The following is a 243,174-nucleotide window of genomic DNA, read 5'->3' as shown; positions in this document are numbered from 1 at the left end:
GAGACCCATGCAATTTTATCAAAAAGTATCTGATTACTCAACCCATTGCAATACAACTAACACAAGATATGAAAAGGATATCACTGCTACACATTAAAAAATCTCAGAAACAAACAACAGACTATTACAACTACATCTCATCACCATGGCACACAAAGCTAATGCCCTTAAAAACCTTAAATCTTAAGTTTTAAATAAATCAAACACACAATAGTCCAAGAAGAAAAAATAGTCACCTGCAGAGTAAGAACAGTAACAGTTACTGTGTGGGAAAAATGGGCAGAAAACTAACTAGCACATCTATGAATATCAATTAGAAGTCAGAAGACAACATGAACATGCCCGAATCTCACAACACATGGACAGACTCAACCAGAGTTTCAACTGAGACATTGTGAGCATCGTAGACCAAACTAAATGCAAAAATGCTAAGGAATTTCAAGAAGCTTGGTATTCAGACAAATCGGCCAACAATATAAAGATAAATCACATTTATACCCTATTTAAAAGAGACAATAAAAAAAATTAAGGAAACAAAAGACTAGAATACACCCTTTCCAGCAACCAATACCCAGAGAAGCAAGGATTAACACCAGAGAAATAATTGGGAAGAAAAAATACCTTAAGATACTACCATGGAAAAAAAATCACATCACCACCAATACTGGCAGAACAAGCTACTGAATATAAACAGAGAGCAGCCCACACTCAATAGAATAGAATAGAATAGAATAGAATAGAATAGAATAGAATAGAATAGAATAGAATAGAATAGAATACTTTATAAATACTCTCAATATACATAAAAGAAAAGATAAAAGGAAACAGTCAATATAAATCGTAAGTATACAAGCGACAAAGCTATAGCACTGATTATATTACCTATTTGGGTAATAAAATGTCTGTAAGTAAACAATCAGGCTCAGAGAACACCAAGGGGTCCAAAGTTCAACCCTGAACTACATATGTTATCTTCTATTGAGTCTGCTTCCAAAACTGCCTTTTTTTCTTTCTGAAATACTAGATTCTACGGTATCTATCAAACTAGATTCTACCTGCAGATATAAAGTCCTGTTTGGACAGCTTTTCATATAGGTGTAGGTATGAAAAAACATATATATGCTTGGATGTGTGAACACAGCCATTGTATTTATGGCTTAGGCCAGGGTGTCAAATTGGAGGCTTGCACACGCGGGCCACACCCACCCCATCTCCTTGAAGGGAGGGAAACATTGCAAAATGTCACACAATGGCAATGTGATGCTGAGAGTTTGACACCCATGGCTTAGGCTTTAGCTTTCAAAAGCTGCTCTGAAGAAGATAATTGAAAGCAGACAAAGACCAGCAATTCTTTTAACTTTTCTTTTGTTCATTATTTCCCTCATCCAAAACAAGCTTCTGGGGCACAATGAAAAAAAAAACAAATGTAGATTTATGAGTTCAACATTTCAAACAATACAATTCCATTATGCTGTAGCTATAAATGCCAGCATGACAAATTCCACAGCCATTCATTGTTATGTCTTTGGAAAAATGTTGCAGGTACATATTTACTTTGATTCTCAAAATTATTCTGCTGGCTTAACTGGTTCTTCCAGGAATTGTACATTTCAAAAAAAAAGTACATCTAGAGGTAAATTCTTGACTTACAACCATTTGTTTAGTGACTGTTTAAAGTTACAATAAGGCTGAGAAATTGACTTATAACAGATCCTTGCACTTATGACTGTCACAGCATTCATTTAATTACATGGTCATGTGATTAAAATTCGGGAACTTGGCAACTGGCATTTATGTTGGTGGCAGCATAGTGGGGTGACATGATCATACATTTCAGGGCACTTCCAACATGCGAAGTCAATGGGGAAACTGGATTTACTTAACAACTGTGGTGATACACTTAATGAACATGACAAAATAAATTTGTATAATCAGGCATAATTGTTTAACAACTGCCTCAGTTAGCAACAGATGTTCCAGTGCCAATTATGGTTGTAAATTGAGGACTTCCTGCAAGGATCTATAGTAAAAATATGACTGCTAGCAAGGAAAAACAAAACTTCAGATTCCAAGAAACTACAGACAGACACAAAAACTGCAGGATTCATCATTTTTGTGGAAGATTGTTGCTCCTTTTTTGTCTTTCTTTTTGTCTTGAATACAAAATTCATGTGAAAACTCTGGGGTTATTATAGTTTAGTCTGCCGGCTTAGTCTGGAAAATATTCTTTGTTCAGTTCCTGGTATTCATTTCCAGACTGACATTGAAAAATCTCCAACTGAAATGTTCAATCAACTTCAACATTGACAATTCTGGTTCAGTGAACTAAAAGTTTGATTCAGATCGTGCTTTTGTTATTTCTTTCTCTTTAGTTGGACAGTACTTTTACCTAGTTGTACCTTGTGCTGCCTAAAAGATATTATATGCTACATAGTACTTTAAATAAAGCCCACTTAGAAAAAAAATTAGATTCCAATACAAACACCAAGTTTGCCACCATAGTGGTTGATTTTGGAAATAGAGGCACTGCAAGGAGGTTTTCTTCCCCCACGGAGCATGTATATAGCCATGAGAGAAAATCTGTGAACTCTTTAAATTCTCCACCATTTTATTAGACTCACTTTAGTATACTGTAGTAGTTAAGGCACCAGGCTAGAACACAGTCTTGGGCATGAAACCAGCTAAATGACCTTGGGCCAGTCATTCCCTCTAAGCCCTAAGAAAAAGGCAATAATAAACCACTTCTGAAATTTTGCCAAGAAAACTGTTAGGAATAATCCAGGCAACCAGTAGGAATGAACACTGGATCACATATAGACACCAATCTTTAATAATCAGAATTTTATCTAAGTGCTTTATTTAAGTTCTGTTAAAAAACGATTCTGGATAAACAGCAGCCAACAATATATTGTATCATTTTTATTGAACTTCCTTTTCACTGTTAACATTCATGTGTTGGAAGCTCCTAGGATAATTGTCTTTCTTAAGTTGAATCACAGGTATTTATAACCAATGGGGTGTTAATCACATGTAGATTTGAGGGACTCACCCCTATTTAAAAAATGTTAGTTGCCATCATTTGATTCTGCTCTTCCTAACAGTTCAGGACTCAGGAGAGAGCAAAGAAGCTCAGAAAAACATTAGGGGATCTGCATACCACTCTTGTATTGTTGATGTTGGTGTTTATTAATCCACTATAAGAAATATAACAAGAGTGGCATGCAAGGAAGACAAAAAGGAAGAAACCACAGCCTTTCACAAAACACATTGCTGTTTCTCTGGTTTGACAAAGACCACTTGATGATCCAGCAAAATGATGTTCTCTGGATTGATGAAACTAAAGTGAAAGTTTCTGGCTTTAATGAGGAATGTTCTGCTTGGAGAAAAACTATAATCCAGCAAAACAACCTTGTTCCAACTTTGTAACATGACAGTGGGAGCAGTGCAATCATTTAGGGAGTGTAAATTCTGCAATAATTTGGAAAAATGTCAGAGTTTGGTCAGTTACCTGAAACTTAAATGAGTGTGGGTAAGGCAGCATGATAAAGATTCTAGGCACACAAGTATATTTACAAGAAACTCATTGAAGCAGAAGAATCATTTATTTTGGAATAGCTGAATCAAAGCCCTCCTTTTAATTAAAACGAAATATTGTGGTAAGGTCTGAAGTTCATCCAAAAGTATCAATGCACTGAAGCAGTTCAGTAAAGATAATTGGGTCAAATACCTCCAAGCAAAGGTTCAGGGTTGATTAAAGGTACAGAAAACATTTGGTTGAAGTAGCTGTTGCTAAAAGATATGCCGCCTATTACAAATGTAAAGCTTCACGTAACCCTTTTTCAATAAAGACAGTGGGTGTTGGCCCAATAGACATAGCACAACACATGTTTTGTGTGTTATTTTGGTAGCATCTACTTATTACATGGATTTAGACAAAGTGCAGATCACATTGTAGCACTCTCTATACAAGAATTATAGTGGTGAGATAAAGTTCATGAACTTTTAAAGAGTGAGCAAACTTTATCTCAATATGTGCAGGAGAAGGCCTCCGATCCAATTCTTGGTATCTCCAGATTCAACAACCAAGGATACAGAAGATATATAGGACCACTTTTCCCCCAGAGAACCTGGAGAGCTGCTGCCAAATGGAGCAGTCAAACCCAAACTCCAAGCCTTTCAAGTTGTTTGATTAGGGATAGCTTATTATTATCCTAGGTAATCTGCCTGTGCCAAAGTGAGTTTGTGCTAGAATTCAGGCCTAGCATCTTTCAGTATCATCTGTGTGGACTGGAATATTTAATATAACCAAGAAATTATGCAAACTGCCTTTCCTTCCCCAGGACCTGTTTCCACACAGCAGGAATTAAGGAAAAAAGTCTTCCAAAACACAAAGTATCTGGCCAGACACTTTGTACATTCAATAATATCATTCAAAGCTCTTGGCTCAAGTTCCTTTTTTTGCCTGCCACTCATTGTCCAAAAAATGTTTGCTCACTACAGACACAAAGTATAGCCATTTAGCAGGAAAAGAGTGAGACAAACAAAATAAGTGGATGTAATCAACTATTGTGTGAAACTGATTGGTAGGCAGAAAACCTTTTGGTGGGCATAAAAGGGACAAGAACCAAGCTCTAACCTCCAGAATCAAGTCTCCTTTAATCAGGAAGCCTGTTATTTGCTGTTCCTAAAAACTGAGAGGGCAACAATCCTAAGCAAGCTATTTTTACCCAGACAGAAACTAAAAACCTACAATACAGCAAGAGGGGAAACTGGCTCTTTGATCAGAGTTTGCTGCTAGCTTTTCTCTAGTTTATCTTAGTCTGAGCCAGAAGCTGCCTCAGAACATAGTGTTGACAGATCTTCTCCAGAATGATCATTCCCTGACCTGGCCCCTTCAGGTTTTTCAATGGTGCACTTGCACCATCGTATTTGAGCAGATCTACTTTGCTGCTAACCATTCTTTTTTCTCTCTCTCTTTCCCAGCATTATAAACTTCTCAAGAGAACCAAGTCTTGGAATATGTCCAAAATATGTTAGGCTGGTCATTGTACATCACAAGAGAACTCTAGGTTGACTTGTCCAATGATCCATGTTTGTTTTCTTAGCTATCCATAGTATTCTCATGAGTCTTTTCCAACGTCAATGTTCAAAAAAACAACTTCTGTTTTAATAAAGTGGTGCAGGGAAAACCTGAGTTTTGTTTAGGGACAGCTTAGTGTTTTACCTACAGGTAGCATTTGGCATCAAGAATGGATCCAGCAACAGGTGCCCAACAGGGACCAATTTCCAAAATACTGATTGGATTCAAATATCTATACAGAACACAAGAAACTTGTAATGGGGGGAGAGAAAGTCCTTTAATTTATTGGCTAATTTATTAGAAAGCTCATGGCACCATGTTAATTTTTAATTTTTAAGCTGCTTGTTTCAGATGGTGTCAGCATATTCAATTCTGGTGCCCAAATGACAAACCTTAAAAACCACTAATCTAAGGATTAATATGCTATTTTATGCCAGACTAAATCCTTTTTTTTTTAAAGGCAGCTATAAGCAGAAACAAGCAATTGTGGGCGCTGTAGTCCAAAATGCGTGCAGGGTGTTAAGTTGCTCACTCCTGGTTTCAAATGCACAGGAAGCTAAGAAGAGGCTGGATGGAAAGGTAATCTGCACGTGCTCAGGAACAGTCCCGCCCTCAAGTCAGTGTCCTGGCGCCGATTCCTGCCTCTGAAGATGGTTCGGGGAGCGGTCTCCTGAGAGCACTAGGACCTGGTGATCGCCCTCAGCCGCTAAGAAATCCCAAGCGGGCAGCCGAGAGTCCTTTTAGGGACCTGGAAGAGAGCGATGAAGGGAAAGCGAGCAGCGAGGTTTTGAGCGGAGAGAAACACCGGGCCTCAGGTGTCGATATCGGAGAGAGGAAGACCTGCAGCCACATGTAAGGAAGTGGACAACCCCGCTTCCATGTTTCTTTCTTCGGGGGGCGGGAGGCGGGAAGCGGAGCGTTCCTGGATCCCTTTAAAAGCCTTAGATCCTTCCGCCTCCGCCCCAATGGGTTCAGTTCGGTTCTGCTTGCAAGGGCGGCCACGTTTTCGCTGGCCGGCCGCGCCTCCCATTTCCCTGTAATGAGGGTCAGTTTCAAGGTGGAGCTTAGTCTTGGGGCATTGCCTTCCTGCTAGCATTTGCACTTGGCGCACGCTGTGTTCCCTCAGGAAAGTCATCTGCCGCGAGAGCCGGGTCCAATTGGGCTGCACGTGCTTTGGCAGCACGTGAAGGAGGGTGCGGTTGGTGCCCTTCTCGCCGCGCTTGCACGGTTGGTTCGTCTGGGTTCCTTGTATTTGGGAAAATTTAGATAGGGTCTGTTCCTATATAGGTAGTCCTCAATTTGCAACGGTTCGTTTAGTGACCGAAGTTACAACTGTGGGGGGGGAGAAGTGAAGGTGACCGTTGTAACTTCGGTGACCGTTTTTCACACTAAGGACCTTTGAAGCATTCCCCATGGTGACCTTCTCAAAATGCAGGGTTCATATTTATGACCGCTGCAGTGCCCTGAGGCGATGTGATATTTTACAACCTTTTGACAAGCAGTCAATGAGGAAGCCAGATTCATTAAGGAGGTGAATCCTTACTTTTAACAACTGCGTTGAAATTGTGGCAAGAAAGGCAGTAAAATGGGGCAAAACTCACTGAACAAATGTCTCACTTAGCAACAGAAATATTGGGCTCAATTGAGGCCCTAAGTGGAGGACTACCTGTATTGATTGGAATTAGTCCAATGTAGTGTATCAGTCCTTAATGTAATGTATTTGTCAGATGTAATCTAGGTTTAGGGATTAGCAGATAATATGAAGGGAGCCTCGCAGTCCTTTTAGATTTTCTAGCCATTCCTGAGGGGAGAAAGGTTTTCCAGCCATTCCTGAGGGGAGAAGAGTGTGTCTGCATGTGTGCTTTGGGCCTTACTCCTTACTTATGGTCAAATCCTAGGTGTGATGTCTTATTGAGTCTTATAGTTAATGGTAATAATAATAATAATAATGGCCAGGCTGAGTGAGAGTGATAGACATTAAAATGCAATAGCTTGGGAAGAAACCAAGTTGGAAAAGCCAGGAGGAGCACTTTTGATTTGTTCTTGACCTTTAGCAAGAAAATATTGCAAAATCCCCACTCCCATGCGTGGCTTTAGAAGGTATTCTCTGCTGCCATACAAAAACTTGCACGCAGCACTCTGAATACCTGTTAATAGTGATGGTTTTTCCCCCCAACTTGTATGCTGTCCAGTTCTCTGAAAAAATGACATACTGTTCTGAACAATGGAAGATGCCAGCAAATGAGAGAATTACATTGCTAGGCGTAACATGTTTCTTATAGGGAGCCCATTACCATCTGTGGAGTAAGGTCCAAAGGAACTGTTGATAAGTTGGCCTGATCACACATTTTAATATTGATTAAAAAGTGGACCTTTGCATGTAAGTCTGGCTGTGTTTTTGTCCTATGTGTGTTTTGAATGAATCTTTTCGCTGAGTCAAAACAAGATTAGAATGTGTTTGAATATCAGGTCAAGCAGGGACGGGAACCCTGGTTTGAGTTGTCCTTGATGTTTACTACTCAGACCAGAATATCTGACTCCAGTTTCTCAAGATTACAGGTTTGTGAAGTATACAACAAAGGCTCATTTCCTTTCATTGCTTCCAGAGCCGCCCTCCTCCAAATTCAAAACGGTTTCCAGATGGGAAGGTCAGTGGTGGTAAATATCCATCTAGACATGAGAGCGTGCTGCATTTGTCTATTGGGACAGGAAACCAGAGATTGGGAGAAGCTGGAAGATTGCTTGTGATGCAAATAAGTATATATTTTGGAAAGTGTAAATGTGGCAGAATAGAATCTAGATGACCTTGGAACAGTCCTTGATCATTTTCTCAGCCTCATCTTGCACTTGCTGTCGCATACAAGTGGATTGGGAGGTACCAAAATGAAATATCTTTGTTCAGCTCTTTTTGGAAAAATGCAGGGAGTTGCTTTCTGCTGAAAAGTTATATGACTCCTTTGTTTCTGTTTTATTTGTTAGGAGACCTCCCTTAAAAAATTTGAAAACTGGGAGAGGGAGGGTGTGAAGGGGACAGTAATCATAACAATCTTTTGTGGAAGTGTGTCTGTTTTTACTTATGAAGTTTAAGTAGCCAGAATTCAAAATTACATAACAAATGCCTCTCTTTTATTGATGAGAACTATTCCTGATAACTTGAAAACTTTCTGATTTTTTTAATGCTAAGCATAATCAATAAAACACCATTTTGTTATCAGGCTAGATTAATGAATATACACACATATAATAATTTAAGCCAGATGGGACAAAATTCCAGATGGGAGAAAATAGAAACAGGAGTGTTAGCTTTTGTTGTGTTATTTGTTATTAATACTCAAATTTTATTTTATACTGTTTTTTTCTCCTGAAAGAGCCCAGAGTGATCTACAAAAAAAAATCTACTATAAAAATAATCAGCAACAAAACAGGTTTGCATAGAACAAAGGGCGAAAGCAGGATTACGATATTTTTAGAACAAAGTTGATTGTTCTTGCTGTTGGGCTTTTTTTCATACAGTGATGATGGATGTCCATGCTATTAATTTGATGATGCCATACAGGGTAGCAGACTCATTATATGATAAGTGTATGTGGGAGTTCTTCAGAAGAAATCAGAATTCAGTTGTACAGGATGAGGGAGATTTGCTTTGTTTAATACTGCTTGTGAAACATCTTGTAATAATAGCTGATTGCAAATTGAATATGTGTCAGCAGTATCAGCTGACAAAAAATACAAAAGATGTACAGCAATCTGTATTAACAAATTTGGTTTCCAAAACATAGGATATAATAATTCCACCTTGGGTATTGGGGTTCATAGGTGGGACTAGATTTTGAGAAGGATTCAGACCAAGCGTAACAGAGTCAAGGAAGTGTAATTCCTCTGAAAGAAGAGAAAGGGAATTGGGAATGGTCAGCCTTGAGAATATTAAAGAGATATGTGATAGCCTCCTTTAAATGAACAGGGAGTTAGACTAGAAGACCTCCAAGGTCCCTTCCAACTCTTTTCTTCTAGTCTATTCCCTTCCATTCCATTCTTTACCTGGAAGAATGTCACTCAGAAGATCAAGATTTACCAGTATTTTCCACTGTTCCAAAGTCAGGACACTAAATTATGGTTTCTCATTATAGAAAGACAATTGTTGATTTAATAAGCTAACATAGTCCTTACTTTTAGGTTACTTTCCCCTTTAACAGATACATTCCCGTGGACACCAGAAAACCATCTACTGGGCATGCTTTAATTGGATTTCTGTAGCAAGAAGTGGGGACTCCCTGGCTCAAATGGTCCCCATTCAACTCTGAGATTCTGCAAAGAAAAGGAAGTTACAGGGAGGAAAACTACTGGAACAAAGACTAGATGAGTGACAGGTGCATGCAAGAGTGTTATTCTTTACTTCCCAATATATCCTTACTATTAACTGCAGTTGAAGTGCTGATGTGATTGTTATAATAGAATACTGGTGTAAATTGCCCCCCTCTACATGCATTCCTAGGTAGCTCATTTCCAACCTGATTTCAACCTAATAAACTGTTCTCAGATTACTGCAGCAAGCCATTCATTTAGAAGTGCCATTTTTGTTTACAAGTAGTCCCTGTAAACAATCATTTGTACAACCATTTGTTTAGTAATCAGTTGAAATTACAACACACTGAGAAAAAGTGAATTATGACCATTGCAGCATTCCCATGGTCATGTGATCAAAATTAATTTTTGGCAACTGACTCATGATGGTTGTTGCAGTGTCCCAGGGTAATAGGTCATCTTTTGTGACCTTCTGACAAAGTCAATGGAGAAGCCAGATTCATTTAACAACCGTGTTAGTAACTTGACAAAGCAGTGACTCACTTAACGACTGGAGCAAGAAAGATAAAAAATGGGGCAAAACTCATTTAACAGCTGTCTCACTTAGCAATGGAATTTTTGAGCTAGATGTGGTTATAAATCAGGACTACCTGTATTATTGACACCTGCTTATTCATTCAAGGTTATTCATTTCTGAAGGTGTGATGCCACTTTGTGAGGATAAAGCATCCTAACATCACCTGTGGCTGCCGTACTCTATGAGATTGTAAACTTCTGACCATAATGGAGTGTATATTTTCTGCCTGTTGGCCAAAATTCCTAGCAATAAACTCTATGAGCTCTATCTACTAACAGAATAATTTGAGGACTCTAGGCTGACTTCCGGTTTGAAGGGCTTCGGCGACAGACAGAAATCTGCGATCGTGCGTGGTTTCTGTCTGGGCTCGCCGCTGGAGCATCCCGAGCCGGCTGGTTTCGGGGCTAAGCCATCCCATAGAGGTGGTGAAGAGGCGGGAGACCACTAGCAGGGTCGAGGAGAGCCGCATCTCTCCTCCTCAGCTGGCCATTACTCCCTTTCCCGAAGGCAGTTGCAGCGGTGGTCAGAAATGGCCACCGCAAAGAAGAACTCGACTGGAAAAGAATGTGTAGGAGGAAGATAAGAAGTGAAAGTTTTGGCTGACCGGGTTAAATTGTAAAAGCAACAACCAAGGTACCCTGGAATTTAAACTTACAAAAAATAACATTGCTCCCAAAGAAGAGTCGGAAGCAGCGAAGGAAAGTGAAAAGGGAAAGGTTTGGCTTTTTTTTTTCCTTCTCTTCTCTCCCCTTCCCTATACTGACAACTAAGAAACTTAAATAAGAAATCGGAAAAATCCACTTTGACATCAATAGGCAATTAAGCTGAAAATAAAATAAAATGCCAAAGGGATAATAAAGATTTCTGGACATTAAAAACTTTCTTTTTCATAAGCAGGAAAGGAGAGAAAAAGAATAAGGGCAGGATCTGGAAGAGGGAGGAGACTGCCTGGAATTAAAAATAATCTAAAGTAAAACTTCAACAAGACTTCTAAAAGATACATTTTAACTGAAACTTTGCAACTAAATAGTAACCCCAGGAAGAGAAAGTGAAAAAAAAGAGCAAAAAAGAAACAGGTTGCGTGTATTTGGATTATTTGGTGATCTTTGAATTTTTGGTTATTATATTTGAATGACTAAAATCAATCGGGTGGTTGTTTAAAAATTTATACAATGGCACCACTTCTGGATGAATTGAAAATGGAACTTAAAAAGTACAAAGAAGATGCACAAGAAGGGAAGGGTTCTTTTGGCTTCGTCTTTCAATTCTTAGAAATGGAGATTTGGAACTATGAGAAACAACAAGAAAAGACTGCAAAACAAGAAGACTGGGACAAAGAAGAAGCCATCTTTAATGAACAAGTAATTCTATGTGGGGAAGAAAAAGGAAAGGGGGGAAAGAGAATGGAGAATTTAAGACTTAAAAAAACAACCAAAGAAAAGAAAAATAATTCAAAAAATAAGTATAATACTGGAAAGCAACAGAAAAGAGGAATACAGAAGAGAGAAATTGAGGTAGAGAGACAAGGGGGTAAAAAGGGGAGAGAGAAGAAGAGAGGGAAGAAGGAAAGGAAAAGAAGTTACAAAGGACTGGAGCAAGATATAGAGAAACAGGACCTATTTAGAGATAATGGGTGAAAATCTAACTGAAAAAGGGATTCTGTAAAGGTACATAAGATTGTATTGTTATATTAGTAATAGAAATAACTTTAGAAAATTGGAAGCAACGTATGATTAAAATGAGGGATAAAATAGTTAGTGTAATTTAGTGAAATGTTTGTGAATAAAATAAGTGAAATAAAGTAAATGAGAAAATTGAATTAGGAAGGAACGGGAACATTTTAATTAGTGAATGTTTTATAAAATATAAGTGATGGGGGGGATTAACTATGGAAAGCTTATAATTTTTTCCATAGAAGTATGATATTTAATTGAAAAGTAATGTTAAAGATGTTAAGACTTTAATGAATATTAATATTAATGATAGAATTGAATTGGAATGGAATGTTTTAATTATATACACTTATTTAAAAAATTCTTTTTTTAAGAATACAGTGTGTATTTTAAGAATGTACGAAGCAGAATCCGAATTGAAGTTATGTATTATATTGAATGTTACAACTTTAGGGAAAAGATATAAAGGCGTCATACTCCAATCAGTAACTACAGGAGAAATTTTGTTTAATGAGAAAAGATAATAGATAATTGAAACAGGACAGACAAAAAATATAAATACAATGATTTGAATTGAGATGAGATAATTAAAATAAAATTGAGAAAATTAAAAGAGGGGAGAAGCTATGCAGAAAATGTAAAATAGTAATAAGATATGGAATAGAATATAAAAATGAACATGAACCTGAATTTGTGTCTGTACGAAGAAATGTAACCCAGGATTATGCTGCTATCAAAAAAGATGTTTTATTTGTATTTTTTTTCTCTTTGTGAAAACTCAAATAAAATTTACAAAAAAAAAAAAAGAATAATTTGAGGACTCTTAGTTGAACAAGAATATCCAGGGGGAACAATTGGGTTAATGGATGGAATTTATATTTTTATTCTTGTTCTCTTTCTTCTAACTCCTGTTGTTAGATTCTTCTGAGGTTTTTCCCCTCAATGTGAGGCTATAATGATAACATTTGACTTTTAGCAGCCCTATAACATAACCAATTGTATTTCTCCCTTGTCACTATAAGGGAGAGCAGTAGTTTCTCCTTGCAACAACAGGAGGATCTATCTCCAGAGGAAGCTTCAAAGTAGTTTTTGTATTGTTTCTTCTGAAGTTGTGGCTATTCATGCCACTGCAAGCATAATCATACCACACTAGGATTGGCCCTGCCCTCAAATCTCACTAGATGTTTGTTTTTATGAGAGAATAACTTTCTCACATTGTGCTAAAGGTGAATGCAATATTGTAATACTGTAATATGATTTCTGGCATATTATGGTGGGCTCTATCCATGCCACATTTAACTCTGAGTATAGTAGCAGATGTGCATGAATGGTGTGCTATAAGCAGAAGCCGTGAGAATGGATAGTGTGCTTAAATGTTCTATGTCAATTCCAGCAGATGTGTTAGAACCTCAGCTGCCAAAATCCCAACCCTGCTGAGCCATTGAGAATTATAATTCCAGACCTCTGGAAGGCAGTATACTAGAAAAGGGTAGCCAAGCTAAGGATTCCCCATTCTTGCTGGGTTCATCAAGTATTGGAAATGATTTAATTCTATAAACCACTATATCTAATTCTTCATGAGCCTCTTATGTGATTTCCTGATCTTCACTTGGTCAAAGCATAGTTCCTTTCTCTATCCTTATTTTGCCTATATGTTAATATGTTCTGTTTCCCATAGTTAGTGTCAGAGCTCTAGTGTTTGTTCCAACTGAAGAGTATCCTCTTTTATTTCCATGAATTAAAGCCAGAAAGTTCCTGGTTATAAATTATCTCTTTAGTCTCAGATGTCAGCATAACTTCCATTAACAGTCTAATATCTTTGGAAGACTTAACAGCTGTCGCTGCTGCCTGTAGAACCCAGTGAAACAAGGCATCATACTGCATACTGCAGGGCTGTCAAACTGCCAGCCTACGGGCCGTATGCATCACATGCTGGCCATGCCCAGTTTAGTGAAAAGGGGGGAAAAGTCCTGATACGTCATGTGACACCGCTGTGATGACCTGAGTTTGACACCCCTGTTTCAAAAGTTGAAACAATCTGTGATTTCTGTAAATACAGCAGCATAGCACATTTAGTAATTGAGCAACTATTGCATCCAAAGCAGGTAAGGTCATCCAGAGCAATGATGACATTCTTTTTAATGCATATTGAGTCTTGAGCCAGTTATATAGATTGCAAAGACCAATGGGAGATCAGGTGTGGTTAGGGCCAGGTGAGCAAATTTTGAAGGCTGATTAAGGTTTGTGCTGGGACTTTCAGTGACACTTTGAAAAATATACAGGTAGTCCTTGGCTTATAACACTTCATTTAGTGACTGTTCAAAGTTACAACAACACTGAAAAAAATGACTTATAACCATTTTTCACACTTAGGACTGTTGCAGCATCCCCATGGTTAGGTGATCAAATTTTAGATGCTTGGCAACTGGCTGATACGTATGACTGTTGTAGCGTCCTGAGGCCACGTGGTCACCTTTTGCGATCTTCTGACAAAATCAAGAGATATCAGATTCACTCAACAACCATGTTAGTAACTTAACAGCTGCAGTGTTTCACTTAACAACTGTGGCAAGGTTGTAAAATGGGACAAAGTTCACTTAACAGTTGTCTTATTTAGAAACAGAAATTTTGGGCTCCGTTGTAGTTGTAACATGAGGACTACCTGTACTCAAGAAATTGTGGGTGGAATCAAGGTAACAAACCAAAGTTTACCTCATGTAACTGATTTCTACATTTAATTAGTGTATTAAGTGTAGGTTATATGATTATTTTGGTCGTGAGTTTAATAATTACATCTGTCACGTTAAAAATGCAGTTCAGTCATAACTTTTGGAGGCTTCTAGGTCAAAAGGCAGAACTCTGATTTCATAGCATTGGCAAGAGGAAGAACCACATCACTACATCCACTCCCTCTGCTCCAACTGAGATAATCTCAAAACTTCTTGCTGGTCATTTCTGTCTAGGCTGGTTGTTTCATGGAATCTCTCACCTGATCTGGTTCCTTTCCTGCTTGTACAGTAACAGTCCTTATTCCATTGCCTCATTTCCAAAGGTCAATGAATTTAATGGCACTGTGCAAAACTGTAGTTACTTGTTGCAGGGTAAGAAAAGGGACAAGAATTTTCCAGAGGCACAGGGGCATTTCTTTACTATCTATGCTGATAATTTAATATACACAGTGGCTTTAGCTTAACAAACCACACATACATAGTTTTGAGCAGACAATTTCAAATAGAGGTTTTATTTCAGAGCTGGAGGGTTTTCTATCCTGATAGGATGGAAGAATAACTTCTTTTCTGGGCTTTTTGATTCCATTACCTTCATCAAGGTGTCTTCTTGCTGTCTTCTGGTCTTTTTCTCCAAAAAGTGGAGACCAAGCCAACTGGCTCAACAGATCAGCCAACTGGCTCAACAGATCTCTCTGGTTCTGCTTGTTGAATCTTCCCATGTCCATAGCACAACTTACACTGCCACATTACTAAATCTTTCTTCAGAGCTAAAATGAAATGTCATGACTCAAATCAAATATTGGAATAACTTAATGAAAATAAATATTTATGTGAATTTTTTTTGCAGATTTTATCTTCCCACTTTTTAAAGAAAGAAAATCCTTGAATATAAAACTCTTGCCATTGAATTTGACCCTTTGAGTAACCCAGCTTGATATGTTTCCAGCAGTAGTTCCAGGGCTCTTTTATTTATTTCTTTTTTAAATCTTTTCCTTTTTAAGAAGAGATTGGACAACCATTTGTCTGAAATGATACAGGGTTTCCTGCGTGAGCAGGGCATTGGACTAGAAGACCCTTCCAAATCTATTATTCTGTTGTGTTGTGGTATAATGCTAAAGAACTTTGGTGTTGTGGGGCTGTAGGTCCTGTAGAACAGGGGTCGCCAACCTTTTGGACCTCAGGGACCACCAAACTCATAATTTTAAATCCTAGGGACCAGTAAATGGTTCTGTGGGCGTGGCCTAATTTGTGGGTGTGGCTTGGTCATACACTGGCTGGGCATGGCTTGTATGTAAACATTATAAATATTTATATAAATATTGATTTTTTTATAAAAATAGAGCAACTTTTACCCAAAATCAGGCAAAGCAGGCAGGCAGATTGAGTTGCTCACAGAATCACAGATTCATTCAGAGATCTATCTATCTGCCATCGGCTAGCTCAGACTGTCACAAAAATTTTGCTTGCAAGCAAACTCATAAAATTAACTCACAACACACCATGTATGCAAATATTTATTTTTATTTTTTTAAAAAGAAACTTTTACCCAAAATCAGGCAAAGCAGGCAGGCAGATGGAGTTGCTCACAGAATCATTCAGTGATCTATCTATCTGCCATTGGCTAGCTTGGTCTGTCACATAAAATTTGTTTGCTGTGAGTCTGCACTGAATAATAGAACCTTCGATCCTAATGGAGGTTCGGCTATGCTTAAAAGCAGAGCCGAAGATCTAAAGACTAGCTAGAAAGCAAGAAATTTATTGTCTTCAAATATCAGCTAAAAAAAAGATAAGGCATGTTTCTACAACTTGTCTTCCAGCCCTCTGGCAAACACTGTACTAAGCATTTTTACAGGAGCCATTAGAACATAATTTTATTTGTTTACAAGTAGAGTATCATTGAGTTCAGAAGGATTTAATCTCAGGGAGGTGCAATTAAGATTACAGCTTTTGTATTGCAGCCTTTGTTTTATTGTAATTAACTCTTCTCCAAAGGTATTCATGTATACTGGCGATTAAATATTAAACAGCAGAATATGCCTGGGGTTGTACAATGTACATGATATATTCATGTGTAACAGACTTTATTCTAAAATGCATAGATTTGAGGACAAATAAAATATAAATGAAGTAAAGGAATTTCATGATATCTCTTCAATAACTATTTACAGATGTTGCATTTATTCTATTTTATTTTTAATTGGCAGCAAAGGTCCGCACAATTTTATCTCATGATTTAGCCAAAGGTCTTCTCTTCTTTTTAAATAATGGATTATTTAAACTATCCATTGTCACATTTTCTATGTAAATATGATTGTATTATAGGACTACATCTGAATTATTTTCCCCAATGCTCTTAGGATTTTGTTGCTGCTTTTATAAACCACACTACTAGCTTTGGTAGAAGATGATCAAATAAAAGCAAGGAAATTGTATCCAGGGGTTACCCAGCCAAATCCTGAAGAATCAACAGTATTCTTATTTTCTTTAGATGGTGTCCATGGTAAGGGTGAATGGGGCGGCCCCCAAACGATATAGAAGGTTGTGACCAATGGGCAGGATGATGTTCGTGATAAGATGTTACACTATTTGAAGAAGTCAGAAGTCATTTGGATGCCTGAGATATAACATCCAAAGAACACTCACAGTGACACTAAAACTATGCAACAGTAAATCTGAAGGATAAACCACCTGTTGCCCATAAATGTTCTCAAGGTCTGTCATGTAAGGCAAGCAAATTTAGTTTTCCGAAAAGAGTTTTCATCAAGAAATAGAGTGCTAAAGAGGATCTGAGCTGATAAGTGTCAGAATAGATGTGCATTATGCTGCTTCTTGATGTCATTATTGGCAAGTGATTTTGCATATGCATGTGATGCTCCAGTCTTGACTTGAGCTTAAGCAATGTAAGGGGGAAAGATCATTGATGTAACTGTCCAAACTGGGCTGTGGAACATGGTTTTTGAATATCATCTTTCTCCTACCATTCCTTGAATGCTATAGGTGACTTTTATCCAGATTCTAAGCCTGTATTCCCTATTACTAGAATTGTGAATAGTGAATATTTTGATAAGACGGTTATAAGGATTGCAACTTAACTGTGCATCTATAAAAGATCCTGAATGCTGAAAGTTCTTTCTTGATGATGAAGATGATGATGATCCAAGATGAAGATGGCAAACCGAGATGAAGAGACACACTTTCCTTCAACAACTTTTCCAAGATGTTCTGTGTACTGATTAAGCATCATTTCCCCCAATCATCAACATGCAGACGCCAGTTTTATCTGTGTATGTTTTCAGTCTTTCAGTAATGTAGTGATCACAGACTTTTATCTTTGGGGAAATGGGGGAAAAGATCTCCGGAGCGCAACTTTGGGCCAAGATTCAGATTGCAAAACCACTTGCTTAGAATGCGGAGTCTCCGAGGGACCATTTCAGGAAAGAGCTTGTTGGCTTTACTTTCCTACGCAAGATAGCACAATGTAGCCTGCTGCCAAGGGAAAATAGAAGAATGTGTCCTTTTCATTGTTGCAGTTAATTGGGCTGTAGATAGAGGAATTCTAGGATCTCTACCAGTCTGGCAAGCCAGTCAACAGAAAGGTGTCATGGCTGAGTTTTCAGATGACTTCTAATAATTAGATGGTCTTTCTTTCGTTAGGACTCTGGTCAACTCTGCTGGTCACGCCATCATCATCCCTTCCCTGTCAAACTCCTGCCCAGTTCATTCATCTGAACTTTGGCTGTTCCGAATTAGTTTCTAAGATCTAAGCAGTAAACACACCCTGAATGTTATAAGATTTTACTCTAGAGACATCAGCAGTACAAAAGATTTCTGCTCCCAGCTCCCCCAAATATTTTGAACTTCTGACTTGGCTATATGAGGTCAAGAAAAGTATTTCAATTCAGCATCACTGAACTGCCCTATCCTGAGTCCAGGGTTTTGTTTTTGTTTTGGGTAGCTTGAGCTGTGAAATTGAGTTACTCTTCAGAGCCATTTTTGGAAATATGGTGCATTGTGAAGGTATCTTTTTTATCAGAATGCCCTTTAGTAGACCATGGAGAAACCAAATGGAATTTCTGGGTGAGAAATATGTCCCTCCACCCCCACCATTGCTATGTTGGGCACTAGATTGCAACTAGTTCCTGAAAGAATTAATCAAGTCTAGACCACAGAATATGAGGATGTGATGAAAACGGCCCCAAGGCCAGTTGATTCCCAAATAAAGTCATACAGCAGACAAGGTACATTTCTGCCAAGTAGTCACTAGTCCAATCTGTTGCATTTCTACACTTATAGGAATTATATAAGCCAGGCAGGAAATCTGCATATTTCCTTATGCTAGGCTGTGGAGGCTTGCAGCACTAACATGGGAACTGGTCATGCCAGTATCCAAACCATGTACTTTGGGGTCATAGTTGCTTTCACTGGCAAAGAGGGCCTGGCAACAGAACAACATTTCAAACTCGCCCAGATCTTGCCAAGCCACAGGAAATAAGTCATTTATTTCATAAAGCAACACAGGCTAGAGAAGGTTGCCACTTTGTGTGACTTATCATAAATTATTACTAGCTTCCATTTATTTTGTTTTTGCATATTAAACCATAAATAAATGCTTTGGCTACAAGTGGGAGGTTTGCATTTCCATCTCTCTCAAATATTCTGATGGACTTTCTTCTTAGGAATACCAAAAAAAAAAAAAAAAATACATCAAATTCGAAGTTATGCCTTAAAGCAGTTTTCTCCCAATCTGGTCCCAAAATATGTTGCAGTTCCCAAATTATCTGAAAAGCATTAGACTGGAAATAACTGCTAAATATTGATCTGTTACACTGTAAATTATGATCATAGGAATTCTGTGAATATCCAATTAGCCTGTTTACTAGCATCTCATCATTTCCGAATAAAGGAGGGGCCTAGAGTATAGCTTGTGTAAATTGCTTCATAGTTGTTTTTTTTAATCTAGAGTGTAGATTGTAGACCAGGTTTATCAAACTTGTGGCCTATGGGCCAGATGAGTCACATGCTGGCCTTCCAACTCTGATTATCTGTTATCTGTTATGCCCCGCACCCAGTTTAGCGAAGGGGGAAAAAGTCCCAAAACATCACGTGATGATACGAGTTTGACACCCCTGCTCTAGACCAAAGATTACAATACAGAAATCCCTTTGAGAGACAGATAACAGAACTGGGAAAGTAGTAATGTCTTGTTTTACAACTTCTTATATACAACTTTTATCTTGTTTGCTTTTCTCTATGAACTTAATGCTTTGACATTGGTGGTTGTAATCTTGTTAGCTTTGGAATTTTTCAATTCCATCAGCACGATGATTGGGGAAAGACTGTTTTAAGGCATAACTGAATTTGATATGTTTTTTTCGGTCTTCCTAAGAGGAAAGTCCATTTTAAGACTCCCATTCTATTACTCAATTGAAAAATACAGTATATTTTCTGTCTTTGTTTCTCGCTTTTTCTTGGCTGCTTTTCTCTCCATAGGATGAACTGTCTTCTTGCATGGTATCAGTGAACTCAATAAGTTGATGGCAACAGCATAAAGGTCTTTCATTAGTCATGCAGTGTGTTTGCTTGACTATTACAAGTTGGGAAAACTACTGCTGACTCCATATTAGAAACCCATCCCCCTTTGGCAGGTGTTCATTTTTCTATAACATCGTGGGAAAGAGCCATGGATGGATATTGGAACAGCATATTTGATTACTAGTGTTATGCAATCTTGTTCTAATTTTATATGAATATCAATGCACGTGTGTCATGCATGGAAGCATTATAATATCAGATTGGCTTCTGGATTATTTTAATGACAACCAGTTGGAACACGATCTTGGTCAGCATAATAGTAATACCCAAACATTCTTTATAGTATGTGTCAAGACTGCTGATTTTTTGGCTCCCAGTGCTCTTATACAACTAGCTGTTTTGATGCAACAGGTGTTGAATACACTTGGATGTAATAATAATTTCAATGGCAAAGAGGCTGTTATTCAGTAACTATTTGCCAATAATGTGGGACAGTAAGAGTCATTAAGCAGAAGGAAAATACAGAGTATAGGTTAATGAGGAAATAAGGGAAAACAGCTGAGAAAGGAGAATGTGTGGGGAAAAAACACATTGGTTGTTGTTTTTTCTCAATGCTCAACAACATCAGTCAAACATTTTGCAGCTGCATTTGCACAGCATGGGAAGTTTGGTTAGTTTTTATCTGGGTTAGGTTCTTTTGTGTTGTATGTCAAACTCATATGTTTAGTTAGTAGGGCAACATCTTGCAAGCATTCTACACAACGGTGAATTGAGCTGAGTGTTTTGAGCAAACACAGCCATTGGGTTATAGTACAGGAAAAGGTCTGAATCAGGTGCTGAGAAGTTGGTTTTTTTATTATTAGTGTTTCAACCTAAAATTTTCTTATTTTCCTGCATTAATTTGGTACAAAATAAATTTAAAAATCAATGGAAGCCTATTTCCCTCCCCTTCCTGAGAGGAGATCACAGCTCAGAAAATCACTAATAAAGGGCCCTTGCAACTCTGTTTTTAACCCCGGCTGTCTTTTTCCAGCTTATGGCATTCCCTGCATTGGCAGCTGCCTTGTTCTGCCTAATGAGCCAACCTGGGTGGTTTTCCACGCTTAAAGCTCTTATTAAAAACTGTGGCTTAGAGTCAAGCAACTGTACACAATGAGTACAGATTTGGAAAAGGAAGCTGGTAGCTCAACCTGAGCACTCCTTTACCTTCCTAAGAAAATAGCAAAATAAGCCACTTCTTGGTGCTCAGGATGACTGTTTACTTGTCCTAAATTAAGAGATTAGGGGTACCAAAGCTGTTCAAGTCTTGGTGTTTAGAATTTTGAGTGCTTAAAGCTATTGGTTTCGTAATAATAATAGCACCCAGCAAGGAGCTGTTGTAAAATCCAGTCTGGGTTAGTTATTTATGTCTGTCCTCTACGCACACACAGCTCAGGTAGAGAATCATGCAATGCAATTGTGTGGAATGTGCACAGCTGAGAATCTTCCCCAAAGCTGGGTTGAAGCCAGAGCTACAGACAGTACAAGTTTGTTTCTGCTTATTGAGGCAGAAGGGTAATGCTATTAATTCCGGGACAATTAATAGTTCCCCCAGATAGCCACGTTGCTGGGTGGAAAATATCACCACCTCAGACTGGTGGCAGATGGCCAAATGGTAGGCATATATTTCCATGCCATCCTGAGTCATTGGGCATAATGACCTCTTTTGATGCTGGTATATTTGAAATCTTACGGGCTGCTGCAACTGCCTCAGTTCTGGCTTGGATGATTACATCTGGTCTACCATTTATCATCCAGGGGCCACACAAATTTCTCCAGCAGAGGGCAGTCATTCCATGTACTGTATTGCATTGATATCACACATCACCCAAAATTTAATCTGTAAGATCTTATTATCCCCAATTTTTATTTTATTTTCTTTTAAAGCATTCTTCATTATATACATGCATCTTCAAACTTTGCTTCTTCAATCTTGTGATTGGGTTGTGGATTGTCCATCTATTCATCTCACAGCAATACAAAACAAATAATTGGGAGCTTACAACCACTATAGTTACAACTACAACTCAAAATTTCTGTGCAGCAGGATTCATTTTTAATACAAACCTCTTGTGTTTTCAGTTAACCTATATTAATGCAGTACATTTTGATGACATCTTCACCAACGTGGAGGTATTGAACCGAATTCTAAAATATAAAACTAGGATTAAGTACAATTTAATTTGAAATTGATTTGGGGATAATGAGCTTATTAGGGCAATCAGGAAGAAAAAAAATATGTCTCTAATTTAGATCTCTCCCCCCCCCCCTTAATATGATTCTCATTGCGGGAAGCTTACTCAGCGAAGCAAAATGATTATTATCAAGTATTTATCTGTTGGTTTTAAGCAGATTCTAGATTGGATTGGATATGATGCATATATTGAACTGACCTACGCCTATCTTGACTGGAATCAAGTCTTAAGATTTTTAAATAATTACCACAAAGTAAATATATTTGGAATTGCTGTTTAATTGTTTCTTTATGCCTTGCTTTTTTGCAATGGTTGATTTCTCCAGGGGTTGAACATTAATTCTCCCAGACCTAATTAGCTGTAGTCCAGGAATGTAGTTTGATTATTTTTTTTAGAAGGGTGTGTTGCTTTGGTACTTATTTTAGTAACTTGCATAGTTTTATTAACTTTCTTACTAGCACCTTAGGGACTTGCATGTTTTTAAATTTAGCCCAAATATTATTTTCTACACAGAGACTACTCTTATCCGTATCTGGCCAGCCTTCTAACCCAATACTTCTTTGGTAGTTATCCGTTGAGTTTAAGAATATGGAACACTGGAAAGACTAACTCTGGAGGAGCAGGCAGTCACTGATTTTTAAACTATAGTAATCTTGTAACCATATATGTATGCTTCAGGCTCTTAACAGTTGCGGTCACTCAATCATACACAAACAAACCTCTGTGGATTGAACCAGGACTAAAACTACCTCTATTTCCTTCTAGAGCCCTAAAATGGATTAAAATGTAGGCATAGTTGTGTGATTTTTTTTTTTTTGCTTTTGTTTGGTCCCAAATCTCTTTGCTTAAGGCTAGAAAATACCTTTTCTCTGAAACTTCAAACAGCTATTGACAGTATCTATTGTGCCATTTTAGATTGTTCTAATAGCAGTAATGTTTAACTGAATTTATATGTTGCAATAGCTACAAATAAACACATTATGGTAATGCCATTATGTTAAAGCCAGTTGCTATTTGCCTCCTGTTTCTTCTGTCTTTGATGGAGAGATTCTGCTCTTAAGAGATTTGTGGATTCCTGTGAATCTGCAACTAAGTGGAGGTGTGTTTAAATATTTACCAAAGAACTGATCTTGTTGGTACTTTAAGGCAAGTATTTTACATGTATTTCTCTGATATATTTATTTTATTTGGGACAGTCAATTAAGCAAAGACCTACAAGGACAGACGAGACAAAAAATCTGTTTCAGCTCAGAAATGGTCTGTTTGTCCACAGTTGGTTTCACCACTGCAAAACAAATACATCCTACTTGCCTACTTCCTAATGTCATTAAGATGAACTCACTGGCTAAGGTCTCTGTGGAGTCTACGCCATCAACACATTAGCAAACATTAACATGACACAAACCATTAAATGGCCCCATTAAGGTTAGATGCTGCCCTGACACTTCATAGTGAAGCTTTTATCTTTTTTTTTTAACATATTGCACTCACCCCTGCACTAAAGAACATTGGGGAGGGGGGAATTTTTTAGAAAATGCACTTTGCTACATCCTCAGGACCCCAGTTTACATATGTTTTGGGGAGAAGAAAAGTCAAGACACCTCCTAAGATCAGGGACTTTGAAATTTGAGATAAATTTAACTTTCTGATCCTTCCCCTTTGTAATTTTCCTTCCCTGGATTGTTCCTTCCTGCTTTGTGCTGGCACTACTAAAAGATTCTTTAGATATAAAGTTGTAGGAAGAAATCAGAGTTCCTTGTTCTTATCACTGTGCCACCAAGCTTAACTCTTGAGGCCCACAAGCAGAAAAAACCTGCCATTCCACACCTGGTCTTTTCTTTCTTCCTCTGGAACAGGTTACGTTGGCATCACAAACCTCAGCCTTTGTTCTCCTATTTTCCTTCATTCTCTCAAGCAAGGATATCTTCTCATCTTTAGCTTCCTCTTTATTCCTGGCACATGGTTTGGGGCATCTGAAGAACTGCTTATTCCCACACAAAGCCACCTGCACACTTCATTTTCAGAGGCCCTTTTCTAGAAATTAATACTCTGTGACAGGAAGGTTGCAATCAGCAAGACAGCCTTCTTGACTTTAGGAGAAGAGACATAGTTAAGTGTTACCAGGAAGTCAGGTGGCACCTTTTCAGATTAACAAATTTTATTAAACATGACTTACAGCTGAAGAAAACTTGCCCCTTTGGGTAAAATGAATTATCCTGGTCCTCCAAGAAGTGTGGTTTGATCTTGGCTTAATCACTGTGGACTGTTTGCAAAACAGGCCCTACAAACAATTCCTACAGATGGCTCAATGAGGCAGTGCCAGGTGGTCACTTATATTTTTATATTGACACTGCTGGAGCTCTTTACAGAACAGCAAGTCATCCAGAGGATGTTGATGGAGTTGCTTATTTAGGCTTTTATTAATAGTCTTTTTCTTCTCGGAATGACTTGCCTCAGAAGAGACTTCTTAAAATACAAGTGCCAGAATTGCTTTATATATAGACTCAAGCTGCTTTTTCTGGCTTGATTTCACCAAAGCAGCAATAAGGCAATATATAGAAATTCTGTATGTTAATTGTACCTCCTGCCAAATCAAATGTTAAGTAGTGGTTTTATCATCATCTTACTAGGTAAGGTATGCAAAAGTAATCTAACAAGGCAAAATCAATGACATGAGGTATTTAGACAGGAGGCTAGTAGCAAAACAATAGCCCAGGGCTAGTCCAGGGTTTTAATGGATTAGTAGTGACTAGGCATGGAGCATAATCAAGGCACAAGTGAAGGATAACTAAGGCAGAGTTCTAGATAGCTACTTTTCATAAGTCATTTTTCCCAGTGTTCCCAAATAGTTAAGAAATAAACCTTCCATCTCACTCTATTCATTGGTCCTATGTCAAGGAGCAGCAATACTTTCATGAGTCAGATTTTGAGTTTCAAAACATGAGGAATTAGAGCCTCAGTCCGGATTCTATAATAAAAACTAACTTTTTTAGGAGCAGGGAGTCTCTGCAAAGGCTGTGCTACCATCATTTGATTCTCACACTCTCAGCCCTACAAGATAAATTAGAACAAAAAAACAACACCAGATAGCCTACAACTAATTAAAACAGAAGTAAGAAAATGTTGCTTCTCCTTCCTCTTATCTTCATGTGAATTAGGGAGGCACCTCTCTTAGGTGGTTTTCTTTCTTTTTCTTTGTATGGACCTAAACTACATTTATCTGTTCATTCATCTGCCTTGGTAGTGGATCTTCTGTCTTTCACACTGCCTGTACTCTCTCCAACTTCTTCCTTCCTTCATCAAGATATCTGGAGGAGTCATGAAATTGGTCATATTAAAAAATACAGTGATGGAGGACAGAATTAGCAGAAATACCTGTTCAATGATTGGCTTACGCTTTGGATTTTCTTTTTATTTCCAGGAAGACATTCACTGCTGGTTGTCTCAAGGAAGCTCTTTAAAGGTACTCTTCAATGTACAACCATAATTGAGCTTGGAATTACAGTCACAAGTCACTGCGGTTGTAAGTCGAGGCATCACATGACTGGACCTGGTTTTCCAAAATTTATGGGGGGGATATGGTAGTTGTTAAGCAAATGCCATGATCATTAAGTAAGTTAGTTTTCCCCAATGGATATTTTTTCCCTCCTGGAAACTAGAAATAAAAAAAAACTTGATGCAAAAACCATGCAAATCTTAGTTGTGACCTTGGGACGCTGCAAATGGCCATAAAGGTGAGCCAGTTGCCAAGAGCCCAAATTACTGTCATGTGACTGTAGAGGTGTAGGTCCATTGTAGCTTTGAACTGTCACTAAGTGACTGTCATAAATTGAGGACTACCCTTAATCCCAGATTATTGTATCAGGTTTTCCCAAAACACTGTTGAGTTGGTCAGATTATTCAAAGCTCTTTTTTTATTGGTATGAATTAAATATTTCAGGAGAGGGAGGGATCCATAGTACATATATCATTTTTTCTTAAGATATTTTTATTTTATTCAAAAAAAAGTTAAAATACAAAACTCCAAGAAAAAAACAGGAACAAATAGACAAAAAAAATATTTTAAAAGTGCATTTTAAAGAAAGATACACATATACATATATTACCCCCCTAGATGAATACCAATAAATATATTGCAACAATATTACTTTGCTACCCCTTGTGAAACAGCCCCCCCAAAATTGTTAATTACCATTTAAAATATGTTTAAATATCATTTTATAAGGTATGGAGACTACTATATCACTGATTAATTTGACAGTAATCAATGAATGTCAAGGATTTGACTTTTAATGGATTATCTCCTTTAATTGGAAGTCTTTGTGGATTTCGCAAATGAGATAATAACACTCTTCAAAATATTAACACTATATATGTATCAAACAACATGGCAAATGTAATCTTTTTTGGCAAATGCTTAGACAAATATGAGTATGCCCATGGCTGATTGATGTAACCTGAAATCTAAAAAGCCATTTCATAAGTAATAACAAAAGAGGACTTTGTAGTTCCTTAACATATTTTGTAGTATTAGTAACTACATTCATTGTGTTACATAATCCTTAACATTGGTGCTGTTCAGAAGCTATTTCTTCTGTGACTTAGAACAATTTGGTCTGACATTTCTTTGGTCCATAGCATAGTTTCTGCTTAAAAAATAACTCTTGTATGGATCATCTAGGAGATTCAGTATTAACACTGTCAGATGCCATTAGAATAAGATGTTGAAATATAAATCCATGGCCTCCAGGATAAAAAATATAAAATTAACTATACTCCTGGTTCTGTTTAGCTTTTTTCCCTGTATTCCTCTTCACATGGAACACTCATGAATGAAAGTATATTTTCATTTCTCTTGATATTTGGTCCAACTGTTGTGGATTTGTCAGATAATATTAGAATCAAAGAATAATAGAACAGTTGGAAGGGACCTTGGAGGTCTTCTAGTCCAACCCTCCACTTAGGCAGGAAACCCTATACCTTTTCAGACATGGTTATCCAATCTCTTAAAAACTTGCAGCATTTACAACTTCTGGAGGCAAATTGTTCTACTGATTAATTGTTCTATCTGTCAGGAAATTTCTCTTTAGTTCTAGGTTGCTTTTCTCCTTGATTAGCTTCCACCCATTTCTTGTTAGACTCTCACGTGCTTTGGATAATATTTTGACTCCCTCTTCTTTGTGGCAGCCCCTGAGATATTGGAACACTGCTATCAAGTCACCCCTAGTCCTTCTTTTCATTAAACTAAGTCTAGCAACCATTCTTTATATGTTTAGCCTCCAGTCCTCGAATCATCTTTGTTGCTCTTCTCTGCACTCTTTCTAGAGGCTCAACATCTTTTTTACAACGTGGCGACCAAAACTGGATGCAGCATTCCAAGTATGGCCTTACTAAGACACTATAAAGTGGTATTAACACTTCACTTGATCTTGATTCTACCCCTCTGTTTATGCAACCTAGAAATGTGTTGGCTTTTTTGGCAGCTGCAGCACACTGCTGGCTCATATTTAAATGATTATCCACTAGGACTCCAAGATCCCTCTCACAATAACTACTATTGAGCAAAGTATCACATATAGTGTACCAGTGCATTTGGTTTTTCTTGCCTAAGTGTAGAACCTTATTTTTTTCACCATTGAACTTCATTTTGTTAAATAGTGGCCAATGTTCAAGTCTGTCATGATCCTTCTGTATCTTAAAGTCTATCTTCTGGAGTGTTGGCTATTTCTGATAGCTTGGCGTCATCTGCAAATTTAATGAGTTCCCCATCTATCCCCTTGTCCAAATCATTGGTGAAGATGTTGAAGAGTATTGGGCCTAAAACAGAACTTTGAGGTACCCCACTGTATACTTCCCTCCATGTAGATACAGTTCCATTGAGGACTACACGTTGAATCACAAACCTGTAGTTGAGCCTGTGAGAAGTTAGGCATCCCATATTAATTACAGTAATCAGGCAAGAAATCACCATAGTGTGTATGTTAATTTAGCCCTTTCTGACTTGGCCTAACTTTTCAGAGAAGTGGTTAACTTTTGCACCCCACTTTTAAAGGTTTTCCTGAAAACGCATGCTATTTATGGTAGTGAAGATATAACATTTTGCACATATTCAGTGAAACTTTCATTAGTTGCCGGACTAAACCCTAAGAAATCTGGTTCTGAAGTTAGGGCTTGGTGGTGTCTCACACAGCTGTAGCTTGAAGCCAGAGATTCGGTGAGAAAAGAAAAACAGAAGGCAATTGGTTTTTCAGTGACTCTGTCAAGATACTGTTAATACTCTGCAAATCTCAAAAAGTAAATACATCCTGGCACTTCCCCTTGCTTGTTCAACAAGCACACTATGCAGAGTGTGTAGTTTACCAAGATAAAAACAAAGACAAGGCTTTTGTATATAGGAAAAGAGACTGTAGTCTGTTTAAGATTCAGATCCAGCCCTATGTTAAGTAGGAAATCATGGTGACCGATTTTGCTGTCTAGGCTGCTGAGAGAAAGGAAGCCATTTCTCAGTAGCCTGAAGGGTAGCCAAATGTGGAGAACTTTGAGGAGAAGGGAAAGCATTAGGGACCCAGGCATGGGGTGGACCTAGTTACCAGCATGAGTAAAATTCATGCCAGGAAGAAGAATGAGTAGTCAAAGTAAATTCAGTGTCTATCACAAGATAAAAAGAGTGGTGTATGGCGATGATGGAAAAGATAGTCTTCCTGTTCCAGATAATGTATGTCTATTAAGAAGACTTAACAATGCACCCAAATGAATAGGCTTAATTTCCAAGAAAACAAATGTAGGTCTTGAGAAAAAATTAAGTTGCAAGATTGGGTCTTCTTAGCTGCATGTTAGAGCAGTTTTAAGTTTCTCATTTTTATATGGCACACTCCTGCAGTAGGCTTTACAGTGGCTCATGGTCACCTAGACCAGTTTTCAAACTTATTCAGGCTTCAGATCTTGTTCTTAAAAAAAAAAAAACACCCTCCCAGAACTTCTGTCCAAGAATAAGAACTCTAGTGTTAAAAATTGACTGCATTTGTGTGAAGTTTTTATTGGCCATTAATCTTTCATGGAAACTCTTAAAATTCGCAGAATTCAGTTTGCAAAAAAGGAAAAGGAACAAAAAATCCTGATATAGACCATGGCTTTCGCAAGCCAGTTGTTCTTGATTTATAATCTACACTAAATCATAAACTAGTCATACTGGCCTGAGTTTACATAACACCAGCGAGAGGTTCTCAAACTCTGTATTGTGTTTTTCTGGGGATTTAGAGTGGGTTGCAAAACTTTTTTAATTTTGCCTTAAGCATGTTGGTTGAGCATGATGAAGACATCAACAATAGTCAAGCTTACAGATCAGGTTCTACCTGCTTCCATTTTTTTAATGAGCCACTAACAGTACTACACTTTTTAAGCGATCATGTTCTAGAATGTTAGTTTGAAATCAACTTTTATACTCACTTACCTATACCAGCAACTGTATGAAGGTATCTACTAAAATCTGTCATTATGTTGAGTCATGCGTTGTGGTGTTCCAATAGAAACCCCATGACTTACCTTATATCAACAGTGGAGTGTAAATACAAAAGACTGAATTTTGATTTGAGGAATTACATGGCATATCTATGCATATTAGCAACATATTAGCATGTTGTATTTGTTTTATAATGCAGGTGAGTTATTATTTGATAGTGTGTGGTATGCCAGATAGCCCTCGACTTATAAGCATTCATTTAGTGACTGTTTAAAGTTACAACACTGAAAAAAGTGGCTTATGACTAGTTTTCACAACACCATTGCAGCATCCCCATGGTCATCTGATCAAAATTAGGGTGCTTGGCAACTGGCATGTATTTATGACAGTTGCACTGTCCCAGAGTCATGCGATCAGCATTTGTAACCTTCCCAGCCAGCTTTTGACAAGGAAAACCAAGGAGGGAAGCCAGATTCACTTAACTGTGGCAAAGTTGAAGACTACCTGTATTGAATTATGGGAAAGCAGTGACATAACAGTATTTCACGTTTTGACCAACCCTAACCACAATCATGGGAGGTTTGCAACAAATCGATCAGTTGCGATGACAAAGTTTGAGAATTCCTCCGCCAGGCTGAACTACTTGCTCATTTGTAGTTCAGCCTGTGAGCTAAGCAAGATCAAGGGAGGTACTAATATCACTCTATAAAGCCTTAGTAAGACCACACCTAGAGTACTGCATCCAGTTTTGTTCACCACATTATAAAAAAGATGTTGAGACTAGAAAAAGTGCAGAAAAGAGCAACCAGGATGATTAGGGGACTGGAGATTAAAACATATGAAGAATGGTTACAGGAACTGGGCATGGCTAGTCTAGTAAAGAGAAGGACCCGGGGAGACATGATAGCGGTCTTCCAATATTTGAGGGGCTGCCACAAAGAGGAAGGGGTCAAGCTATTTTCTAAAGTGCCTATAGGCCAAACAAGAAATAATGGATGGAAACTGAACAAGGAGAGATTTAACCTGGAAATAAGGAAAAACCTTCTGACAGTGAGAACAATCAACCAATGGAACACCCTGCGCTCAGAAGTTGTGGGAGCGCCATCACTTGAGACCTTCAAGAAGAGATTGGACTCCCATCTGTCAGAAATGATGTAGGGTCTCCAGCTTGGGCGGGGGGTTGGACTAGAAGACCCACAGGGTCCCTTCCAACTCTGATTATCTGTTATCTGCTAGGGGAAAGGCACCCAGAGCACATTGTTTGATCCACAATAACAGTCTGGGCAACTGCTTTTGGCTCATGGCCTGATGCGCTCATAACCACAGTGTGAGATGATGTAGAACAAAGCCCCCCCCCCAAAAGGCTCATACAAGTAGTCTTCGACTTACAAGTTCCTTTAGTAACCGTTCAAAGTTATAACGGCCCTGGAAGAAGTGACTTATGACCGTTTGACCTTTGAAGCATCCCCATGATGACGTGACCAAAATTCAGAGGCTGGGCAACTGATTCATATTTATGACCGTTGCGGTGTCCCAGGGTCACGTGATCCCATTTTGCAACCTGTTGACAAGTAAAGTCAAAGTGGAAGCCAGGTTCACTTCACCGGGTTACCAACTGCAAGTGATTCACTTAACAACTGTGGCAAGAAAGGTCGCAAAATGGGGCAAGACTCACGGAACAAACATCTCACTTAACCACAGAAATGTTGGGCTCGATTGTGGCCGTGAGTCGAGGATTACCTGTACAAAACACACCGGCTTTCCGCGGTAGAGAGACCTCCTTTCGTTTGGGTCCGTCCGAGCCCCTTAAAAAAGTGGCTTAACCTCGGAGCAGCTGAGCCTTGAACGGAGGCAGAAGAACCTCCTCCTGCAAATAGTCGCCTCCGTTCCTCTCTGGGCTTGATTGCGGGGCTCTCGGATCCTTCTCTACCCCCGCCACACGAGCGCCCAGCCGCCCCAGGCATGAAGCCTCCGGCGGGAAAGAAGGAGGAGAGGGCGGGCAATGGGAGGGTCTCTGGGGGCGGGGCCTCCTGGAGCGACCCCGCCCTTTGCAATATCAAAGACACGAGGGGGCCGCTGGCTAAAAAAGCAACGCGGCGGGATCGGAGCGGCCGGGTAGGTAGAGATCAGCGCTGTTGGACCCGCTCTTTGTCTCTTTCCATTGAAGGTGCTTTTGGGGGTGGGGGAGGAAAGACCGCCAGCGCAGAGCGGCGGGGCCGCGGTAAAATCGTTCCCTCGGCGTCCACAAATGCTTTCCTTCCATGGCAAAAGAGCGGCGCTTTCGGGCTCGGTGGATGGGCGCCAGAACGGGCACCTGTCGCTTTTTGGGCTTCTCGCCCGGGAGTGGGCGGCGATGGGCTTTCCGGGCGGGTTCCCAAGCACCACTTCAAGAGGCGTAATTCTCCGCGTCGGCGGCTGAATGATTTAGCGGCTACTAATGCCGAGGATTTGCCCCGAGAATGGGCAAGGGGTGGGGGTGGGGGGATAGTCGTGGCCGCCTTTGGTCGAGATTGATAGAGTTGGAAGAGACCTTGTAGGTCATCTAGTCGAACCCCCACCCCCAAGCAGGAGACCCTACAACAGGGTCTCCAACCTTGGCAACTTTAAGCCTGGCGGACTTCAACTCCCAGAATTCCCCAGCCAGCAAAGCTGGCTGGGGAATTCTGGGAGTTGAAGTCCGCCAGGCTTAAAGTTGCCAAGGTTGGAGACCCCTGCCCCACACCATTTCTGACAGGTGGCAGTCCAGTCTCTTCTTGAAAGCTTCCAGTGATGAAGCTCCCACAACTTCCGAAGGCAAAGCTGTTCCATTGATTGATAGGTTCTCACTGTCAGAAAATTCCTCCTTGTTTCCAGGGTGAATCTCTCTCCTTGTTCAGTTTCCATCCATTATTCCTTGTCTGGCCTTCAGGCATTTTGGAGAATAGCTTGAACCACCCCCCACCACCCCGCGTGGCAGCCCCTCAAATATTGGAATACTTTCCGCTTCTTTTCCACACTCGGCTTTTTTCTTTCTTTTTTCTTCTTTTTTTCTTTTTCTTTTTTTTTTGGGGGGGGGGTGCGGGGCTTTCAGCAGCGACATTGAAATTGGCGGGAAGGAAAGAGGCGCTTCGTATGTCTTGCCGGAATGATTCAGATGTGTGGAAGGGGATGATTCAGATGTGTGGAAGGGCAACTAATTCTTCACTCATGTTCTCTTTAGCTGCCTTTGAACAATGTATCTTAATGAATCAGGCGCAGGAAGCGTAATTAATACATTGAATGGCGGTTTGGGGTGGGAAAGCACCGGGTAATAGTGTGTGTGTGTGTGTGTGTGATTCAAGTCACCCATGACACATATTGATATCTCTGCTTTGGGTGTCAATAGCAGAACGTATGAATGAGCTCCAGGGAAAAGCATGGGGGTGGGGGAACGAAGGGAAAGAGCTCAGTGCTGTTTCTGCGTGTGAGAAGTGTCACGTTCAGCCCTTGGCATCTGCAGGTAGTGCTAGGGAAAGGGGAATCGGGTGAGCTCCTACTAGTTGTAATACAATTTGGTTTGGATCCAGAGCATCTTGTAATGTAAGCTAAGGCTGGGACAGTAGCATTAATTTAAAATTAATTAACGCTGTGGCGCAGTGGTTAGAGTGCAGTGTTGCAAACTATTTCTGCAGCCAGCTGCCTACAGTTTGGCAGTTCAAATCCCACCAGCCTCAAGGTTGACTCAGCCTCCCATCCTTCCGAGGTGGGTAAAATGAGGACCCAGATTGTTGGGGGCAATATGCTGACTCTGTAAACCGCTTAGAGAGGGCTGTAAAGCACTATAAAGCAGTCTTAAATGCTATTGCTATTAATATCCTAATAATAAATTTAATCACTATGGAACAGTGCAAAATCACGTGATTCAAGCAGACTTGAAAGACTGCGGACTTCATACAAGTACAAAGTAATATGGGGCGGGGGATCCAATACTATAAAGACAGTATACTTTGTTACTTGGTTGCAGTGAGTTTGCAGTGGATGGGAAATTGAGAAGAAAGAATGGAAAAGGACTTTGCTAAATGCCTGAAATTCAAGCAGGAATGTTTTTTATGGCTTTGAAAAATCTTTAATTTTTTTTTCTATTTAATTGCCAATTTAGAAGATTACAGGTAGTCCTCGAATTACAGCAGTTCATTTAGTGACCGCTCAAAGTTACAATGGCACTGAAAAAAGGGGCTTATGACTGTTTCTCACACTTACGACTCTTCTAGCATCCCTGTGGTCACAGAATCAAAATTCAGAAGCTTTGCAACTGACTCATATTTATGATGGTCGCAGTGTCCCAAGGTCATGTGATCCCCTTTTTTGCAACCTTCTGACCAGCAAAATCAGTGGGGAAGCCAGCTCCACTTAACAACTGTGTCACTAACTGAACAACTGCGGTGATTCACTTAACAACTGTGGGAAGAAAGATTGTAAAATGGGACAAAGTTCACTTAGCAAATGTTTCACTTAGCAACATAAATTTTGGGCTCAGTTGTGGTCCTAAGTTGAGGATTACATGTGTTGATTTAGAACTCACAGAGAACTGTGCAAAAATAGATTTAATGGTTTTGCATACTTAGTGGGAATTGATATGTGTATAGGGGTACATGGATTAAAATTATGAATAAAAAGTCTCCAATCCAGGGGTTTTTCTAACTAATCTTTTAATCCAGGGGTCCCCAAACTTGGCAACTTTAAGACTTGTGGACTTCAACTCCCAGAATTCTCCAGCCAGCTGGAGAATTCCAGGAGTTGAAGTCCACAAGTCTTAAAGTTGCCAAGTTTGGAGACCTGCTTTAATCCTAGGGTTCTGCAAGAATTTGGGATTCTATGGGAGGCTAATGGCAGGAAAAAATTGTTACTTGAATGCAGTCAACTTTCTATCTCTATAGCATGGCCTCTTGATCAGAAATTCTGGGAAATCATTTTTTAAAACAAATGAGTTCTGTGACATGAAAATGTTTGAAAATCTCTACTTTGTTCAACTGGACATCTTCAAAATATGTTGAAGCTACAATTCCCAGAATTCCGACCTAGAAGTCTTGGCAGTAAATAAAAGTTAAATAATAGATGAAAATTAGAAACAATGTAAATTATATCTTTAGGGGAAACAGGGTAATGTTTAGTTATTGAATATATGTGGAAATATTGACAGAACTTGCATTGTTAACAGAAATTGATTCCATCTTACTGTCAGTAATAATTCTTTATCCTTTGAAATACAACTTACTCCCATGCACATACAATCCTGTCAGTCTGCTTCTTTGAGGACTATGGGGTGTATTTTGATAGGCAGTATAAAAAAAATTATATAAACTCTAAATCCTTCCCAACTCTGCAAGAAATCAAACGATGGGTATTGAATTCTGAGCCTTCTCCAAATATAATAAAGCTGCACCCCAGTGTAAAGAATGTTATATTTAACTCAGCAGCAGGGTCCCTTTTCCTTGGAAACAATCTTCAGAGAATTCTTAACTTTAATGATGTGCTATTAAAAATTGGAGTTTTTAAGGTATTTCTTTTCTATCATTGAGGAAAGGGGGGTACAAATGGAGAAATAAGTCAGTACTGCTTTCCCCAGTTACTACCAGAACATCTGAAGGCACAAAAGAGACAATGTTTTATCTTATAATCTTGAGTTATTTAAGTGTCTCTTTTCTTGTAAAAAGCTTGCACATGAGAGAATGAATAACAGTACATGGAAAACTACATTTATTTACTGTCTTTACAGAGCACCCTGGACAGTGTAATACACTGTGGCTTTTTTTTTTTAAGATCGTTTTTTGTCAGTTTTACGGCCGAGTGGAGGTCTTTTCCAGATTTTCCCCGGGGGTAATGTTTTCTGTTTCCCACTCTAGCTGCCCAGTGTATAAGGAATCCAGCTGGGAGAAAATGTAATTATTTTAAATGTTGTTATATAAAATTGCAATGGGACCATGTAGATTTTTTTCCTGTTTTATTTTTCATTTTTTTTAAAAAAAAAATCTGCCTGTTTTTATAGTCCTTAATGGACGATCCCCCCCCCTTTTTTAAATTGAGCTTCTTTTATATTTTTACTTTTTTATGCCACTAATGAACCAGTGTCTCCTTCTACTTTCCCTGTAGGAATTCTGCTACCAGTGCACCAAACAGACATCAGCCAGTCTTGGGAACAACAAGTACAGAAGGTTGGTGGGTAGATAAAAAAACAAAATGATGACTGAAACAGTGAGTTTCATCCACACAACTGGAACACTTCCTTCCATGTAATTACAGGAAGTCCTTAATTTATAACCACAGTTTACATTGCTAAACAAGATAAGGGTTAAGTGAGTTTTGCCTCATTTTATCCTTTTTTTGGCCACAGTTGTTAAATGGATCACCGCAGTTGTCAAGCTAATCTGGCTTTCTCTATTGATTTAGTTTTTCAGAAGCCTCCTGGGAAGGTTGACAAAGGATGATTGTATGGCCCCAGGATGGTACAACTGTCATAAATACATGCCAGTTTCCAAGTGCTCAAAGTTTGATCAAGTAGCCATGGAGATTCTGCAACGGTCATAAATGCGAAGAATGATCATAAGTCAAAATCTTTGAGCACTGTTGTAACTTTGAACAGTCATTAAATGAATGGTTATAAGTCGAGGACTACCTGTACTGATGAGCTTCCTCCTAAATTTATCACATGGCAGTTGATTAACCATCTTAAAACATTCAATAAGATCCTTCTAAGTTCATTATAACCCAAGGAGCAGGAGGCCTGGATAGCCTTGTAATTTCCTTCTCTGTGGTGGTTATAAATCCCTAAGATTGTGGGAAAGTGACAGAAACCAGGTAATCCCAGGAAAATTGTATTGCTGTTACTTTCAATTTAATATATAGAAAATAGCATTGGCTTGTGTCTGGGGCTTCATTTGACTCTGCAAATAAATTTGTTGGGATTTTTCTTAAAGGCAATCTTCCCTGTCCCCAGCAAGGTTGCATGAAAAAGATGCCAGAGAATTGTGGTGATACAGCTGTATTGATTCTGTCCTTGTACGCTGTTGATATTTGCTGTCTTCCCCCAACATACTTTTAGCAAGTTAATATGACTCTCAACAAAGAAGAGGTACATTGGCGTATTATGCTGTGCTTTACTAATACTTTTGAAAGGTTGGACAAATATTTGTTTTACACGGTTCTAATATTGTACATAAACCTTTTTGATCCAGTCAAAAAGGAAAAGTTGGTTTCATCCCTTGCTATAATATTTGTAAAATTATTCACACATAATATCATAGATATCAATCATAGAGATACTTTTATGGTCTCGATAGTTGTAGATATAATTTCATGAAGAAGCTATCTTGACCTCTTTCAAACCATGCTTATTTGAGTGGCTTCTTGTTGTATCCATATAGTTAATATAACATGTGAAGGTAACTTGTACTGATTAACCATACCCCTTCACTCAAGCATGAGCATAGCTAAATTTATAGCTTATTAATATGGACAAGCTCTGTGCATGGACAAGCTCTGTCATAAAATAAACAGGGAGCTAAGTTAACTTGCACAGTCCCAAGGTCTTCATCTGCTTACTTAAAATTAATAGGTGTGGTGGAACAACCTTCTGCAGAGAGACTCATCTGATTTATGGAAGAACAGAAGTAGGAAAATGTTTTGTATTAACTGAAAAGTGGAGTCTATAATATAAGTATTACATTATTATATAAGTTCATGTATTACATAATGGGAATGGGAAAAAAACTTAGCTGCCAAAAAACTGAATAGAATGCCAACATTTATTCTTTTTTAGTATTATCTAAGTCTGGTGTTCTTAAAATGCAAGCTCTGCGATGGATAGAATTTATCACTTGGACTACATCTGGGATGGTCCTTCAACAATGGGACCTGTGTTCTCAGCAGGTCTCAGGACATTTGGAAAGAGGGAAGGCTTTTCTCCACCAATATGAATGTGGTGTTCCATCCTGCAGTGTCCTATAAAAGTTATTTTGTATTGCAAAAGTTTTGTTAATTATTCCTTTAAGATTATAGGTAGTATCTCTACTACAATGAAGTTTCAGGGAGGAGCTACCTTCAAAAAATATATGTAGCAATATATTCTTGTTTCAGCAAGCTTCGCCTTTCATATTTATGGAGTTGGCTTGTATTCCTGGACTTCACAAATAGGAAAGCCATCAAATCTGAAGCTGTCTGTAATCAACCCTTGAGGCCCTTCTTGTTCGTTACTATTTATTACACTGTAGCAACTTTCATGCCATTTCAATCTGGTTGTCTCTTAACAAAAGTCATGGCGCAGTCAGCATTAGCCAAAATAACATAATGACAACTAATTTAATACATTGAATCAGTACTCTTGGCAACACATCTCAACCAAGGAAATAACTTCATCTTCAATCATTCCCAAAAGGCTCTAAAAACATAAATCTTCACAAACCTCACGACAGAAGAGGTTCCTCCTAACTCCAAGACAAGCTATTTCCCAGAAAATGAGTCCCTACAGAAAATAGTCCACTTCCTTCCCTAAGATTCCCTAAGGACCCCTGTAGGCACTTTTTATTTGCTCATTTGAAAAGGCAGATTCTGTTTGGATTAGACCAGGGGTCTCCAACCTTGGTAACTTTAAGCCTGGAGGACTTCAATTCTGGCTGGGGAATTCTGGGAGTTGAAGTCCTCCATGCTCAAAGTTGCCAAGGTTGGAGACCCCTGGATTAGGCAGTTTTGAAGATTCTGTGATGCTTGCTTAGGCAACGGGCCAAGAGATCCTTGTCCTAACTTTATGTCATGTTAGCATTAAAAAGGTATTTTAGCAGTTGTGTAGCTTAACTATCTTTAAACAATGTTATGCTGTATTTTTATTGTCCTAAGAAGGCTTGCATGAAATAAAATATTTCTTTTGAAAAAAACTGGAAAATGCCTTGCAAGGGTATGAATATTTTAAATAAATACACATGCTTCTATTTAAAACATGCTTGCAATTATTTTGGGAGGTGACAGTTGATTCACTTCCAGCAATGATTCTAAAAGCAGATGGTATCCATGTCAGAAATTCATTTGTATTTGCTTAGAATTATTAGAAACCACAATAGTTATTAGAATCTTCTTGTTTCCTAGTTAGTTACGTGACATGGAAACTTACTCCCACTTTATTTCATTTCCTGAGAATTTTTTATGATTATTTTGATACTGACTCACCTTTAATCTAACACAGAGACAAAAGACAATACAAATATAGAGCAGACTTTCCAAACAAGAGGCCATCCAGGTTTGTTGGAACTGCAGTTCAGAATTCTCAGCCAGTACTGCTGTGCACTAATTGGGAATTCTAGAATTCTCAGCACCAAGACATTATTAGTCCAATGAAGAGACAGACTAGGAGTGACAAGATGGAAGTTTTCCAATATTTGAGGTGCTGTCATAGAGAAGAGGAGGTCAACAACGAAGCACCTGAGGGCCGGACAAGAAGTAAAAGGTAGACACTTATCAAAAAGAGATCCAATCTAGAACTAAAAAGAATTTTCCTGACAGTTAGAACAATTAATTATGGAATGACTTGCCTTCAGAAGTCGTGGGTCCTCCATCACTGGTGGATTTTAAGAAGAGTTTGGACAGCTATTTGTTTGAAAGGGTCTCCTACCTGAGGTCCCTTCCAACTCTGTTATTCTGTATTTAAGTACTGTCAAGTTGGCATAGGCTGAAAGTCAGGACATTGTTTTAGGAGTTTACTATAGAAGCTGGTTGAGCTGGATTTGGCAAGTTCGTATTAGGACAGGGGCCTACAAAGTTGGCAATTTTAAGACTTGAGGACTTCAACTCCACCGATTTCTCAGACAGCCATGCTGGCTGGGGAATTCTAGGATTTGAAGTCCACAATATGACATTGCCAAGTTTGAAGACCCCTGCAAGACTTCCACCCTAATGGTGGAAATATTTTTAAATACAGCTTGTTGGGGCAAAGAGCCAGGATCATGCTGAAGATGCCAGGACACTATGGATGTGGCTAGCCTGCAATTGCAAGCATGCTTATTCAGGGAGAGCAAGGGCTCTTTCAATTGACAGTGGAAACAAAATTAAACTTTGAGGTCTTCTGTTTGATCACCACCTATGTACTGCACATAGTGCAACCAGAGATAATGGCAAATGCATGAGTGACCACCGCCTTTTCTAAGAATTCAGGTATCATGTATATATTTCTGGAAGAGAGATTAGCCAGGGCTGGCTTTCTCCCATTTTGATACTTACTTGAACACATCTTACTTACATAGAAACTATTTGAACTAAAGCCCTATTACTTCAAGTGGGATGGGAACGATTCAGTTGTTACAGTGGTTCCCAAACTGTACAGGATGCCAGAGAACTCCTAGGGAGTTATTTTCAAGAAGAGAACTGTGGTGGTTAAATAATCTGTGCTGTAGCTGAGCTTTAGTTATGCTTTTCCTAAAAGTGGTAAGGAATGGCTATTGTTAGGAATATAAGTCACCTAACAGGTATTTGGGTTAGAAATATATAAACCAGGATAAACATTTTTAGTACTATGTCTTTAAGAGATTGCAAAAACTGCAATTGGGTGTGGTTTTTGAAACGGCCATAAGATGGGGCCAGAAACCTGGATTGTTTTAGTCTTAGTCTCAGAAGAGAGTGTGTCTGAGTGAGTATCTCTGTTTCCTTCTGTTGGAAAGTATTGCCGTTCCTCCATTTTTCCTAATTGACTGATATTTCTGGATTTGATGTAAGTCTGATACTGAACTGTTTTTTGACACTGGAGTTTGATATTTGGATTATCCCTGGATTGAAAACTGACTGATTTACCTATGAATGACTTTGGACTGCTTATCTTGAACTTTGCTTAAACTTTCTGGAAGTAAAAACCTACATTTACTGTACAGTGTATCTGTGTACTGTGTGTGTGTTATTCAAACACTACTCTCTATACGTCTCCCTGTATGCGCTCATTCTCCTAAAGGGGAATTACCTCAACAGCTACATTGAATTTACATTTACTAAGGCCATAAATATAAAAAAGAGCCTTAAGAATTTCAGTCTGCCATTCGCTGGAGTACAGATAGTCTAGGATCATTTCTGCAGCATGGTAGTAATTCTGAACCTTCAACTTGATCTCTGACATTTCCTAGCTTCTAAATCGTTTGTTGATCACATGAGATACACCTGATTCAATAATTACGTTTCCCTGCTTCTTGTCACCTTCATACTAACCACACCTTAGTTACTTGGCACAGAATTTGGTAAGAGTGGTATTTTTCAGCTGTGTGACATGTAGCTAAATACTGCCACCTTCTTCTTACTCTCTTCTTCTGAGCCATGTTACAGAGATCCCACATAAAAGAAGCACAATGTGGAAATATAATTGTTTTTGGTTGCACTGAGACATTCTGTAAAAAACAAATGTTAGATTAGTGAACAGAGTACAATGCTATTGTTTCTAGGTATGATAGCTGTATATAATCTCCAGCGTCCGAGGCAATATGTTTGTCCTCCTACTAGCTGCTGAGAGTACTATTGTGTCCATGTATATCTTGAAGTGCATTGTGGTTATTTTCTTCTGTAATAAATCTATTACTAATTCATGTATTCTGATTCAAAAGTCCAAATATTTACTCTTCCTGAGAATACTTTCAGCCTGTCCAGATCTGGAAACTGGAATCCCCTGTTCCCAATCATGCTTTCAAATCGAGAATAAAATCCCTTTTAGAGTCCCAAATGTTGTCGCTAAGCCTTACTGACTCATCCGGTGTGGGTAATGAATGTGGTGTGTTAAACAGTCTCAGATTTATAGCTGTATATGTAAATATTGCACTCAAAATAAACAGTGAAAAGTATACAAATAATGATAAAGTTTGTTTAATTATTCCAAAATGTATATAAACTTACTTGGGTAGAAATGCCTATGCTGGTTTCTTTAGTAAAGCAACTGTTGGTACATTTTATGGGTAATGCCACGTTAGAACCATTTGTTTAAAAAATGATTTTTTTTAAGGAAACAAATATTGTAGTTAGGCAGAAGTATTGCTATCTGTACTATTGCACCACCTAAGTTTTATAGACAAAATATTTATGGAATATTGAGAGTAATTCCACCATGAGAGCCTTTTTATAACAATGTTACTAAGAACTTCATTATAAAACTAAAACTAATACAAACTACAAAAGATAAAAAAATACAAAAAGTTAAAAAGTCAGGAAAAAAAGAAACTATCTTCCATCCAAAGTATAGTTAATATCAATAGCATATACAGTGAACCATCTCTATTTTCATAAAATTGTCAATGATTTTGGGGAGAAGAGACATTAGGAATAAAAAGAATGATATGGATCACCTCTTCATACTGTATCTACAAAAGGAGATTACTGAAGTTCCCAACAGATTTGTGAGGGGAAACCAAGAGAACATAAAAAGAAAATGGGTGTCTAGGTCTTATCTGAGGGGATGAAAGATGGTTTTGAGAAAAGGAAAAGAATGCAGTTTATTTAATCACGGTTAAAATACATGAATAGAGGACTGCTAGAATTATTTATAGCTCAGGCATAACTGTAGGGTGTTTCATGCTCTCTGAACTTGGTTGTTTTGTTGCAGACATTTAATTACCAAACAAGGTAACATCATCAGTGCTAATAGAGAGTGGGGTTTGCTATCATTTTATATACTAGTGGCTTGCCCTGTCAGGCTTGGTGGAAGTGGTCTTGGTGATTCTTTGCTTACTGCAGCTTGTTTGTCTGAGTTGGTAGTTCCTTGATTGCGATATTGTTATTCAAAATGTATCCATCCTGTGCCTATAAACAGCTGCTGAAGTTGTGGGTGTCACGGATACACAGTGTTCAATGATGAATTCTAACTCTAGGGAGAATTTTAGGGCTGCAAGCCTTTAATGAAGCTCTTCAAAGAATCTGAAGGAATATATAAACCTTTCTATCTGCAGGAGGATAGCATGCAGAGGTGTTAAAACGAGCATTTAAGCCAGATACATGAAACATTTGCAGTTATCCCAAAAGTGCTTTTTCCAAAAAGTAACTGGACTTTTGTGTGTGTGTGTGGGGGGTTCCTTTGAAAACATTTTGCTTCTCATCCAAAAAGGTGCTTCAGTTCTCTTCTTCAGAAGCACCTTGGGGACAATCCCGACCTAGATCAGAGTTTCCCAATCTTTTCGGCTTTGCGGACTGGTGGTGGTGGGGGAGTGGTGATGGTCCAGCATGTGTGATGGGCAAGCACGTATATGCGCAGCTCCATTTGCGCGAGTGCTGGGCATGCACACCTGCTGCTTGCACAAGTGGAGTGTGCACACGCGCTTGCCTGCTACTCGCATGAATGGGGATATGTGTGCATGCGCACTCGCTTGCTACTTCTGCAGCCCTGTTCCAAAAGCCTGGTAGTGGGCTGCGGTCTGGGTGTTGGGGACCCCTGACCTAGTTGATTGAGAATCTCCATAGACACTTGTGGTTATCTAATAGATTCCATTTATCTAGTTAGAAGTAGTTTTTTTTTTTAATCTAGCAAGTTTTTTCCCTAGTCCTGCTACATAAAACACCTTAGAGACACCATGAGTTGTCTATTAAACCTTATTTTTCAATGCATTGATACCACATATCTTGATCAGATAATCTTCAAAGTAGCTTACACACAATTTCAGAAAAAACATGTTTAGAAAGGCCCTAAAAAGGGACAAAGAAAGAAAAGATGTTACAATAAAGTAGAAAAGTGTAGGAAAGTAAAGTAAAATAATAACATAAATTTTAAAGCCTCTTAAGTTCACATCCTAGTAGCACTGAGTGGATGTCTCTCTCATGAGTTCGCATTTCACAAAAGGTCACTACTTATATCTGTAATAGAATTTCCAATTTGAATTTCAACTTATATAGGTCATTCAGAAGAGGTTTCCATTAGTAAAACTAAAAAGAGCACTAATTATTGACATTGTAGGAGGAGAGCCATGTTCGTCTTACGGTAGCTAAATATTAGGAGGAGTTTAGTTTTGTACCACCGAATGAGCCCTGCTCCATTCAATATATCTTCCATCCCAGGTGCTCCCTCTATCTTTGACTGGGGTTATTCTAGATGATGTGAAATCAGGGCAAGAGCTGTTCAACTTCCATAACAGGGCAGTAGTTCACAGTCTTTTTCTTGGAAAATCTTTGTATCAGTTGTTCTGAGATTTTGCAATTCTACTGGTGGAGAAAAACACAAGACACAGTACACTTAGCCAATACTTGTTATAGTTGCCCAGTTTTTATTGGTTGTATGCAGATTGTTGCTATTGCATGAAGGTGAGTGTCAGAACCCACCAGGGGCCAGGCTGCAAGCAATCAGTTTAGGTGTCCAGGTCAAAGTGCTTTTCAGTTCAGTGATAATCAGGGCTGAATAAACATATTTCAGGGCAGGCACAAGTCTAATTCCAAAAGCAACAACTAAAAGGGAAGATTGCTTCATCCAAGGTAAGTGACCTAGCCCCCAAAGAACTAAACTTGTAATTTGGCAAAATCTCCTTGCAACAAAATGAGGTCAAGCTAACATCTTACCATAAGATTCTGCCTTTTATCAACAGAGAGAATTGGATTGATTCTTGGGATTTCATTTGCAGCCAAGTTGGCACCCATCAAGGTTTGCAGATTGAATAACTGCCAATGTGGGTCTAGTGATAGAGAAGAGAATGTATTAGTGTCTGGCTATGGTGGGCTCTCCTTCAACACGCACCCTATAAACTACATGTTACTTCATTTGTGAAAGAGAATGGCAGATTTGATCAGCTTTTAATACTCTTTTTTTACGAATGCACGCAGTTTAAATTGACATAAAGCAGGCATTGCTAGAAAGCAGCTCTTTCAATACTTTCTGTTTTGTCCATGCCTAGATGCATTGCTGCTACACCCCTAAAGGGCCTTCAACTAGTCCACTGTTCTTCAAGCATTCTCTCATTACTTCTGTCTGTGCTAAACTGCTGTGTGTCCATATATGCCTTGTGTTGATAGTAATGAGCATGTATCTCTGTCAGGTTGTCTCACCTCTTCTTAACCATCTTTCCTCCCTTTTTTATCAGGTAATTTGCTTTAATATTGCCCAATTAGTAAAAAAAAATTAAAGCTGTGTTAGAGCTACTACAGTGGTGATATTCTACCGGTTCGGCCCAGTTCGGCCAAACCAGTAGTTAAAAAAGCCTCCAAGGATCAGCTGAGAGGCGGGAAAAAAGCCTCCAATCAGCTGAGAGGAGACAGAAGAGAAAAGCAACCCTGCAATTTTCTCTTCTTTATCCTCTCAGCTGATTGGCCCTGCATGCCTCAGCTGATGTGTGGAAAGCTGCGCATGCATTGGGTGCACGCGTGATCACAGAATTGGTAGTGGAACAGGTAGGATCCCACTGCTGAGCCACTATATATATGAGCTGCTTAAAACGAGAGTATCATGGCAGCCAAAGTATATAAAAGATTGCATTTCCTACTCTTTAGTGGTGATTTCTTGCCATTTAATAGAATTTTGCAACTCATAGGTGATAGTTCTGAGAGTAGTTGGTTAAGTACCGAATTAGAAGTAGGATGATCCAGATTGAAGTCATCCCTTAGGGGCAAAAACCAACTTGACCTTCAACCAGTCAGTTTCTCTCAGCCTCAAATTGGTATCAGGTTGAGGAACCAACTCTTTATCACATCTTTCATTGATGATATTGCTGTGTGAACTAGTCAAGCACAGTGCAACCAAGTGGGATAAAATACTAAGAAAGTCTAAATTCTGCTTGGTCTACTATTGTTGTCATGATTCCAGTCAGCCATCACTATTCTTGACCTTTCTGAGAAAAGTATGTATGTCAGCAAACACATCAACTTAGTTTAGAGAAATAAATGTGATGATACAAAAAGGTGAGGCTTGAAAAGAGGTGTTTCTGCTTTAAAGTTGTAGACAGGGCTGTGCAACCAGACATGGCTTTTGTATAATTAATCTTCCATGGAGGTCTCATTTTTCTTCTGCTGTTGAATACTGATGATCAGGTAGCCCTGTCATTTAAGATTTAGCCATTGTGATCAAGTCATGACTTAGTGCCATGTGTAAACACAGCAATGTCTTTTGAACGAGTAAACTGAATTATAGTTAGAAGGTAGATTAGAAGACCTGAGATTCTACAACTCAGAGCAGAGTAAGAAAATATTTCTTAAATAATTGTTTTCAATTTCCAGTGATAGTTGAGTTTTCTACTATCTTTTTCCTCTCTGTTTTTACTGTTTAGTGATATTGGCAGTCAGTAGGGGTATTTGTTGGAAGTTTGGCAGCTCTTTTGCATCCATTTGCACGCTTGTTCTGTTTTTGTCCTTTCCTTCCCCTTGATAAATTCCATTCCTGTCCATGGATTTCATATTAGAATTCATAATGCTATGCAATATTTGCTTTTGCATTAATTCTATCTCTTTTTTACGTTTCAATATTGGTTTAATGTGATGTGAATGGATGCTTAGAAGCTTGGCTTGAAATGGACCCTCTTCCTATCTCATGAAGTAAACAAACAAAACCATAAACATGAAGCTCTTCCAGTAATGATTGCCGTCCAAACAGTCGATCATGACCACAAGGGCTAAGTCTCCCACTCTCGGCTTGAATTTCTTTTCTGAAGAAATTATTTTTAGCACATGGAACATGTTGTTCTGAATTTTGGTTTCAGCTACATTGCCTCTGAATTAGAACCAGCTGCATGGTTTTGAATTGGCCACAATGCTGATTTGGAGAAGAGCAAAAGCCCCATAAATCTGGAAGGGAGCAGCTAGGCATAAATAATGACCGAGTGAAAACCCGGGCCTTTATGAAGATGGAGGAGGGTGCCTCTTTTGCCATACCACAGCAGACCTTTATGTTATCCAGTGGTGGGATTTAGCCAGTTCGCACCAGTTCAGGAGAACTGGTTGTTAACTTTCTGAGCAGTTTGGTGAATTGGCTGTTGGAAGAAATCATTAGGGCAGAGAACCGGTTGTTCAATTTTTTTGAATCCCACCACTGATGTTATCTCATAACTTTGCCAATGTGAGACGTTCAGAATTATTTTTGTTCTCTAGTACATTCCAAATTGTGTTATTAATCAGCTGTTCGGTTGTCTCAAAGGTGCTTTTTCAGGAGGCAACTGGACTTTCTTGTTTTTTCTTTTGAAGACGTTTCGCTTCTCAACCAAGAAGATTCTTCAGCTTTAACAGGATAGTGGGGAATGGAAGGATTTATATTCCTTGCAGACAGCTGATCATTTGCATCCTTTTCAGAAAGTCATTGAAGCACTTGGAGGTTTATCTTTGTCTTCAGGGTCATTTGAGTAGTGCTCCTGGTTCCTGTAGTCTGCAATTTTTCCTCTGGAACTCCATTCCTACTCCCACACTATTCAAAGGGTGTTCATCCCAAATTGTCTGTAGAGATTCTCAGTCGTCCAGGTTGTGGTTGTCCCAAAGGTGCTTTGAACACCCTTGAATGGTGTGAGAGTAGGAATGGCTTTCCAGAGGGAAAATTGCAGACTACCAGGAACCATCTGTGACCCTGAGGACACAGATACATCTCCAATGACCCTCTTTAATGACCCTCTAAAACAGGGCTGTCAAATCAAACAGATGCGTCATGTACTGGCCACACCCACGCCCAATTTAGCGAAGGGGAGAAATGTCACGATATATCATGTGACGATGCCATGACGACGCGAGTTTGACACTCCTGCTCTAAAAGGATGCAGATTACCAGCTGTCTGCAAGGAATATAAATCCTTCCATTCCCCACTATTCTGTCAGCTGAAGAAGCTTCTTGGATGAGAAAATGTCTTCAAAAGGGGAAAAAAAAAACAAGAAAGTCCAGTTGCCTCCTGAAAAAGGACATCTGGGACAACCATGACCTGGATGACTGAGAATCTCTACAGACTTTCAGAAGTATGGTTGCATTGTACAATATAAATTTCAGTTTCAGGATGAAGGAATAGTGATTATCCATATGCCATAGAACTGGTTTGAATGTAATCTACTGAAGTGTTAGTGCAAATTTGTATGGTTCTGGAGTATGCATGTGTGATTTTTGCCTAACTATCCTTGCACCATTCTGCTTTCTATGTGGGATTTTTGCAAGGATTAAGATGCATGGCACTTGGGCACCCTGGCCTTGCCCATTAATACAAATTTTCTGAATGCAGCGTTCAGGGTCAGATTAATGTTATCCCAGGCTACTAAAGTAATTGGCAGAGGTGATTGTGGAGCCGCTAGTTGTACAGTTTGAGAACTGGAAAAATGTCACAATTCTAGAAGAATGGAGGAGAAAATATTGTCCTTGCTTTCAACGGGGAAGGAGGAGGACCAGGATAATTTTAATATCCACTGGATAAGGTCCTTGAGCAGATTATTAAACTGTGTTTATGAGCATATGGATAGCAATGTAACAATTAACAAGAATCAATATGGGCTTGTTGTCACAAGTCATGTCAAACTAACCTCCCACCCCTCTTTTTTTTCCCCTCCCCAAAGTTATTAGATTAATAGATGGGGAAAGTCATGACTTTGACCTAACAAAAATCTCATAGCTTTTCATTAATAAAATAAAATGGTAAACTATAGGCTTGATAATACAATCGTTAGATATCATCATAACAGGCTGAATGATCACATCCCCAAAGCATGCCTTAATAATTCCATATCAGCTTTAAAAATATTATTGAATAAATATATTTAGCATGTAGAAGAAAAGAATTAGGGGAAATAATAGTAGCGGTCTTTATATTTCTAAAGTTCTCATAGAAAGGAGGGCATAGATTTGTTCTGTTTTGCTCAGATGGCAGGACCAGAAACTACATGGAATTAGAGTTAGGTTAAATATTCAAAAAGATTTATTGAGAGAGTAGTTCAACTAGTGTGATAGATAAGTTGCACGATGAAACGCTATATTCTACTTCATTTGAGGTCATCAAATAGAGGCTAGACAGGCTTCTGTCTGAAATGGTTTATTTAGCAGGTCCCACATTGAGCAGAGTGGTGGACAGACAATTTCTGAAGTCCTTTTAATGCTACTGTAGTGGTATTATTATGTAGGACTAAATTAAAAAAGAATTTCATCTCATTGTACTTTTTCTCTAATTTCATCCAGGACAAGCGGTTGTCTTGCTGTATACGAGGCATTCCCCACTTTATCATTTCCAAACTGAAATACATTAAGACATGACTCACTTTAGTAATGTAGGCTGCAGTCCTAAACAGCACCCTGCCCCAGCTAAGACCTTACAGAGCTAAGACCTTGAGGAAAGCTCTTAAATGACCTCAGAGTTCTTCACTTTAATATAAGAAAAAAATTCAGAAATAGAGTACATTTAGAAAGGTGCTGGAGTATTTTGAATCCTTCATATAAGCAGCTTTTTCTTTTGATTAAACGATAACCTAAAGTACACACTGCAATACTAAAGGCAGTATCTTGTAAGCCACCCAGACTTGCTTAAGATGGGCGGCCATTTTACAAAAATAAAACAAACATTTACATTGGAGGCCACAATTGTGGCCATTTGGTACAAAATGTATAGGTAGCTTAGTGGACACCATTTCATTTCTTATTTGTAATTTCTGTATTTGTCACAATTCCAAGGGACTCTTGGTAGTTTACAAAGATAAAGTACACAATTGAAACATCCACAAGCTAATTGAATTACATCTGGATACAAATTATATCATCAAAACCAATCTACAAACCCAACCAAATATCTGGAAGAGCTGTTTTCAGAAGGGAGACAAACTGGGAACTAATAATGAATGTTGTACCGTACAACATATTGATGAGATAATCTGGTGTCACAAAAGACTGCTTACTGTTCTAATGGTTAGAGAAGTACATGGAATTGGGGGAAAAATCATAGGTGCTTAATTGTACGTGTTTAGCATGAGCACTTGTCATGAGCTATTACAGTTGCATTCCAACTGTGTTTCTAAAAATTATTTCCACAGATAAGAATTATAATGGCGCTATATCACTATTGTAGAGCAGTTAAAACTTATTAGGAAATTTTAATCACTGCAAAAAGTTATCTTAAAAATCCTGGAGTGGGGGAATCAAATATACAGATAGCAACAGTTTGAAGAATGAATTGGGAACAGTTAGAAATGGGAACAAGTAATTGAGACAGTATTGTGGGAAGAAAGCACTTAAGAGTAAGCACTAGCTGAAGATGCCTTTGACAAAACGGTACTTTGACAATTACCCTAACTACATTCGACGGTTGTGTAATGTTGTTCTATTGTGCTGTTTTTGTTTTTGACTTTATTTGTTTCTTTGTTTTTTTGTTTTGTTTTTTTGTTTACTTTCGAGTTGAGTCTTCACACGAGGCGACTGGAATCTGGACAAGTCCCTGCAATTTTCTTAATAAGATTTCAGGACAAGTTTGCCATTGCCTTCTTCCCAGTGCTGAGAGAGAGTGACTGGCCCAAGGTTATCCTCTTGGCTACAATCTTCTGGTTTTTAACCTGATGCTTTAACCACTACCCCAAACTGGCGCTCTGCTGTGCTATTTGCTTGTCAAATAAAGTTGATCTTCCACTAAAAACAGCATGACCTCTCTGTGTTTGGATCATGCAAAGTATTCAGTAATCCAATGTGAAGTAATAGTTGTTTTCTGGGCAATTCTGTTTCCAATCAGAATAAACAGCTGTATTAAGAACACAAATTGGAACCTCCTTTGGATAACACAACTGAACATCAGCTTTTCCACATTGACGAAGCCCATGCCTGGCGCAATGAGGATTGGGCAAAAGCATATTGCAAAGAAGAAGCCCTGTGAACTAGGAATAAATTGGCCATGTATGCTTCCCAAATATAACTTTTTGTTCAATCCAGGGAACAAAACAAAAAAACAATTAAAAACATTAAATCCTTTAATTTGTTTATTTCCATTTCTTTAATAAATCCAGCCATCTGACTCAAGCCTTCCTTGACTCATTTTTATAATTAATATGCTAGTGATCAACTTTGGGAATATGGAAATGCTGCTGTCACACCAGGTTTTGTAACACAAGTCCAAAGAGTGTGGCCATGCTTAACACGAAATGAAAGATTTGTTCATCGTTTACAGAATTCTGATCACTCCCAGTGAAGCCCGCCCATAGTAATCAAAAACAACTATCCAAACAAAAATAACCAATATAATAGAACACGTAAAAATGTCAGATGAAACTTAACATTCTAAAATTAATATGGGAAAACAGCTAAGATAATTTTTTAAAGCTACCCAGAGAAGAAATAGATATCACCAAAAAGGCATTATATTGAAACCAAAATAAATGGTAGCTTTAAACTGTCAAAAAATGTTCAGTGGGAATATGGAGCTTTTTCACTACATTTCATATACTACACCAGCAGCTTACTGTTTAACAGCTTTTAAATCATTTTTCTGCTTTCTTGTACTTTTTCTCCTACAGAAAAAATCAGGGGCGCACAGAGGATGTGCTTTCTTTCCACTGAGAGTGACCCTGTCTTATTCCTCAGTGTTTAAAGAAGAAGAAAATGTTTGACAGGACAAGAAAAGTTAATACTTACAACATCTCCTTTCATTCCTTTATATCTAAAGAAGGGTTCCTTTCACATACTTGGAGATGGCTGCAATTTATCTTGGCAGTATTGTTCTGATGGTAACCTTGCAGCCAAAAATTGTTAAATCTTATCATGATGTGCTGGAATGGAAACAGTACAAAATAAGGAGCTCAAATGATCATTTGTCCTTAGTTGTAGCCTTGCTGGCTGCTGCCTCTTGGCTCCAGCCTGTTGAAATGAGTCCCGGTGAACCTTGTGGGGAAAATACAATGAAACCACCTTCTCTGCAGTTCAGAGGCTGGCCTGCTTTCCATGTTTATCTCTGCTGCAGCGTGATGGCAGATGACAGCTGGATAAGTGTTTCTCAACCTTGGTGACTTTAAGATGTGTGGACTTCATCTCCCAGAATTACCCAACCAGCATACTCTGTATAAATAAAATAGTATGATTTACTGTTACATTTTCCTAGGAAGTTCGCTGCTCCATAATCTCAAGAATAATATGAGTAATTACTTTTAAAAAGTAGGTTGAAAAAGAAATGGAAATATATATATATATTTTTTTCAAAATATGACAGCAAGGCTTTTCCCCAGAAATTTGTAGAATGACACAATCAGTTAAAATTAGATCTGTTGGGGTCCTCTTCCTAGCTTGAGGATACTGGTTATAACATACTGTGTTATCTTTTATACGTGTCCACAGAATACTGTAGACATTTGCCTTTAAACAAAACGATGGTCTGGCATAAAACACCAAATCTCTATGAATTTATACCTCAGGAAGAAATGAAAGGGCCGTCAGTCTCTCTGCAGCCAGAAAAAGGATACCCTGTAGGCTAGAACTTAAGGAATTATGTTGAATTATATCCATCTACAAAAGTGATTAAAATGTTCAGAATGAACTTTGCACTGTTTTATGAGTACAATATATTTTGCAATATAATGAATATTTTGGCAAGAATTGGGGTAACACAGGCCAAGGGGAAAGGCAGTTTAGCCCAATGGAATTAGGTGGAGCCATGGCTATTTTTGCTCATCATTAATCTTGATCGTTGAGTGGAATTTAGTTCTAGGTTCAGGACTACAATTATAATTGGTAAATTCTTTTCGAAACTTTATGCACATTGAGAAAAAAAGGACAGGGATCGATCAATCTTTGTGCCCAGAAGGACTGCCTTCCACTGAGAAATCCTGGGCTGCACAGTAAAAAAAATTATCAGGCTGGGATGGTGGAGAGTTTGCCTCTCTGAGCACTGGGAAGGAATGCTGGAGATATAAGATATGATTGCTGTAACTTATACAGGTAGTTCTCTATTTGCAACTATTCATTTAATGACCATTACAACAGCACTAAAAAGTGTCTTATGACTGTTTTACACACTTAATGACTGTTGCAGCATCCCCATGGTCACGTGATGAAAATTTGGGCATTTGGCAATTGGTGTATATTTATAACAATCTCACTGTCTCAGAGTTATGTGATCACCATTTGCAACCTTCCCAGCTGACCTCCCACAAGCAAAGTCAATGGGGGAAAGCCAGATTAGCTTAACAACATATTCAGTTAACAATTGCAATCATTTGCTTAGCAAAAAAAGGTCATAAAATGAAGCACAACTCCTTTAAAACCTGCTTTGCTTAACAACAGAAATTTTGGGCTCAATTGTGGTAGGTTGAGAACTTTTTGTTTAGATCAGGGGTGTCAAACTCAAGGCCGATGGGCTGGATCTGGCCCATGGGGTGCTTAGATCTGGCCCGTGAGGCTACCCTGGAAACAGGGAAGGACTGGCCCACTGTGTCTCTGCCAGCGAAAATGGAGCTCAGGAGGCCATCACAGCCGAAAAGAGAAGCTGGGAGGGGTGCCCTCGACACGAGTGATGTTGAGCTGGCCACACCCACCCAGCCCCCATGGTCAAACACAACCCTGATGTGTCCCTCAAAGAAATCGATTTTGACACCCCTGGTCTAGATGAAACTTATTCTAATGATAGGATAACTTGTGAGGCCTGGGAAGAAAGGCAGAGTCCGGAGAAGAAGCTTGGTGAACTAAGAAGTACTGTACAGTATGTACTCAGATTTCATTAAGCCATCACCTAACAGATTGCCCTCATGAATGAGCAACCAGTGAGTTATGTGGAAACCATCCTATACCCTTTATACTTCTCAGAGCAGTGTAATAGGTTTCAGTAGGTGGAACCACGGTGAAGGGAGAATTAATTTACTTTGATAGGTTTAGAAGAACAATGTGATCTGAAGTCCAGTTCCGCTTCTAGTTCCTGTTAAGATTTGATTGTCCATCATAAAATAACTCTCTATAACGTTGTCTTAACAGTGAATCTCTTCTACACAATCATTGCCAACCAGTGCAGCTGCAGATCAGATATCAAAAAGGGTGAACACTAGGAGAGACAGCAGGAGTAATATTTATTACAATAGTCTTTATGCTTCTAGCACTAGTGATTGATGCTCTCTGTACACCTCGGTGAGTTGGATTGCAGTGAGGCATGACTCATAAAAGGGTTGGTTTTATTGGGCAAGTTTCATAGCTCTTCATTCCCCCACCCAAAAAATTTGCTTAGTTTAGGTGTCTGCAAAAGAAGCTTATATGTTAGAGAGGATTTGAGAGCCAAAATCAGAGCAGACGTGAATTCTAATCTTGCCTTAGGCACAAAACCAGCTGGGTAACCTTGGGCTAGTGACTTTTTCTTAGCCCTTGGAAGGAGAAAGTGGCAAACTACTTCTGAAAAACCTTGCCAAGGAAACTGCAAGGACAAGAAATCTCTAGGTATCAGATATGATTGAACGGAAGGGGGAAAAAAGTGTCTAAATACAGTGCTTCTCTACCACAGCAACTTTGAGATGTGTGGACTTCAACATCCAGAAAATCCCAGTCCACACAACTTAAAATTGCTGATGAGAAACACTGGTTTAGCAAGAATCGGGTGCCTGCTAAGACAGAGGAGGAAAATAATTATTTAATTCGGGTCAGAATGGGAAGTTTGTTATCTCACAATAAGTGAGAGTAAATTGGAAGAGCTAACTTGATTAAGCAGCCTCTCTTCCATGTGTTAATTAAAAAATGAGGATCAAACAACTTAAAATAACAGTGTCCTGTTTTTTTAAAAATGTAGTCATTAAACATGACTCTTATTTCGCTAAAAGTTAATCATAATATCAACAATACGATAACAATATGCTTAAAATAGTTACTTTAAGAAAAATAACCAATAAATCCAGCATTCCCAACCACTTTTTCCTTTCTAGCCACCAAATGCCAGTAAGAAAATGTTATTTGAATTGTTTGATTTTGCAGAAAACTAATTGAGCCAGGACATCATTGAAATCACTGGAGAGACTTATTTCCTAACCACAAGGCTATCATATGACAATGCTGCTCCTTGTTCTTACTGTTTACAGTATATACATTGTCTCTAATTTAAGTGAAAGCCAGAAGATGACAGGAAAAGAAGCTGTAACGTTTGGCAAGCAACACATATGCCTAGATGTGTGTGCGAGAGAGAAAAGATTAATTAGCCTATTCAGGGGTTTCACTTTTCACACATCAACACATGATGGGTGAGAATAGGGATGAGTATATTAGTTTTACTAGTTTTATGAGTATATTAGTTTTCCATTGTTCTGGAAAATAAGGATTTCTTCAAAAAGAGAAAATGCATAGGTAAAAACGAAGTCTTGATAAATTAATTTTTTAAGATCATGGAAAGTGATAATGCAGGGGTCCCCAACCACCGGTCTGCGGACTGGTCCCGGTCCGCGGAACAAGTCCTACCGGGCCGCTGGCTTGCTGGGCGCTGCCATCTTTTTGATGAAAAAGTGCTTCCGGTGAGCTTTTCCGGGTAGAAAGCTCACCGGAAGCACGTTTTCATCAAAAAAGATGGCGCAGCGCTCGGTGAGCTTTTCCAGGTAGAAAGCTCACCGGAAGCACGTTTTCATAAAAAAGATGGCACCAGTGCTTCGGTGAGCTTTTCCGGGTAGAAAGCCATTTCTACCCGAAAAGCTCACCGAGCTGCGCCGCCATCATTTTGATGAAAAAGTGCTTCCGGTGAGGTCACCGGAAGCACTTTTTCATCGAAAAAGATGGCGGCGCCCAGCTGATGCCGGTGCGACGGGCGCCAGCTGATGCACCCAGCTGATGCCAGTACCGGGCCGCGGCGTAAAAAAGGTTGGGGATCACTGTGATAATGTAAAGGTAAATCTACCATACTCATTTTTCCCTTTCAAGCCCTCATATCTCTGCATAAAAAAACTGAATCCCCAATTAGAGCGAATGATTTCAGGAAAATGCTCTTAGCTTATTTCAACCTCCAAAATGGTTGGACCTTTTTTTTTTATAACAACTTCTCTCTTACATGACCCCACCACTACAAAAAAAAAGCTGACTAGGGAAGAATATATAACAATCTTCAGATCTCTGAAGGGTGGTCACATAGGCGAAAGAACAGGCTTAGTTTCTATTGTGCCATAGGAAGACCCGAATCAGTGCCTTAAAATTGCAAGAAGGAGAGGCAGGAGGAATGTCCTGTCAATATGAGCTGTGAACCAGTGGAACAGGCTGCCACATGATGTGGTGCATTCGCCTTTGATAGAGTTCTTCAGAACTCTTAAGTCATCCTCTGTGAGACACGTTTTAGTGGACCCTGCCCCGATCAGGGAGTTGGACTAGATAACCTTCAAGACCCTTTTCAAATATATTGTTCTTTGTCTTTATCAAGTGTATTTTATAGCCCCAATGACCGGTGTGTACCACTTGGGGGAGAGGACTGTATATTCAAGTGTACCAGCATGGTGTAGAATTGCCACCGGTAGGAATATACATCCTTCTATTTGAAATCTTAATTAAGACTGATTTTACAGGGGGGATTAATGGGATTTCACTAGGTAATTTTTTGAGCAAGTTTTGGTTCTTTCTGGCAATATAGCAGAGAAGGTATTACGTGATGCCTAGAATGATTAGTGTCTGCTTTTCTGGGTTGCACCTTCTTCTCAAAGGGGCACTTGTTAGTGATCTATCTCAGGGGTCTCCAACCTTGGCCACTTGAAGACTTGTGGACTTCAACTCCCAGAGTTCCTCAGCCAGCAAAGCTGGCTGAGGAACTCTGAGAGTTGAAGTCCACAAGTCTTCAAGTGGTCAAGGTTGGAGACCCCTGAGATTCTATCCCGTGGACACTGTTAAGAGCAGGTGGTTCAGCTTAGATACCAAACCTGCTGATTCCTCAAAGGCATTCTGCAGGAGTGCTTAGCAAATGTAGCCCGTGCAGAGGTGACAAACTTCCCTGAAGTCTGCGTAGGTTTTATTTCAATGTTATTTTAAGATTAGAGGTGCTAAGGTCAGAGGGGTGGAGTTGTACCTACCGATATTTAGGCCTAATCCTGTCCACCCTCTCTGAGATTTGAAGGTATCATTTGACTCATTTGTGTAGTGTCCGAAAGAAGCAGAATTAGAAATGGGATTAGATGATAAAAAAGTTAGGCAACATGAAAAAAGACCCTTACCGTTTGCTTGGCTAGTAAGGTCTGATTACAGATGTTATTAATTCCAGACACTGAATTATCTTGTGTAGAACTGTCCTGGGTAGAATTACCTCTCTGGTGGATGACTGTATGGAGAACTAGAAGTCGGGGAGAAGGGTACAAACAACCAATTACTCTTTTGGATATTGGCTGTTGTTTCTAAGGGAAATCTGGCTCCAGTTGATATTTGCTGTGGCAGAGACCTTTTGAAGATTGAGGAATAGCTGCTTCCTGAAAAATTGGGTGTTGACTTGATTATGTTTATAATGTGATTATAATGTCAACACGATTATAATGTCCAGGGGCTCTTAAGTTTATACCGTTCTAAGGGAAAGAATGTAAATACTTGAAGGCCTATTCTGAATGTTTACATGTTGTAGGTAGAGGTTATGAGCCCATGCAAACTGGCCCAGCTTTGCCCTCCAAACATATAATGATAAATGAGCCAGCCTGGCAGTTAGTGTAACAACTTTGATATTTTCAGTGTGGCACCCACAGTTTATATATAAACAGAAAGGATAAATCTCTTTCCCTCTGAGCATTATTTCATTAATTTAAATTTTATGTTGTTGTAATTTTTCTTTTCTTTTAGATATACTTAAATCTAAACAGTTTAGTACAAATTGCTCTGAGTTTAATCAATTCCTTTTACCAGTATCTAATCCTTGCTGGCTATAAATGAAGTTTTAGTGGATGTTCATGGTTGCATTAGCTCAGTGAATTCAAATCATTGTAAGTAAGAAAATTATCACAACAATGTTTTTATTCAATATATTGCTGTCATTTACAATGCTGGGCCTTATAAGATTGCAGTGAAAACTTCAGTAATGGAGCCAATTTCCATGGCTAATGAAAATAACTTCTTCTGCACCAGTAAAGGGATGATAATTCAACCCATTTTTCCGTATGTGGGGACAAGATTTATCTATATTTGCAGTTATTAGGTGCTAAACAAATTTATCTACATCCAAGCTTCATTTGAATCATGCTTTAGAGCAGAGTCCCTCAACCTTTCCAGCTTTATGGACTGGCAGGAGAGAAGGGATGATTCCAGGTGAGCAGTGGGCAAGCACGCATGCACATAGCTCTATTTGCACAAGTAGCAAGCACACGCGCCCCCTACATACACAAATAGAACTGTGCTTGCCCTCCGCTTGTACACATGGAACTGCATGTGCGGTCGGTCACCCTTGCATAAGTAGAGCTGTGCGTGCGTGCCATTTCTGTGGCCTGGTTCCAAATGGGCTGCGGCCCGGTACTGGGTCACGGCCCAGGTGTTGGGGATCCCTGCTTTAGACAACTTCCCCCAATTCCATGTATCAGTTATAATGCAGAATAGAAATGTAACAAAACAGTTACCCTCCTTTTACACCCATTTCATTCAGAAGCTGTTCTCACTGGCTGCTCTCACTGTTCACACTTCAGAAGGTAACAGCTGCATATGGAGTCTATCAAGAAAAAATACATGAACAGTTAAAGCTTTAGCCAAATAGTTCCCCCTCATTTGTTGGACTACAAAGCAATTACCGTATTTGCCGGCGTATAAGACGACTTTTTGCCCCGAAAAACATGCCTCAAGTGGGGGTGGTCTTATACGCCGGTATATCCACTGCCGGCTTTCGGAGGCTTGTTGGACGCAGCGAAGGCGCCTCTGGCTTCCTGGATCCCTGCGTCGCTTCCGCTTCATCCCGCTCGCCTCGCTCCGCCCGAGGCTGCAGCCTTACTGCTCTTCCCACGGCCCCTGGCACTCTGCCCTGCCGCTGCAGCCCCGGGATTTCTGGAGGGCGTTTCCGGTGGTGGTGGGGGTCGTCTTATACGCCGGGTCGCCTTATACGCCGGCAAATACGGTACCTATATGCGAGCTGGAAACTTACAGAAGTTAAAGGCCGACATAGGGCATTCCAAAGATAGACCGTGTTATGATGGTGACACTACAGGTGGTTAGTTTGAGATTCAGTCATCTCTGACAATAGATTTGAAAGGCTAATTTTGAGCTTAGATAGGTACAGGGTTAAGCTCTTCGTGAAGTAACTTTTTTTGATAAAGCAGTGTATGTGTGTGTGTGTGTCTTTGAATATCAGCAAACCACAAAGGAGTGTCTTGACACAATGTATGCTATACATTAATTTACCTAAAATGAGGAAGAGTCCTGATTGTCAAACAAAGCAATTTTTATAAAATTCTTCCTGTAGTGCTTTTCTTTACTTTTATTGTGTATTTTCCCCCAACAAACTTTACAATGATGTCAATGAAGGCAACTATGATAGCTCTAGAGCAGAGAATACCAGCTTAAAGAATAACAGGAAGGCAGAAAGGGAGAAAGAGACAGGAAAGGCCAATATCTCCAAGATCTTTGGAGATTCTTTGAGAATCCTTTCAGACAAAATGATATTTCAGGACCAGGGTTAAAACAAGTGAAACGGGAGCATAAATGTAAAAGGGAAAAGTAAAAAAAGGCCCCTTAGCGTGTAGCTGCTGATTGCTACATTCTTGTCTAATGTTGTTGATTGGGTTTTGCAATGTGTTATGGTAGATAAATGCTTATCAAAGGTTGAACTGTTTTAAAATGGTACAAAAGTTTTCCACAACATAATCTCACCCACGTCTGCTAAAAAGTAAGTCCTAGTTGTTTTCAGTGGAACTTGATCCTAAATAAATGATATGTAAGACTTTACAATTATACTTGGATAATATGGCTCTATTGATAAGTAATGACCAGTAATGAGTAGTTATACGAAGTAGCTTGCATCTCATGTATTCAAACTGCTCTGTAGATGTTTCAGACTAAGACAAACGATGGAATTGTACAGTACTGAATTTTAAAATTTATACATTTGGAGTCAGCCCATATCCAACTTGTTTTATTTGAGTTATTGTAGTTTATCTATCAGTTTAGGACTTTTAATCCAAACAACTAATTGGATTCCCATTATTGATAATTTTGATATTTATATGCTTCATAAGAGTGAGAAATTTTAAAGAAGTTTAAGAAGTGACATGGCAGATAGCTTTATCACTCTCAATTCAAATATGGTATATGTTTATGGCTTTGTGCGCTATCATTTTAAATTATGATTGTAACTTATTTTGAACCAATCTTTTTCATAAATATCTTCAGAATACAAAACTCCTCCCTCCTATACATTTTATGGACATTTTATAAATATTTTTAATAAATTTTACTCCGCTAAATTATGTCTAATTGATATCTGGAATAGTAGCACCTGAAATAAACTATGCTATTTCAGTGATCATCTGTGAATATCATGGCTGGTATTGTGATCTGCAGTTCCATTTCTGATTAAGAATATTCTTAGAATTTAAGATGATTTATTATTATGGTTGGTTGCACAGTTGGCAAGATGCTTTAGACTGGATTTGGCATTTTATCCACCTTTCAAGTCCTTCCCAAAGACCTGGGTTGGCAAATATTGCTGTTAGATAATGCCAAAAATATTGCAGGATGTAAGTTGTTCCAGGTAAAACTGTCTTTTGCAATTGACCAATGGTAATTTTGTAAACTATGATGAAGTTCAAAGAGTGCTCTTGATATTTTGGGATTGCATCCAAGGTGTCTAATAACTATGCCTTTCTTTTGCAATAGTCATTCTATTTGCTAGAGGTCCTTGTATTTTGTAATCTTCATCAGTTCTTTCTGTTGTATTCTATTGTCTCCAGGTTCTGCCACTATATTAACTTTTTTTGTCTTTCTTGTTGACAATGGTTAAACCTGAGGTGGTATGTGACAGACAGCTTGTCTGTTTGGATTCTAAAGTCCGAGAGTGCGTTATCTTCTTCATTTTTGATTACTTCATCTATTTTGCGGTTCCACTAAATCTTGCTTGCTGGTAAATGGTGCATTTTGCAAATATTCCAACACACCTTTGATACTACTTTGTCATGCCCTTGTTTGCAATCAGTTTGAGCAAATCTTCGTGTAGCCGCTGTTTCTTCAGCTTCTTTGCAAAGATTGTAATTGCTGCCTGTTGGTTTCTTCCCAATTCTATCTTTGTATGCATTTGTTCCTAAAGGTTGGTCTTGTGCGCTCAGAATTATTTCCTTTGACTCTTTCTTCAATGTTCCTGTTCCTGCTCTTAGCCATTGCCAAGTCTTGTTGTTATCCATTTTACCTGCTATTTTTTAAAATGTACTGGCCATGCCACATCTCTTTTCTATTTTTCATTTGTCTTTCTTGTAGGCCAGTTTAGTTATCCTATAACTTACTAAATGCTGGAGAGTACTGCACTAGCTTCTGTGCATGTTCTTCACTAACCTTCAGATATTCTTCCAATGTTTTTTTTTCCTTTTTCAACTGCCTGGGGTACTTGCAACATTCCATGCCCACCTGTTTTCTTGGCAAGTAGAATCTGTCAACATTGCTGCATTGATGAAGTGCATCATTCATTGTCATTACTTTTCTGGTATTCTTATCCAGGGTTTTTAATTCTGCTTGAGTTCAGTCCACTATTCCAGCCATTTATCTAATGACTGGAATTCCCTCATGCTTCGTTGTGCAAGACCTCTGTTTGCTTTGGGTCTCTTGTTTGCTTTTGAGGTCTACTTCTCTGATAGATTATAATCTTCTTCCACCTTCCACCTCCTCAATTCTACAGGTAATTCTTGATTTATAACCATAGTTGGGATCAGATTTCTGCTATTAAGTAGTTATATTAAGTTGAAGTACTGGACCCAATTTTATGACATTTTTGTGGTGGTCATTAAGGTAACATAACTCATTGTTATACAATGCGTGAAGAATGTTTCACATCTATAGTGATGTTACATTCACAATTGGATAATTTATGCTCTGGGTTAATTTTTTCTTCTTTGAAATGACCCATGGGGGTAGAATAAATATTTGAGAAAAGGATATGGATGAGATATGTAAAAGACTTGATTCACATGGAACACATTGCAATGTATGAGTAAGGTCACTAGCTCACATTTACCAAGGGATTTCATATGATGCTTCTCAGCTATTTTTGAGGTTTTGCATAACAACTACTTTCCAGTTCAGAGAAAATAGTTGGCAGTAACTCTTGGAAGCAGTTTTTGCAGGAACTGCCATAGTTCTGCTGGCTTCTCAAAAATAAATGAGATAATGATTTGATAAAGGAATATGCTAGTGACAGGTTGTTATGGGCATAAATCCAAAACCCTGCACAGTAAGGGAAGGATGCTTGTGGAAACTGTTGACAATGGATTTCCTGGTTGTTTTTGGCACTTTTAAAAATTAATTCCAAAGAAAGTTGTGTAAAGTTGAGTCATTGTCAGAATAGAGAAAAACCAGATTTGGGTAATATTTATCGGAAAGATATTCTTTTTTTTAAAAAATTTTTTTTATTAAATTTACAATTAAAAACACATTACATACACAAAAAAAGGGGAAAAAAACACTCGGCCTTACGAACCGGAAAAAGAAAAGAAGGAGAGATATAAAAGAAAGGAAGAAACAAAGAAAGAGAAAAAGAAATGAAAAGAATACATTTAAAAACAGACAATATCCTTTTTGACAGTCTGCAAGATCCAATTCTCCTAACCTAATTTGAATACGCACATCTTATCGATATCTATGCTTAAATTACCCATTGTCTTTTAAGCAGTTTATCTCTGGATTAACCAATTATACCAAGAGTTCCAATTATCGTAAAATGTTGAAGGCTCTTTATTTTTAAGTGCTATAGTTAATTTGTCCATTTCTGCACAATCACATATTTTCTGGATAACCATTTGTTCTGTAGGTGTATAAGGTGATTTCCAACACTGAGCGAACGCTAATCTGGCCGCAGTTAAAATATGAATTGTTACATATTTCATTTTTTTGGATAAATGTTTGTCAGAGATCCCTAGTAGGAAGAACTCTGGTTTGTATTCAATTTGTTCTTTGGTTATCTCCTCCAACCATTTTCTGATTTTTTGCCAATATTTCTGGGTTTCCTTGCAAGACCACCACATGTGAAAAAGGTTCCTTCTATGCTTTTACATTTCCAGCATTTTGGACTCGTGTTAGGGTTCATTTTCGCCAACCTCGAAGGGGGCAAGTGCCATCTATAAAACATTTTGTATGTATTTTCTTTATATGCTGCCGATTTTGTAATCTTGATATTTCTGTTCCAAATCTTTTCCCATTCTGATAATGTAATACTTCTTCCGACATTCCTGCTCCAGGCTATCATGTTCCCTTTAACTATCTCTTGTTCTAATTCTACTTCCAGTAAATATTTATAGAATTTAGATATGTTCTTTTTGTTTGATCCTAATAAAATTTTATCTAAATACTGCAGTTTGTTATAAATTCCGAAGTCTTTGATATCTTGTTTGTATCTGCTATGAATTTGAATATATAACCACTGATCAATTTTAAATCCCTGTTCCTGTAATTCTTGTCGAGTTTTTAATTTTCCTTGCGGATCTAATAAATCTTTGTATTTAATCATTTTTGTTATGTCCAAATTATTGGGATGTACCATTGCCTCCATTGTTGATAGCCAGATCGGAATTTTTAGATAGTGTTTTTTACATATTTTTTTCCAATTAATTAATAATGAGTCCCTAATAAGGTGTCTGTGAAAATAAGACTGCTTGGGTTTCCCCACTTCCCATAAGAAGGCATGCCACCCTCTCTGGAGGTCATGCCCTTCTAATGCTAAAATTCTTTTATTAAGTAAGTTCACCCAGTCTTTTAACCATAATAAAATAGCTGCCGAATAATATAATTCCCAATTTGGAAGAGCTAGACCTCCTCTACTTTTCGCATCTTGTAAGGCCTTTACATTGATCCTGGCTTTTTTCCCCTGCCAAATAAATTTAAGTGTAATCTTATTTAATTCTTCGGGGAAAAAATTTGGCAACTTAATTGGAATTGTCTGGAATAAATAAAGAAATTTTGGTAATATGTTCATTTTAATCGAGGCAATCCTGCCCAATAGGGAAAGCTGCAGTTTATTCCAGGATTCTAAATCTTTCTTTGTTTGTTGAAGTAATTTATCATAATTGTTCTCTTTGAGTGATTTACCTTGTGGTGTTAACCATATTCCTAAATATTTGACCCTTTTTGTTACCTGTATCCCCATCATTGCTTCTAATTCTTCCTTCTGGTTTTCTGTTAAGTTTTTGGTCATTAATTTCGTCTTTTTTCTATTAATTTTTAATCCTGCCACTGCGCCAAATCGTTCTAATTCTTTTATTAGGTTATATCCTTTTTCCATAGGTTCCTCCAAAAAGAAAACCATATCGTCAGCAAACGCTTGTAGTATATATTCTTCTGATTTGACCCTCACTCCTTTAATTTCAGAATTTTGTCTAATCCGTGTTAAAAGTGATTCTAGGGCAAATATGAAAAGAAGAGGTGAGAGAGGGCAGCCCTGTCTAACACCTTTTTCTATATTTATTGGACCTGTTTGTTCGCCATTAATTAGTATATTAGCCTGTTGTGTATTGTAAATTGTTGTTATAATGTTTTCGAATTTGGTGCCAAGACTCATATTGTAAATTTTTTGAATTAAAAAGTGCCAATTTAAGTTGTCAAATGCTTTCTCAGCATCTAAAAACATGAGTGCGGATTGTTTCTCCGGATGGGCTTCATAGTATTCTAGGACAGTGGTCCCCAACCTTTTTTGTACCAGGGACCGGTTTCAAGCAGAAAATTTTTGCAAGGACCGGGGAGGGGGAGAAGAGAAGGAGGCTTCGCTCTCTCGCTGCTCCACCATCCAAGGAAGAAACTGCTTCAAAGAAGCGGGGGCTTTTCCTGTCGCCGCAGCTATTCCGAAGCGCCCGTTTCACCCCCACCCCGCCAGCGGCGCCTCAATCCACAGTGTCCCGTTCTGCCTGCCTGCCTGCCTTAGTTTCTGGTTGTTTGGGAGCAGCTTCGGCTCTTCTCTTCTATTCTATTCGCCTCTTTTACTCAGCCAAGCTGTTCCGATTCAACCATTAACGAAGGCAGGCAGGCAGGCAGAACGGAGCGCGGGCGGGTGGGCGGGCGGACGGGGTGGGGTGGGGAGAAACGGGCGCTTCGGGAAGCTGCGGCGACAGGAAAAGCCACCCCCCCGCTTCTTTGAAGCAGTTTCTTCCTAGGCTGGTGGAGGAGCGAGCGACTGAGAGAGCTGAGCCAGAGAGCAGGACAGGCTTCGGTTGCTTCCTCCTCCCTTCTTTCATTTGTGTCCTTGATCCCGATCCCAGCAGCATTCACCGAAGGTGAAGAAAGCCGCCATTTTTTTTAAAAAAAATTCTTTGCGGCCCGGTAGAGAGTGCTCCACGGCCCGGTACCGGTCCGCGGCCCGGTGGTTGAGGACCCCTGTTCTAGGACATCGATAACGGTTCTTAAATTGTTCTTTATTTGTCGGGACGGAAGAAATCCATTTTGATCTTCGTGGATATGTGTATTTAAAGCTTGTTTTACTCTATTAGCTATGATAGAAGTAAATAATTTATAGTCGGCATTTAAAAGTGAAATCGGTCTATAGTTGTTAATATATCTATGATCTGCATCCTCCTTCAGGATTAGCGAAATCAGCGCCCCCCTCCACGAGTCCGGCATCTTGGCTGCCAGAAGTACCTCGTTGAACACTTCCAGTATCAGTGGTCCTACTAGTTCCATTATTGCTTTGTATAGTTCTGCCAGAATCCCATCTGGTCCTGGAGATTTGTTATTACTTTGATTCTCCATTGCTGATTTCAATTCAGACCATGTAATATCTTTATTCAATAATTCTATCCATTCCTCTCCAATTACCTTGTCATTCGTCTCCTCTAAATAAGTTCTTATTTTATCTTCATTAACTTCCTCCTCTTTATATAATCTTTGAAAATAGTTGTAAATAATATCTTTTTTCTTCTCTATCTCATGTTGTAAGATGCCTTTCTCATCCATTAGTTGATGTATCAATCTCTTTTCTTTCACTTTTTTAAGTTTATGGGATAACCATCTTCCTGGTTTATTTGCATACTCAAAATAAGTTTGTTTGGACCTTTTCAAATTAACTTCTATTTTATCTTGTTCAAGTAAGTTCAATTTATGTTTAATTGTTATTAACTGATTTTGTATTCTCTTGTTTTTAGGGGTTTTTTGTAGTTGTATTTCTAATTCTTTAATTTGTTGTTGGAATTTATTTTGTTGGGCATATTCTTAACTGTTAAATATTTCTTATTTATCTGTTCTTGATTAGCTTCCCTTTCCTCTTCCTTTATTCTCACTCCCTTAGAATTAAATAACTTTCCCCCTTTTTTGCTTGCTTACATTCTAGCACTAGAAAAGATTGTCAAGCAATGTGTCTCCCAATTATTAGAAAAGAATGTCTCTGTGTTATTCTAACTAATCTCAACTACAGGATGGAATGAAGGAATTTTTTAAAAAATTTTTAGATACGCCACATTTGAGAGGATTGACTAACATTTTAAATGACTTCAATACACCTGAGTAATAGGCCAGATTCAGCAAGATGATGTTAAGTAGGGATGAGTATAAGATATAGTGCATTTGAATAAGGACAGTGAAATTTATAGGCACAGGATTGTAAAATTGGCTTGACTGCTTATTAAAAATGTACTTTTTTTTGCATTTTTGTTTTTTTCTGCATTTTTAGGCCCTCTTGTTTGGTTTATTCTGGAAAGCTTTGGTGGAAAGGAATTCTTAATTCCCCAAGTTGAAATAATAGAGGGGACTTGGTAATTGTAGATTCTGTCCTCTCTAACAGGAAGAAAGAGACTGAAGTAATGGTTTTAAATCTCAGAACAGATGATGATATAGCCTTGCTAATCCTTCCTATGCTTCTGACATTGATGAGCTTTCTCTATCCCATCTAATGCTAGACTCAGCATCTTTTATAGTGCTGAACTTTCAGTCCTAAGTGGGAGATGGGAAATCCGTATTTACTTACTGAACGTCACTGGCCAGATATGATATTTCAGACCCTGCTCTGGTGGGAGCTGCTAGATCAGTGCTCCAGTGCCTAAGCCTTATTCTGAAACATAGAAAGTACTATTGGTTCTGTTTCCTTCCCATGGGTAATTCTCTGTCTAAAATAAAGTCAACAACCCGAAACATAGTGTACTGCAAGAACATTTAGCATTTGCTTCCTTCAGTATACAACCAGGGTATAAACAGGATCATGTGCATTGGTGTTAATTCTTAGTAACCACATAGATAAATAATCTCCAGGATGACGCGGCCCCAACCTGGTTACACAAGCAGTATAGAATTGATATTTTTCTCTGTGTTAAGTTGTATTGTATTTTTAACAATATTAGCTGTTGTTCCAGGTTACTAGGTATACAAGGTCCCAGAGCCTAGGTTTGACGTCATGTTTTCCATGTGAATAGCCTAGAACCATTTGTTATCCCAATAGTGAGGCCTTTTCAACTAGTTAATAAAACCGACAAATCCTCCTCAATGCCAAATCAGACAGTTCCAGAACATTAAAATCAGGTATTGAAACAGAGCAATTAAACTAATTTAGGAGAACCTTAGATGAATTAAATTAGTTTCATTTTCTTTAAATGGAAAGTTTTTTTCTCCTCATGGTATAAATGATAATATATTGTAAGCAATTTACCGTATTAACCAGTGAAGGTTTAAGCAAAAATTAGGTTCATAGTAAATTTTTCTGAAAGTGTTGTCCGTATACGCACCATGAAGTATATATTTTCTAAAATTACAGTGTTTAAATTATGTTATCTTTATTATTGTGGGTAATTCCAAAGAATTCCTCAGCACATAAACAGTCAGTACATTAAAGCCTTTGTTTGTGATCATAAATACCTCATCTCTTTTGGAACTTGTCTTGAGCCACCTGATTCATTTTATGTTTTATTACTTTTTGAAACTTTGTTCCTCTAATGCAGGGGTGTCAAACTTGATTTAATTGCATCAAGGTTGTGTTTGACCTTGGGGGGCCCGGGTGGGCATGGCCTGCCATGACAGTATCCTGTACACAGCCCCCCAGGCCCCATTTTCACTGGCAGAGGCTGCACAAAGCCATTGTGGCTGAAAACGGAGCCCAGGAGGGGCGCAAGCATGTGTCCAAGCTCCGTTTTCTCTGGCAGAGGCACTACGGGCCGGTCCTTCACTGTTTCCAGGGTGGCCCCGCAGGCCAGATTTAAGCACACTGCGGGCCAGATCTGGCCTGCGGGTCTTGAGTTTGATACCCTTGCTCTGTGCAAAGCATCACTCCTAAGCATAACCTCTCTTTTTCTTACACAGTCTGACTTATATCTCAGAAACTTTCTTAGAAATAAAATGGTAAATATTTACAGTTTGTTTGTTTGTAAGTGTGCCAAACTACTTAAAGGGAGGAAAGTTAGCAGAGAATATCTAGGAGTATTACTAGCCCAACTAGGCTGAGAAATCCTGTCCCCCCTCCCTTAAACCAACATATATTGTATATATTGTACTTCTGTAGATAATTTCCATTCTGATTATTTCTTTATCTTGTTTCTTGACACCAATAATTATCCTATTTCTTCTTCTTCAATTAATTATTTTTCTCTGCCCCTTTGTTTCCTTTTTAGGTGACCAACGGTGACTTAAAACAATTCTAAAGTGCCATTATGACAAGCAGTATTCCCCAAGACAGGTACAGTAATTCTATGATGAGATGAAAAGTTGTTGTTTCATTCATGAACAAGTATACCCGTGTCATGTGAATGCAGAACATACTGTTTGCTAAACACTAAGTCAGGTGTCACTAAATTACATTTGTTGGTGCCCTACTGTCCTGACAAGGATCATATTTGGTATTTGCTATGGGTCACCCATTATAATTTTTTTTCCTAGCATTGGATAGAACCAGACATCTAAACCTTGGAGTTGCTGCAAATTTAGCAAATATTTGACAATCAAGGAAAAGGTGTTTTTTTTACCTTTTCAGTCTGATACTAGAACTTTTTTCAAGAATAACATATGAGTTCTCCTTTCTCTGAAGCTTTTATGAACTTGAATAACCCTTCTAAGAATTGGTAGTTTCCTTACGTGGTTTAGTCTGTTATTGTGAAATATTTTTTAGTTGGGGCCATTTATTTCATAGCTTAAACAATATTTTAAGAACTGCTTTTGTCTTTACTGTGTCTTTATTTTTAATTTCTATTTCACACTGCTCAGGGATATGTATGATGTAAGGATGATGTGACACATAGGCATTGTAAAGTTCTTGCTGCTCTCTGACCTTGGTGGTTTGTTTGCAGGTGTTTCATTACCCAGTTAGATAGAATCATCAGTATGGGTGAGGATGATGTGAGTAATGAAACGTCTGTGAGCAAACAGCTAAGCTCAGAGAGCAGCAAGAACTCCACAGTTCAACCCTGAGGTATATGCATTCTCTTCTTTTGTAGACAAGTATGAATCACCTCCCTCTGTCATGCTTAGTGTTCATTCATCAACCTTGTTTCTTCTAGATATAAGGCTGTTTGGCTCATCTTTTTTATACTTGGTCTTGGGACGCTCTTGCCATGGAATTTTTTCATGACAGCTTCAGAGGTAAGTTAAGAGTGTATGTGCATAATTCCAGACCAAGGAATTGCCCATACCACTGATTGGTTTCACTAAGATTATATTACAAGATGGAAAACCTTACATGGACCTTTGTTGAAAACACAGTACAGGTAGTTCTTGACTTTTACCACCATTCGTTTAACGATCATTTGAAGTTAAGATGGCATTGGAAAAAGTTTCTTATGACCGTTTTTCACACTTATGACTGTTGCAGCATCTCCATGGTCATTTGATCAAAATTCAGGTGCTTGGCAACTGATTCGTATTTGTGAAGATTGCAGTGTCCTGGGATCATGTGATCACCTTTTGCAAACTTCTGACAAGCAAAGTCAATCGGGAAGCCAAATTCACTTAACCACTGTGGCAAGAAAGGACATAAAATGGGGCGAAACTCAGTTAACAGCTATCTTAGCAACAGAAACGTTGGGCTAAATTGTGATTGTAAGTCAAGGACTACCTGTAATGTTTTTTATTTTATTTTAATGGGAGTTCAGTGCAGCTATCCCACTCTCTGTTACTCTATGCAATTTATGTAACTGATCATTTTTAGCCCATTTTCTATTTTCATAAAGATTAAAAGTCCTGGAGAAATGTGACTCCTTTATATTTGCACATGAAAGGCAGAATTTTTCTGCGTGGATTACTTGGGAAATAAAAGAAAAAGTGCTAGATGTTGGAACTGGTTTCCTTCATTGCTTCGTCTGACCAATTCTTTGTTTCCTGTTAGTACTTTATCGACCGCCTGAAGGACTCTCCCAGCAACATATCATCGTTGGATTCCTACGCCAATGTGAATGACACAGGAAAAGAGGTAGTTTCTCTCAAATGTTCGCAGTCACTTGATCAACCAAGTGAATTCAAGGGGGATGTTTGTGAATTGTGTGAAGCAGCTCTGCTTGATCTTGAACCCTTCCATTAGGGCAGGTAATTGGAATGGGTCAGTGGTTCCAAGCTGGACACTTTGGTAACTGCAAGGGGGACTAGGGTTTCAAAAATTATATGCACCTAGCATTGTCCAATTATTAAGTGTGGGAGCTTTGGTTTCTTAATTTTTTTGCCTATGTATGCTTAGTTTCCTCCTCCTGAGGCCGAGAGTAAAATTGTTCTTGAAGTTTCTGCTGCTACTCTACCACATTGCATTTTGGGAAATGGAAGAATTCCAGATGTTCTACCCCTCTCCAGCTACACTTTTGCCAAAGTGCAGGGCTACCGTGTCAAAAAAGAGTTGCCTGCTTCTATTTATGAGGCTGAGGAAAAGGAGAGTCAATAAATACACATGAAACTTTTTTGAACATAACGGAAAAAGATTCCTTTAACTTTTAACTAGGAAAAAATGTGTGATGAAAGATTCTTGGAAAACATTCTAAAATACTTGGGAAAGATTCCATTAAAATGTAGAGTAAAAGCAAGGATCTACATTGATGTTTTCCCCCTAAATGTTGTAGTTCCTTTTTTTTCATGAGATAGCTATAAGCATCTTTCTTTAGTTTGTACACGTTTGCCAAAGTGCTCATGCCGCAGGTTGAGAAATCTCTGCAGGAGATGGATTATCTGGCACACTTTCAGTTGGATTTCAGGTACAGGTTTGGAACCAAATCAACATTGATCGTGCTTGTGATAGTCTGGACAGGTGCAGATAATATATTTATTGATCTTCTTGCTCTTTTTGATTAATGGTATCCTTCTGGATTAGTTCTGGGGTTGGGAGTTGGGGGCACAGTCTTGGGATGGTCTCCCTCCTTCCTCTGGGTTCATATTCAGTTGGTGTCGATGGGGGTTGGGGAGGTTGAACCTATTCCTCCTCCTTTGTGCATTTCCTTAAGGCTCAGTGCACTCACTCCTCACTCATTTAACATCTACGTGAAACTACTGGATGAGATAATTCAATGGTACAGGGTGAAATGTCATCCCTATGCTAATGATACTTACTGTAGTTGTACATCTCTGCCCTGGACAACCAAATGATGCTGTGGAGATTCTGTCTCATGTCTGGAAATTGGGGAGCGGGGGGTGTCTGAATGGGAGAACAGGAAGCTTCATCTAAACCCTTGAAAGATTGAATGACTTTGGGTTTTAGGGCACCTTGGATCTGCTGATTTTCCATCTTTAGTTCTAGATGGGATTGCATTACCCCAAACAGGACTGGTGTGCAATCTGGGAGTCCTCCTGGATTCATGGCAGGTGCTGCTGGCAGACATGGCCTGGAGGGCTTTTGGCAGAACTTCATGTGGTTACCAATTGTGCTCCTTCCTAGATACAATGACACCATACATGGTCACTCATGCTCTGCCCCCTAGCCACCCCCATTGGATACTGCATTGTGCTTTATGTGGAGTTAACCTTGAAGAACATCCAGAAGCTCCAATTGGTCCAGAATGCAGCAGTGCAAATTGTTAGGGCATATCGGTATACCCACATTACACCTTTGCTGCTCCAGCTGCACTATATTTGAGGAACTACCTTTCATCGGTTGTTTTTACCCACTCCATCAAATCTGGCAGAAGGGTATATTCTGTACCCTGCCCATTCAAGAGCATTACCTGGCAGGATCCTATGTCATCTTAGTTGCAATGCCTCCTCTTTAGAACACCATGTCACCTGAAATTAGATCGGCCTTGGTCCTGCTGGCCTTCTGTAAAACTCTTAAGACCTTGGTGTTTTCCCAGTCAGAAGGTAATAGAACTCATGAAATGCATAAATGTATTGTTCATGGATTTACCTTTGGTTTGGTGTTTTTATTGTTTTAATTATTCCCACTGTTTTGATACTCATATTGTGTTAGGCTCTTAGAATCACTTTCTGAGATGGGTGGTCATATAAATTTAAAAATAACAATAGTTAAATTGTCAATAAAAAAAGCAAGACAGTCTGGAAAGGAGACATTGTAGTACCTGGATACAGCAGAATACAAGAGAAATAACTGGCAGAAATCACAGAAGAAAAAGACCTGCAAATAGATGTAGAATGACTGTGGCAAAAGAAGGCAAATATAATACCAATAGGTGCCTTGGGTGCAATCTCTACACATCTGGAGCACTACTTGAACACCATCAGCATTGACAAAATCGCCAAAAGTCAATTGCAAAAAGCAGCTTTACTTGCAACAGCTTACATCTTGCAATGATACTGCCTACAACATCTCCCTAATCTTAGGTCCTTGGGAACAATTCAGATAGAAATACCAAATCTAATCTAATTGGCTAACTATGTGACTAATAATAATAATGATAATAACGCCTTTCTATTCACTTGCAGGACTCTTATAATCTTGGTAATGTGAATGTCACAGGGAAAAAGGATGTTCCTCTCTCATACCTACAGTCCATATTTACTAATGTGATGACATTGTGTGCCATGCTACCTCTACTTATCTTCACCTGCCTTAACTCTTTCATCCACCAAAGGTATAATCTTTATAGATTTTCTAAAATGAAAATTCCAGACATCAATTGCTCTGAGTCCTCTTGATTCACAGCATAATGGCAGCATTCAGACTAGGTCATTTTGAGCTTCTCAGTGGGAAAAGAACTTTATTTGGATCAGTTTTAGATATTTATGATGCTACTCCAATAATTTGAATTATTTCCATATAGTGATCCAGAACAGTATTAGGAGCACAGTACTTAAAAGCAAAAATAAATTGTTTCATTTTGCTGTATTGTCATTAGGGTTTTGAAGTATATAATTATTTCAGTTTTACAATGTCTTATTTTTGTTTTATGTAGATGGAACAACTGCTTATATCATAACTGAACCATAATGCAACAGATAATTTATAGATATATAAAATCTCTTCATTTATATTCACAAATTCAACATAGTCTGTCTAGATAGCTCCCCAACCTGACTGTTTCTAGATGTGTGAACTTGAACTCCTTGAAGCATAATCCTTGTTGAGCACTCTGAAGAGCACACATTTGAAGGATGCACATGTTGGGAAAAGCTATTTCAGATTGTGATTACACATCTGAAAACAGGTTATCCGTTGCTTGAAGTTGTATCTCAATAGAAATAATTGGATTTTATTATGATTTTAGAAAGTCAAGGCGTTTTTATCCTTATCTTTTTCCATTTTTTAGGATCCCTCAGCAAATACGAATCATATCTAGTTTGGCTGCCATCTTCTTGGTCTTCATGGTAACAGCGATCCTGGTCAAGGTCCCAATGGAGCCTTTGACTTTTTTCATCATTACTATGATCAAGATAGTCCTCATCAATTGTAAGTGAAGGGTTTTTTTGGGGGGAGGGGTTATCTGTGCACATGCACACATTTATGAATTATATACATACATACACATATAGATAAACATATTATGTCTCTGATGTACAATATTTCACCCTTACCAGTGTTTGAGAATCTAAACATTTTTTCAGTATTGAGAATTTTGAAGTGGGTAGAATGTAATGCTTGCAGATCCAATTTTTGGCAGTGGGAGAATGGGCAAGAGCAGATAGAAACATTTCCTGTCAGTGATCAACATAGCGTGCAGGCTATGGTGATGTAAGTTACATCCTGCCCTTCAGCCTTGGGTTCATTTTATAGTGCTTACTTTCTATGGATAAGATCTATTTGTGATTCCCTTTTAAATGGTTTGTCTTCTTCTTTTTTTTTTGACAGCCTTTGGGGCCATTCTCCAAGGCAGCCTTTTTGGATTGGCAGGGCTTCTTCCCACCAGTTACACGGCACCTATTATGAGTGGGCAGGGCCTTGCAGGGACATTCGCAGCAGTAGCTCTGATCTGTGCTATTGCCAGTGAGTATTACATATTGCATTATTGTTCTAGCTTATGCTGCTCCTTTCAACCATCTCTCTGTGTAATATTGATGTACATCACTTACAGGCACCCTCTGGTATTTCAGAGAGCAAGAGGTTTCCTCAGAAGCCACCCATCACTAAGGACATAATCGCTTCTTTTCTCTAAATCTTTTTCAGCTGGTTCTGAACTAAAAGAAAGTGCCTTTGGTTACTTCATCACTGCCTGTGTTGTGATCATGATAGCTATTGGCTCCTATATCATGTTGCCTCATCTGGTAAGGTTATTTTTTTCTGAAAACAGCCCTGAGTATGCTGAGGTAGTGGGCTAGGGAGGGAGTGTCCTGAAATGCAAACACCTTTGTGCAAAAGATTGCTGGGCTTTTCATTCAGTCCATGAATAAGTAAGAAGGTACCCAGCTTGTTTCAGAAGAGTTCCCATTGTCCAGCCACAACCTGTTGTTTTTTTTACCCCTGTTCCATTTTCCTTCTACACCACCTGCATAGTATCTTAATATTTCCCTAGGATTTTTTCTGCTTTTATTCGATGAAGAATAAGAGAGAAAATGCAACTTCTGTAACTCAGGCTGAGATGGAAACAAAAGTGGATCTCATCAAGAAAGGTAAAAACTAGAAAGACAGAGGGAATTGTGTTCATGTCCATAAACGCAGGGTGGAAAATAAGTGGCATATCAGACATTCCCAGGTTACAAATAATATTGCAACCAATGTTAAGGGATGCTGGAAAATGTAAATCGGCATCTATTGAGGCTTAAAGGTAACAAATCTCTAATTTAATACATGTGGGGACCTCAGAACCTCAAGGCAATTTAAAAAACATAGCCTATTTTTATTCTCTTTATTCAATTGTTGTCCTCTAATTTCTTCCCGAGTTAGCAAGTTAAAATAAAACCCATGGTTGTCATCACATCAGCACATATGACCTAGCATGAGATTTCTTATACATTTTCTACCAGTAATAGTTTCATGTAAGGCTCTCCAGAATAACCAGCTGCCAGCAGCCACTGAGCAATTTTTTATTTTCTAGCCTTTGCTATTGTCTTTCAAAGATTGTACGTGAGAAGAGATGTACCGACCTTTGAATACCTATCGGTCTAGAAGGCCAGGGATTTAAAAAACGAACTCTTGTTTATTTAGGTAATCTCTCAAAAAACACATTCTGAGGAAAAAAAATATTGAAATGCCTTAATGGGTTTTACAACCTGTCTGTTCTCATTAAATTTCCCTCATATTCTCCACTGAACCAAATGTTTCATTCTGATTTCTACTGTCAACAATTCAAAATATTTTTTTTCATAAGCATCCATAGACGAAACAGCAAGGACTAAAATGTCACAGGCAGCAGTGACTAAAACAGTTCCATGCTGATAAAACCACTTTAAAATAGCAATTACTGTGGAAGCATTTAAGAAACCTCTGGGCAGAAAACATCTTGTCCTTTCACCAAATTGATTCCTGGCCAGTGTCTCTGGAAAGAACATTTCTTGACTGAGGGCTATTCAGACAAGGTCACTTGCAGTTCAGAATGTAAAGGCACTTGCACCACAGACCTCATTGACACCTAAGACATGGTCAGGAATAAAGGATAAGAGGCTCTTTTTCAGATGCTGTGGCCCTGAATTATGAAGCGTTATAGCATAAAATTGGCCTTTTAACTTGGGTACAGGACTGGAATGGGGCCAGGGAAAAAGATATAGTACTGGTTCAATATTAATGTGCAGTCCTAGTTTCTACAAAAAATATGTATTAAAAGTTTTGTCCAACTTATCTTTGTCATCTGTTCACAGATGGGGTTAACGGTGTTGAACGAAACCACTGTAGGAATGGAGATTCCCTTGCCTCCAGCCACAGATCTTCAGTCCTTGGCATCTTCAAGAAGGTACTTGACCTATGGATTGGGCCTAGATATGGGTTTTCTTTTCACACCCTAATATTCTGCTTCTGTGTTTGTTTGTTTAAAACTGTTATCTGGAATTCTATGATTGTATTTGCCTCTGCAAATACAATCCTAGGGAGCATGACAGCTCCGCAGTTAAAGATGCTGGGCTTGTCAGCTGGGCTGGAAAAAAAAGACTGCCCAGTTTCGAGATCCGAGCACCACACCACAGCTCTCGTTCCTGTCCCAGTTTCTGCCCACCTAGCAGTTTGAACACATGTAAACGCAGGTAGATTAATAGGTATCGTTCTGGTGGGAAGATAAAAGCATTCCCTGCACCCTGCCACATTACCACAGAAGACAATGTTGGCTCTCTTGGCCAAGAGACAGAGATGAGCACCATGCCCCAGAGTCAGGCACAACTGGCAGGGAAACCTTTGCCTTTACCAATTTGCCTTTGCGTATATGTTCTCTTTCCTAGATATGGGTTATGGCTGTTTCTGTCTGCTTAGTTTTTACTGTTACAATTGGAGTCTTCCCAGCTGTCACTGCTGCAGTAAAGCCAACTATTGGAAAAAATACACCTTGGGGTAAGTTAAACTTGGTTCTTAGAAGTGATTAAGGTGCATAATGATGAGACAGTTTGTGGATCTTTTAGAACTACCTGCAATCCTGCACTCCTATGACAGTGTAATCTGAACTCTATCTAAATCCCACAAAACAAAGAACAAACAAAGCAAGACATTTATGGACCCGCTTCAGTTCATTGACTTTTGGGGGCTGAATTCTCACAACATTTCATTTCACGCCATTTCAGTTGGGTCATGTCAGGGGTTGACTCATCCATTCCAAAACATGAAATGTCTTCTGCTTCGACTGGCCATTCTTCTCTAGATGCACTTGTGCATTGCTTAAGATTAATGTTGTGATGCAAGGCCCACATTTATTTAAGCTTCAGATTGTTCTGATATTTCCTGGGCATTTTGTTAATACAATCCAAAATCCATTGTTGGCATCTCTCATTGTGATCCATCTAGATCCTCAGGCTGCAAACTTGGCCCTAACCATGATACTCTCATGGCTTCCTTCTCAGTTGAGAAGAAGTACTTTTATTTTTGTTTTCTCTAACTCATCATGTTTCTAAATAATGAAAATTCTACTTTCCAACTCATGTGCCCCAGCATATCATTCCAATAGCCAGCTGACTTATCCAGGTAGTCTTGGTATGCATACTGCTTTTTCTTAATTTAACTAGAACCTTAGAATCTGTTAATAGAAGCTATATGAAGTTCAGATCACATTGTAAGTCAAGGTATGGCATGATTACAGAGATGTGCAAAGAATTCACAAACAGTTTCTCTTGTAACCGAGGCTTCCTCTGGAAAGCCTAGATCAGTTTACAGAATGTCTCCTGGCAGTCTGCTTCACCTTAACTTTATTTGTCATCTGCTTTTGGAGCCTCACTGTGAGTAAAGATGATGAAGTGTGGGCGAATTTAGTCTGGGGAGTGGGAAGACCTGAAAGAGAAGGATAGGGTGTGGGACAAAGTAGTTATGAAAATACCGAAAACTAAATAGACTCTATTTAATTTTCCATATCCAATTAAGACACAATTTGTTTGTTTTCCTGTTTTGGGGGTGTTGGTCTTCCCACATCCATGTACATTTATGTCATTTATTATCCTACAGACTATATAGATGCTTTATTTTTTATTTTATTTTATTTTGCACATATTTTAGTATTCTAATCCTTAATAGTAAGGAAGGATTTAAAAAAGAATTAAACATCATGATCCCTGTATTCCATTAATTGAGCATTGTGATGATGGACTCAAACAGACTAGAGAAGTAATGATAATCCAGACTAGAATTGAAGAAGAATTAAGATTGGTATAAACCTAATATGGGGGGAAATCCATATTGAGAAACTATGGGGTCATACTTCTTTTTGAAGACAGAGCAGGCTTTGAAGATAGACTTTCTAGAAGAGATCAAACCAAAAGAAAAGTTTAAAAGGAATTGTTAGACGACCCAGATCTGTATGTAAGATGCTGTTTTAGTCTCATGTCTGTCCTCAGAGTCTTCTCCTTCATCAGACCTAAACTGCAAACTCAGATTTCAGGATTCTGCTATGTTTACTTAGAGAAATAGATTCACAAGTGCTTCAATAATGACTTGGTAAAAATCTCTCACAGCTTCCTGTGTTGTTATTTTTATTTGTTTGAGGAAGATGGAAAAGAGGACTATGTACTATTTGCCTGAGCCTAGCTAACTTAGGCTCAATATTGAGATGACTTATCTCAATATTGCCCCATTGGACACCGCAGCAGACAGAGTTTTTGTCCTGAGACTGACCACACTTCTCTATTACTCCCTCTCTCTCTCTCTCTTCAGTTTCCTATTTCAATCCAGTTGCTTGTTTCCTGATGTTTAACATCTTTGACTGGGCAGGAAGGAGCCTTACAACTGTCTTTGTTTGGGTGAGTATAGATAACCAGGCACTTATGGTACTCAACTAATCCACCTTTCTTAAAGTTCAGATGTGTCTTCTGAGCTAGGATCAAGAAAAAAAGGTACTTTTGTGAAACAGTTCTGAGGAAAAAATACAGAAGGATCTGAGGAAGAATGGTATTTTTTGTTCAGTTTTTCCACAATTGGGGCAATTGATGTCACAACTATATACATTGTAGAAGGAAAAATACTAAAGACCCTGATCCTGCTGAAGCCATTTCAGAAAAGCTTGGCTAAGTTGCTTAATGCTCCTTATTGCTTATATATGTGATATAAAGAAAAGAAGACTGATCTGGCAATGGCATAGAAGCTCTATAAATAAAGATGGTAGAATATTCTGAGCTTACCTTTGAATGACAGGTGCTAATTGCCATTATATACTAATACAGCAATACAGCAGCAAAGAAGTAAGAAGAGACAGAAGACAGATTTTCAAGTTGCTTGCTAGTAAATTAAAAAAAATCTGAATAATGAATGAATATCACGGGTAATTTTTCTACAGTAAAGATGCCACAAAAAGACACCTTAACTGTGGAGAGAAGTTTTAAGCTGACAAATCACTGGGAATTATACAAAAGGAGCCTAAGAAGGGATGAGGGAGAAGGAAATACTTCAAGCAGTAAGTGAAGAAAAATGATTAATGGAAAAAATTACATGAGTAACAATGACATGAGTAACAATGACACATGAGTAACAATGGAAGAAAGAAAAATTGCAGGGATGACACACTACTTTGCTTTGTCCAAATAATATGGCTTGTTTTTTCCTGTCATCTATTACCTTCCTATTCGGTGAGGGCACTTTAAGTTGTCTAGTCAGTAATCCCGTATTCACTATATACAATTTGCAGTCCATCTGGCACAGCATAGGGGTAGTATATGGTTGAAAGGCTGAAAAAGAAATATTACAGAACCACTCAAGATCTTGAAGGAGTATAAAGAAGCCAAAAACCTTTCTCGTTTCCCCACTGTCACTTCACCTCAGCATTTGAAACATTATTCCAGCCCTTACCTTTCAGGCCAATAACTTCAGCATAATATTTATAAAATTGCTTGATTAAAGTCGATTAAGGTTGCAGGGTACAGCAATTGGGCAGCTCATTTAAGTCAGAAAACCTCAGCAGGAAACCCATCCCAGTTCCAGTTTCACCTTTTGTATTGGGATAGGTTATGATGGCTGCTTTCCCTCCTGCCCAGCATCTCAGGCTTATCCCAATGAGAAAGATAGGTGGGTGTGCAGAAAATATGTTTACCAAAATTTCTATGTGGAAAGTTTGACTCAACAGAGATGATGGGTGGGTGGTTTGAGGCTGATGACCCACACAGATCCTTCCTTTCTTTGGTCTGGCACTTGTTCCTGTTGCTTTCTCCCTGGCAAAAAGCCTTATTTTGTATGTCTGCCACAACACACATAGGAAAGGAAAGGGAGAGAAGGATTTTCATCCACTTTAACATCTAAAGTGAGTCCCTGATTATCCAGCTCCAAGGGGAATAGGGCTATTTTTGCAACCAAGCAAAACCTCAGAAAGTCTCATTCTGTTCTCAGAAGTCTCATTGCCCTGTCAGTGAACATTTCTGAGTTAAATTGGAACTAACAATCTGGGATATGTTTGGCTATGTCACTCTGTTTTTGGAGAACCTTCTTTTTCCTTCTTTTTTTTTTTTTTTTTTTTTTTTTTGAGGTTGGGACGTTTCAGTGGGATGATAAGAATCATTTTATTTCTACTCCATTTAAGCGATTAGCCTTCATATAAACATTTATAAGGCAGTGTGACATAATTCGGTTTGCATCCACATAAAGATGCCATTAGACTTGATAGATGACCCTAGTAAGAAAGCCAAATGGTATGTTACAAAAGACAGCAAAACATTTCCTGTTTAGAGAGCAAATGTGTATGGTTGAGGTAGCTGATTTAAAATAAAACATATAGCCTTTATTTACAACCTTGCATCAAATGATGAAATTGACATAAATTATCTGTTGATAAAAAGCTACCTTTAGCCTGAATCAGACCATCTAGCCCCATGAGGTCAATTCCTAGAGATTCATAGCAGTTGTTAGCAGATCCACTTTGACTGGCTATAACTTTCCAAGGCTTCAGGTAAAACAGCAACTTTCAAAATTTAAATCCCGTGTTTTATCAGTAAGCTGTGGCCTTTTCCAACAGTTTACTGATGAAGCAGTGGGGTCTGAATTCAGAAAGGGCTCCAATTCTGACATATCCTGAAGAGGATTCTCTGAACTCAGATTTAATGTTCAGATTTAAACTGCAGATTAAATTGATGCTAACCATGCCAGAAATACTTTCTTTGGTAGAATGAGCTGAAATTTGATCTAGATAGGGACAAGGAGACGGGTTAACAAGTCCTCTGAAGTTATGAGTGAGAAATGATCTAATGGTTGCACTGTCCCTTTGCCAAAGTTGAGGAAAGGACATGTTTTTTAGAGTATCCTGTTTGTTTGGTTGAGTTTTACAGCTGTTTGCTTTATTCAGATTATTTTTCCTCTTCCAATTGGTTTATTACTGGTTTTTTGAAATGATTGCTCAATGTTTTCTCTCTGACAGTGACCCAGAACCAAGGAACAGCTGTCCTTTCAATCAGTAATTTTTGTTCAAATGTAGAGGGGAGTGGCTGTGGAGGAAGTAGGTCTGAATAAAGCATATAATGAATGAAGAAGACAAGAAAGCCATAAACTCCCTGGTCTAAGCTCTACCCAGCAGCCAGCAAGCTCCTCCTATAAGGCCTCTATGATTATAGGATGTGGCCAATGGTATTTTGGCTGGCAGACCCTGCTCTGGAGCCCTCTAAAGCCCAAGAATGTATGAGGAACAGTGTTCTGGTGTATAATTTGAGTTATATACTGTACTAAAAGTACTTCATGAAACATAACACCGTAAATCAGTAAAAGCAGATGAATAAACTAAATACAATAAATATATTTACAAAAACTGTTCAAACTTTTCCCTTCACACACAAACACAGTTGAGAAAGACAGTGAAACCTTGTGCAAAGTGAACTATTAACAGGTATTAACAGATTAACAGAGTTGGAAGGGATCTTGTAGGCCTTTTAGATTATTTCTCACAAAGAGTAATAAAATATTGCAATTTAAGAGAATAATTTTTAAAGATATACTTCCCCAACTATAATATCATGTTGGTTGGGCAGGCTTCTAAATCTAGTTAATACAATAATAATAAAATTTAACATGATATCATACAAATAGAACAAATATGTTCTTTCATGTCTCTAGTCAGAGAAAAATCCCTCATCATATCTTTACTCTGAATATTTTTTTTTCTTATTGTTAGTTCCTGATACTTAGAGAAACAAGCAAAACTACATGGGCCATATATCTTGTTTTCCTTTCTGATCAAAGACAGAAACTCTCACCACTTTCAAGTAATTTCTAATGTGGTTTTTTAAATCAGAAAACCTCCATGTAATAAAGTTGAATTCTGGTTGAGGTCTGCAGCGCAGTGAGTTGGCAAGGGAAAGAGATGAAAGAATGATTGCAGTATTTTGATCTCAAATTACCTCATTTGAATGCCCACCTTGGAAAAACTCCATATAAAAAGAAGCCAGAAAAATAGGGAATATATTAAGCTCTCTCCTTAATGCACATGTAATTGCAGAATAAAATCTGGAGATGCAGTCAAAATAATAGTCTCCATCCACAGGATGCTTCCTTTCCAATTCTGTTGTTGCTCCTGCATAAGAAAACTCCACTTGCACTTACCTTTCTACACACAGGCAAACAAAGACCCAATTCACTGCAGACAGAAAAAATATTCCCAAGCCAGAAATATGAAAGGATTGACATCAAAGTAAATAAATATTGATTGCATGGAGATCAGTGAAAACATTTCCCCTAATTTTAAAATATTTAGTTTAGTTTAGTTTATTGTCATTGCACCTTTTACAACAAAATTAAATACCATCTTCAGTGTACATTATACATACCTTCTGCTCTCCTAGATATTTCCTGGTTTAGATCACTGTGATAAAAAGTATATAGCATGTGAAGTCCTTGCCAACAATTCCACACAATCTCCAGTTGGTGTAAAAACCAGATAAATGCATTACAGGTAGTCCTTAAGTACAACCGAAATGGGGCCTGCCCATTATGGTCGTAAATCATAATGGTGGTTTCATCTTGTGACTGGACCTAATTTTACAACCTTTGTTGTGGGCTGTTATTAAGCAAATATAGCTATCATAAACCAAGCACGGTGGTCATTAAGTGAACCCACTGTTCGCTATGGAGCGTTTTTGCTGAAAACTCAAAGTAAACATCAGTTTTTGGCAAAAACATAACAAACCATGTTCATGTTACTGTGTGACACTTAGAAACAGCTCTAAATGCTGTTTCTAAGTATCTTTAATATAATCATATGACGATGGGTGGAGAGGCAGACATCGTAAGTACACTTGATGGGATCTATCATAATTTCAAAAAGTTGCTGAACAACCAATCTTAAGTGATGGGCTATTACCTGCATACACCAACTCAAGGCGTTTTATGGCCTAAGAGCTTTAATTTATTCTTTCAATGACTGAATCTGTTATATATTTGCATACTCATCCTGGATAGGTCGGTCCGGACGGTGGGAAATTTAAAGAGCCATCATTGGCCACGAGCCGCGAGCAGCCCGCTATAAAAAAGGCTGCCGCAGTTTCGCCGGAATCAGATTCTAGAGAGAATAAAGAGAATAACAGATCAATTGGGTCTCGAGTCTTTGTTCCCACAACGCAACACTGGTGACGAAGGTGGGATACTGAGACAAAGGAGACCAGTTGTGCACGTGGCAACGAGGACCAAGCGAGACGAAATGGCTGGGAACAACTCGCCACCCGCACCGTTCAACCCTGCAACTGAAGACTGGGAATCCTACATCGACCGATTCCTCATGTTTCTAGAAGGGAGCGATCTCCAAGGAATATCCGAACATAGGAAGAGAGCTGTCTTCCTCACCCACTGCGGGCCCGCAGTATTCAAAATGGCAAAGGCATTGGCAGCACCCCACGATGTGAAGAAAATGGCGTGGACAGACTTAGACAAATTACTGCAAGCCCATTATGCGCCAACCATTTCATGCCTCATCAAAAGACACAAATTTTATCGGCGCGACCAAAAGGAAGATGAGAGCATCGGAGATTTTGTTGCAGCACTAAGAGACATTGGCGGAGCATGTGAATTCCTAAACATGGATAAGGCCATGAGGGACTGCGTGGTCCTCGGATTAAAAGACCTTACACTACAGGGTCGACTACTAACAAGACCTAAAATAACATTAATGGAGACCATAGAAGAAGCCACCGCAGCAGAAGCAACACAAAAATCAGCAGCCACCATGCGACAAATGAATAAATTAATAAAGGAAACCCCAAAAGACACTAGCCAAACACGCAATAAGAAACCAGAGGGAACTCAAAAACTCACCACCACGACACACCACAAGGACATCGAATCCCAATCAGAAGACGACGAGGAAGAAGAAGAGGTAAATCAACTCCAGTCGGAAATAGGTAGATGGGAGTGAAAGGAAAGGAAGTCAGAATTCCGTTGTGCCGGGTGCGGAGGAGACCATCCACATTCCAAATGCCGTTTTTTCTATGCTATTTGCAGGTATTGTGAACGGCGGGGACACATAGCTAGGGCATGCCGAAACAAAAATAATTATAGCCCTAGACAAAGATGGAATACCCCTCCCAGGGAGAGGGAAAGGCAAATAGGGAGCCGTTGGAGTCAAGAAAGCAGAAACAAGCGGTGGAAAGAAGCCAATAGAAAAGAGGAAACACATCCAACAATAACTATCAGACACTCAAGCTCAATCAATGCGAAAAAGGTACATGTGCAAGTCACCATAGAAGATCAGCCATGTGAGATGGAGGTGGATTCCGGCTCGTATTTATCAATGGTATCGTGGAACACCCTCAAAAGTCTAATATCTGATATAAAAAAGAGAGAGCTAGAAATACAAAAACTCACACTAAAAGACTACCAGGGAAACAGAATTCCTGTAGTAGGAACCGGACATTTCAAAGTTAAATTCAAAAAACACACTAAAGACCTTCCACTAACCATAGTTGACCAGGATCGCCCCAGTCTACTGGGACTCGAATGGTTTGCACCATTAGGAATCGGAGTAACCGGAATAAACAACATCACTGAGACAGACTGGGAAGAGAACCTGATGAAAGAATTCCAGGACATCTTCAACGGAGAACTGGGCAAGTACCAAGGGTCCCCTATCTCATTTAATTTGAATCCAAATATAGCTCCAATAAGGTTAAAGGCGAGGCGAGTTCCTTTCGCGTTAAAACCAAAAATTGATGAACAATTAGATAAACTTATCGCACAGGGGGTATTAGAACCAATAGACCACACAAGGTGGGAAACCCCAATTGTTACTCCTATTAAACCAGATGGGTCTGTACGTATCTGCGGAGACTACAAGGCAACCCTCAACCATGCGCTACAACAAAGCGCATACCCAGTTCCGGTGGTACAGCACCTCTTACATTCTTTGGGGGGAGGTAGAATCTTCACGAAATTGGACCTTGCGCAAGCCTACCAACAATTGCCGGTTGACCCAGAAACAGCGGAAGCACAAACAATTGTGACTCACAGGGGGGCATTCAAATGCAACAGACTGCAATTTGGAGTTAGCGTGGCCCCAGGGGTATTCCAGAGCTTAATGGAACACCTCTTGCAAGGAATAAAGGGGGTGGTACCATATTTTGACGACGTATTAGTATCAGCCAGGGACAAAGAACAATTGAAAGACCGCCTGAGGGAGGTCTTACAAAAATTTAAAGAGGCGGGACTTAAAGTTAAAAAAGAGAGGTGCCAATTAGCCACCGATAAGGTTGAATTCCTGGGATACCTCATAGACAAAGAAGGGATCCACCCCACTGAAAACAAAATCAGAGCAATAAAGGAAGCTCCCAGACCCGAAAATAAAACAGATTTACAAGCCTTTTTGGGTCTTATTAATTTTTACAATGTATTTTTGCCACAGAAAGCAACGATAGCGGAACCACTACACAGGTTGCTTGATAAGAAAGCTACCTGGACCTGGGGGCAATGAGAAGAAACAGCATTCCAGGGAATAAAAGACTTACTTACATCAGACTGTGTGCTAATACAATACAGCGAAACCCTGCCACTAACATTAACGTGTGATGTGTCACCATTCGGCATCAGTGCCATACTCAGCCACATATTACCCGATGGAAAAGAAGCACCTATCACATTCTATTCAAAAACTCTATCAAAAACAGAGCAGAATTACAGCCAATTAGATAGAGTGGCATTGGCCGCAATAACAGGAGTAGAACGGTTCCATGAGTACATCTATGGCAGAAATTTTTCACTTGTCACAGATCATAAACCTTTTAGGAATCCTTGCAGGAAACAAAGCTACACCTAACATACTGTCACCGCGGATGACGAGGTGATCCGAATTCCTCGCTGCATATAACTACAACTTGATCTACCGACCAGGAAAGAACATAACACATGCTGACGCCCTGAGCCGTTCCCCCCTACCTGAGTTAGAAGATGATCCTGCACCAACCACATCAACCCTGCAAATCGAGACGTTGGCAAACCTACCCATAACAGCAACAGACATTGCTAGGAAAACCGCGAGAGACAGAAACCTGGCGCGGATTTTAAATTGGGTAGGTAAAGGGTGGCCAGAGACCGCAAGTGACGAGACTGTTAAACCGTTTCGGAATAGACAAACGGAACTATCTATCTTAAAAGGATGTGTACTATGGGGGGATAGGGTGATCATACCGGACATATTGAAGGAACGAATACTTGAATTATTGCATGAGGGTCACCCGGGTATTGTCAGAATGAAGTCCCTGGCTAGGAGTTATGTATGGTGGCCAGGGATGGATAAGGATATTGGGAAATGGGTAGCAACGTGCAAACGATGCCAAGAATCTAGACCTGCACCCCCTTCTGCACCTGCACTCGACTGGGAAACACCTAGGGGCCCATGGTCTAGAATACACATTGATTTTGCAGGACCAACTAAAGGACACACGTTCTTAATAGTGGTAGACGCTTACTCAAATTGGCTAGAGGTAAGCATTATGCACTCAACCACAACAGAAGCTGTTATTAGACAACTAAGGAAGCTTTTTACGACACATGGATTGCCGGATTTAGTTGTATCTGACAACGGACCACAATTCACGGCACTAACATTTGAGAGGTTCCTAGCCGAACAAGGGATAAGGCACGCACTAACAGCGCCAAGTCGGCTGGCTATGAACGGACGGGCGGAACACATGGTCCGTTATACTAAGGAAACACTACACAAATTGGGAACTGGAGATATACAGGAAAAGATATATAAGCTACTAAGTATACAACACATTACACCAAACACCACAACAAATAAAAGCCCAGCAGAACTATTAATGGGAAGGAAACTAAGATCTAACCTAGACAGACTACATCCCACATATAGCCCTGAAAAGCCAACAGACTCCTCCAGTAAGTGCCGCACATTCAAAACAGGGGACCTAGTCTATGCAAAAAACCTCACGGGGGAACAATTGTGGATACCAGCAACAATAACCCAAATAACAGGACCCGGTCATACAGGGTAGAGACAGAGGACAGAAAGAGCTGGAGGAGACACATAGACTAAATCAGATCGCGGGCCACACTGAGAAACACTAACAAGCAGGGGGAAGAATGGGAAGAACTTACACAAACACAGGAATCGCCTCAAATATTAAACAAAAATAGCCAAACCAGAGAGGGGGGAGACCCCTCAAACACAAACGAGAGGGGAGGGGGAGACCCTCCACAAGTATGAGAAGTAACAAAACAAACCCTAACAACGATACAACAACCAATACTAACATTAGCCCCGATCGGAAATCGCAAACACGTACCTGAAACCATAGAAGAAGAAGACTGCTTTGAAAGACTGGAGCAGGCTTCGGAGAACCATCAAGAAGCCACTCCTGGCGGGAGTGGCCGAGCTGACTCAACCAGCCCGGAAAGGCCAGGCGGGAGCGGCATGGCTGACTCTACCTTCCAGGAGGCTCCACGGAAGAGAACGGGAGAAACAGCGAACCCGTCTGAACAGTCTGGAGACAAAACCATGACTGAATTGCGCAGGTCCAGTCGAACCCATAAGAGCCCCACCTATTTACGTGACTACGTAACATAGGGGAAGCCTGATTGGTTAGACTGGACCACATGGGGAGGGGTGTTATATATTTGCATACTCACCTTGGATAGGTCGGTCCAGGCGGCGGGAAATTTGAAGAGCCGTCATTGGCCACGAACTGCGAGCAGCCCGCTATAAAAAAGGCTGCCGCGGTATCGCCGGAATCAGGTTCTAGAGAGAATAAAGAGAATAACAGATCAATTGGGTCTCGAGTCTTTTTTCCCACAACGCAACAGAATCTTCATTGGGATGTTACTTAATCTTTTTTATTAAGTAAAAAATGCATGACTTGAGTAAACCGCTAACCAGAAGTCTGAAGTAAACCAAGTCAGTTATGAAAAATATGTAGAAATGGCTTCCTCAGAATTGCTTTGCTCAAATGTAGTAATTTACAGGAAGCCCAGTTTACACATAAAGCATTTACCTCCGATAATGCAAGCTTTTCCTGGATAAAGCAACTCAATGTTTTCCATCTACAGCTTGTGGCATTACATGCAGGGTTCCAAGTGATTCCAATACTTGCAGGGATTTGGATCAAGTAGTAATGGATCAAGTTATAATGCTCAAGTATATAGAGAAAGTAAATTCTGAAAGTCTCTTAGTGCCATTCCTAACAGTAGCTTAACGGCAGCTAAAATAACTGCCAAGTGATAAATCTTTCCCAATAGATAATTGTAATTTGTATAGTGAAAATTCCCTGCAAAGGGAATCTTTTTATAGGAAGATAAAAGGAAGTAGTTACTTCTGCATCCTCTAAATAAGAAGTTCGAATGGTCTATCCTGATTAGCTATTGGAGAGCTGCTCTAAATCTTCTGAAAATAATCAGCTGTGATTTTTAAAGGAGGCTAAGAGGGGGGAAAAGTATTTTATGTTTACTGGATATCTCACATGAAAATGGTTAAGAGTTACTTATAGTTGCTTTCTTCTTGACAATGCAGTTTAGTGTTAGAACATGAATATGTCCTATTATTGCCACATTCTTGGTAAGCGTTAATATGACTCTGGTTTTATCATTATCTATTAAAGATAAAATCTTAGCTGCACCCCTTATCATCAAGGCAATAAGAATTATGGATCTTTTGAACATAACAAAATTATTAATACAGAAAATAACACCGAGAGGGGAAATCTACATTTGATCTACAGCAATGAATTGTCAATATATATCTTGATAGCATTTATTTATTTGTTACACCAGGGCAGAGAAGGCTTTTAGGGATAAATTTTTGTGGAGTTGTGTTTATGATACAATTTTCCAGTCTTCTTTTTATCACAGTTGATATCATAATATATTATTCTTGTTCTTCCCACAGCCTGGAAAAGAGAGCCGCCTGCTACCCTTCCTGGTGGTTATCCGTCTGATTTTCATTCCCCTCTTCATGCTGTGTAACGTGCAGCCTCGCAATTACCTGCCTGTCATCTTTGCTCACGATGCCTGGTACCTCACTTTCATGCCGTTATTCTCCATCTCCAATGGTTACTTGGCCAGCCTCTGCATGTGCTTTGGACCCAAGTAAGTGCGGCTTGAGGTGAACAAATTGTAAAGAAGGGAAATGTGCTGTCCAGCCAGTGTATGGGAAGCAACTGGTATTTGGATGGCCGGATGTTGTGCTGACTAGTTTTTGTTTTTCCTTCTAGGAAGGTGCTGTCTCATGAAGCGGAAACTGCTGGAGCCATCATGGCCTTCTTTCTCTCCTTGGGCCTGGCTTTAGGAGCCATCTTATCCTTTCCGCTCAGATATGGTATCTAATGAAGATTCCATGGGGCATCTCTGGGCAGAGGAGCAGTAGAGTTATAATACCAAGGAGCATTTCTCGCCTGGTTCCTGGGAACTTAATATCTCTTGGCTTAGAGGAGGACTTCTCTCTTACTGACCAGGTGGCCTGGCTTCTCCTTGGGTATAAGCCTTTCCCCTTCACACACATACACACACACGCATACACACCAGTGCCAGTTATGGATGATTTGCATTGTCTCAATGTGTTCTGCTTCACTATCTGTGGCAAAAGAGAATTGTTCCCAATCTACCTTCCGGCTTTTCAGCTGCTCCTGTGAATTTGTTGAATGTGCTCACACTTCATTTTAGTGTCTGCTCTACCCTCAAAAGACAAGACATTGAAACAGTTGCTGCACCCCCCCAAAATGTTCTTCATTAAATGACTCCATGGAAAAGGAGTCCTCTTCTTCAGCTGCATGTTCAAGCTTCTAAAATCCGTGGCTTGTGGACATTCAGAATTAGGCAAGAACCTCAACAGCTGTGACTTGTAGACGGGTGATGGAAAGTGGACTTTGGCTATTTCCACACTTTTAAATAATTTGGACAACAACTTCAGGGTGTTGGTTACTTTGAGAATTGAAGTATTTTGTATACAAACTGAATATGCCTTTTCTTCTGAAGGCTCAGCCTTGTCTCTTTTCCAAGATTTTGCATGATCTGGCTCTAGGGAGAAGTGGTAGATGAGCTCATGAACTCTTCAGCATAGTACAAATGATAAAAGGGATTATTCCCAAACCCGGCTGTTCAGAGCCCCTGCAGTTTTCTGTGCTTCTTCATGAATTTATGAAACTCAGGATTTGCGTATTTGAACTCTGTTTAAAAATGGCAGAAAATTTTAAGAGAAAGGTTGTAAATAAATAAAAAACAAGGGTGGGCTTTTTTGCAAAGTTTGATGCTATAATGTTACCTTGTATTTAAATTATTTAGTATTGTTAATTATAAAAGTCCATTTCATATGGGAACACAACAAAGACCAATCATAGTAGAAAGTAGTGATTGTAAAGGTCCTAAAATCAGTTGCTAGGCCTTAGTATGGTACAGTACTATGACTGGTCTTTTGTGTTTGTGTGTGTGTGTGTGTGTGTGTATGTGAAGGAAAAAAATGGAACTAGAGCGCCATCTATTGTCAACCTTTATATATTACCATCTGTGGGTCATAATGATACAGATAGTCTCAATCTAGGAATGTTAGTTTGACAATTTGAAGTTATGGTGGCCTTGGGAAAAGTGACTGATGACTGGTCCCCAAAATTAGTACTATTGCATATGGAGGCACACCTCCCTGCAGTCACAATTCAAGTTACAGTGTCTTGCAAGTATGTGGCCTTCCTAGCTAGCTTCCAACAAGCAAAATCAATTGGGAAATCCAAATTTGTTTAAAGACCTTGTGATTCACTTAATAACTACATAAAAAGAGTCATAAAATTAGGTCTGGTCACATGATTCACTTAAGGACTACATTGCTTAGCGACCAAAATTCAGGTCCTAATTGTGCTTTGTAAGTCAAGGGCTACCTGCATATTTATAAATGTAAAAAGCCAAAATACATCAGGCCTTCTGTCAAGTGGTTAAATTGTGTGACATCCCCAAATAGAAAGGAGTATAATGCTCCTTTATTTCTTGCTCAGTGGTTCGAATTAAGGCAGCAGTTTTATTATTGGGTTCTGAAGTATTTACAGCAAAGCAGAAAGTGGGAAATTTCAAATACAGTTCAGAATATTTCTGATAGGCTCACAGTCACCTTTTCTAAACATGACACTCAATTGTTCGAATCATGTATCTTCGATGCTGGAACATAATCTTGCATCTTTTTTAAAGCATTTACAGGTAATCCCCAGGTTATGAGTATTCCCTCAGCAAAAGTTCAAACTTATGTGATAAGCGCCCCCTAGTGTTTACAAACAAGGCCTGAAACTACGAATCTTACAGCACCATGGCAGTTGAACAGCCACAGAGGTTCTGCAACATTCATCCTGAGCGTTGGTGGCCACAATGGTGCTTCTGAGGGGCATATCCACCCTTCAGAAGCCCTGTTCAGGCATCCAGGGGCCTCACCCAGCACATTGCCAGCCAAAATGGAGGTTCCTGAGGGGCAAACCCAGCCCTCTGATGCTCCATTTCGACTTGCAATTTGTCGTGGAGGCCTGCGGAGGGCCAGATTCACCCCTCAGAAGCTTCATTTCGGCCAGCAACCTACGAGAAGACTGCCTACTAGATTTTCACAAGGTAAGTGACCCAACACGACAGGTTGGAGGGGGGAAGCAATTGTGTGGAGCATGAGATATTTCAGGGGGTCGGGGAGGCCTTGGGTGTCTTAGGCAGGTGGCCTATTCTATCACTAGGCCCACTAAGGCCTTCCCCACCCTGAAATACCTCATGTGCACTTAATGAGCCTCTCATTCAATTAGTGAACACACGGGTGAAAGGAGGGAGTGATCCCGTTGAAGGTACGAGATTCACTCCCACTAATCCTCGGGTTACAAATGGAATGGGCAGGCTCCATTACATTCATAACTCAAGGACTACCTCTTAATGAGGTATTTAGGAAGCAATTACATCTTACAACCTTATTTGCCTTACAGAGGATAAGTTATAAAAGGTCGGATGACTGATCCTTTGGTTATTTTATTGGCCACAAGCATTATTTTTCCTGCATGGCATATAAGGGGCATTGTCTCTGCAATAACACAGTGATACCCTTGAAAGTAAGCTAGCTAGTTGGAGCCCTGTGAAGTTCTTTAATGCAAGTTTTTTGGCTTAATTTGGGGGGGGGGGGGCTATTGATATAAACAATATAATAAATTGAAGGATGAAAACAGTTAACTGAAAACAGTTAACCTCATGAATTCCCCCATCCTCTGGTGTCCCCACATGCGTTGCCATAGCCGGATCTTGAGGGAAATCTTTGAAAGCTCAGGAGATACGAAGCCAAACTAATCTCTGGGGAGAGAACATTCCACAGTGTGGGCACCACAGCAGGAGAGCCTTGTTTCACAGGGCCTGCCAAAGGCAGCTCCTTAGGAACTATGGAAGCTGTAACATGCCTATTGTGTTGGATCTGGTGGGATGGGCAGATAAAATCAGGCGGAGGGAGTCCCTCAAATAAGCATGATATATAAAGAAAAACTGACTGTAAATACGTTGGTCTTTTTTATCATAAAGTTCCACTGATAATGTAATAGTGAACTTAAATGTGACTTTGGTTTTCACCATTTCCTCTCAGTTTATCCAACAAATATTTGGAATTTAGAGTACTGATCCTGATACTACTGCTATTTCACAAGTTGCATGTCTGTGACTGCTGAAATCAGAAAACTGGCACAAAGTTCCTTTCACCAGCTCTTTTTCCTGTCATCTTGGCAAGAGAGAAAGGGGGAGAAAAGCTGTTCCCTCCCTCTTTTCATGCTCATCATTGCAACCTTCCTTAGTTCTTCCACTAGGTGTCAGCAGTGAAAAATGCAACAACCCTCTCCTTAAAAGTGTAGCATGGCAGATTCTGACAGTCTTTTAGTACAGTGGCCCCCAACCTTTTTTGTACCACGGCCCGGTACCGGCATCACAAAATGATCCGCGGCCCGGTACTGTCATCAGCACGCATGGCAAGGCGAGCCGAGCGACCGGCCAGCCATCCCCCGCTTCTCCCCGCCACCTTCAACTCCTCCTTTGTACCTTTGTCGATCAGCTTCGGGACGGTCGCTCGGCTCGCCTTGCCTTGGGTGCTGAAAGAATCCTCGCGCCTTAGTTTTGTTCGAAGCCGCCCTCCCCTTCGATGAAACTAAGGCGCGAGGATTCCTTCAGGACCCAAACGCCACTTTCCAACCGGAAAAGCTCACCGGAAGCACTTTCTCATCAAAACAAGATGGCGGCGCCCAGCAAACTGGTGGCCCGGTAGAAAATGTTCCACAGACCGGTACCGCTCCGGGGCCCAGTGGTTGGGGACCCCTGTTTTAATACATTCAAGTTGCCCAAATGAGAGGCTGCTACTGCAGAAATACTCCACGGGGGGTAACTTGTTGTTTGAGCTATTTCTGAACCTGGGTCTCCTAGTCTTCTGAAAGCCCAAATGACCAGAAGACCAGTACACCTCGGTCCAGAAGCTGCCTAGCTGGTGGAGTAGAGGCAGGGTATGGAATGAAGCTCCTAGCAGTCTATCCACCAAGCAACCTACTGAGCACTTTTGCCTAGCATATTACTGGGCTTAAAAAGGTTTTATTTTACCATGACCGTAACCTAAGGGGGTAATCAACCATATGTGGCTGCAGCATATAGTAGTGTCTCATGGAGTAAGCAAAATAGCATCAGGTAGGCAAAATGCCTTTACATGACAAGCATATCAAAGCTGCCATCAAGTTATCTGCTATGGTAGATGAATTTTTTGGACTATTCGGTGTCATGGTGATATCGTGCCCATATAGCGGGGGAGGGGTGTCAAACTCAATTTCATTGAGGGCCACATCAGGGTTGTGTTTGACCTTGGGGGGCTGTGGCTGGGGTGGGCATGGCCAGCTTGATGTCCCTCATGTTGGAGGCACCTGTGGCAGCCCGAGTGCTCTGCCAGCAAAAACGGGTTCCAGGGCTCAATTTTTGGTTGCAATGGCCTCCTTCTGCCAGCGAAAACAGCTCGGGAGGCCATCATAGCCAAAAACAGAGTTCAGGAGCCTGTTTTTGCTGGCAGAGGCACCATGGGCCGGTCCTTCACTGTTTCTAGGATGGCTCCGTGGGCCAGGTGTTAAGCACCCTGAGGGCCAGATCCAGCCCACAAGCCTTGAATGACACTCCTGCCATATAGGAACCGGTTTCCAAAATACCCATTTTAGAAGCTCTGTGAGGCCCAAGGCATATTTTGCAAAGCATGAGAGAGTGTTATCTGAAGGGGCCTAGCACCAATGCAAAATAGCCATGGAAGGCAGTTAGCAAAGGAGAACGAGGCATGGCCACAAAAGTATACACTATCTGTTGTCTTTTAGTCCCGAGTATCTTTCCCCCTCATAATAGTGTATTTCCTCTGCTTCAGCACTGGAATATCAGCAGTGAGATGTCTCCCAGGAGAGTGGATTTCACCCAGCTTAACCCAGCAGCTCGGCCAGACTAGCTTGTTTTACCTACTGAAATTGTTTTTCCTGCTATGGTTAAACTGCCACAAAGAGCCCTATTCCTGTGGGCCACAGTAATGAGGCATGCAATGAAGATAATCCAGGATACTTAACAAATAGGCATACAACCGTTGCCAACCACCATGTCACAAGCAGAATTTAATAGCCATATTTTCACTTACAGGACATGTGGCATCTCAGGGTAGGCAGAGCATCCTTTGGAGGTTTAGAGCAGTGGCCCCCAACCTTTTTTGTGCCGCGGCCTGGTACCGGCATCACAAAATCATCCGCGGCCCGGTACCAGCATCAGCACGCATGGCAGGGCGAGCCGAGCGACCGGCCAGCCAGCCGTCCCCCGCTTGTCCCCGCCACCTTCAACTCCTCCTTTGTACCTGTGTCGATGGGCTTCAGGACGGCTTCGGGATGGTCGCTCGGCTCGCCTTGCCATGCGTGCTGAAAGAATCCTCACGCCTTAGTTTTGTTTGAAGCCGCCCCCTCCCTCAATGAAACTAAGGCGCGAGGATTCTTTCAGCACCCAAACACCGCTTTCTACCCGGAAAAGCTCACCAGAAGCACTTTTTCATCAAAACAAGATGGCGGCGCCCAGCAAACCGGTGGCCTGGTAGAAATTGTTCCACGGACCGGTACCGGTCCAGGGACCGGTGGTTGGGGACCCCTGGTTTAGAGGAAAGGGCCAGAGTGCTGTGATTTCCCTACCTAGTTTTTCCAAGCTTCAGACGCTTCTGAGCTACCCTGATATTAGGGCCTGCCTAGTAAGCTGCTCTTAGGACAGGGGTCTTCAAACTGGACAGCTTTAAGACTTGTGGACTTCAACTCCCAGAATTCCTCCTCCTGTCATGTTAGCTCAAGAATTCTGGGAGTTGAAGTCCACAAGTCTTAAACTTGCCAAGTTTGAAGACCCTTGACTTAGGAGTTGCAATGCAATTCCCTGTTTAAGAGACAGTAACAAGAAGTTGGGTTATTGTTCCTCACTTTTGCCCCTTTATCTTTTTATGGCTCAGGTTGACATCCAGCTGAACTGCGGGTGGATAAAGAGGATACAAGGATAAAGAGAGGGCAGACCGGCAGCATCCCATTGAACCTCAAGACAGGCGAGGTTGTGTAAAGAAGCCCTGGGATGTAGAGGGAATCTTATCCTACCGACCCGTTGACGCCCTTCTGGCTTTTGCAACATCAGCTGGACAGGCGGTGCAAAGGGAAAGTTCCCTAGTGTGTGCATCCACACACAGGCATCAAAAGTGGAAGACAAATGAAGTTAAAGCTCCCTCTGGTGGCAGTAACTAGACTTTCAGATTCGCGGGAAAAAGGGCGGGAGGAGAAAAGAAGCCGACTGTCGAAACCCAGCAAGGCGGGAGGCTTCGCGCAGAAACTACGGTTTCATCACCAACCGCTGTCTCCTTGCGCTACCGTGGGAAGGCTTTCCGAAAATAGTCCTTGGCGGCCTCCCTGGCCTGGAACACGTCAATCAAAGCCGTTTGAGCGACCCCCACCCCCGGAGAGAACCGCGCCATGGGAAGAGACGAACGCTTTGCAGAGAAAGTTTGCGCGGAATCCAAAGGCAAGAACGAGCGAACGTCTCTGAACGCGCACAAGTGATCTCTGGCATCTCTGGAGGTGCTCGGGGCCAGGTTTATCAAGTCAAAAGAGGTTGTGATTGAAGAGCGAAAGAAAGTCTCTCTTCCATCGCCTCTTGCGCGATGCAAGCCCCATTTTAGATCACGCAAGCCCCATTTTAGATCCCATTTCAACCCCCGCCATCACTGCAGAACATCACGAAGAGGAGAGGGAGAAAGCGCTGAACCCGAACGTCTCCGCCCACTCCCTTTCACTTAAGAGAGAAAGATCGGTGGGTCCCACAATACACGCCACGAGATTTAAAGAAAAACCTTTAGATTACAACAATGACGAGCATTAAAAAGGGACTCAGAGCCATTCCATGGACCTCGTTAGAAACATTTTCAAGCTGATTTATGTTTTTAAACCAATTTCTCTATGGCACGAGCTGTACAACTACTAATTAAGAACAGAAATTCTGTAAACGTTTCAGTCTGAGCCTTTCAGATCTTCAAGTTCTGGACTTTCAAAGAGATAGAAATTTCATATTTTAATATTCTTCCCCAACCATTTCTTTTAGGTTTGTTTTAAATATCTAAGTAGCTGGTAGGCACATAGAAGAGGATCTAATAGGTATAAAAGCTCTATTTGATTACTCGTTTTAGAGACTTGAAGTATATCCATGCATTTCTGTTATTGTGGGATCCTTGGTGCTGGGTTTGGTTATTTTCTTGCAGATGTTTCATTAATAACTGCATAACATCATTGAAGACTCATATTACCTAGAGTCCTAGATCAATAATGAAATATCGGCAAGCAAAAGCGCTAAAAACTTCACAGTGCATCCCTGAGCTATATATATTTTCTTTTATTGGAAATTTAAGTTATTGCTGAGCAGATCTCCATCATCATCTGCTAACCAGGAATGGATTACTGATTTCCTGCTGCTATTCTGCTGGTAGACAGGAAACTGATCTGTAAGGTAACATTGTTAGGAAAGGCAATTATATTTGCAGTTGAATTCTTACAAGCTGGAAACACTGGAGAAAAGTTGGGGTTGAAAGTTACTAATCATAAAATTAGCTGAGGAGGGGCTGATCTTCAAGTGCTGCACATTTAATCTTTCTGGCCTGACTGCAGAAAGTCTGAAGGCTGCTGGAAACTTGGAGTGAAGGTGGCTGAGATTTTCTGGTCTCTTTTTGTTTCTGGGAAGAGATTTAAGGAGGTTGGGTTGAAACAATGTAACTGGGTCCCTTTGTGGCACATAACTCCAGCTCTGAAATCAAAAATCAACCCAAAGAAGATGGGTTTAGATGTTTAAGGGTAAGCTTTGCTCTTAACATTTCTAAAATAAAAAAAATAGGTTGGTTCTGGAAGTTTCAAACTGTATCACAAAATGCTCAATTCTGACATCCAGGTTTCTAAGCCTTGAAGTTGCCAACGAAGTCTACTTATGACAAATAAACCCACAGATGTTCCTTCAGTGTTGGCTTCATAAAATATATTTTTTGCCTTAAATTAGAACAAAGCTTCCGTTTATACTCCCCTTTAATTCAAATGTTAAAATCCAGGTGGATTTTATATATTATAGATCATGGAAATCATACTCTAGAGACATTCTGTGGTATGTAAGGCATTTAAGGGGAAAAAGGAATAAAGGAAGAGTACACTATAATTTCATTTTGGGGGTGATTTTAAAACTTATTGCAATACTTAGGGTTTGCATAAGATATTGTAACTAGTCACTTACAGTTCAGTTTAGTATTTCAGGTAAATCCAATCCACTAAATCAGTTTATAGTTGTGTATTTATGCAAACTGAAACATTTGGGTTAAACACCAGTAAGCATGCATGTTGTATAACCTAGCTTTAAGTGCCTAGTTTTCTGGGGAAACATCCCCATCAATTAAATATTATTCTCAAATAAAAACATGTGTTGTTAATATTAATCCATCAAAGCAACTTGAAGGAGAATGAAAATTAGACTTTAAAAAGCTATCAACACGAGCTCTTATAAAAAAGAGGAGATAGTGTGTGCCTTTAGAAAAACAGCATTTGCACCACAGGATTACCTTTTCTGAGGCGACAAATATACCCATCACTCATCCAAACAGGAAAAAAATAGAAATTTCATACTCCGATGCAAATGGATGTATGCTTTGTGGGCTTTGGAAACATTGCTTTTCAGCGTATAAAACAAATAGTTGGATGTTAAAAGAGATTAGAACCCTTAACAATCAAATGAAATGATTTCTTCCCTTATTAGATAAGAGATGGCATCAATTCAAAGCAGAGAAGAACAAAGACAGCCCACAGCAACAAGCGCCATCAGAGGGTGCTGTCGATCTCGGAAGAGGCCCTTTTAAGGCGGACGTAGCAAAGGCCCGAAGGATTTCGAGATCAGCCTCTATAAAGGGCCGAGGGAAGCGACGACAGTTCCTCTCCGGGCTGCGCAGCTCTCCCTGTCGGAAGGTCACGCCGTGCTCCAGGCTCGTCTCTCCCGCCGTCGATCAAAGTAAGCGGCCTTCTCCACCCAGAAATGGAAAGTCGAATGTTCTCTTCCAATTTCTACGTAGAAACGGGCCAGAAAATCTCGCCTATCTCCCTTCATTCGCCGCCGCCTCTGGCGCGGGGAAAACCGACGAGGAGGCCAGTCCCCGGGGCCACGTGCTTCCCGGGCGGCAGGATTGGCGAGGCAAGCGCCTCGACCTCCGGGTCTCTTATCTCCGCCCGGGTCTCAGTTCGCGGAGCTCGCCGGTGCTTAGGCCTCCTGGGTGCCCGATTCGGGTTAATCCACGGCGTGGCCACGGTGGGGGTGGGAAGCGGGAGAAGGTTAGGCCTAGCCAGGCGGGTAAAGCGCTCTGGCAGTGCGTGCCCTGCGTCAGGCCTGCCTGCTCGCCCGCCGCCCCCCCCCTCTCCCCGCCTGCCAGTCTGCCATGCTTGAGTGTCGAGCCTCGGATTAGCGGCCTTCACCGGCTTGGTTTACGATTATCCGCCTTCTGGCGAGCAGGGCGAAACCCGTGTCCGCCGCTGCGCCTTCCTCGACTACCTCGCGTTGCTAAAGGGCTGCTTTCATTTTTGTCCCACAAATAGATTGGCATCCAGCCTTAACTGAGAGATGCCGCTTTAATGCCCGAAACATACATACATACATACATACATACATACATGCATAGGTATACATATGTGTATGTATGTTTTGAGCATTAGAGCGGCATTTCTGAGTTAAGGCTGGATGCCAACCTATTTTTATTTATAAATACACACGCACTCATACATACACACACACAAATTATTTCTTTTTTGGTCTGCGGTCTAATGGCGGGTATTGCTGTTTTCGCTCATATCCGTGGAAATTTCAGCGGGATTAGAATAGGCGTCAAAAGAACAAAGGGGGGGAAAGCGGAGGTGGAAACGTGTTTCCTTTCGGAGCCTTGATTTTTTTTAAAACCACGAAATAATCCTGGCTATAAATTCTTGGGTTTTTTTGGGAGGGGTTGGAGGGGAATTTAGGATGGAATCACAATGTGTTTGGAAGTCAGTCAAGTTAAATCTAGATTTAAGCTGGGCTTATGTAATGGAATGTGTGAATGACCTTCCTTGGGCAAAGAGGGGAAGAGATGCTGCTTATTAGGAAACGGATCAGGCAAGAGAGGCAGGAACTCCTAGTAGTTTAATGGTCAGAGAAGGAAATGTGGGAAGGATTGTCCTAGGTTCAAGCAGTTAAAAGCCGGCTGTGGGAAGTTTGTACTTTCAGACATGGAGATTATGTTCATATGGCCCTACAAGAAAGTAGAATTAGTTTATCTAATCCTGTTACTTGTCTGGTTTACCTGGGAGGGCTGACATCTTGTCTGGAACAGCAGAACTTCAGATTTCTGATGTTCTGATTTAGTAAAGATGTTGTAACAGAGCTAAAAATGCCATGTTCTAGCCCTATGCTCAATACTAGAAGTAATATTCTAGGGACCTGGAAGAAATGGGAGAATTACAAGGGTTAGGTTTTGTGCTGGAGAGCACTGCTGCCATCTAGATCCATTTTTTTTGTAGGTATAGAGGAGGAGGAAGGCCTCCTGCCGAGCCGTTTCACTTTCTTATTTTCAGCAACCTGTGACTATTAAGCTGGGGCTGAAATACAAGCCTATCATAGTCTCAGCCCCCCATATTTAAAGGCAGACAATGCTAGAGTTTTCTTTTGCAAGGTAGTTGGCTGTTGCAATCCACAATATAACATGCAACTTTGAGCATTCTGTAAAAAGATATATGCCTATTACAAAGGATGCGAACTCTTGAGTTGTTTTCCAGATGCCTGAAGAAATCCATCATGGTGAAGAGGAGGTGGAAACATTTGCCTTCCAGGCAGAGATCGCCCAGCTTATGTCCCTGATCATCAATACCTTCTATTCCAACAAGGAAATCTTTATGCGGGAGATAATTTCCAATGCCTCTGATGTGAGTATAGAGACTTGGAGCTAGGGCAGAGGAAAAGTAGAAGGCAAGACTGCAGGGAATTTGGTAATACTTGGAGTGGGTTGAGTAAAACTAACATTTAAATCACATTTCCTTCTAGTCCTTTGCCCTGAAGTCTCAAAGGGATAGTTAAATCCAACCCATGTACAAGATACCAGGTTGCAAAAAAAATATGACGATCTGGACAAAATCCTAGTATGAAACCCAACTATAATAACATGTTTTAATTATTGGACTTCAAAACAGCTTTTTTAAATATGATCAATGAACCCCTTCAGATTTAAGAAGTTTAATCTAGTTCTTTAAGGCATGCTTTATTTCAATACTAGTCTTATAGGCATTGCTAAAAAAATTACATGTAAACAACTGATGGATTTGGTAAGAAAGGGTGCAGAGTTCTAGTCTTCAATTGGGCTTAGCTTAATGACCAAACGAGTGTCAGAGGGAAAGTACAATTCCCTGTTGCTCCTCTGCCAGTAGGTTATAATTCTTGTGAGTTCTTTTGCATAGCTATTTCATATTGTATATTTTTGCTAAAACATAAACACACTAATGTTTCTTTTTGCTTTGATAATACTAGAAAAGCAAATACTAGTTAATAGTAGGTACAATAATTGCAAAAATGATTCAATGTGTTACTTTTAATATGAAGGCATAAGGAAATATGGTGGCTTTAGTGTAATGGAAGAGAGACCAATTGTGTTGCTGAATGTCTGCCATTGGGCATAAATTCCTAGCTATGATCACACAAATGGTCCATCTGTCTCTGTGTTCTGTTCCTATTAATAGCTAGCCACGTGATTGAGAATCCCACAAGGCTTCTCAATTTTAGGCCTGCCTGGTTTATCTCAGGTTGTTATAACTTCAGGATCAATGCCCCAGTGCCCTCTGAAAGTCTTGAATGTCGTTCCTGGAATGCTTCAAAAGCTTCCTATTGAATTTAATGTTGACTGTATTAAATGCAGGAAGAGTAATCTTAATAATCCTATTTTAATTAAAATATATATTTCATTAAATCCGCATACTTTTACCTTTAGCCCTCCCTATTGTTTGAAATATGATTTCCATCTTTCAATGTTAAGTCAAGCCTGTTAGGGACATATTACCTAAGACTCGCCTCTCTTTCTCGTTTTTGGTTTGTAAGTAGCTGTAGATCATCTGCCCTCTCTGCCATGCTTCTGTAAATGTGAACATGGTGTTATTGAGTGATAATTACCCATGAACCCTGGTGAATTCCTTTAAGTCAAGATCATTGCTTCATGTTATGGTTGCAGATTTCACAATTTCAAGTCCATGCATGTTTTTTTGTTTGACACTTACTGAGATCATCTAGTTCATTGTACTCTATGAAAGGAGGTGAGGCATTTGCCATGACTGATCGTTTTTTATTCCAAAGCAAAATATATCTTTAAATCCTTTGGTTAAATTATGAAGTCCAGGAGAATATCAGACTTACTTTGGAAAAAGCAATAATATGGTGTCCCCCTTTGTTTCTAGGGCCTAATAAAGCAGAGCTAGATTATGATCATACGTTCAGTGATTAAGAATGAGGACCATTGAATTCAAAGGAATGCCCTTCTGAATGAGAACTAAAATTGTACTAATTGTCTTTTTCTCACAGGAAAATTTCTCTAGAGTAAGTACATGAGTACTTGTGCTGTTCACAACTGGTGTGTGCTTTAGAGTAGGTTTGTGATTTTTTTTTCCTTTTAAGGTTTAAAACTAACATCTTTTGTTTCCTGGACTTCCTTTTTTTTTAAACTAGAGGTAATATAAATCTTTGAATGATGGTTGAAGCTTGACAGAATCCACAAAACATACCATTTTTAATCTTCTAGGCTTTGGACAAGATCCGCTATGAGAGTCTAACAGATCCCTCAAAGCTGGAAAGTGGAAAGGAGTTGAAAATAGATATCATCCCCAATCCTCTTGACCGTACCCTTACATTGGTGGACACTGGCATTGGAATGACAAAGGCAGATCTTGTCAACAATCTGGGCACTATTGCCAAATCTGGCACAAAAGCCTTTATGGAAGCATTGCAGGTGAGTGGTTTCAATCTAGACTTTTGGTAATACTTAGGTTCCCTCATAGTGTGGTCAATTTGTCATAAATACATATATCCTCAAAACTGAGTGTCACATTGTCTAGAGGTGAAGATGTTTGCCACCTGCTTGGAAGGTTGAGAATTCAATCCTAGGCAGCAACAGATGTTTCTCTTATCAAGTACCAAGAGAAATATCTGCTGTGAACTCCACATAAGGTGTGAGGAAGGGCATCCGGCCAGTAAACGCTCAGCTTCATTCAGTTGCCCCGATTCCACTGCGATAAAAGGGATTAAAGAGTTGTAAAAAGAAAAAAAAATCCTCAAAATTGGTAATCCCCTAAATTCCTTCAGTGATGGATGTGTCTACACTGACTATGTGTAGAAGGGCATTTGCTAAAGAGACAAAATTGTCTGACAAGGATTGTCAGAGCTTCATGTCTAAAGAATAGAGGCCAAACTAGCAGGAGCTTTAAAATAGGAGTCTGAATAACTAACAAAAAAACTTGAATACGCTAATTCACCTTAAGCAAAATAACATTTATTCTACTGGAAAGAAATTCTTGGATCCTTTTGACTGTCTTGTCTTTGCACTTTAAAACCTCACCAGGACATTTCCAGGAGACTTGCTTTAAAAATAAATAAGCCATGGTCTAAGGATCAAGTGGTGGCATGGAGTCTGTGAAATAGTTATAGGGGTGTCAGTTGCCTAGACATGCAAATTGAATGAATAAAATCAAAACCAAACATTACAGGATATGGAATCCTATGTCCAAGATGTGCTTTCTATTTGCATAAGATATAGTCAAAAGAATTGTATCCCATTCTTATTTGAAGATGCTAAATTTAGCATAAGGTGTAGCTGAGCTGAATTCCCTATGGATAAAACATGCTTTTGTGGCTATGTCAAAATCCGTGTTGTTTGTAATCCGGTATGGTGGATACTGTCAGTTACTGTTGCCTGTTACACATGTTGCATCCCTTGCTTTTTAGGCTGGCGCAGATATCTCCATGATTGGGCAGTTTGGTGTGGGGTTTTACTCTGCTTACCTTGTGGCCGAGAAGGTTGTGGTCATCAGCAAGCACAATGATGATGAGCAATATGCGTGGGAGTCATCTGCAGGAGGCTCCTTCACTGTTCGGATTGATCATGGTACATAGCGATTTGTGCTTTCGGAAAACATTTGCCACCTAAAGAGTGATGGGAGAGGAGGGAGGAGGTGATTGAACCAGGGTTTTTAGTTGCTTTGAAGTAGCAGGCAGATTACAGGAGCCCTGCTCATTACTAAATGGGCATTGCTGCAGCATTCATTCTGGTTCCAGGACCCCTAAGGAACAGTGATGGAGCGGTCAACATTAAACAGTGGTATATTTTTAAAAATGGGTTGGTCTACGTTTTTATTGTCCTTAAGACAAACTTAATGCATCAAGTGATATTTATGATTCCACATCATTACTAGATTAAAATAGGTATACCTGAACAGAAACCACAGCTTTTTCCTGTATCTTATTATAATGCAGTTACACAGTGACTTGCTATTAGAATTGTGGGGCTAACTGAAATCTTCATATGCCTCCAGAAATTACATTTCATTGGGTACCTTTACTCCTCTTTTTTCTTTCTTTTTATTTCCATTGTTAATTACATTTTGCAGCAGCATTTTTCCCCCTTAGGCTATATTGTGCTTTTCAGCAGGATTTATTTTAAAATGCAGACTATATTTCTAGAATATTATACTTTGCAGTGTGTGCATTTGACAGGAGGGGAACCTTTGTAATGTTGGCTTTTGCTAGAAATGCTCCCATTTTTAAGTTCTGTCTTGGATTGCTCAGTTTGGATTCAGAGTAAATAGCACAGGTCTCAAACCTCAATGCAGTATCTGACCCTAATATAATCGCTCTCTTTGCCTGTTCTAGGTGAACCCATTGGCCGAGGCACCAAAGTGATCTTGTACCTAAAGGAGGATCAGACAGAGTATCTGGAGGAACGCCGTATCAAGGAAGTGGTGAAGAAGCACTCGCAGTTCATTGGATACCCCATCACCCTCTATGTATGTATTGTGGAGCAACAGGTCTGATAATAAATATCCTTGCTACTTCTAGCTCTTTGCTACAGCAAGTTTCACATTCCTGCTTCTGGGCAAGCACTTTCTGAACACTCTGAAGGTTGAGAATCTCTTTTTTCCCCCTGGTAGCATTTGGGTTTCAGCACATTCCCAAATTATGTTTTGAAAGTAAGTCAGGGTAAGGAGAACATTGACTAATCTTGGGGAGGGTGATCAGAAAGGTGAAAAGTCTTTCAGTGAAGTTTTTTTTCAAAACGGTTAAAGAGTTTTGCCTGGAGAAAAAGAGGAAAGAGGTAATGGTCTTCAGATATCCGAAGGGCTATCCTGCACACACAGTAAGCAGATTTATTTACTCATTCTCTAAAAAGCAAAAGTGTAAACAATGGGTGAGAATTGTAGAGAAGCAGGTTTGGCTAAAATTTGAAGAGGCGTCCTAATGCTAATGCAGAGACTTACAGGTAGTCCTTGACTTAACAATCAGCCCTTGGCTTGCCTTCTTCCAACAAGCAAATGCATTTAGACAAGCACAAGGTATGTTTTCTGAGCTTGGACAGGTTTGAGTTGATAAGTGAGTTTGCTCCATTTTATGACTTTTCTCGCCAGATTTGTTAAGTGAATTACTGCAGTTCTTAAATTAGTAACACAGTTAAGTAAATCTGGTTTCCGCATTGACTTTGCTTGTCAGAAGGGTGCAAAAGGGGATCACGTGACCTTGGGATACAGCAACTGTTGTAAATATGAGTCAGTTGTCAACCACATAAATCACGTGACCACAGGGATGCTGCCACAGTCATAAGTGTGAACAAAAGGGTCATAGGGCACTTTTTTCCAATGCATTGTAACTTTGAACCGTCACTAAATGAACTGTTGTAATTCGAGGACTACCTGTACATTATCCATTCTCAATTGTTCTGAAAGGCTACAGTAGAAATGTATTAAAAACTGCTTGGGTTTAATGCCAAATAAAAGGAAAAGCTATGTTACTCCATGAAATTACAGACAGATGTTAACCCTCAGGTGCTCAAAAGCATTCTTTTGTTTTGAATCCGAAGTTGCACTCTTACCCACACAGGCACTTTAAAGCAGGCAGCATAAATCCTCACACAGCTCTTAGAAAACAAGCTTGAAGCTCCTGAACTGTCCTCAGGAAAGGACGTGTCTTATTTTCTGGGTGCTTGCAGGAGACTTGATGCGAAGGAGGTTGTCTGTCTCCACTTAATATGCCCCCTTATTTTATCCGGCAAAGCTTAGTAACACCTTTCTTTGCCTTTGTAGTTGGAAAAGGAACGGGACAAGGAGATCAGCGACGATGAGGCGGAGGAGGAAGAGAAGAAAGCTGAAAAGGAGGAGGAAGAGGAAGCCCCCAAAGATGAAGAGAAGCCCAAGATTGAGGATGTGGGTTCGGATGAGGAGGAGGAGGAAAGCAGCAAGAGCAAAAAGAAGACCAAGAAGATCAAAGAGAAGTATATTGACCACGAGGAGCTGAACAAGACCAAGCCCATCTGGACCCGCAACCCTGATGATATCACCCAGGAGGAATACGGCGAATTCTACAAGAGCCTCACCAATGACTGGGAAGACCATTTGGCGGTCAAGGTGAGCAACTCGGGCGATGAGAAGGGGAACTGGTCTGGATGTCCGTCTTAACCAAAGGTCTTTCGCAGTCAAGCAGAGAGAGGCAGCTGATGGGCTTCTTTAGAACTGACCATGCTTAATGTTACTGTTTACATTATTGTTTAGATCTCTGAATTTTGACACATTGTTTTGCTTGTTACAGAATATCTTTCACATTTTTCCCACATTAACAAAGCTCTCACCAATACACAACTTTCAGCTTCTCTTTCTGACTGTTGCAGCAGAAAATATTTCAAGGTGTTTCTTACTTGTTGATTTGGTATTCCGTAATGAGTGTTAAAGGCAGCTCATCCTGTGAAGGAAAAACTTTGGGGGTTTCCCCCCCCCCCCCTCAGTGCTTCTGTTCATGCTTGGCATGAAAAATAAGCAGTAAATATAAGACCCTGCCTCAAGATTAGGTGAAAGGAAATAATGGAACTGCAGCACCGGTACATTATTGTCCCTCATGTCAGTTTTTTTCCATAATATGATATTTAGTATAGTGCTTCAAGTTGGGAGGTGTGGGTGGAGGAGAGAATGAAACTTCTCTCTTTTACTTGCTTTGCCCTGTTAAAGTCATATTGAGAAGATAATATTGAAAATGAGGTTTGTCTCTGGTGGTTGGTTTCCATATTTGAACAAGATTCTGTCCTTTTCTGCCCTTCAGGAAGAGTTCAGAGTTTGTGGCTAGGGCACAAGGAATTTTTTCTGACACTAGTTTGTGTCAAAACTCTTTTTTTTCTTATCTCAGGAGATTATGCCACACATATCTTTCCAATTTAGGGCAAAGGCCAGAATGCAGCAGCCATCGTAATTTCTCAGTTTGCCCAATTAATGGCAGGACTGAGAGAACTACACTGGTTTCCATTTAACTTTAGGTAATTCAAAGTTCAGGTTCTTTAAAACCTTACATGGCTCAGGACCTGCATATCTGTGGAATCATTTCCTCCCACAGTTTCTGCCATCTGCAAGATCTGGGGAGAGCACCCTTCAAGTCTCTTCATATTGCCATAATTGGGGGGACATGCTGTTTCTAGTGGTGCCTCTCTCTTTTGGAGGAGTGCACAGCCCAAGATTAAGTCAGTAGCAACCCTGCTGGGATCCAGGAAAAAGCTGCCAAGAGCTGGCTGTTCTAGAAAGCCTTTGGGAAGCGGTGGTGGTAATTGTCATAATTGCATTGCCTCTGGTGTGTTAATGGATAGGACAGTTTTTCTGATGTTAGTGGTAATGAGTTTTGCTGCGTTTCCTTTGTTCTCTGTGTTTTATTTCTGTGTTATTACTAAGACGCTTAAAACCATTTTTGGAACAGAGCAGCAAATACATTGCTGAAAGGGAAGAACAATTTTTTTTTTTTAATGGTCAAGGATGGCTCACTTCTAAGCAGATGTTAGTCATTTGGAAATTTGTCAGGTGCTCATAGGGCATGCTTGTTCTTCCCAATCTTCCCAGCATTTCTCTGTGGAGGGGCAGCTGGAGTTCCGGGCGCTCCTCTTCATCCCCCGTCGGGCTCCATTTGACCTTTTTGAGAACAAGAAGAAAAAGAACAACATCAAACTCTACGTCAGGAGGGTCTTTATCATGGACAGCTGTGATGAACTCATCCCAGAATATTTGAGTAAGTCCTGCAGCCTTCCTGCATTTTTTTTCCAGCTAGAATGAAAAGTTGTTTAATTAGCCTTTGGCTGACTAATCTGCATTTGTAATCATCCTATTCCCACATGTTTAATTCAGTCACCCACTAATCCAGTCAGGACTGGTTTTGGCAACAGACAATGACAGTAATCAGGGTCAAAGTCACCATCTTTGGAAATGCAGATAGTCCTCGATTTCAATGGAGCTTGAAATTTCTGTTGCTAAGTGAGACAGCGGTTAAGTGACTTTTGCCACATTTTATGTCCTTTCTTGCCACCATTGTGAAGTGGACCACTGCAGTTGTTAGGTTAGTAAAATGATTATTCAGTGAATCTGGCTTCTCCATTGACTTTGCTTGTCAGAAAGTCGTAAAAGGAGATCACATGACTCCCGAGACTGTAACTCATAAATATGAAGTCAATTGCCAAGTGTCTAAATTTTGATTGGTGACCATGGGGATGCTACAATAGTCGTTAAGTATGAAAAATGGTCATCAGTTGCTTTTTTCACTGCTGTTTGTAACTTTGAATGTTCGCTAAATGAACTGTTGTAAGGCGAGGACTACCAGTACTGCAGTTGTTTGACAGTTGCAGTGTCTAATTCTAAACTAATGGGGGGATTACCCAGGCAATAAACCTTATTACCACAACATGATTTGAGTTGGGGAGGAGGATTAGTGTGTCATGGGAATTGCAGAAAAGGGATTAACTGACCCTGGTAATCAACGCTTGAGGAAGCTAAACACAGCCCCAAATAGCCTCTGTAAGGCAAATATTTGAACCCAGCCCAATAGTCATACCTAGTTCTCCAAGCAAATGAAGAACTGGAGAAAGAATGGCTGAAAAAGCAAGACCTTCCTATTACACAGTTCATTGCTGGGGCACCATTCCCCAACACGCTTTCTGGTGCTTCTGTGGCTGATGAGGAAGGGGGCAGCGATGCCATTAAGTCTCACCAGTGCTTTCTTGGTGCAAAGCCTCGCGGTACACTAGGCCTGGAAAAAGTAGGCAAGAGCTGTGTACAGCTGTGATCAAAATTCAGACACTTGGCCACTGACTAACATTTGTAACAGTTGCAGTGGGACATGGGATCACCTTTTCCCACCTTCCAGCAAGCAAAGTCAATGGTGAAACCAGATTCACTTAACAACCCTATTACTAACTTAACAACTGCAGTGATTCACTTAATAAATGTGGCAAGAAAGGTTGTAAAATGGGGCAAAACTCAACAGAAATTTTGGGCTCAGTTATGGTTATAAGTCGAGGACTGCCTGTACTATACAAGTTTGATGGAGTTACAGTAGGCCGTGTTTCACCTGTGGGGTCATCTTTGCTCTGAAACAGAAGCCATCTTAGTAACAGTGATAGTTAATCCAAAAACTGGGTTTAGCAGTGCCAGTGTCCTACTATTGAACTGTAGTCCCTTCTTCTGCCAGCCCAGAGTTATCTGTATTTATTGTATGTTTTCCTCTGATATAACTGACAAGAGCAAGGAGAAGGATGATCAGTTGAAGGGAGACAAAAAGGAGATTGGTATTCTTTGCACATTCCTGTTCATCCACAATTCCTTCACAAAAAATTGAAGCATATATCCCTGAGTTCCTTTTGTTTGAAAACATGTTTAGTGGGATGGGATAGATAAATTATCTGGCCTAACCTCTTTCCCAGTATCCGTCTCTGTGCAACAAATGTCATAAGTAGCTTTGCTTTATAGGAGACAGGAAGAGATGTTGGTGTATTCAAGACGTTTTAAATTTCCATCCATCTTAGTCGGCTTGGCCAATGTGAAGTCCTAGTCGGCTTGGCCAATGCAAAGGGACTGGGAGTTATTTAGAACAATTGGAATGCATTGCATGGCTTCCTCTGTAAAGATACAGGAAATGCCTTGGGAAGAAATAGGTCCAGGTGATCCAAACAAGAGATTGAAAGCTGACAATAAATCCAGGTAGAATAGAGCAAAAATCCTTCGCAAGTTTTTATAGCACATCATTGTTGGATGGGAAAGAGTTCTTCACTTCAGTGCATTAACTCAAATCAGACATGAAATATGAACAAAATGTACTTTAGAAGAAGGGACAATAAATATGCATGATATTTATATGCATGATATGCATATATATGCATGATATGCATGACACCTTTTCTTTCATCTTCCAATCATTGTAGGAGTTTAAAAAATGTCCACCAGTCTGTTCTTATCCAGATTACATCACTGCCGCAGCTGTTTCCCCATCCCCCCCCACCCCTGATTTTGTTTACTTCTCTTGTAAACACAGATTTTATTCGAGGTGTGGTGGATTCTGAAGACCTGCCCTTGAACATCTCCCGTGAAATGCTACAGCAAAGCAAGATTCTCAAAGTGATTCGCAAGAACATTGTCAAGAAATGTCTGGAACTTTTTGCAGAGTTGGCTGAAGACAAAGAGAACTATAAAAAATTCTACGAGGCCTTTTCCAAAAATCTGAAGGTGGGAGTTCTGCCCCGTCCATTTGGTAGCACAACAATTCTCAATACGTTTTTAGCTTGTTTCCTAACTTAACTAGTTATTGAACTATGCTAGCTGTGAAACACACACAGCTAACCCAGGGGTCTCCAACCTTGGCAACTTTAAGCCTGGTGGACTTCAATTCCCAGAATTCCCCAGCCAGCTTTGCTGGCTGGGGAATTCTGGGAATTGAAGTCCACCAGGCTTAAAGTTGCCAAGGTTGGAGACCCCTGAGCTAACCTATTTAGGTAGGTATGTTGGTGTTTTTTTAAAAAAAACCACTATTTTGTTTCTTACATAAAAGGCAAAGGATTTATAATTGTCTCCAGCTACTGTTTTTAGTTCATTTCCATACTTAAGTGAAAGTTTTGATCCTATCTAGGGGGATCAGGATTTGTCTTTTTAGTTTACATTGCCCTGTTGCAATGTCTGTATAACTCCTGCTATATAAATACATTAAAAACTCGTTCTCTTTCAGCTGGGGATCCATGAAGATTCTGCCAACAGGAAACGTCTCTCAGAGCTCCTGCGCTATCACACTTCTCATTCCGGAGATGAGATGAACTCTCTGACAGAGTATGTGTCCCGAATGAAGGAGAACCAGAAGAACATTTATTATATCACAGGTGAGTGACAGTTCATTGAGTGGCCCTGACTGAAAATATCATATGGCAGGAATGCTATTTGCCCTGAAGAGCCACCTTATTTTTGGTCTTGATCTTCAAGACTTACCCTGAATTTTCTAGGTTCTTTAGAAGCCGGTAATGCCATCTATGCTGAAATATTGCTTTCCCTAGCTCTTATTGAAATGGCATGAGAGTGCTGGGCTCATTCTCTAAATTTCAGAATTGCAGGGACCTGACCTGGAAATCTCTAAGCCATTTTAATGTAAGTGTTTAAGGAAGTAGAAGTCTTTTGAGAAGGGCTTGTGAATATTTATATTTTCATCCTCCTACAAATTGTATATGCCACATTCAAGTTTCAAAACCACCTCCTTTTTCAGTGCATTGTTAAATACGGTGATTCACTACCAGAATCTCCTTCAATTAGGTTACGCAATACCTGCAAATGAAAATATGCAAAATTAATGCATAGAATAGAAAATGAAATTTGCATTACAAAATCCTGGGGTTTTCTGCAGTTGGTTTACTCTGTGCTGAAATTCACACAGTTTAACAGTAGATATAAAACTCTCTTTTTTCAGTGTATTGCTTAAAGTTACAAAGAGCTCTTAAACTTCTACAGCATCTAGTTTTATTATGAATTATTGATTTATGGGTATTTTAAGTATTACAGAAATATAAAATAGTAAATAGAAAAGTAAATGAAATAAGGAAAAGTGGCATTGCTTCCTGGTACCACCAGCTTTGGAAATGCACTCCTTGACATCCTAAAAGAGCTGGGGATGCCCTCTTGCCTGATAGAAGGATAGGAGCAGTTGATTAGAATGGGAAAGGATTTGGGGCATTTTAATGACCAACATATTGAGAGAACCAACACACATTTACATTTGAAGATTAGAATTACCAGTATTCTGTTAGTATTCTCAAATCTAAATTTGAGGATAATTAAAAGTATACGCTTTGAATTCCTGTTTGAGCGGAAGGCTTGTCCCATTGTCCCAAAGTTTTTCAGTAATTGTGGTAACTTGGACTGTATTTTTACCAAATTTAAGGACTCTTGTTTGAGACATAATAGTTTTCCTAACTATATAGATGACTGGTAAGCACAAGTAGAACATTTTAATTCTTGGAACACTGAGGCATTAACAAAGGGCCTTTCAGAGCAAGGCCACGTATAGCGTGCCCTTTTATGGGAGCTAATATCTAAAAGGGAACTGCTGTAATGATATTGGAGGTCCAAGTGTGTAACTGGAAATTTACCACTTCAACCTCTCTGGTACTGCAGGAGAGAGCAAAGAACAAGTGGCCAACTCTGCTTTTGTGGAACGTGTGAGAAAGCGTGGTTTTGAGGTGATATACATGACGGAGCCCATTGATGAGTATAGTGTTCAACAACTGAAGGAGTTTGACGGGAAGACATTAGTATCGGTCACCAAGGAAGGCCTGGAATTGCCAGAAGATGAAGATGAAAAGAAAAAAATGGAAGAGAACAAATCTAAATTTGAGAATCTTTGCAAATTAATGAAGGAAATCCTGGAGAAGAAAGTTGAAAAGGTGAGATTGTCATGTTGTTGCCCTTTGTGGTTTTTGGGAACATTGATTCATTGTGGCTATTGGGAGCATACCTGTGCCCCCATCATACATTGTTGAAGTGCCATGTCTTACAATTTGGCTTATCTTTCTAGGTGACAGTTTCAAACCGGCTAGTTTCTTCCCCCTGTTGTATTGTCACCAGTACCTATGGCTGGACAGCCAACATGGAACGTATCATGAAGGCCCAGGCTTTACGAGATAACTCTACTATGGGCTACATGATGGCCAAGAAGCATCTGGAGATAAATCCTGATCACCCCATTGTAGAGACTTTGCGTCAAAAGGCTGAGGCAGACAAAAATGACAAGGCTGTCAAGGATCTAGTGGTACTTCTCTTTGAAACAGCATTACTTTCTTCGGGTTTCTCCTTGGAGGATCCACAGACCCACTCTAATCGAATCTACAGAATGATCAAGCTGGGATTAGGTGAGTTGCTAAAATCTCCTCAGGGAATTTGATACTTTTGTTATCTGAAGAGGGAAACACTTACCCAGTGACTGCTTCACAATGTTAGTATTTTGCTCTCATGTTTTCACCCCAGCTATTTGACAAAATAAATAGTAGATATTTGGCTTCAGTGGAAACATACCTTTTTGATTTGGGTAACAGTGTTCCTGGAAATCTTCCCATAAATTTGTATTAACCTTTTAATAAGAAGAAGTTTGTCCTGAGAAGGGTAAAAGAAAACTAAATGGGGTGATCCACATAACACTGCAGTCTTTCGCATTGACTGGTAAAGACATGAAGCACAGCCTGGAATCAGATACCAAACTCTGAAGCACCAAGAAAATATTTATAGCCATGATGCAAATTGGAAGTTTGAAAGATCAGAAGTGAGTGCTCTGCCTCAAGATTTGTTACACACGCACACACATTGTTGTACTTACCTACAATATGGAGAAAACTATATTCATGTTTGAATTGTAGAATAAACTCTGGTGCTAAATATGGTTCACTCACACCTTTGACATTTAAGTTATAACCATATAGATATTCATAGTGGGATTCAGAGTTTTAGTATATTTGTAAACCTTTAGCCATACTAAGGTCATAGATGTGTAGCACTATTTCTAATCTGGCACAGCCTAAAAATAATTTGGCTTTACTCAATACCTTTCTCCTAGGAATTGATGAAGAAGAAGTTGCTGTTGAAGAATCCACTTCTACTGTATCTGAAGAGATCCCTCCCCTGGAAGGAGATGAGGATGCATCGCGCATGGAGGAGGTGGATTAAAGAGCAGGAGCTGATCTTCCCTCTTTCCTGCCTCCCTCTTTCCCTGTGCCATCACCTTGCTCAGGAACCCTGGCAGTGCTGACTGCACCCTCAAAATGGTCTCTGTGTCTTTTATAAATGGTAACTAACATGGCAGGCAGCCTTCCACATGTATTTGGTCTGTCTGCTTGTTCAAACATGCTGCTTTAGGGGAAAAGGGTCAGTCTAATTGTTCAAAGGTTTTTTGCTCTCCTGTCCATGAAGATTTTGTTGTAGTTTTAGCTTGACCGCCAAACATCCATCCCACTATAGCTGAAGTAAACACCCAGAGAATGTCCTTTCCAATAATATAGCAGTGAGACTCCTGCCCCGCCCATCTCTCGCTGCTGCCTGTTGTCTTGAGAAAGCAGGGACTTGCAATCTTGTTCATGTGTTTGGTTTTGTTCTACTGGAATTAAAATAAAGAAGAATATGGTTTACAATGAAATGGGGTGTTGATTTCATTATTATGGTTAGTCGCACAGTCAGCCTGATGTTTAGACTGGCTTTGGCACTGTTACCAAGGAACTAGGAAGGGCTGTTTGATGGTGTTAAAAGGCATTGTTGCAGGATGTAAACTATTCCAAATAAAGATGGCTTTTGCAGTTGATGGTGAGTTTTGCAGATGGTGTTCCAAGTAGTGCTCCAGACGCTTTGTGATTTCACCCAAGGAATCTATTACTATTGGTACAATTTTTGCTTTCTTTTGCCACAAGCATGCTACTTCTATTTGCAGGTCTTTGTTATGATTGTCCCCAGTTCGTTCTTATCTGTTTTGCTGTCTCTAGGTCAGTGTTCACTATTACCACTCCACTGTCCGCTATCAAGACTTTTGGGTCTTTTCTTTATCAACAGTTGTTAAATCTTGGGTATTATGTGGCAGGTGTTTGTCTGCTTGAATTCTAAAACCCCACAGCACTGTAGTTTCTCCATTTTCTATTTTGTGGCCCCACCAGTTCCTCCTTGCAGGAAAATGGTATTTCTTGCAGCCATTCCAGTGCACCAATGTTGCTACTTTGGTGTGCCATTATTTATAGTCAGTTTGTGTGATTTTCTTGCAGCAGTTTGCTATTTCTTCAGCTTCTCTGTTGAGATAGTATTGTCGTCTTCTTAATTCTGACATTGCTTGCATTTGTGCATAATGCTTGGTTTTGTGAAGCCAGAATTAGCCTGTTTCTTTTTTCATCATAACTGCTTTTGGCCTGATCTTGTTAATGGCTTTGCCATGTTTCTTTTCCTATTCTTCATTTGATCTTTCTTCTAATCTAATTTGGTCTCTTTGGTATTCAGTTAGCCTTCATGAAGTACTCGTTTCAATGCATCTTCTTCACTTTTCTTCAAATTTTCTTCCAATGCACTAATTTCTTTTCCAACCATCTGGTGTACTTGCAACATTGCATGCCCAACTATTTTCCTTGGCAAGTAATCTAACATCACTGCATGGATGAAGACTGTAATTTATTGACATTATTTTTCTTGTCTTCCTACTCAGGGCTTTTAGTTCTGTTTGTATCCAGTCTTATTACTCCAGCTTTTTCCCCCCGTAATGACTGGAATTGTCCAGATTATAATTGCCTTGATAGTATTTCCTCTAATGAGTTTGGACTTTTAAGATCTCATGGTGAATTCACTTGTAGCCTTCTTGACTTCAGTATGCTTAATATTTGTCAGCTTGAAGAATGCCCAGGTACTTGTAGTGTGGTGATCTTCATCCATATTCTTGATGTTATTTTATTTCCATAGGGCATCTTGATTCTTCAGTTTTTGCTATATGTGGGTAATCTAAGACAGATAAAAACTTAAGAACTGAATAATTACTAAAATGGGGGCCTAAGAATATAGATAATTCCAAGCAGAGTGGGGTTTTTTTTGTGTAAAATTAGAATGTTCAGGTCCAATAAATTCAATACTTTCAGATATTGAGGGAGTCCTTTAGATATTACTCTAAAGGCTTCAATCACAATTGACACAACAAATTTCTTTTTCCACAAGCATTTGACGTGTAAATCATGTTAGTTCATAATATTTTCTAATTGTTTTTCCTCAATCTTTGTATCATGGGCTAATAGCAGCATCAATGAATAAGACATCCTTCTTTTCCAATGATTTATATCAGGCATGCTATAAACAAGATGGCTGTCAGTTTGGAGCTTAAAGTCCCATAAGATCTCAACCTTCTCATTTTCTAAAACTTTCATAATCGGATGTTCCCATTGGTTTTTATTACATTCAGACTCAAATCTCTGGCAATATTCCTAATGAATAATTTTGGCAGCTTGGTTGTGACATTGCTTTTAATCAGTTTGTGAAATTTTTCTGCAGCCATTGATGAAATGGTCAGTTGTTTCATCTTTTTCAATACAAAGGAGACATTTGCTGCTGTTATATGTTGAATTTTCACTTTCATGCAATTCGTTGGCAAAGCTTGCTCTTGAACCACTAGAATCTAGCCTTCAATTTCTTCTTTAACATCCTGATCTTAACCAATTCCATGTGAGGTTTTTATTGACTTTTTCTTCCAGATACTTACATAGAACTACAGCAGCTGTAGTTTGAATGTTATAGAATATGCATCTGCCCAGAAATAATATGTCAGTTCTGGACATGCAGAGCCAGTTTGCTGTAGCAGTAGGCATTAGGATAAAAAACAGGAAGACCTGGCTGATTTTGGAAACAGTCGCCCTCTTGGCAGCTCTAGGAAGGAGGCAAAGGAAAACCACTTCCAAAAACACCTTGCCAAGAAAATTGCAGGGATTTGTCCAGGCAGTCACCAGGAGTCCAAAACTGACTTGAAGCACTGCTGCCCTAATTTCCACTGTACATTGATTATTGTGGAAATAAACTAAATAGAGCTTTTAGATCCAAAGGAGAAAATAGTAAGCCAGATAGCTTCAGCTCTGCATTTCTATTTACCATTTACTAAGAGATCTGTATATCTTGCTAAACATGGAGTTTTGGTTGAAAATAGAATGGCATATATCCAGAATTGGAGTACCAACTGTTATTTCTTTTCTTTGAAGGCATTCAACCTACTTCCTTTACTCATAAAGTCCCACTGTTGGATCTTTAGACGGTTCCCTGATCCCAATATTGTAACCATTCTTTTTAGGCTTTGAGAAGAGGTGTTGCCACCGTAAGAAGTTATCAATACCTCAAAATGTTATAGACTGATCTGTTGGTCTAAGACAAAATACATGGAATAGGGGGCTATAGCCCTAATATTGTCAATTTCTATACTGTGTTGCCCATCATACATCAATAACTTCTACCCAAATGAGTGTAAGAAGATCCACGTTGTAAATAGGAATAACTGCTTATCACAACTCTTGTATGAAGTTACCTGACTAGTCCACACCACAATAAGTTTAGGCTGTGAGGAAATGTTAAAATTCCCAGCAAGGGGCTAGTTTGCTTTAACCTATGCTCAACATAATATTTAGATTACAAAACATAACCTGAGCCATTTCTTTGCTGCATATTTTAAATTTAATAAAATAAGATAGTTGTATTTCAAGAAATATTTGCCCTGCACAATTTCAGCTTGGCAGTTTAAAACTGGTAAAATTGGTAAAATCCAGACATTCTGGGTAGAACTGGCAAAAGTAACTCCAATGCTATAGTGGGGTTTCAGAGCAATTATCTTTGGACATATCCATCACTCTTGTCCTGTACAACTCAGAGCTACTATTTCTTAGTTCCAAAAATGATAAAAGACCAGGCAACTGCTTTCAGCAACAACATTCAAAATTATCCTCACCCTCAACAGTTACAACATGCTGAGCACACTATGTAAAATAAGAGTGTATATGTCAGAGCTCTGCAATGCTCAAGTTTTCAAGGGAAGCCATTTTGTTGGAAGAATCCAAGGCTGAGCCATTTGTCTTGTATTGCTGGTTCTTCATGTAAACTGAGAAATTGTAGCAACCTCTGCAAATCCATTAGGGGAGGGATGAGGCAAAAGTCAAGATGTACTGCTGTACCACCTTGTCAAGGACAATGAAACAAAATTTGAGCCTCTTCCAAAAAGTTCAACCTTTAAAAAGATAATGGATGTGCTTTTCTGAAATGCTTGCTACAATTATAAATCCCAGGAAAATGTCCCAGGGTTTGGCTCGAGGTTCAAGAAAATGAGTGAATAGCTGACGGTCAGCTAGCAAAAACCAACAGAAGCAAAAGTGGTGCACTATCAACTTTTCAGCAAAATTATGAGCACACCAAACTAGAAAACGCATAAGCAATAATTGGAAAGAGCTCACTATTCAGCAAATCAAATTCTGCAGGGCAGGAGTAAGTGGGCTGCAAATGGCCCCACCTGCCTTTATGCAACCACAACTAAATTGATCTAATTATATTAAAAAGATGAAAATCAGGTTTGTTAGTCATCTGAAAGCATTAAATGCTGATTTCGTACTTCAGCATTATTTCAAACCTTGCTGAAAAACAAAAAGGGGAGGTGAACATCTGGCATTAATGTACCAAAATATTGCCATGTCCCTATGGCTCTTACAGGCTGAAATTTATTTTTTTTAAGTGCAACCCCCTCCCTCCCTCCCCCCAATTATAAAAAAGTTTACCCGCAGTAAGAAAAGTCCCAGATTTCCTGTGGGAACTGGGCTAGGTTGGTCTTCCAATAGTGAAGTCTGGATATTTTGTTCTGATTAGAACTTTTCAAAGTTTTATTCTTGGTGTTCCCTTTCACAGGATGGGAACTGTACAAAAACAACTTCACTTTGCCCTGATCATAAATAAGCCATCTCATATAAAACCACAAGTCAGGATAAGCCTATTAGGCTCACCTCCATCTGTTCGCTGAGAAAAGGATCTTGGTACCGCTTGTTTTGAGAAAACTGTTCAGACATTAGAAGAAGCACTCCTTCATGGCCTTCAAATCAGTCCAGTATTTTTCCCCAAAGAAAATCATCTAGGGAAAAAAATAATCAGGCTTCACCTCTTTTCCAGCTCTTTACTAAGTTCATGACCAGGATTAAGCAAATGCTTTGGATTTGGTGGGGAGGACACAGGTTTTCCTGCAGCTCCTAAACCTTTTGTACTCCGCCCTCGCCCGCAGGCACTTTTTTTGCTCGCTTCTTCATGCGACTGCGGGCATAGACACGGAGGAAAAGTGCTACGAAAACCACAGCTACTCCCAGCCCGCCCATCACGGTGACTGCGTGGCCATAGATGAGGCAAGAAAGCAGGATGGCAAAGGCTTGGCGTAGAGTCATGATAATGGTGAAGACGGCTGCTCCAAATTGGCTGATGGTGTAGAAAATGAAGAGCTGTCCAAAAGCGGAACACACGGACAAAAGCACAGCATGAGCAGCAAACTCTGAATGCCGTGCCATAAAGTTTACCGATTCTATCAAGGCCCCCTGTTCCAGCAGCGAGCCCACTGTGAACAGGCAAGAAAAGACATTCACCCCAAACATCATTTGCACTGAGGACATCTTATAGGTGAAGAGGGCATCCTGCCAGTTGGAGGTGAAACTGTCAAAAGCAATGTAGCCACCGAGGAGGATCACACCAGAGAAGGTAGTGACAGTGGAGAGATGCTTGTTGTGAGTACTAGAGAGCAGAAACATGCTAACCCCTACTGAAATGAGTGCTGCTGTTAAATATTCCCAGTACTCATAGCTTTTGCGAGACACCAGTTTGCCCATCAGCATGACCGGAATCACCTTGGAGGCTTTGGCCAGCACTTGTGTGGGGAAACTGATATACTTGAGAGCTTCATATTGGCACCAGCTGCTGAGAATGTTGGAGAGGGAAGCAAAAGAATACTTGTACATGGGAGCGCCATGACGGGGCTGCTTGGTCAGAGCACAATAGAGGCCAGCCACGGTACAGGCCAGGATCCGGTTCATGAAGACAAGGAACTGCGAATCTTTGAACTTCTCTCCAGCCTCTGAGTCACTTGCTCCATAGGACCTGGTCATGACACGCTCCTGGAGGACACCCCATGTCAAATAAGAGATCTACAAAGTGACAGACAAGAAAGGAGATTAGGAAGACAACTATCAGGGAGGAAGTGACTGACACATGGTGACCATCTGACAGTCTTGAGGGGAATCTTCTAACTCCTCTATCTATCCAGAGTAATCTAAATGCTTGTAAACACTTTATCAACACAAGCTGAAAGCTAAAAGTCAAATTTGACCATATTCTCTTATCCCTTACAAGTAGGATCTAATCTACCCCCCAAAAAATTCTGATGAAATTAAATAGAGATTATGGCACCACCTATACTTGCAAAATTGCAAAAATCATGTGCTACTGGTAGTTTAACCACAAAACAATTGACGTTACTGGTCCTTCTATAACAAAAAGACAAACTGGTCCCGTAGAGAATAGATACAGGATGTACCAAAAATTAGGCTCATAGGCAAATTACCATATGCTTTATTAATTTTATTAAAAATGTTCATGAAAAAAATAACTTCTCCTCTGACGACAGGATGGCAGCTATATTATCAGTGTCTCCTGATTGGAATGGAAAGAAAAGAATTGGCAATCAGACAACTCAATTTTTTAAAAAGTTGTCAACACCCAATACCCTGCTTGTCACATATGTTTGCACATATGTAAAATGTCAAAAAGAGGCCATAAGAAATTGCAATAATTAAAGAAAACCCAGCAAACTCCTCCTAATAGAAAACTAGGGAAAACTTATTTTAAAAAATCAATAGCTTATCTATATGAGCCAAACATTTAGGCTTAAATTAAAAATGATTAGGTGAAATGTTACAGTCTATGCATGTATGTAAAAGGTGAATTCATGGAACTTTACAGATTTTAAGTTTTAATTACTGTGAATTTCTACAAGTTCTCCTAGCACCCAAGAAAAATCTGGTTAGTACATATCATGTTAATTGAATATTTTAATTGTTTGTAGAAGAAACCATAATGCCCTGGTTCACAAATAATGCTAAACGATAAACCAAGTTTACAAAGAACAATAGCTGGGATTCTCTTATTACATTAAGCCAAAACTAAAGAAATCACCATAAACTCAGTTATCTCAATTACAGATGAAAATTAACTGGTAGAATATTTGGATTCTATGTAATCTACTGTATATATTTAACTATGAACTAACCACATTGTCAAATTCCATTACCAAATGTGGAAATTGGCAGTGCTACAATTTACAGGTGGTAAATCTCATTTTATACATTTACACATTTATTTCATGCAACATATATCAGCCTCATAAATTATTTTCCTTTGTTAAAAAAAAAATAGAATTAGATTAGGGATTAGAAATTTAGTTGCTAAGCAAATTAGTCGAACAAGATGTGACCACTTTGTTTAGCAACCCCAACCCCAACATTTCTGCCTACCATTGATAACAGAGAATCATGGGGTCATTAAGCAAGAGTCCCAGGAAAGGAGCACAGGATGCCTTGGGATGGACATGGCCTTATCCAGGTCATGCATGAGTTGGTGTAGTGCAAACCACAGCCTCCCCTGGAACCCTCAGCCATCCTCTCTCCTCCTTTCATTTTGCACAAACTGCAGCCTTTTTGCAAGTACATGTTTTGTTGTTCACACACCACCTTCGTTGCTCACTTTCACTGTATCCTTCTTCACTCCCATACACACCATGGCCTTTTCCCCTTTGCTCACTCACACTGTGCCTTCTTGGCTCACACTCTCTGCACTTTCCAGGGGCACTTCTGGGAACAGGTCATAGGACCATTCAGCACCACTGTAACTTCAAACAGTTGCTGAATAAATGGTTGTAAGTAAAGAACTGCCTGCACTTCCCTGGCAGTCTCAAAATTGGGTGACCCAAAACTGAGCGATCTATCTGTTCTTTACCTGCAAGCCAGTTGCACAGAATAGCAGCTTAAAAATCTGACGGGCTGTAGATGACTCTACAGTCTCATTTCGAGCTGCCAAAATGCCATCATCCTGATGCACTGATTTGGCTTCATTGCCAAAAACACAGGATTTGATTACTGGAAAACAAATTCCACGGCCTAAGAAAGAAAAAGGAAAAAAGAATATTATCTACAGCAATCAATTATCTCAATAGTTCAAGGTAAAGATTTCCCCTTTCCAGTCCTGTCCAATTCTAGAGAGAGGCGATGCTCATCTCCATTTCTTAGCTGAGAGAGACAGCATTGTCTAAAGACATTTCCATGGGCACACTCTTACTTTAACTACCAAAATGGTACCTATTTATCTACTTGCATTTACATGCTTTCGAACTGCTAGGTAGGCAAGAGGTGGGGCAAGTAATGAGAGCTCACCCCATTGCATAGTGCTCAGAACTCGAACCCTGGCTGTCAGCTTTACAACTGGCAAGCTCAGCATCTTTCACCGCTGAGCCATTGTGCCCCCTGTTCATTAATGCTAATTACAAGCTTATACTTCCAATATTATCCCTGTTAATCCAGTTTTATTTTCATTTTCTCACTTTGTTCCTGCTAAGATATATTTTCTGTATTTCTGGCCATATGGAAAGGCAGATTCACATTCCACGTCTCTTATTCACAACGTTGTTCTCACAGTTTGCTAAGCTAATGAAAGACAGGCCCAGAGGATACATTTTATTACAGATATAATTGAAGAACACATGAGTGTTTTTTGGTGGAGAACAACACAGCTAAGTGATTAAAGAAAAGCACTTCAGCAGTAGAATTAACAAGTTTTATTTTTATAAACATATTTTCATTCAAATACAGAAAATTCAAACATGTCACAGAATAGGAATAGAACATATTAAAACCATTGAAAAAGTATTAAAAGATACAACTAAAATTACTGGACAATAAAATTTTCATTGGGCACTAAAAACACAGTATACATTTGGGTGGGACTTCCTTGCACAGGAATTTAAATGTGTAGGGGCCATCTTAACAGAACTGGGGAAAAACAACACTAGGCAACCAAAGCCATCTGGCTAAATTTTGCCCATTTTGGCAATCTACCATTCACATTTTGCACTACCAATCCAATGGGGAGGCTATAGAATACTGCCAACACATCAATTCGTATCCAGAAACAGTACAATATGCGAACCAGCTGGAGGCAGTAAAAGGTACTTTTATAATATCTACCATGGTCATCTAGGACAGGGGTCCCCAACCACCGGTCCGCGGACCGGTACCGGTCCGTGGAACAAATCCTACCGGGCCGCTGGTTTGCTGGGCGCCGCCATCTTGTTTTGATGAAAAAGTGCTTCCGGTGAGCTTTTCCAGGTAGAAAGCCATTTCTACCCGGAAAAGCTCACTGGAAGCGCTGGGCGCCACCATCTTGTTTTGATGAAAAAGTGCTTCCGGTGTGCTCACCGGAAGCACTTTTTCATCAAAACAAGATGGCGGCGCCCAGCTGATGCCGGTACCGGGCCGCGGCGCCCAGCTGATGCCTGTACCGGGCCGCGGCATAAAAAAGGTTGGGGACCACTGATCTAGGACAATGCAGGCTCAAAGGAAACTGGCAAGAGATAGGCTTGATCTCTGAAAGGACTGAGGACACTTATGCCTCCTGGGCATGGAAACACTTCTGTCTTCCTGAAAGTCAGTTTCAGTTTACTGACCTTATCTTCCCCACTAACAATCCCAAATGCCAGTTCAGTACCTGGACAATATGATACAATTAGCTGACAAAAAGTTAAAAGGAGACGCGTTCTATAGGTACTTACCTGTTTCAAGGTAATTCTTCCTCTTAAAATACTGTATGAGCAAGAAACCTGGCACAAGAATGCTTGCATAGCCTGCAGCATTGACCAAAAATGGTAACAGCCAAAAATCTCCCCAGGAGTCCTGGTGAACAAGGGGTGCACCTTCATCTGCAGCCACCGCATGTAGAGCAGTTAGCACAAGAGACAGGCAGAACCTGCTAAGAAGAAAAAATTAGCAATAAGACAAAGAAAAATCCACATATCTCCCTAAGCACATGCAAAGACCTCCTTCGTCCGAACCCTTATCCCTGCTCCTCTTTTACTAGGCAAAACCAGGAAAGCAATTACAGGTGATCCTCAACTTACAACAGTTCATTTAGTGGCTGTTCAAAGTGGACAATGATACTTGGGGGGGGGGAGTGACTTAAGACCATTTTTCACACTTATGACCGTTGTAGCATCGTCATAGTCATGTGATCAAAATTCAGGCACTTGGCAACTGGCTCATATTTAGGACAGTTGTAGTACCCCGGAGTCACCTTTTGCGACCTTCTGACAAGCAAAGTCATTTGGGAAACCAGATGCACTTAATAACCATCTTACTAAATTAAGAACGGCAGTGATTCACTTAGCAACTGTGACAGAACAAGTTGTAAAATGGGGCAAAACTGACTTAACAAACGCCTCGCTTGGCAACAGAAATTTTGGGTTCAATTGTGATTGCAAGTGGAGGACTACCTGTAGGGCATTTTTTTCAATGGATTTTCAAAATAAGTATTCCAGCCACACACGTCTGCGATGTTTGCACATTAAACAAAGCATATTGGAACAAGCAGAACATCCGGGAAGTAAGAAGACCTTCCTACAAAGCAAACATTAGTAGCAATAGAGAATCACAATAAAAAAAATACAATCCTCACAATAAAAGTCACAATTTCTAGGCAGGTCAATGAAGGCCGGGGGGGGCGGGGGGAGTATTAAGAACTACCTCTCAAGGACACTGGCAAATAGGAGAGGTTCTTTCATGCAACAACTGTATAGATCCCCCTAAACCCATACCATCTCTCACCCATTGAGCATATTGATCTGGACTTCTGGGATTTATGACTCAGCAGCTTGTGCATAAGTGCTGGAAGAAATCATAATGGCATATTTTCAGAGGTCAGAATGAAATTAAGATATGTGCAGCAGGGGAGTAACTTCTTTCTGTTGTGCAACTGCATAATTGACCAGCCAAAAGAAATATGACAGTACTGAATAGAACATGTTTGGATGAGAATTTTACAGCAAAGTTAAGGTTAATGATTGGTAAAATGCTGGAAATGGCAGTCTTAATTGAGTCTCCTCCTGAACTCTATACATCCCCTCCCCACCCCATGCAATAGAGGAAGTAATGCCCAGAGTTGTAGATTGCCTACCCTTCTGTTTTCAGGAATATAAATGTTCAGAATAAACAATCATCCAGAAGCAATTTCTCACAATGAAGCAGCTTATTTCTGAGTATGCACAGAATTTCTGTCTAATTCATAGTTACTCCACTACAGTACCAAAGAATGAAAGAGCTTTCAAAGCAGGCTATGCCCCGTAATGAAAACCCAGCTCTTCAACTGTTCCAATAGCACTTCCCTTTCCTTCCCATTAACCGACGCGGGCAGAAAGTATTTCATTACAAGACTTTTTGCAAAAAAGGAGACAACAGAAACATGGTTTTGAGAAAGTCTCACCAGGAATGTATAGCCCATTTCACTGTGAAGTTAATTTCAACACCTCTTGCATTATTTAATTTTTCTGTACCAAACATGTCCAAGACTGCAAAGGTAGCTGTTAGAAAAATGGTGAAATGCTCAAATTTCTGTTCTTTTTGTGTTAAATATATTCTTTTAAAACCCTGGAAATCTAACATGGGGGTGGGGGGCCTTGGAAAGCACTGGAAATGGTCCCTCCTAACAGTGAGAGCAGAGACCCCTGGACCCTACAGAGAGGAGGAACCAGAGAGAGGAAGGCTCTGACTGAATGGAGAAGGAGGGAAGTAATTGAAATGACTGGAGCAAAGCAAGTGGCCATGCCAAAATATGTTCCCAAGAAGAAGAAAATAACAGAGTGGTCAGAGATTTTCAGAGGTCTGCTATACAGAAATATTATTAATAATTAAACAACAATTGGCAGAATTTGTTCTTTTTGCCACAGAGCAATTGATTGCATGGTATCTGTGTTTGCGGCTCTGTGAAATTCCAATAATTCATCACAATATTTCTTGCCTTTTGTGATACATTGCACAAGACTTGAGCCTAATATTAAGAATGTATTAAAATTATTCTTGCTTGGATCAATGTCTACTTGACAGAGTACTGGGCCTGGTATGATTTAAATCTCCTATTTGACACTGAATTTAAATAGGTGGTCTTGGATCTGTAACACTGTATTGAATGTACAATTTTAAGATACTGCATATTCGACACTGTAAATTGAAAGAATATAATATAAACACACCAAAACTGCGGTGCATCAGACAAAAACAATATGCTCCAGTACTGGCCAGCCACCTATTTATGGGAAGCTCAAAAGCACAACATAGCATCCCTCCACTCAGACTATCCAAAAAACAACATGAACACTTATTCGTAGCTGATATTGGAAGCCATATAGAAACATTAGAACTAGCAGTAATTGATGGCTTTGCTTTCCATGCATTTAAAATTAAAATTAAAATTCCATGCCATTAACATTATTGGCTGTTACTATGGCAGCAAACTTCACAGTCTGATGTGCAGACAGAAGTTAGGGTTAGGTTTCATTCACCACCCTAGAATACCATGAGCTCCGTATCTGGACTGGGAAGGAACAGACTCATTTATGAGTAACCATGAACAGACCCTATCAATCCAGGAATGGGCACAACTGGTGCACAAAACTACCCAACCCAGGGTTTCTCCTTCTTTAAAAATCCTAGATGCAATAGGACTTTCACATTCAAATCTGGCATACAATCTGGGGCTTTTCCTGGAATTTCTCTTCCAGCTTTCTGCAACAGAGCAGCTAGTGTTACAGGTATGGTAAGCTCTTACTTCTGCCTAGCTGGCAACATCAGCTTCAGCACTAGTCATGAAAGAACCTTTCAAAATTTCTAGCCCACAAACTGAACAGGAAACTTGAGCTCCTACATTCATGTACTGTTTCCCATCTAATTGGATATGCATACTTTTCATGCCCCAATAGTTGAGGGCAAGGGATATTTGTAACAAAACTGGCAGTTCTTTCCATTTTAACCCTTCAGGCAACTATTGAAAATGTTAAAATTAAAAATGTTAAAATCTGATTTGATCAAACTGAAAGCTATTTAGTTCGACATTATTCTCTTAAGCAGATATGCTTCTGGGACACTCACAAAAAGGACCTGAACATCATGCTATTTCTGAGAGTGGGAAAATTTGGCAAATAAAAATTTGGGTGCCTAATGTTGGCAAATAAATAAATAAAATATTTTTCTCTCATTCTCCAGAAAAGCTATTTAGAATTCAGAGCCAGGATATAATACCCAACTCTCCTCATTACTAGTAGAAGCCATCAATCTGCCTGGTTCCCATTATTAAAATCATACAAGTGCACAGATTTCACTAACTGAAAGCAAATTCTATAGTCTAACTGGTTCTATGTGAAATAGATTATAATTATTGCTCTCTAGATTTATTAATGCAAAGTATGAATATAGGAACTTGTGTTTCTTTAAAGTGTTTCCAATCAAGCTTAAAGAATTAATTATTTACTTCATCATGAACCCAGATAATTCATTGACTCTGAATTAAAGAAATCTGTTGTGTAATTTTTATTTGACTTCCAAGACCAATTCCAAAATATAGCTCAAATTTGATTTGAGATTCCTAGTTGAATTAAATCAGTCTCTACTGGTGAGATATTATAATACAGCACAAAATTTCATAAGCTCCAAATGTAATTCTCATTGCTCCAATAAAAAGCTAACAATAATGGATACAGTTGCTTATTTAGTAAGCTTATTTTTATAGTATAGTGAGACCTGGTTATCACAGGAAGCAATCATTACTTGTTGTCACAAATTACTAGTTAATCATTGCAAGCTGAAATCACCAGCAAAGAATGATTTAAAAACCAAAGAAATTTTAAAATAAAAACCCATGAAAAACGGGACCTTCCTATGATTGGTATTTGCAACAGATGGGCATCCTTCAGTGTGAATGCTAAGTTTTCTGCCCAAAAAATCACCAGTTTTATAGAGAGAAAACTCATAACATAAAAAGCCAAAGTTGACAGATTATGAACAAAAGTACATGTAAATATATACACAAGTGGATTTAATGTGACAATGGCTCAATAGTTTATTAGGCAATATTCCTTTTTCATTATTTCTTATAACTCTAGAGAAATCCAGAATTTATAATGCACTATTTATGGAATAAAGTAAATGGTGTCTGAGCCAATAAAAAGGATACTGAGAACAAGAGCAAAAATGAATAGTTCTATAAATTTACATATACAGGTATAACACCAATGCAAAGCCTAGCAATATTAAGCAAAATTATTCTTCAGAAAGTTTTCTTTCTTTAATGTTCCACAATGAAAATAATTTCCAAAACTCACTAACAAAAGTTTGTTCTGAGTGTGTAAGGAGTATTTTGAACATTAGTACAGTATATGTAGTATGGAGATCATGAAATATTAATGGGTAGCATGAGAATGTATGACAGGAGGAATTATGCTGAAGATTCAGATTACAGGGAAGGATAACATTTGGAAGGTTAACATGATTGATTCAGGGTATCAAGTATTTTAAATACTACCTACTAAAACTAGCACTATTCATGTCAAACTAAACTGTGATATTAATAAACCAGGCCAATTAACGGTGCTTAATTTATGTGTGTGTGCATGTGTTGTCTGTAAAATGAGAGCCTGTGTAGTACAGTGGTTAAGTTGCTAGACTGGGAACAGTAAAACACAGATTCTAGTCCTAACTTAACCATGCAAGCTGGCTGGATGAGTTTGTGCTGTTTTAATATTCAACTGGGAAGCTGAGAAACACCTATCTTCTAAACTACACTGAATCAGCATGGTAGATTATGGTCCATAAGATCCAGTGAAGATGGCTTCATCTTTATATTCATGACATTGAAATTTGTTTTTTACTTTCATTCAATATAAGTTATCAAATAAAAGGGTAGAGGTAGCAAATCTTCTCAGTGTTGGCACTGTTTTTAATCTAATATGTACCATAAAGAGGTCCATCCTCTCCCTTCTCTATGGATAAAAACAGACTTTTTCTATACAACAGTGTAATTCTGTAACCATTTCATCCCAGCAGCGGAGATGAGAGGGGAAAGTGAAAAGGAAACAGAAATGGGTATTCCAAAACTGGTTAAATAATGCTTGTTGCCAACAGAAGTTCCTCATTCCCCATCCAGAGGAGAGAGAAAAAAGAGACAGGAAGTGGTAAGGGTTGTAACTGCCTCCCAACTCTCTTTGTCTTTGGCTGGAAGGACTAAAAGTTTGGCTGCCAGTCAATGAAATCCACTGTTGCACACAGTGTTGAAATCACTGTTGAAATCCACTGTTGTATGATACCAATCAAAAGTGACTGGATTCACTGGAGGACAGGATCACTAGCTTAGCCGTAATATGTAAATAAGGGCTGTGCAATCCAATCAACTATAGTTCTTGATGGGATAAACCTGGATTCAAATCACTTTATAAACTAAGGGCCCCAGGAAAAGGTGTTCTTCCTCTAATAAACAGAGGACAGAATGAAAATCTAACAATGAGGCCTCAGTGAATAAATTTGTTAGTAATCACGCACAAAATTATACAGGCATAGTGAATACACTTTAATCACATTTTTGCACACCCAAATCAGCAGGACATTTTCTTTCCAGCAGAGCTGAAATTTTCAGCTATGTGACAAATGGGTAATGGATAAATTATCTAGATTTAAAACTCTTGTTCCACAAGCTGTATTTGCAATTACTTAATGTGGATCCATTTCTCATTTACCACTTGTGCTTTTAATAGAAGGTTTTAGGAACAATATAGTCCCTAAGGTGCTTTTTCAAGAGGCAACTGGACTTTCTTGTTTTTCTTTGAAGATGTTTCGCTCCTCATTCAAGCAGCTTCTTCAGCTCTGAAAGGAACCTTTCCATTCCCCACCATCCAGTCATAACGGAAGAACTTGGATGAGAAGCGAAATGTCTTCAAAGAAAAACAAGCTCAGTTGCCTCTTGAAAAAGCACCTCTGGGACAACCATGACCTGGATGACTGATAATCTCCATAGACTTAGGAACAGTATGTAATTTGCAATTACATGAAACATTAATTCTCCTGGAATTAAGGAGAAACTTCCTAACAGTGAAGACAATTAACCATAACTTGCCTTCAGAAGTTATGGGTTGTTCATCACTGGAGGCTTTTAAAAAGAGACTGGATAGTCACTTGTCTGAAATGGTATAGTATCTCCTGTTTGAGCAGGGGGCTGGACTAGAAGACCTCCAGAGCTCCCTTCCAGCTCTATTCTATCCTATGAAAATGCAGCATGGGTCCTTTCAAATCAATCCAGTTTAACAGTACAATTATCTACCCAGCTCTTCCTCAGACGACACCGAAAGGCCAACCTTAGGCAAATGCTGCTCTGTAGTCTCCATTCACTCCCACTGAGTGTTAATTCCATCCCGTTTCCAGCCTGAAAAAGTGAATCCGCCAGCCCTGGCTATCTATCACCCGATGCCGCCGAAACGAGGGAAGGAAAAAAGGCAACCCAAAATGCCCGGTTTCGATGGAAATGTCTCCACACCACCCACACATAACCAGAACTGCCCTCCGCCTTTTTATGCCCCGGTTTCCCAGTTGACCGGATCCCCGTCAGATTCGCCCAGGATTGGGGAGGAATTCCCTCAGCATCCCGCGTTTTGCCGAGGCCTCGGGAAACCACCCCGCCGTAGGTTAAAAAAAAAAAGCCGCCTAGTTTTGCTCCCCGAAGGCACCTCCGCCCCCTTTATCCCCACCCAGCACCGGCTTCTTTGCTCAGCCGGATCCGAGGCTTCCAGATGTCGGCGTGGGTTGGCGCCTCCCCGCGCGCCGCCGGGCACAGCAACTTCCATCCCCCGCCGAGGCCTTCTTCCTCCCCCGCCCGCCCGCCAAAGCAGCCCACCTGCAGCCCATGATTGCCGGCGGGGCCGGGTGCGCGATGCTCCCAGGCAGCGCTTGGGTCCGCGCCTTCGTCCCCGACGCCACAGGCCGCAAGAAGCGGCGCTTCGGCCGGCCGCTCGCGCCTCACGAGGGGCGCCCCACAGCGTCACCTGCCGGTCCGGAGGCCGAAGGACGGTTCCGAAGGGAAGAGCCCCGCAAGCGGATAGAAAGGCGGGGGCAGGACTGGGACGGAAAGTGAACGAGGCTCCCTACGAGGAGGAGGGGAGCGTTTCATAGGCCGCTCCGGTACGATTCGGGGAGGGTTTCCAATCAAGGTTGGATCCGGAGCCCTCTCGTAGCAAGAAGCAAGCTCTGCTTTGTTCCAAGGATGCCCACAAACGGTGGCAAGACGGCGGGCGAACCCAGCCCTTGAGCTGGAAAACAACGTCGCCCGCCCAGGTTTGAAAAGCCGACTCACTTCGCCAGAGGTTCAATCTTTTCAACCTACCTCTCTATACCTTCTAAATTCGTTTTGTTTTATATTTAGCATTTATGGTACCCGTGAATGTAAAGGCACTATTATTTGAGCTTCACTCGTGGGTTTTTTTCCCCCAGAGGAAATTGAAAGGCTATTGCTGTACAATACGATTCTCCGATTCTGCTTAGCCTGACTGTTGCTGGTTTTGTTCAGTACCTCCAGACCCTCGCCATAAGCATCCATTTCACCAGGACTGTAGGTGAATAATTGTATTTCTCCTGTAAACGCATGCTTGCGTCTTCAATGAGAATATCTGATTACTGTATTTTGTCTTCTGTCTCCCTTTTCTTTAAAAATTGCCTTTGATTTTCCAGGCATCAGGCATAGCCATCCTTTCCAAACTACAAGGAGGCCAAAATGACAGAACATAAATTAGGACATCACACTCTTTCCTACTTGCATGGCAACGCCACAGGGGGCCATGTAAAGGGCAGAGATGTATATCACATTTAATTATTTGCCCTCTCTTCTCACTGCAAATACCTATGGCTTCAGGTCTTCTTCACTTACTCCTGGCTTCTCATTATGTGTCCAAAATAAAGCTTCATTTTTAGGATACTTCCAGTGAGCAGGCTGTTTTTACTTCATGTTGCACTGAATAATTTGTTCCGTGCTATTTGTTCTCAAAACTTTTTCCAGCTCCACAGTTTGTCTTTCTGAAGCCTTTCTGATGATCTAGCTTTCACACCCATAGTTACAATTGAGAAAAGCACAGCCTTGACAATATGTATCTTTCTTGTCAGTGTAATTTTAAGATTTGATCTAGACTTGTTACAGTTTTGTTTTCCCCCCAAGTAACAAATGTCTCTTTATTTCAACGACTGCAAAGTCCAGGAAGATAAGATGTATTAACTTCCTCAACTTGTTCTTTAGCTTTCTGGGCTGATTTGGCATTGCCTGTGGACATAGTTTTTTCTAATACTGAGCAGCAATAATCCTTTAAACTCTCTTCTTTCACCTTTAATGACTTCCTCGTTTCCAGTTACCAGGTGTTAGGATCTAACATCTAACAAGGGCTGCTGTTGGAACATAGGGGAATTTAATATTTTCATTCCCACACTAAAAGTATTATTTAAGAGTGTAAGGCCTTGTTAGACAAATTACTGGTTGTGAATTCTCTTTCAGTTGAGTAAGCCAGATGACCAAGTTATGTTGGTCTGTTCAGGGGCAGCAGTTACTAGCTTGCTTATAGGCTTCTAACCCGACTGGCCTTAGTTAAGCCAGAATACAGAAGGCAGTGGTCCTGTCACAGGTCAGATTGTAGCAGGAGTGGGCAGTACCCGAACAGTTGGGAGTCACAACTCAGCCCTTGGTGTATTGTGGCCTCCGGAAGATTCGGGTGATGACCAAGAGCAGTACAAATAAATATAGCTGAAATATTTCATCATGATTTATGAACGTTATGGATGGGAATGAGAGAGGGAAACCTTTAAGAGATAAACTGCCATTGTTCCCATCATTACTTCCCCTTAATTCTAAAAAGAGTCCAAAATTGCACGATCAACATTCATCCATTTTGATGGTCCAATCTTGTCTGCTTGGCAGGCTACCAATGGGCAGCTGTTGGGTTATATAAGATCCATGGGGGGAGGCTCCCCCTCCTGTGAGGCAGAAGATTTTTCTTTTTATTCTGATCTTTCTTCTACACTATCTTCCCATCTGACTGAACAGTATTAGATACAGAAGCCGTGTGACTTGAATGTGTACCATGAACAAAAAGTATCACAGGAAAGACAGAAAATAAACCAAGTGTTAAATCAAAACCACGAGAATAAAAGCATTACTGAAGGTTTTCTTTTTCCCAGATTAAAAAACTATTCTGACAATATTTCATGATAAATGCAATGGATGCTTTTAACTATACACTTTAGGTAATTTTTGCACTATTTAATTTTATATTTAAGTATAAGAACATTTGCTACCTAAATCGATCCATCTTCAGATCACTGCCTAAGCTAATCAATTGTTGAAATTGATCAAAACTTTCTGTATCTTATAAATGGCATATAATACTTGCCCCCAGCTTTTTGGGCACCAGAGACCAGTTTCATGGAGAATGAACAGATTGGAGGGGGCTTGGTTTCGCATGCTGCCTGCATCCCACGGATGGGGCTTCACTTGTTTGCATGGCCAGGTTTCTGGCATGCTGCAGACCAGTGCCAGTACATGGACTGGGGGGTTGGGGACCCCTGGCAAATACTACCTAATAATGTAAATTAAACCATACAGGAAGAATTCATTGTAGGAAAGCTGGTTTCTAGCATCTATCAGCCTTCCCTGACTGCCATTATATGCATAATTAAATTTACACTGCATTATAATGGCCTAAGTCAGAACGAAACATGTGTGGGAACTCAGATCTTTACTTTGGTTGATTTCCCCAGCAGACACCTGCAGAAGAGCTATTGGGATTCATGGAAGAACATACACTGCTCAAAAAAATAAAGGGAACACAAAAATAAGACATCCTAGATCTGAATGAATGAAGTATTCTTATTAAATACTTTGTTCATTACATAGTTGAATGTGCTGACAACAAAATCACACAAAAATTATCAATGGAAATCAAATTTAGCAACCCATGGAGGTCTGGATTTGGAGTTACACTCAAAATTAAAGTGGAAAAAAAACACTAGACTGATCCAACTTTGATGTAATGCCCTTAAAACAAGTCAAAATGAGGCTCAGTAGTGTGTATGACCTCCATGTGCCTGTATGACTTCCCTACAATGCTCCTGATGAGGTGGCGGATGGTCTCCTGAGGGATCTCCTCCCACACCTGGACTAAAGCATCCCCCAACTCCTGGACAGTCTGTGGTGCAATGTGGCATTGGTGGATGGAGCGAGACTTGATGTCCCAGATGTGCTCAATTGGACTCAGGTCTGGGGAACGGGCGGGCCAGTCCATAGCATCAATGACTTCATCTTGCAGGAACTGCTGACACACTCCAGCCACATGAGGTCTAGCATTGTCATGAATTAGGAGGAACCCAGGGCCAACTGCACCAGCATATGGTCTCACAAGGGGTCTGAGGATCTCATCTCGGTACCTAATGGCAGTCAGGCTACCTCTGGCGAGCACATGGAGGGCTGTGCGTTCCCCTAAAGAAATGCCACCCCACACCATTACTGACTGACTGCCAAACCGGTCATGCTGGAGGATGTTGCAGGCAGCAGAATGTTCTCCACAGTGTCTTCAGACCCTGTCACATCTGTTACATGTGCTCTGTGTGAACTGCTTTCATCTGTGAAGAGCACAGGGCGCCAGTGGCGAATTTGCCAATCTTGGTGTTCTCTGGCAAATGCCAAACGTCCTGCTGTAAGCACAACCCCCACCTGTGGACGTTGGGCCCTCATACCACTGTCATGGAGTCTGTTTCTGACCGTTTGAGCAGCCACATGCACATTTGTGGCCCACTGGAGGTCATTTTGCAGGGCTCTGACAGTGCTCCTCCTGTCCCTCCTTGCACAAAGGCGGAGGTAGCAGTCCTGATCCTGGGTTGTTGCCCTCCTACGGCCTCCTCCACGTCTCCTGATGTACTGGCCTATCTCCTGGTAGCGCCTCCATGCTCTGGACACTACACTGACAGACACAGCAAACCTTCTTACCACAGCTCGCATTGATGTGCCATCCTGGATGAGCTGCACTACCTGAACCACTTGTGTGGGTTGTAGACTCCGTCTCATGCTACCACTAGAGTGAAAGCACCGCCAGCATTCAAAAGTGACCAAACCATCAGCCAGAAAGCATAGGAACTGAGAAGTGGTCTGTGGTCACCACCTGCAGAACCACTCCTTTATTGGGGATGTCTTGCTAACTGCCTATGCTTTCCACCTGTTGTCTATTCTATTTGCACAACAGCATGTGAAATTGATTGTCAATCAGTGTTGCTACCAAAGTGGACAGTTTGATTTCACAGAAGTGTGATTGACTTGGAGTTACATTGTGTTGTTTAAGTGTTCCCTTTATTTTTTTGAGCATTGTATTTTATTGTGGCTATGGCTTGACAAAAGAACTTTTCTGTTCTGACTGTTAAAGGGTGATGTGTGTCTCCTCTTCCAGAAAATGATGTCTGTAGGCATGTGAAAATGTGTGGGCTGTTTCTGATATAAGACATGGGCAATCTCTTGGGAGTCACAATGGAATCTAAATGTTTGCAGTGACATTCTACTAGTAGGTTTATGTGGAGGCTGAAAGAATTTCCCAAAATGAGTAGGTTATTATATATTCCACCTCCAGTTTGGTGCACAGGATGAAAGGTCACAGTCACCCAGAGTCAGATTTACACCAAAGATGTTCAAATGTAGTAGAGAGATTAACGTCTTTACCAAGTTAGTAAGATTTTTGAAATCTTGTTTTACTTTGGGATCTCTTATTATCATTAATTGGATACTACTATCATGTATTGTGGGTCATATCTTTCTAACAAATGTAAAACAACAAAAAATGCAGTGTAAAAGTGATTTATATGCCTAATAGGGCTGTGCAAAATATAGAGAAAATGTCCTGCAAAATGCATTGTTGTGAGTGAAGCATCCTACAAAGATCGTGTAGTCCAACTTTCCGCTTATGCAGGAAAATCAGTTAAATTATCAGTGAGAGGTGGCTATTAGCCTCCTCTTTAAAATATCCAGAGATGAAGACTCCACAGCTATTCCATTGTGGTACAAATTTTACTCTCATGAAGTTCTCTACATTTTAGTGAAATTTAGGTAGCTGCAGAACTCATTCCTTCTCTGCCTTGACTCTTTGAGTTTAGTTAGTCCCCTCAGCTATTTATCAGATGAACTAATGCTGTAAAGAAGATCATATGGAGAATATAAAAATATAAAAATCAGAATGAATTATTTATTTATTGATGCTTCTTCACCTTCAAAAAATGGTTTTTAAAAAGCTGAGTAAAAAAACTTCCAAATCACAACTGGCAAAATCCAGGTTTGCAGGATATAATTTGTTTTTAAGTTGGCCTCAGGAATCTACAAGCCAGAGCAGACATGCAAAATAAAGGCACAAGCAAGAAGACATTCATTAATGTATTTATTAAATCAATGTATACAACTGCCCTTCTTGCATATGGGATGCTGGGTAATAATACATTAAAATAATACAAAAAAATCGCCCCAATATCAACAAATCACAAGAAACCTCTACAGTGGTGACCAAGAGTCAACCTTATAAGACTTAACAACATAATAACACCTGATTTCACAGGCCATCTAACATTTCTGCCCTTCCTTGGAGCACATTAAGGTGTTCAATGCTTTGTGAAAGTCTGGCAGGGTTGGAGCCAATCTAATCTTGGCACAGGGTGGGGTGGAGGATATGGAGTTCAAAGGGCAGGTACTGTGTCAAAATGGCCTGCTTCCTGCACCCCATTTGGTGGCCTTGTTTAATTGAGAGGACTCAGTGCATGCTTTGACTTTCAGATCGTACAGGAAAGGTAGAAACAACCAGCGAAAGGGGAGGGGGTGTTCTGCAAATAGCCCTATCTATCCCGTACCATGAGTTATAACTTATTTGTAAATTAAGGAACACAAACTGTCCTGAATACATTTGTCCCTGCCTGGACAAATCCTTGCAGATTTCTTGCCAAGGTTTTCAAGGAGTGGTTTGCCATTACCTCTGTCTTAGAGTTGAAAGAAAGTGACCAGCTCAAGATTTGTACCCAAGGCTGGACTACAACATACAGTCTCCCAGGATCTAGCCCAATGCCTGAACTACTACACCAGCATTAGCTCTCTGTCAATCTATCACAAAATACCTAGACATTATCAGTGGGATTCAATCTATCTTTTGGGCATTCCTGAACATAATTTCGTTGGATCAGGCAAATAACTTACGCAGTGTATAAACTGTCATTTACTCTTAAATATTCAAATCTCAAAATTCACAGGGATGTTCATTTCTGTGAATATAAATTTACTCAATATAAGCACAAGCTGAACTGTTGCTTATCCAGAGAGCTGAACAATTAGCATTTACAGAGGAGCTGTCAGCCTTCAAGATCTTCCTCCTTTCCTTTGCTTCTTTCTGGCTGCCATGAGTAAGGGGGTGGTGGAAAGTGTTGAAAGTGTTAATAACTGATATTGTTTAAACTGGGGAGGGTTTCTCATTCCTGCTTGGCTTTCTCTTCTCTGCACAATTGCAAACCTTTATCTGAGTAAGCCAAGTTCAACTAATCATCACCACCTGGAGATATCCACATGCTGAACTTCACAACTTTTAATTGGAAGAACCGTTTGAACTATTGGGGGTGGGAACATTTCACTCCCTTGATATATGTGTAATGTACGTGCCTATTTCCCCAGATTCAGAATTTTCTCGTTGCTACCACTAACTTCCAGTAAAAGATATCTTTTCTCTAATTACAAGAGTCTTAAGTATTTCTTTCTTGGATTTTGAACGGAGCACCAGCTGACAGGAACCTAGATTTTATTTTCCTCAAACATTCTAATTTTGTTCTACTCATAGAAAGCTGCAGGGATCCATTGAGACAGCATAATATTTCAACTGAAGTGCATTTATAGCACAATTTTGCAACTTGTGGTTGGGAGACAAGCACAAGAGGAAGCTAGTATTACAATCAACCACAAGGTGGTAGCACATCTTAGATCTAAGCAACTTACAGAAACGTATTTGAAAAACAGTTTATTTCTGTTGCATATTTTCACCAGTTCAACTGACCCTGAAATTCATGGGGGGGGGGGAGGGGGCTTCTTCATGCACTGTGGCTTAAATCTCACTTGCACTTTTCCTTGCAATTCCAGCTGAAAGTTTTTTCCAGGTGAAGAATATATTACATGAAGAAAATGCATCCAGACCAACATATAAAAGCAGGAGATTTATTCATTTAAGAACCTTATTTTGTCAGTGAAAAACAAAAGCAAAAAAGAAAAAGAAACATTTTTTTTCTAGACCAACACATAAAAGCAAGATATTTATTTGTTCACTTTAAGAACTTTATTTTGGCAGTGAAAAACAAAAGGGAAAAAGAAAAAAAAACAACTGGAAAAGAAAGTAAGAAGCAAGGATCTCAAGTTAGAAAAAGATATAAAAATCAAGGACCACTTTGACAGAAAATATTTTGCAAAACTGCCATTTCTTCTTGGAAGTAGTTTCTTCTCTGGAAAACAGAGGAAAACAAAAAAGGAAAACCCAAAGCCTCTCCCTGGGACATCCCAGTTCATTGCGCCATTTAGGATTTGCCACAGTTACTGACAGCCACTCCCAAGCAGCAAACAGTAGGAGGGAGGGAACTGGGAATTTCCCTGCTCCAGATTAAAGTTTATATATGAGAAACTCTTATCTCCTTGATTTGATGACCCCAGTGATTTTCTCACTAAACGCACAATCTACCGTAAGTAAAGTAAGTGTTATCAGATTGGAGACTACAATCAGCAAAGGCAGTGCTGTCTCCCAACAAATGCTTAGATCTGACAGGTCACTTCCAATCCTTTCCAATCCACAGGGGTTTCTGCAGTCCTTTCATGATAGTGATACCTAAAATGCAGAAGAAATCTTAAGCATCCATGGATTGATGCTAGCTTATCCAGTCATAAACTGAACACAATTAAATGCTAAGCTTAAGAATGTGGGAAACAAATTCTGATTTATGATAATCCTTTTCCCATCAATTAAAACTGGAAAAACATGGCCAAATTAACATCTCTTTTGCAGCTTATGTTCAAAAGAAACGAGGAGATATATGGGCTAAGGAAGGGTGGCAGACCCCCTCTTACTCAATAAGTTTAACTATAGACTCAGTCCCAAAGTTGCAAGGCATAAAGGTACCTAAGTAAAAATCTAAGAAGTTGGCACTTCCCTTTAAAATTGAGTAGAACAGAAACTGACCTTTGCTCTCACCCCGAGAACATCAATTATTCCAAGGCAAAAGTGATTAAGGCTATTTGTCCCCATGAGCCTAGTCTTCATGTTTTGTTCAGTCCCAGAAGCTGGAACAACACAACTTTCTGGTCCTGACAACTCTGGCCTGCCTTCATGGGAGGCAAAATCAGAGTTAAAGGGAGATGTGGAGCAATCTGGTGTCTAGACACTGCAACTAGGAGCCTGAGCAACAGTGGAGGCTGAATTAGCTAGAGAAGAAAGCAGGTTGGGCCAAGGAGTAGAAAAATTGCATTTTGCTCAGAAAAGAACACCTTCAAAAGAAATTATTTTGGTTGACACAAAGACAGAGAGCTCCTGACATGTTTCATCATAGTCTAGGCAGCAGAACAAAAGGAAAAAGAGTGAAATCTAAAATATCTATTCAAATACAGTCTGGAACACAATTCTTAAGGAGTTTCTCCAAATTTAGATAAACCAGGGAAAGCAAGCATTGGCTCAGTCTATTCACACCTGTGTCCTTTCAAAGAGGCAACATTTCCACATTCTCATTCAGGATTTAAGGTCAACATACAAAGCAGTTTTCCTTTCTCACACTGGCTCTATAGTCTCAAAAAAACAGTGGCTGTGGTTGTCCCAAGGCTCACATTACAACAAATTTCATTGGTGGCCAGCTGTGGTCACTGTCAGCCTCAAGCAGCAATGATATATCCTTCACAAGGTTAACTTTCCCATTTGGATGTTAGGATGTTCGGCTGGAGCACATCACAGGCTTTCCGGAGATCTTCAAGTCATCAAAACGCAAAAGTGTAAGGATCTGACAACAAAAAGGAAATAATGATACAGTGACCTATCAAGAAGGTTGTGTACAAAAAAACCCTAGTATTGCCACTTTATCATGGAGAAAACCCATCCTTATGGTTGCTAAGAGTCAACATTGACTCGATAATGTGGCGGTGTGTAATTATTACTTCAATGAGTGACAGAAACACAAAGCGCAAACAGTTTGCAAAGATTGCCAGCTATCTAGTGTGGTCAGAAAGAGCAATATACTCTATGCTTAAACCCTTCTACCCATTATGCGAGAAGATATTTTGTGATATTTTTCCTATGAAGAGCAGGATATTCAGTTAATTTACTATATATGATCCCTTTTTATGTGTTTTGGGGACTAACATGTTCATGGAAGAAAATGTCTCTCAACAAATTGCCTATGTGAACACCCCAAGCTTTTCCAAACAAGGCTAGATTCATCACTATAAGTACTCAGGTAGTCCTCAACTTATGGCCACAACATAGCCTGAAAAATGTGTTGTTAATTTGGGGCAGTTATTAAGTGAGACATGTGACTAGGACACTAGTTTGAACTCTATCCTAATATATAAAAATATTCTACTTTTTTAGATATTTTTTCATAATAATCAAGCAACTTCCTCCACATCAAGACCATGAGTTTTATTATACAAAGAAAGAATAACATTGTTCTAAGATGTCAGGAACATCAAATATTATGCATTGATATTTTTTCTTTCCGAAAGGAAACTAAGCTTTAATGTTTTATTTCCCTTAACTACCTAGGAGGTGAGGTAAGTCAGGTAATATGATGACAAATAGCTAAAGGTCACCATTGGAAGGAATCCAGCTCTCTGACATGCAATGCAGAAGTCTATCCATTCTATCATAGAAGACACCAGAATGGTGCTGGTCTCTGCATTGGTTGGAATTCACAGCAGGAATCTGCATATGTAGCTAAGGGAGCCCAATGGCCTTTGATTTCCATTTCTATCAATTGCCTATATATTAATAATGAAGACAAACCCTATTCAGTTTCAGAGTAAAATCAGGTACTCATTTTGCCCTACATGGAGCTCTGGTTTGTTTAGATCCTTATCTGCCTGGTGTAGGAAAGACATCAGTTATCATCCTGATACATTGCAGCATAATTGATGGAAGTCAATTATGCTGCAATAGGGGGCGTGCATAAGCGCACCAACGTGCCTACCGTCCCTGTCCTATTGTTTCTCTTATTCTTTTATTTTTCTTATATGTACCCATTTCATGTATTCACAACTATGTATACACTTATACTTATTATCTTGTAAACAATTGGCAAATCAAATAAATAAATAAATAAATAAAGTCTGCCTATCCTGCCTTATGTAGCTGCTTGGAATTAAAAGATGTTGCAGTGATGCCAAGGCATTAGCAACCCCAAGGCAGACTAGCCAGTTTAGCAGCTCCTCCCTGCACGTAGCCTGTAAGATTAAGATCAGATGGATGTGAACTGCAATTTGGCAAATCAAAGTTACAAAGAGCATCATGGAAACGGAGACAAGTGCAGTTGCCAGAACCCCCAATCCTTGCGTTTTTGCTGAGCATCATGTGCTAAAACTTACGAATTACACAATACAACTTGTATCTCTATCTTACTTTGAGATCGGGAGTAGGCAACCTACAGCTAATTAGCTTCCCAGCACCCTGGGAGTGTGCAGAGGAAATTCAGGGGCAAAATGGCCACATTCTAAAAGTGAGAGGTTTCACAATTAACAATGGGACTGAGAACCTTCTAAGAAGAACACTGCTTCAATTTCCTTTCTGAAAACCATTCAAATCCAAGTCAAAATTTACAATTTTTTAATCTATTTTTTGGCCTTGGGGTTGGTGTTTAGTGTGTGGGAATGGAAAGCCTCTCAGAGTTAGGTGGCGCTAGCCCCTGCTTTTAAACCCTTTAGTTTCCAAATTACATTCTAAAAAAATGACCAGTTCCCTTTCCAAATTTTAACATCCCTTTCAATAGGCTAAGTATTTAAATACTCCATTTCGTGTTGCCACCGGATGGCTTCTTGCCTACTGGAAAATGGATAGCCAGCTTCCAGACTCTCATAATGATGCCAACCCTTATTCAGATTACTTCGCTCTTGCCTCGAGAGCCTGATCTATTGCAAGACATTCCAGAAAAATTCTCACATCATCATTGCCATCTGCCAGATCTTGAGCTGTCTCATTTTCCATATTCCGCAATAAGGTATCTGCTCCCGAATGGCAGAGGATTGCAGCAATGGCAGCATTGTTCCTGCCCACAGCCAGGTGCAGTGGGGTGCAGCCATTGTACATCTGCGAATCCACCTGGGCTCCCAATCGCAGGAGGTGCCTCACAGCCATCTCATCATGATTCTCCACTGCCAGATGTAGGGGTGTTTTTCCACTTGTGCCATCCTGAGGGAGCAAGAGACAGAGTCAGTTATTTCACGAGATCGAATGAGCAAAATTCCATAGAACGTACCTCTCTGGGTAGATACAGTAGGAAACCTAGATTTCCTACTGCAAAAGCCTGCCTGAGTGAAAAAGACCACAGTGAAAGCCAGTTCCAAATAAAAATAAGAGAAAGAGAAAGTTCCTTTCTGGGCCATGATGTACCTGAGATTCAAGCCGATTGCTCAAACCTAGAAGAGCCTAGGATAGGGATCAGGGGTGGGATTCAAAATTTTAACAACTGGTTCTATGGGCGTGGCTTAGGTGGTGGGCGTGGCTTGGTGGTCATGTGACTGGGTGGACATGGCTTGGTGGTCATGTGACTGGCTGGGTGTGGCCAACTCAACATCACTCACATCGAGGCACGCATCTTCTCACCTGGCCTCTCATGACTGTGGTGATGCTGCAACAGTCGTAGGTGTGAAAAATGGTCATAAGTCACTTTTTCAGTGCCACTGTAATTTGGATGGTCACTCCACACAACCAAAGTACCAGCAAAGGAGTGGAAAAAAACTCCAGAGACGTTCCTGAGACAGGAAGTCTAGTCCTGCCAAGAATGTAATAAGGGTTAATGGAGAGGCAGTTTCTGTAAGCAACACCAGAATGTTTCCTTCCTGCCTTCCTTACAGGATTAGGCCAGTAATTGCTTCTAACAACCGGTTCTCCGAACTGCTTAGAATGTTAACAACCGGTTCTAGCGAATAGGTGCGAACTGGTAGAATCCCACCCCTGATAGGGATCACACAGGCATAGCAGTTCCTAACTCCGAGTCTGAGCATTCTCTTCCTGAAGATGCAAAAACTGAACTAGGAGCTCAGAAGTAATCATAGAGAAAATTGTAACAAATAATGGAATATGTTTATTAAATATATTGAAATATTTTAAATATACTGAAATAAATGAAATGATATAGGAGGAGAGCTGAAATGGAAATCGGAGTTTAGGAGTAAATGAGTGGATTAATATGTCCTTTTTTCTGAAATTGTAAATAAACCTTATGAAATTAAAAAGGGGAAACCATGCAGAATCTGATTTATATATGTTATGTAGTTTTAAAAGGGATTATTAATTTTAATGTTTTAGGTAATAAAATGTTAATCATTTAATGGGATTTAAAAGGGGAGATAATTAATGAATATTTAACTTAGAGGTGGCACACTTAAACTGATATTTTAGGGGGGAAACCAATTTATAGGAGTGTTATTAATCAGAATTTAAGAGGAATATACAAATGTGACAGTTAAAAGTACTAAAGTATAATAATTATGAAGTTAATATATGTGAATTAAATAATGAGATAAGCATTTGGAATAATATAATAAAATAGAAAATGTATAAAAGCATTGTTAAGCTAAGAAATTGAATACAAAAATTGAATATGTAATTATGGTCATATTTGTATGTATATGTGAAACCTGTAATCATGCTGTTCACTAAAAAGAGATGTTAAAATGTGGAAAACTGAATAAAACTTGTTTTTAAAAAAATAAGTAATCGGGGTTGTATATAAATTCTGAAATGGTCGTGACTCCTTGGAATTGATATTGATTCCTGGGAACTACAATCATGTGGATCTCATTTGGTTAGCAGCAATGCAGAACTGATTTTTTAAAAAATTGCTTTATTCCAGGATGTTTCTTTTGTTGTTGTTGATTTGTTTGTTTGTTTCCCAGTCATTTCCACAGCCAGCCAACCTCCCATCCTGGTCTGACCCTGTTTAGCTTTCTAAAATCAATCTTCTGTTGATGGTACATAATCACTAACTAAATCCAAATTTCATTCTAAAGGTTTTATCCTATAAGTTTAAAAGTTATCCTGTTTCATTTGCACAAAGGAAAAAAAAAGAGAAGATGGGCAAAGTGACTGCTCATTTTTTTCCCTTTTGTTCAGTTGTGTCCAATTCGCAGAGTCCCCTGGATAAGTTCCTGAAATTTAACTGACAAGGAATTTCAAAAATGGTTTGCCATTGCCTCCTTCCCAGGGCTGAGAGAAAGTGACTAAAAACTCATGGTTTCCTCCTAGTTTCTTAGCCTGATACCTTAACCACCATATCAAACTGGCTCTCACGTAGCTAAGTTAGCTTTCCTGTATCCCCTCTACCCCGCTTTTGGAAATTTTGGAGTAGCGCTCCCTATATTTTTAGCATTAGACTCAGCCATTCCAATACTGTCAAGCACCTGGGAAATCCGGAGATTCAGGCAGTTCAAATGAATATAAAGATTTATTGCAAGCTTAAATTATCTACAAGAATCCAATCAACTAATAGTTCAGGGAAACGAGTAGAAAATAAGAAAGGCATTCAGGTGGGCTGGACTTAGATCGCTTGGGGGTACATAGGGACTCGTGACCTATGACACGTTTGACATGTCAGGTTCAACCCTGTCATCTCCTACATCTACTGTGTATAAAGTCAGTTTTTATATTCTGCAGCATTCCAAATTTTCTGCTCAGTAAGAAATTTTTTCAGAATTGACATACAGTATATCAGAGCTGTTAGATCTCTCTAACTTACCTGTACATTAATGTCAGCTCCATTCTGCACCAGCAATGCCATCAGTTGAAGGTTTCCTTTCAAGGTGCTGATGTGAAGACATGTTAAGCCTAGAGGGAGAAAAATAAAACCCCAATAGCTCATGAAATCTTCTTACAAGTGAAGCATTTAAGTTCTGACTTTTAACACTCATCAGATCCAATGGGATCACTCCACACTCTTGTTTACCTTGCCAATTCTGGAGCTGCAGATCTTGTAGAGTTTTTCTAGTCTTCATCTCAGAGATTGGTTTCTTCAGAGGCAGCAACAGCTCAACACATTCCAGACTCTGCTGTTCACAGGCCAAGTGCAGAGCAGTATTTCCATTGCGGTCCTGCAGTGCCGTGTTCACCCCTTTCAGAATTAATGCTTTCACCACTTCGAATTGCTCCAAATACACAGACAAGTGAAGTGGAGTCTGCAAATAGCAAAAAAAAAAAAAAAGGAATGTAGGCTGGAGTGGAGTGGAGAGGCAAGGCAGGTATGCAAATAAATCTAACAAACAAACTTGGATTCACTTGGATTTTAACTGCCTCACAAGAAATATGAAATTCAGCAGTGATGCATCCTGAAAATAAGGAAGGAGAGCAAGTGGACAATGCCTAGGCCAGAGATGTCAAACTCCCAGCCCATGGGCCGGATGTGTCAAATGCTGGCCACACCCACACCTGGTTTAGCGAAGGAGGCTATGTCATGCTGCCATGACAACATGAGTTTGACACCCCTGGCCTATACAATCCTCTAGATCTAAATCCTCTAAATCCTTAATAGATTATCTAGTGATTAGAAAAAGTCCATGCTCATAATTTCTTTATTCCTTCCTGTGACTAGCAAAAGACAGAAAAATCTATTCAGAATAAGACTCTTTTAAATATCCAAATAAGCTGATAGATTTAAACAAAATCACAACAACAACAATTATCTACTGTAATATAAGGAAAAGAAAGACACTGGTGATCAAGATTAAGTGTCAGGGATCTAAAGCAGAATTTCTTTATCATTTTTGGTTCTGTTTTCATGTGAAATTATTCTACACTGATATGCTATGTAATTGTCAACAGAGAAATTACCAGACACCTGAGATTTGTAAAGTTATTTTTATGCTATTTAAAGAAACTCAGAATCTCTATATTTATAATGTATACTCAGATTATTTAATAGTTGCTAAAATAAATATACTTGTATAATACTAGAAATCAATATAAGCAATTCATAGAGGGATTAATGAAGGAAATGAGATTTAGCACTGGTTTTACAATTTATTTATTTATCCAGTGGTCAGTGGCCCAGTGGTCAGCGTCGCTCAGATAATAATGATCATTTAAAACAAACGGGTTATTAACTAAGAAATCATAAAATTCCGATTATGACACAGCCACATGTTTTTGCTACTTTAGATATTCAATTTTAAGAAGAAAAATGAGGCAAAAAATAAGGAGCTAGTGCCAGCTTAGATAATATAGTTTAAATAATTTGGAGTATCCTAGTGAAAACATTTATTAATTGGTTTAAATTTCAGAAGGTACACAATCCTTGAGGAAAATGAAGGGCCTATACAAACTTTCAATTCTGTCTTACATTGGTGTTTATGGGGGAAGGGGTATTGTTATACACTTTACTGATGCAGATGAATCCGTATATTTTGTTAATTGGTTGATTATGTGCCGTCAATACTTTTTTTTTTGAGTCCTATAAACCAGTATTCTCATCCCAATACTTATCTGGATTTTTAATTAGATTTGACTTTTGATCCTGTAGTCATGCTTGAAGATACACAAGTTGTTGTGTTGTTTATTTATTTACTTATTTTCACCCCACCCCCCAATGATTTTGGGTGGCTTACAATTAAAAAAAATATGCTACACTCAAAATACTAAAAACATTTTAAAACAATCGAAACAATGTTTTTGTATGTGAAGGAGATCATTAGCTTCTTGGCATAAGAAATAATACAACAAAATTTCCAAGAATGTTACAGTGAAGCAGAATAGATCTTTCTGTTTAAATTGCTTTTAGGGTATAGACAAAAATATTTAATTATCATCAAGAGCACTTTAACTTTAGATTATTACCACACTGTAACTTGCTCTCCTCCAGTTAGAATAGCAGAAACCCTGATCCTTCTTTACGTCTCTTACCACCTACTTGGAACAAATCATTCTGGAATTCCAAAACCTCCACAGGCACTTGGGCAATGCAGCAGAATGCGATAGATGGCATACAGTGGATGATTGCCAGGTGCAGTAACCTGAGAGGGAAAAAGATTAGTTATGCCAACCTGTAAAAATAAAGAATGACTTCCCTTCAAGCAAAGAAAACATTCCTATGTAGCAAAGCCACAGTTACTGTTTATGCTTAGCTCTTAGACTTGCTTATTGGAAAACTGAGTCAGACTTATGCATCTGTAGCATAACAATTTCCATGTTACACCATTTCACAAGCCAAGATATAATTTACACAGCAAAGAAATTTACTATTTTTTCTGGTGAGCACTAAGAAGAAGAGACACCTCTAAATGCATATTATTAATCCATCAAAAAGTGAGGCACGCATTCTCAACAATTGTTCCACCAACTTAATTGAAATTGCCATAAAGTAAATACAGGGCTATCAATATTCAAACCTAAAATGCAAGCCAAATATATATTGTTTTTAAAATGCAAGCCAAATATTTTGCTTTTAAAGCACACAAAGATAAAGAAGGCGGGTTGGGCGAGAACCTCCTGATTCAAAGATAGGCAGCAAAATTAAGTAATGCCATGCAGCTAGGTTCCCTTATGTTCTTTCAACTAAATATCAATCAGTCTGATCTAAAAGAGAATTTCATTTCGAAGGAGGAATTTTTTTTAGTGAAAGTTCCATCACTGAAGATTGGTATTCTTGCACTGATGGAGTAACAGCATGGCTAAGGGGTATTTTTAAATTTCCGATTTTTCACAATAAATCGTCTTTAACGGTGATCTGTAGCTTTTCTGATTACTGTTTAGTAATTACATTTTAACAGAAAAATATCACGATGAATGGTCTTTTCTTCAGATTGGGAAGCAGCCAACCAGGAAACATCAGAGTAAGGAAAGAGGTGTAATAGAAACCGGTGCAGGTGGGCCAATGCTGCAGAGACAGGGCGATTTCCTATGTACTATTCCAAGCCCCTTCCCCCCCCCCACCTCTTGGTGCAGACAGACCAATGGAGGTAAAAAATGGAGCATTTCCATTGGCCCTTCTCCCCCCCCCCCCCCAGCCTCCTTTTGCCAGCATGTGCCAGACAGGCTCAGCAGGCAGTCGCAATCTTTAGATGGGCTTTTATTTTGTCATCCCAAGAGGTGGGGGAAGGGGCTCACAATGGTATGTAGGAAATCACTGTCTCGGCAGCATCCATTGTTTGCCAGTGGGCAGGCAATGAGGCGGCGGCAGTGCAGGCAAGCAGGCTGGGTCGCAGGCACCACATGGGAGGCAGCAGGGAAGGCAAGCAGACTGGGCCACTGGGACCGTGGGGAAGACAGGCAAGCAGGCTGGGCCGCAGGCACCTCGTGGGAAGCAGCGGGGAAGGCAGGCAAGCAGGCTGGGCCACAGGGCCACGTGGGAGGAAGCTGGGCGAGAAGCAAATAAAGATCACCAGGCAGAGATCAACTGAGCTGCGTGGTTGAGGCAAGTGAGGGAACCAGAGAGCTATGCTGCAGGCATGACTCTAGGCAAGAGGCCCAGGTGAGCAAGTTGAGATAAGGAGTGACTGGAAGGGGCTGGCAGGGTGGGCGGGGCAAGCCATTGCTGCGATGAGCCAGTCTCCAAACTGTGCAAAAATTTAACAATCGGTTCGCGTGAACTGGTCCGAACCAGCTGAATATCACCTCTGGTACAGAGTGTCCCTAGATATAGATGCTTCATTTTGTTATCTAGAGATTGCATTTCAGAACGAAAGCTGGCTAGTGTGCTCCTCTAAACTGGCTTCCCCACCTTCTTATATCGTAGAGAGACTTCTTGGGCTTCCCTGGAAGCAGGCACCATTTTGGAATAGACTAATTATTAGACTAATTAGACCAATCCTTTATGGGGGATTGAGCAGGATGTGTGGAACCCAGCAGGGCAAGAAAGCATATTGTAATTGTGTGATTTAAGTGCAAATATATACATATACCCACATAAAAACAACTTTGATTTATATATATATTTATATATATATATATTTATATATTTATATATATATATATATATATATATATATATATATATATATATATATATATATATATATATATATTATTTATATATTATATATATTTATATATATATATATATATATATATATATATATATATATATATATATATATATATATATATATATATATATATATATATAATTTTCATTTTATATACATACTTTACCATTTAAAGCCAATTTAGTTAATTTTCTTAGCTTATAACAATAGTCATTATAATAATTGTAGATATTAAATGCTAATATCCTTTTTTTAAACATGCTTTTCCAATATTTAACATGCAACTGAACTCATGAAAATTCAGTTGAATCCTGTATATACAATATGTAACCCCAGCCACAATTTGAGAAAGTTGCTATTAAAAGAATAAAAAACACAAACACCTGCAGATAGATATTTGAATAAGAAAATGAAAAGCAAATAGGGATGCACATTGTACAAGACTTGTACAAGATTCAGAAGAACCTACTATGGCTAATAAATCTATGCGGTATCTAATATTTTTAGTTTTTGAAACTGAATATTTAGCTACCAGCAGAAGAAATAATAAATGACTACAACTGAAACAGAGCTAAATTACTGCCTAATCAGATATTCTAGAGGGAGGGGGAAAAACTTTGTAATCTTTTTAGTATAGAAGTTATAACAAATATTACCTAAAGTGGGTAAATAACCACAAATATAAGAGGTTTTTTTTTAAATGTTATTTTTAGGAATTACAATTGTTTCCTATCTTCAGAAATAATTTCAGAATCAATGCAAGATGCAATATTAGCATACTGTATGTCATCTTTAAAAAAAAAAACTAATATTAATTTGGTTCATATAACATTTACTCCCGGAAGTTAACCAGCTTTACAAAGATCACAATGCACTTGCAAGAGGATATTTAAAATCAAAGATTCGTTTTTACTGTGCGTTTTTAAGTCCTTTGGTGTCCAAGGCACCTAAAAAAAGGGGGGGGGGATTTCCATAGAAGCCAGGGGAAGGAGCGGGATGGCTTTATTTGCAGTTGCTGGAACAAGCAGTCCCCTGCGTAACCATATTACGGGCTTTTTCTTTCTTTCTTTCTTTCTTAAGCTGTGCACAAAAGCATGAATGCTCTGCTCCATAAATAGAGTGACTGCAGTTCAGGCAACCAGCCTGGGGGAAGCCCAAAGTCACCTGGTGTGGGGAATTTCCTTGCCCACACAGTTGCCTCAGCAACAGGATGGGGAGGAAAGGGAAGGAGGCCAAAAAGCAGCCAATGCACAGCTGCTTTTTCCAGCCAAAGACACAAATTGCTGGGGGAAGAGACAGGTTACCTTTGCTCTGTCAGTGGCATCTACTTTGGCGGTGCTGAGGTTTTACAAGACTGCACTGAAAAATTAACCCTCCCTTTGTAGACAAAGGTGTTTTTTTATTATTATTATATAGCTACTGTCTTTTGATCTAGAAGCTTGTGGTGTTTGCCACACAGCTTCACATGTCTCTAGGACAGCCTCTCTGGGGTTAAAGGCATAAAAACAAGAACAAGGTTTGTTTGTTTTTAAAGTGATAGTTGGCAATTCCAATTATTCTGCCAATATAGCAATAGCACTTAGACTTGTATGCCACTTTATAGTGCTTTACAGCCCTCTCTAAGTGGTTTACAGAGTCAGCATCTTGCCCCCAACAATTTGGGTCCTCAATTTACCCACCTCAGAAGGATGTGGAAAGGCTTGAGCCTTGTGGGATTTGAACAGCCAAATCGTAGGCAGCTGGCTGCAGAAGTAGCTTGCAGTACTGCACTGAAACCACTGCACCACAGAGGCTCCTTATATGTAAGGACTGGTCTGCCAGTCCCCTAAGTCAGGGGTCCCCAACCGCTGGTCCGCGGACCGGTCCCGGTCCCCGGAACAAGTCTTACCGGGCCGCTGGTTGCTGGGCGCCGCCATCTTTTTTTGGTAAAAAAAGTGCTTCCGGTGAGCTTTTCCGGGTAGAGCTCACCGGAAGCACTTTTCATCAAAAAGATGGCGGCGCCGCTATGAGCTTTCCGGTAAAAGCCATTCTACCGGCTCACGGCGCTGGCGCCGCATTGACGAAAAAGTGCTTCCGGTGACACCGGAGCTGTCAAAAGATGGCGGCGCCAGCGGCGCCGCCCAGCTGATGCCGGTACCGGGCCGCGGCATAAAAAAGGTTGGGGACCCCTGCCCTAAGTGATCTTCTCAGGTGCATGTAAAGCAGATGTACCTGCAGATGATCAATGGAAAACTAGTTAAGAAAATTTAAAAAAAAAAACAGGGAAGGGAAGCTTCTGTGGATTGTTTTTCTAGGTAAATTCCACTTCAATCTGGAGTTTTCCAGATGGATAATAATTCCCAGAATTCCCTGCCAGCATTCCTCTCTCCTATGGTAATTGTAGTCCAACATACTTGAAGGAATCTGATCTGGGCTCTTCCTGGCCATTATTGCTCTGTTCAAGTCATCACCTGCTATACAGACATAGAGCCCAACACTCCCATGCAGAGAAGTCCTTGGTTTTAACAACTTCCCAAATTAGCTTTAAGGTTAATTTACTACGTAATAGGAATATTTAACACAACTGCACTCTACTATGTCATCATTTGAAAACTTGGAAGAAAAGGGAAAGAAAAGAAAAGAGTCCACCTTTATACTTTGTGTGACTAGCAATGGAACAAGTAGCCATTTACAAGCTTGGCTGAAAGAAATTGCCAAAAAAAAAAAACCCACCCCACACACATTTTTAAAACCACAGCTCAGCTTCACCCACATATACTATCTGCAAGTTTTGAAACTGCTTTTCAGATCAGCAAGCCCTTTATGTGAACAACTAACTTCTCAAACATGCTACATACACCTGGATAACACCTGAAATAAATATAGCAAGAGGCACACAAGTTAAATATACAGATCAGGTTTTTTTTCCTTATCTGTTGTTTATCTGAAAAGCAGGGTGACATGCAGCATAGACTTAGGGATATGGTTACAACATCACACTAATACTTTTATCATTGTTATTCATTGCAGAAGCAGGAAAGGGGTAGGAATCACACCGGAAACAGGAAGACAATGGTTGAAATAAAGTTGCTCTAACTGGGAAGACAAGGCTCAACTCCTTTCTTGGTTATAAAGTCTCCTGGGGATCTGAGTTTGATCAATCATTCTCTCAACTTAGTAGACTTCACCAAAGAATTGTAGGGCTAAATAGGGAAGTAACAGTGGGATGGCGAGGGGGGAGGAAGACCAAAAACAATTATTAAGTCTCTTATTCTTGTAGTCTATATATTTATTATTTGTCCAAATAGTAAATATAATTTGAGAAGGTCCAGTCTTCCAAATAATGCAGAGAGACAGGCAGAGTGATTCCTTCCACTGAGTCTGATCAAACAGCTTTGGCAATATATTGGACAAGGAAAAGAAAAGCTCCAAAACCAAAGTTTTGGAAAACCAGGTTCTGGAATCAGAGGCAAGATGACATCAGTGTATATCTTCATTAAAGGGGGCTCATCTTTTAGATCAGGGGTCTTCAAACTTGACAGCTTTAAGACTTGTGGACTTCAACTCCCAGAATTCCTCCTCCAGTCATGTTAGCTCAGGAATTCTGGGAGTTGAAGCCCACAAGTCTTAATCTTGCCAAGTTTGAAGACTCTTGTTTTAGAAATTTAGATCATCTGCAAGTCTCGTGAACAGACCTAATTGTGTTTTTTTTAATACAATGGTCCATTATCATGATAGGAATCATTTGGCTCACCATCATATGATCCAAGGAAAACTATAGATGGAGGAAAAACTAATATGAAACAAATTCTTAAAACAGTAAGAACCCATTTCAACAATGTCCCTGAACAGTTTTTTCAGAAAAAAAAATAGGAGCAAAATTGACAGGAGAATTTTTAATACCCCAGCAGCAAATTGTGTCAATCCGAGACTTATCGGAGCTAAAAACAGCCTAGGAAACTAAATTAGTCAGAACAGGGGTGACTGGGGAGGGCACATTCTTATTTAGGAGGAGGCAAGGACTGAAATGGACAGAGCAGTTATGCAAAGTTAGCAGGGTTGAATTATGCACATGCTTGAAGCTGGGGTTTTCTGGGGTTTAGGGGAAGGAAAACTTTAGTTCAGTGGTTTGCTTGTTCCAAGCCTATTTTAAGTGTACTTATGTCTCCAATCCCACAATGGTAAGAAGAAAGGCATCTTGAGTTTTCAGTAATTGTACCACTAATATTCAGCAGTGCTGTTGGAGGGAGTTTAGGGAGCCATGAAAAAAGGACTCTGTGCTTTTGCATTAAAATATTCTCAGACTGATTCAAAGCTAAAATTATACTATATATGGAGTTCCTTTTTAGATAGCTAGATGATAGCTAGCTAGATTTTTTATTAACATTTTTTTTGAAGTAAGGTAAAAGCTAATATAAACTAAGAGAAAGAAAAGAGAAAATTCAAAGGGAAATCTAAAAGTGCAAGAAAGAAAGAAAAATAGAAAAGAAAGAAAAAATATACCAAGTAGTTGTTTTTGGTCTTCTAACTAATAGAAGCTGTAAGTACATTTACCTCTTACTCTAGGATTACAACTCTCTTCTTTTGATAATCCATTCTGCCTAAACATCAGAACCATAAACCATAAGTTCATTTTTTTCTGTTTCATGCACAAAGTCTATAAGGGGTTTTCAGTCAACAGTAAAGATAAATGTCTCTCTTCCAATCAAAGAAGTTAATTTAGCCATATGTGCAAGTTCCGTCATCTTCACCAATCATTCCTCCCTTGTAGATAGCGTTGAGCCTTTTCACTCTTAGGCAACTAATAATCTTGCTACACCTGACTTCTGTAAAAACAAAGTTCCCTTGACTTTTTTCTAATTGTATGTCCATTAGAGTAGGGAATTTCCAAAGCAATTTGAAGTGAACTTTAACCACTGCCTCCTTTATCTGGCAGAGTCAAGCTTAGCAATGCAAGAAAAACAGGATTCTGTGACTTCTCCAAGTATACTCACTCAGCCAATTAGCAATACGGTCAACATTATTTTAAAAGAAGACTGGGCCATTGCAACCTTGGGGTGGGGGTGGGGAATTAAAGGGGAAGCAGCTTAGGAAAAAGCCAATGTGATGCTATAATACTTAAGACTACAAGTAGTTAAGTCTATAAGTAGACTAGGCCTTGGAGACTCAGATTCTTCATCCTTGAAAGTCACTGGTGGCATTCTCCCTCTCTCCCTTCTCTTCTCCCCCACCTCATTTCACACAGTTCTTGTTATAGGGGTAAAATAAAGGGAGATTTCCATACAAGACATTTTGAACTGCTGGAGTGAAGTAAGATGTAAAGCTAATAAAAAACTTGATCTTCTTCAATCATCTTTGAAGAAAAATGTCTTCAAATCCTAAATGTAGTGGGTAGAAGTGAATTACCTGTTTGGAATGGGAGACTGTGCTCCATGATATGGTCTAAAGTCACACAGGTAATTGAGAAATATGGAAGCCATGCAGATGCATCAGTTCCACATGTTTCCTCCTTCTCAAACTTCAGGATGAATGGAAGAGATGAGATCCAAGCATCTGGTTAAATTACAGGACAGTCTGGGACAGAAGGCCATCTCGTATAACTCTACCAAATGGTTTCCCTAACATGTCCTTTAAAAATAAGTTGCCCTAAAATTTCTACCATTTCCAGTCAGCACAGTATATCTGCTGCAGAGAAAGAAGTACAATAGAGCAGTGGTCCCCAACCTTTTTGTACCAGGGACCGGTTTCAAGCAGAAACATTTTTCAAGGACCGGGGGAATCCGAGTTTGGTAGTTTGCTTGCAGACGTTTCATTACCTGACTAGGTAACATCTGATGTTGTTACCTAGTCGGGTAATAAACGTCTGCCAGCAAACCACCAAGTTCAGGGAGCGCCTCGGCCCTGCCTCCCTCAGCCCCATCCCTCCCGGTGGTTGAGGACCTGCAATAGAGTGAAAGACACAATAGTCCAGTGTTTCTCTCCCTGGCAGCTTGAAAATGTGTGGACTTCAATTTCCAGGATTCCTCAGCCAGCCTTGCTGACTGGGGAATTCTGGGAGTTGTAGTCCATACATCTTCAAGTTGCCAAGGATGAGAAATACTGCAATAATCTATATTCAGAATCTGAAAATGAACAATCAGTAATGTTTTCCTTACTTAACCAAAAAGCAGAACAAGAAAACTAGAATATATACCGTGTTTCTCATATAATAAGGCCGGGTCTTATTTTTTTTTCAGCCCTGAAAAAATGGCTGAGGCCGTCTTTTTCGGAGTGACTTAATTCCCCCCTTGCATCTTTGGGTGGGCGGGCGGCGACGGCTTGGATGTTGACCTCGGCGTTGGTGGGGCACTCTCGATCGGGTCAACGTAGGCAGCATATCCAGGTGTGCAACAAAAGTACTTCCTAATGGCAAGGCCCCCCACCATTCCCCCCCATTTCGCATGTTTTAATATAGGCCTTAATTTGGGGGGAGGGGCTTAATTTCATTTCATGCCTATAAAACATGCTGGGACTTGCTGTTGGGGGAGGCCGTATTGTTGGAGAAACAGGGTATCTATATCAATATCATATACTTTATGTATACCTTATCTGTCTGTCTCAGGCCTATGAAATCCACATTTGCAAGACATTAGAATAGTCACTATCTACTGAAGTGTTATACTTCTTCTGAAAAGAATACAGAACAAACACTGATCGCTGTATATTTCCAACTAATCATGATAATTAAATTCCAAGTATTTTCAGCTGACAGAGCATTTCATAATTCACATGCACAAAGAAATGGGTCTTCCATAAAGCCCAAAATTTTCTGCAGGGTTTAAAATAAATTGTGGAAATATTTCACTAAAGAAGAAAAAAATCTCTATATTTCTGATTCTAATTGGCAGGAGAGGCAGGACTAGCGATCTGGCATCAACTAGTATCGGATAGAAGAGAGAGAAAGGGCTAAGCAGAATTTTTTAAAAAATATTTATACTTCCTATTTTTAAATCATCCACTCCAGTGGTGGGATTCAAATTTTTTTTACTACCGGTTCTGTAGGCGTGGCTTGGTGGGTGTGGCAGGGGAAGGATACTGTAAAATCTCCAGTCAGAGGTGGTATTTGCCGGTTCTCCGAACTACTCAAAATTTCCGCTACCGGTTCTCCAGAACTGGTCAGAACCTGTTGAATACCACCTCTGATCCACTCCCTCAGAGAGCAGCTCTGGGCCAATGTTCAATATAATAAGTATATATACAATGTATGAAATTGACATTTAAATATTAATAGCACTTAGTACTAGCACTTAGACTTACATATTGCTCCACCATGCTTTACAGTACTCTCTGAGTGGTTTACAATATCAGCATGTTTCCCCTAATAATCTGGGTCCTCATTTTACCTACCTTGGAAGGATGGAAGTCCAGTCAGGATCAAACTCCTGGCTGTGAGGAGAACCAGACTGTAATATTGCATTTTAACCACTGCACCACCATGGCTCCTCCCTAATTAATTAAAATTAATTTAACATTAAAACATTTTTTAAATTATAAATTAAATTTGAGAAAGGTACAAAAATAACCAAGTTGGACATTGAGTATTAGTTAATGTAGGTGTGGGGGAAGGGTTCTCATGAGGACAGCCAGCTCCCTGGTTGCTCTGTGCCCCTCATGCAAGGCCGCAGTGCCAAGTTTTGACCCCTTTGCAGAAGGCCAAGAGAATGAAGCTCTGCCGCACCTCTGGAGGGCAGGATATTCCATAATGCAGGGACGGTAGTAGAGAAGGCTCTCTTTCTAGACACTGCTAGTTAAAATTCTTTCAAGGGGTCTGCAATATACCTTTCCTGCTTAATCGAGTGACAATGGCTGATGTGATGGGGCAAAGGCAGTTCCATTGGAAGCCTGGCTCTATGCCATGTAGGGCTTTATAGATAATAACCAACACCATGAATTGGACCCAGAAGCAAAACAGCATCCCGTGCAGTTGGCAGAGCAAGTGTGTTATATGTGCCCTTCTTTGGGTAGCCAGTATGGCTTGCATGGCCACACACTGCACCAATATATTGGAAAAGCAGCCGCACTACCCAGCTGCTTACTTCTCTCTGAGATTTGCAAAAGATACATGTTTTTTTTTTAAAGCACATAAACTTTTCCTTTTGGACCTAATGAAAAAAAAACTGAAGAAAAAATTTAGAACTTTGTTATTATATATTTGACAGCAGCAAGATTATTGTATACACAAAAATGGAAGGACACTTCGATTCCTACTATGGATGAATGATTGATGGAGTTGGCTGAAATGGCAAAATTGACTGCTTTGATTAAAGTACTTTTGTTTCCATATGGAGACTGCTTCTGAACTTCCTGCTTGATGTGGAAAAGAATGAAACTTTGATTTTGGGTTTTACCAAGTAGATTGACAGCTCTTTACAGAAATGACTTGTTCATATTATTATGAAAAAGCAAAAAGTTGTGATTTGATGTTAATGCCTTATTTTACTGTAACAGAGTCAGAAGTCAATGCTTCTTTTTCTTATCTTTCCTCACTTCTCTTCCCTCTTTTCCTCCCCACTGCTTTTCTATTTACTTTTGTATTTTGCAATATTTTATAACTCAATAAAAATGTTAAACTGGATAAAAAGCACATAAATATCTCACATGCGCAATTAGCTGATTTCATAATACTTTTTTCCCTAGGAAAACAGCTCCAGTTACCACCCAAAACAGAGGACATTTGTCACCCAAGTAAAATTCATGGGAAAAATGCATCTGTGGAAAATTCGCAAATTAACACTAAGACAGTGAGTGGGAATGTTCCCTCCTCTAAGTGGGAAGCCCCTGATCAAACATGTCATGAGGCAAGAAAGGGTGGGAGTGAAGCTTCAGCTGCTGTTTACTTGACCTTGCCCTGGATATCACACCGTGAAGTGGGAAGAAAGCGGAACTACTGATTGTACACCTGCTAGGGAATAACCCAGTTGCCAAGCCAAGGTTGAAGCTGTAATTCCGCCCTCCTAAATTGGCTGAGTGACATGAGAGAACAGAAGAGGAGCCCAGTTCTACTATTAGCTCCTCTTTGCTATATGCAAAGCTGTTCGTGTAATTTTCTCGTCTCTTTCCTTAGCCTAGTGGTATGGAATCCATGTTGATGGAATCCAAGAACATCTAAATGGAACAGGCAAGTGGGATGGCACCATTTCAATAAATTGCCAGAGGCTTTCTGTAGATCGGATACAATGTTATCACTCAGAGATCAAAAAGCTGGCAAAGATAGAAGCCTCCAAATTTATGAAAGATGACTGAAATTCAATTGAAGCTGGATTCCAAGTCCCATGTATTCCTCTGTACCCTTCCTTTCTGAGACAATCATGCAGCTCACTAATATTCAGATTACAAAATAGTAGAAGTGCCTTTAGCATTGATATTCAGACAGTAGCTCAGCAATTCTTTGTATAGCATGGTGTATTTCACAACTGAATAGTCTGCAAGAAATGTCAACTTCTTCGTAATAGCACTGGGGTTAGAGGAAGGCAGCCTTAAGGCAAAAGGGCAGAACTGCCTGTTGTCTGGGCTACCATACAGGGCTTAAAATGTTGAGACCAATAATTTCAACCCATCTGGAGATTGGTATTTAAGGGATTATAGTACTAGGATAATGTGTGTAGAATTGGAAGAGATTAATCAGCTCTCTTATTCTGTTAAAAACTTACAAAATAATATTATAGTAAGTCAGGTATTATTGATAATGACTGGCAAATGTTTTTTAGGACCTCAGACACAGCTACTGTATCACCTACTATTTCTACTTTTTCTATCACCTACTACTATAAAATAATTGAGCATTAAATTCAGACTGTTTTGGATGCAAGACAAATGTTCTATTGGCTCACTTCTGAACTGGTTGAATTCTGTTGGCTTAATAATATATGTGAGATTAGAAGTACATACAAGACTTCCAGACATATATGCCCCTGGTTGTTTTAGCTTCCAATTTTCATTGGCCTCAGCCAGCTTGGCCAATTGTCAAGGATGATGGAAAATGTAGGACAAACAATCTGGAGAGATTCATATTGGAAATCATATTCTTGCATCATCAGGAACTTAAAAAGTACAAGAAACCACACTACTAAAAGCAGATTATACTATGTGATTCTCCCCAAAGTGGACAATGCTAACATTTGAGCTGTTAACAATAAGAGTAAGAAAACAGAAGGAAGGAAATATTGAATTTGTTGTTTCAACAATCATCTTTCCAAAAAAAAAAAAAAAAGCAGAGGGGGAATTCCATGCTTCCTTTGTGTTTATTTTTAAGGTCATCATTCTGACCTCTTCTGCAAAAGAATGATATTTTTCAGTAGTAACATTTGCAATATTTTAGTATTTATAAAATCTTACATCCTAATCAACAGACTGCTGCCTGCTATTTAAGTTTTGCAGCATTCTTAGAGTTTTACACACCTTTCTAAGTAAATAAATAACTAAGAAATGTATAGCATTTTAGAATATAGGCATCTGAAGGTGAAGACATCAAAAATTACTTTTACCTTAAGGTCAACAGTACATTTCACAAACATATTTATGTTCTTCAAATGTCAAAACTGTATCAACCAGTTTCTGTTCATTACATCAAATATCCTTCTTATATTCTGGAAACTTACATTTAATTTAGCAAAGAACACATTGATGTGAAGTTCTGGTGAGGCTAAATACAGAAATAAATATTTATGAAAAGTACCTGCATCTTTGTTGGATAATGTGAAAAGAAGGAACTTTAGATAAAATGCAACAATATTAGAAGGTTTAGGAACAGACTTATATTTGATTTATTGTTGTTGTTTTCAGGAGTATCCTATTTTTTCATACTCTATTTATAAAATTTATATGGCGCCTGTCTCACTATATAGAGTAATCCTGGGTGGCTTAAATCACTATATATTACCATACTATACATTAAATTCTGGGACATGAGATCAGACTACTGATTATTGTCAACAATGAACAGCTCTCTAGCCCTAAGGGGAATAGTGAGAATTTAATACGTTTTCTCACTGAATCACTGCCAAATAAAGAGCTGAAGCAGTATATGTAGCAGGCCTATAAAAGTAACAGATGGTGGTAATGGTTGTTCTACCAGCCTTGTAAATAGCAGGAAAGTGTAAAATGAGTCTGTTTGTTTGTGTTGTGCTTAAGAATCAGTGTTGACTCTTAGTGATAAGTTCCTAAAAGTTTTCTTGGCAACATTTCAGAAGTGGTTTGCCATTGCTTTCCTCCTAAGGCTGAAGGAGAGGTGCTGGCCCAAGATCGCCCACCTCACTTTGTGTCTAAGTTTCCTGGTTTCTATCTCAATGCCTGTTCTGACCCAACTGGGTTCCCAGAGAGCAAACACAGACAAAGGCAGCAGCCCCCACCTTTCAAGGTTTAATCACGAATGCTGTTCCTTTACTGATAAAAGGCTGCTTTCCAACAATTAGCTCTGACAAGAAAGAGCCTTGCCAAGTTGTTTGTCAAGGCTGCCAAAAACCCAGAGATAAGCACTAATTTACAAAATTCTCCAAACACGAACTAAGATGTCTACCAGTTGAGTTTCAGAGCTTCTTTGCTGTCTGCAAAGAATGCTTTTCCAAACCTGGCTTTTATCCTCTTGAGAGAGGGGCCATTACCTTGCAGCCTTACTCCTGAGTCACCTGTGCTGCTGTAATTGTTCTTTCCTCCGAGCAATCCTTCATGCATGTGCACTTGCAACAGGCTCCTCAGGGACCTCCTGATCACTGCTGCCAGCCCCCACAATTTCTGAAGGCAGCAGTCCACTCCCTGATGGTCCTGGCCCTTCATCAGAGTCCTCGCTCTCCCCAGCCATCTGCACCTGCTGCCAGCTAACTACAACAATGCCTTAACCACTACACCAAACTAGTTCTCATGACTACAGTTAAGTATACTAAAACATAATGTAAACTAAAAGCATTTGAACACACTCTTCACGCAAGGATTACTGGAGAGTTTAAAGACTGTATAGTTTAATCAACACAACCCAATTTAACATACTGTGGAAGTAAAACTAATGTAGCTTAGACCACTGAGCTTTTAACATAAAAATATAAATCTGGCACTAAAAAGATTGCATATCACTACAAGCCATATTTTAATGGGAAGGACGTTCTATACGTTAGAGGCCCAAAAAGGAATCTTCCCACCTTTATCAATAACAATATTTTGTAGATGGAAATCTGTGCTAGTCTAGGTTGGCAAAAAACACAGGATGTCAGCACCTTTTCCAATGAATATATTTTATTTAAAAATATAACTTTTGCTGCATTTGATGAAGTGAGCTGCAGCTCATGAAAGCTTTTCCCTTTTACGGTAGTAAATGTTTTAATCCAAAAAGCTGCTATCAGGCTCCTTTTGACAATTCATGGAGATCATCACCACCAGATGTTTTTAAGAGTTAAGCACCTATTTAATTTTTTATTAAATTTATATGCCCAGCCATCTCGCCAAAAGTGACTCTAGGAAGACACGAAGACTCCAGCACATACAGATAATGATGCCATAAACCAGTGGTCCCCAACCTTTTTGTGCCAGGGACCAGTTTCACTCAGAAACACTTTTTCAAGGACCGGGGGTGTCGAGTTTGGTGGTTTGCTTGCAGGCGTTTCATTATCTGACTAGGTAACATCTGATGTTGTTACCTAGTCGGGTAATAAAACGTCTGCCAGCAAAACCACCAAGTTCAGAAACGCCAATGCCTCCTCATTGCAACCCTGAGCGACAGATAGTCCCTGCAGGACGGCTGAGAAGCCTCGCCTCCTCGGCCCTGCCTTCATCAGCCCCATCCCTCAGGTGTCTCCCTCCCTCCTCCCTCAGCCTCATCCCTCAGGTGTCTGCCTGCCTCTCTCTGTCGCTCTCTCACTCCTCCACCAGCCCAAGAAGAAACTGCTTCAAAGAAGCCGGCAGGGTGGCTTTTCCTGTCGGCGCAGCTTCCCCAAAGCGCCCGTTCACCCCACCCCGCCGCCCACGGTTCAATCCTCCGTTCTGCCTGCCTGCCTTCGTTTCTGGTGGTTTCGAGCGCAGCTTCTCCGAAGCGCCCGTTCACCCCGCCCGCCCTGCCCCGCCGCCCGCGGTTCAATCCAGTGCTCCGTTCTGCCTGCCTGCCTTCGTTTCTGGTGGTTTCGGATCCTCCGAAGCACCCGTTCACCCGCCCCACCCCGCCGCCCGCGGTTCAATCCAGTGCTCCGTTCTGCCTGCCTGCCTGCCTGCCTTGGTTTCTGGTAGTTTCGGAGCAGCTTGACTGAGAAAAAGAGGCGAATAGTTATTATTCTCAGCGAAGCTGCTCCAAAACTACCAGAAGCGAAGGCAGCAGGCAGGCAGGCAAACGGAGCACTGGATTGATTTGATGAAGTGAGCTGCAGCTCATGAAAGCTTTTCCCTTTTACGGTAGTAAATGTTTTAATCCAAAAAGCTGCTATCAGGCTCCTTTGACAATTCATGGAGATCATCACCACCAGATGTTTTTAAGAGTTAAGCACCTATTTAATTTTTTATTAAATTTATATGCCCAGCCATCTCGCCAAAAGTGACTCTAGGAAGACACGAAGACTCCAGCACATACAGATAATGATGCCATAAACCACCAGCTCCAGTTCAATGAATTGGGCTGAGAAGCAAACATGCAACCAATGCAGCTCTCAGTTAGAATATAATGATTCCAACTGGCTGTCCAATTAAAATCCTGGCAGCCACCCTCTGTAGTAGCATCAGTTTCCAGACTGATCTGCAAGGGTAGTCTATGAAAGGACTGGATGCTAGAAACATGTCTCAAGAGCTACATGCAGCTTCCAGGCTGCAGGTGACCAATTCATTATAGTAATCCACTCAAGAAGTCACTAAGCCATGGAATAGTCCAGCCAGACTGTCCTTTTGCACCTATAGTTGCAATCAGTCCACCTGATACAATACACAATAAGCCACAGTTATTCCTGGGAGCTCAAGGCTGATCAGGTAGTCCCTTGCTCTTTCAAGGATAAATTCAGTGGTGGAATTCAAATTTTTTTTACTACCGGTTCTGTGGGCGTGGCTTGGTGGGTGTGGCGTGGCTTGGTGGGCATTGCAGGGGAAAGATACCGCAAAATCTCCTTTCCCTCCCCACCCCACTAACCTGCTTTCCAGCTCCGTTCTCCTGTGAAAGGCAACAAAGAAGACCTAGCTGATCAGCTGGGACTTGGGAGGTAGAGAATAGATGGGGGCAGAACCAATCAGAGGTGGTATTTGCCGGTTCTCCGAACTACTCAAAATTTCTGCTACTGGTTCTCCAGAACTGGTCAGAACCTGCTAAATAAATCACCTCTGGATAAATTAACTATAATGCATATCTCAAAGGTGCTTTTCAAAAGGCTTAGCTTTTTTCTTGAAAAACAAAGCATTTGAAAGACAAAAGTCCACCTGTTATGGACAGAGGGGACCACTAGTTTAAAAGAGGGGTAAAAGAGACCATCTATGAACAGTCCTCCCTCAATTAAGAGTGGGAAGGATATGACACCACCTATCTTGTGTCTACAACACAGTCCTTTCAGCAAGAAGGTTCCACACCAATTTGCACTCAGACTCAGGTGACCCTGAGGGTAAAGGTAAACCCCCAAGTGGCCTCAAAGACTCTCAGACCATCTACTGACATTCAAAGTGCTAACGACCAGATGGCTGCAAAGAATATAAATCCTTCCATTCCCCATCATTCAGTCCAGTGGTGGGATTCAAAAAGTTTTACCACCGGGTTGGTGGGTGTGGCTTGGTGGGAGCGCTTTGCACCAGTGGTGGGATTCAATTTTTTTTAACTATCGGTTCCGTGGGCGTGGCTTGGTAGGCACGGCAGGGGAAGGATACTGTAAAATCTCCAGTCAGAGGTGGGATTTGCAGGTTCCCCGAACTACTCAAAATTTCCGCTACCGGTTCTCCAGAACTGGTCAGAATCTGCTGAATACCACCTCTGCTTTGCGCGCATGCACACAGTTTGCACAGGCGCAGAAGCATTCCAACTCACCTCCTGCAAGCCTGCACTCTCCCGGTTGCTTCAGCAGCTGCTGTGCAGCACTCTGCTGTGCCGTGCAAAGCAGCTGCGCTTCAAAAGCAGGGGATAAAGGTGAGTATGGGAGCCCAGGCGGGCAGGTGGGCCAAATAGCAGAGTGGTGGAGAGAACTGGTTCGGTGTCCGCTGCTCATTGCTGTTACCGGTTCGGTAGAACCGGGCTGAACCGGTAGTATACCACCACTGATTCAGTCAGAACTAAAGAAATGTCTTGGATGAGAAGCAAAACATTTTCAAGAAAAAAACCAAGAAAGCCCAGTTGTCTCTTGCAAAGCACTTTTGCAACAACCATGACCTGGAGGGTTGAGAATCTCCATAGACATATATCTGTAATGCATGTCTTGTTGCATTTATTCAGTTAATGTTTATGATCCTAGTCAAACCCAACTCTAGGCACTTGCAGAGCCTAACTATCATGATATATACGTAGAAATAGAGCTAAATATCATCTGTTGATATCTCACTGCAAATTTTTAGTTTTGTATAGTATTTTCCATTATGCTAGTATTATATGCTAGAAACCAGTGATTACATATAATACTATGGGGTTATGAAGAATAAAATGAACTTAATGGAGCCTTATCAGCTACTAGCCACATTACATTTTCTTTTTTCTTGAAACTAACCTTTCAAATAGGAATAAAATTATTATGTCACCATGCCATCCCACATTTATCATCTAGCAATTTTAACATAGAGCGAAGTTACATTCCCATCTTCCTCCAAGTAAGGATCATCCATCAACCAGAAACTTTGAAAGTCCACGCTAGATGGAAATAGAATGAGAAAATCTGCAACAGGGAAAAGCTACTGCAGATTAAAAAAATTAAACTCAGATAAGCCCAACAGCCGATCTTATCCAGCAAATTAAATCCTGTATAGTAGTTGACCACCAGATGTACTCTGGAAGTTCCCAAGTATAAACAAAAGAATAATAGCATCTTCCACAATGCGCCCTATTTATTTATTTATTTTTTGGTTCTTTATTTGGTATATATTTCTAGACCCATATGTTATTTAAGGTATCTTGCTCATGTGACATGGTGTACAACAGATGTGCCAAACATTTCTTCTAGGGATGTTCCATATAGTGTCTTATTTTTCTTCTTCTGGATCATACCAATCTGGTCAGGAAGACACATAAATGACCCACCAAAAAGGTGCCAGGCTTTGAACTACTAGGTTAGCAATGGACAACCCTAAACAGGATTCGCATCTCACATGGTGCTGGCCAGGACACTCAGTATAAATGTGGCAGAGTATCCTCCCTTCAGAGTGATTGTGGGATCCCGCATAAAATTGTATCATGACTAGCTATAAGCTGAGGGCATATACTGCTCCAGTATCTGGTGTGATTTTTGTTTGTTTGTTTGTTTAAGATAAACAATGCTGCACTTCAATGGTTAGATAGCCTAGACATTGGTATTTGAACATAGATCTTTTTAACATTTATATTTTATTGGATTCTAATAATCTAATTGAAATGATAATTCATATTGCTATTCCATGTATGATATGCCATATGATAAATCAATCAATCAGTCTGGTTATTCCAGGGCCAGCAGTCCAACAATTTTAAATTTAATTCATTACAGTTGTTGATTGATAAGGACTAGGACACCACATGTAGCCTGCTTCTGCATACTTATCCTGTCCTCCCCTCTTTTCTTCCCCATCTCAACCCAATTTAAATCCTACATTAGTGTAGCCACTCTGTGCATCTGATAAAGTAACCTGTAACTCATGAAACTTTATTTCTTTTAATAACATTTATTAGTTAGAAAAGTAACACTAGATTTCTGATTTTTTTGCCCCACAGACTAATTGCCTCCAACACAAATCTCCTCCAACCAGTTATAATGTTTACAGTACTATGAAATTTTGCTCAGTTTTCTGCACAGTCAAGAAAATATAGTATACATGACTGAGAAAATATAGTATTCATGACTGAAAACTTCTACCTGAATCCTTCATACGCTGAAAATATCATGAGGTTAGCCTTGTTTTCCTCTTACCACAATATGCATGTAAATACTAGCATATTAGATTCTCCACATAACAGCATATTCTGATTGATGCTAATGTGAAGCATTACTTGAGTCAAACATGCAGGGTGGTTGTGGCAGTGGATGGCTACCTAAAATTATCCCCTCCTCACGTTCATGGTCAGAATTTGAATACGAATGGTACAATCACCCCCGTGTAACCTTCAGTTGTGTTTCAAAACTCCCAAATATCACCTGATTCTCACACATCATGGTTTCCATCCACTTGCTCAGCTAAGACCAGATGACTGGTCTTAAATCCTACCTCAACTACTGTAAGAAAATTACTGGTTCTCCCCCCACCCCCCACCCCCGGAAGTAATATGCTTAGTTTACAACGTTAGAAAACGGAAGGGATTCACTGAAGGTAGACAGGATTATTTCAGTCGTAAACATATCATGTAAATAAGTATTTAACTGGAATACATGCTTACCATAAGGCTAAGTGAAACCGTACACATCTCTCCCAACCATATGTTCCACTTGGTGCACAGAAGTCAAAGCAGTCTTAAGTACTGTTATGTATAGGAAGTACCACATGAAAACTGAAAAAAGCCCCTGAAGGAGATTTAAATAAACTCTGTCACCTTCCCATTTTCTACTCCACCTTCATTCTAAAGCAGCTGTCATGTGATTTCCTACCAGTCAGTACAGCATAGGACAAAAACCCCACGCTACAGCATTAGGCTTCCCTGACACCTCCTCCTCCCACTAGAGTTCAAGCCACATTCAAAATAGCTACAACGGTTTCCATGCAGTTTCTCATATTACTACTGAGTTGGGGGAATCCCATGTTTTGTTAAGCGGGGGCTGCATGGGCCAATCCTCCCTCTGAAGCAAAGCAAAGAGCCACACTAAAGTGGCCCTCTGGGTCTCTCTTTAGGAAAAGGAGAGCATCCAATCCGTTGTCAGCCCAGCCATTGGGACAACGCTCCATGGTTTTCTTCTCCTTCCTGGAGTTGATCCAAGACTTAAAATTCCTGACCCTATCTTTGGTCAACAAGCACTGGATATCCAGTTGAAAGACAAAGTCACATGCACTGATTCCTGGCATTGTAATTACAATTAAAATTATAATTGGTCGTCTCCTCTTAAGATTTAAATCATAGTTCCACATATTGTCATGGAAGGTTACCTGGTAACTCTCCACAATTGTCACCCATTTTCAATAGTCTGCAAAAGTGCTGCCCATGCAACTATCTGCATGGCACTCTGCCTTTCCATTTCCCCCCCCATTTTTTTTCCAATTGCTGCTCCCTTACTTGTTTTAGTGTGGTAAGACAAGGACACGGCCATCTCTACTAGTTGCTGTACGTAGAAGATGGCTGCTGGCAAACTGGTTTACTGGCCTTGGGGTGGCATTGCCCAAACAGTTTGGCAGAAAACCTCTGGATTCTAGGCTCAGAATAAACTGTGGTCAGCCAGGTTTCAGGGATTAATTCTGGTATACCTTAAAATTAAATTATGTGTTTTTAATAGGAAAGGGCAAGTCTATGGGAGAATTCAACTTACTGTAAAGGAGGCGAGATGGCTCCTGAAAAAAGCAATCTTTTGATTATGAAGATAGTCCTTGACTTGTGGCCTCAATTGAGCCCAGAATTTATGTGAGAAATTTGTTAAATGAGTTTTGTCCCATTTTACAACTTTTCTTGCCACATTTGTTGCAGTTGTTAAGTTAGTAACACGGTTGTGAAGTCATTCTGGCTTCCCCATTGATTTCATGTGTGAGAGGATAGCAAAAGATGATCTCAGTGATCCTTGTGTATCCAATCACACTTGGCCAATAAAGAATTCTATTCTATCACAGGATCCCGGGACACAAGAACCGTCATAAATATGAATCAGTTGTCAAGCATCCTAATGTAAATCAGGTGACCATGGGGATGCTGCAATGGTCGTAAGTGTGAAAAATGGTCATAAGTCACTATTTTCACTGCCGTTGTAACTTCAAATGGTCACTAAATGAACTGTTACAAATCAAGGGCTGCCTGTACTCACTTGCCTCCTTGGCTTGCCATCTGCAGTGCCTCACTTTTCCACAGGAACTATTTAATAACCTTTAAACTAGAAAGAAGCAATGAGTTTCTCATTTAAATAAATTAATTGCAACACAAATACGGAGGTTGGGTGGTTGTGGAAGCACCCTAGGTTTATAGGGTGGGGGAGGGGTTGGCAAAAGGACACTAGGGAATAATCATACACATATTTCATCTCCCAATCTTTTCACCGTCTTTTGAAAGGGCAATGGAATGCATACTAAAATAAAGTAAGTGTAAACCTATACTAAATAGTTTCCGTGTTTCTGTCATTCACAGATAAAGATCATCACCTGACATTTACACATGTGTGAGAATCAGATTGATTCACATATGTATGTACCCAAAAACACTATTTAAAGCAGAGGTATCCAACTCTGACAACTTTATGACTTGTGGACTTCAGCTCCCACAATTCCCCAGCCAGCTATGCTAGGTAGCTGTCCTGTTCCGGAGAGATCAGCTGCAAACAGTTGTCTTCAAGAACCAGCTTCATTATGGAACTATTTAAAAAAACCAGGAAGTAGAAATCTGAAGCCACAAACTCCTGTTCTTTCATCATTAGAACTGTCATGAGGAAATGATAATTGTCCATTGCTGTGAAACAGTGAATAAAAAGAATTTTAGCTTTGTTAGGCTGGGTGCCCACAGACCCACCAAACGAGCAGCTACTCTTTTCAAAGGAATAAGACACACACTCCATACTTGCATACATATTTTTTAGGTTTTTTTTTTTTTTTTTCATTTCACAGGAGGAAGCATTTGTGCTGGAAAGAAATAACCCCCAGCCCCACCCACAAACTCTGACCCTGTAACCTACAACTTCAGGTAACTCACATTTTGCAGAACGGGATATTTTTTACAATGAGAAGTATGCACTATATTTGCTCCCGGAGGAGGTCAGCTGTCCCAGTTCTTTAAACTAGGAAGGACCACAGGAAGGAAAAGCGCAAATTCCACCCCCACCCCCCAAGTTTTCCCACCATGAGCAAATATCTGATCAGACTAGACGCATTCACCCCCATCATTTTGTTCCTTCCATTGGCCTTCCCCAACCTGATATCCTTCTGAAGTGCCAGCTAATAGACCTCTTGTAGCCAGCTTGCTCGGCCACAATTGAAAACCCTGCACAGCTAGAGAAAAGCACAGCAGAAAGGTAGCACAACCTGGAAAACTAGGGATGCCCAAAGCAATAAGAAAAGTTACCCTGTTTCTCCAACAATATGGCCTCCCCCAATAGGAAGTCCCAGCATGTTTTATAGGCATGAAATGAAATTAAGCCCCCAAATTAAGGCCTATATTAAAACATGCGAAATGGGGGGAATGGTGGGGGGGGGGCTTGCCGTTAGGAAGTACTTTTGTTGCACACCCGGATATGGTGCTGCCTGCGTTGACCCCGATACGAAGTGCCCCACCAACGCCGAGGTCAACATCCAAGCCATTGCCGCCCGCCCGCCCGAAGATGCAAGGTGGGGGGAGAAATTAAGTCACCCCCGAAAAGACGGCCTAGCCATTTTTGGGGGGCTCAAAAAAAATAAGACTCGGCCTTATTATATGAGAAACACAGTAGTTCTGAATTCCAGGTCACAGGTTGCCACTGAAAAAGTCTAAAGCAGAGAGAAGCCGCCCGGGAGGAATTTCAGGCAGAAAGGAGATGAGGACAAGAGCCAGAAGCTCTTATGCTCCATGATTTTTGCCTGGCCTCAATTGCACCCTGTTCCCATTGCTTTTACTCCTGGAAGGAATTACCTTGCTTCCTTCTCCCCCCCCTCTCCCCCCAGTTTTTGGTCCTCTTCCTGGCAGAGAAAATAAAGCAAGAATGAACCATGGAAGCAACAGCAGCTGCTTTTTCTTCCCACAAGCCTTTCTCCACTCATGATTTGTGATTCACTCAACCCCCCCCCCCAATTTATCACATCAGTAATGCTGGGGAAAGAAGAGGAAACTAAGCAGCCGAGGGAAAAGAGAAGAGACTTGGGGCAGAAGCAAGTAAGAAAGCATTGCAATCTTTCCTATGTGGTGCCCCCACCCCACATGTGTGGGATTATACTTCATACCAGCCCCAGTTATCATTTCTTTCTTCATTCAGATCTTCTCTGAAATGTTTTTTCTTTTCAATTTAACTGTGTATAGTTTATATATCAGTTTAACGTATTGTTACTATGCAAATGCTTCTGGGTCCAACATAAACAGTTATTTAATAATATACCATCCTTCACCACATTATCTGCTCAGTATACGGAAACCAAGAATGGAGCCCATGTTGCATTCTCCATGTGCTAAGGAGCAAACCCTTACTTTCTAGGCATGCAAGACTAGCAATACATGTAACAAAACCATTCATGGGAGAGAAAAAAAGGTTAACCAAATCTGCAGGATCACAGCTGAGGAAAAAAAAAAGGCTAATTATCAAATCCCACAGATCCTACAAAAAAAGGCTATAAAATATGAGTGGATTAATGGCAACGACCTCTTTATAGTAAGAGAATGGAACTGAAGCAACATGTCAGCAAGAACTTGCAATCACAGCCCCAACTCATTGGTAGAAGCCCCTCCATCTAGCCAGGAGAGAGTTCGGATAACCTCGTGTAGACTTCCTTAGCAAACTTCCGACAGCCTCTTGCCTCTTACTACCTCTCTGTTCTACAGACTGTTGTCTCCACAAGAGCCACTTCAACATATACAGACAAGTCAACAATATTTAGCAAACACCTATTAGAAGCTCAAACCAGCACTGACTCAATAAATTGGCAGGTTGTGAGAGGAGGAACAGGGTTTCATATTTTGTTTTTCTCTTCCTATCATCTATTCCAAACCTCAGCTTCACTGTGTGTATGTGTGTGTGCATGATTTCAATAGTTATGCATATAATGACTTGGCTTCTTGCTATATGATGAGAATGACAAAATACATATTTTGATATACTGGGTGAAAACCCATAACTTATTCTCCCACTCCCCCAAGCAGACACAATAGTTCCATATAACTATTGGGTCACCTTAAAAAACCAAAACAGATGAGTTCATCCAACTCACAATATATTGTAACCCTGCCTCTCTCTTTCCTGTATTCTCCATCTTGCAGATAACACGTGCATGAATGACCGCAGGCAGGATCCCTGTTTGTATGGCCAACTCACAAATGGGCTGCGGGAAGCAATCCTTTCCCCCACTTTCCCCCATAAAACTACAAACGGTTTCCCCTCCCTTAAAACTTCCAGGTTTCAGGAAGAAGGTTCGTCACGCCAAAGAAGCGCCCGCGAGTGCAAGAATCGCGCAGCAACGCCTGACACGCATCGTCCAGCTGTCAACCACACCTAGGTGTCACTCACGTGTCTCCGTCTTCGGATAGGAAAGCAAAGGTCTCCAGCAGCTGCTGCCTGAGCCTCTCCTCCTCCTCCTCCTCCTCCTCCTCGACCTTCTCAAGGCTAGGCTCCCCTTGCAGCCCAGTTAAGGACTCCACAATGGACGAAGAGCCGTAACTCGAATCAAGTCTCTCGTCTGCCGGTTCCTCTTTGCCTTGACTGGCAGATCCAGGGAGTTTCTCCAGCGGGGTCCTTCCGGCAGCCGGGGACCGGGGCTCTGCTTCCCCAGGCTGGCCATGCAGGGAACGGCTAAAATCGATACCCGAGTCGCACTGTCCTTCTTCCAGGTACGCGCCGCCGCCGCCGCCTTCCAGCAGCATCTCTTTCTCCACCCCGTAGCTCCGAATCTCCGACATGGTCCCGAGCGCAGGAAGCCGGCGAGGCCTCTCTCTCCCCCGAGAAAGACGTTCAGAAGACCGGCGGCACACGCAAAGTCCGAAAACGAGGAGAAAGTGAAAACCGCGGAAAGCTCATGCCGAGAACGCAGCCGAACCAAAAGCCTGTGCGCGAAAGCAAAACGGCAAGCAGAGCCGCCTGCTCCGCCTGGGTTCCTCCCAGCCCGCAACAGAATCCGCCTCTTCTCCCACCCCACCCCCAATGGGAGGGCGCCACCTGGCGGCGCGCGTGAAAACGACTTTTCCTCTCCGCTGGCCTTTGGCGAGTCGTTGCCGATATTAAAAGAGTTGTCCAAGATGAGGTCACGCTTGCCCTCTTTTCTCTTTAGGACCAGGTAGGAAGACGCCAAAACGGAACTCTTCCGAATAGCATTTGTGCATTGAGACGACGTCATCGAGGTCGAATGTATTGATGGTTGAGAATTGCACCCTGGCCTGGCCCCAATTGCACTATTTCGTTCTCCCAGCACGCCCCCGATTTAACAATGTACTGTGGGCGTTTTATCGTTTTCATTTATCGTGGATGTCTTAGCGTTGTGGGGAACAGCCCGAAGTCTTGCCTGAAGTATAGTTTTATTTGAATGTATACTAATTAAAATGTAATTTAGTTTGCATAAACAGCTCTATGCATACATCTCTTAACTAAACGCATGCGGGGCAGAGACAGACATTAGAAAGCAACCCAGCTGCGTGGTTTTTAGATGCTGGACTTAACAATACCATATGATCCTCAGCCAATCTATCCTCAGAGACCAGAGGGTTGCGAACGGACTGCCACAGGGAGGAAGGGGTCAAGCTATTTTCTAAAGCGCCTCTAGGCCAGACAAGGAATAATGGATGGAAACTGAACAAGGAGAGATTTAACCTGGAAATAAGGAGAAACTTTCCGACAGTGAGAACAATTAACCAATGGAACAGCTTGCCCTCAGAAGTTGTGGGAGCGCCATCACTTGAGACCTTCAAGAAGAGATTGGACTACCATTTGTCAGAAATAGTGTAGGTCTCCTGCTTGGATGGGGGGTTGGACTAGATGACCTTTAATCCAACTCTGATTATCTGTTATCTGTTAACAGCAGATAGTTCCTATTGAGAGGAAAAGAAGGATATTGCTGGCCTTGTGTCCCAGAGAACCCGAGTTCTTGCAGTCTTTATACAAATGTACAAGTGCAAAGGCATATGCATTCATTTCTCTTTCAGCCCGCTTCAGGTGTTCAATACTATATGCAAATACAAGTAGTATCCAACTTACAACAATTCATTTAGTGACAGTTGGAAGTTACAATGGCCCTGAAAAAAATAACTGAAGACCATTTTTCACACTTAACGATGGTTGCAGCATTCCCCTGGTCATTGATCAAAATTCAGGTTCTTGACAACTGATTCGTATTTATGACCGTTGCTGTGTCCCAGGGGTCATGCGATCCCCTTTTGCAACCTTTTGACAAGCAAAGTCAATGGGGAAGCCAGGTTCACTTAACAACTGGGTTATCGATTTGACAACTGCAGTGATTCAACCGTGGCAAAAAAGGTTGCAAAATGAGGCAAAATTCATTTAACTGTCTCACTTTGCAACAAAAATTTTAGGCTCAGTTGTGGTCCTAAGTCAAGGACTACTTGTACAAAAACCAGAATAAAGCTAAAGACACAACAACAGATTTGCAGGCAAAATGTATGTTCAATGTGTGAAGGGTGAAGGATGTGTGTTTGTGTTTATTTTCGTGGTCATGGTCATGATGTGCACTGAAGATGGTGTTTTATTTTGCTGTACGAGGTACAATGACAATAAAGTAAACTAAACTAAAAATTCATCAAAACGTTTTTTTAAACTGCTCATTGTATAAACTTTGTGCACATATATGAATTTGTCCAAGTGTCAATTATTAGATTATATATGTAGTAGTTGTAGAATCTTATGTATTGCATTTTAGCCAAAATAAGACTGACATCATTGTAAATGAATTTTAGGAGTATGTGCATTAGATATGTTCTCAGATATGTACTCTTCTGTAGGATCTAATTTACAAAAGTCTAGAGATCAGTAACTTGCATGAAAATTTAGAAACATTCTTTACCTTTCTTTTCATATTTTAAAAGAAAATCCAGCAGCTCATACAGCCAGGAACAATATAGGCAAATAACTTGCAACAAGAATGTTTGCACTGCCTTAGGACCTACAGGAAATTCACTACTGCTCCAGGACTATGTTTTAACTTTATGAGTGTAGAATGGTCCATGTAATATTTTCACTGTGTTACATAAATCCTGGAAATTGTGTGAACTGAGTAAACATGATTCAGTGAACCATGAGGAAGGGTGACATCACTGTGTGATCAAAGTCATCACATTATTATCAACTAGAGCAAGAAAAATTACATACCATCAAAGCAATAATGTGAATTATAAAGCTAGTGCAAACAAATTGCTTGATCCAGTTGGCACCTTAAAATCTGCTTTTAAAGTATACAATGCCATCAGTTTTCATCCTCTGACCTTGTTGCTACAGTAGTGATGAACTACAAAACAAAACAAAACAAAAATAGTATCAACTTTTTTCTCGGAGTCTCCACTGTGTTATAATTGAAGTTATAAAATTGATCTGCAGGAAAAAGACTAAATCTGAGTAGCAGAGAGGCCAGAAGTTCTTGGATTTAATCCCTGGTGTCTTGAAAGTAGGTAACTGTCTGAGAGTTACAGCTCTAGTTTACAATATCTCCTTGTAACTTTATGCAGTTAGACCCAGCACTGCTTCTCCATCCACCTCAGCTAAACCAAGTGAAATCAGACACATACTGAACTTAGGGCTTGGCTGGATTAAGTAATACACTCCATGAAGGCCAGTGTAGTGAGACTGACTCTTGAGATGACAAACTGTAAGTAGTTTCCAGAAAGTCAAAAGACTGTTTGGAGTAGGGTGAGGAAGAAGCAATCATCAGCAGTCCTTGCAGGGAGAGGACTCACATATTTAGCTTTTTCACTGGAAGCACAGATAGACACAGTGTTGTGTCTACTTGTAGCTCCAGCTGATTCTCCTGCTATATTTTTCTTTGGCTAATTTACCTTAGTGATTTCCTATTTGAATTGTTATAATATTCTCTAAGCTTTGTTTACAAGTTTCCCTTCCTGCAGAGGGTAACTACTCAGTTGCTGAATGACAGAATTAGAGCCATACTATACCCAAATTATTCTGATTGCTTGTTACTAATGCAAAGTCAAATAAATAAACATTGAACCCATAGGCTAGTATTTATTGCATGTCTGTGTGTACCAGTTTAGATTATTGGTACATGTTCTACTTATGGTGCTGTCTATGGGTAGATTCCAGAAAAATGGGGAAACTTAGGTAAGCAGGAGAAGAATATATATATTTTTTTCAAAAAATCACAAAAAGATTTAAGTTCACATATTGTAGTATATTATGGTCTACTTAAACATGGCTTTTGAATGTTTTGGAATCACAATTTATTAAGCCAAAGATTATTGTTTTAAACTGTACCAGTTTTGCTCATATAACATGCTAAGTCTGAAGTCAAACAGACCACAATAGATTAGCTAAAATAAAATTCATAGATCATTGGTGGAAGTCAAACAGACCACAATAGATTAGCTAAAATAAAATTCATAGATCATTGGTTCTTTCTTGGTCTTTCTCAGGGCTGTTAGTAACCATAATCTAAGTATACTGTAATATTTGTAGAAATTTCCCAAATAAGAAATATGGCTTTAAATAACTTGTTCATTAAGATTTCTTTAATTAGCAGATAAATCAGAAGGAGTTCAGGACTAGAATTATTCTCACAGGCTCATTAGTCATGTTAGCCAATTAAAATGAATACTTGAAGGGAATGATGAAATTTGTTAGGCCTAAATTGCATTAAAACTTTTTTTATTTATCTGTCCTTATGTGAAAAGCAGAAAATGATTCTCAGCTAGCAATCATTAAACAGAACAAGAATAATAGAATCACAAGGTTGGAAAAGACTTCTTTAGAAGTCCTTTATTCTAACCCCTAATTTTTTTATGGTGGCAAGAAACACAATACAAATATATTTTAAAAAGTGTGAGTGAAAAAAAAAAATATAGGAAATATGCAGCGGTGCGGTGATTAGAATGCAATATTGCAGGCTAATTCTACTGACTACCGGCTGCCAGCAGTTCAATTCTCACCTGCTCAAAGTTGACAGCCTTCCATCCTTCTGAGATCAGTAAAATGAGGACCCAGACTGTTGTGGGGCAATATGCTGATTCTGTAAACCACTTACAGAAGTCTGTAAAGTTCTATGGAGCCAGTGGTGGGATTCATTTTTTTTTACTACAGTTCTGTGAGCATGGCTTGATGGGCATGGCTTGGTGGGCATGACAGGGGAAGGTTACTGCAAAATTCCATTCCCTCCCCACCCCACTAACCTGCTTTCCAGCTCCGTTCTCCTGTGCAGGGCAACAAAAGAAGACCCAGCCAATCAGCTGGGACTCGGGAGGCAGAGAATAGATGGGGGCAAGGGCAGTCAGAGGGGGTATTTGCCGGTTCTCTGAACTACTCAAAATTTCTGCTACTAGTTCTCCAGAACTGGTCAGAACTTGCTGAATCCCATCTCTGTATGGAGCAGTATATAAGTCTAAGTGTTCTTGCTATATTAAAAATAAGAAAATATTATTGTTACATCGGTAGATCGGTCCCAAGGAGAGACACGAGAACAGTGATTTTCAAGCTCTTTTTATTGTGTGCTTACATCGGCTCACTCGGCTTCGGATCGGTGGCAGCTTGTATAGAACTTGCCTTCGGCGCCGCGGCCAATGACATCGTTTTGAATCTCCCGCGATCGGGTTATCCAATCACGGGTGATTCGCAACGGGCCAATCACTGCGGCTTACTCAGCCAATCCGAGTGCGGTGCGTTCTAGCCAATCAGATTTAAGTATTACAAGAATGCTAATACAGTAAATACAGAACACCCCTCCCCTCTTGGTTTGGTCCTACATGATGTAGTCCCGTAAGTAGGTGGGGCTCCGTATCTGTCTATTGGACCTGCGCAGGTTAGTTGGTGCTTGGTCTTCGAGTGGTTCGGATGGGTTCCGTGTTGCTCTCTGCCTCATCGATGGAACCGCCTGGAAGGGTGAGTCGGGCCTTTCACCCTAGCTCCCTCCCAGTCTACCCGGGCTGGTCGAGCTGCTGGCTTCGCTGCTCCCGCCTGGTCTTTCCGGGCTGCTTGAGCTGGCTTGGCTGCTCCTTCCAGGTGAGGCTTCGAGCTGGTCATCTACCGGTGGTTTGGCTGGTGAGTATTGTTGGTTTCTTTCTTGCTGGGGTTGTCTGTTTTGTTTTTTGAGGTTTTCCTTCCCCCCTTGGCTATTGTTTGGTTGATCCCCCCCCCTCCTGGTTCTTTATTTCTGTGTGTTTGCGTGTCGATTGTATTTCCCGTGTTAGCTCTCGATCTTAGCTGATCGATGTGTCGCTTCCATGCTCGTCCGTCGTTCGTTTGTAACCGGTACGAGCGGGGACCTGTTACCTGGGTTATCGTTGCCTGTACCCAGAGTGGGTCCCCTGTGAAGTTCTTTGCGTATACTGCGTCGCCTGGTGTGAACGTTCGGTGCTTGCTTGATGAGTCGGGGGGCTTTTCTGGGTTGTATGTGGGGTGCAACCTGTCTAGTGGGGACCTTAATTTCCTCCCCATTAACAGTTCTGCCGGGCTTTTGTTGGTTGTCGTGTTTGGCGTTATATGTTGTATGAATAACATTTTATTAATTTTGTCTTGCATTTCCCCGGTTTCAATTTTTTGAATTGTCTTTTTTGTGAACTGGACCATTCGTTCTGCCCTCCCATTCACCGCCGGATGTGCTGGCGCTGTCAGTGCATGCCGAATTCCCCGTTCCACTACGAATTTTTCAAATGTGAGCATGTTGAACTGGGGGCTGTTATCTGATACTATCACATCTGGGAGGCCGTGGGTTGAAAATAGTTTGTTGAGTTCTTTGATGACGGCCTCTGTAGTGGTAGTTTTCATGCTGCTTACTTCCAACCAGTTGGAGTAAGCGTCTACTGTTATCAGAAATGTGTGCCCCTTTGTTGGCCCGGCGAAGTCTATGTGAATCCTGGACCATGGCCCTCTGGGGGTTTCCCATTCCAGGATTGGGGCGGAGGGTGGGCTTGGCCTGGATTCTTGGCATTGCTTGCATGCTGCCACCCAAGCTTCGATTTGCTTGTCCATCCCTGGCCACCAGGCGTAACTCCTGGCCAGGGCCTTTGTCCTAATGATGCCCGGGTGCCCCTCATGCAACATTTCCAAAACTCTTTTTTGTAATTTTTCCGGAATGACAACCCTGTCTCCCCACAATATACAGCCTTTTTGTGTGAAAAGTTCGGTTTGTCGGCTCCGAAAGGTCCTGAATTGTTCGTCGTCGTCTCTTTCCGGCCACCCTTTTTCCACCCAATTTAAGATCCGCGCCAGACGTTTGTCTTTATTGGTTTCATGGGCAATGTCTGACGCGGTCAGGGGGAGGTTGGGTAGTATCTCGATGTTCAGGGTGGACGTTGTGGGTGCCGGGTCGGTGTCCAGGTCGGGCAGGGGGGTGCGGCTCAGGGCGTCTGCATGTGAGATTGTCTTACCGGGTCGATGTGTTAGCAGGTAACTGTAGGCGGCAAGGAATTCGGACCACCTTGTCATTCTAGGGGATAGTATGTTCGGGGTGGCCTTGTTCCCTGCCAGAATCCCTAACAGCGGTTTGTGGTCGGTGATGATGGTAAATGTTCTGCCGTAGAGGTACTCGTGGAATCTCTTTATGGCGGTGATGATTGCAAGGGCCTCCTTGTCTAGCTGGCTGTAGTTTCTTTCCAGTTTTGATAGGGTTCTTGAAAAGAAAGCAATGGGCGCTTCTTTTCCGTCCGGGAGTGTGTGGCTGAGGATAGCCCCGATGCCAAAAGGTGACGCGTCGCACGTTACTGTTAGCGGTAGGGTCTCGCTGTATTGGATGAGAACAACGTCCGATGTTGAGTAGGTCCTTTGTCCGATTGAATGCATTTTCCTCTCGCCTTCCCCAGTTCCAGGTGGCTGTTTTATCCAACAGCCTGTGCAACGGCTCCGCCGCGGTCGCCTTTTGGGGCAGGAAAACATTATAGAAGTTAATCAGTCCAAGAAATGCCTGCAGTTCTGCTTTATTTCTTGGTCTAGGGGCTTCCTTGATGGCCCTGATTTTTTTTTCCGTTGGGTGGATTCCGTGCTCGTCTAGGAGGTACCCTAGGAATTCGACCTTCTCAGTACACAGCTGACATTTTTCTTTTTTGACTTTCAGCCCCGAGTCTTTGAATTTTTGTAGTACCTCCCTTAGGTGGCTTTCCAATTGTTTTTGATTGGCCGCTGACACCAGCACATCATCAAAGTAGGGCACTACCCGCTTGATTCCTTGGAGTAGCCTTTCCATTAGGCTCTGGAAACCCCCTGGTGCTACGCTGACTCCGAACTGGAGCCTCTTGCAGCGAAAAGCCCCCCGGTGGGTTACAATGGTTTGCGCCTCCGCGGTTTCCGCGTCGACCGGTAGTTGTTGGTAGGCCTGTGCCAGGTCGAGCTTCGTGAAAACCTTGCCTCCCCCCAGTGAGTGCAGAAGGTGCTGTACTACTGGGACGGGGTAAGCGCTTTGTTGTAGGGCACGATTGAGGGTGGCCTTGTAGTCCCCACAGATTCTCACCGACCCGTCTGGCTTGACCGGGGTGACTATGGGGTTTCCCACCGGGCATGGTCGGTTGGCTCTAGTACTCCCTGTTCGATGAGCTTGTCTAGCTGCTCATCGATCTTGGGCCTGAGTGCGAAAGGCACTCGCTGCGGCTTAAGGCGGATTGGGGCTATGCTGGGGTCTAGGTTGAAGGATATAGGGGCCCCTCGGTACTTGCCTAGGTTGCCATCGAAGACCTCCTAGAAGTCCTTCGCGAGTTGTTCCTCCCAGTCCGCCTCGGCGACGTGGTTGATGCCCGTCACCTCGATTCCCAGCGGCACGAACCATTGCAGTCCCAAAAGGCTAGGGCGGTCTCTGTCTAAGATAGTCAGGGGAAGTACTTCGGTGCGCCGTTTAAACGTGATTTTAAAGTGTCCTATTCCGACCACGGGGATGCGGTTCCCCTGGTAGTCCTTTAGGATTAGTTTCTGGCTCTCCAGTTCGTGCCTGTGGATGGTAGGCACCAGGCGCTTGATTTCCCACCATGCAACCATGGAGAGGTAGGATCCGGAGTCCACCTCTATTTTGCATGGCCGGTCTTCGATGCCTACCTCTACGTGTACCTTTCGGGCATCCCAGCTTGAAGAATGGCCAATGACGACCGTCTGGTGGGTTTCTTCTCTTTGTCGGGTTTCGCCGAGGCGTCTGTTCCTCCTGTCTCGGCTTGTTGTCGGTCCCTGGCCCTGGGGGGGGGTGCCGTCTCATCTCCGGGGGCTGCCGTTTCGTCGCCAGGGGCTATGGTTCCGTTTGAACCGGCAGACCTTGGTGATGTGGCCCCGCTTGTCACAATGTCGGCAGATTGCGTTGAAAAACTGGCATTCTGACCGAGGATGGTCACCCCCACACCCGGCGCACAGGAACCCCGACTTACGACCGCTCGCGCCGGTCCCGTTCCACTTGGAGTCAGTGGATGTCCTCCTCTTCGTCTGCGGTGTCGGAGAAGGAGTCGAGGTCGCCATGATGAGTGGTGGTGACTGCTCGGCGGCTGGTTTCGGAGTGTGCCGCGGGCATCGGGGTTGCTTCAGTGACTGCGGACCGATCTCCTGCGCTCGCCAGTCGCATCCAAGCCGCCGACTTCCTGGTTGCCTCGGCTGCAGTTGCTTCTGCGAGGGCGTCGGTGAGGGAGATGTCGCCCCTCGCCATTAGCCGGCTCTGCAGAATGGGGTCCTTGAGCCCAAGGACGACGTGATCTCGCAGGGCCTCATCCATATCGGTGAACCCGCACATGCCTCCGAGGTCTCGTAGATCAGCCACGAAATCGCTGATGCTCTCACCCTCTCTCTGGTCCCTCCGGTAGAAATCGTGCCTTCTGATGAGGGTGGGCACGGCGGGGGCATAGTGGCTCCGCAGCAACGGCTCGAGGTCGGCCCAGTCCATCGCCTTCACATCATCGGGTTTTGCGAGGGCCTTCGCCATCTTGAACACTGTGGGCCCGCAGTGTGTCAGGAACACGGCCCTTTTTTTCTGCCCATTTGCGTCCTTGAGGTTGCTGCTTTCCAAGAACGTAAGGAACCGGTCAATGTAGGATTCCCAGTCCTCGGCCGCCTGGTTGAAGGGTGCGGGTGGTGCGATGTTGCTGGCCATCTTCTCGGTCGTGGTGCCACATGCTTGGTGGGTCTCTGTTTCAAAATCCCACCTTTGTCGCCAGTGTTACATCGGTAGATCAGTCCCAAGGAGAGACACGAGAATAGTGATTTTCAAGCTCTTTTTATTGTGTGGTTACATCGGCTCGCTCGGCTTCGGATCGGTGGCGGCTTATATAGAACTTGCTTTCGGCGCCGCGGCCAATGACATCGTTTCGAATCTCCCGCGATCAGGTTATCCAATCGCGGGTGATTCGCAACGGGCCAATCACTGCGGCTTACTCAGCCAATCTGCATTGCGTTCTAGCCAATCAGAATTAAGTATTACAAGAATGCTAATACAGTAAATACAGAACAATTATAATATATTATCTTTATAATAATCATGTTATGATAGCCACATCTGTACATGTGGGATTTGTGAACAGCCATTGCCATGTGGTAGCTGTGAGCATAGAATATTGTGCTAATTTAATCCAGCAGGCTCCCAACAGCAGGAAAAGGCTCTTTAAAAAGACACACATTTCAAACATACAATACATAATCAAACAGTTCAACTCTTACCTTGGCAAATATGCTCCCAGCCATAGGTGTTATAGCAAAAATTCTCAGACTTGGTTGCTTGATTCCTCTTCAACGTCCTCCTTGATGGGTCATGCAATTCTGTTGTTGGTCCTTCTTCCTCTTCAGTTCTGTCAGCCATGTTCCACCCTCAGATGACATATACTGGGGCATATCTCTTCCTTGATCTTCTACCAGCCATCAAATCAAAAATTCACAGATAAAAAACAGATTAAAAGTTTTTTTTCCTGAAGTTACACTTTGGCCAAGTTATCAAAACCATGCGCCCTCTCTCTTTTATCGTTTTGTCACATGTAGTCTTTTGATCTTGCCCTTTATTTTTCTTTGTCTTCTTAGCCCACCTCTTTTTCATAAGTAAGCTTTCTAACTCTCATAAATTGACAGCTTTGCCATTTGTTCTCTTGAGTAAATCTTTCTTGTTTTATCTTCTCAGATTGCTTCTTATTCTGGGCTAACTCCTTTCTTCTCTTCTTATCCATCATTTGCAGGCTAGCTTCTCTCCTTTCTCTTCCTGTGGCTCTCTCAGTGCCTGGTGGTGGAGATACCTTCTAATCTATGCACAGCTTCACAGATTTTGTACACTTTCCTCAATTCTATGTATTATTTCTGTCAGTTCTTTGGGAACAATCTCCCCCCCTCCCTTTGGGAAGTCCCCATTTCTGAACTGAACTGAATTCTTTATTGGCCAAGTGTGATTGGACCCACAAGGAATTTGACTTGGTGCAAATGCTCTCAGTGTACATAAAAGAAAAGATAAGTTTGTCAAGAATCATAAGGTACAACACTTAATAATAGTCATAGGGTAGAATAAGCAATCAAATCATACTAGGAAACAGTCAATATATCTGATATCTTTGCAGGCTCCATCATGTCTGCTAAGAGCCTCTAATCTTTCCCATGATCTAGTTAATTTTATTTCCTCCTATTTACCCACAATATTCAAAGAGATTCAATTTCAGACTTTTGTCTCTTTCCCATTTCTGTGCTAGGTATAAAGATTCCTAGAGCCCATGTTGATTTCCTAAATTCTCAAAAGTCTTCACTCTCCCGGAGAGCAAATCTGATGTTCTTGAAAGGTGTTTGACTGAAATCTAGGAGAGTCAGGTTCAAGTCCCATCAGATAGTGGGGGAGTTTGGACCTCTCATTCTCTCCCAATAGCAATAGCAGCACTTAGATACCACTTCACAGTGCTTTTACAGCTCTCTCTAAGCAGTTTACAGAGTCAGCATATTGCCCCCCAACAATCTGGGTCATTTTACTGGCCTCGCAAGGATGGAAGGCTGAGTCAACCTTGAGCTGGTGAGAATAGAACTGTTGAACTGCAGGCAGACAGCAGACAGCAGAAATAGTACTGCATTCTAACCACTGTGTCACTACGCAGTATAACCTATCCCAGTGATGGCTAACCTATGACACGCGTGTCACTCATGACACGCCGAGGCACTTTGACTGACACGCCTGTTGGTGTGGGGAAAACCTGAACATTTAGAGGCTGCCTGTGCTCTGCTCCAATCCCTGCTCCCTGCTTGTTGCGTGGAAGCGTGGTGTCACCGCTGCCCCAAGATCTTTGCAGCAGAGAACCAGTTTTAACCGCCATAAACTGAGGTTTGTCAGTTTCATTACCTCAGGAACGCTACAGGAGGAAAGGAGATCCATGAGGTTCACAGTCCTGTAAGGTGGCCTTCCGATCCCCACATCCTGCACCTGCAGCCCTGAGACCAGGGAGACGAGTTTCACAGCCCTGTGTGATCACCCCAGCCCAGTCCGTCATAAACCAAATTATTGATATTTCTTGAAATGACACACGACCCGAGGAAGGCTACACTTTTTCCCGATTTTCGACACACCAAGCTGAAAAGGTTAGCCATCACTGACCTATCCTATAGAGCTACAGTTGTGTGGAAATAGACTGGCTCTCTTGTAAGCTGTCTTGATCTCCTAGAGGAAAGAGGCTGTTAAATATAATATACCATTTAGATATGTCAAATACAAGTGAAATGCAGGAGAAGCAGGAGATGTGAAGCTACTGCAAGGAGAGGTTGACTTCTACCAGGGATCCTTGATGTCTCTCCAGTTCAGCTCCTGGAAGATGCTCTCAGTTTTTGTTTGGTGCAGCTTATCCTAAACCCAGCAATTTTTGCGGTGAAAATGGCACCGGGGGAGTGTAGCTGGCTCACATTGTCATCGTTTTACACATCAGTGTGACCCGACAGAGAATTATATACTAAAAACAGGCCAATATCAGAGTGAGGCAGATATTTGCCTACATATTTTCAAGTCTTAACTCATGAGATGGGGGAGTGTTAATTCTGTAGTCACTCACATTAAACTAGAGAGTGGTGGTGGGGGAGAATGAAAGAGGGAGAGATAGAGGGGGGGAGCTGCTAAATGGCACGAAGAACAGAACTCTGATGATTCTGAGTCATAAATTTTCCTGCTGATGACTTAAGGTATTTTATTTTCCTACTGCTTCTCTTTAGGGCAGTGTTTTCTACGGGGAGTTACATTCCCTAAGGAGGGGGGGCATCTGCTCTCAGGTAGAGAGTCTCTCCCTTCCCTAACCCCTCACCCAGCAAGCTGCTAGACTCACAGGGGTGTCATGCCCACCCCTGGTTTAGCGAAGGGGGGGGGGGAAGTCACGATGCATCATGTGCTAGAGAAAGTATAGATTGATCTTTCCAGATACTGTAATATGCAAAGCCACTCCCCAATTCGACAGCTTTTTATTTTGAGTAGCTACATCCCATTATAGATACTTCCAATCCTTCCTGTTAGTTGCCTCTTGGATGTGCCAAAAATTTTCTAGCAGTACTTTGGATGTTAATAAAAAAACAAACAACCTAGCTAGCTAGCCAACACTCAGCCCCCATTCTTCCTTTTGTGAATCATTTTGTGGCTATTAAAAGAATACCTCCTCCACAAGCCACTATGTAGGGTATAATCATAGACAAACAACCACACATGAGGTAATTGTATGAGACAGTTGTTAGAAGAGGTTGTCCCAAAGGTGTTTTGCAGGAGGCAACTGGACTTTTTTGGGTGTTTTTTTCCTTTGAAGATGTTTTGCTTCTCATCCAAGAAGCTTCTTCAGCTCTGACAGCATAGTGGGGAATGGAAGGATTTATATTTATATTATATTTCAATGTGACAATGCGAGTTTGACACCCCTGTTTTAGAGGGTTGTTGAAGCATTTGGAAGTTTATCTGTGTCCTCAGGGTCACCTGAGTATTGCTCCTGGTTCTTATAGTCTGCAAATTTTTTCTTTGGAAATCCATTCATAGTCCCACACCATTCAAAAGGTGTTCATCCGAAATTGTATAGCTAAAAATCTGTAGAGATTCTCAGGCCTCCAGGTCACGGTTGTCCCAATGGTGCTTTTTCAGGAGGCAACTGGACTTTATTGTTCGTTTGTTTTTCTTTGAAGACATCTCACTTCTCATCCAAGAAGCTTCTTCTGAAGAGAGCTGAAGAATTCTTCTTGGATGAAAAGCGAAAGGTCTTCAAAGAAAGAAAGTCCAGTTGCCTCTTGAAAAAGCATCTTTAGGACAACTGGATGACTGAGAATCTCTACAGATTTTTAGTTGACACAATTGTTAGCTACATCAGAAAAGCCATTGCATCAAAGATGTATGAGAAATGCTTACAGCACGCTGCTCTAACTGCACTGGTGGACCAAACAAACCTAGAGTATCGTATGCAATTCTGGGCACATTCCCAGAAGGGTATTGACAAGTTATTACAGGTTCAGAAAAGGACCTCAAAGATGACCCAGAAATTTGAAAGCCTCTACAAACAGGCTGAAAGGAATTGAGGATAATAGCCTGGAGAAAAGGAGATTCGTAATACAGTATTCGGGAACATTAAAAAGGTGCAATAAGGAAAATAGTCAGGGATTTTTTTTTTCTGTTGCCACAAAACCTAGGATCAGAAATAACATGTATAAATTGAAATTATTTATACTTCATTTAAATATAAGGAAAAACACCCTGACAGTGCAATTGCTGCACAATGGGACAGTCTAAATACAAAGGTGGTGGCTTCTCCATCTCTAGAGGGTTTTTCAGAAGAGGCTGGATAAATCACCTCTCAAAATGGTTCAAAGTAGCTTTTTTGCACATTTCAGAAAGTTGAAGTATAGGGTTCTTGTGATCCCTTCAAATTCCATAATTTCATTATTGTTTCCTTGAATAAAAACTATAATAGTTTAAGCCCTAGAGCAGAGGTCCGTCCCCTGGCTGGAGAATTCTGGGAGTTGAAGTCCACAAGTCTTAAAGTTGCCAAGTTTAGAGACCTCTGTTCTACAGCCTACCAGCAGATGGCAATCTACACTAAGACAGGAAAGCAGAAAAAATCCTGTCAACGTTTATATGAAGAATATAGCTACTTGTCTCCAAGAACAAATATTGTTTGTGTGGTCATTACTGTTGCATGCAGAGTTGTGTTTTTCTATATTAATATTTATGAATGTGGTATCCAATGTGGTGAAGGGGTTTTTGAAACTGTTAAAAACATTTTATTATATTGCTTGCTTAATGCTAATAAAGGGTCAGAGTTGATGTTTCTGAATTTAGCAAACGTTCTGATCATTCCAATCAATTTTATTTACAGTTTTTTTAACTCTCAGATGTCCATGACTCTGTTAATTAAATACAGCTAAATGTTCTGACCTAGGCTTCACAAAATCACGAAACAGACTCCTTATCCCAACAAAACCCCTTTTATTAGGCTAATGGGAATTCCTATCATTCACATCCAGCAAAGTCCCAGCAAACAGTCTTTGAAGGGTGAATTGCAACCAGAGACCTTATCAGGCTTGGAGAATTGCCAGGCTGATAGCTTCCAAGCACAGTGCTGTACAAGAAAATACTTGGCAAGGAGTCTCTGCGAGTCACAAACAAATCTTCACATTAATTAAATGAATTGTCTCCCGAAAGCACCACTCCCCTTTCGCTCCTATTTATTCCCTATGGGAGGGGCCATTCACCGTCCACCTGTGCCTTTATTCCCAAGTTGACCCTGTTCCCTTCTCCTGGCAGTTCTGTGCATGTGCACAACGGGAACAGGCTCCAGCTTTTCTGCCCACTGATCTCTGACTCCGAAGGCAGCTGATAATTGTTGGATGGCCCTAGCCCCATCTCTGCCTCCAATGCAGAGCACTCATTAGAGCCTTCTCCAGACTTCAGGACTGGCTCATGTTCCTCCCCAACCTCCTCACTGTTCGAGCCTGCCGCTAGCTCCACTGGCTGCTGGCAGGCCACAAGACTAAATTCTGCTACAACATATGCCAAATAAGCAGCTGACTAAGTTAAGTTGGGAAGTCAAAAATCAGCTTGTTAGATTGCAGTCCATAAATTAAAAGTGGCTTTTATTTTGTAGTGGGGTGACTTGGACATCTCTCTTTCTCTCTCTACACACATGCATGTGGGCGCACCCACCTACAGACACACAAAAACTCTACTACTTGTCTACCACTAAGCTTCTGTGAGCAATTGTAGCATATTTTAATAGTGCTCATCTTTCTTGGTGAAAACGAATGAGAGAATCAAGCTATTTCCAACTGATCAATGCCTTTTCTAAGATAACCTCAGTTTAGGGGTGGGATTCAATTTTTTTAACAACCGGTTCTGTGGGCGTGGCTAGGTGGGTGTGGCCATGTGACTGGATGGGCATGGCTTCTCTCTCTCTTTTTGCAGCACCCCCCCCCCATTTTTTTGCCTCCTAGGCCTCAAAGAAGCCTTCTGGGAGCAAAAATGCCCCCCCAGGAGGCTTCCCTGAGGCCCAGGAGGCAAAAAAAAATGGGAGGAGGCTGCTGCTGCAAAAAAAGAGAGAAGCCAAGCCCATCCAGTCACATGACCACACCCACCTAGCCACGCCCACCTAGCCATGCCTCAGGGAAGCCTCCTGGGGGGTGTTTTTGCTCCCAGAAGGCCTCCCTAGGCCCAGGAAGGCAAAAACAGAGTGTGAGGGGGCAGCACCTCCCCTCTGCCTCCTCCCTCTACACGCCCCTTTTTGCCTCCTGGGGCTTTTGGGTGAAGCAATAAGACAGTGAGGGGGATCCCAGAACAGCTGATCATCAGAACAACTGATCATCGGGAGGGGAAAAAGAAATACCTTAAGGAGTGACTGGGAGGGGGAGAACATAGTCAGCGATGTCGGGCATGCGTGTGATGTCGCGCATACGCGATAAGGATTGACTGGGTGGAGAAAGCAGGGGAAGGGCCAGCCAGGGGCATGATTTGCCGGTTCTCTGAACTGTGCAGAATCATAACAACTGGTTTGATAGAACCGGTGCAAACCGGTAGAATCCCACCCCTGCTTCAGTTTTCATAGTTCATCACACTTTGTTTTATTCAGTAGCTGGGATCTGCCAGATATTCTCCTTGTTGTTGTTCTTCCTGGGAGGAATGGATGAGATATGCCTATAATCTCTGTGTCTTTGGTGCAAAATGGAGTGAGTGCCATAATGCTTTCCCCCCCTTGTAAGTATTGGATGACCTATGAAGAATTCCCATTCCACCAATCAGACATAATCCTTCTGCATTCCTAATCTGATAAAAAATTGGCCCAGGATGTTTCATTTAGTCCACAGCTGTCTCAGTACATATCTCTACAGCTACTGTAACAGGAACTGGCATCATCGCCCTACAGCTTGGTGCAGTTCATTAACTTCAACTGACTTGGGAGCTCATTGTGTGAATAAGGTTAGCAGCGAGATATGCCTTAAGCATAATGGGACTGCTAGTATTTTACTTTTAACCTAGACTGATAGTTTTGAATTACTTCACATTGCACTGTCGATGATAATTCTGTAAAAGTGTTACTCAGATGGCTGTGTAGTTTGAATTTCCTTTACGAGTTGAAGGAAGTTGATGACATACGTCAGCCAAAAGAGGTAGCCCTCATTTCTTGGTGATGTTACAGAATATGCAGAAGTACCCTACATCATTCAGCATGCACGGAAAAGCTGCCAATAAAGCAGTGCACCATCTGAAAAACATGGTTTTTTTGTCTGCATTAGCCAAAAAGCTATTCTGGATTTGTGAAGTTGAAGATGAGTTAGTTAATAATTATTTCAATTTATATGGCCACCCATCTCAAAATCTGGACACTGAGCATCTAATAGTAATTAAAACAGCATAAATATACAAAACAAGAGAAAAAAAGAAATAATTCGCAGTGTTTGGACCAAGGCTTCCCAGATTGTAATAATGCGCACACTTATTTTAAAAACATGTCTTGGTTTATTGCAATGCTGAGAACTATTTTCATTCCCAGCCGGTAATGAATCTCAAACAGTCCCTCAAGATAAGCACTCACCTTTCTTTCCTGTGAAGTGCTGCCAATAACAGAAGTGTCAAATAGGAATGAATCTGAACCGAATGAATGTGTCAGCCTCAAGAGATATCCATCCCTACCTATCAAGATATCTCCGCTCCTAATTATGGCTCATTTGTTGCTATGCTTTTTCTTCTCTTCGGCTGTCATGAAACGGTGGGGGGGGGGAATCTTCGAAGGGAAGAAGGCAGGAGGTGTTTTGCATTCCTTTGCTGGGTAAGGAAAGGAGGGGGGATTCTTTGTTGTAACTTTCCATTTCTCACTAACCTCTGTCCTTTTTTATGCGCAACTGCGAACTTTTATCAAAATATGTCAAGGTCACTGACAGTAGCCTCATCATCACCTAGAGATGACCACATGATCCTATTCAGAAGTTTTAATTGGAAGAATCATTTGATCTCTGGAGGGGGAGCAATTGTATCCCTTTGTATATGCATTTTACCCGCCAATATTTTAGTTTCGAATTGATTCTGTTTGCTACCATTCATTTTCCAGTAAAAGATAAATTCTGCTCTACACCATGGAGTCTGAGTATTTCTTTCTTGGGATTTAGAAGGAGCACAGTCTGACATTATTCCGAAACTTTGCTTCCTGCAAAGGTTTCATCATCTTTGCCTGTCCTTTATACTTTATGGGAGGGGCAATCACCTCCCAGCCTTACTCCTGAATCGCTCCTTTTGTTTCAGCTGCTCTGGCCTTCTAGCAGTTCTGCGCACACACGCACTGGGAACCGGCTCCCCTTGTTCCTTGGCCTCACTGCTGCCAGACTCCGAAGGCTCCGGAGCACCCCACTTCCAGATGGTCCTGGTTCCATCTCTGCATCGGATGCAGGACGCTCGTCCGAGTCCTCTTCAGGCTCCCAGACTGATCCCCTTTCTTCCCCGCTGTCCGATTCCACTGCCGTCTGCACAGGCTGCCGGCGAACCACAACACACAGTTGAAGTAGAAAATCACCAACACATACCAGCACAACCAGAGCACAGGGTCAGGTACACATTTGGATCCCCAGACCAGATGGCAAAACAATATCTTGATGACTCAGTGGTTAAAGACGCTATGTTTGTCAACTGGATTGAGACCTGCAGAGGGATGAGCTCCTGTTACTTGCCCCAGCTCCTGTCTTGGTGTAGAGACATGCTGACTACATGACCATGGAAGTGTCTTCAGAAAACACTGGCTCCCTCAGCTAAGAAACAGTAATGAACACTGTCCTCTAGAATCAGATACAACTGGATGGGAGAAATCTTTACTTTTACTTAGGGCCTTGAAGAGGGCCAATAGAATTAGAGCCAATTTAATCCTTGAGGGAATGATGTTCCAAAGGGCATATGTCATGATATAGAGGCTCTAATTTGGGGCACCACCAGATGGTACTCTGTAATAGTTGAGGCTTGGAGTGGACCCTTCTTGCAGAACCTAATGAGTTGGTAGAGGTAATTGGGAAGAGGAAGAGTAGTACCTTGAATTGCACCCAAAAGCACACTGGCAACTAATGCAGCTCACAAAACAGGGGAATCCTGGACTCTGCCTTATTTTTTTGTGCACTATACTTACTGTTCTACTGGCAATATTTCTCTGAAAGCAAAGGCAGCATTATGATACAGCTGTGGGTCTACAACTTGATAAGTTCATTTTTTAGAAGTTATGTCCCATCTTCAGCTGCTGTTCCCAAATGCTTCATATAGTTTCTTTGTCTCTATATTGAATAGGGAGTTTTTAGTACTGATTCTGAATTTCACTAAAGGTTTGGGAAATATAAAAAAAAATAGACCTTGACCAAGAAACAGTTTCAAAGAGGGGAAAAAGGGAGAAGTACATCTGCTTCTTATAATAATAGTTGTCATGGAATTAGAAGCTGTGAAGATGACATGCTGCTAACTCTAGAGGTAGAGAAGAGATTGGGTTGGACAGAAGCTCCAAAGCTGAACCTCACATCAAGCTCCATGAATAAATAATGAGTTGGATTATGTTACCCAGGTTACCAGCTGTTCCTGGAGCTGATGCCATTTAAAACAGTTTGAATTCTCCAAATTGTATTTTCTTTGCTGACCATAATATCATGGCATATTTATGAATTGGCCCTATTGGGAAGTGGAAGGAGGCCTCATGGTTCAATGGATTCTGTCTTCTATCTCCTTCCTCCCTCCCTCCTTTCCTTCCTTCCTTCCTCGTTTTTCTATACTGTCTTAGTCTGAAAAATTCTTTTAGGACTTTTACTTGATTTTATTTGATTGCAAATAGACTTGTGGTAAGTAAATATTATTCTAGCTGGCTTAGTCCAAAGGTAAGCAATGGGACTGATGACACATATTGATTTTAAAGCTTGTAGTAAACTCACCTACAAAGTAGCTAGTATGGGAAAGGTCTCTATTTATAAAATACTGGTATTGTGACCAAGATTATTCACAAATAACCCATTTATTAGACAGTAAACTAGCCTCCAAAGATGCTTCTACTTCCAATTAGATCTTTATGAACCCAAAGACATTCCCGAAAATAAATATGTTAGACCCTACTTTTAATAAAACAAGTTCCTATTTGTTTGTTTGTTTTTGTTAATCTTTAAAAATTGGAGGGCACAGTCAGGTATGATACAGATGATGTTAAAAGCTAGACTGGTTACGTTCAAAAACTTTCTTCCTTCTTCCATGTATGTCTTCTAATAGATTAAGAACAGCTTCATAGGCAAGACAGGTGAACAAGCTGGGTGATAAATCATCCTGGAACATGATTTTTTTAAAAAGTAGTCTGAGATTTTCTAAATCCTTCTTTGTTGTATTAGGCATTTTCTTCCCATTCTGACTTGCAACTGTAATGCTATCAATTTCTTACTCCATTTCAGTTATCTCTGCCTGTGAGAGATTTCTTTCAAATTATTTGCCAGACTCAGATTGTCATTAATTTGTATGACTGCAAAATTACATAATGGGGCAGCAGACAGTATTTACCTTCTCTATCCTGTTGCATAGCCTCCTTTTAGTGAAGGTTAGGGTGTGTTTCCCAAGCCTTCAACTGAACTTACTGTTATCTAATTCAGATTATTGTCTTTACGGTGTTCCATTTCAAGACAATTAATTGCAATCTTATATGGCCATAGTGTAAGTGTAAGATTTCAAGAGATCTTGTTAGTGTTCTTCATATTTTCCAACCAAACTATTGTAATATTTGGGGGTCTGTGATTGCAGTGAATTCATGATCTCTAACATAAATCAAAACAGCACAACAAAGAATGTTCTTTTTGCGCCAACTCCAAAAGCTCACACTGCCCAAGGAGCTGCTGATTCAGTTCTACAGAGGAATTATTGAATCTATCATCTGCACCTCTATAACTGTCTGGTTTGGTTCTGCAACTCAACAGAACAGACACAGATTTCAATGGATAAGTAGAACTGCAAAAAAACAATTGCTACCAACCTGCCTTCCATTGAGGACCTGTATACTGCATGAGTCAAAAAGACGGCTGTGAAAATATCTACAGACCCCTCACATCCTGGACATAAATTGTTTCAATTTTTACCCTCAAAATGGCGCTATAGAGCATTGCACACCAGAACAACTAGACATAAGGACAGTTTTTTTTGCATGCCATCACTCTGCTAAACAACTAATTCCCACAACAAACTATTAACTAAGACCGTATTACTGTATTGTTCTCATCCTTCCTATTGCCTATCTCTTCCTACTTGTGACTATAACCTTGTTATTTGTATCTTTATGATTTATATTGTTTATTTAGTTTCCTAATATACAGTATATTGCTTATCTAGTATCCTATGACGATCACTAAGTGTTGTATCTTATGATTGTTGATGAATGTATTTTTATGTACACTGAGAGCTTATGCACCAAAGACAAATTCCTTGTCTGTCCAATCACACTTGGCCAATAAAGAATTCTGTTCTGTTCGGTTCTATTCTATTCTATAAACCTTGAGTCTCTTCATTGTATATTTCAAAAACTTTTGCTTTTGAGGAAAAGTTAGGTATAAATGGTCCATAGTTCCCAACAATTGCCAGGAGCAATTTTATTTCTTTTTCTTAGTGGTTCAAAGTTGCTTTTCCTGAATTAGTGCACCTTCTTCTCTTCTGTCTTAACTTCTGGTTGACAAACTATTTAGCCCAAATAAGAATAATCCATCTGATTCTTGGCTGGATTAGTGGTTCAATCAGATTCTTCAAGACTGGAAACAATATTCTTTAACTACTGGGTATGTTCCAAATAATTGTAATTGTAAATCAAAATATCATCCAAGTAAGCGTGATGTTGTGGCTAAAGCCTCTGATCTAGATTCTAGATTTAGGTCCTAGATCTAGGATTGATTTCAGTCCTACTTTAGGCATGAAGCCAGCTGGGTGGTTTTGGTTCAGTCACTCTATCTTAGTCCTAGGAAGAAGGAAATAGCAACTGTCACTCATGCCCAAGTCACCTGCTGAGTGGACTACTGAGGGATGCCCTTAAAGAGTATCTGGTAGCAAAATGGATTGATGAGGCAGTTATGTGTCCTCCAAGAACTGCATATGCTGGACCTTTGCTTCGCAAGCTACATCCAATTTGCTTTCAGATCCAATTCAGGATACTGGTTGTGACTTTTAAAGGCCTACATGGTATGGGACCAGGTTATCTGAAGAATTGTCCCATTAGATTCAACAGAAGAGGCATGTTGCAGATCCCATTGGCTAGGGAATTTTGTCTCAGATGGGACCTAAGAGAAATGCCTTTTCTGCCGTAGCCCCAACCCTATGAAACTTGATTTCCCCTGAGGTGAGGCCTTATTGGCCTTCAGGAGGACCTCAAAATATGGTTCTGTCAGCTGGCCTGGTAATCTCATGATTGATTGGAGTCTGCTAGGTGGCTCTATGATATTTAATTGAATGTACTCTTATATGCCTTTCCACCATTTTTTAAATGTTATTTGTAACTTTTCAACTTAAATCTGTTGTTTTTAATGTTTTTTTGTTATTTTATTAGGTGTTCACCCAGAATCACTACATGAGATGGACGGCTAAACAAATGTGATAGATAAATAAAGCACTTCCAAAAATGCTTTCAAAAATGCATGGACTTGTTCATGTAGTTGTCAGAAATCAAGATTGATCTGAAGTCACACGAACTTGAAAATCTTCACAGTAAGCTTTCTCTGCCTAGATAAATATTGTCCATTTGTCTCTGGAATGCTGCAGGTATGCCTTGACAAACAGCAAGCATTTTTGTAAACTGGAACAGTTTTAGAGGCTTTGCAAAAAAATGCCTTTTTCTTAGAGTTGGATTAAGCAAACTTGAAGGATTTGGCATTGGCTTGATTTACTAAGTAAAAAAGAAAGAATTTAGAATTATCTTCTCCAACACAATTGCCTACAAAAGCCCTGGGACTACATACTATCTGGAAATGCATTTAGTTTTAATTGATAGACTTTGATAAATCTATGAGAAATGACACTATGTTTATTTACTATATATTTGATCCAGTCAATAATTAGAGTTATCAGAAAGAGCTAAATTACTGAAAGTTCAGAATAGAAATGTCAAGCATCACATGCAGGCTAAACAGTAAATTATAGGTCTCTATACACTTACTTGTGCTATTGAAAACTTCTATACACAACTAAGAAAGAGTAGAAACTTTATTGTATAAAAGAACGAAGCCTGAAATACAACAATTGATTTCCCACTACCATGCCAACATGCCACAGGCTTATATAGCTGAATTTTAGGACTTAAACTCTAGAATACTTTCTTTCCCTTTCTGAATTAATGGATGCTTAATGGGTCACTTGGGAGACTGAGATATGTTTAAACAACATGTTCCAGCTTCACCAACCTTAGTCTTATTGAAGAAATTAATGTTCTGATTCCCAAATAAACTTCTTTCATTATCCATTCTAATACAACAGCATAATTTATGAAGCTAGACATATCTTTATCATCAAACCAAGGATCATTAGGAAAATGGATTCAGCCACTATATAATTTTCTGATTTGCTAGCTGTAGTCTCATGAATTAGAGTGGACTATAAATGTTATAATAAATAAATAAAATAAATAAATAGAACACTTTGCTTGATTGAGCAAAGGAGTAGATAATTTCCTCAAAGAAGCTGGGTTTTATTTATTATTTGTATTCTATAAAACTGAGGAGAAAGGTATAGAAGAGGACAGCATAAAGGGTCTGCTTAGCAATTTCCAAGCAGGAGGCTAGATTATTTTTTTCCTGCTGACCTCAACTTTGGACATGCGCTAAAGCCCCAAATATTAGACAAGAGGCAAAGCTGCATTGGTTTCATTTGTAATTATGCATCTGTTGCTGTTGTCCTTCCTTGGTTTTCTGTTTTCCCCTTTCCCAATAAGCTCCTACTCCTTTTTATATTTACATATTTCACTTCATCGGTTTAATAAAGTTTAAGTTTTTTCTTAAAACGTTCTCTCCGTGTAAAACTTTACACCTGCACAATTTCCCCTTGTTTCAGGATTGGCGTTAGGTTTGTTAAGTTCCGTATTTCAGGATTTGGGGGCAAGAAGTTCCAAAGGACCTTCTTTTCTATTTTCCTTAGAGCTGGGCTAGAGGAAGAAGTCATCAGTAGAAGGGTAATATATTAGGATGGGTTAGGAGAGCTAGATTGACAGGTGGCAGCTATCGTAACTTTTCCAGGAGAATCCATAAAAGTTATAAATGATCCACCATCCTCAGTTGGTAATAAAATGTTTGGAGATTTTTCTTCCTCCAGTTTTGATGACATTATTGTAGTTTTGATTAATTGTGAAAGCTGTATAAAATATGAAAATGAGCCAAGAGGTAGAAATTATCCCTCCTAATTCCCTAATCTTTCCTGCAGTGTCAAGCCAACCCCCTGGTTTAAGTAAAAGATGAGGATAATGCAGCAGAAAGGATAAGAATTGGGTTCAAATAGAGTAAATCTTGGGCTAAATTGGACTGGATACAATTGAACCCCCCACCTCCCCACACATACAACCTAAGGTACCAGTCACTGATAGCAAATTTGAAACAGAGCAGCCCTTCTAGTACTTGGCGCTTGTGGTGTGCAGTGTAATTTGGGCTCTCCATTTTGGTTATTCCCCTGCTAGCATTAATTATTACTTGGAACCGGTGGTAATAGCAATGATATGATTTCCCTGTAGCTTTAATTGTGTAGATTCTGTTACATATACCCCTTAGGAAAGGCAGACATTCTTATATGCTGGGTATGCCCTAACCTGCAACTCAGGAAGTTGACCAGCTATTATAACATTATTGCTGCCAGCAAATAAAGATCCATATCTACAAAACTCAAGTTGCAATTATATTTTGAGTGCTTGTTTGCATAATGATCTAACAAATGGCTTCAGACTGGCAAATTCATTTCAGCAATAATGCATCAATTAAAGTAGGCACTTGAACATGTAACTCTATAACATGTATGAGATGGTTACTAAGGAAACCATGCAACAATCTTAGTATTAGAGACACACAAACAATAGTAAGATTTATTTGCTAAGTGGCATTGCTGTTCCATCTGATTCTATTTCTTATCATGAATATCAACATTTTACTACTATCTTAATAAATATTTACATAATACTGGAGCCAGTGTCATTGCTGGCTCACCTCTAAGGAAGACATTGTGCCTGAAGGAGCAAATGTAAATATGTGGAGACAATGGGCTACGATATGGGAAACTCTGCAATTTACTCTTTACAAAAAGTGTGGCACTGGGAATACAGCTTCTCCCATTACCCAGAGACTGAACACATTTCTTTTGCAGATTAAATTGTAATTTTAAAGAATTATTAAAATAACCATTTTGTATTTTAGGAATGCAGTCCTATTGGGAAGTCTGTGACAGCAAAAATGAATCCGGTGGTCTGCATATGGCTCCCAGATCCCATTGCTGTAATAGAGAGGGAACAAAGACACTTGGATATTGAAAGGGATTTTCCTCTGTCGTTTAGGTGTTGTGTCAATGCAGGAGCTGCTTTTCTCTGGGTTGTTTTTCTACATTCTGTTGCCCAAAGCAGTGCCATGCATGGGTGTACCCTGGGGAAAATGAGTTCAATGTAATGTTGTAATGCTTGCAATGTAGAGAATGCCCAGCCACAGGAAGCAAAAAAGGAACTAGCACTTTCCTCACACTACAACAATATTAACATATTAGGTAGCTATAAAATATATATTTCTCTTTGCTGTCAGGCATAGGCACTGAAAGGCATTGCCTGTCCAAAGTAAAATACTTTAGCAAAAATAATTTCAGCATATATTCATGTAATTTAAAATATGTTTATTCTAGGGAACTAAACCAAAAGAATCTTCCACATTCTTCTTGTGTTTCAAGTTCAGGTTGCATGCATTTCATTTAAAGAGAGAGCTTCTCCCTCTTTCTTGCCACCCCAAGAGGACACAGGCTATGTCTCTAGGTGAAGGAAAGGGGCACCATGGCAAACGGAGAAATCTGCTACAGGCTTCTCCAGCTTGCCATTGTTCCCATGGAAACACTGGGAATGAAATCCAGCTCCACCTTCCTTTTAACGGTGAGATTTCTTACAAAGTAGATCACAGCAAAAATGCTGTCAGTCCTTTTGGCCAGTGAAGAAAAGGAGGATGTGTTTATTAGAACCAGCTAAGAATTTCATAAAATGAATGGATATTCGGCAATTATAAAAGTCCTTCTTGGGTTTCCATAAAAATACTGACTCAAGGAGAGGAGATGTCAGCTACCTGTGACAACCTTGAAATGATAATTAAAAATTACAAACAGCTTGTGTTAATTTGTGGCTGCTGCTGTTGGACTTGAGATATGAAAAGGGAGGGCACTCACAACTAAAAAAAAGCTGTTGTTGTGAAATTACCCAATCTCACTCACTTAATAAGGCAGTTAGAGGTTGCTGTTTTCTATTCATTTCCTCTTCTCTATTATGTACTCATCTTGGAAAATCCATTGAGGATGGAAAAAACTAGGCTGGCTCATAAGGCCTTTTGACCCATAGCGCTAAAAGCTCTTTATCTGGGAGTCCTTGTGATTCACGATTCTCTTTCATGAAAGAGTCTTTTGACAGAAATATTCTACTATAGAGGTGTGAAAGCAGGGAGAAATAAAGACACCAACTTGTTAGAGAGTTGGAGTTAGAGAAATGGGGTGAAATACCGTCTTTGCATCCCTTTTAAAAGAAATGGGAAAGCTGAACAGTACATTTAAAAAAAACATTTTTTTTGGAAGGTATACTCACATCCTAAGTCACTCTAATCAATTTGAATTTCACAGTTGTGATTATTTAAAAGTAATTTCCCCACCTAAATTCCAACATATCCCCAAAAGGAACTGAAAGATGAGTATATCACAGCCCCATTTCAAATCAGAGAGAACAATTGCTGGATGCTTTTCTCATTGGCAGGAAAATCTAGCAAGTGCTGCACTTTCTCTTGCCCTGTAATAAACTATTAAGACAGCTACTTACCAGCCTTCTTAACAAAGCAGAGTTGAGACTGGCTGTGTAGACAGAGTATATTTATGCTGGTATCTTTGTGCTGCCTCATGGAGTACAGCAGATTAGACTATTTAGATATGCTCTAGGATTGAATAAAAATGTCAACAAATACAGAAGTCAAATAACTTCCAGGGTTGAATGGAGTTCTGAAACAGAATATCTCCACTTAATTTCTACTCACCTCTTGTATTAAACAGGACATGACTAAACTATTACTTTTTTTTAAAAAAAAAAAATTTTATTAGATATAAACATTTAAAACAGTGAACGTGGTGTCTCTTCTTTGACATACATTTCTGTCCAATCTTTTTACAATTAGAAATAAAGAAAAGAATTTTATATACTTTATATATTTATATACATGTATACATTTTTGTGTATCATTTTTCCAATTATCTTTTATTTCCTTTTATCACTTCTCTACTTATTTTAAATCTATGAACATCCTTTCATGTCTCTCCATTTATAAAATTTGTTCCATATTTTATAATATTCTAGTTCATCTTGCCCCTTCAATTCAAGTGTAAGACTGTCCAGTTTGGCGCAATGTAATATTTTCCCAATCAAGGCATCTTTACTTGGAATCTCTCTTGGTTTCCAGTTTTGGGAGAATGTTATGCTTGCTGCAGTAATTATGTGTATAATTAAATAAGTATCAACTTTGTTTACATTCCCCTCCTTTATTCCTAATAAAAACATCTCTGGTGTGTACTGAATTTCAACTGTCATCATAAAGAACTGCCATTTCTTTTAGCCATGACCAAATTTTACGCCAAAAAACCTGTGCTTTCTTGCAGGTACACCATATATGATAGTAAGTACCCTGTGCTTTCATGCATTTCCAGCAATTGGAAGATTGGTTACCATATATTCTAGTTAAAACTATTTCTAATGTCTGCAGGCACACAACTCTTATTTGTCAACATATGAGGGCCAAGCCATTACAAACAAAAATAAAGAAATAGTGTTCTAATTTCTTACTCATTTTGGGATATAACCTTAAAATGAAAAATCAAATGCTGGGCAGCCACAGAATACATTGAAAAGCATTATTCTGGAAATGAGGCTTCACAGCTGCAGAAAAAAACAGACATAGGAAACTGTTTTACTGACTTCGAAAATGCCCCATTCTTGAAATTTTGAATGCTCAGAATGAGAATATAGGAGGGCTGAATGGGGAATTTTAAGGATGGAGAGCCTAAGAGGCATTCCATTTCACTAAACTCATTGATATGGCCTTCTTGCAAAGAAGTAGATATAGCATATTCTAATTCCGTTCAAATCAACATGTAGAAATGCTTCAGGGGAGTAAATCCTTATCCCAAATGCAAATAAATCAACATTTATACCACAGAACTTGGTGACCAACCTCAAAATAGCTGCAATAAAATCCTCAAGCAGCTGTCTACCCACAGTTCAACTACAAGAGTTTGGAGCCGTATCTCAACCTGAGAACTTTAAGAGATGTAGACTTCAACTCCCAGAATTCCCCAGCCAGCAGGCTCTAGGTCTAGGTCTCTAGGATATTCCTGATGGAATTACCTAGCAGAGAACCAGACATTTTGCAGACAGGACTAAGCCAATGCCTTTCTTTCAGACTTCCAGCAAGGGAGACCAGGTATGGATGCATGCCTGGGAGTTCTGAGGGCTCTGGCTCTACCATTTGGTGCTCATCTTATATTCAAGTAGGAAATTCTGTCTGCATCCTGCTGTGAACTGTGTGGCCCATCTGTTTTTTTGCATCTTTCCCTACGTGCTCTTTCTCCCAAGTGCCCTGAACTGAATCATCTCACTTCTGGGAGTTCCCTAGAGTGCTGCCTTTCTATTTTCTTGTTGCCGGAGAGCATAAGCATAGTCTACACCCAATTATTTTTCTGAATAGAACAGAACCATGTTGCATGCTGCTGTTTCTGTATTCAGTATGTTATTGCTTCCTCAAGCGTATTTTTCTGGCTGAGATCTTCTCTTGCTGTCCAGCCTGGAAAGATCTGCTGTGGATTTCATTTTGTTTGGATGGTTTGTTTCAATATTGTCCTCAGGGGATTGTGTTCCTGTTCCTGTATCTTTCAGTTCTAACCTGTGCAAATTGCTCTTTACTTGCCACTGATACTGGAGGCATGTATTCTAGTTTTATGAACATTTAGAAAAACAACTTGAGAAATTTAACTTCAATTTCCTCAGCTGTATATGATTGCGGATAGCTTCAAGGGTTAAATGAACAAATGAAGGTACCCATAATGGAACAGACCAATTACACATCATAAGCTTACATACCATATATTAAGATTCATAAATAATGTTGTATGATGATGATGGTGAGGAGGAGGAGACGGAGGGAAGGAGGTAGATGGAGTGTGTTGTCCTGGTCACTAAGATTTCTATTCTTTTGTTATGGTTCAGAAGCATCTGGCTGATCACTACTGAAGGCAGAAAATATGTTGCCAATTAAATACGTATTTCTTTTATTAGTGTTCTACTATGTATGCACTTTTTGCTTTTTCTACCATGCTGCCTACCACTAAATGCAACTTCACCTCAAAAAAAAAAATTGCCTGCTCATAGCTTTCAAACTTATTTCTGGAATTGTAAAAGCTACACACCTTACTTTTAAAATAAAAATGTATAACCTTTCTATACTGATTCAAAACTATGCAGAAGGAGCCACAGGGTTCCCCCACCCACCCACCCACCCTTCAGCTGAAAGGAACCTTTTACTGGAAACACAACCTCTGATGTCTGAGATTCACTGTTTTCAGAAGGAGATTCCACTTAGGCGTCTATACATCCCTCTGGCAGGGTGGCTATTCATTTTGGCCACTAATGGAGCCTTTGGGACTCATCCTTTCATCTATTTTGACAAGAATTGTAATTGTCCGCAGCGAGTTGGCTAGCCGATTTAGCAAGTGAGCTAATTCTATAAGACAGGCCATGCATTAGTTATGGGGCTTTGGTACCCATCCATAAAACTTCTTCGGAAAGTCTTTCCGAAATGTTTGCGGGTGTGTGTGCAGGAAATCGGGCTGCCCTCTTTTAAAATCGGAGCCACATATTATTTAAAACTTGGCTGCAGTGAAGGCGAACTGATGAAAACAGGGACGCGCCAAGATTTATCGAGCACACCCGGGCTTGTCCCACGCGGTTTCTCTTCCTCAGAGGTTTTACGGTCTCGCAAACTAATCTGGGCTGTCGCCCGCACCCCCAACTCCCCCGTGCCTCGGCCCACGTGAAAAGCTTTTCAGTGCTTTGAAAAGAGGCTCGATTCTTCCCAGGCTGTGAATGAGGAGAGAGGGAGGTGCGAGGGCCGAGGAGGAGGAGGGAGCTGAAGAAGCGAGCGCGAACGACAGGCTGTGGCTGCTTCTCTCCTCGCCTACCGCCCAGAGAGCCGGGCAGACAAAGGGGACGAGGGCGGCAAGCTGAGACTGGAGCTCTGAGCTTCAAGGTCACTCGCGCCTGGATTAGGAGAGGAAGAGAGGCGCGCGGACGCTGAGAAGCCCCTTCCTCGCCACCTTCCCTCTGCCTTCACCCTCCCCCCACATCGCGACCCTCGGTTTCACCTGAGCAGCTGCCGAGCCTCGCACCCCCGCCTTCATTTCCCGCCCCTTTTCCCGCCCTTTGCCCATCCCCGTGCGGTGCGGCACGGCCGGCGGGCTGCGTGAGCTTTGCTTAGGCTCCGCCGAGAGTCCCTCAGGCGCGAAGGCGCCGAGTCCGCGGGGCAGGCGCTGATCTTGGACCCACCGCAAACGCCGCGTCGCTTTTCCTCGCGGTGCGGGCAGCCTTCGCCGCAGCAGCCAGAGAGCCCCCGGATTGATGGAAGCGCCGGAGGCTGCCGTCTTTTCGCCGCCGGGCTGCCGGCCCAGACACAACCGTTCGGGTGGCGCTCGTCGGCTCGCCTTGGCGGGATAATGCGCCGCCGCCGTGCCTGCTGGTCGCCCATCCGAGAGGCCTCCCGGTCGGCGCCATGTCCCCCCCCAGCCTCGGCGGCCGCGGCCAGCAGCAGCGAAAGAGGCAGCAGCACCTCAGTGCCTCAGGAGGAGGCGGAGGGAGTCCGAGAGGAGGTGAGGACGGAGCGGAGGTGCCTGCTCTCGTCGGGCGGCCCGGAGCAAAACACGTTGTTAACCATTTGCATGTTACGGTTTTGCATGGCACGCTCGTTGCATCGCGTTGTGCTTCCCTCCGCTCCGACAGAGGGGTTGCTTTGCAACCCCGCCGGTAACTGGGCCGGGTGTTTTGCGCACTCGCAGGCACGCAACCTACCGCTTGCACTGTTGCCCTCGGTGCCTCCCGGCCGCTCCTTCTGCAATGTACACACCTGCGACAGCAGCGGGACGTCTCGGTTTTCTCATGTAGACTCCAAAAGCGCCCGGGAGAAACAAGGTGTTTCTTCCCGCCTTTCTCTCAAATTTTATTATAAGTTGCCTTCACCGTTATGCCCCGGGGTCCTCTACTTATGGACCAAAGTATTCATTCCATCTACAAAGCGGTCTAATAACGATGACCGTAGAATCCTGCCCCTTTGTGTCTTTTAAGAATGGCATCACCCATTAAGTTATCTATTTGTGAGCTGAAAGGGAGGTTTCCATATCTACAACGCATCCCTAGAGGAAACCAGATATTTTCATGGGATTGATCTTGAACCAAGTAATAAGATTTAACGAGGCTGCATGAATTCATCGAAGAGAAAACGGGTGCCTGGTATGATTTGGGGTAAAACAGTGCAGTTCCAGCCTTACATATTCTGTCTAGAAATGAAATTCGTTAAAGGAGTAAACATCTAAAATCGGCTGTGAGGTAATGGTTTCTTCCTGAGGACAAATGAAGCATCCAAGGATAATGAGTTTCATGGCAACAAAACAAAGTAGAGGAGGCATACAGTGGAAAATGGCTTCACATATTTCATTGTAGTTTCACATTTACATATGGAATTAAGGCATTTTGCTGCTCCGTTAATTTGTCATAGATATTGGTGATTCGCTTCAGTTAATGTTGACTGCCGTGCCCAACTCTTAACAATCTTTCAGCAAGATGTGATACTTTTTCAGTAAGAGCTCAGTGTTAGTATAAATGCCAAATGGAAACTACAACATTCATTATAGGATGAATAAACCTTGAGGACAAGGCAAACCCAGGAAGAAGAATGAGTAGCTAGGAAGTAAAAAGGAGATGCTGTCTTGAATGGATCCATGCATTAGTTTTGGATAAAGGCTTTTCTGATTACATCTTCTGAGACAATTGGGTTGCATCCGGGACCTTTTACGTGCAAGGCATGTGCTCTGGCACTGAGCCTCTTTTTTTTTTTTTGCCATGAACTTTTCCTTTCCTTCAGAGCATCAGGATAAGGTTGTAACAAGATAGGCTGCAGATGGAAACAGCAGATGCAGCGGATGCTTTTTGGCAAACCTGACATAGAATCCGGCTGCAAGGGATCAGCCCCAAATGACATAAATTTCAACATTCCTTCATTTAGTGAAGTATAAGAAAGAAGCAGATACAGAAGCTATCTTTGGCATATGCTTTTCTCTGTAGCACAGTTAGTTGTGGCATCTCTTGTATGTCTACACACACTTAGGTACACCCACTTATACATGGGGCTAATTAGTGCTATGGAGTTTACTGATGACCTGTCACCTCATTTTGGGGGGGGGGGCAAAGAAAAGTGACATTCTCTCATTGACTTTCTACATTCGGAAACATGACTCTCTTGTAGTCTTAGTTATAATGCTGTAACTATTTTTCCCCTTATACATTTATGGATAAGTCTACTCCTGTGACACAAACAAAGTACAAAAGAAGGAAGGAAATGGAGATACGGTATGTAGAGTATGAACTCATTTAAATCCACTCCAGACTTCACTCTAAAAATGAAAATGAATAAAGAACTTTGAGGGATTATCTGGAAAGCATCTTCTCACGGCACAAGATAATTCTGTGAATGCAAGTTCGTTGTCCTTATATAAATTCAACTTTATGAGAATTTTGAACATACATCATCAAAGGATTTTTTTTCATCTAATCCCCAATCTGCGCTAATCAGATGTTTTGTAATACAATGTAGCTACCATGAGCTCTCAGCCCACATGAGTAGGAGCTAGAAAAAATTAGAATAGAAGTCCAGATTGTATAAGTTTGGCTAATAAAGATTGGTTCTTCATCCTTATTGGTTGAATAATCTCAGAGTTACAGTCCCAAAGCATCTCCTGCTGGAATGATGATTTATACCCATCTCCCCCTCACCAGTCCCTTTTCTTCTGTTCTTCTCTTGAATTTTTGAATTCTGATTTCAAAATCTAAAATCTTTCATTTATTAGTCACATGATTGTTAAATGAATCTGGCTTCCCCACTAACTTTGCTTGTCAGAAGGTTGCAAAAGGTGATCACATGACCCTTGGACACTGTAGCTATGATAAATATGGTTGCCAAGTGTCTTAATTTTGATTGTGTAACCATGGGGATGCTGCAGTGGTCGCAAATGTGAAAAATGGTCACAAGTCCCTTTTTTCAGTGCTTTTGTAACTTTGAACGGTCACTAGATGAATTGTTGTAAGTTAAGGATTACCTGTATGTGTTGCTGTTTCAGGCATAAGAGTCTAAGCTGTTTAATTCATCCCTCAGAACAAAGTTCAAGAGTTGAACAAAGTCAAATAACTACCCTACAAAATTTTGCTCCTAACTCCTAATTAGGACTGACCGTTGTAGTAATAGTTATTATTTATTCAGTAGCATCAATGAGTATCTTTTCAACATATCTTACATGGTAAGCTCTGTAAGGCATTGACAAATAAAATATCAAGAAAAAAAAGTTAAAAAGCAGAAATGATAAAAAATACAACTTCTAGCTTACAGTAGTGCATTGTGTGAAGCCAATCAGAATCTTAACAAGAATTAAACATTTTGAATTAGGATTAAAAGAATAAGCATATGAATACCATATAGGTGCCCTAGCATGCTATTTAAGGAAAAGGGGAAATTGGGAAAATGAATAAGTGGCAGAGCAAGGGATTACAAATTATCTGCACTGACAGAATTAGGGAATGATAGTTACAAACAGAGAGAAAAAGTGGAATAAAGTTCTGAGGGGTTTTCCAAGCAAGAATGAATGTGCTGAATTCTTGGAAAGATAGAAAACTAATTTAGAAAATTAGACCAAATAGCTTGTGATTTGAATAATGAGTGAAATGAATGAGTTTGGCATGTAAAGCATCAGACAGTGCACGGGGGGTGGGTGGGGTGTCACGTGCATGCGCAGGGGGCATGGGGGGACAGCGCGCATTGCCTTCTGGGTGCTGGCACATGCATGCAATTTTCGGCAAGGGAGCTGAAAAAGGTTAGCCACTACTGATATAGGGTGTTCTGTTGCGAGCAGAGGAGTGTAGTACTCTTCTCGTGAAATACTTCTTGACTCGCTCAATTGTATTAATGTCCAATATGCAGTATGGATTCCAGACAGATGAGCTGTATTCAGGCATTGGTCTGGCAAAAGTTTTGTATATGCTCTAGTTAGCAATTCGATATTTCTGGAGGAGAAGCTTCGTAAGATTAGATTTACAACTCTTAATGCCTTTTTGGCAATGCTGTTAAAGTGAGCTCAGGCGCTTAGGTCATTTGATATGAGAACTCCAAGGTCCTTGACAGAGTGAGGATTATCAACGAGGTCATATCTGCCTAGCTTGTATTTGGTGTACTGATTTTTTTTCCCAATGTGTAGGACAGAACATTTGTTGGTCTAGATTTGGAGTTGCAAATTGTTTGACCATTCAGACACATAATCAAGGTCGCTTTAAAGGACAGTAGCATTGTCGGTGGTGTTGAATAGTTTTACGTCATCCACAAAGAGGATCCAACTTCTTTTTGACTTATTCTACCAACACAAAATCCAACCACTCATGGATAGATTCCTAGTGGAATGTATTTCATGTTCTATAGGAATTCAATAACTGGTGAAGTTTTGGATTTAAACTTCTCCAGATTTGCATTTTATGGACAACATACACTAGGTTCACAATGCTCAGTTAATATGTTTCAGACTGGCATCATGGTTGGACTATGAGAAAATATTATAATGTTTTGTTTTTTCATGTTTTCCCTGTGGAAAACAGCATATAGTCTGATGACATGGATATAAATTTGGGTCATGCTGATATAAAAGAAAGGAATTTGTTTAGGAGAAAGAACTAGGCTTCGCAAAGGCACCAGTGTCAGTTCCTATAAAGAGGAGGAAAGAAAGGTATGTGTGCTTACTTAAATGTAAGATAGCACAAGAAGATATAGCTCAAGTGCTGATTGGCTCCCATTATACTGAGAACGGATTTCGGGACAGAAGATAACTCTCTTGATATGGAGGCATTACGATGAGGTCAGAGCTTTATTATTACCTTTATTGTCAGAGTACAACATGTGTACAATGAGATTGGCTGCATATAACTCAGCTGGTCGAGGGTGGAGTTAATGTGCAGACACAAAAACCCACTTAGCATTTGGGTAGATGAGTTCTAAGACTCCTGCAACTATTTTGGGTAAAACTATCCTCTTCCAGCCAACGATGTTGTGATTGTGGTTAGCCTAAGCAAGGCTTCTATGGGCAGGCCTTTTTTCCTCTCTCTCTTTTCACCTTATTCCCCCTCCCACACAAGTAAACCTCCCACCAACCCATCTATAGTGACTCTGAGCCAGACAGAGCCAGTGCTCCTTTTTTGTTGTTTGTGTCCGTGTGGTGTGTGCGCGTCTCCACCCAGATTTTTTTAAAGCCAGCCAATGCAAAGGAAACTGGAATATAACCAAAATATGGTTGTTCTTAACGTAACCAGGTCAACTTTATATTTAGCCTTGCTTTATCAAGTCAATCATTTATCCAGGTATAGCTCATTTATACCATGCACATAGACCTGTGAGTTCTTTAGGGCTGTCTTGTAGTTGGAGGAACATGGGGGTAGAAACCGTAATAATGTTGGAATTAAAACTATATTGAGTTCGACTGTAGGCAGAAAGCTAAGAATAATAAATAAGTTGAGAAGTTACTGTTACAGTCACTTGTATTGTTTCTGTACTGCAGAAAGAGAAAACTAATCTTCGTTTATAAGGGTTCTCCTTCTCATTAGACTTTACAGAAGAACCTGCTTAACTCAATGTAGATAGTAACTAGACTCTTGTGGAAAACAAACTTAAGGAGAAAAATAATTTCAGGAAACAGAAGTAGAAAAATAAACCTGGCAAGAGGCTCCTGTCACTTTGCCTGCCTAGGGAGATACGTACCTTGTATTGCCAATTGTTATAAATGACACTGGAACCTCCATGTTGTTGCTTAAGTCAGATAAATACTGCAAGAGGATTATTTGTGTATCTTAATCATATTATTTGCACACACCAGATCAAAACAAATAAGCTCAAGTTGCTAGTCCATTATATCCTTTACCTAGTGATTAACAAACTTCATAATGATAACACTGATTTTGCTTTTTTGTAAGTCTTTCCTTGGGCTATTAAGAAATTCAGCTATATTTTTTTCAAAATTCCTTCTAGGGCTCAGATGTTATAAAGGTAAAACCAAGAGCTGCAAATTGGAATGAAAAAATTGGAAATTTAGGAAACCACCTTATACCAAATCAATGTATTAGTCCACTTGGCTCTGTATTATACTATGCCTGGTTTGGAGTTGCCAAAGAATGAAGTTGGATTTTTGCATGCATTTTGTAATAAAGCTTATTGGTTTCCTTTAACAATGTTTTTAATTCTCTTGTAATATTTTTGCATGATTTTGTCCTGTTTAATAAACAGATTATCATTATACCCCTTTTCTTGGGTCTTTGAGTAAGATTTGACGCCTGATGGCTGCCTAGATAAAAAATTGTATTGGCAACATTTACAGATAAGAAAATGAGAATAACATCAAACCCTACTTAAGAAAAGCAGTTCCACATGCTGTATCTATAATGAATCCACCAATATTGTATTTCTCCTGGTGCATTTTTAATTTCTCCAGTGCAAATTATGCCATGAATAGAACTGACAGTCTTTGAGAGAAGCATATGTTACTATATCAACAGATGCTTAGAAACTCATCTCTTCTGCAGTTAGAAGCACTAATAACTTTGTAGTAAATTAACACTATTTGACACTATGGGTTATGCAATACAACTTCCTTAGCCTCTGATCAGTGGTGGGATTCAAAAAGTTTTACCACCAGTTCAGTGGGTGTGGCTTAGTGGGCGCGCTTTGCGCATGTGCACATACTTTGTGTAGGCGCAGAGGCGTTTGCACAGACGCAGAGGCGTTCCAACTCACCTCCTGCACTCTCCTGGTCACTTTAGCAGCTGCCGCATGGCATTCTGGATAAAGGTGAGTATGGGAGCCCAGGTGGGCAGGTAGGCCCAACAGCAGAGCAGTGGAGAGAACTGCTCATCGCCACTACCGGCTCAGTCAAACCGGGCCAAACCAGTAGAATACCACCACTGCTTCTGATATGAGACCAATTTTTACAAATTTTCTGAAAATATAACATTTTTCTAGAGCTGACTGGAGGAAAGGGGGCAAGCAATTGTTTCTTTCTGTTGGAAATCCTGTTATTTCTAGGCACTTTGTTCAATCATGTGGCAGGAGTCAAATGCCTTCTTGTAATCAATCCAAGCTCATATTCAAATTGACCTTTCTTCTCTTGCAGTTTTCCAAACTCATTTTGTCAATTGGAGCTAATCTTTTGCTCCTCTGCTATTTAGGTAGTTTTCTTTCTGTGCAGGTAAAAAAGAGCTTGTTTTCAATTAGATGCTGCTGGACTGCATCAGCTATTACACCAGTTAGCAATTTGAAAGTTGTTGGTAAGCAGTTAATTGGCCTGTAGGTCCCTGTTGCTGCCCCTTTTCTCTTTTAGTATCAGGTAGATTTTCCTAGATGTTAATCCTGCAGCATGTTGTTAAACTGCTTGGCAATGAATTGGTGCCAACCAGTCAGTTATTCCAACCTAAAACCATGCAATGCATGGTGCTTACCAATTTGTGATGTTTCTTGACCTTTTCCCACCATTTCTGCTATTATTACAAGTTCTTTCAGCTTATTATTTTTAATCTTATCCACCTATTTTAACCAAGCTGCATTCTAGAGCTGTGGTGGCACAGTGGTTAGAATGCAGTATTGCAGGCTGACTGCCAGGAGTTTGATCCTCAGTGGCTCAAGGTTGACCCATCCTTCCAAGGTCAGTAAAATGAGGACCCAGATTGTTGGGGGCAATATGCTGATTCTGTAAAATGCTTAGAGAGGATTGTAAAACACTATGAAGTGATATATAAGTCTAAGTGCTATTGGTAGTGCTATTCTTGTTACATCTCTGTGGGTTGTTCCATAGCTGAGCCCAGTCCACATCTGACAAAATTCTTGATGGATCAGTAGAAAAATTTCTGATTCAACTGAAATTGAAGATTCTGCCTATAGTGTGCAATTTGAGCTTTGTATCTCAAATGAACTGCTTGGCTATAGCTGTTATTTGCTGCTTTATTATATTCAGGGCTTCCTTGGTCAACCTTGTTTCTGGATATATCGTGATCAGATACTCTTTGTATTCTTGGTTTTCTTTGGAATTATGGGTGGTCACACAGTCAGTCAGATAGTTAGATTGGCATTTTTATCCACATAGCAAATCCTTCCCAAGGACCTATAAGAGGCATATGTTATTATTTGATGTTTATTATACACAACAATGAGAAATCACAGCTCCCAGTTCTTTACTGCCCAACTCCAGAGACTCTAATAGATACTTTTCTAGTTCTTAATCATATTTAGACAGAACTTTTTTTCTGTTTGACTTCTCTATTTGAGCCTAGAGTGAACAAACAGGATTATTTGAAAGAAATTGCTTACTACTATCTAGACTATTTCTAAGAAAGCTCCTTTTCATTACATCTTAAAAATGCAGAAACATTATATTGGAATGCCAACAAATACTGCAAATGAAATGTGTTTCTAACTTAACAAAATATTAGAAATTAAGTGTGTGAAAAAGGGTGAAAATCTGTTCCTCTATCGGCAGGAATAGCTCTCCAAAACAGTAGGGGACCTAACTAAATTTGATGAGAAAAGCCGGGAAAAGAAAGTTTGAGGTTGGAAATGGGTTAGTTCCAGCAAGAAAAGAAGAACATTCTAGAAAAAACATCTCAGTGCAAAGGTTGCTGGATAGTAGTTTGGGTTTGTAGGGTGGGTCTCAAAGTTGTGAGAGTTGGCTTTGACCTCCTTTACATGGTCATCTTCCTTAAGATGAAGCCATGGCAGTGGATATAGGCATAAATATACGCTGTGGAGGTTAGGGTAAAAACACATTTGCATCAAAGTAGCTTTTTGCAAAATAACTCAGATTGCATCTCCACCACTTTGAAAAATAGTTTTTACATATTCATTTGCAAGGTTGGTTCATATAACTCAGTACTGTCCATGTCAAAGCCCATACCTGGCTTTCAGTGGCATGCTAGGCAGTATATTTTTAAAAGCAGTTGGAGGAAGGAGGTAGAACAAGAATTGAAATGTGATATAATTTATTTATGTTGAAAACTAATTTTTAAATGCAGTTTAAATTAGGTATAGTTAATTAGTCTTCAGTCATATATCTAATGATGAATGTCTGTCATATTCAAAATTACAATTTGGTAAAATCTTGAGAATTGTAGCCATGGCTTTTGGTGCCATATGTAGACCTGTGGTATGAGGTTAAGAATCATTTGTTTGCCTTACTGGTAGTGGCTCTCTGAGATTTTAGATCTTTCCTAACCATATCTAAGAATGGCAGAGAATACCTGGGGATTTATGCATGCAAAGCACATGTTCTGCCACTAAGTCCTGTTCCTTGCTATTTACCTAGTGAAGCTGCTCTGGGAACATAGGTCTCTCTAGATAGACTTTATTATCTTAACTTGAGTTCTTCATTCCTTTGAGTTGTTTCTGTGCTTAGAGTATGAGAACTTGGAGACAGATAGATTTATTATTTGTTTATTGATGATTGATTTGTTTAATCATATTATCTGCTCTGGTCCTGAAAGTCTTTGAATGATGTACAACAGCAAATAGCAATAGCACTAAGACTTATTTACCACTCCATGGTGCTTTACAGCTGTCATGCCCCTGTCGGAATCTGATTCCGAGGGGGAGGTTGAGAAGCTGACAGGAAGTGGGAGTGTGGCTCCGTTGGCTGTGGAAGAAACTGGGGAAGGGCACAGTCCAGCTGGGCAGAGCAGGGGAGAGGTAGAGCAAGGCAGAGGGAATTTGGAGGAAGACCCAGGCCCATCCCCCCTTCATCCTAGGGCACACAGGGAGGAATGGAGAAGGGAGCAATGTGAGTTGAGTGGCTTACGGGGGAGGAAAGGGCCCTGATCCCCTTCATTAGCTGTAGCTGGGAACACAGTGTTTAAAAAGGAAAGCTACGCACAGCAACTTGTTGGAAGCAAATCGTGAATTATCTGCTATTGTCGAGGCTTATCTGGATTCCTGGCTCTTCCCAACTGTATGTGTTTTGCTGGCCTTTCAAATCTGGAATTCCTTCTCCTCCCCTGTCAAGTTAATTACTGCAGCGTGGTTTGTGTGGATTTTTATTTGCAATTTGTATGTACTTTTTTTCCAGACTGAATTTCCTCCACTTAAAGACTGTTCTTGGGAGAGTTTTTTCTCCAGCCAAAGGTAACCTGGACACTGGGGGCAAAGTTGGAGGTATTAAAGAGACTCTTCTTACTTATGTGACTGTGTTGCCTTTGTGCCATGCCCCGGGTTATCACAAAAGCACTCTCCTCAGTGATTTACAGTGTCAGCATGCTGACCCCAACAATCTGGGTCCTCATTTTACCGACCTTGGAAGGTTGGAAGGCTGAGTCAACCTTGAGCTGGTCAGGATCGAACTCCTAGTAGTAGGCAGAGTTAGCTTGCAATACTGCATTCTAACCACTGTGCAAACAAAAAACTACCACCAAGGAATCTATATCATAATTAAAATATCATCAGAAAACAAAAACAAATGCAAAATAGGCTCCCTGGAATAGAACTGCTTTAAGTTATTTCTGAAGCATAAGTAAAGTGGGTTTGCATATATAGGTAGTCCTCAACTTATAACTACAGTTGAGCCCAAAATTTTCATTGCCAAGTGAGACAGTTATTAAGTGAATTTTGCCGCATTTTATAACCTTTCTTATACAGTTGTTAAGTGAATCACTGCAGTTTTTAAATTAGCAGCACAGTTGTTAAGTGGCTTCCACATTTGACTTTGCTTGTCAAAAGATCATAAAAGGTGATTATATGACGCTGGGACATGGCAACTATCATAAATATGAGCCAATTGCCAAGCATCCAAATTTTGATCACGTGACCATGGGGATGCTGCCATGTGTGAAAGCAAGAGACCAAGCCTTGATTGATCTACTTAATTTATGCATTCACTGGAGACTTTAATGTCTTCATGATTGTACTAATTATGTCCAGGTTAGATTGTCAGATTATTGCTCAGAGCTGTTGATGGAATCTGCAAAAGTTAAAGTAGGTGCTGAGATGAAACAAGCTCTATATTAAATGAATCAAATAATTGGGTAATGAGCGTGATTCTTAATACTTACCTGCACATCCCTAGGACAAAATAGAGATCCTGTCATAAAGTAGAGAAATACTGTTAGATAAAGTTCAGATAAATGAAAAGTACTTTCCACAGATGCGGTTTTATTTCCTAATTATCAGAACAGTATTAAACTTGTTTCTCAGAACATAAGTTCAGGATAAAGTAGCTTCCAATTTTACTTTCAAGAGCTGCATAGATAATCCTCAATTTATGACTGGTCAGTTGGAGACTGTTCAAAGTTATGGCAGACCTCCCTAGGGCTACTTACAATTCAGATTCAGAGTCATGACAGCCAACTCTGCAATGGTCACATGGTTTCACTTTGGATGCTTGGTAACCAGCTCACATTTATGGCCATTTGCAGCATCTCACAGTCATATGACTGCAGTTTATGATGGTTTTTTTTTTTTTTTGTTGTTGGAAACTGGTGCTTATTTCCAGCTTCCAATAAAAAACTCACATTGTGGACAATGGATTTGTTTAACCACCGCTGCAAAAAAGGTTGTAAAATTGGGCACACTCATTTGGTTACCTGCTTAACGACTGGCATGACATGACCGTATATATCAAGTGGTGTTTCTGTTGCTTTGGAATTGCTCCCAAGTCACCTTTTATTATTGGTGCTAACTTTGCTTTATTTTGCTACAGTTCTATTTCTATTTGCAGCTGTTTGTATTATGTCATCTTCTCCACTTCTTCTCTTCTGCTGTCTCCAGGTACTGCCACATCCACTATCCAGATTTTTTTTTTATCTCTCTGGTTGACAATTCTTAAGTCTGTTATGTGGCAGGTGCCTGTCTATTTCAATACTAAAGTCCCAGAGCACTTTAGCTTCTTCATTTTCTATTGCTTTCTCATAAAATAGTTTTGCTTGCTATTATTGTTAAGTCTTTGGAAAATACTGGTCATGATTGCCATTTATCTCACTGCAACCTAGAAGTTTGCTTATATGTAAAGAACATCACTTCTGTACATACAAATTTTGTCCTCTAGATATTGAGATTTATAAGTGAGCTGATTCTACAGGTTCTTGTTAACTTGAGTTGGTTGTTGCTTCAAAGAAAACTACAAATATAAATGCAAGAATGTGATTAACAAATAAAAAAAAAAAAAAAAAAAATTTTTTTTTTTTTTTTTTTGTTGATAATTATTTTTTTGTGTTTTTAAGTGTTTTTTATTTTTTAATTTGCGTCCCCCTTTTTTTCAAGAATCCAAAATTAAAGAGTAGGTAATTGTCTCAGAAATGCAGGAAAAGAGAATGAAGGACAGAAAAACCTAATGAAGTTATCCCGTTATGTTGACAGAAGTCTTCATAGCTGTTTTAGAACCTCATTATAATGAAATAAAAGACAGGGGAAAGCCTTTCTAGGTATTTAAAAAAGGATAGAGGTGCTGCTGAGAGTAGCCTCAGCTAGACATCAATGCTGAGCAAAGATCTGTTCAGCCATTCAGATAAGTATTGTATTGCCTTCCCCATCTGTTTCATTCTTCTTCAATATATTTTCTGATATGACACAAGTCTCCATCAACCATGGAGATATATGCTTGCTTCCTAAAAAAGATGATGTTGCTTAGAAACATAATTAACTCAGCCCAAGATGCCATTATTTTAAGAATTAATGATAGCCCTGGCAATTTGGCTGGTTAAAATGCGCTAGATACCTTCCACATTAGAAGAAATGGAGCTGGTAGAAAGCTGGGAGTATTTTTGTTCAGCCAAGGCTCTTCCCATGGTTTTCATCTTTCCATTGGATGCTTTGATGTGTTTTTGGGTTGCAGTCCTGCATCTGGGGTCAGCTGATATATAAAAACGATGTATATATATATATGAGGTCTAAAAAAATAATAGATATTAGGCTATTCGATATTGCCAACAAGGTGATGCAGTTGCTCAGCTCTGAATAATCTACTGGGGTCAAGTAAAAACAAAGCTACGTGATATTTTAAAGTCTTTTTTTATTTTTATGTATGTACAAGACTTCTGTTTTTTTTCCAAGGTAACATTTAGTTGATAATTCTTCAAATTTATTTGCATGTATTATAATGTATTTATATTGATAAAAATAGTTACTAGTCCAAGATAAGCCTGTAAGTTTCATCATTGAGTGATGATTGGACCCCCAGTTTCCCTAATCCAAATCTAGCAATATAATAGCTTGGTTAGTACATGATACATTTGAATACATTAAACCCGTCTGACAAAGCAATCCATAGTCCCCAATCCTCCAAGCACAGATGTGTTTTTAGATGGTTACTGAAACTTTGTAGCACTTGAATGTCCTTACAGATTCATAATTTGGGCCTAGGTGAAGTATTGCTTGACCAGCAGGATAACACTTCTCTAATATATTTTGAACTACAGAGACTCAAACCTGAGTGCTTTGGGTACTTCTGGAAAACAGCAACCTTCTCTTAGTTCACTTTCATAAATATCTCAATTACTTTCAGCTAGGGCAGGGGTCTTCAAACTCGACAGCTTTAAGACTTGTAGACTTCAACTCCCAGAATTCTTCCTCCAGTCATGTTAGCTCAGGAATTCTGGGAGTTAAATTCCACAAGTCTAAATTGCCAAGTTTGAAGACCCTTGAGCTACAGAAAGACAAGAATTGTCTAAAATGAAGAAACTCCAGTTATTGCATAGGCCCTGAACTAGCAATCTTCTGTCTTGCATACAATCTGAAAACCCGTGTTCTCATTTGTCTTACAAGGTTCCTATCATCCTCAGTTTGAACCAAGAGATAGAAATTTATATCACAAGCTTCAATGCATTTTCCTCATTCCACCAAATAATGGCCTTACGCTTTCAGAATTATTTTAATTCTTTTTCCTATAAACACTTGAGGCTGATTTAGCAGCACTGCTTGGTTTGTAAGATCACAGTTCAAAAGGTCTTGTGACACTTCATGCATTTGATGGGAAGTGATGGCTGTAAAAGCAAATATATAAATTATGTTTTGAGCCTTTTCACTTAAGAATTGAAGGCAAATAGCTTGTGGAGGAATCTTGTTAAAAATCTTGTTAACAACTATACCAGGATGCTGCATCTTGCTGACTGGTAATGTGGCAGAATTATAAAGCAATGTTCCCATGTCTATAATTGCACTCAGAAAATGTGAGAAATACAAAAATAGAATTAGCACCATCCAAGCCAAAGAAAAACTGGCTTGTAATTTTTATTTCCATTTTAGTCATATGTAATGCTGTTAGCAACACACATACACTACTTGTATGACTGTTATGATGCTTACTTTTAAGCATTTTCCTAATAGTTGTACATTCATATTGCATATTAATCCTAGATAAATATGGCCAGTGAAATATGGAGGAGTCATTATAAATCAAGAAGATCATAAGTTTAAATGAAAGATTTTAGGGTATGAATCTGTATGAGAATCTGTAGGCATTAGAAAGGCCGTAAACTTATGTTTTTCATACAATGTTTGCCATCCCCATATTAGAAATAAGACAGTGGAGTAGATGGAAAATGTTTTCTAGAAATGTCTTTGTAGTGGACAATTGAGCCTCTAGCGTGGGAGGACTAAGGGTTTCAGACATCCTCTCTCACACCCAGCTTCCACTTCCTGCTGTGGCCAACTCACCATGGGACAGAAATTACACTAATGTAGAAGAAATAGTGGAATAGAATCATTAAAGAAAGAATGGACAAAGTAAAATGTGGATGACAAAAGTTAAAATATTTTTAAATAATTTTAAATAATTAAATTGAATTGTTGAATTGTCTCACAGTGAGTTGGCCATGTCATGTTGTCCTGCGGTGAGTTGACCATGGTGAGTTGGCCATAGCCAGTTGACTGTGATAAGTTGGCCATGGTACATTGACCATAGTGAGTTGGTTGTGATGTGTTGACCATGGGGAGTTGGGTGTGAGGAGTTCACCATGGAGAGTTGTCCCATTCTGCCATCCTCTCACTTGGCGTCCACCCCTGATCCTAGTGTGTGTGACAGATGGGGTTCTCATAACCTGTGCTGCCATATTTATAATTAGGAGTTACAAACACACAAAAATGCAAAAATGAGATAACAATATGCAACATAAAAGCATGTAACTACAGAATTCAGCTTTTCTGCCTCCTTGAGGTAGCTTAAGTTCCAAAGTAGTAAACCAAATCAAATTATTTTTAAAAAACTGAATGTAAACATTTTTTTAAACTTTAAATAATAAAAAGCTTTCAATATTTGAAAGAGATTATTTAAATAAATGACCATGTGAAATAGCAACTGGAAAGAAATTTAAGAATAAGAATTTCTAAAGAAAATAAAAGTTCTGGGTAGACCAAAAGGTGGTGCTGTTTTGATCTATAAAGAGATGACATAGAGCATTCCAAATTAATTTTAGTGATCGCAAGGAGATTGTAAAAATAATTATATCTTCTTGCACTTGCTTGAGCTATGATTCAAGGTCAGTATAAACCCCGATTTTTCTAGCTTGTACAAAAATAAAAGTAGACTTAATACCATGCAAGAAAACAATTAACTTATTACTGTTTTTTCTGTCTAGATAGATTCACCTGTTTCTATAGCAGTTGAATCCTTGTGAAGTGGAGAGCTTCTGTTTTCTTTTATCTAGACTTGTAAACTGGAAAAACGGGGATATCCCATCTATGCTCAGCCTGAGGGTAAAATCTGCTCAGGTCTCCCATTTGTTTTAAAGGGACTCACCTCTGTTTTTTGTCTGGGACTATGTTCACAAATGTTATTTTGTTTATTATAAATCACTTATTGTTTTACATTGCTGTCACATACTAAATCCTAGAGGGATAGGGTAGGATTATTACCTTTAACAAAGAAGAGTTATTTGCAATAAAATGTTTGTTTGTTGAAAACATGTGTTTATGAGACTATGGACAAAGACTGCAAATTCTTTTTTCTTGCATTTACCATCCACATTCCTATAAATGAGACATGGAAATAGAAATATTTTCTAAACCTGTCTTGCTTTTTTGTTTTTTGTTTTTTTGTTTCTGACTGTATAGCCATAAATTCACTCATCTCTGAACCTACTGCTTAGGTGCAAAAAAGAATTAGAAATTCAGTTTATAACCAGGAAGCCCAAATAATTGCAAAAAAAGAAAAAGAAAATCATGTTTTTCCATAAATGCAATAGTAAACAACACTTTATGAGTGGCCAAGCTTTTCTGGCCATATGTACAGTAACTATTTATATTATATAAGGAGATAACTAGGTTGTAAATTTATAAGTTTTTAAAGTTTTATCTACTATCGTAAGGCTAAACAAGCCGAGTGTAGTTACATAAACTATTACATTGCACAAAAGCCAATTTCAGTACTTGGTGCTTTATCCCCAGATTTTTATAGCACCATCAGAACTTCAAAAAGAGGTTTATAAGCTGTATGCAGCTCCATCAATCAGAATTAGTCCTGCATTAGACTAAGAGAGAGAAAATGAGGTGTCAGAGGTGGCCCTACTCCTGTAAAGAATACAATCCTCAGTGGGACATAATTGTACAAATTCTTTTCTATTTACCAAAGGAAATTAAGAAGGATTGAAATCTGCCATCTTTTCCTTAGAAGTAGTTGAGGCTTTACTGTTTCTTTATTTCTTTATATTTCCCTGGGATACATCAACCTAGAAAGGCAGAAGGCTTTAATTAGGCTTGCTCCATAAACTTATCTGATAAATACCAATAGTTGAGATTACTCTTGAACCTTTTCAATGTGAAGGCAAAAAATAGTTGGACAAGAGAAAGCTCCATTGTTTCACAGTTACAACAAAAAATGACTGCAAATTGTCAGAGCATATTCATATTTTAGACATAAAATGGTAGGAAAAAATGTCTGTAAAGGCAGAAGTGGGACTAGGAAAGAGGGAGAATGGGGCAATCCTTTCTTTGTTGTGAGATGCAATATATTTACAAAACAAATCACAAAACTTCTCCATTTAGACTGAAAGAGGGTGATGGAAGACCTGGAAGTTCAGATCAACATGCCCCAATTATTCATTTCTTCAGAGCTTGGGAAAGGAATGTTACAATCTTCTACTGTAGTAATTTGAGGATGCTATAGTAATTTGAATGTGAGTTCTGGGAAACAATTATGCATAAAATAAATTCAGTGCTCCTGTTCCTCATGCTTACAAGCTGAGAGGATTTATGCTGAGCACCACTATTCATGACTCTGAGAATGGCCATATGTGACTCATTCTGTAGTTAATGCTAATGCTAATTAGGACAGTTATGCAGTTGTCTCGGTTTCCCTTTCTTTCACTATATAGTAATTTTTTTTCCTGTTTTCTCTCTGCTCTCTCTTCCCCCTCAAATCGACAATATCCATGATGTCTCCTGATCATGCAAAGCAGCAACGGCCAGTGAAGCAGTCGCTCAGCAAGTCGCTCTGTAGAGAGTCACACTGGAAGTGCCTGGTGCTCTCCTTCTTAATGTATGGCTGCATGGGAGTGATGACTTGGTGCCACGTAACAAAGGTGACCCGGTTGACATTTGATAGTGCTTATAAGGGAAAGTCCATGATGTACCATGATAGCCCTTGCTCTAATGGCTATATCTATATTCCTTTGGCCTTCTTGGTGATGCTTTATGTGGTCTACCTGGTGGAGTGTTGGCACTGCTACACTCGCAATGAGCTCCAGTACAAGGTGGATGTGGACAGTGTGCATGAACGTGTCCAAAGGATGCAGCAGGCCACCCCATGCATCTGGTGGAAGGCCATCAGCTATCATTATGTCAGAAGGACACGTCAGGTCACCCGCTATCGCAATGGGGACGCTTATACTACCACCCAGGTCTACCATGAGAGAGTCAACACCCACGTGGCAGAAGCAGAATTTGATTACTCTAACTGTGGGGCGAAGGACATTTCAAAGGACCTAATTGACTTGGAGAGTTTCCCAGCTACTCGGTTTCGCTTCACCAAGTGCTTTAGCTTTGCCAATGTAGAATCTGAGAACTCCTATCTGACTCAGAGGGCCCGTTTCTTCACAGAGAACGAGGGACTAGATGACTATATGGAGGCAAGGGAAGGCATGCATCTAAAGAATGTGGACTTTAAAGAGTACATGGTGGCTTTCTCAGACCCAGACAATTTACCTTGGTATATTTCTCACTATGTTTTCTGGGTGGCTGCTCTCTTGACTTTGTCTTGGCCCTTGAGAGTCTTGAATGAGTATCGCACTTCTTATGTCCACTACCATGTAGAAAAACTCTTTGGATTCGACTATGTGGCAGTAACACCAGCTGAAGAGCGTCCTTTCTGCCGACGGATGCCTCGAGTCAACACAGTGGATAGCACAGAACTAGAGTGGCATATCCGCTCCAACCAGCAATTGGTGCCTAGCTACTCAGAGGCTGTCCTTATGGATTTGGTAGGCTTGTCTGGTTGCACTACTTACTCCTCCTGCCATTATGGCAGTTATAGGCAAAACTGTGAACAATGCCATAGGACTATAAGTAGCTCTTCCATCTTCTCCCGTAGTGCTCTCAGCATCTGCAATGGCAGCCCCAGAATCCCCTTTAGCAGCAGTCGCTTTTCTCTGGGCCGCCTCTATGGCTCACGGCGCAGCTGCCTTTGGCAAAGTCGGAGTGGGAGCTTAAATGAGCAAAGCTGTCCAACTGAGCAGACTCGCCTGTCCAGCCAAGTCACCATGGAGGAGGAAGAACCTCCTCCTTACCAAGATGCTCTCTATTTCCCCGTCCTTATTGTACATCGAAATGAGGGCTGTCTCAACCATGATCACCGCCACCTCCATCGGAATGGATCCTGTGTGGAGACCTCACTCTAAAAGTGGGAAAGCCACTTAAGGGAAGTGCCCTGACTCACAGATAGGCAGGAGCCTGTTTAGCAGAGAAGTATTGGTATCAACCTATCTTTGTGAGTCTGAAAGTATTTCTCCCTCACATCTTCCCTGGTGCAACTCCATAGCTTTTGACTCCATGTAATAAACTTGATATGGAGCAATCAACACCATCATCAGATCAATGACACAGAATGGCAGACTGACAACTACAAGCAAAAATAAATAAAAGGTCGGTGGGGAGGAGATAACTAGGGCTTTTTCTTTCCTGTTCCACCTTCAACTGCCCAGGTCGCCATGACAGTATCTCGTTGGATCAGTCCCTGACTCACTTTTTTAGAGTTGTATTTCATCAGAAGAATCCATGACAGTGTAGCTTTTCCTCTCAAGCAAGACAAGTAATTGCACTGATTCTCCAGGCAAAGGAACCTGAAAGAAAAGCTACACGCCAGTCCTTCTTTTTTTTTTCTAGACCATGCCTCGACTGTTACATTATCCTCAGCTCTGGAGACCGTGCGTTCTTAAGAATTTCTGATGTTTCACATGTCAGAATCAGCAACTTGTGGGTAAAGTTTAAAATGTTCACTCTTTTTGGTAATAGAAAGAAAAGAAAATTACCTAGGAAAACCCAGACTTTGATATAATGCAGTGTTGAATTCAAATCCAAGAGAAGCCCCAATATTTAAAGTAAGGCACTGAAACTACCATGTATATTTTAAGCATGTGAAGAAATTGTGGAGATGACTGGGAGTCCTAAGAGATCCTAAATGAGAGGAAATTAGTTGTCATGAAGTTTCTCAGGTAAGAAATTTGATGATGAGGAAGGATCTAAGAGATTCAGCCAGAGTTTTTTTTTTTTTAATGATAAAGAAAATCATTAGTGTGACACTGATGGATATTTGTGTAAATTTTACTGCAAATCAAATCAATTTTATGTTTCCTGATGTTCTTTGGAATATGAAGGGAGGTGATTCATACATGAATGATATTCCAACAGGGGCCCAGTAGGTCTCTGCTCCTTTGTGAAGACTACATAGTCATTGGCCTATTATAGAACCTCCTCACTTCATCCGTTCCCAAGCAAATACCTTGATGGAGTGTCAAACATATATACCCCCAGACTATTGAATATATGTGTTTGACTTGTGCCATTAGGATAGAGCATCGTATATAGGATTTCTCCTTTCATCCAATCTAATAATTTTTCAGAGCTAGGAGTTTGTGGTACAAATGTCTATTCTGACATCCCTGTTTTTGTTTTGATCTTGCGAACTGCAACTGCTCACATTGCAGTTTGGACACCACAAAATATGACCTTAAGATTTGAGTAGTGCAATTTTTCTCAACTTTGATGTTCTCCATATATGGGGACCCTAAGAACCAGAGTTCTCAATAATGATTATGATACCTAGGAAACTTGGGAAGTCAAAATCCACAATATCACCATCTTTCTTCGGTTTTATTGTGTGTGATTTATTCTTTTTTTGGGGGGGGGGACTTACGGAAGAAAGATAGATAGCATGGCTGTGGTCTTAGTCATAACAGCTCTGTATTTTACTAAATTCAATAATAAACAGACATCACTTTCTCAGAACAGATCAGCTTTTCCCATTGGTGACATTAAGCTACAAATCCCAGAACTTCCAATGGCCATGTTGGCTGGAATCCTGGTTTAGGATTCTAAACCACTATTGCTGTGGCTTAGAATACTCATCTAAAATCCAAAACAATGATTAGTATACTTTCTCTAAGAATCAAAGTTTCAGGAACCATAATTCATAGTAGAGTAATATTTTTCCCATATTAAATTAAATATTAAAATGTGGGAAAATAATAAATAAACATTCAGGTTACTCATAACTATTTTCCAATCTGGATATTAAGTAACAAGGTTGAGAGCAGGAGGAAAAAGAAAGCTGGACATTATAATTAGGATGCTTATGCTAATTTTTTCAAGGATGTTATCTATCTACACATACTAAGTTTGAGGGTTTTATTATGAGAGCCAGTATTACATATCACAGTTTGTATAAGAAATAGATTTTGTGTCTTAAATAACAGAATTCAGCTTTACGTCTAGCTCAGTCTATCCTGGGCTAGATGTAAATACTAGCACATTGCTATTATTTCAAATTATTTATGAATTATTACTCTTTTGAGAACAGATTTGATGGCCTGATTTGCTCAGTTTGACAGTTTGTTTTCTTCATTTCTAAGCTGGGTTCTTTCAGCTGCATTTTAATCTCATTATTTCTCCTTCATTGATTAAAGTGAAGAACAATTAACTCAGCTCTTCCTTTGACTTCTCTATTTGACAGAACCATCTTGTCTTAATTTTCTAGTAAAGTTTTCCCTTCTCCCTTCCCAAAACTTTGTACTTCTATCACTATTTGATAACCGCTGGGCTATGCTGTACTGTTACAAGATTATTGTAGACAAAACAGCATATACATTAGAGCACACTTGGACATTTTTTGTATAAAGTACTTTGGATCATACACAAGTATGAGTGCAGCATTTTATGCTATTCATTAAAGCATCCCAACTTTTTTTAGACTTCAACATGGTTCTCCCCACAATGTTGCAGCTGTTTTAAAGAATCTCTTAAAGCATCACCATCCTTTTTTTGTAGTTCATGTGGAAGCCTGAAAAAAAGGGCTAATGTATAGCAGAGAGGTGTTGTACCCATGTTTGAAACACTTCTTCCAAAAGGTGAGAGCAGATGTATCACCACTGTTGGATAATTTGCACTGGTTTTCCTCCCACTATTTATACATAACTCGCAATAATTCAATTTATTTTCCCTGTCAAATATAACAGCTTTGTTATTATAAGTCTTGGTCTATCATACAATTGATCTAACATTTTCTGCAAATTATCTGGGCTCTCAGGAAGCCACAAGGCATCTTCTGCATATAAATTATATATAAAGTATAAGTACAGTTGCATCTCCAACAAACACACTGGCTATTAGAACTAGTTTTCTGTATACTTTTATTCATGAATATATTTAACAACCAAACAGACTTCACACATTCTTATTCTATTCCTAATTCCTAATACTGAACCACTGAACTTGCCAGGTATAGATAGTCCTCAAGTTATAACAATTTTCTTAGTGACCAATTCAAAGTTACAATGGCACTGAAAAAAGTAACTTAGGATCATTTTCATACTTATGACTGTTGCAGCATCCCCATAGTCACATGTTCAAAATTCAGATGCCTGGCAACTGACTCACATTTATGCTGATTGCCATGTCTCAGGGTTATGCAATCCCCTTTTGCAACCTTCTGACAAGCGAAGACAATGGGGAAGCCAGCTTCACTCAACAGCTATTTTACTAAATTAACAACTGCAGTGATTCACTTAACAACTATGGCAAGAAAAGTTGTAAAACAGGGCAAAACTAACTTAGCAAATGTCTCTTTTAGCAACATAAATTTTGGGCTCCATTGTGATCATAAGTTGAGGACTACCTGTATTCCATTTCTTCCTATGCATGTTTTGTTTCCATTATAGCTGCTGATTTTGTATTCAGCAACCAATATATTCAGTGTCATAGTCATGTAGCTTTTCTCTGTGACTTGCTGAAGGGTAAAAATGTTTGTGCATTCATTTCCCAGCATAAGGCTGCATTTCATTTATTAATTTTAGGATATTGTCACTTCTTGTATCCTTATTATTATTTTATAAAAGAAGATCTGAGGTAAATTTAATCACCAATATTTTTATAGTTTTTACATTCACTCTTGTTACTTTTCCTTTTGTGAAGGAAAACAATAATGGCATTCTTACTACAATCTTTGTTACATTCTTCACAGAGTTGCTCAGCCTCTCTGTAGGCAAACCATGTCCATGTTTAAACCTCTGTAGGCAAACCATGTCCATGTTTCATTTACAGGCAAACCATGTCCATGTTTCATTTACGTAGGCAAACCATGTCCATGTTTCATTTACATCTTTACGTTTTTCAGCATTCTTATAGCATCATTATTCCTTAATTTGTTCTAAGTCATCTAGATATGTAGTGTTCCTTTCATTTGTATTTCTTATATATCATTAGGATTCCAAATTGTCCAAATGCTCTGAAATACTCCTTCCAGCATTCCCCCACTTTAGTTCCGTTCAATGTCATTTTACCACTTTTGCCTTTAGTTCTGTTACTCTCCTGGAAGTTTCTTGTTTTGCCTTTTTACACATTTTCAAAACAATCTTACGTTCCTCAAACATGCTCTGCATTTTCTCTTAATCGTTCTTTCTTTTTCCTAACATTTTCCCTTAAGTGCAGGGTCATTTTTTTCAGACTACCTCAATGTGGATTCATTGGTTGTGACAGGAATTGACTTGGGACTCTTGGTTTCTAACCTGGTCCTTTAGTCATGAATTTGGCTTTTGACTAAAATATTGTACTATATTTTTTTTCTCATTCCCATTCTTTTCCATGCTTTTCTTTCAGCCACATCCTCTCTCTTTTCAGTTGATCATTTTATCAAGCATCTTTTTTCACACTTCCCATTAATATAATTCCACACATCTCCATAGCGCTCTTTAATTAAGCTGCCAAGAAATTTTTGATTGCAAAAGGATAAAAATGTGAAATAATTTTAATTGTTCCAAGCAGCTTTCACATCCTGTTTCCTTATGTCACATAGCAGAATAATTACTCCTTGGTTTGTATTTATTCAGATTATTACACAATTTCCTTAGAATCTTCCTCTATTTTTCCCATATTCCCAGGAATGTAACATGCAATTTTCTTTTCACTTGATTGGTTCTTTTTATCATTTACTACTCTTATATTCCAAATTACAATATTTTATAAGCTGTTGTCACCAGATGGGCCCATATATATTGATCTCTTTCACTTACTGTATCATTAACGTGGTGATTTATGACTTTCACATAAGGCTTTTTAATAACAGATATGATGAAAATGAGATTAAAAGACTTAGTTATACGGCATGCAATAGTCTATACTCATGATAAGGGTGCTTTTGGTCAATAAGTTAAAAGTGCCACGGAAGCTGTTGATTTCGTTAATTATTCAAATTGCTTACATAACATCTATTTCAAAAAAATCAAGGCACATTTATTATTAAATGAGAAAAAAGTAAAATCACAAAATTTAATACCCTAAACAAGATACCGCTCTTAATTCATAAACATTTAAAACATCATAAAGATCAACAAGTAGGTATTATCTGTTTGTGTTAGTGATTAAAAGCCCATCTAAATGAAGTGCTTTTCCTGGAACTCTGGAAAGGTTGAGGCCCATGCATTGAGGTTCCATTAAGGTTCACTCAGCCTTCCATCCTTCTGAGGTGGGTAAAATGAGGACCCAGATTGTTGGGGGCAATAGACTGACTCTTTAAACTGCTTAGAGAGGCCTGTAAAAGCACCGTGAAATGGTATATAAGTCTTAAGTGCTATTGCTATCTCACCTTGGGAGATAAAAGTGTTCCACAGGATCAGAACAAAGCAATAGAAAACTTTGTATTCTAGTTCCTGCCTTTTTCCCACCAACTGGATCAATTGGGAAAAGAAGGAACTAAAGGTATCTAGGAGCTAAACCATGAAGTGTTTGGATAATTTAAGACAAGACTTAAGATGTAATTAAGATTTAATAAAGATTTTTAACTGGATTCCAAAGCTATCAACAACCAATATAGTAGAATTAGTTCTAATATTACACTGCTAAATGGCTGGGACAGAGTTATCCTCAAAAGTAATACCAAGCAGAGTGTGTTACATCACATAATGTTGAGGGTGTGAGTTGCCATTGCCTCCTTATCAGAAAGAACCAAAATTGGTGCAGAGCAAAAGCTTGGCAAAGTCTGCTCTGGTCACAGCCTTTACTTGATGCTGAAATAGAATCTATGAGGCCAGGACAGCCTCAAATTGCAGACTTGTCCTTCATGAGGACTTTGTTCCTGTTAAGGGCCAACACTGAGATGAGAGGCTCTCCAAGCACACTCCCAATCCTGTGCAAGATAGGATTTCTAATTTACAGATCATCTTGCAATCCAGCATATTTGCCCAATCTCTCATCTGTTCTGTGGAAGCTCTGAATGTCACAGGAGGGATGACAGCAGGCAAGTTTTCTTAATTTCATATGTTAGCATTCAGTTTTAAACAGAAAAGTAAAAAAAATGATTTTTATAATACTATGAGATTAGACATGTTCAATACTGCTTTTTATAAATCCAGACATGTCCAATCAGTAGCCTGGTTCATATATTATGATGAACTACAATATGGTATTTGGGTTTAGCTGGATATTGTGTGATTCCAGCCAGTTGTGATTTGTTAAGCAAGCTATGGCTTGGTGTGTATTGATGCAGCTGATAAATGATTAGTCAGATGAAAGAAAAAGAACATAACTCTAGAAGCTATCTTAATGAACCAAATATAGTGATTTTGAAGAAAGATTTTGATAAGAAGATGCAGTTGCAGACCTGTTCATGAATTGGTAACACAGATACATCTTCTGAATTATCTGAATTCCTATTCAGCTATAAAGTCTGAAGAACCAAGACTCAAATAATCTCATGTCTGCAGCCTTGAATTCAGGGGTGAATGGCAACGATTCATATGTGATGTATAACTCAATCTGACCCAAGATAAACACTGGGGAAGAAAAATAATTGTCAAATTAGTTTTCACAGATGTTTATAATATCTTGATTGAAATAAATTGTAATATTTTCTGGGATAATGACAGCTATTCCTTCAAAACACCTCAGTTTTCTTATGCGTTCCAAGGATTTTGTGCAGATTTTTTTAAAAAAACATAAAAGTTATTTTCTGTTCTCATATATAATGTCCTTTTAATACTGAAGACTGGTGCTATAGCTAGCCATTCCTAGATTTGGGATGGGTTCCTAATTCTTTATCCCTTCTGTCCCCGTAATACTAACATTATGTTTAATGAGATAATTTATATATCCATATAGACAAAATTAAAAATTAAAACATAAACTATTACTGCCCAATACATTATGTTTGAATGCTATTTAGGACTAATTTGTGTTTAAAAACTTGAGCAGAAGAAATCAGTAAGAGCCACAACTGAATTTATGAATCAAGATTAAAATGCAATCACAGGCAAAAACTGAGTTTGGTATTTCACAAATTCTGATCTGATATGGGAGCCTTTATGCAAGTATCAAGCAATAAACTGTACTTTTCAAACATGATGTACCAAATGTATTTTTATGAACAAAGCAAATTTCATAATGCATTTTATAACGTAAGTAACGGTAAGTATATCAGTAAAGCTGTTTCAATATTTAATGTTTCTATTTTCCCATACATTTAATTTTGTTTGAAAAACAAATCATGTTTTTCCTTTAAATTTGCTTTTACATTCCTTTATTGGGCCTTATAAGAAGATGACTTTAATAAGTCAGGTTATTGATCCATATAGTGCAGTTGTCTCTGCAAGATGTTTTCTTGGAGTGCAAATTAGAGATTCTTCCCAACACTATTATTGAAAAGTTCAACATACAGTTACAAATGGCATTTGAGAAAAGGAGCCATGTGGCTAAACAAATTATTAGGAATATGTCAAACTTGATTTCATCAAGGGCCACATCAGGGTTGTGTTTGACCTGGGGCTGGAGGCTGGGGTGGGCGTGGCCAGGGTGGACAAGGCCAGTTTGACATCAGTCGTGTAGTGACATCAGTCGTGTGGTGGCCCAAGTGTTGCCAGCAAAAACAGGCTCCCAAGCTCTGTTTCAGCTGCTCCATCTTCACTGGCAGAGGGCTGCAGGAGGTTGTTGTGGCTGAAAACGGAGCCTAGGAGGGCTGCGCGTGGCCCTCCTGAGCTCCATTTTTGCTGGCAGAAGCACAACAGGCCGATATTTCACTATTTCCAGGGTGGCCCTATGGGCCAGATCTAAGCACCCTGAGGGCCAAATCTGGCCTGTAGGCCTTGAGTTTGACACCCCTAATCTAATTCATACTAATTCATGAACATCGAGGAAAAAAAGAGTATAAATTTAGGTCTCTGAAATTGTTTGAGGTGCTTCTCCTTTTGCTGGCAGAGGCATTTTCTGCGGGGGGTGGGGGTTGGGGTTGGGGTTGCAGCTGCTTTGCAGTTTTGAGGAGCAGATTCAGTGAATTATAGGGGAAGAATCTGATTTGCACAGTTCACTTAGAAGATGGATTCGCATCAGTAATGTCATTCCCAATCACCCTTCTTTCCTAACACATTGATTTTCACTGGGAAGGCCTGGCATTTTAGTCTCAAAAAATCTTTTCAGAGTTGAAGGATACTTTCCACTGGATGGGGCATAAACTACCGAGGTGAGACTATCAGTATTGTGTGTATTTGTGATGCTCTTGTGTTTCCCTTTCAGGTTACACTCTTCTTCCTAATACTGGATTTGAGTAAAGATATTTATATGCTCACCTGCTGGCTCAGGTGGCATTACTAGCAAAAATAATGAAATGGCAGTTCCTAGTGAGAAAGGCGTACCTTACAGATCATGAATTAATCTCATACAGGTAGTCCTCGACTTACAACCATTCGTCTAGTGACTGTTCACAGTTACAGTGGTGACTTATGACTGTTTTTCACACATACGATTGTTTTAGCATCCCCATGCTGATGTGTTTAAAATTCAGATGCTTGGCAACTAGTTCATATTTATGACCACTGCTGTGTCCCAAGGTCATGTGATCACCTTTTGCTACCTTCTAACAAGCCAACTCAATGGGGAAGCCAGATTCACATGTATTACTAACAACGGCAGATTCACTTAACAATTGTGACAAAAAGGGTCGTAAAATAAGGCAAAACTCACTTAGCAACTCTTGCTTGGCAGCAGAAATTTTGGGCTCAATTATGGTCATAAGTCAAGAACTACCTGTATTAATCATTCCTGCAATAGATGATCAGTGAAACTGAAAGATTTGTCATTGATTTAGACAACAGATTCATTGAACATGAAAGCAGATTATTTTTACCATTGCTATCCTGTTTGAGCCTACAGAGGTGGATCTTGTATTCTAGATGAAGACAGAGTTTTCAGTTTAAGCATTTGTGGCTTGGCAAAAGATGTTCCACAATCCTGATGCATTGCCCTAAAACTGGATAGTACTAATTTATAATCTATGTTGTGCATCTGGTAGTCCACATAGCATAAAAGGGAATTTTGAAATCACTTATAGTTGAAAAAGATGCAGAATAAATTGCTTAACACTACAGAATAACAGAATAGCAGAGTTGGAAGGGATCTTGGAGGTCTTCTAGTCCAACCCCCTGCTAAGGCAGGAAACTGTATACCATTTTAGATAAATGGTTGCCCAGTCTCTTCTTAAAAACTTCCAGTATCGGAGCACCCACAACTTCTGAAGGCATGTCATTCCACTTATTAATTGTTCTGCCATGAAATTGCTCCTTAATTCTAGGTTGCTTCTTTCCTTGGTTAGTTTTATTTCAATTTGACATTGTTTTTGTTTTATAACATGACACTTTTTAGTATTAGTTTCAGGGTCATAATCCTAAAATAGTGGAAAAACAGTGTGGAATGTATATCTACATTAATTGCATGTATGGAGACACGCGTCAAAAAAGCGGTTTGCTGTCTTTTGAACATCCTAATATAGTTATCATTGTTAATTTAGAAGACAAAGTGAGTGTATACTTAGAGTGTACCAAGAATTTGAAGAAGGACCTGATTGAGGTGGCTGTTGGTCAGCATGTAGAACTATAATGTCTTACACAGCTTCTATTCAATATTCATTGCCTCTGTAATTCCAAGCTTTAATTCCTACATTTTCTACTTCTCTGATTTTTGCCACGTTAACATTTATTTGCTTATAAGGTGATTTGGACTTCTTGTAGCAGAAAGGAGTATTGGTTAATTAATTAATTAGATTCAAAATGGCTCAATTTAATTTGTGAATATGGTTTGTCCATGCGATGCAATATCCGTAGGCAAGCCGTACAAGAACTACCGAATGATTATGCATAAAACCATAGCATTGAAAGGGGACATTGAGTCCAATTCCTTGCTTAGCATAGAAATCCTAGTATAATCCTTCTTGACCACTGTCTTGCCTCTGCTTCAATAATCTAATGGAAGGGATCCCACCACTGCTCTGAATAACTTTTTTCACCTTCAGATTGTTCCCTTTATTGGGCATCTTTTTCTAACATTCATTTGGACTATGTTTTCTTGTTACTTAAATCCTCTTCAAGTATTTGAAGAATATCCTTCAATTCCTGCAAGGTTAAACAGTGTTTCTCATTTTCCTTTACTGCTGCTTGATGGATTTGGAGGATTGTTACCATAGCAGCACATATGCTATGTAAAATAATCAGTGATCATTCCCTATGAAGAAACAGAGTAAGAGAACATCTTCTAAGAACGACAATCATTTGATGATTATACATAGCTATTAAGGTTATTGAATAATATACCATTTTACAGAACACCTTCCAAAATGACAGTATAGTTAAGCATCAGTGATAGAATCATAGGCCTTTTTTTACAATACTCCTTATTTGGAGATATGATAATGCATACAAAATCTACACAAATGGCTCTTAAAAGTTGCAGACAGAAAATCGGTACTGGTGGAAGTGGTCAACCAAAAAGGTAATCTGATCTGCGAGGAACAGGAAAATGTCACATAGATGCAAACTATTATTTAAAAATAATTGTACTGTTCATTTTATTAGCATTTCATGTTTTTACTAATCATTTAAATATAGCAGCCACTTTATTTAATTTTCGCAGTATGAAAATGAATGGCAGGGATTTGCTGCCTGTAAATGTGCAGGCAAGCATGACAAGGTCCTTGTCTTCTTGTGATTGTTATTATGTGTCACCTTCTTGCAAACAAAAAGGTGGGTCAACACATAACAGCAGAATTAGGTTTTCTTATACGCTTCCTGGTTGTAAAAGAATCACTATAAAGGAAACAGATGTCTTTATTCAGTCTAGAATAAAATCACTGGCAGACTTAATAAGATATGTGCAGAGTTTCCTAACTTGAGCTTGCTTTTTGAAAAATGATATTCAGCATTCAATTACAAAAACTTAATCTGTCTGGACTTGTAATTCTATTATATATTATCTCTTAGTTGGAACATCTTGAAACAATATAAATGGAATGAATGTCTCAAAGGTGCTTTTTTCAAGAGGCAACTGGACTTTCTGGTTTTTCTTTGAAGATGTTTCACTTCTGAAGAAGCTTCTTGGATTTCAGCTTCAGAGCTGAAGAAGCTTCTTGGATTTCAGCTTCAGAGCTGAAGATGTTTCTTGGATGAGAAGCAAAACATCTTCAAAGAAAAACCAGAGAGTCCAGTTGCCTCTTGAAAAAAGCATATTTGGGACAACCATGACCTGGATGACTGAGAATCCCCATAAGACAACTGGAATGAATGTGAAGGTCATTTAGTCCAATTGTTAAATGTTGCTTACTATTTAAGTATCCCTGATACTTTGTGCTCAGACAGGTGCCCTTCATATTATAGAATACAGAATAATAGACTTGGAAGGGACTTGGAGGTCTGTTAGTCCAACCCCCTGCTCAAGCAGGAAACCCTATACTATTTCAGGCAAATGGCTATCCAAACTCTTCTTTAAAACCATCAGTGATAGAACATCTGCAACTTCTGAAGGCAAGCCGTTCCACTGATTAATTGTTCTAACTGTCTGGAAATTTCTCTTTAGTTTCTAGGTTGGATTTCTCATTTGTTACTTCTGTCTTTATAATCTGTAGTTCTTTCAAGATGATTCAAATGATTTTGAACTTGTTCATCTTACCTAATGCTTTCCCTTTCCCATAACTTTGCCAGACATAGTTGTTTCTATTCCATCTTCAATTTACATCAAAGAATCAGAATATGTACTTTTATGTCAACTAATAATTTCCTCTAGGTAGCAATCAGATTTTATTTGGGCCAGAACTGATTAATTTTTTCTAGCACTCCTGGGTACTCTTAGTATCTTTTGTTTCCATAGCCATGATTGAACATTTCTTTTTTCTTTTTTTCAGTTTCCAACACTGACAACCTTAATTTTTTTTTAAAATGCTGTTCTGATCTCTGTTGCCACTGCAATATCCTCTCCCTTCATGATCTTGTTTAAGTTTGTCATGGCCTTGCTCCCTAAGATTAGTCTCCATTTCTCCAACACACTGCCTCTTATACTATCCTTGAGCTCAGGAAAACAAAACTATTTACCAAAAAACCTTTTCTTTTAACATTATTTTAATGAAATCATTTAAGTTTCATCCTTTAATTTTGATTCATTAAGTAGTTATTATTGACCTGTCATCTTCAATCCTGGCATTCACATATTTTAAGACTTTCCTTAAGTTATTAATAAATTTATTTATTTATTAAATTATTTATTTGATTTGCCAATTGTTTACAAGATAATAAGTATAAGCGTATACATAGTTGTGAATACATGAAATGGGTACATATAAGAAAAATAAAAGAATAAGAGAAACAATAGGACAGGGACGGTAGGCACGTTGGTGCGCTTTATGCACACCCCCTACAGACCTCTTAGGAAGGGGTGAGGTCAATAGTAGACAGTCTAAGGTTAAAGTTTTTGGGGTTTGGGGAAGAGACTACAGAGTCAGGTAGAGTATTCCAGACGTTGACCACTCTGTTGCTGAAGTCGTATTTCCTGCAATCAAGTTTGGTGCGGTTTACTTTGAGTTTGTATCTATTGTGTGCTCTTGTGTTGTTATGGTTGAAGCTGAAGTATTCATTGACAGGTAGGACATTGCAATGTATGATTTTATATACCATGTTTAAGTCAGACCGAAGACGGCGTAATTCAAGGTTTTCTAGTTCTAGAATTTCAAGTCTGGTGGCATAAGGTATTCTACAACGAGTAGAAGAGTGGAGAACTCTCCTTGTGAAATATTTCTGGACTTTCTCGATTGTGCTAATATCAGATATGTAATGAGGGTTCCAGACTGATGAACTGTATTTGAGTATTGGTCTAGCAAATGTTTTGTATGCTCTGGTTAGTAGTGTGATATTACCAGAGAAAAAGCTACGTAGGATTAGGTTAACAACTCTTAATGCCTTTTGGCTATGTAGTTGCAGTGGGCTCTAGCACTTAGATCATTAGAGGTGAGTATTCCAAGGTCCTTTACAGAGCTTGGGTCATCAACAAGTTCTTGACTATTCAGCTTGTATTTTATTTTCTGATTTTTTTGCCAATATGTAAGACAGAGCATTTATTTGTTGAGATTTGAAGTTGCCATTTGTTTGACCATTCAGATACATAGTCGAGATCTTTTTGAAGGGTAGCAGTATTGTCTGTGGTATTGAACAGCTTTACATCATCAGCGAAAAGAACGCAATTGCTCTTAATATGATCGCAGAGGTCATTTATGTAGAGTATGAAGAGAGTTGGTCCTAGAACACTGCCCTGGGGACACCACTATTGACAGGTACTGGATTTGATAGGACGCTCCCGATTTTGACCATTTGTTGTCTGTTTGACAGGAATGCTTCTATCCAGTTATTCAGTTGTCCAGAGATACCATAGGATTTTATTTTTAGGAGTAGTTTGTCGTGTACCAATTCTGATTATATGTCCTGCCAGTCAAATCTTGTGGGCACTCCTACTCTCTTTACTTTTTAAAGTTTATCCCGCATATTTGACACCAGTAATTCATGGCCTCTTCCACAGTTTGCAACTAAAAATAACTTGGCTAAGTGGATTGCTCATAATCCATTTCATATTATCTATTAGATTTGATACTGATGTGTTTGGTGATATCTAGATTTAGGGATTGCATTTATATTTCTTGATGCAGATGCTGCACTAAAAAAAATGAAACAAAAACTCAAATTTTCTTCTGCATTACTGCATTTACCCAATTCAAATTGGAAGTTCCAGACTCCTCCATTTATTTATCGGTTAGATTTATGTTCCAACCAATAAAAGCCTAGATTCTCCAACTTTTGCATTCTTATCATTAATTAGTAGAATTATGTCTTTTCTAGATGTTGCATTTGTCACTTCTTGTAATTTGCAATGGATTCTTTCAATGCCTTCTATCATAGCATCTATAGTAGTAAGGACATTCATTTGCATAATATTGATGTTTATAGGGTGCTTATCACTTTTGATAGATATGATCCTGTCATTCATTGAATTATATCTGAGCACTTATTTTTATCAATGCCTTTTTAAGTATCATTGCCACTGCACCCCTTCAAAGGATCTCATGCCTTGAATAAGTATATGTATACAGATTTATGAATCTGATTTGATGTGGCCAATTCTGGTTTAGTTCTGTTCACATATTCCTTAAAAGTCGAATTTAATATGCTTCATTTCTACTTTGAAAGTTTCAGGGCTTCCTTGGTTTGGTCTCCTCACATTCCACATTGCAATTTAATGTCTCCTTTATTCAGTATTGCCAATTGATCAGAATTCCTTGCGATTTTGACTTGTCTTAAAATTGTCTTCAGATCTATTCATGAAAGTTCAACATTCTTTTCCAATAACTAGTGTGATACCTTCTAACTTCATAATTTGGTGCCCCAAACTATATAGTTTTCTGACCAACAAAACGGAAAAGGATTTGCTACTACTCATTTCCAGGTTCTTTCTCCCTGATGGCATAACTTTTGTATTGATGGATATTGTACATCCTCAACAATCTTTCTGAAGTGATAGGAATAAAATCAGTCAATCAATAATTGTCACTGAAGTAACATATCCCCTTACTAATTCAGTCATACTCTCTTATGGTAACTATCTGGTCTATCAGTTTTCAGAAGCAGCTAAGAGACTTGTGTTACCTTTTAGGCCAGCTAATTTATTATTAAAAGTAAGCTTATGCAATGATAAATGAGTGAGTCTTTTAAGATACTACAAGTGTTTTAGGATTTTTGCTGTAAAAAACTAACAAGCTACCTCTGTGTAAACTGCTCAATTTTCCAAGGCATTTTCTTCTTCCTTTTCAACAACTTGACATATTGAGAAGTTCTTCCTAATATAGTCATGCTGTCCATTTTTTTTTTTGTTTTATTAGTTTAAATTGGGTCCTACTCTTGAGTGACTCTCTGAAAGCATAATATGTTTGAAGAAAGTTGTAACCTACCTCTAATATTTTATGGGAACAGAAAGACCCCCCCAAAAAAAACCATCATGTGTGCAAAAGATTTTTTACCCTTGTACCTCCCAAATCAGTGAGCATTTATTTCAAAAACTAAGGCTGAAATAGCTGTAACACAGAAAATGGCTTTTGTGCTATTCAATAAAACCAGAATCTGCTTTTTATCAGACTGAAATTAACTCTTATATTTTCTGTCCTTTGCTCTTCAGAGTTCAAACATCTATTAGCTACTATGTTAAAGTATCCATTGTAAAGAAGGAATAATATTACTAGCAAACCTTGCTAATAAAAAGCTAAACATTCTGGAAAAACAAGAGATACACTATTCCAATTGGCAATTGATAGGTATTGTTTGATAATGTATGTGGCCAGTTGATCTACATTATCAGAATCGATTTGCTGAATTAAATGATTACTAGTGGTGTTTATTGAATGACACATTGAATTTTTTCTAATTGGATTTTTAAACTTTTAAGTTGATAATTAGTATCTTCAAGTAAGCCAATTTCTAAGTAAATAAGTTCCCTGGGAAGTATATCTTTCTATTACAAATGGAGTATCTCAGACAGATAATTTTAGTCATAGGCTATTCCCAAGTATGAATTTGAACAGAAGCACAAAACCATATTTCAATTGTAAGTTTAAAAAAAAGTGAATCTAATTTGTTTTCCTTACTATTGAACTAATTGTAAGTTAAAAAAAAATCTAGTTGCAACTAATACTGATTTGCCATTTTGATACACAGACTTGGTATGGACAAGAAATGTAATATTCTCTGTAAGCAATCTATTTTGGTTTATTGCCTTTAAAGAATATTATGTAAAGATGTAGTCACACAATCCCTTTTTGGCCTGAAATCTTACCTGGCTCAAATCTTACTATGATATGGACAAACAAGGCTGTATTTAACATGTGTCTGTACTCTTCACTTTTCACAAGCAGATTGCTTTGTGGGAATTTTTAAAACGATATTCTCAAATTAACTCCCAAACTATTAAATCACAGGTTTCATCCATATTGTGAGGAGCTGCACTTACACTGTCTGTGTGGTTTGTAGTCTTGGACCTTTTTCTGAATGATTAAGAAGGTCTCCTAGTCAGGTGTATAATTTAAGTAATAAATAATTTTGCATTTTCAATAAGCCAGCCTGCCTCAGCATTAAAAAAAATAAGTTGTTGATGGTGAATACCTAATGTTGTAGCTGTGTCTCAGGGGGATATTTTGTACTTGCTGCTATTGGCATCTTTCTGATTTTAGTGTAACCCCTGTAGTTTGGTCCACTGGGGTGTCCAGGTGTGAGTTAGAAAGGGTACAAACACACTGGGTTTTGAGGACTAAAGGGTAGTGTTCTTAACAATCCTAATGCAACTGCTGATGCTACCTGAGATAACCTCATAAAGTATCCTTTCTGATCTGTTAATGGCTACAACATCAAGCCATTAAAAGCCCCATTGACCAAGGAATATATAGACAGAAGAACAATGGTTAGAGACTGGTATCAATCCCAGAGAAAGTAGTAACAGAGGATATGTATTCAATTCTGACAAAACTTTATCTGTGAGCACTGAGAACTGCCATTATTTGTCAGTATGTTGGTATGACCTAGCCTGTCTGTTTCTCTGTATGTACAAACAGTATATCACAATGCTGCCTTTTTGTTGGAAATATCAAAGTACAAAGATTGTAAACCAAATTAATGTAATAAAAGTTCCAGATGATTCCAGTGTCTAATGTGTGTGCGTGTGTCACTTTTTAAATAATTAATGCAAACATACATCTTTTAAAAATCAAGAGATGGGGAAATAATTTAAAAGGAAGAATTTTTCCCCCTACCTCTGGGGAGTGGAGAATGGTAATGTTAAACCTAATGTTGTTATGAAGATCTGCACAGAAAAATGCACTGAATTTTGCTCTTTGTGTGTATTTCCACTTCTTGGTTTGATTAAGCTTTTAAAATTATCCTTTTAAACAACAACAGTATTAATAATCTACACAGATCTGATACAAATGTTAATTGTAAAAAGATAATCTTATTTCTTAGATTTGCTGTTTGCTTACCCAAAAGTTCATGAATAGTAAATCTGAGTTTTCTATGGTTATTTTTAATTTTTCTTTCTTGGATGAATGTGTTGAAAGTTTTGTTAGGCCTTAAGTTATTTAATGTTCATTCAATGTTTAAACATGTAATCTAACAAGAGTTATAGAAAATAAATTCCAATATATTCCTTGACCAGAATTTGTTTCTGCTGCATCCAGGAAGCATTACACAAGTAGATTTACTTGGGCAAAAGGACTTTCTTCTTTCTTCAGTTTCCATGCACTACCAAATTCTACTTGGGTTGGGTAGGTAAATGGGTTCGGGAACTATCAAAGCACATTTCAAGACTAAGGGTAACAGTAGGAAGAAGAAAACTGCTGCAGAAGTGGGATCAATTCTATGAGTAGAAATGTTCTGTTTGATTTATCCCATGATAATAACTTCATATTGTATCAATAATAAGATACTGTTAAAATTGTAATATTGTAATAATCATTTGATCTAATGTTCTGGATACCACATTTTCAAGTTTCAGAGAAATTGAACAAGTTCAGAGAAGGGCAACAAGAATGAGCTGAGGACTAGAAACTAAGTCTTATGAAGAGAAGTTGGAAGCAACTTTGTTTAGCCTTGAAAAACAGTTGGGAAGGTAAGATGAAATACCTGGAAGATCTATTTATCTCTTTTTGCAGAAGGTAGGACTGAATAATAGATTCAAATTGGATGAGGACAGATTTTGATTGAATGTTAGAACAAACTTGCTAACAAAAGCTGTTACACAGTAGAATCAATTAGAAAGATGATGGGCTTTCCTTTATTGGATGTATTCAGTTGGAAACTAGATCACCATGAGTCTCAAATACTTTAATTTGGAATCCTGAATCCTAGTTAATATAATTATAAAATGTTCCATCGTTATTACTTCCATCATTATTATCCCCATCCTCATTTCTTTAAAGGAGCATTTGAGATTGGCAGAATCAGGAAAAAATATCCTTTTGGATTTCTGGAATGATGTTTACTGCTATCAAAGTCATTTACAGCATTTTGAAGGCCTCCCAAAGCAATTGTCCAGATTAATTTATATCTAGCATGTTTCAGATAAGATTTCTCTGAATCCATTCCTTATGTTTCCTCTTACTCTGGATTAAGGATTTTTTTTTCTGTAATGGTCTAACTCCCACTTATAATTGCTCCACCCTTCATGGTTTGTTAAATATTCCATCCACACTCTTACACTGTATTTTTTTTTAAAAAAAAATATGATTTTTAATAATATTTTTATTGTCAGTTACCTAAAGTCGCTAGGTGGAATGGGCAGCTATATACATTTTATTAAAAAAATAAATACCTTCCCTATAAGACTTGCTCTCCATCTCCACCATGGAATGCACATCAAAGGATGACCTCTTCCCAGCAGGAAAAGAGCTGTGGATTTCCTCAAGGTCAATGGGCACATCTGGAAGGTGAAAACGAAGAAGCTAGAGTGTTCACCTCCCTCCATCTTCAATGTTGGAATGATAAAGCAGTTCAGAAGGATGAGACTTCTGTGGAAATCTCAGATGAAACTGGTGAACACACTAGAGCTGTGTACATCCACCTCTTCTTATCGTGATCTCTCAGTATTAGAATAACCCTTCCTGTGAATTAATATTCCAGTCTACTCTTCCTGCATTTAAAATCCAGAATACATTCCTCCTTGCATTCCTCTTTCCCATGCACCAGAGCAGAGCAAAGGGGCAGCCTCTGAATATAAGAGACAGGAAGGTGAAAGAGTATTGAAATACCAGGCCAGTGCAAATAAAAGGCTGCTAGGCTAATCTGAGCAGCCATAGGAAAAGGATCAATAAAATTTGAGTTCAATTTCTTGGATGGATGGGAGGAAGGTAATTTGAAAGGCACACCAAATCTCTTTTGGCATCCTCTTCCCTGTAAGAATCTGCTGCTGTTTTATACATAGCCTGGGGCAAATCAAATTTCTTATCTAAGAGGAGCTCTGTTCACCGGGCCTTTTGGAGAAAATCAGGCAAGAGGAATTGTAGAAATTTTGATGCACAAACAGTACAGGCAGTTATTCTAATAAGGGAATGTACAGAATTGCCTGCTAATCCTGCAAAAACCAAGTCAGGGTGGTTTTGCTATTCATAGAGTGGACAACAACATAAATTCCGTCCTTCCCTCCCTCCCTCCCTCCCCTCCTTCCCTCCCTCCCTCCTTCCTTCCTTCCTTCCTTCCCTCCCTCCTTCCCTCCCTCCCTCCCTCCTTCCCAGAAAACACTGAAATAAAATGAGTCCAAAAACTCCTTCATGCCCTGCAGTCTTATTGTCATTGCAAAGTTGCAACACTTCTTTTGGAGAGGACAAGTAACATATAAATGACTACTATGAAAATATGGTTCCCCAGCTACAGAACAATGAGAAGAGTCTCTCTCTGTGGGTCATCCATCTGAAGCAGGCATTTGCATCTGTCAAATCTGTTAAAAGTGAGTTGGTTGCCTTTGAGAGGAGACTGGAAGAAAGGTTGTGTGATTGAAAGGAACGAAAGTCACATTGTGTTTAAAGTGTTCTCCAGCTATTGGGGGGAGGGGAATTAATCTGCGGGTCTCCTTGTCAGTCATTCATCTGAGTCCTGAGACATGGGTCCTGTAATTGTAAGTAAATCCAATCTAACAGATCCACTGTTTCCATATGCCTAATATCCTAGAAGTGTCCCTTTGGAATGGGGAGTGGGGCAGGGAATTGTCAAGTTTCAAGTTTGTGGCAAAAAGGAGCAGACATGGAATATAATTATTGTGTGTGAGAGAGAGCACCTGACATTTTATTGTATGAGCTAAGAACATGAGCAATGTAGAGATTAAAATTGTGGCCATCTGATCTGACATTGGATGATATTCTGAACCTTATGCATGGGTTCCAAATTCCTGTGATTTGCCCAAAACATAATCACCAAACCAGTAGTAACACCAGTTGAATCCCACCCCTGCAGGAACCACTTAAATTGGTGCTATTTTTTCAGGAGTTAAGTTGGTAAACTTTAGCACTTGACAAAAATCAAGAATGAAGTGCCTGCAAAAGTTGGCAAAGCCCAAAAAACACTTGACATATTTAATAATTCTAAGTGCCTGCCCTGCAAGAATGGATTGAACCTTTGCAGGATCCATTTGACCTTTTTCTCTTTAAATCAGATAATCTAAACAGTCCAAGACTGGAAAGTTAAATACATTTACAATTTAGCATGCAGCTTGTATTTGCAGACATGCAGTTACACATTTCTGACCTGAGTAGAATGGATAAAAACAGCTTCTGGGGGAAAAAAATCAAAACATCCAGAGGTAACTGCCATATATTTGTCCAGAATATCTATGAATCTCTATTAAGAGAGACTACTAGACAATGGACCACAGTGTACTATAGTGTATTGAAATTTCCCATACAAATGTCAAAGGCTGTTAAGTGTTTGTGATCATCCTGTATCCAAATCAAATGGTAAGTTCCTCTCAAGTCACATTGACTGAAAATACATGCCTTCTGAAGATGGTCCAGCAGATGTGAAAGAGGCAGTGACTAGTGATTTCTAATTGTCACAAACAGAAATCTATCATCATGAACTAGTCTCAAAACTTATTTTTCTTTTCTATAAAAATAGTAATGCAGATGCAGGAGATGGTGAGGGAATGAATTCTTTCTTCAGAATGTTCAGAAACTTCTTTAAGACTGTTAACTCCTAAGCGGACAAGGGGTTTTGTCATCTAACTCTGATTTGGGCTGCAAAAAGCAAGTTGATAGTGCAGTTAACATGCCCAATGAGAGGCAAATAGTAGCTAGTTTCCTCTTCCCAACAAAAAGAAAGGCTGTGAACTGTCTCCCCTTTTAATCTCTTCCATGCCTCAATTCTCCTAGCATGCCATCGATCACCACACAACATTGAAATAACTCTTCCAGGGTTCTCGGTGTGCCTTGTCATGCTAATTGATCATAGTAGTCAGAGAAGACCTTCCCAAAACTGCTTGATAAAGGCAAAATCATTCCAGCACGCATTCCTAGCACACAACTTATAAATCTCCCAATTAGCAGCTCCTCTTCTAGGTAATCACCAAAGGCAGCTCTAAATTACTTAAAATCTTAATAGTTTTCTAGTATGGCATTGTTCCATCATCCTATCTGGCCTCTCTTTCAAAAGGCTAAGACCTGATTTGTAGAAAGTTCTGTTGATCTGCTGTAAAAAAAAAATGTATTCATTACTGAAAACTGAAGCTTAGGGATGTATCCTGAGCCCCCTGAACTTCCCCGGCAGGCTGCTAGGGCAATGAAATATCAACAGCAAACCTGTGGGCTTGCTTTAGGCTGAGGTAAATGTTGATCCAAATGCTGTGGTCTCTGTATCATAACAGTATACAAGCAGATCATGTCTCTACAACTTGCTCTGCTGACAGTGAGGTTCCTCAAGATCTGTAGCCATGGTTTAGGCTCAGAATGTTTGATCTGATGCCTCTCTGATGAGAGAATATGACAGCTTTCCAGACTGAATCAAGTTCTTCAAGGCTGAGAAATCCAAAAAACAAGAATCACTTGGGTTTCTAGAATGAATTTTATTGCCAGTGGAGTAAATATAATAAGATACTTGAAAGCCTGTCAAAGCAATTTTCTAAATTCACTTTTACCTAGCTAGTGTAAGGAAGAGTATTTACATTCTTTCTCTCAATCTTCACACACCCCCACCCCCCACTAAGGAGTTTTTCCTTTAATAATTAGTTTCTCTCCTCCAATGACTTTTTCCTTCTATGTTCCCAAGATCTGTTAGTCATTCCATGATGTTTCAATAATTAAAATTTCCCAAAATTCATGGTTCTTTGAAGGATCCAGAATTTCCTTTGAAAGGGGGGGGGGGGGGGGGGTGGGGGGTTTGGTGGGGGGGGTGGGGGGGAAAAAAAAATACGTGTTATCCAGGGGGGGGGGGGGGGGGGGGGGGGGCGCCGGCGGGGGGGGGGGGGCCCCCCGGGAAACGCACCCGCCCCACGCCCCATCTTCTAAGGGGGGGGGGGTGGGGGGGGGGGTGTTCATCAATAGGGGGGGGCCCAGGGGGGGTGGGGACGGGGGGTGGGGCCATGGGGTTGGGGGGGGGGGCAAATGGGGGGTGGGGGTTATCCTCTCATTGGATGGCTGATAGTAGACACCAATGATATTATTGCTTTTATTAATTCCTTCACATTTTAATCTAGATGTCCTTTACAGTATTGCCAAATTTATTTAGTCGGATTTCTGAATAAATATACTTTACT

General features: G+C 39.9%; 5 protein-coding genes and 4 long non-coding RNA genes across 27 annotated transcripts; 3 read left to right on the top strand and 6 right to left on the bottom strand.

The window, feature by feature from the left end:
* The first annotated feature begins 4,692 nt into the window (after nucleotides 1–4,692).
* On the top strand, nucleotides 4,693–90,138 carry SLC29A1 (solute carrier family 29 member 1 (Augustine blood group)). 16 transcript variants are annotated; one of them, XM_087965690.1, is made up of 16 exons: nucleotides 4,693–5,932; nucleotides 9,274–9,447; nucleotides 35,695–35,756; nucleotides 68,116–68,180; nucleotides 68,998–69,079; nucleotides 69,822–69,905; nucleotides 72,350–72,498; nucleotides 73,174–73,313; nucleotides 73,713–73,847; nucleotides 74,028–74,125; nucleotides 74,374–74,470; nucleotides 75,656–75,747; nucleotides 76,226–76,334; nucleotides 78,138–78,223; nucleotides 88,777–88,976; nucleotides 89,102–90,138. In XM_087965690.1, the coding sequence occupies exons 4-16, from the start codon at nucleotides 68,155–68,157 to the stop codon at nucleotides 89,211–89,213; spliced, it is 1,410 nt and encodes a 469-aa protein (XP_087821816.1). In that variant the 5' UTR covers nucleotides 4,693–5,932; nucleotides 9,274–9,447; nucleotides 35,695–35,756; nucleotides 68,116–68,154; the 3' UTR covers nucleotides 89,214–90,138. The 16 variants fall into 16 exon arrangements, with proteins under 16 accessions (XP_087821816.1, XP_087821811.1, XP_026537002.2 ...); XM_087965685.1 differs by lacking the exon at nucleotides 9,274–9,447; XM_026681217.2 differs by lacking the exon at nucleotides 9,274–9,447 and having other exon boundaries at nucleotides 35,695–35,760.
* On the bottom strand, nucleotides 21,783–31,572 carry LOC148132824 (uncharacterized). The gene is made up of 3 exons (XR_015749572.1): nucleotides 31,327–31,572; nucleotides 30,976–31,147; nucleotides 21,783–25,435 (listed from the first exon to the last, which is right to left on the bottom strand). It is a non-coding gene; the product is annotated as an uncharacterized LOC148132824 (long non-coding RNA).
* Nucleotides 39,259–51,342, bottom strand: LOC148132823 (uncharacterized). The gene is made up of 3 exons (XR_015749574.1): nucleotides 51,086–51,342; nucleotides 44,095–44,207; nucleotides 39,259–43,230 (listed from the first exon to the last, which is right to left on the bottom strand). It is a non-coding gene; the product is annotated as an uncharacterized LOC148132823 (long non-coding RNA).
* An 8,209-nt stretch (nucleotides 90,139–98,347) lies between the features above and the next one.
* HSP90AB1 (heat shock protein 90 alpha family class B member 1) lies at nucleotides 98,348–114,134 on the top strand. Its single transcript, XM_026681266.2, has 12 exons — nucleotides 98,348–98,423; nucleotides 100,214–100,360; nucleotides 102,217–102,423; nucleotides 103,416–103,575; nucleotides 104,340–104,473; nucleotides 105,764–106,084; nucleotides 107,552–107,717; nucleotides 110,010–110,200; nucleotides 110,697–110,844; nucleotides 112,127–112,395; nucleotides 112,527–112,860; nucleotides 113,559–114,134. The coding sequence occupies exons 2-12, from the start codon at nucleotides 100,214–100,216 to the stop codon at nucleotides 113,666–113,668; spliced, it is 2,187 nt and encodes a 728-aa protein (XP_026537051.1). The 5' UTR covers nucleotides 98,348–98,423; the 3' UTR covers nucleotides 113,669–114,134.
* Nucleotides 103,482–107,595, bottom strand: LOC148132822 (uncharacterized). Its single transcript, XR_015749580.1, has 2 exons — nucleotides 107,477–107,595; nucleotides 103,482–103,613 (listed from the first exon to the last, which is right to left on the bottom strand). It is a non-coding gene; the product is annotated as an uncharacterized LOC148132822 (long non-coding RNA).
* SLC35B2 (solute carrier family 35 member B2) lies at nucleotides 113,707–130,658 on the bottom strand. 4 transcript variants are annotated; one of them, XM_087965799.1, is made up of 4 exons: nucleotides 130,487–130,658; nucleotides 123,336–123,529; nucleotides 121,508–121,668; nucleotides 113,707–119,661 (listed from the first exon to the last, which is right to left on the bottom strand). In XM_087965799.1, exons 1-4 carry the CDS (start codon nucleotides 130,495–130,497, stop codon nucleotides 118,723–118,725), a joined length of 1,305 nt encoding a protein of 434 aa, XP_087821925.1. In that variant the 5' UTR covers nucleotides 130,498–130,658; the 3' UTR covers nucleotides 113,707–118,722. The 4 variants fall into 4 exon arrangements, with proteins under 4 accessions (XP_087821925.1, XP_026537061.1, XP_087821909.1 ...); XM_026681276.2 differs by having other exon boundaries at nucleotides 123,336–123,532; nucleotides 130,487–130,628; XM_087965783.1 differs by lacking the exon at nucleotides 130,487–130,658 and adding an exon at nucleotides 130,348–130,462.
* A 5,369-nt stretch (nucleotides 130,659–136,027) lies between these two features.
* On the bottom strand, nucleotides 136,028–171,901 carry NFKBIE (NFKB inhibitor epsilon). The gene is made up of 6 exons (XM_026681286.2): nucleotides 171,292–171,901; nucleotides 146,773–146,875; nucleotides 144,817–145,045; nucleotides 144,610–144,698; nucleotides 141,813–142,061; nucleotides 136,028–139,662 (listed from the first exon to the last, which is right to left on the bottom strand). Exons 1-6 carry the CDS (start codon nucleotides 171,678–171,680, stop codon nucleotides 139,588–139,590), a joined length of 1,134 nt encoding a protein of 377 aa, XP_026537071.2. The 5' UTR covers nucleotides 171,681–171,901; the 3' UTR covers nucleotides 136,028–139,587.
* Nucleotides 171,902–173,951: 2,050 nt separating this feature from the next.
* LOC148132821 (uncharacterized) lies at nucleotides 173,952–200,718 on the bottom strand. Its single transcript, XR_015749577.1, has 3 exons — nucleotides 200,667–200,718; nucleotides 181,564–181,751; nucleotides 173,952–174,232 (listed from the first exon to the last, which is right to left on the bottom strand). It is a non-coding gene; the product is annotated as an uncharacterized LOC148132821 (long non-coding RNA).
* A 1,119-nt stretch (nucleotides 200,719–201,837) lies between these two features.
* On the top strand, nucleotides 201,838–221,737 carry TMEM151B (transmembrane protein 151B). The gene is made up of 2 exons (XM_087965826.1): nucleotides 201,838–202,447; nucleotides 219,297–221,737. The coding sequence occupies exons 1-2, from the start codon at nucleotides 202,295–202,297 to the stop codon at nucleotides 220,731–220,733; spliced, it is 1,590 nt and encodes a 529-aa protein (XP_087821952.1). The 5' UTR covers nucleotides 201,838–202,294; the 3' UTR covers nucleotides 220,734–221,737.
* The last annotated feature ends 21,437 nt before the right edge of the window (nucleotides 221,738–243,174 follow it).

Source organism: Notechis scutatus, chromosome 1, assembly GCF_049901735.1.
Source record: "Notechis scutatus isolate UNSWTSFEM ecotype Mainland chromosome 1, rNotScu1.2, whole genome shotgun sequence".
Classification (NCBI taxonomy): Eukaryota; Metazoa; Chordata; class Lepidosauria; order Squamata; family Elapidae; genus Notechis; species Notechis scutatus.
Note: the sequence above shows the minus strand (reverse complement) of the source record. Positions and strands in the feature narration are given on the sequence as shown.

Excerpts from the sequence above, each read along its gene's own strand:
- SLC29A1 (XM_026681241.2), top strand. The coding sequence starts at position 68,155 with ATGACAAGCAGTATTCCCCAAGACAG. Across the intron at positions 68,181-68,997 it reads AGCAGTATTCCCCAAGACAG|ATATAAGGCTGTTTGGCTCA; the intron begins GTACAGTAATTC and ends TGTTTCTTCTAG. Across the intron at positions 88,977-89,101 it reads TGCATGTGCTTTGGACCCAA|GAAGGTGCTGTCTCATGAAG; the intron begins GTAAGTGCGGCT and ends TTTTCCTTCTAG.
- HSP90AB1 (XM_026681266.2), top strand. The coding sequence starts at position 100,214 with ATGCCTGAAGAAATCCATCATGGTGAAGAGGAGGTGGAAACATTTGCC. Across the intron at positions 110,201-110,696 it reads CCTTTTCCAAAAATCTGAAG|CTGGGGATCCATGAAGATTC; the intron begins GTGGGAGTTCTG and ends GTTCTCTTTCAG. Across the intron at positions 112,861-113,558 it reads AATGATCAAGCTGGGATTAG|GAATTGATGAAGAAGAAGTT; the intron begins GTGAGTTGCTAA and ends CCTTTCTCCTAG.
- SLC35B2 (XM_087965783.1), bottom strand. The coding sequence starts at position 130,436 with ATGGAAGTTGCTGTGCCCGGCGGCGCGCGGGGAGGCGCCAACCCACGC. Across the intron at positions 123,530-130,347 it reads CCGGCTGAGCAAAGAAGCCG|GTTCTGCCTGTCTCTTGTGC; the intron begins GTGCTGGGTGGG and ends TCTTCTTAGCAG. Across the intron at positions 121,669-123,335 it reads GAAGAATTACCTTGAAACAG|GCCGTGGAATTTGTTTTCCA; the intron begins GTAAGTACCTAT and ends TTTCTTTCTTAG.
- NFKBIE (XM_026681286.2), bottom strand. The coding sequence starts at position 171,680 with ATGTCGGAGATTCGGAGCTACGGGGTGGAGAAAGAGATGCTGCTGGAA. Across the intron at positions 146,876-171,291 it reads CTATCCGAAGACGGAGACAC|GTTACTGCACCTGGCAATCA; the intron begins GTGAGTGACACC and ends TTTCCCTCTCAG. Across the intron at positions 145,046-146,772 it reads TCCAGAATGATTTGTTCCAA|ACTCCACTTCACTTGTCTGT; the intron begins GTAGGTGGTAAG and ends TGCTATTTGCAG.
- TMEM151B (XM_087965826.1), top strand. The coding sequence starts at position 202,295 with ATGCGCCGCCGCCGTGCCTGCTGGTCGCCCATCCGAGAGGCCTCCCGG. Across the intron at positions 202,448-219,296 it reads CGGAGGGAGTCCGAGAGGAG|CAACGGCCAGTGAAGCAGTC; the intron begins GTGAGGACGGAG and ends CATGCAAAGCAG.